Genomic DNA, 240,891 nt, shown 5'->3' on the forward strand with positions numbered 1-240,891 from the left:
GTACTAATACTACACTGTAAGAATACTCCTTTACAAGTAATGAAAAGTATGTAAGTATAATCAGGAAAACATACTTAAAAGATCAAAAGTAAAAGTACTCAGGAGCATGCAGACTCGGGCTCAGGCTGCCACTATGATACCATTGGATTATTATTACTCCTGCTTTAATGTAAAAGCAGGATTTTTCTCTTGGTTTGTAAAAAGTCTGAAAATAGTGAGAAATGCCGTCACAGTTACCCAGAGCCCGAAGTGACACCTTCACAATGCTGGTTTTGTCCAACTGATAGTAAAACAAAATAAATCTAAATTATTAAAACAATAACATCTGAAAAGCTGATTATCAAAACAATTGCTAATTTTCAGTCAATTACTCATTTGAGCTGTACTTATATGAACTGTTTGATAGTTTTATTCATAATAAAACATCATATCTTATAAGCTCTTTGTATGCAAAACTATCTACAAAAGTACAAATCTTGATCTGTAAAGTAGCTAAAGCTGTCAGATAAATGTAGCGACCTAAAGAGGACATTTCTCTCTGAACTGTAGTGTAGAAAGTAGAGCAGGAATAAAAAGTGGCATAACAGAGAAAGTACCTGAGATTTGTACTTAAGTACAGTACTTCAGTAAATGTACTCTGCATTCTACCACTGATCCTGACCTACGTGTAGCTCTTGAGGCTACTGTGTTTATAGAGATGGACACTTGAGTCCAGTTCCTTCTGTACCTTCCTTTTTTTTTTTTTTTTTTTTTTTTTTTTTGTTATTTGTTCATTTTGTTTTTTTGTTGGACTTCTTGCAAAAACACAGTTTTTAACATTGCTTCTAATTGTGGGTTTTTGCCTCGGGCGAAGTTGTCTGGATTTTGGATTTACCAGAACTGTGTATAAAGGGCTCAGGGGACTTTGAGTTTCAAAGAGGAGGGCTGTGTTTTTTTATTCAGTAACAAGGCTGCAGTCAATGTTCTTTGCAGAATCATGTTTTGCATGCGAAATTAGCCTTAAATTTGATGCTGTGCTACACGCTTAGCACCATCGTAGGCCAAGAGTACAAAGGTGGCCCTTTTCATAATGAGTTCTTTGTCCTTAAGTTTTTTGTTGTTGTTGTTGTTGTTGTTGTTGTTGTTTTTGCAGAGCTTAGTACATTTTACTGCTGATACATCTTTATATTTACAGTAAGGAAGAGCTCACTTATAATAAAATTTCAACATATCACAGGTCTACTGATACTAACACAACCACACAAGATGTTTTGGAGTCAAGCAGGACTCTTAACAGAGCAACAAAAACAGCTTTACTCAAACTCATGTGTTCTTGCTTGATCTTTGATGAACAAAGATTGTTATTCAAAATGTACGCCAGAAAGTCTGACACCTCACAAAGTAAAAAAACAAGCCTGGAAGTGGCCATAGCTGCTTTGAAAAATAAGAAATCTGATTTTAGCTGAAACCACACCAAGAAGGAGCGTTTAGACTTTCTGTAGTCTGGGCTGAATACTTCCTTCCAAAGATTTCAGAGTTGTGCAACGTTGACTGACACTGTGGGAAATGTTCCAGAGGAAACGCAGGTTGGACGTTATCCAATACAAAATAGGAAGTGAGGAGAGACGAACCTAAAACCAGCCCAGTGAGGTCCAACCAAGAAAAGCTGAAAAAGCTCTGAAATATCTGGCACCGCATCATAATCAGCAGTATCTGTGAACTTCAAGCTTCATCCAGCACCTCAGTATTTTATATGTATTTAATTGGCAGCTTTTACATTGATTTTCTCATGTGCACAAAAAAACCCCAACACAACACATATATGAAATACTGATGTACTACTATCTACTCTAGGATGTTTCAGTGAAAATAAAGGTACTTCTCGATTTACATCATGACATATGTACATTGCTCGGCATCTCACTCACGTCCAATTCAGATGCAAGCACATTTGAAATGCCTGAAGTCGCATGAATTTGCGGTCTGTATCTCTCACTATAGCTTATATGTTATTCTAAAATCATCACACAGTTGGCAGTGTAGGCTGACTGCTACATATAGACATGGGAGAAGCTCACGTCCAAACGCTCGACAGGAAATGAAAAGAGTAAGCTGTGCCACACACACACACATACACACACACACACACACACACACATATGCACACAAAATCCTTTCACATTGTTAAATATGAACCATTGTTGATCAAGGATCCACATATTCCCCTGGCTGTATTCCCTGCTCCTAAATCACAATGAACACTGGTTATTCAATCAGATTTTAGTGGAACAATCACATGCTGTCACTAACTGACAGCTACTCTTAGTGTGTCACAAGCTATGGCCAAAGCACGGAGAGGAGAACAACGTGGCCATTGTTTGCCTCCTCCACGGCCGATTGAGCCTGTTCAAGCCAGTGAAAACACTCACACTCTTCAATTAAGGTGATCAGGCAAACTTAACCTAACTTGTCTGGAGTGCTGAAGATGGGTCGGCTGTCGGGCTGCTTCCTCTGAGAAACCATACATGCAATGAAATGATGAAAAGGAAGTGAACCTGCTGACAAAAGTGACTGAAATCTCCGCAAAGGACAACACATTCATTCCCACAGGGCAGTGCTATATAATAAACATAGTGTACAATATATAACTATGAACAGTCAGAGGAAGGGATGAGCTGATTCTCCTTTGTAACAGATTAAAACTCAGATATGTAACAGTCAGAGTGAAAGACAGTCCTCGAGGGAGTGAACTTTTATGTGAAGGTACAGCTTTGGATGCTTGTGTGGTATGTTGACACGTTTCCTCCTTTCATGTCTGCAGTCGGTGTTAGACGTGGCAATTTCTAGTCATGGTCCGCAAAGAAGCAAGTCACATGCTCAGTGCAGCTGCCTGTCTGGCGAGCAGACGCGACGGGCAAAAAATAGCTGTGAAGGCGACTCTCTGCAACTGTCCGGCGGTTGAGAACGAGCTGTGGCGCTCAGGCCATGCGAAACAGCTGATCCCACGTTTCCTGATGCTTATTGATGAGTGACTGATTTGCTGATTGGTTGGTGGTTAGGGCTTTCAACAAAACTGGTAGTTGTTGGTCTTCATCAGAGGCTGCTCCTCTTCCTCAGGGTCACAAGACCGGTCACAGGGGCCGTCGCAGCACTTGGGCTCGTCACACACTTCACCCTCTGTGACCTGCTGCTGCACATTCTGGTAGATTAGCTGTGAAGAGGCATCGTTTGGAGGGTGAGACTCCAGACAAGAAAGGCCAAAGTTCAGCGTCATCTGAATATTATGGTGTAATGATGAATATTTTATATGCAGTGGTGCAAAGTAAATAAGTACATCTACTTGGGTACTGTACTTCAGTACAATTTTAAGGTACTTGTATTTGAGTACTTCCATTTTCTGCTATCTTTTACTGACATTGTACTTTTTACTTCATTACATTTAGTTAATAACTTAAGTTACTGATTACTTTGAAAATTTACATTTGAACTATTGATGCCCAGGGTTTGATTCACAAGCTACCCAATTTATTTTCACATTAATGCATCAATAATAATATAATACACATCATTCTGAAAAGTGTCATTCTGCATGATAAGCACTTTCACTTTTGGAACTTGAAGTATAAGTTTACTTGTACCAAACAGAGTATTTCTACGAAGTGATGTTGCTACTTTTACTTAAGTACTGAGTATATCTTCCACCTCTGTTTGTATTTAAAACATCATGTCATTAACACAGATTCTCATTTATGTGGCTATATGAGGATGTTTCTTTGTTAGAAATAGTATCACAAATGAGATCTGCTAACAAAAAAATCCAATTCCTTCAATAGGTTTGATAGCACAGCTAAAGCTGTTGAGTCTATGAGAGGATGAAGTGAAAAAAGGAGGGTTTTTTAGGACATCTTGGAAGGAGCGTCACATGCTTCACTCCATGGACGGTTTTGGCAAAGCCAGACTGGAGTCAGCCTCACCTGCTCCTCCTCAGACGGGTCCACGAGTAGTCTCTCTATCATCTGAGTGATCTTGCTAAATGTTGGACGCTCTGTAGGCTCCAGATTCCAGCACATCTTCATGATCATGTAGCTGAAACATAAGTGAAACATATTTAGAAAACTGTTTTATTAGATATAGATATACACTTTCGGGGGGTTATGTCCTGTAAACTCAGTTTTCACTGCTCAGATGTTGTGGTGTAAAACCAAGAAACTGTATAAAACCAAATTAGACAACTAAGGAGAGTCTGGTGACGCAGTTTGTTTAGAGAGGCTTGTTCATAAGAGCCCCTGCCCCTCGAGTCTCATTTTTGTGCCGTGAAATAGCAGTTACAAGGCTTCCTCACTTGGAGATCATGTGGCTAACAGGCAGAACTGAGGCCTGACTCACAGCAGAACAACAGATGATTAGGCCCTGACTCAGATTCAGTCCCCTCTGTTTCCACAATATAGTTATTCCGGGTAGTGTGACAGCCACACCAAATCAGCATACACAGATGTTCAGCCCCTCTGAGATACTGGGAAAAACAGTCTCTTTATTTTGTTCACTTCGTTGGCTCGTTAAGTTTGGAGTTCAGACTTGTTGTGTTTTGAGTTTGGGGTGAGAAGATCACCCAAAGCGAACAAATTAAAATGAGGAATAATGGAAGCACTTCATGAGGTTACCTCATGTGTCATTTGTTTCAGATGGCAGATAGGCGGGCAAAGAAAAAAGGACCTTTGTTCAGTCACGATGAACATTTGGGAAACATACTGTTTGAACGGCCCAATCCTGAAGCCTACTAAGAATCAGCTATTTTCATAAATCAGTCATTGTTAAAGCTTGTGTCAACTTAAATCTTAGTAGCTGCTACTGCATGTTAGAAGTGGGTCTCACCAGTTACCAAGAATAACCACAACATTAAAACTGCTGTTTCTCAGAGTCTGTTGAGTGCCCACCTTCGACACAGTCGCAAAAAACCCAGCTTATAGTCATTTGATTCTCCAGTAAAACTCAACTCACAATCAAGTGACACTAAGAGGAATATTAACATTGGCTGGACAAAAAAGTGTTATAGAAAGTTGGGAAAAAGCAGCTTTGCTAATCTTTTCATGAACCAGACTTGCAGGGTGGACCTTACATCTCAGGAGGGGCAAAGTCTGGTTGGGACATCTGGTAGCCACGCTTCACCATCTTGTAGAACCTGGAGTCCACAGCCATGCTGGGGTAGGGGCTCTTGCCTAATAGAGAATAGCAAAGTTTTAGCAAGCAAGTCAGGAAATGAATGTGAATGTAGAGCACATATGCATGTGTCCTGACCTAAAGAGAAGATCTCCCACAGGAGGATGCCGTAGGACCAGACGTCACTCTGGACGGTGTAGACACAGTCAAAGATGCTCTCTGGAGCCATCCACTTCACTGGCAGACGTGCCTTCATATGCAATTCAAAAAGCACAAAAAGTGTTGTTTTCCATCCAATGTTTAATTTGGGTAATGCAAAGTAAATGCCAGATCTAATATACTCAACACCTTACATTGCCCTTCACTACGTAGTTGGAGTCATTCATGATGTCTCGTGCCAGACCAAAGTCACAAATCTTGGCCACTCTATGGTCAGTCAAGAGGACATTCCTAGCAGCCACGTCTCTGTGAATACACTGCACACATACACACACACACACACACACACACATACACGGTCACAGTTTGCCTCGGGTTGTAGTCTTGCACATACAATGTCAAACTATGCCAGTGAGTTAATATGAAGAATGTAATAGGAAATACCCCTCATGCTGCCGCACAAATTATGTCACACCCTCAATTCATCATGGTCTAACAAGAGAAATGCTTTTTCGCTGCTTTTTTTAGTGAAATGACTTTCTTGGTTGTAGAATTCCTCCTTCATCACAGCAATTGCTGCTGTAAATGATCACAATAGTATTTTCTGGTTTAGACGTCTGCACACATAAATCTTCACTGCGGTAAAATCACTCACGTTTTTGGCAGCCAGGAAGTCGAGGCCCTGAGCCACTTGAAAGGAAAATCTCAGCAAGTCATCGATATCCAGTGGCCAGTCAACGATCTCCTCACACACAGAGTCTTGGTAGGAATCAGACAAATAATGTGAGAAACACAGGTGGCAAAGTGGCTGCTGCTTTTCATCTGTATGCTGCTGCACAATGACTGACTTTGTGTACATTTCAAAGGGGACTAGGTGAGAAGGTTTTTTACCGCGGGATGATTCCATATTTGGCAGCTGGCTGGGTCTCATCTCCAAGTAACTGCTTGAAGACGTACTGGAGATACCACTGTCACTGTTGGATGGAAAAAAAACAAGAGAGGAAAGACAGAGTCGAATGTCAGAACAAACAGAAAACAGAAGCTGAGTTTTTTCCACGAATCCTCCGCCGTTAGACTGCACGTTTGGTGATGTACCTTCTGATGAACTGTCTCTTATCGCAGATGTTCTTGTAGTCATTGGAGTTCTCCATAATGTCGGGCATGTTCATAACAAAGTTCACAAATGTCTCTGCCTTCTGGCGAAGGAAGTTCAGGAGGTCGCCGAGGCTGCAGTACTCCGTGATCACAAGCACTGGTCCTGATGAGGAAACATACCACTCTTTCAACAAGGAAAACATGTTTGCATGCAAATTACTTCGTTATGCTGGGTTTCCTATGAATCTGATGACTCAGAACTTTCAGACATATGACTGTGCTATATCTAAATTTCACAGAACAAAAACAGGATGCTGTCTGACCTCCATAGGTGCAGGCTCCCAGTAGATTAACAATGTTCTTGTGGTGTCCTAAGTGGCTCAGGATCTTCAGTTCAGACATCAGAGCTTCCCTCTCATCTGAATGGGCACTGGCTGCAGAAACACAATACAGATTGTCATCATATCATCATCCCATGTGATCATGTGAAAGTTGTGATTTAGGATTTCTCCATGTGACCTTTTCAGATGCCTAAATCAGACATATTTTCCATTTTTTCTGGAACATTCACACATTTGCCAGTCACTCTGACTTGCTCTTGTAAGCTCTGTCAACTCGAAGGTCTTGACATCGGCTCACCTTTTAACATTTTCACGGCTACACGCATCACATTATCCTTCTCCTCTCCCAGACCGTAGGCTGTGGCCTCAACGACCTTTCCGAAAGCTCCGGCACCCAAGATCTTCCCTGGTTACACAGACAATACAACAAGAAAGAATGTAGCACCGTCCAGATCTGTTATTCATAATCTATTGATACCTAATATATTGTTTTGTTTTTCTGATTTAGTTGTAGGCTAACAAGGTGCAAACCTAGCTTCAGCTTGTCTCTTGGAAATTCCCACTTCTCATTGTAAGGCAGCTGAGTGGGGTCAATGAAGGTGTAGTTGTTTCCATCTCTTGCCTCAATAATCTTCCAACGGATCTCATACCTGGGTTTCTGAGTAAATAGTGTAAAACAAAACACTGCAACCAAGTAGCCCATGTCCCTTGGAAATATTTGGATGTTACATCATAGACTACTGTATGTTTTGGTGATTACATCTTACCTGCTTATATTTGTAAAGCAGAAAAACCAGTACCACAAGGAGGATGGCTAGAATGCCTGTTGCTCCAGTCAGGGTGGAAGTGAAAAGCTTGTCTACACAATCAGAGAAGGATCAATATTAAGACTTTCCGCTGGTGGATTTTGCATACTGTTTGCACATGTTTAGTTTAATGCAACATTGAGCTCCACAACATGAAACAACAGAATTATGTAGTTTTACAACAACTACAAAGTGATCAGCTGACAATGACAACTCAGTTTCACAAACGCAACATTTAATTTGGTTGACAGCATCCATGTGACTGTAGAATAACAAACCAAGAACAGAACCTGCGATCACATCTGGAAAAAGTACAAATGACCATCATCCGAAGCTCACCGGAGACCTCCATGGCAAAGGTGTCGCTGCTGACGCCAACAAGGTTGAAGGCCACACACTCCACCGTCATCCTTTGGCTGGATGGCCCCACGGTGAGGACGCTCTCCACCTCCACGGCACCGTACTCCTCCCTCTGGACTTCCACTGTAGGAGCCTGGAGAGGGATCGCCATCTGCAACCCGGTGTGGTTCTCAGTGCACCTGCCTCATTACAACACATATACAGTTAGACAAAGGCCCCAACAACCCTTATGACTAAAAGTGTTGGCTAAAGGTCTTCAATTAACACAACCATACCTGATGACATATTTATGACTACTGTTGCCTGTGCACTCATACTTACGTTGGCCGTATCCCAAAACACTGGTACCAAATGATTCTGGGAGCAGGATAGCCAAATGAGGTGCAAGTGAGTGTGGTCACATTTTCCCACCTCACCACAGCAACAGGTCTCTCTGCCAGTGAGGAAAGACCAACAGCAGTTATCAGCTTTGAAAGAAACATGAAATCTCCTTTAACCTGAGAGAACAGCACCATGAATGTGTTAACTGATTTAACTTGTGTTTCTGTCACTTACGATACATTTGGACCTGGAATGTGATGGATGCGTTGGCCAAGTCGCTCTTGGCATAGAAGGTGTATTCGCCCTGCTCCTGTGCATTCATTCTCTTCAGATGCAGACTGGCGTGGTATCTAAAAAAAACACACACAAAAAAAACCCCCACAAAGGATCTTTAAACTGAGAAAAAGAGGAATGTCTACAGGATCCAAAGTGACTAAGGCTGCGGTTTGAATTCAGACAGCTCCAATGTATCATCGCAGAGTATGTCAACAAATTAAAAAGAGAACACCACTCTTCCCTCTAGCCGCAGTTTCATGACCTGAGAGCATATAATGACCTTGGAGTTCCCTGTCAAATTCACCCAAAATGCACTGTCAGCATACTTTAAATGTAGAGTAGCTTCCCATTCCTGTTGTGCACTTTTTGTTTTTTGTTTTTCATTTAAACTGTGCTGACATCTTGGAGCAATAAGATGGAGCAGTTGGAGGCCATTTTTGTGAAGGGTATCCTCTCCTGTCAGCACATGTACCTGTTGTTGTATCTGATGAACTTGTGCTCCTGTGTGGACTTGCTGAGAGATGTTGGGGTGAGCCATCTGTGCTCTGTGATGTGGGGGTACGCCTCGATGAGCAAGCTGAGCTCCAAGTCTTCTCCCTCATTCACCTCAACCGAAAGACCGTTGTGGGCCAGCTGGGGGGACAGCTGGGGCTGCAGCCGGATGTAGGGTTTGTCTGTTTAGGAGAAACCAAACAATTTGTCTTCAGCAGCTGATAAATGTCCCAGGCTTTTCAATAGAAGACATAGTAAGAGTGTTTCTGTGGCTTACCTACAACCAGCAGGTATGTCGTTGAACTGTTCACCCCTGCTTCATTAGTGCCAATGCAGGAAATGTTTCCTGTGTCTGCCAGGTCCACAGCAGCAATGGCCAGTATGCTCTGTATGTCCAGGCGATTTTCTCCACTGGAGCGAACCTTCTCCTCTACCATAGCTTTCTGAAGACAAAACGAGGAAATAAAAGTTAAAATTTGGACTGCGACCACGATCAAGAAAACTCCCAATATGCCTCATACCGACCGACTTTGTTGAGTATTTCCAGGTGACATTGTAGTTGAAGTTGGGGTTGTGTGTTGTGCAGCGAATCTTGAGTTCCTCCCCAACAATGCGCACATATTCATCCGTCTCCAAGAAGACGTAAGGAGGGAAACGAAGTTCTAGAGCGCAAGAGAATCATAAATGAGAATCTAGATTCACATATCACTTCAAATGACTCTATGAGAGCTTTGGGTAATTTTTCCTAACAACCAAGTGATCTCACTCTGAATGACATTGATGGAAAAGGCCTTGGACATCCTCTCCACTCCGTTGACCTTGGCTGTGCAGACATAGTCAGCATTGAAGCTTGGGTGGAGGCTGTGGATGAGAATACCACGGTGCCGGTAAACCGTGAAGTTCATCCCTGGTGGCACAGTGGTGCCATTGTCCATGCGGAGGCCCAGGTCTGTGGCTGCTGGGTCGGTCAGCAGGCAGGGCAGCAGGCAGTCCTCACCTTCCTTCCTTACCACCCGCAGGGACATGCTGCTGGTCCAGAACACACGGTTTGGATCTAGTAAAGGAAGGCATGAAGATTGGATTATAGAAAATGTATGTGTGGACAGTGTGGGCAATTATCCATCCAAGCACTAACAACTCAACAGTAGGAAGATTGTCCTAGCACTCTGTCGACAGAAAAATTGGACTCTCATTTATCGGAGCTCACCTTTTACATACACATGCACTGAGGAGGTCAGATCATGATGCTGCGCCCCAGAGGTGTAAAAACACTTGTATGTTCCTGTGAATTCTGCAGTGGGATGCTCCACCCTTATGGTTCGGACGTTCCCATTGCCCTTGGAAATGTAGCGTCTGTGTTTGGGTAGTCTTGTTTGCCAGCTTACAGGCCCGTCACCTTCACACCTCAGATTCAGAGAGGTCCCAGGTCTGACCACCACCTCAGAACTGCCCACCACCTTAGAGTTGAACTTGATCACCGGACGCCTCCAGTCCGCTGAGAAGCAGTGAAAATATGAATTAATGACTTTCTAGGTAATGGAAACACAGAAAGAAAAACAAATTATTCAAACAAGAGTATTTTTGCTGTATTATGTGTTTGCCGATAATTGAAGACTTTGTTTTTGTTTTCGCTGACTGACAGCCCAATCATACCATAAACTGTAGCACACCATAAAAACTGTAAACATAAAGCCTCACATCTGTTAATGTTGTATTTTTAATTAGGGCATTGAGTTCAGCGGGGCAGCACGGTGGCGCAGCAGGCAGTGGCTCCAGCCCCCCTGCAACCCCGAAAGGGATAGTCGGGTATAGAAGATGAATGAATAAATGAATGAATTGAGTTCAGCCAAATATATATATATATATATATATATATATATACACACACACACACACACACACACACACACACACACATATATATAAGAAGACGTACATTTAAGTTTTTTTTATCTATTTTTTTGCAAGTCTGCTTTATTTAGATAGAGTCAGCTGACCAGAGACAGTAAAGACAGGAGACAGAATGCAGCAAAGGTCCTAGCCTGGAACCAAAACCCCAGCCACCTCAATACATGGCACATGCTCTCCCATTTGAGCTACTGGTGTGGCCCACATTCAAGAATTCAATTTTAAGCATGGAAAAGGGAGTAATGTTTTTATGCATTTTTCAAGGAGAAACTGCTCAAAAAAAGAAACCTGAACTCTACGGGGGTGTTCAAGCAAGATTTAGAGATAATAAACAATGCTCTCTTTATTTTATTATTCATTGAGATTTTTTGGGATCAAGGTTGGATCAGTTTTTATTAAAACATTGACACTGGAGACACTGATATGCCTTTCCTGTTAACCTTTAGGTCTCTCATTTAGATTGAGTCCACACTAAAGGTTATAAAAGTTTCCATTTAGAGGTTTGGACAGTGTGTTTTGAAGCTTGAAGCAGAACTGAGATTCCACGATCAGCATTTTTTTCCTTTCAATTCACCACAGCACACAAGTTAATGTAGAGAGACCAGGAATGAAATGTGATTTGAAGCCAATCAGCATTTCAGTCCTGAACCTCTTTCTTGTCAGCAAACAGTTGCCTTTCTTATCTGAATGAACAATTCATCTGACATCGAAATGACCCCAGTCACACCTCACACATCAACCAAAGAGCAAAGGATGTTCACTCAGTCAGAACTAAACCAAACAACAGACACTTTTCTACACTCAAATGCAAATACATGAAATTGCAATTTGATGCCCGGCGGATGATACCTATATTTGGTGCTCAAAGTCCAAATCAAATTCGGGGAAAAAGCATCACAAGGATGACCCTAAAAACAATTCATCATGCTGCAATCAATTGTTCTGCTGATTACACTCAACAGAGTGTCAGATTCCAGATGCAGAGCATTTCTCAGATCCTCTGCACTGACCACGAGTTTATGCCATGAAATGTGCGATTAAATTCACAGAGCTCCATACACAAGCAGTCATGTTTGACTAGAGTATTACATTAATAATTGGCTTGCTGTGGTACAGACAGTGATTTTCACAGTTAATCCTATATAATATCAGACTTTACAGCTTTCCAATCAATATGAAAAACAATAAGTTCAGCATGCTTTGTGTTTTTTAAGAGCCCTCCTCTTTCACTCTCACTGTTTTATTCCAGATTGTGGACTGAACATGAAACAACACCAAAGGCACTGCAGCTGCAGACTTAGCATTTGTCTGGCTTTACCTGAAACAGCGGAGGCCACAATCCCCATCAGCAGAGTGAGGTAGGACTGCATCCTGGATCAGCTTCGAACCTGCTTTTTGAACGCTGGTATTCGCGTGTTTGCTGTGAAACTCTTCTTTTTATAATCTGCAGACAGAAATGAGTAAACCGCCTCAGAAGTTTTGCTATCACTCACCCCCCTCATCAACTTCTCTTTTCTGTCTCCTCAGAGCAGCTTTGCTCATAAAAATGAATCTATGCTCAGCAACAATCTGTTCGACTGCATGTTTGCATGCATACATTAAAATAAGGAAAGAGACAAATGTGTGAAACACTTTGAAGAAGTATTCCATGATTGCAGTTAAAAATACAGCTGAATTAGGCAGGATGGGAGCGTCATTCATCTATTTGAAAAAGACTCACCTGCAGATATCTTCAGCTTAACAGAGAGCTATGATAACTCCCCTGGGTTTGATGTTTCCAGCATCCAGAGCCAACACTAGAGTCCCTGCCTCTCCCCCTGCTTGTTTACTGTCTGTTCACAACAGAAGTCATACAGAGTGAACGTGAAATCTTTCAGACAGAAACTGGTGGAGGGTGGAGAGAACTCTGTGTGTGTGTGTGTGTGTGCCTGTGTCTGTGTGTGTGTGTGTGTTTGGGTGTGTGGGGAGGCGGAGATCAACATATCATGCTCAACAAATTAATGAACCAGCGGCAATTTGCCACAGAAAGGCCCAATTCCTCTGAGACACACGTTTAGATGAGACTAATCACCTCCAACAGTGTTGAACCATAGCTGCCAGACTTTTCTAACCAGGAAAGTGTGGACTCGAGGGAAAGGGAGACAGAGTCAAAGTGCTCTTAGAACGTGACCTCGTAATCAGAGAAAACCAGAGATAAGAAAGCACAGATGTATGATTCAGCTAGAGATAACTGAATTGAGACCAGACAAGAACTATTTTCAACCAGGATTAATATTTTTAGTTGTTCAGTTTTAGTTTTTTTTTTTTAGCTGTTTTAGCAGTGGGAAAAAGCGGAGATGCAGACAGAGAAGGGCAGCTGAATGGGAGCCATTGAATTCACATGATTCATAAAAGATTCACACTTCCAGTACTACTATGATAACACACATTTATTGTCACATTTACAACATATAAAATGGCACATATAAAAATACATTTGTAAACGCTAAGAACTGCTTTGGTACCATAGCTTGTGATACAGTGATCTTGTGCATTTTAGATTGCTACAGAAAATTACAATGTGTTGTTTTACATGGTGGACTAAGTATTGGAAATTGAAACGTGTGTAAGTGAATGTTATTCAATGCAACAGAGGACTAAAAGCATAATTTTTACATGTACACATATGGCTATCTAGTTTTCTCGAGTACAGTAGCCCTTCATATCAGCAAGCAACAACAGCTGCAAGACAAAAGTCTGTCAGTCTATATACAATGGCACTCATGGCCATCCTGTGCTATGGCAGTGATACGCTGTGTTTATTGTTTTCACTTGTAAGAATAATCACAGAGGCCGATTTCCTGTAAAAGCCACATGTTTAAGTCAAAGGTCAGCTCTTTATTCTATCTTGACTATATTCATATCTACATTATGAATGTCCACATTTTTCTAGATAAAGTGCAAATCTGGCACAGAGCTATGAAATAAATCTACATACGACAAGTCAAAAGATTCACAAAGGACACAAAAATACATTTCATATAATTCTCGTGAAAAAACAAAACTGATAACCTCTGTATGTCATACCGTATGTAGCTAAAAAGAAGTATTTCTCATAGGAAAACAGTGCATGTAGAATAAGTCTGCATTTCAGGCCCTTTTACAAACTATTATAATGCAGTGAGCTCAGCTGTTGGTCGTACTTAAGGTAAGAAACAAATGCAACAGAAAGTTTTAATTCACATACTCTCTTTCCACGGCCGCTCCGGGTTTCAGGCATCATGCTGATGATTTCCAATAATGTGGGAATTGCATATTCAGACGGGGCTTTGTTTTCATGTGTGTACAACAGCTAATAAGATTGGTTGTTAAAAAAAACAAAAACAAAATACCCGCTTTTCTAAAAACGAACACCGTAAAGGGGCATGAAGAAGTAACAGCCAAAAAGGGACATATGGCTGCAGCACATACCTCATAAGGCCTCATTAGTCTCTGGCTACAATGGAAAAAACAGTAAATGCATCTTTACTTAGTGTAAACTGGTTCCATAGCAGTGTGACGTGAGTACCGTGTTCATATTGTGGCTTCCAAATGATGGATGATAACATAATGCTCACTATTTCTAACCATTGTGTAGTTTCAGAGGTACTAAGTGTGATACAAGAACTCAAAGAAGAGCAAAACCTTTCGAGTGCTTAGTGAAATACAAAGATTGCCTTCTCAGTCTCAATTTTGCTACATTCTAGTTTAGTCATGTTCCCTTTTTCAGGCACGTTTGAAAAAAGACAAACCCAGAAAAGAGCTGTTTTGTCAGGGTTTCTTACACGTGGCTACAGGAAGCTGTCCTCTACCTCCGGTGTCCCCGAGGAGCCCAGCAGAGCGTCCCTCTCACTGATCTGCTCCAGCCTGTCCTCCTCTGGCAGAGTGTCGGCTGTGTCCTGCGACATGGAGTCGGTCTCCTCCTCCAGAGCCAGAGAGCTGAGGGCAGAAAGACAAAACACAACTTCACTGTAACTGCAAGTTGTACTGATAACCTGATCACATCTCACATTTTTCCTCTGTTCTCATGTGCAGTTGTCATTTTTAAATTACTTAAGTGTGTACGTATTGTATACATTGTAAATAACCATAGGGTATATAACATTTGTGCAACATTTTTTTTGTCTTCTTGTCCTCTGACTTCTTGCTCTCTGTCTTGTTGCTGCTGTAACATGTGAATTTCCCCAACTGTGGGATAAATAAAGTCTATCTCATCTTATCTTATCTTAACTTATTTTATCACACTGTGCACCCAGCCACATGAGTCACAGAAGGACACACCATAGTTAGGACTAATTCATATCTCTTTGTGGTATTCCTCCTAATCTTTCCCTTTTTTCCATTTTTTCAAGCCTACTCGCCCATCATTAGTGCATTTAAAGACATGGTGCGTCCCATGCTTTAATGCATTGGACATCAAGATTTGACAGTTCGTAAAGTATTCAAAATGCAGCTGTTTGTATTGAATAACTAGGTCAAGCACTCCCTGTGTACCTCTTGCACTTATGCAACGTACAGTAAACCACTGGAACCATTGCTGCAACATTGATCTAATGTTTTTTCTTAGTAATCAATTATACAAGAGGCAGCACCTCTGACTTATTTAAGCTGCCTGTCATCCTAAATAAAGTCTAAAAGATCAATCAGCCGACTAGAAGTGATGTCAGAATTTGAAATGTTTTTCACGCTTGATTATTCTGCGGAATATTTCCTCCTTTGTATGAGTATTTGTTTGATCTTTCATTCTAAAACCAAACATTCAGTTTATGATCACAGAGACGAAATAAGGGCAGCGAATCCAAATGTGGATATTTTGTGGTGGATTGAAAAACTAAAAGGTTTTCTTGTGCACTGTGGAGAGGTGCGGGGCGTGGCTCTCCAGGTGGCTTGGGAATTGGCTCCAACACAGCTGGGACTCATCACAATCAAGCACAGCATAAAGGCTGTGGACTGCAGAGGACTCATTGCCAGATTGTTTCTGCTGCTTAGTGGTGTTGTTGGCTGTTTACCAGCGTTACCTATGAGTATTAGTGAATATCTAGTTTCTGTTCTCTCGTGTCCGTCCCCAGTGCCTGATCTCCAGTGTCTTTTTCCTTTTTGATCAATGAGTTCTCCTGCTTCTTGCCTCCACCTGCCTCAAGCGCTCAGCACAAGCACTCACACCACCTGAGCTCTGTGCGCTCCAGCGTATCTCTGAACCTGCTCCTCTCAGGGCTTCCCAGCTATGAGTCTCCTGTGTACCTGGAGTCGCCACTCATTGCTCATTCAATAAATTCCTATTTTATTCTTTATTCCTGCTATTGAGTCCAAATCCTGCTGAAACATATTTCTTATTTTGATTTAACTATGCTGCCTGATGTATCCATGAGACCCTCACTGACCCCCCCCCCACTGATCCGTCTATGGATCTGGACCAACAGTGCCCCTCTGTTTTCTCTCAGAAGGGGGCCAAAGACTTCAAACCAAACCACAATGTCAACGGTCCAATCTGAGATCCAAATGTAAGCACACGAGTCGCCCTGCTGCCAAAATTGAAAACACAGCCGTCACTCTCAAACTGACGGACAGGTCTTCTGACAAAGACTATAATACTAAACAACAACGAAGTCCAAGTTAAATATGAGTTATAAGAAAAAAAAGCAATTTTGATTATTCATGTTAATATACCTGGATGGTCAAACATTTATTTGGCCTTTAAATCCAACATTGCTTGGCTGCATGTTTATATATGCTATAAAAGCACGCCTCCATGTCGGCCTCTATAATACAGCTATTGTCTCAGCTCAACATCTGGATGAGTGGGTGTGTGGTGGAAGAAACACGGCTCTCGTTAAGCAAATACATCCTCATCTTTCTTGCAACCCCAGCATTTGCCACACATCTGCAGCATCTTTTTCTCTGTACCTTGCAGGGCTTTCTGATGGCACGTCAGTGAAAACTTCCTCCGGCTTTGGGTCTGGGATGGGAATGATGTATTCGTTGTATGAAGTTATGACTTCCTGTGCGTCTGCCTCTTGTCTGAACTCTCCAGGGCTCGGGCTCTGGCTGTAGGGGTCCGGGGGGAAGGAGAGGGTGGAGGATGGGGAGCCGAATGCTGGGTTTGCAATCGGAAAGGGTGAGGAGAGCCTGGGTTTGGTGCGGGCGACAGCCGGGTGATCACTCTTCAGGAAGGTTTCGTTGACTTGGTTGTATCTCTGTTGTGAGGAGACGATAGATTCAATATGTGAATGTGACCGATTACTGGTTAGTCAGCTTGTCAGTTTGACACCTCAGATTTTATATCAGAGCAGAAAAAAGTGCTCTCAGTTTACTTTGAGAATCAGTGGAGAATCAGCCTGGTGGGCAGTATGTCTACTGTGTGAACTGCAGGTATTCTGCAAGTTCCTGCATAGATGTGCACAGAATTACTGTGTTACTACTGCATTACTGTCACTTTTTCTTTCTTTCTTGCAGAGTTCAAACATGCAGAGATCAGAACTAACTGCATATTACACCTCATTTTAAAATACATCTTTGCCCAAAATGTATCTAAATTCCTAGATTAGTGTGTGTATTTGCTTTTTCTGACTTTTATTTCTTCAACACACATATACCTCTGTGTGTCCAACAGGGTCCAACAGGGTCGTGCAGTATCAAGCAAAAGTGGAAGAAGTACTTATAATTTACTTACATATAAGCAGTAATACCTTAAAATTAAAAGATGCATTTTTACTTTTAAAGAAGTATTTGCATGATATACTTTAAGTATCAGCAAAAAAAAAGCAATATTACTTGTTATTCCATATTATGCTATTAAAAATATATAATATTATTGGATTACAATGGTAATGGAACACATTACAATGGTAAAATAAACCAAACAGCCACTAGGGGGCATACAAGCTATGTGTGAATGAGGGAATACATGAGCAGATGAATGAGTGAATTTATACGTAACTTCATCCATGTACAATAGAACATCATGTGTGGCATGTTGAGTCCAAGTTCAAGTTCACTGCAGCACTGATGCATTAATGAATGAAGTACCTTTTTATAGCTCTCTGCCAGCATATTCCCCACACTGTGGACCAGAAAGGAGAACTCAGGCCTTTTCTCAAACTTCTCATCCCAGCACTTCTTCATGATGTCATAACTGCAACAAGAACAACATAAAAGCAATGAATTTCTTATTCTACACTCTCATGTCAGAGCTACCAGAGAGGTGACAGGATGACAGTGAGGCTCACACTTCATCGGAGGCGTGGGCGGGTTTGGTCATTCGGTAGCCTCTCTTCAAAGCGTTGTAAAACAGCTCATTCATGGGCAAATCAGGGTAGGGGGTTCCTCCTGCAGAAAGCATTTCAAATCACTTGAAACGTAGAAATCAGAAGTCACGCACAGGCTAGAAATATACACCACATGTCAATTTTTGAATTGACAAGTCATAAATCTGAAGTCGTGCACGCGCCAAAATGTGCATAAACAAGAACAACACTCTTAACCTACAACAGATTTGTCATGAGAAATTGATTTCTTTTATTTCCCAGCACTGACACTGGAAATAAAATGAATCTTCTGTCCAGTGAATGTCAGATTGAGGCAGGGAAGCACAGAGAATCTGTGGTTAGCGCTAACAGAGGCTGGATTGTGAGTGTGTTTTTCACCACTATGGCTTACCCTACATAGGCAATAAACTGACTGCTTTGTTTTCATGGTAGTTTCAAAAAATCGTGGGAGAGAGGCTCTTAAAAAACAAAAAAAAAAAAAAATAGGTCGTGAGCAAAGAAATGTTGATTTCAAAGCTTAACTATACCCAATAAGATTAAGACCTCATATGAGTCTTCAAACAAACTTGCATCCAGACAGGGAGTTGCTTTATTTCCATTATTTAGTGTTTCCCACAAGAGAGCAAGGAGGAGTCCGGGAAAGTGTGTGTGTATATTGACAAGGAGGCAAGCAGGTGAACAATATGAGCTAAATAAGGAGTTAAAGAAGATGAAGCCCTCCGCTGTGTAAATCAGTGCTGGCTTGAATTAATGTTTTTTTTGTGTGTGTGTGAGTTTATGTGTGTTGACTAACCCAGTGTGAAAATCTCCCAAAGAAGAATGCCGTATGACCACACATCACTCAGGGTGGTGTATAAATTATGGAAAATGCTTTCTGGTGCCATCCACTTCAAGGGCAGGAAGGTCTGAACGAAAGAAGAAAAACACTCCATGTGAGAAAATAAAGAGCTGTTTTATTAGACTGTCGACCAGGCTTAGAGTCCAGTTACTGGTCTAGCACTTAATTGGTGCCATTGCAGATCCGCTCAAGGTCTTGTTTTCAGTATATTATTTATCAGTTTTGGCTCAGTTATATCCATTTCATTACATTAATTTGACAGCTGCTTTTGTCCAAAGTGACTTCTTGTGTGTTTTTAGCCTTTTTCTGTGCAATGATTTCGCCACTTACGCTGCCCTTAGAGATGTAGTTGGAGTCATGCATGATGTCCCTGGCCAAGCCAAAGTCACAGATCTTGACCAGTTTGCCCTCGCAGATCAGCACATTCCTCGCAGCGAGGTCACGATGGACACACTGTGGTGGAATAAAACTCAATTAAACCACTTGTACACTTTTTGTGTAGATTAAACAAGCAAGACATAAAGTGTCAATTTGTGAGCTTCACAGTTCGTGGTAGGTGGCTTTTGTTATCTTCAGACAGAACCAGGCTAGCTGTTTCCCTCTGTTTCCTGTCTCTATGCTGAGCTAAACCAACCAGCTGGATCTAGAGGCTTGAGTCAAATATCACCACATGCATATGACGGAACCCTAATCTTAATATCCTACATTCTTAGAGGCGAGGAACTCCATCCCTTTTGCCACTTGGTAGCTGAAGCCCAAAAGATCGTCATAGGTGAGGATGGGAGAGTCACTGATGGCCAAGTCCAGCCTGCCGCCTCCTGGACACGACAACAAGGTGTGGCGACAGACGTGAGAAGAAGAGAAGGTGATGAGCATCACATGAATGAAGACACTGTCTCATTGTTGGGGAAACTCCAGCTGTCCTGTGACTGCACGAGTTGAAATAAAGCTCATGCATTTAATATGCTCTAACATTTGTCTGCAAATTTGCTCCAGTTGAAGATCAAAAAGCAAGCTGACATTGACTTATGAGGCTAAAACCATTCATCTGTTCATGAATTCCGCTATTTTAAATTGAAAATAGTGCTTTTCACACATAAATACAGGGGAAGTTCCTTCACTGTGACCAGCAGGCAGATGGGTCCTGCTTGGCTTCATACTGTACTTCAAGTGTGTCTCTTTCGTCTTGGTTTCCTGTGTCCATTGTGCTGAATTCATCATGCTTGTGTTCAGTTACAACATTGGGACATGAGTTACTGTTAGTGCAGACACAAATGTAGCTCAAGTCTAACCTTGTTCCTGATAGATGTCCTGCTGGTAGGGAGACTCGTACGGAGAGGACTGGATGTCTGCGTACTTGATGGCGTCTATCTGCTCCTGCATGGGCACGTAGACCGAGGGCTCGTCTTTACTCATGTCCATGTATCCTCCATCGCTCTCACTTCCGAAAGACACATAGCTGGAAGGATACATGAAGTGTAACAATGTACATGACTGACCTAGATGCATATTTATTCATGGTTCTTCGTCATGCCATACATGTTCTGTGGCTATATGCTGGTATGTGACTGTGATCATGAGATACAAACTGCTGCTTTGTGCAGCTCTGAATGGACATTTTGTGCAGATCTTTGAGATCTAAGTCTGCTCTTCTCACCCTTTCCTCTGGCTGAGCGGGGTGCTCCCCCCAGAGATGAGGCAGCCGTTGTCTTGGTTCTTCTCGGCGTAGTACTGCAGGAGGGTGTGCTTGTTCCTGTGCAGGTAGTCCACCAGGTCGCCATAGCGACAGTACTCGGTCACCAGGTACAGAGGGCCTGGTTGGTGGAAGAAGGCAAATCTAAATTTGGGTTTTACCGAACACTAATAAAACATTAACTGCAGACAGGGCTCACTTGCTTTACATGAAAAGCATATATTAATCTAGAAGAGGTTCGCTAAATGCTTAGGTAAGCCTTTAAAGTATTATTAATGGGAAAAGGCCAATTAAATGAATATATATTGATTAGATCTTCAATATTAGTCGATAATTTGATGAGGTAAGTAATCCAATTATATTTCTGATAAAATAAATAATTTATTAGAATACTGTTAAAAAGCTGTTGAAAGCAAACATTATGTGTGCTGCTTTGAATGTATGACATTTATATAATAAACAGGTAATGAATGATTTCAGTTATGCATTGATAGGGGCAGCCACTGATCATGTGATGAGCCACACGGTTACAAAGCTGCACGTTTTATCAAATGTTACATCATGAACTGATAATATGAGCTATGAGTTTGTGCATTATCATCGTAAATAGCATGTTAAGCCTTTAAACTGGCTTTAAATTGCATGTTCACTCTGAAGAACTGAACAGCGATGCACACAACACTTGAAGTTAATTAGTCATTTCATACTATGTTTAACTTTATATGTGTAGTTTTTTAGAAATTAGCCTGAGGGAGCTCAGACAATGAGGAAAAGCAGCTTTTTCTTTCTTAAAAGCATTTTGATATGCTGTAGCATTTTCTGGTTGAGTTCCCCGTGACAGAACATTATGCAAAATGTATTTTATGAGTTTTATAAGACAAAGAAAAGAGACATGAAGGATAAAACACATCTCTGAACCCTATGTCAACTGCATCATGTGAGCCACCAGGTTGGTTTCCTTTCAAGAAAATGCTCTCCACTGATATCATGTGCAGATAATACAAAAAACAAACTATAAAAAATAACCAAATTTCAATGTGTATTAGCACTATATAGCACTGGCGTTCACCATGTTTGGTGCAAGCTCCTAGCAAGTTGACGATGTTGAGGTGAGGACCCAGGTGACTCATGATCTTCAACTCTGACATCAGAGCCTGGGTCTCACTCCTCCTGGCTGTGGCTGGATGGAGACAAAGAGAGAGAGAGAGAGAGAGAGAGAGAGAGAGAGAGAGAGAGAGAGAGGTATGAGAACAGGAGAACTAAACACACTGAGATCAGGACACAGTGCATCCTTGCCAAACTGCTCAATGACCTGTTTGCTGAAACTGGAACCAGGCCGGCAACCAAACTAAACCTCAGCAGGCGGCTGCTCCCTCTGTGCTCACAGGAATATGGCTCTGGTGTCATAGTATTTGACAGCTATACGCAGGGGACTCTACTGTGGTCCACACATGGTCTCTATTGTGTTTTCACATTGTGTGTCTTACATTTCAGCATTTTCACGGCCACTTTTGTGCTGGACTGGGAATGAGTGAGCCCATACGCAGTTGCCTCAACCACCCTGCCAAAGGCTCCTGATCCAAGAGTGCGACCTGAAACACAAAGAGAGGCTCTGTAGGACAGCGTGTGAATGGAGCACATGGTAGACCTGAAAGGAGGAGGGAGAACGTCTGTGTTCGTCCAAATATTAAAAGACATTTTCTGGTGAGATTAGAAACTGGCTTGAGCAGGTTGTAAGAGGTCTTCAGCAGAGGTGTAACCATGGAAGGCTTCCTGTTTGTAAGGAGCAGCTGACGACCAACAACACATCACCAACAACAACAGTTTAAAAAGAGCTTTAAACATGAGGTGGGGCTGCGGCCAAGAAGGCAACTTGAACAAACCTCACTTAGAATTCTAGCCTCAGCTACGCCCAGACGACCCAAACCACCCACAGCTCTCAAGTCACCCGCTGATTGCCTCATACTCATTTGTTCGCTCTTGTCTGAGCAACAAGCACACTGCTGACCAGAAGTCTGTTTCGGCTGATACTAACAAGTGAGATGATCAAATTTTCAGCTTTAAAGGAATTAATGAATTAATCAAAAGTAAAAAAGTGCAAGCAACAAAAGACAATAATAATGAAATGAAAATTTAACCAAAGCAGTGACAAACAAAAGAAAAACAGCCATGATTACATTAAGGAACAATAATTTAATATGTAAATAAATAGATATTAACTCAAATGTTGCAGGCTGTCATGTAAATGGTAATAAAGTTGGAAAGAGGAATACAAATGGTCCCGTAGATATTAATTCAACTGAGACTGAATTTCAAATTGAGACTGAAATGCAATCTCAGTCTGAATTAGCTTTATGTAAGTTTTATATCATTACATTTATTTATGAAATTAGATTTTTGCAAGTAGGAATTAGTCTGTTAATGAATCTGCACATTAATTCATTTTTTAATTACATATGTTCTTAATAAACTTATTTCTTAATGCTGAATTGTTTTAGAATATTTCCCAAGGCCTCACTAAGTACAGTGCTGCTGTGATTTGTACTTGTACAATATTTGAAATATATATATCTGTACTCAAAAACATTTTGTATTTATATCTACCTATCAATCAAACTGTCTTTATTTTTAACACAGCTGCTCTAAATGTTAAATGAATGTTGTGGCAGCACATCCTACTCGAGGCAAGTAACTCTTCATCCCGTCATCGGCCCCTGTTTGCCTGAGGACTCACCCAGCACCAGGCTGTCTCGAGGCATTTCCCAGGCCAGGTCATAGGGCAGGTGGATGGGGTCCACGTAGATGTACTCATGGCCGTCCTGGCTCACAGATTCTATCACCTTCCATCTGATCTCATATCGCGGTTTCTGAGAACACCCAGAAAAAACACACACATGAGAACTGAAACACCAAAACAAATAAAAAAACATCTTTGTACATTTTAACTCACTATTGTTGTTAAAGTCTGTATTTTAGTTTCTTACCTTCCTCCATACAGCGATGAGGATGATGATAGACATGATGATGATGGCCACTAAGGCCAGAACAGCAGCCAATACTGCCACCTGGGAGAAGAGCGCTGCAACAGGCAGAAGGACACCGAGCATTAGCCAGGATGGACAGAAAGTTGTCAATTCACACAAACAGAGAGCCTTTAAGTGAGTTGTCTCATATTCTCAAAAAACATACAACTACACTTTATTAACACATTGGCAATGATTTTGTAAAGAAAGTTATACTTAGTCTGATATTTATAGCTTTAGTACACACATATTTTGTCCTGTCTTGCTGTTTGGAGAAATCTTGGACTGTATCTGTACAATGTAAACTTTTCACACTCAAATCTTATTTTTATTTTTTCATTTTTACCATCATGTGTTTGTTTCATTGAACCCAAATGTGACAGAACTGTATCTTAATTTGTTATCATCTTTTAATTATCGCACAGTTACACAGTGAAAATAATTAAAAAAAACATTCTTCACATGACACCTACTGCTGGACACCAGTTTGACGTCTCTCCTGTCGACGAGTCCTGGTTGGTTGCTGGTCTCACAGCGAACTGTGACCTGCTGGGGCTTGTGGAAGGTCACCTGGCTCCGCACCTGGCTGGTTTTACGAGTCTCACTGAAGCTGACATTGGTCTGGATGCTCAGCACCTCTGGCTCCGGTATGAGCGGCTGCCACAACTCTGTCATGTTGCTGCACCTGCAGCAGGACGTGAGATCAGCGGGTGGAGTCACTTGAGTTGCACCCGAGTCAAAAGGAGTCAAAGGAGGTGCACAAAATTTGGAAGTAAAATGCATTTCTGTGTATGGTCAGCCCCCTAGTGTTCACTGTGTGACAGTTCACTGATGAATGGGTGGTGGTGTGACTTACTTGAGCATGCTGTCACAGCTGTACCACTGTATAGTTGGGGTTGGGACCCCCTCAGCTACACAGGTCACCAAGTGTCTCTTCCCGGGGAGGTGGTGGTCCGTCAAGTCTTTAATCTGAGAGGGAACTATGCGCGGGGGGTGCAGCGGTCATTAATCATTACTGACATGGATAAACACAAAGTCTGTCCTTGATTTTTCTTATGCAAATCCATCACTTTCAAACTGTCCCTGCTTTCAGAGCAGGACCGCGGCTCAAGCGCTACAAATGTACAAGAACACCATGTATACTGTGATCATTTTAAGTCTCTTAAAACTGTCTCTCACCTTGGACTTCCAGGTCAAAGGTCACTTCCTCTGTGTCATCTCCATTTGTGACAAGGACAGTGTAGAGGCCCTTCTGCTCCGTCCTCACCCTCACCAAGGTGAGAATAGTAACGTACCTGAAATATAGGAAATATAGAAAATGTGGTTGTTATGTGCTGTTCCCCGTGCTGTAAATTTCTGTTTAAATTCAGTAAAGTTGATTCTAAGAAATCGTCACATCTGGTGCATTTCTTTCTTTTTCATTAGTGCTGAGGGGTTCGATGTTGTTTGTGAAGCATGTGGATGATATATTTCACTTTTTGAATGTGTATTGGTGAAAATGTGAAATCGTGGTCCTCCAATTAAAACGCTGTTTGGCTTTTTTGTCTGAAAGACATTTATGAGTTGTGACAGGTATCTTGTGTTTATGGTTCCTGTGCGATGAAGGACGGAGTGCTGCCCTCTGGAGAGTATTGTGTTTCTCTCTGCGGAGGCCTTATCTGGTGATGAATGACGAGAGCTAGACGCCTCCGGAGGCCGTCAACCAAGCAGAGGTCCAGTGCTAATTGTTTAAAATGCATTAACTCATATGAGGATATTGCTTTATGTTGTGGAGGCATTTTCAAAGTCAAAGGACGGCTGAAGAGCCTGGTTGGATGTCTCACTTGATCTCATGCTCTTGTCTGGTTGTGATGGTTTTGTCTCCCTTGATGGCGGCGCCATCTTTGCTCCAGAGGACCTGAGGGGGAGGGTAGGCTTCAATCTCCACTCGCAGCTCCACGTTCTCTTGCAGCTTGGCTGCAATGTTTTGTTTCTGAGCAGGTTTCACATTCACGAAGCCTCGCTCTGAGGAAGGAAAACTAACATCATCAGCAACGTACTCTACATTTCATGCATTTGACCGTCTGAGGAAAAATGTATCTTACTGATATCGGTATAATGTAATAATAATATCTATCTCTGTTTTATTCTTCACCAACTCCTGAGAAAAATATTTGCCTTTTTAGCTGCTTAATGATGCTAACTGTGTGCTGATTGGTGCTGGTGGACAATGGGTTTTTAGAAAACAGCTGCAACCTGAAACGATGATGATGATGCCATGAGGGTGAACCAAAATCCCAAGCTCCATACACCTGAGAAGATTTGCAGAGTCTGGCATAATGTTCCTGAGGTTTATTACTATGATCATTGTCTTTCACATACAAGTATTCATGTGATCCAGCGTCAATATAAAAATACTGAATATACTGCAGTTGCTTCACTGGACGGCAGGCTGGAGACAGTGCACTGCTACAGCCGACCCTCTGTGGCCAGAGGGATCCGACTTTTCCACTGAGATGTCAGGAAAGCACCACTAAATTGTCCTAGTCTCCGTGGAGCATGGCGGTTGAACTTATTCAAGGATTTAATAAACATAACACACCTCGCTGAAGATAGAATAAGCATTCACAGGCCCAAATGCATTCAGTGACAGTCAAGAACGAGGAAGGAAAGTTCAGTGTGATAAATCCTGCTTTCGTTGGCTGCTGCACTTACTGTATGTTAATGGTTAAAGCCAAATCTTGCACAACCATTTCTTGTGTATTTGGAGTTTACTCCCAGAAGTCTAAATATAGAGTTGCTGTACCCCCATCTGGTTTGAAGCTCTGTTTTTCAAGGTATCACTCAGGGCGTCTACACCATGTCGGCGGTTTATTTCACACTTTGAACAGAGATAAACAGAAGTCATCTTCATTTCCTGTGAAAGAAGCACCTCTCTAACCTTGACTTGCAAAGGTTTACATAATAAGCGGCCTTCTCTCTGTCAGCGAAACACAATAATAATCCGTCCCGCAGCAGTTTGTTTTAGTTTGGTGTGTATGTGTGTGCGTGGGTTACTCTAACCGAGCACAGTGATGTTGACGCTGGCAGAGGCAGTCTGGTCTTGGACACCCTCGTGGACATGGCAGACGTAGTTTCCGCTGTGGGCCACCGTGGCCTGAGGAAAGATCAGGCAGGAGCGCATGTTCATGGCAGACAGGACGTCTGTCAGCGGCTCGACCTCAACGACCTTGAAGAGGGAAATGATGAGGATGTGACATTTTACTCTCATGTTAAATATGATCAAAATTTGGATAATCAAGCTTCATGGAATGAAGTGCTTTTTTGTTGTTGTTTGTTTTTTGCTTCAAGAAATGCATATTCCCTTATTTATCACACATTGATGTGTGTTGTCAGAGATCACATGACAGATTCACCGAGGAAAATGAAGAAAAGCTGCCTCTTGACTTCACTGTGGAGATTTTCATGATCATCCAAAACTGAACCCAAGAAGAATCAATTATTGCAATACCAACACCACATGTTGTGAGAAGAATTTCACAGAGGGATAAAAACTGAGGTGTGTCTCTACATCTTGATTCAATCTGGGCTCGGCCATGAGGCCTGAAAGTGATCAGGAAGGGAAAGCTGAACAAAAGCGCTTGTTCTGCTCCACTCCTACTCACCTCTCTGTTGGGGATATCCCAGGAAAAAAACACGAGCTCCACTCCGTGCACTGTGCAGTTCACTGTCAGCGGTTCGCCCTGCTTCAGGACGCTCTTTGACGCATTGATGTAGGCGTCAATGGCCTCTGGGACTGGGACGGGAAGAGAGAGTGTGGGGGAGAGGAGGAAGGGGTGGTGATGATGTGATTTATCGAAATGTAGAAGAGTTTCTTCACTGAACAAAGACAGAGCCTGAAATTTATATTTTTAACTCATCGTGTATGTCACAGATGAACTTGGTAGCTGTTGTTCCAGCTCAGCAAACAAAAACTTCAAAGCTGTATGAAAGCAAAAACCCGTTCTCCCGTTTATGCAGCACTTTCTAACGTGTCCAGCAGCCAAACGATTGAACTCTGAGACCAAAAGTCCAGTTTTTACTTCCTCACTCAAACGCCTCTGGCTCTGTCTGCACACCCTCCCGTAGCAAGTCTACCGCCAGAGAGCTCTTAGGTGACAAAGCATATGTGATAATATGGAAATGAGGTTCGGATTCACAGCGCGATGCTTTGGCTACGGAACTTGTAGATTATGCTGCATAAGCCATTTGAAGAAATGTGATGGACATTTTATGGGTATTTTTTTTTTTTTTTTTTACAGTGCTTTAAAAAGATAGACCCATTAACTTTAATAGTTTGGGTGTCGGCCAAGATTGAATTAAAGGGGCCAGCTGTGTGTGTGTGTGCATTTGTGGCTTCTCAGGAGTTTCAGCACACATGGGGGTGAGCCGATAATGACCGCCTTTTTATTTTGGGAAGACTTCCTCTAACGCGGCTTCTTAACCTGAACACCTACCAACAATGCTGAAGACGTAGAAGGCCTGAGACTCTTTCACCTCCCCGTTCAGCTCTCCGCGACACACATAGGTCCTGTCCTCCAGCGGTGCCTTGTACCCCTCGCTAGGAACATAAAGCCCCCTGATGGGCAGATCGGTGTCCTTCTCATAGAGGATGACACTGATGTTCGGATTAGTGACCACACAGGGGACGGTGCTTTCCTCGCTGGTCTTTGTTACCATGCCGTGGGAGCTCTCTATGAACCACACATCAGAGTCTGCGGACAGAAACGGGACGCGTTTGATCTAAATCATCGCTCACACAGTTGCTGTGTGCAGTTCAATAATAATTCATCTTTAAAGTATCTTGTATTTTACAGTTAGTACGGAAGAAATCTGCAGTTTCCACAGACTGAAAATGATAAAGGCTCAGTTGAACTGTGACTTTCAATAAGAGAAAGCAAAATGATTTAATACTTCTGCTTTTTAGTAGCTCTCTCACCACCTCTGACAGTTTTGTCATTTTATATTTTTACAGCTGTGCATTGCATTGTGGGACAATAATGTGCAATGATGTTTTCAGTATTTGTCTAGTGTGCACGCTGACTTTTCTGAGTTTACTTTTTTGACACTTCACCAATGTGAACACACTACACACCTAACATCTGCTGAGAATTAGTGCGTAGTTTGGAATTGAGACTCTTCTGGCTGTTTTGTGAATGAGATGCTTTAATGTTCCTGCTTGTAAAAACATGCTAAGGCAGCTGTTACAAGCTGTACGACACTCAACAGCTCAATCACTGGTAAACAAAGCCAGGCCTCACCTGGGACAAAAACAGCCACCTCCTTAGCTTCTCCAGTGAGTCGATCGATGCACTGATACACCCCTGTGTGCTTCCAGCTCACGTTCCACAGCGTCAGAACACTGGTTGTGCTGCTGCTTTGCACAATTTGGTAGCTTTGATCGCCGCTTTGAACTTGTTCCACTTGGAAGTACGGCACATCGTCCCTCTTGAACTCCCAGCTGGTCTCCCCTGAGCCGGAGCAGGTGAGGCTGAGAGAAGAGCCCTCGGGCAGGACAAGCTCTCTGTCATCAGGCGTGATCTCCAGACAGCACAGCTCGGTGCACAAATACAGGAGAGCTGCAGTTGACACAACAAGAAAAAAGAGTCAGCTTAAAGGTCAAAGAGCGGCAGCATGAGGTCAAAGGTTAAATCAACAATACGAGCCAGATCCTGTTCTATCTCTAAATGATGAAGGATAGGAGTTGTCTGGAGTGGATATGTGGGAGGATAATGATGCCTTGCGAGTGACAGATGTATTTAAAGTGACAGAGGGCAGCTTGAAAGCATTAGCTGTTAGCATCAAAGCATTATCTCACCGGCCGGACTGCAAACAAATAAGCTAAAAAGCCACCTTATTTTTTAGTGTATATGCACTTAACAAACCCTTTCCCCTCAGTAAACATGGCTTTCTAAGGCAATTTGTGGAAGTTGTGAGTTTTCAGTACTATAAGTTTCACTTTGATGCGTTTCATTCGAGTCGCGACTTGCTTGGCATCATGTTCTTTGCTTCCCTGCAAAAGCTCCTGTGGTCCGGTTACACATTTTTTACTGATTTACTGAAAATGAGTTCTCACCTGTAACTATGATTGTCAGATGGAGCGTGGATGCCGTCACCCTCCTCATGGTGGAAGCTTTCTCTGCACTTTGTTCTGCAGACAAACAGAAGGGATAATAATGCGGATTAAACTTCATGTGTCCTTGGCTAATACTTCAAGAAACACAGGTCATTCTGTCTACAAAACCTGCAGCACAAATAAACAAAACTGCAGGGAACTCTAGTTTGTGTTCACCCCAAGTGACACACAACACAACCCCAGTTAACATCTCTGCATGAGGCTTCATATCATGATGGAGTGATTCCTGCCCTCATGAGCTGCAGCGGGTCAGGTTAAAGTGAGAGTTAAGAAAATAAATCAAATGTTGGATGTCAGAACAATCTGCTTCCAAAAACATGAAATGACATAAAACTATATTCTACTCATAGCAAAGGAAACAAACAAAAAGTATTTTGTTGTCAAGCTGCTTCCTTCAGTGGCTGCTGTCCGGCGCACAGTCTGAGGTGCAGATGCAGCTCGCTCTGGAGGTATTTGATGCCTCGCTGCTCCAGGACAGAGCAACAATGTCTGGCTCTTTTTGTTCCTGGTTCACCAGCATTCTGCCCACTAACAAACGGGTCACTGTGTGCAGCTTTGCAACGCACTCGCTGGCAACAATGCTGCGTCCAAGCTATTCTAGAGCCATGCTGAGCCATTAATTGGTTTTGGTGTAAACAAAAGTGAAAATGAGGGCATTCACGTACGCTGCTGACACAGGAGCGTACTTAGGATTTTGAAGGTTGCGGTTTTGCAATACTAAAGGGATATCATGTTGTATACCAACTTGGTATCAATATGCCAGTATTCATTCAAGAGCTACAGGGGTCAAACGTGCCTAATACTTCCTACACCATCCTCAACATTATCCACTGTTAGCCAATTTCACCGCAATGTAAGAAGGCATAAGCGAAGACTGAGGAGGGGAGGAATGGTTTGTTATTATGTTTGGGGTGGGGGTTAAGGCCTGCAGCACACAGTCGTCTGGAAACAGTTAAGGATGGATCACAGGCCTGTACGCAAGAGGGTGGGAAAGGGAGAGAGGGCGGAAGAGCGAGGCTTGGGAAGAGCGAGGGTGGAGGAGGAAGGGAAGGAGGGAGGCAGTGGAAAAATTGTGAAATGCATCTTGTGAAATCTTACCCCATTTAACATATTTACTCACTAATGCAATCTGATTTTACCATCTCTATTTTAAGAAACTGGCCTATTTATGCATTAGGTAATAGAAAATGTGTTTTAAAGACGACATTTCTCCTTCTGAACAGAAACTTTTCTCACTTTTCATTTATCAATTGAACATATCTGGCAACGACTGTATCTATAAAAGTGTATCAGTCACTGAGTTTATTATTGATTATATTCTCAGGTATGATAGAGATGGAAGATCTAATAAGTTTGGCAATGCTGGTGAAGAATAAGAAGTTCCATGACTAACCCAATACTCAAACCAGATACACGTTGTCTCTCTAAATTAACTGCCTTTGGCACTTCCGCTCCCAAAACGAAAAGCTCTTGAGTTCTTCCAAAAACATGACTGGTCCATTTCCTCCCTGGCCTCCTGGTTCTAATAAAAAGGGGTAAAAGAGAGAGAGACAGAGAGAGAGAGAGGGAGAGAGAGAGACAGAGACACAGAGAGAGAGACAGAGACTTTTTTCTTTGCGTCGTCCTTCATACACTCCTCCGCAGTGGCACATGCTGCATGCACTAAAACACACATATTGTACACGCAGGCACGCGCTGTATTACACTCCAACCCACCCCCATTTTTTTCATCCATTACCTCCACACACACACACACACACACACACACACACACACACACACACACACAAACACAAACACGCAGTCACTGGTGTCTGTGTTCAGTTCACGTTCCCACAGTATCTTGCTGAAACTTTCCCAGGACCGCTGATACACTTGGGACCCTGCTGGTCATGACGGCAGGAGCAGGGGGGGTCACCTTATCCCTGAGGGCCCCCAGCAACCAGCAGCGAGGGACCGTGCACTGAGGAAGCCATACATCAGCGCCAATGAGTACCAGTAACCTCAGTGTCAGTGATGATGACTTTGAGCGACAACAGCCAAACGCAGTGACGCCAAAGGAATGTGTCACTTGGCACCGCGAGGACTAACAGATCTTATTGTGACTGGCTGCTGATGCTATTTTTTGCTAAAACAAGCCAAAGAGCTACATCAGGGCTACTGCAGGATACAGACTGACATCTGAGATCAAACATCAGAAAACATTCTTTACCGAACAAGAATCTCTGTGTGTTCAAATCTTATTTTGAGGTCTTTGAAAAAGATGGAAAAATAAGATTTGGCTACTGCAACACGATGAGGTTTTCTGTTGACTGCTGGACCTTTGAGAAGGAATCTGACCCTTGAGATAGGATGTGCTGACTCGGATCAGAGGGCCAGAGGGAGCCAGAAAACCACTTCAAATAGAGTTTGGAAAGTCAATGCTAGATTTATCCAACATTCAAGAACACAAGACTGTGGCATCAAAGTCATTGTCATGGTGTGAGGAGACGCTTAAGGGGTCTCATAAACACTGTGGAAAACAGAGATGCTTTTGTGCTAATCTCTGTCCTGGTCAGCTCTTTGTGCAAGAAAAATAACAGACAAAACTATGAAGTGTTAAAAGTGTCAGTGCACTGGTCAATCTGCCAAGAAGGTTTGGCAACATTTCAGGGACACTGCTTCCAACTTGATAAAAACACTTAGCAGCAGTTTGACCCCTGGAACAGAAAGAAGCTCTTTGTATGAACCACAGAGACAACAGAGTGGCGTTTGAGACAATTTACAGTAAGAAACATCCACGATAAGTCAAGTCAAGTGGTTGGAGAGGGTCTTAAAGATGATTTAAGGGATCTGAACGGCCTTTTTTTTAACATAGATGTTTATTGTTGTCTTTTTCATCTTTGAAATGGGATACCCTCATTCCTGCAGTGATCGTGGAGGTCTGAAAAAAACAAAGTGTTTATGTAAGTGATGGCATGGTAATCACCATGACGGATAAACTGTTATCCCACTGTACGAGTTTTCCCACAGATGCTGGGAATTTGGTGGCTGATTGACCCTTAACGGATTTCATAAACAGCCCTGCTACACTCAAAGTGTCACCGGCTAATGAGGAAGAATGCTACAATCGACCTCAGCGGGACGCAGGCAGCCCACGCACAGCCTGAGCCCCACAGCAGCCTGTAATCCCACCTCAGGGATTATCTATATATACTGTAGCTGCATGTTTTATTTAAACATCTGGCAGTGATGAAGCAGTCCTCAATGAGGTGGGAACTGCTTTGTGAGCCGCATTTGCAGCCAACTGTTTGCTCGAGCCAGTCCCAAGGGGGGGAAAAATTGCACTTAGAAAAAGGGGGAAAAGCGTAATCTATCACAAAAGAGAGAAAGATGTCCAAAAAGCCTCCCAAAGTGCAGCTGGAGAGCTCTGACTTCCTGTATGGGGAAATTTTCTGGCCTTGTGTGGGTGTCGGGCAGTGATGCATCAGTGACACAGCAGACCACCGCAACCTCTAACCAAATACTCATGCAGACAACAGGAGACACCAAAATGAGAATTGCACAAACTGCACATGATGAAACTTCTACAAAGAGAGAAACTGCTTTAAATAACAAGCCGCACAGAAAAGAAAAAAGCAGAAATGAGGAAAAACATGAACAAAGGCAGAAAGAAAGAGAAAAACAAAGCAGAAAAAAAACAATCAACGTGAAGAAACAGCCCAATTAGAGCAATGACAAAGCATGACAAAGCATGGACACACCGCAAGAGTACTGCACACAGCACCAGACAGTGGAAAAGACAGCAAAGGCAGCATGCAGACATACAGAACACAATTTATGGGAAACACCACATCAAAGCAGAGAGTGGGACGGCAGAAGGAGCACACACATAGTCTTACATCACAGACAGTCATGTTTACTTTGCCGAAGTGTACAGGAAGCTGCGATCTGCAAAACAAACATCTCCAATTTCGTGGCCACTATTTTTCCAATGCAAACAATTATAGCTCAGAAAAGACAGACCGTGAACTAAAACTTTATCAGGACTTGTGCTAAATCTTGATGCTGGAATAGCTGCAGTGCAGAATAAATGCATACACCATAGACGTCTTTGTTCGTTTTTAGAAGGATGTCAAGGTTTTCTTGACCCGTCTCTGAACAGACGGACTCTGGCGAGCTCTGTGGGAAAAAAATGACCCAGTGTGTCTTTGTTAAAACAAACCTCCATTTTTATCACTCGCCTTGGACAGACCTACCCCCCCTGAGGAAAACCTTCTGGTCCCTCGGCAGCAGACCCACGGTGCACTGCTCCCACCCCAGGCGGCCTCGCTGTCCCCCAACGTGACTAATACACATACTGTATGTTACCAACTGCAGGCTCAAAGGCAGATTCAGCTGGGATAGCACACGTGTCATCAACATGCTGCCACGAAATGTGAGTTTCTGTAAGCAGGAAATGCTTAAATGTGCAGCCTGCGCTTGTATCACAGTAATCCATCTTTCAGATGGAAAAGCTGTTACACTTCTTCTGAAAGATCTGTGCCAAACAATTCTTTTTGATGCCATATGCGACATGTGAAAAGCAGCGTTAACTGATTTTATTTTATTTGCATGATGCCAAATCATCAGTCAACAGATGTTATCTCAGGACACTTTTCAAATAGAGCAGGTCTACAGTGTACACTTCATGATATGATTTACAGAGACCCAACAAGTCCCACCATGAGCAAGCACTTGGCATCAGTGGCAAGGAAAATCTCCCTTGAAATGTAACACTGGTCGACTTTCCATCTAAATGTAGCACAATTTTCAACCAAGTTTCTAGAAAATCAGGAACATAAAATGCAAATTAATGCTTCCATCTTAATGTTGTGGATATACTGAATATAGGGATTTGGCTGCATTGAGCGAAACAGCTGGTGGTGCTAACTCTCCAGTCATGCTAGACAAAGTGATGAGATGAACGCAATGAAAAGAGCGCCATTCAAATCGCACACAACTGGAAACCATGCAGACAACATGATTGAACTATGGTATTGACTGTGTGTTTATTTCAGGCCTTAATTTGAGGAACGTTCCACAGATGTGATGGTTTCAACGCTTCATTTAAGTCACATGCTCCCCGTACATCATGAGTTTTTTGCTACTTCTGTTTCCATGATGAGAACGACGCGAAAACGCTCCGTGGATCTGAAGGGAACTGCAGTCAGGTGACAATTCTCTGTGGTTTCATCACCGCAAGCAGCCGCATTGACATCACACGTCGTCATTTGATCTATTGTTAACATACAGATGTTGATTAATAAAGCAGCTTCAATGAAAAGCTCTGATCTTCTTACTCTAAGTTCCAGGCAAATGAACATTTTACATCACCACTGAGGAAATGTCCCAAACAATACTCCAGAAACTCACTTGCGACATAATAGTTTTGGCAACTGTTCAGTAACTGTCAGCAGGACGGAGACAGATGGAGGTACAAAGGAGGTCTTAGATTTAGCAGTAGTTTCAGGTTTGGTTCACTTACCGTACACAGCTGGACACAGGACTTTGAAAACCTCTACATCAGCCAGAAGAACTGCTTGTATCCTGTAACTTTAGAGCTTGAAGCTCTCAAGTTTGCATGATCATGTCTGATGCATTTTAAAACCCCCCCTTGGTTTTATTCGGCTCAGCATTAGGACACAGTGACTGTGAGTGGTCTTGCCTCAGCAACCAAAGTGACTGTACTTGTGCTGAGGCAACACATGTTTGGGAAACTGTGGCTCTTGGTTTGCTCCCTCTCAAACACGGTTATAAATGGTGTTTGTAGTGGCGGTGGGGGGATGTAAAGGGCTTCTGGGTAAAACTGATGGTTGTAGAATGACAGCGTTAGATGTGGCTAGCGTTTGATATCACTTTAATGATCTAATTTTCTACTCATTTGGGAACCTAAATGAAGGAAAAGTGATTAAGATATCAAAAACTAAAGCAGCTGTTGTCATTGAAGTCATGTCAATTTTTCCCATTTTGGACAGTAAATGTTGCCAGTCGGGCTGTAATTGTGTGTGTGTACCTTGTCCCAGCAAGTTGAAACTTTCTGCTCATAGGGAATACAGGGATATCAGATATATTTGCTCACATAAGCAGCGCCACATCCTCCCACGTTGAGACGTCCCCACCCTTATGCACGGTGTTACCCTCCTTTTTCCTGCACACCGGCCATCCAATGAACACTTGAGGGTACAAGACCCCCTACCTGCCCTGTGAGAAACAGAGGACGCCTACACACACATCCAGTCCCTCCACTCTTACACGCCCCCCCCCCCCCCCAAAGAAAGAAACAGAAACAGCTGAATACAATTAGGCCTGACCAGCTTTAAATTCCACTCATTTCCCTAAACACATAACATTGAAAGGAAGGGGAAAAGGAGGTAAAAGAGAGGCAGAGAAACATCAATCCAGGTGATAATTTATACTACTTGTGCCGTTTTGGCATGTGTATGTACAGTGATGTTAACGCTGACATTTACAGCCAAACAATCTTGCAATAGCTCTTTTCTATGCATGAATATTGAGAACATCAGAGGATAAATATATAAATATCACTTAAGCCTCAAAGATGTCGCCACATACTCTGAAAGCAGCACATAACCGTAATAATAAAAACACCAAAAAAGTCTCTATTTTCCACTGTGTGGAATATTCTTATCTTGTAAAAGCAACAGACGGTTTTCCTTTGTCCTCTCCACTGCACTGTATCACCAATTCCAACATGTTTTTGTTGGACTGAGGACAGCACAAACTCCAGAGAGAGAGGGAGAGAGAGGGAGAGAGAGGGAGAGAGAGAGAGGGAGAGAGAGAGAGAGAGAGAGGGAGGGAGAAGGAGAGGGGTGCTGTAGAAAATCTGATGAAGACCAAAACTTCCCCCTGAAAATCTGTATTTTTCCTTATACAGTAAAGTCAGAGAGAAAATTGTAATATCTCTCTGTTGTTACCCATGCAGCAGTGGAAGAAGGTGGATCCTTTACTTGAGTAAAGGCAGTAAGGTACACAGTGTAAAGCTGGTCTAAGGTACACAGTGTAAAGCTGGTCTAAGGTACACAGTGTAAAGCAAATCTTGCATTCAGAACTTTCCAGAAAGCCCCTGAAAACTTCAATCCTAGAGGAAGACTTTGACGTTTTGGGAAATGCACTGTTACATGACAAGATTGATACAGCTCTCTTGTGTGATTTGTAAATCTGAGCTGCAGCCAGTTAGCTTAGCATAAAGACCAGAAACTAGGGGAAACTGTTAGCCCCAAAGTTAGAGTTGCTGGCAGGTAGGTGTTTCTCTATAACATGAAATATTACATATTATAGTTAAAGGTTGGGGAAAAGAACATTATCAATTATCATTTATTAACAGTTTAACTCAAAAACTCAGCTTATCTGCCTCATTAGGACTCTGTTGGTATAGTTTGATCAGAATTGATTGAACTGGAAACAGAAACAGGTTTTGGTTTTGTAGGTTATGTTTATGAATATTAATGTGAAAGTAACTAGTAACTATAATTCATCCCATCAGTAAATGCAGTAGAGTTGCAGTAAATTATGTCCCTCTGAAATGCAGTGCTTACAGTAGAAATACTCAAAGTAGCAGCACCTGTTCCAGATACTTTCCACCAACGCTCTCTGCTACGTGTTTGTAAATGACACCTTTCTTTGCATTTTAAGGCTGACTTCCTACATAAGTTTGGCATTATAACTCAAGAAGAAACATTTCCTCCTGGAGTCGTCCTGCAGGAGGGGCTGCGTTCTCTGACTGAAGATGAGATGCAGCTGCCTGTCAGCTCTGTGTGAGTGGGTGGGAGGGGAAGAAGGAGGGAAGGAGGGAAGGAGGGGGGAAGGCCAGATGGACGGGCAGACGTACAGGATGCTGCATCGCAGCACCACTTAGTGCTCTTCATTGAAGCTATATGACTCAAATAAGAGTCTAAGTACAGCAGTAAAGAAGCAGTGACTGACAGAAGGGCACAAGACTGGTCGAGTCGCAAAGAAACAACAGCTCACTTCAAAAGTATGAATGATGAATTATGAATCAGCCAATAAGTGACTGCGAGAGAGTGAGTCAGGGACTGCTATATTTGAATATGAAAAACAAGAATGATCATGTGACAAGATGTCCGAGAGCTCTAAATGACTGTTCAAACTCTACTCTTCATCTGGATCTAGACAACATCACACTGGTTTTCAGAGCACGGTTGCTCAACAGCTGTGCATTCAGCTCACGGAGGATAAATCACAAGAGGACAGAATGGGATCAATGTGTTTCAAAACTTTCTGCCGAGCTCAAACTGTTACATATCGGCACATGTGAGCCAAATCAGACTCCTGGCATGTTTTCTGCACGGTCATAATGTGAAGCACATTTTCTCAGAGCGGCTGGCATGTGGAGAGCTCGCAGAGCCAGGAAACAGCTGATGACGAAGGATTAGGTCTGGGTCAGGGGAATGGAGCCGACTGGGCCGCGCTGCACTGGGGCTGGGGAGAAGAGCCCTGCTGCAGTACATACCAGCAGCCTGACGCACAGGGAGAAAAATCCCCACCGCTCAAGAGACAAATGAAACTTCACTATGTTTTACAAATCCATGCAGCAAGGATTTGTCAGAGTGTATCTACAGTTTGGAAGTTGGTGCTGTGAAACGTTCAGCAAGAGACCCCCAGCTGATGAAACTATGACATGAATGCAATGCTGTCTAATACCGTTGATGGTGAAAGTATGACATGCATGCAATTTTCCAACAGCTCATTTGCAACAACAGTACGAGACAATGCCTGCACCGAAATATCCAGAGAGCCGGAGAAGATGAAAGACTTCAAAAGAAAACTCCTAAGTGTAGAGGAGGAGATAAGCAGACACAAAACACATGGCAACGATGTTTACAACTTGTGTTAATTCAAATTCCCCCATATCAAAAAGGTCATCTGTACACAGAAGATGGATGTGCCGTTAACCAACCTAACAACTAAACACCGCAGCAGCCGAGCATAGCAGAGAGACGGGGAGGCCTTCAGGTGCAAAACATATGGCGGGATTAGAGCGGAAAGACATGCATGCCACATGTGTCTCAGCCACGAAATAGCTCACATTGCTGTAATGTAACTCATTCCAGGTACTAAAGCCTTCTCCAGTGATGAATGCGAGGAGATGATTCAACCGATTGTTTATGTCTGCTCGGCTCTACGTTCCTCAGACGAGGCCGAATCACAGCTTTATGAGAGACTTACATTAAAAAAGGGTGACCGAGGCATGAAGCGATGAATTCAGGCTGGTATGTGTTAATCGCTAAAAGGAGAGCCATGTTACAGAGGATGCTGGTGACAGTGACTGATACCGGCTCTGATATCACTGCACAGCCACGGCTTGATGAGCTTCTCCATGTAGCTATGCAAAGAAGATCAATTCGGTTAGGAACATTCACAGGGGAGGAATAAGACTGATGGTTCGGCGGTGAGGGCCGTCGGTTCACTCAGGGTGACTGAAGAGGGCTGTATAAACAAGCCCTTTAGCAGCGAAGCACAAAGTGGAGCGCACACAAACAGCTTGTGTATAAAGCCCAGTGTGTGTGAGAGAGACCCTGGTCAAACCTTGTCAAACGCATTCTCTTAGTGAGAAGATAAACATAGTTAAAGTTGCACTATGTAAAGAGTGAAAAGGTGTCTATGTACAGAGATGCAAGCCATCACCATGTTGATGTTTGAACAGGTTGCTCACACTCATTCACATTGTAATTCCTGTTGTGTACACATTCAAGTATGCGGGTAACAAATACCACCAACAGAGACACATTCTCACGAACTGTAGCAACAACATCACACAAGAAAACAGACCAAAATCAGACTTTTTTTGATCTTCAAGTGTTAAATCAGATTATTTTATCAGTTTAAATCGCAGGAAGTTACATGAACCAACTGTTGTGAGGATGAGGTGCATCCCCTCTGTGACAGACAGCTATGAAATTGAGTCGGTCACAGCGGGCTTCCCGAGCAGGCGAAGTGAATTTTCAGAACATCTTCACTCGTGCCAGCAGCTGCCAGGCAGCTATGACTAAAAGTAATAATCTCTGACAGTGACAGAGAAGTAAGTCCCCTTACCTTCAGAGTGATCCTTCAAGCATTGACAAGTCCTCTCTCTCAGTGTCCGAGGAGGTTTGTCTGCCAGCAGTCGGTCTCCTCCTTCTGAAATCAGAGGAGAGATTTCCAGCTGGTTGTCTCTACAGGGGCTGCTGCCTCAGATGTACAGATCCCTCAGATGTTCAGAGTCTGAGGTTAATCTCTGCTGTCCCGGGAGTCCGCTGGAGGAGGTACCGCTCTGAGTCCGGCTGTTTGTTTAGTCAAATCACAGCACCATGGGGGTCTCCTCTCCTCTCTCACACTCTGAAAAAGCCTGCCCACCGCTCCCAAAGAGTGCTGTAATTTTAAAAAGGAGCGTCCCCAATGGAGACATGCGCACACACACACACACACGCACACAATGCTTCCCTGACAGATTCACACAGAGGAGAGAGTCAGTGGTCCAGCCCTGCCGAGGCTGGAGTAAGAGCTGGAGGGGGAGAAGAGGGAGGGAATTGTGAGGGGGAGTTGAGCAGAAAGCAATAGAGGGAAGTTTAAAAAAAGAGAGAGCAGTGAACAGAGAAAGAGAAAAGACAGAGGGAGAAAACTTACAAAACGCAGATCGAGCTCTGCTTGTTGTTGGTCGGTAGCAGCTGAGAGTCTCCCGAGCTGGAGTGATTTGTTTATGAATGGAGCGGCGAGCAACTGGAGGTGAACTGAGACAGTCTCTATTGGCAACAGCAATCTGGACCGCATCTAACCCCTCCATAGAACAACAAACACAATAAGAAGGAAGAGAAAGAGTGAGAGAGTGAGAGTGAGAGGTCCAAGCAGGAGGGGAAAAAAAAAAAGGTTTTGGCAGCGCACCGGCTGGCCTGCTTTGGAAACAAACATGGAAGTCTCAGTTTCTCAGGAAAAGAACTTCACTTACATAATCACACTGCCAGAATCAGGTGTAAAAGAGGCTGAACACGGGACACTTTGAGCTGGAGCGAACCCCAAATCTAACATGTTACGTGCCCTTTTCTGCGTTTATTTCCTTTCTTTTTCCATTCATCCCACATAAAATAAGTCAGCACCTCCCTCTGTCCTCACCCCCCTTCTGTCTCTTTTCTCTGCTCTTTCAGCCCTCTCTCTTTCAAAAACACACACACACACAAACCACGCAAATACGTCTGTTTTCTATATTGGCACGCTCCCTAATTTCTTCCTTTCCCAGGATATGAGAGGATGGCTTGAAATTCATAATGCAACCCTGCAGCTGACCAGGGCCTTTTCTCTCTAACAAGGGGTCGGGGCAAGCGGGGGAGGAGGGAACAGGGGCTAAATTGGACAGTAACCATGTTCTCCTCTAATTGTGAGGGTAACTCTAAAAGCCCTGCTAGCAGTAATTAGAGAGCCTGCGAGCCTCGGTTATTAGATAGGAGGAGAGCAACACCACACAGGACTGTCCCACCTTACCATCTATTTATTTCTATGTAATTAACACCTTCTTGCCATAAGTCTGCCTTAAATCCGCATACTTAACTCCATGAATCTACTGCTCTGTTTTCATGCAAAGTCAATTAAAATGTATCTAGGTAACTATGCAGCAATAGTACATGTGACAATCAGAAGAAGAAGAAGAAGAAGAAGAATCAGGGGGAGACATTCCCCTTTATTATCACACAACATGCACATGCTGGACACTGCACACGAAGGTGAAATTTGTCTTCCGCATTTCTCCCATCCTGGTCGTCCTTCCAGGAGCGGTGGGCTGCCATACAAGCGGCGCCCGGGGACCATATTCCGGTGTGTCACCATTGGTCAGGTGGTGATCTTCTTGCATGTTTTTAGTGGGGGTATGTTTTACGGAGGATACCCCAGGTGAACACGGGGAGAACATGCAAACTCCACACAGAAAGGCCCTTTTTTTTTCCTCGAGCAGCAGGCACTGAAGGCGTGGTGGAGGACACATCCCGGTGCCCGCAGCGAGAATCGAACCCGGGACCTTCTTGCTGTGAGGAGACAGTGTTGCCACCGTGCCACGTGCCATCACGTTATGCAAATGCTTTTCCACACACACAATCTTTATCAGCTGGTTACACACATCCTGCAGCAAACCACAGCTCTAAGAGGACGCGCTGGGTGTAAATATGTGATGTTTTCGGAGACCCGTGTCGAATATGGACATCATTTTGTTACAACTGAGGTACAAGAGTCTATTGCTTTATATTTGGCAGCTGTCAGTGTTTATTCTTACAGCTTGACGGAGCGGCAAACCACTTAATAAACCGGACTCTGCTGCAACAATACACAGCCTATTCAGCCTATCAGAGCAGCTTAAGAGTGGTTTCTCTCACTGCTGATCCAGGTTGTAGCCATGGCTGGAGCTTGTGCAACCCCCCTGTATTTATGTTTTGCTGGATTTCAGATAAAGCTAAAACTTGTCTCTCTGGGTGAGACAAGCAGGGGCCCCTAGAGGCCCCTGGGAGGTGGTTGGAGCTCAAAGCAAGAAACGCTGGGGGCTGAGGCCTGGACCTGGAGCTGAACCCAACACACCTCTGATAGATGAAGATGGATGAAGCCATATAATGATTGACCTGGAGTCAAATCCATCATAAATTGCGCCAATGAAGGATCCAAGAGAGTCCTCAAGACTTGATTCAGGCCCCAAACCTGAAACACTGGGACATTTCTAATACACAACAACAAGAGCCACCACCTCTCATGTCAATTCAAACAGCACAATTCAAGCAGCAATTCAGGACAGAAACTCAGTTCAGAGCTGAAACAATGAGCCGATTAAAACCAGCTGACAGAAAATTAATCAATGACTGACCTACTTGGTTTGGTATTTGAAATGCATAAAATGCAGAAAGGAAAAAAGTCTTTCAAAATAGAGAAAAACCAAATTTAGAAGAGTCAACAGAAAGTTAAACCTACACAATCTACTTTAATCACGTCCCTATCTGGAGTGAAACATTCGATAAAAATGTACAAAAAGATAAGTTCATTTTTGTCCATGAGGAATATTAACCTCAAGCAGTCCTGCATGATGAAATTCTGCAATGTTGCCGAAGTCATTACTTAAACCAAAATGTGTATCCTGTCTTGTCATTAATTAGGCAATTCTACACATTCATGGTGGATGAGTAAACACGTAACTTGTAACCTTTGAGTTTGATCACTTTATTCAGCTGTTTAGTTGATGCCAAACGTATTTTAAAACAATAGTTACCCTTCTCCATGTTTCAGGGACAGACATGTTGTCGAGGTTTAGCACTTGATAAGCGCCGTTTGCAGGGTTTTTGTGAACTGTAACAGGTCTTAGAGGAAGCCTGGCTGTGGAAGATGAAAGCTCTGGGTGTGTCTCGGCACCTACAGCAGTTCTCTTTCTAACACATGTGAGCTTTTAGAATCGGTGAAAAGAGGCTACAAGTCTCTTATTAGTTCCCCATCAGTGAAGTTGAACGTCGGGACAGCGGCAAGAATACCAGTGGGAGCACTGTTTTAGCACTGTTTAAACTAAATCTCCATACATGTGCCATTATTTACAGTAACCCCTCATTTGGATAAATATTAAAGATTTATACATCCTGAGGTTTTCATTTTTGGCAGACGAGTGCTGTGAATTTAAAACTTTTCTGAGGTCTGAATGTTTGAAACTGCACGGTCCAGTTTGTATATCAGCACATGATCTAATGCGTACTGTCAGTGCTACAGACACGATTCTTTCGGTTTAGCCAAGTTGTTTTTATTTGGTGGCTATAACCTCCTGTATTTCAAGCTTTTTGCAAAATGTGTTTGACGTTTATGTTGCACTTTCCTTAATGTTCAGGCCTGTAGCACTTTTCTCTCCATTAACACGAGCCTGATTAACAGCTGATAGCTTTAATGGGAGTTCTGACCAAGATACTGACATGAATCTTTTATGAGTGTTTGGTCGACTCGGATGCAGAAGGACCCAGAAAGAAGCTCAACAAGTGGAATAAACAGTGCACTTTGATATTCTGAGTACAACTAAGTGAGGAAAAGGTGTAAAGCCAACAGCATGTTGGACTAAGAATAAACTTTGTGTATTGATCATATGTTTGGAAATAGCAAGTTTGGACCTCTGAAGGACTTCTGACCTGTAAATTACCCACCAGTTCTCAGTTTTTGCTGCCCTCATGTGGTTGTTCTAAGCATGGACAAAAAACCCACACAGCTCTACCACACATATGTGCTATACTACGCTGTACACTACAGAGAGTATGGAGGGTTTTCTTCAGAAATAACACAATTATAAGGTCATTGGGGTCTGCTTTTGACAGTGTCTTCCCCCGAGTTTCTTCACCCCAGTGTCACACCGTGAGGAGAAACATCACAAAATCATGTCAAATTTGAATCAACCGCATTTTGAACAATTATCTGCAGGAAAATGGTGACCAAAAAAAACACAATATCTCATTGAGAATGAAAGGAGGAAGCTGACTTTGATGCCATTTGTTTAAAATAAGCTGTCAGTGGGGAACAGGTTAAGGGAGGGACAAATTCATCCACAACACCTGTTCTTAGTGAACATATTAGGTCTACTCACTGGTGAAAAATAACCGATTACTGTGCAAGCACAGCTTTGAGGTACCTGAAGTAAACTTGAGTATTTCCATGTTATGCCTCATCTCTTTTTAGTTCTGGGCTCTATATTTCACAGGTAAATACTGTGTCTTTTTTAAACCACGACATTTAACTAAACAGCGTCTCCTTTGCAGATTGACGCTTTACATTGAAAATATATTGTTAGCTAATTAAATGTCATTTTAAACAACCCATCTGAATCTAAATTTAGCAAAATTTGTTCAACCTGAATAAAGCTACAACACTGATTACACAGTAATGTGTCAGTAATAAAAATAATACAGATACGCAGCCACCGTTCAGGGCACGGTCTTGGTCAAATTTGTGAGAATTTGGGTGATTTCATGACATCAAAATGAGTTTATATTGCACAGTTACAGAAATACTGCACATCTTGCGTTTCCTAAGGCTTGGCATGTCTTTATTGTAAATACTTTAAATTTTGACTGTTGTTGAGGGGAAAAAACTAAATAGATTACATTTAAAGGGACGTAATGCTGATAGTTACACTAACACCGAGTACGTTGAGTAGGAGGAAGCCCGCCGTCTGAGTACGTTTTCACTGTGGCATTACTTTAAATAAACTTCGACCACCACCGACGTCAACTCACACTTTGGTTTACAGTCTCTGTGCTGCATGTCACATGAGCGCGTGGGTGAACGCGTGCGTGCTGAGGCGAGCGCGCACTTATGGCGCAGTTTGCATGATGACCTTCATCAAATTATTCCACCAGGGCAGTATAGGTAAATCAGGGTCATTACCCTCATGTCGCCAAGACGAGTCGGCAGGTGGATCTCAGGTAAACGTGACGTCACGATGATACTTTTGAACTCCTTGGCAGTAAATCTATAAAGGTGTGTAGTCGTACTGCACAGGTAGCCGGGCAGTAATAAGCCTGAACCTTAGACTGCAGTGAAAACAGAGCGCCAGAGTCTGCTGGGAATAAACAGGGAGGCCTAACATGCGCCAAGCAGTTTGATTCGCGGACGTCTACCTGAGAGTACCCTACCTGTCGGACGAGCACCCCGGAATGTACAACTCACAGTCGGCCAGACACCCGGCTCAGACACTGTCACTGAACAGTCAGTACATTCCGCCTCCGTATGATTTCACCAGTTATCATCACGTCCCGGGAGTCGGTGACCCGTCGACAAGTGCCTGGAACCCGGTCTACGCCACCCGGGAGGAGTATCCGTACAGCTTCCCTGGGTCAAGCCCCAGCGCCGGCCAGGTCAGCTTCTCTGAGCTGAGCGGCACGCCCACCGCCGCTGGAGGGGGGTCGTTCACCCCGTACAACTACATCTCCGGACAAGACCCCTTCAGCTCCAGGAGGAGACCCCATGAATCCATCAGACCGGCAGCTTCAGGTGGGACATGGGCTACTTACTGGATTCAGCCAAGGAGGTCACCCTGTAGGCTTATTATCGTCTAAATGATGGAATTAAACAGTGTAATATGATTTTCTATATGATGAATAATTCAAATGTAAACACTTGATTAGGCTGACAGACACTTTCTGCTTTCTGAAGTTGTTTGAACACACATGTTCCGATCTCTCTTTGGGCCGATCACCAGTCCGATATCTTAAATGGAACTATAACAGAAAAATTGGAATCAAGATAACACTTACGCTACGACAAACTAAACCGCAGCAGTTGAGGGGGTGGACAGATGGCAGATATGGTAAAACGCATATTCATACACAGGAACAGTTTCAACATGTATACAGAGTTAAGTCAGAGTGACTGCACACACACATTCGTCAAACTTTGTGCCTCTCCCTTCCGGCAGAGTGTTGTGAGATGTCAACGTAAAGCTAACACTGGAGGCCGCACAGTCTGCAGAAGTGTAACTCCCCACCCTCTCTGTCCACTGGGTGGGTGCCCAAGGGTGACAAACAGGACAGATAACACGGACACTGCAGGAAGTCTGTAGAAGTCAAACCAAGTCTCCTCTAAATCCGAACTCTTAAAGCCTTACTCATGTGTGCATGTGTTGGTCTGCTTCGATCGATGCTGTCACATAGTCAAGATTTCAGATCAATAACTCTGACTCACACTTTCCTAAGACTCTATGTGTGTGTGTGAACATGTCAATGAATAGCTGCCTGTGTAAACACCTATGTAAACACCACTCATGGTGATAAGGAGAACCACTGATGCAATGCAGCGAGGAGTCTTTACATTAGTTATAGTTAGTGTGATTAATAGAGTTGATGAGGCTTTAAGTGGCGCCTGAACTTGAATGTGGCACCAGACGTTTTCCAATTAGTCGTCTCTTTGGCCACAGCTCGCAATGCACGTGACTCACTGACACTGTAATCATTCTTGTGTGTGTTGCTGGTCAGATAACACACCTTTTCATCTGCATTCACGAAGTCATCCAGACTTTTAGCAATTGTTTTGCTAAATAACAGTTGTTTTGTGTGATTCAGGAGGCAAGACTCGCACTAAGGACAAGTACAGGGTGGTGTACACTGACCAACAGCGTCTGGAGCTGGAGAAGGAGTTTCAGTGTAACCGCTACATCACCATGAGGAGGAAGACCGAGCTGTCAGTGACGCTGGGCCTCTCCGAGAGACAGGTGAGAGGACTAGAAGAGCGGGAAGGGTTACAATGCAGGAGAACAGCTGAGACTTAAAGGGCAAAATATCAACCCCAAACTCAGGAGCAGCTTCAGTGCTCCGTCTATCTACACAGGATGCATTCAGGCACAGCATTAGGTGTAGGTCACCCACCTTTTGGCAGTGCTCAGAGCCTGTGTAGACAGCTGGACTGATTAGCAGCATGTTGATGCTTGAAAAACAGAGCTGAAACGTCTCACATGCAGGCATGTCATTATGGTCTAAATATACCTGCTGAGGAAGACTGAGATGCAACTAAAACCTCTAGTCAAAGCTAGTAAGGCCAAGTAAGGCTGTAACACTGTACTGGACCAAGCAAGAGGGTGTTTTATAACCTATGAAGTCAATGTTTCATTTGTAAGAGATATAATGTGCTGCATAGTCTAGCTTTAAAGACTGGGCAGATAAAACAATAATAAATGGATCGCAGATAATATAAAGGAACTATAAGAAAGAGTGCCTTCATTTCAGGAATGAGTGACAGTGATAGGAGAGGCTGCTAGAAATCAAAGAGTGTCATATAGGATGTGTAATAGGGCAGAAAATATTCATAAACAAGGGGTCTTTCTGTCTTTCAGCTGACTTAATTTGGCTGAGCCCTTTGCTTCTGTTTTTATGTTTGTGTGAGGTGGAGATGGGGCAGTGGTGAACAGCGAGAGTAAGTTTTTCGTGGGCTTTACATTGCTGATGTTTTAGTTATACTGGAAAATAAAAACTAGGTATTGGTATTGGTCCATGCAGTTGGAGCTGGTGCTGTATTTGCCTTATCATCGTGGGTAAATGGACAAATTCAGTCTCCTCATGCAGAGTTGATACTGACACAGCACATAAAGTTCTTCAGCAATCCCATTTGGAGGAAGAAACACCAGAAACCTCTATAAACCACAATGTTATGTGGCCAAACAAAACATCTTGCATAAGCGTTAATGGTGAAACCCTCACTCTTGCACTCATTATGCTATAATTGTTTTTATTGTTTTCAATGCCCACTCATTCTGCCCGTTAAACCCACAGTTGAGTGCAACCAAGTAATTCTGGGAAAGAAGGAAATTACTAAACTAAAGCAGAAGCAGTTGAGGCAGGGCAAGATAAAGTGAACACAAACAAGCAAAATCATTAGTTCATCACCCACTTAAGATAACAGACTCTCAAAGGCCCTGAGATGTAAGATGAAGGAAAGCATAATTTAAGCATAGTGCATTATCATTTACTATTCCTGACCATGTTTTATTAACATCCAATGAGAGTCCTTTCCTAAAGCACATTTTTACCTTGATGTATCGTGTGTGTATCTGTTTCAGGTGAAGATCTGGTTTCAGAACAGACGTGCCAAAGAGAGGAAGATAAACCGGAAGAAGCTGCAGCATTCCCAGCAGGCTTCCACGACTACACCCACCCCGCCTGTGCTGGGTGGACCCGCTGACACCCACATCGCCACCAGCCCCAGCAGCAACATTTTGTCCGACACGATATCAGAGGAATACTAGGTGGATTTCATATGGAGGACTGATACAGTGTGAAATTTGTACATAGTGTGTTTTGTTTTTACAAGTTTACCACAGAATGAATGAAGCTGATTTTTTTTTCACAATGACGAGCTCCTACACGTCCGATTTAGTTAATATGGATCATTATCAGCACCGACATACTGATTTTAAGGACAAAGAATCACTGGATAACATGTCACTTGTCAAACTTGTGTGTCCTCTTCAACTGTTGGTTAAAGCCACAGTGAAAAAGCATTTTCAGAAGCTCGTTTTTTTCTTTGTTATCTGAACTGGATGTTGAAATTTGGCTGAATATCGGTTGAGTGCGTGAGAATGCAGATGTCTATGCAGAGTTACCAATCTGCGACACGAATAAGAAGGAATAATGTGTTTCATAATGTGTCTTTCATTTTTTTGTAACTGCATGAGGAAATGCATCTGAAAATCTCACTTGAGCATAAAAATACATATGAAAACCAATGATGCAAATTCTGCTGATACATCCAAAAGCAGCACCACTGCTTATTTCTGGGGAAGTAAAATGTTTCCAATCGCCCTCGTTGTTTTCATTCAAATTCACAGGAAATAGAGAGAGCATTGTTTGTTGAAAGAGAATAAAGAAGGAGAGAAAAAATACGCGAGCTGATAGCAGTTCAGCAACCCTTTAATGTACTTTCTGTTGAAATGTTGATGCAGGATATATCATGGGAATAGATCATTTAACAGTATAAGAAGTGAATGTGCAAAAATGTTTTTAAAAAAAAACAGGAAGTAAAAGCGATGGGATTTTGATATGAAAGCACTAGTGTTGGCATTTATTGTTAAACTGGTGTATGATTGAACATGAGATAAATGGTGATGACATTTTTTTGTTTTTTCATTTTGACTTGAAATATGTTTTCATTTTATATTGTTGTTGTTGTTGTTTTTTTAGCCACAACACTGTGATAGCAGCAAGGAACTGAGAGCAAACATGTTTAAAAATGACCATGGAATAAAATGTTCAGACGGCAGTGTTAAGCCACATCCTGACAAGCAGCTGACACATGACTTCTAATCTGCTGTCACAGTAACGCTAAACCCACACATTTAAAGTGGAAAAAAGTCTGCACTTCTCTTGTCTTTTGGGACTTATGTACTGTATGTATGAGATGTTAAAGCATGTACTTACTGTACATGTAAGAAGTGTTAACACGCTTTGAGATTGTTCCTGTCTGTAGGTCACAGAAGAGGAAGGAAATGTGTCAAATGTAACAATGTAAATTTAGTACTGACCAGAGTTAGCCAAGGATTTCAAAATAAACCACCGCACCACCAGCGTTATGCAGCTTCTGTATTTCTCAATCACAGTGTGCTGTGAGAAAATTTCTTTTTTCTTTTTCAGCGGTGTGTCCGCTTTCATACATTTGAGCTTAAGTTTATGTTGTTTTGCTGCTAGTAAAACAAGTTTTGATGCACATGTACTGTGTACAAAAAGCATGCTCAGAACAGAGGTTCATCGATCTGGTTTGCATTTCCCTATCATTAGCACTTACCACAGTCACCAGTTGTGGATTTGTCTGCTTTCCCAGTCGTTTCAAACATTTCCTCCGAGAAAAGCTCCTTTAAGTTCATGCAGCCAAAGAAGAAATGTACCAAGAGCACTTTATATGCCCACAAAATTACTTAACTAATACATTCATTGAATGAATTTATGACCTGAGATGACCTCAGGTTTGGACCATAATTTGCCATAATTGGATTATAAAATAATATTGGCCACATTACAATATTTTGATCTAGTAATTCAGCCCATGGCTTTTGACTGATCTTAAAAAAAAAAAAAAAAATCCTTATATCTCATTCAGCACTTCACGTTTTCACATTCACACTGTCTCACAGTCAACAGCTGTATGTGCAAATACCGGTTAAATACTCAATCAAACCTCAACAAGTCAAACTGTTTTCTCTGCCAAACTGTTGACAGATTTTTAGATATTAAATCAGAAGTCACCTGAGGGATATGCTCAATCAATACCTGCCGTGCCCTTGACTGAAGAATTGGCACCAAATGCCATTCTTGATTTTATAGTTCAGTACCTTTGGCAGAGTAAGATACCATCACATGACCGTGTCATGACAATGACAAAATCACCTGGTTTTTATGAGGAACAAGATAAATGTTTAATTGTGCGTCAAGCAAAATCTATGAATAGCTAAGGTGCAACAGTCTAATCTCTTTGGATTTCCTATGTTATACACATGTTAAAAGGCTAGCAGCTGCAACAGTATTGAACAATTTGATACCCGCACAATGATTGTATTGAACGAAGAAGTGAAAGATACTGGACGGTTGGAGCAGCTTTATTACACTTCTCCTGTGTTGTCAATTATTTGCTCAGGAGATTATATCAGTCAGAAGTTCAACTGTGTTTCCACAGCGGAGTTCAACTAAAAGAGGAGCTCAGGCGGTTGTTTAAGGACATTACAATGAGCATGAGCCATAAACACCAACTTTATGGGTCTGTGATTCAGCTGAATGGCAGTCCATGGTTGTCAACCTTTAACCTCAAGCTATCAAATCAAACCAATCATTTAACCTCTGTCTTTGATTAAACCCACAGCAAGTATACAACTACAAGCAAATAGGTGGGTGATACTGAGTTGAGAAAAGAAGGGTGCCCTGTCTGAGGTTAAAAGTTCGGCCAAACGCTGCCTGACCCAGTCGAAGCTCATACCGAAAGGCTGTTGGTGATGTAGAATTGTTTCTCTTCTAGACTGGAAAGCTACAGCGTGAAATTATTCAAGGTTGACTACGATTGAATAGCACTGAAAGCTAGACTTCTGTTCTGAAGCCACAAAGTCACAGGAAATGCATCAAACTAATTATAGAAAACTGTACAGATGTAAAAAGATAAACACATCTCTCGCTCTGAATCTGACAAACTGTTCAATCCCTTTCCTCATTAATACATTCTACAAGAACACGATATTTGTCACTCTCAGTTCACCTCTTGTTTCGGTGAAGGGGAAAAGGGAAGAGAATAGCACACTGTTTTTTCACTGCATGAACAAACACTGAGTGGAAAAAGTGTGATCACTTCAAATTAGACAAGTGACTGCATGCACTGTTGCTGTATACAATTCTGACATATCATAGTTATGAAAAGACTAAGTTAACTTTGTCTGCAGCTACTAAGTTAGACTAATTCTTCAACTAATGTTTATATCAGTGTAAGCAGCGTGATGAAAACTACACAAACCACACATTTTTGACATCGCATTAAAGGGAAATTTCAGTGTTAACGGCTACAAATCGTTTGAACACGCGATGACAAAGGTTGTCTTAAAAATCACACCATGCAACCCGTAAACTGATTTTGTAAGATTGAAAGATCGTGTCATGAAAAAGCAGAAGTGTTTACATCATGGAAACAAATTTGTGCTCACCGTGAACCCCCCCAGAGACATTTGTCGACCAACTTGTCTGTGTGCTAGAGAATCAAAGGAAGACAGTGCGGTTGAATATGACAATAACTCCCACACACTGCATTAAACCTTTAATAAACCTAGCAGTGTAAGAGCATCCTAGTTTATTTGATATACTCTAACCCTCAAATAATCCATCCACATTTTGATGGAACAAAATGCAAACTTACTTGCTTTGATAGTAAGTTAGTAGCAGCATGGACCCTAACTGTCCATGTCTGCCAGTCACTGTAGAGTCATAAAACTAAATACACTGTAAAGACACTGTTATTCTAAAATCAAGTTTACAGTAAATCATAAATTAGAAACAAGTGAAAACTAGAGAAGTACAACATAACCTAAATGTAATGAGAGAGGGTAAAACTTGTGGAATACGTTAAAAAAATGTCTCAAGAAAATATTAAATAATATAAATCCAGTCAGTGTGATTCAAATGATGGAGCTGATCCTTTGATGTCCACTCATCAGAGGTGCAGTAAAAGTGATGAAAAATAATCAGAACATCTATGAGCACTGATGGTTTTCTCTTTTCACTCTTCGAAATCACCTTTCGGCATCTTGACAAACACCTCCACCGTCTGCCTTCAGTGGTGCAGTCTTTGTAAAAAGAGGAACGCTCTGAATCACCTGTCTTTGCGGACCATGGCGTACACACAATCATCTCCTCTTGGTTCGGCAGCCTGCCGAGGTCGCTGCGAAAACTTGATTTGGCCGTACTCCACCTCTGTCTCTGCCCTTGGCTGCACCTGCCTGGCCCGCCGCTGCACAATGCTAACATCAGCGTACGTTAATTCCTGCTCGTCTTCTTTTTCTGCTGAGGAACAAGCGAACAAATTTTGATTTTGTTATGTTGGGACAAAGCAAAGCTACTTCCAGTCTTGGTGCTAAAACTAACCTGCAGCTAGCAGTTAGCTTCACATTAAACCGACAAACATGAGATTGGTATTTGTTGTCTAAATCTTGGCAAGAATGTAATGTTAAGTGTATTACCCACAATGTCAAAAATAAGGGAAAAAGGCATTGCTGGTTCAGGACCAAGGTAGTGCTGATAAGTAGCCTACCTTTAGGTTTGTTGTTTTGCTTTTTCTTATGAATACAGACAACTGCCACCCCGATGATGAGGAGAATTAGCAGTGCAGACAGTACACCGGCCATTATTGGCAAATATCCTGTTTCATTATTAAAAGACACAAGATACACAGAGGTCTTTAAAAGATGACATTACACGTGCTGTTATGGAAACAGACTAAGAACAAAAGGATGGATGGACTGCTGGGAGTTAGTTTTCACTTACTAATGAACCACGGGTCATCTGTGCTGGAGGGAGTCACAGTTGGATTGGAGAGTGTGATATTAGTGGAGGGTGTATTTGACACTGTGATGCTGGTCTCCTTACCCTCAGTAGTCGTGGTGGAGGTGGTTGTTGGCTTAATACACAGGGTGTTATTGGCTTCAAGCACCCACTGTGATATGTACGTCCCATTGGATAATGTGCACTCAATGAATATGAAGCCTGTGAGGGAGAAACAAATCAATGGCTGACAGTTCATCACCACAGTCAAACTGTTCCACTCCTGTTCTCACTCACCACAGGTAGATATCGCCTCTTCTTTCCAGACTCTGCTGACGCGATTGCTGACTGAGCAGACCAGTTGTCCTGAGACGTCTTGTTTCAGAGTGATGTTCTCACTCTCATTATCTCCAGAGAGGAGCTGAGCGTCTGTCAGTGTGTGTCCATCCAGAGTCCAGCTGTACTGAGGACTGTCCCCTCCCTCAGAGGAGCAGGACACCCTCATCTCTCCCTGGGACAGACACTCAGAGACCAGCCGGACAGAGGACACAGGAGCTGAAGGAAATGCACTGAGATCACTTTTGATGTTAACACAGTCTTCATCATTTTATACAGTTTCTAATACAGAACAAGTTACAGATATCTGGAGAATATGAGATACACGTAGCTGATCAGAAGAATATGACACACATGTCTATCAATTGTACTAAAGTCCCCAGAAGGCTAAAACAGTTGATTACCTTGAACGATCATCTGTAGAGTCAGTGTTTTCAGAGTCTTTCCTTTTGAATCAAACATTTTAAGAGCATATTCACCACCATCAGTCCATCTCAGGTCGTTGATCTTAAATGTTCCATTACTGGGAGTAAATGATGATCTGTCTCCTATCAAATTAGACGTAATCTTATTGTCTCTCCAATTAAGTAAAGTTATTGTTTTGTTTGACAATTGGAATCTAAATATTTCTGAGGCGTTGTCCATCAGCTGGAGGACCACAGTTCCTCCCAAAGCTCCGTAACACTGAGCTCCATCCTGTCTGCCATCACAGGAGGTTTCCACACCTGCAAGTCAAGATAAATAAACAAAAGTAAATATCACAGTTTGATCATTACATTTCTGCAAAATGAATGACAGTGACAGTGTTTTGGTCACATGCAAATATTCATCTGAAGCAAATAAACGTGGTTTTTGTGCAGCTGTGACTCGCTGACCACACTGAAAACACACTATTATTGATGTGCAGCTGACTGTCACGTAGGCCTGTGACTGCAACACGATAAGGTTCAGCTAACAGAGGAAAATGACATTTTTTCATTAAGTAAAAACAATAATCTCACCCAGACATGACAAACTCATGCTGTGTTTGTTTCACACCTACAAACTTTCAAGAAGAGACACTAAATTATATGAGAGGGAAAATGGATAAAATGATGTCCAAGATATCAAGAATCATGATGAACTTGGAGCTCAGAATTGTAACTTTCACTGCAATTGCACAATGACGTTGAATCAGTCTCTGGGTTTGTTGTTACTCTTAGAAATAACCAGGTGTTTCTTAGAAAGTTCCTGAGCCATAAAAAAAACTCAGATATCAGTTGATCGTCGTATCTTAATTTAATCAATACAATTGGTCATTTCCTCAGAACCAACAAGCAGTTTCCTGCCTGCACTATTTGATCTGCAAACTCATGACTCTACATGAAACCGATGGCTGAACAAAAACACTTAATTCACATCCTATTAAATCAAACGTTAATTTGTGTTATCGGTGTCAAACAGCTCACCGTGACAGAGTCCAAGCAGCATCAGCAACAGTCCAACCACAGCCTCCATGTGTCCTCAGCCTCTGTTGACCCTGTCAGCAGCTTCCAGACAAACTTTTCCACTTCACCCAAAAGCAAACATGCACATCCTACACCGAGCAGCAGAAAATGTGTCCCAAACAGTGATCAGCCTCAGAGCAGAACGTGTCAAAAAGCTGACCAAACGAAGCTTTGTTGCATTGATCTTTTTATAGGCAGAGAGGAGAAAAGGAAGTGACGTCAGTTTCACTTCCCTCTTAGCCCAGACCAAGAGGGCCACATGGGCGTGATGGAGCGAGTGGAAGAGAGGGAAACGTTCATCCTTCACACTGAAAGAGGATTTGAGACTGACAGCTGACATTTCTATATATCCACGTTCAAAGATTAATCAAGGAATTAATTAAAAAAAAAAAAAAAATGAATGGAAACTGCATGTCTTGTTATCTCTGCATCATTTCTGACAAAATAAGCAGATGACTCATCATATTTCTTATCTGAAAATGAATGAGAAGTTGAATTTCATCAGATTTGACAGCGTGAGAAGCTGTCTTGACTTCTCAAACTGTCACTAACCCACGAGCAGGTCATTACTATCAGAGCACACATAACAGCAACACATAACAATTTTTTACACAAGCCAAACTGTATTTTAGGTTTTGGTTTAGACAGTGAAGTCATTGGATATGATAAATATAAATAAAAATCATACTACATTTCAGAGAAATTTGGATAAAATTGCATGAAAGACAAGTGGAATTTCACGCATTGGATTTACATAATGGAGAATAATGATCAGCTCAACTTTAAAGCTCCAAATTTCTGAAAAATGTGCAAAACACTGAAGTTGAACAGTGAAATACTGAAATGCATTGTCTGGATATGAAGGACCATCATGCACTAAAACACACTGAACAACAAGAAACAATGTAGTCATGAATTTGACTTTTTGTCAAGTGATTTTGAGCACTTGAATGTGCAGTGAAGATAATAAATGCAGAATTATATTTTTACATGATGTCAGCCTCCACATACAACAGTAGAACAGCATTATACAACTTCAGACTTTAATATAATACATAATAATAATATTTACAATATCTTTTTTTTTTTTTTTTTTCAAATCTTTCATCCTTTGAAGAAACAGTTTCTAGTCAGAGGATCATTAGTTTGTCTTTTGTCAGAAGTATCAACAACATAAAAAGAAATGGCAACAATATTCCCTCCTGAGGCTCTAAAGTGTGTCACGTTCACTGCTGTCGTGCTGTCGGCCCACAGCGCTCTGAAGCTCAGGCTGTTTCTCTGCAATGTTCCTGCTCTGAAGCTCATCTGTATAATCCCTCGTCTTCCTCCTCGCGCTGTGGACTCGTTGGTCTCTGTCTCCCTCCACTGGCAGCTGTTGACTCAAGGCAAACACTCAAACACACTAAAAAAACATTGGGCTTGAAATGAAATGAAACTTGCAATAAACACACATATTTTTCACTCAAAATCTACTGATACTGAGACGTTTTTACTAAATCCTCTCAAGGCAGTGACAGCTGCATGATTATTCTTTATTGATCATTGTTTTTCCTGAAATCTTTACATGTTCTCAACACAGAGTTTTACTGAATGCAGAATTTTCCATAAACAACAGTAACTCCGCTGTAAGCCAGCAGAGGGAAACCTCACATCTACTAACACTGACGATGAGTCTGGAAGTCTTATTCAACCCTCAGCAGGTGTTAAAGGTACACTTCATGATCAAAATGTCAACAAAAAAGCTGACTGCTGACACGTGACAGAGTGATTGACAGGCTTTGAATACGTAACAACACCCGAAAGCAGCTAAATGAAAGCTCTTACTATGAACTGTTTTGACAGGTTTTATTCTTGCTCTTTGTAAACATGGAAGCAAAGCATATCTATATTTGTAATTATAATCAAATGAGGAAAACACAAAACTATTTACAGAATTCACTATTTACAAGTTAACACTTTGAACATATCTGTGAATATGAGCTTTTTAAGGGTGCAAAAGTCCAGTTTGAGCTTCTTCTTTTTTCAGCTTGTTTTCACCATTTTGAGAATATACATAGCTAATAAGACAAATACAGATGCAAAAGTGAAAATAATTTATCTCCAGAACATCCAATGTTCTCTCCAAAGGAAAGTTTCAAGAAAATTGGAAGAAAAATCAAGCAGTCGGCTCCACTTGTGATCACAGAGTTACGATCACAACACATAACTTTTGTTCAATGAGAGCTTCCACACTCACAGACCATTTCTGTAGGAAGGTATTCATAGTGAGCTGCTCAGACGTGAATTTAAAAATAATAAAAACAGAAGATAATTTTCCCTCTAAAACCAATTTTCACATCCACAAACACACATGGCCAATCACAGCAGATGAGAGGCGACACTGAGCCGTCGGTTTCATGAAGTTAAAGTTTGGTTGCTGAACTTCTCGTTTCAACCATCACAACAGAGTCGTCTTGATGGTCCATCTTTCGAGGGACGGCAGAGCCTTCGGCTGTCTCGTGCTTCTTCTTCTTCTTCCAAGCAAAATAGACGACAATCCCAATAAATATGAGAATCGCCACAGCTGCTCGCAAACCTAATATGAGCAGGGAGTGATCTGTTCAGATAAAGAGACACAACAATCACATGTACAGTTATCGCTGTGACAGGAGTCAGTTTTCACTGATTTACAATGAGCACCATGAGTCATCTCTGCTGGAGGAAGTTTTGAGATACTTCTACTTCACTTGAGTATTTCCATTAATGCTACTTTATACCTGACAGCAAGAAAAACCTCTTTCAGCGTTCAGCAGGACTTAAAATGTGTCGTCTGTGCTGGAGAAAGCAACAGTTTGACGCTGAGATGTGATGTGAGAGGAGGACATCATGTCCATGTCCTTACCCACAGTGGAGGTCACTGTTTCTGTGATAGCGGTAGAGGTGGTTGTTGGCTGAATACACAGGGTGTTATGGGCTTCAAGCACCCACTGTGATATGTACGTCCCATTGGATAATGTGCACTCAATCAATATGAAGCCTGTGAGGGAGAAACAAATCAATGGCTGTCAGTTCATCATCACTGTCAAACTGTTCCACTCCTGTTCTCACTCACCACAGGTAGATATCGCCTCTTCTTTCCAGACTCTGCTGACACCATTGCTGACTGAGCAGACCAGTTGTCCTGAGACGTCTTGTTTCAGAGTGATGTCCTCACTCTCATTATCTCCAGAGAGGAGCTGAGCGTCTGTCAGTGAGTGTCCATCCAGAGTCCAGCTGTACTGAGGACTGTCCCCTCCCTCAGAGGAGCAGGACACCCTCATCTCTCCCTGGGACAGACACTCAGAGACCAGCCGGACAGAGGACACAGGAGCTGAAGGAAATGCACTCAGATCAATTTTGATGTGAACACAGTCTTCATCATTTTATACAGTTTCTAATACAGAACAAGTTACAGATATCTGGAGAATATGAGATACACGTAGCTGATCAGAAGAATATGACACACATGTCTATCAATTGTACTAAATTCCCCAGGAGGCTAAAAAAGTTGATTACCTTGAATGATCATCTGTAGAGTCAGTGTTTTCAAAGTCTTTCCTTTTGAATCAAACATTGTAAGAGCATATTCAGCACCATCAGTCCGTCTCAGGTCATTGATCCTAAATGTTCCATTACTGGGAGTAAATGATGATCTGTCTCCTATCAAATTAGACAAAATCTTATTTTCTCTCCAACTAAGTATACTCATTGTTTTGTTTGACCATGTGAATTTAAATATTTCTGAGGCCTTGTCCATCAGCTGGAGGACCACAGTTCCTCCCAAAGCTCCATAACACTGAGCTCCATCCTGTCTGCCATCACAGGAGGTTTCCACACCTGGAAAATTTGAAACATAAGTTGTAAAAAAAGAAAGAAAAGCATCTTGATCCTTTGATTTCTGTGGTCAGATACACAGAAACAGTGGCTTTGCTGCAGCTGTGTCTCCCTCAGACCACACTTTGCAAAGAAGTTATTCTTGTACAACTGAAAATTACACATGCCAGTGGTGCCATGTAACTGAGTACATTTACTAAAGTACTGTACTAGAGTAAAGTTTTGAGGTACTTGGACTTCACTTGAGTATTTCCATTTTATGCTGCTTTATACTTCTACTCCACTACATTTACTTTGAAGACTAATATCTTCGATACAACAAAACAAAACATGATGCATTGACATCGATGACACTGAACAAGAGTCTGTAAAGATGTTTGAATCAGCTCAAACTTGTCAGCATTGAAATGCTACTCATACAGTAATACATCAGCAATAATAATCCAACATTTGATTATATATAGTATATCAGATAAAATACTGTGGATGGGGTCATTTAGTACTGTACTGAGTACTTTCAATAGTTTAAGTTCATTTTGCTGGTTATTCTTTTCTACTTTAATGTAAGAAGTTCAATGAAGGACTTTTACTTGTAATGAGTATTTTTATACTGTGGTGTTGCTTGAATTAAAGGATAAGTTCACAAATTTCCAAATCTGTCTCAAAGCAACAGTCAAGTGTTAATGTGAACACTGAAAGAGGATTTTCTTTCTGTCATCATTTCATGCTGGCCAATGAAAGATCCCTTCTGAAGGTGCTTTTAATCCTCCTGCTCTGATTAACTCAGACTGTTCAATCTTCATTTTAGATTCAGATAAACTTTGGAATATATTTTTACACAAATCAAGAACTGGACTTTGTCCCCCATCACTTCCTTTGAAAGCACATTTGGACGGGATCTTTGAATGGCCAGTCTGAACAGGAGGAAGGATTACAGCAACAAAAACCTCTTTCAGTGTTCACATTAAAGAATTCTGACGCGATCCTGTCTGTGACTGGAAAACTGTTGTGGTTCAGCTGACAGCACCGACTTCCTTGCAAGTTAATTCCGTCCAGTGATTACAAACCTCTTTGTGTCAGGCACTGTTCAACCTTAAAGAGATCATAAATTGTTTCAGAGAACGTCCTTTCTGCTTGTTACACTGCTGTTATACTACACGAGGCGGTGAACTGCAATGATTACAGCTGCACCCACATTTCTATGCTGCTGATATCTATAGTATCATCCTGAGTTGACAAGCTGAACATAATGCTAATTCTCACGTGTGTCTACATTAGACAGCGAGGACTCTTCCTGTGTTTGCAGAGGAAGAATTTAATGTATCGTGGATCTTCTGTGTTGTTGAAAGAAACAGTTTGATAGAAAGTTGCGATGTGAGCGGAGGACATCATGTCCGTCTCCTTACCAACAGTTTAGATCTTTGTTTCTGTGGTCGTGGTAGAGGCTGTTGTTTACTCAAGAAGAAAAGAATGAATCGACTGCAGGGAGTTAGTTTTCACTGACTAATGAACCACGGGTCATCTGTGCTGGAGGGAGTCACAGTTGGATTGGAGAGTGTGATATTAGTGGAGGGTGTATTTGACACTGTGATGCTGGTCTCCTTACCCTCAGTAGTCGTCGTAGAGGTGGTTGTTGGCTTAATACACAGGGTGTTATTGGCTTCAAGCACCCACTGTGATATGTACGTCCCATTGGATAATGTGCACTCAATGAATATGAAGCCTGTGAGGGAGAAACAATCAATGGCTGACAGTTCATCATCACTGTCAAACTGTCCCACTCCTGTTCTCACTCACCACAGGTAGATATCGCCTCTTCTTTCCAGACTCTGCTGACACCATTGCTGACTGAGCAGACCAGTCGTCCTGAGACGTCTTGTTTCAGAGTGATGTCCTCACTCTCATTATCTCCAGAGAGGAGCTGAGCGTCTGTCAGTGTGTGTCCATCCAGAGTCCAGCTGTACTGAGGACTGTCCCCTTCCTCAGAGGAGCAGGACACCCTCATCTCTCCCTGGGACAGACACTCAGAGACCAGCCGGACAGAGGACACAGGAGCTGAAGGAAATGCACTGAGATCAATTTTGATGTGAACACAGTCTTCATCATTTTATACAGTTTCTAACACAGAACAAGTTACAGATATCTGTAGACTATGAGATACACGTAGCTGATCAGAAGAATATGACACACATGTCTATCAATGTTACTAAAGTCCCCAGGAGACTACAAAAGTTGATTACCTTGAACGATCATCTGTAGAGTCAGTGGTTTCAGAGTCTTTCCTTTTGAATCAAACATTTCAAGAGTATATTCAGCACCATCAGTCCGTCTCAGGTCGTTGATCTTAAATGATCCATTACTGGGAGTAAATGATGATCTGTCTCCTATCAAATTAGACAAAATCTTATTGTCTCTCCAATTAAGTATTCTTGTTGTTTTGTTTGACCATGTGAATTTAAATATTTCTGAGGTGTTGTCCATCAGCTGGAGGACCACAGTTCCTCCCAAAGCTCCATAACACTGAGCTCCATCCTGTCTGCCATCACAGGAGGTTTCCACACCTGGAAAATTTGAAACATAAGTTGTAAAAAAAGAAAGAAAAGCATCTTGATCCTTTGATTTCTGTGGTCAGATACACAGAAACAGTGGCTTTGCTGCAGCTGTGTCTCCCTCAGACCACACTTTGCAAAGAAGTTATTCTTGTACAACTGAAAATTACACATGCCAGTGGTGCCATGTAACTGAGTACATTTACTAAAGTACCGTACTAGAGTAAAGTTTTGAGGTACTTGGACTTCACTTGAGTATTTCCATTTTATGCTGCTTTATACTTCTACTCCACTACATTTACTTTGAAGACTAATATCTTCGATACAACAAAACATGATGCATTGACATCGATGACACTGAACAAGAGTCTGTAAAGATGTTTGAATCAGCTCAAACTTGTCAGCATTGAAATGCTACTCATACAGTAATACATCAGCAATAATAATCCAACATTTGATTATATATAGTATATCAGATAAAATACTGTGGATGGGGTCATTTAGTACTGTACTGAGTACTTTCAATAGTTTAAGTTCATTTTGCTGGTTATTCTTTTCTACTTTAATGTAAGAAGTTCAATGAGGACTTTTACTTGTAAGGAGTATTTTTATACTGTGGTGTTGCTTGAATTAAAGGATAAGTTCACAAATTTCCAAATCTGTCTTAAAGCAACAGTCAAGTGTTAATGTGAACACTGAAAGAGGTTTTTCTTTCTGTCATCATTCGTCCTGTTCATGCTGGCCAATGAAAGATCCCTTCTGAAGGTGCTTTTAATCCTCCTGCTTTGATTAACTCAGACTGTTCAATCTTCATTTTAGATTCAGATAAACTTTGGAATATATTTTGACACGAATCAAGAACTGGACTTTGTCCCCCATCACTTCCTTTGAAAGCACATTTGGACGGGATCTTTGAATGGCCAGAAGAGGCACAGTGACAGATATCTGCAGAATATGAGACATATGTAGCTTATCAATAGAATATGACTTGTATGTCTGTCAATATTACTAAATTCCCCTGAAGACAACAAAAGTTGTTTACCCTGAATGATCATCTGTAGACTCCGCAGTTCTATCATTTTTCCTTTTGAATCAAACATTTTAAGAGTATATTCACCACCATCAGTCCATCTCAGGTCGTTGATCCTAAATGTTCCATTACTGGGAGTAAATGATGATCTGTCTCCTATCCTATTATACAAAATCTTATTGTCTCTCCAACTAAGTATTATACTTCTTCTGATTGACCATCTGAATATAAATATTTCTGAGGCGTTGTCCACCAGCTGGAGGACCACAGTTCCTCCCAAAGCTCCATAACACTGAGCTCCATCCTGTCTGCCATCACAGGAGGTTTCCACACCTGCAAGTCAAGAAAAATAAACAAATATAAATATCACAGTTTGATCATTGAATTTCTGCAAAATGAATGACAGTGACAGTGTTTTGGTCACATGCAAATATTCATCTAAAGCAAATAAAAGTGGTTTTTGTGCAGCTGTGACTCGCTGACCACACTGAAAACACGCAGCTGACTGTCACGTAGGCCTGTGACTGCAACACAGATAAGGTTCAGCTAACAGAGGAAAATGACATTTTTTCATTTAGGTAAAAAGAATAATCCCACCCAGACATGACAAACTCATGCTGTGTTTGTTTCACACCTACAAAACTTTATTTGAAATGATGGTGGACAGTATAACTTTCACAAAGAGACATTAAATTAAATGAGGGGGAAAATGGATAAAATGTTGTGCAAGATATCAAGAATCATGAAGAACTTGGAGCTCAGAATTGTAACTTTCACTGCAATTGCACAATGACGTTGAATCGGTCTCTGGATTTGTTGTTACTCTTAGAAATAACCAGGTGTTTCTTAGAAAGTTCCTGAGCCATAAAAAAAACTCAGATATCAGTTGATCGTCGTATCTTAATTTAATCAATACAATTGGTCATTTCCTCAGAACCAACAAGCAGTTTCCTGCCTGCACTATTTGATCTGCAAACTCATGACTCTACTTGAATCCAATGGCTGAACAAAAACACTTCATTCACATCGTATTAAATCAAACGTTAATTTGTGTTATCGGTGTCAAACAGCTCACCGTGACAGAGTCCAAGCAGCATCAGCAACAGTCCAACCACAGCCTCCATGTGTCCTCAGCCTCTGTTGACCCCGTCAGCAGCTTCCAGACAAACTTTTCCACTTCACCCAAAAGCAAACATGCACATCCTACACCGAGCAGCAGAAAATGTGTCCCAAATAGTGATCAGCCTCAGAGCAGAACGTGTCAAAAAGCTGACCAAACGAGGTTTTGTTGCACTAATCTTTTTATAGGCAGAGAGGAGAGAAGTGATGTTTCACTTCCCTCTTAGCCCAGACCAAGAGGGCCACATGGGCGTGATGGAGCGAGTGGAAGAGAGGGAAACGTTCATCCTTCACACTGAAAGAGGATTTGAGACTGACAGCTGACATTTCTATATATCCATGTTCAAAGATTAATCAAGGAATTAATCAAAAGTAAAAAGAAACTGTATGTCTTGTCATCTCTGCTCCATCATTGTATTTCTTATCTGTAAATGAATTCAAAGTTAAATTTCATCAGATTTCACAGCGTGAGAAGCTGTTTGACTTCTCAAACCGTCACTAACCCACAAGCAGGTCATTACTATCAGAGCAGGCTGGACACATAACAACTATCTACACAAACCAAACTGGATTTTAGGTTTTGGTTTAGACAGTGAAGTCTTTGGATATGTACACATAAATAAAATTCATCCTACATTTCAGAGAAATTTGTATAATAACCAGTAAACCAGCAGAGGGAAACCTCACATCTACTAACACTGACGATGAGTCTGGAAGTCTTATTCAACCCTCAGCAGGTGTTAAAGGTACACTTCATGATCAAAATGTCAACAAAAAAGTTGACTGCTGACACGTGACAGAGTGATTGACAGGCTTTGAATACGTAACAACACCCGAAAGCAGCTAAATGAAAGCTCTTACTATGAACTGCTTTGACAGGTTTTATTCTTGCTCTTTGTAAACATGGAAGCAAAGCATATCTATATTTGTAATTATAATCAGATGAGGAAAACACAAAACTATTTACAGAATTCACTATTTACAAGTTAACACTTTGAACATATCTGTGAATATGAGCTTTTTAAGGGTGCAAAAGTCCAGTTTGAGCTTCCTCTTTTTTCAGCTTGTTTTCACCATTTTGAGAATATACATAGCTAATAAGACAAATACAGATGCAAAAGTGAAAATAATTTATCTCCAAAACATCCAATGTTCTCTTCAAAGAAAATTTTCAAGAAAATTGGAAGAAAAATCAAACAGACGGCTCCACTTGTGATCACAGAGTTATGACCACAACACATAACTTTTGTTCAATGAGAGCTTCCACACTCACGGACCATTTCTGTAGGAAGGTATTCATAGTGAGCTGCTAAGACGTGAATTTAAAAATAATAAAAACAGAAGATAATTTCTCCTTCAAACCCTATTGTCACATCCACAAACACACATAGCCAATCACAGCAGGTGAGAGGGAACGCTGAGCCGTCGGTTTCGTGAAGTTAAAGTTCGGTTGCTGAACTTCTCATTTCAACCATCACAACAGAGTCGTCTTGATGGTCCATCTTTCGAGGGACGGCAGAGCCTTCAGCTGTCTCGTACTTCTTCTTCTTCCAAGCAAAATAGACGACAATCCCAATTAATATGAGAATCGCCACAGCTGCTCGCAAACCACATATGAGCAGGGAGTGATCTGTTCAGATAAAGAGACACAACAATCACATGTACAGTTATCGCTGTGACAGGAGTCAGTTTTCACTGATTTACAATGAGCACCATGAGTCATCTCTGCTGGAGGAAGTTTTGAGATACTTCTACTTCACTTGAGTATTTCCATTAATGCTACTTTATACCTGACAGCAAGAAAAACCTCTTTCAGCGTTCACATTAAAGGATTCTGAAGCGATCCTGCCTGGGACTTAAAATGTGTCGTCTGTGCTGGAGAAAGCAACAGTTTGACCCTGAGATGTGATGTGAGAGGAGGACATCATGTCCATGTCCTTACCCACAGTGGTGGAGACTGTTCCTGTGATAGTGGTACCACCGTCACCACAGGTAGATATCGTCTCTTCTTTCCAGACTCTGCTGACACCATTGCTGACTGAGCAGACCAGTTGTCCTGAGACGTCTTGTTTCAGAGTGATGTCCTCACTCTCATTATCTCCAGAGAGGAGCTGAGCGTCTGTCAGTGTGTGTCCATCCAGAGTCCAGCTGTACTGAGGACTGTCCCCTCCCTCAGAGGAGCAGGACGCCCTCATCTCTCCCTGGGACAGACGCTCAGAGACCAGCCGGACAGAGGACACAGGAGCTGAAGGAAATGCACTGAGATCAATTTTGATGTGAACACAGTCTTCATCATTTTATACAGTTTCTAACACAGAACAAGTTACAGATATCTGTAGACTATGAGATACACGTAGCTGATCAGAAGAATATGAGACGTATGTCTGTCAATATTACTAAATTCCCCAGGAGGCTAAAAAAGTTACTTACCCTGAATGATCATCTGTAGAGTCAGTGTTTTCAGAGTCATTCCTTTTGAATCAAACATTTTAAGAGTATATTCAGCACCATCAGTCCGTCTCAGGTCGTTGATCCTAAATGTTCCGTTACTGGGAGTAAATGATGATCTGTCTCCTATCAAATTATACAAAATCTTATTGTCTCTCCAACTAAGTATATTTATTGTTTTGTTTGACCAGAAGAATATAAATATTTCTGAGACACTGTCCATCAGCTGGAGGACCACAGCTCCTCCCAAAGCTCCATAACACTGAGCTCCATCCTGTCTGCCATCACAGGAGGTTTCCACACCTGCAAGTCAAGATAAATAAACAAAAGTAAATATCACAGTTTGATCATTACATTTCTGCAAAATGAATGACAGTGACAGTGTTTTGGTCACATGCAAATATTCATCTAAAGCAAATAAAATTAGTTTTTGTGCAGCTGTGACTCGCTGACCACACTGAAAACACACTATTATTGATGCGCAGCTGACTGTCACATAGGCCTGTGACTGCAACACAGATAAGGTTCAGCTAACAGAGGAAAATGACATTTTTTCATTTAGGTAAAAAGAATAATCCCACCCAGACATGACAAACTCATGCTGTGTTTGTTTCACACCTACAAAACTTTATTTGAAATGATGGTGGACAGTATAACTTTCAAAAAGAGACACTAAATTACATGAGGGGGCAAATGGATAAAATGATGTGCAAGATATCAAGAATCATGATGAACTTGGAGCTCAGAATTGTAGCTTTCACTGTAATTGCACAATGACGTTGAATCAGTCTCTGGATTTGTTGTTACTCTTAGAAATAACCAGGTGTTTCTTAGAAAGTTCCTGAGCCGTTGACAATCAAGGTTTTTTTTTTTTTTCTTGAAATAGTTATCATGAGACGAGGAAGGGACATCGCATCCTTTTTTGCCCCAGTAAACAAAAAAGTGAGAGAAACAGCAGTGAGAAACAAATCAAGGTGAGCTCTTGAGAAGCATACAGTCTCTGAGCCCCCAGAGTGATGCCTGTTTAAAGGAGAGCAATGTTTTTTTCATTTGGCTGTTTGAATGATGCAGACATTGATGATTTAGGGCATGAGCTCCATCAATTTAAGAGAGTTTTGGACAGAAAAACAGAGTGGTGAAGTTAAAAAGTCATGTAGTACAGTTGAGCTGGTTTGTTTTATCGAGCCATACAGGGATTTTTGTTTGAGCTCTTTAGACTGTGCAAGATTGCTGTAACCCTTTCTGTAAGCTCAGCCTCTTCCGAACGCAGTTTCTCCACACTGAAACTGATGAAATCCTTCCTGCGGTCCCCCACTACTGATGAGAGACTCAGTGACCTTGGTGTCCTGAGCATAGTGTCCAGAGGGGTCAAGGCTCTGGATTTTGATGTATTTGTGGACCGTTTTGCCAGACAGCACAACTGCTGTGTCCTGTTGCTGTAGTCTAGTGTATCTATATTTTATTAAAATTCAATTGGTCCAGCATTGTGCCAGTTCGAATAATCAAGTATGTGTCAGGTCCTAGACTGTGTTCTGTTTTGCCGCTTCCTGTTTTATTTTGTAAGGTTTTCTCATTTCCTATTTTGTGTTTTTCACTTGTTTTGTGACTCCCGATCTGCCTCGTGATTTTGTACCGCTGCCTGTTCTGATTGCCACCCGTGTACCGACCTTGGACTGTTAAATAAATATCGTCTCTTTTACCTGAGAGTCTCTGGTCTGCTCTGTGGGTCCCCAGTTTGTCTGTCTGAACCTGACAGTGAGGACTTGACTGTCCACAGTAGTGGCGCTTTCATAAATAGGAAATGGAACATTGTTGTACCTTTTGTTGTACCCTGGAGTTTTGTTGACACTGACACCCTGTATTTGTACCCTGTACTGTATTTTTCATTTTTCATTTTTTATGGCCCTACCTCTCTTGCACCTGTATTCACTCTTGTACAAAATAAATGTTTATATGATTTTAAAGTAAAATAAAGTTTCAAATTTTTAAATATCCTTTGTTGCCATTTTTTTAATGTGCCCCTCTGGTTAAGTAAAATTTGTCTAGAACTGTTAAGTTCAGTTTTTAAGTTCAGGTGAAGTTCCTCAAATTATGATTTTTTTCTGGAATTACATTCAAAATAATGAAAAAGACTTCTACTATATTTCAACTTTAGGTGACTGTGCATCATGGTGTCTTGTGTTTTTAATGTTTCCTATGAAGATAAGCATCATGCTGCTGCAGTGAAGCATTGGTACAATGTAATAAAGCTTTTTTTTTTTTTTTTTTTTTCCTAATTTTAAAGCCACTTTAAGAATACTGTGAAATCAAGGGTACACTGGATTTATAAATTAAACGTGAGTGAAAGACATTTTTGAAAAGCAAGATGGAAAAATATCACTATTATTATGTAACTAATTCAACTGTGTCATGATTCCTGTATGAATTTGGTCACAGTGTGAATCAGTGAACACATCACGGAAGATGATTTCCAAGTGTACATTTTGAATATACTTGATCCTGTACCTGCATAAAATGTGTAAAAATAACCAGTTAAACAGCTCACCATGACAGACTCCGAGAAGCATCAGCAACAGTCCAGTCACAGCTTCCATGTCTTCCCAATATTCAGCCTCTGCTGACCCAGACAGCCACTTCCAGGCAAACTTTATTCAACAGCAAGCGTGCACATCATACCCTGAACAGCCTGAAGTGTCCTCTCTCAGTGATCACATTGAGACATGGCGTGACAACTCTACCCAAGCACTATGATCTTATTATAGTACAGCTGATAGAGCAAAGAGGAAGCACAGTTCGTGTGGCCAACTCTTGCAAAGTTATCAACACCAAAAGCCCAGTAATCAGTCATCTGCTTGTCTATTTGATGTCTTCTCCTGGTGTCTTCCCCTGCAGACTGTTTCAGGCCAATATACACTATCACTGAGCTTTGCACTGTGTCGGACTAACTGAAGAAGTGAAAACATGTAAAGTTTTGTCTTTATTTTTGACAGGCAGAGCAAAGATGCATCCACATTAAATGCTCAGCAACACTTATTTTACTTTAAGTTGATTTTCACACAGCTTTATTTGCTTATTTTACTACAAAGGTCTTTTGGACCAAAAGTCTTGAAACTCTGTGAAAGGACTTCATTAGCGATGCATTCAGCCCTCAGACCATCATCAAGAGCTGTGAATTTTACTGTTGCTCTGCTTCAACATAATTAAATCCATATTTCTTTGGAAAATGGACTGAAGGCATTCTGCCAACATCAAGTTGTTTTAGGAGGACAGTTGATGTTTTCATGCCCAGGATGGTTGTATGCACTGTATGAAACCTCTATGAAGTCATTTTAACACTTTCTATTTATTTATTTAATTATTTGCATCAGTCTCTATGCTGGACTAATTCAAACTGCGTCTTGTGTCTATTCACATCACGGTAAAGGACGCAGAATATGGCAGCCAACTGGTCATCTCAGTTCCTCATATATGCTGGGAGCATGTTGAGTAATTTATAACAAAAAAAAATCTTTTTGGTTAGCTGTGCATCATTAACAGGAGACTGTAAACTAAGCGTTTCAACAGAGGTGTGAAAATGGTTTCTTGAGTTCCATGTAGAATGTAAATGAGATTATATGTAAAGTTTCACCACACTGACATCGCACTGAGCTATAAAGAAAGTAAAAATAAACTGTATGTAAAGTATCATATCGTATCTGCACAGCTTTTCCCACAGCTTTTCTTTTATTTATTTTTTTTTTTTTGAACAATCATGTTCATTTGAGATGAAAATAGAAATAAAACATTTGCATAGGCTATGTCTACAAAGTGTGGTATGTCTCTACTTTAAACATAATGAGTGGGAAATGAGACTAGGCACAGGATTTCAGGGGACTTTTACAGTCATTAAAACTTTCATCTCTGCTGTACTATTTGTATATACACAGAAAAGCATATATTTTAGGTAATGAAAACAATTGTGAAGTCTCTGTAACTAACAGACAAAGTATATACATCATGAAACATAAATGTCTCTTATATCCAGGCTGAAAAAGAACAGAAAGCTCCATTTAAAAGTGATTATAAACAAATGTTAATTATTCGGGACATAATGTGAGAGAAAACTAAACACAGCTTGCAGACGTCACCCTAACACAACATGATTAATAAGCCTCATCATTAACCAATAAGAGCTAGATAAACAGCCTTTAGAAATAAACCATTCTTGCCATCTACTTCCTGGTAATCTTTGATGTAATATTCAATAAAAGCACTACACGAAGTCATAAATAACTGGTGCTGTTAAAGTATTGTTTATTCATATCAATAAAGTTATTGTAACTGTTAGAAATAATGCAACTTAATCAGACAGCAGCATTTAATTGACAACATTGTCCCATTATGTAAAAAGCACAATGAACATGCAATATTCAATAAGGTATTTACACTGGTGCTGTCTTTAGAGATTGTTACAGTCATTCCAGTACACTTAAAAGACAACTTTTTGGTGTGTCAATTATGACAATCACTTTTTTATTATCTATCAGCAGAGCAGATCAAACCTACAATGATTTACACCATTTTATTCTGACCCGTGACCTCACAAATATGGTGGCACAGCTATGCTAAAATTAGATGGACATGATGCATACACAAGTATTTGTTAACACGAATGCAAGATATGAAAAGAAAACGCCAAACAGCTCCAGCTCCCAAGTTGTGCGGACAGTCTCGGTGGTTCTCAGAGTCTCCAGTTTTCCGTTATAAAGGTCCAGTTCATCAAAGTCCAAACTCATACTTTGGTGTTTATTCTCAGTTATTTACCTGAGCCTGCACAAAAGACGGAATAAAGCAAAATGATTTCACAGTTAAAGCAGGATGTCTGCCAACATATTATGGCATTGACTGAAAAGCTGAAAGACAAACAGGCTTGTCATATCTGACCTGACTTCTTATGACGCCTCATTTTGCAGTAGACACAGCAAGATATCATCATCATTAACAGCAGAGCACCCACTGCACAACAGACTAGGATCAAGATGGGCAAAATGTTTTCTGAGGAGAAGAAACCACAATGTTAATTATATGTACTTATAACCCACAAGGGCTCTATAAACAGATCCAAACACAAGTATCAAGGCTAATCTGACTTCTACAGCTGTTCTTAGAGTGCAGGTGCTATGCAGCTCACAAAAGGGATGTCCGGAGGATACACTCTGTGTTTATGTTTGGTTTACACACTTAAAGATATGTGTTTGAGATGAGTGTCAAGCTAAAGTTTTGATTTGACTTTCTTGTCAGACGTGTCTGAAATTTGTCTCACTGTCTCACATACATGAAAAAACTCAACACATGTCAAAACTATAGCAGGTTAACACCCCCGATGGATGTTTTCCAAATCTCTACAACACAGATGGTAGACAAAAAAAAGAGAAAAACACCCAGGCTGACACATACTGAGAGTTCCTGTAAACGTTCTGCACTAACGCTTCTTTTTCACACGGCCTTGCATCAGTGCTAAGCAAAGGTAACCCAGGGAGAAGATTTCGTAAAATCGGAAATAAACAGTGACTAAACAGAAATCTGCAGCATACCTTAAGAATATTCTCTCTGCTGCCATGCAATGCAGGACTCACTTATATTCTTTTCACTTTTAGATTTGCATGCAAGTTGCTAATAGGAACAGAAAGTGTCACCCAGTTAAAGAGAAAAGGTAGTTTTTGGGAGAAGCACTGCACAGCCTTCATATCAGCAGGTGTTTGGATCACAGTAAACGCTGAGTGCACGGTGGAGAGTTTCACTGTTCTCAATGAACAGTATGAAAAAGTTGCAGAACACTATGATCAAAGTTGGTGAATTAAGATTCCTCTGTTTTCTCCTTTAATCTCTTATTTTACGCTGCTAGGTCGGCGCATTGTGTTTTCTGTTTTCACTGAAGAAGGTTAAATTTGAAACACTTGCCTTGAACATCCAGTTTTATGTGAATGTTTTTCACGAGCATCCCATTTGCATCAAAGACGTCTATGATGTATTGACCAGAATCATTCCTCTCCACGTTCGAGATCTTCAGGGTCCCGTTGTTGATGAAAAACTGGGTCCTGTTTGTGAATGGCTCCTGTATTGTCACCTTTTCTTTCTTCAGAGTGAACACATTTATGGATCCAGTGGGAAGCTGTTTCTTACACCGCAGCTGATGCCCGCTGGCATTGGTCATGGCTTGGATATACACTGATCCTCCCAGAGTAACAGAACACAGAGATGTGTTGTGGGTGGCATTACATTTAATCTCAGGATCTGGAAAGAAAGCTAGAAAAAAGCACATTCCATAGAACATTTCACCTTTTGCATATTATTACAATAATTCTGCAAATTGTTGAGCTTGGATTTGGATTTTACCATGTGTCACTCCAGCTAACGTCACAAGAAGAATCAGAACTTGCTCCATGCTGCTCTGTCATCCAGAATGATGTTTGCCTTAAAAAGATATATGATCTCCAGGAAACCGACGAATCAAACACTGTTAAATCTACTGAAATGAAAAACGATGATGAACCTCGGCCCAGAGGTTGTTCCAGATACTGACAGGAAATGGTAAATGGGTGGCGGTTAGGCACAGTGGTCGGAAAGCAGGAAATGAAATGCTCTCACATCTCCTTGCAAACACAAGCCTTTGAGCAGCGCGCTGTAACTGTAGTGTTATGATGTAGCTACAGCACGTGCAAGCTTTTGTCCCTCTTGGTTGAAATCCCATCTGTGTTACTGAACCTCAGCTTAGCATTAGCTAACAGTGCGTGACACAGATAACAGTTTCAACATGTTTCAACCACAGTTTGTGCAAAGTATTGGCTAAGGCCACTATGGTTGTTTTTAAGGTACTTGCTCTTGATCTGCCAAAAAAAATGGAAATGAGAATTCTAACAATGCATGTACGCACACGCATGTGGGTGACTGCAAGAGACAAAATGAATTAAGGCTTGTGGTTTCCCTTAGAGGCCACTGACCAATCTGTGGCCTCTAAGGGCAGAATTCATTATGGTCACACAAGTTTCCTACAGATCTACCTGTAGGTCAGGTAACCTTAACTCTAATCTCTTCATGCAGAGGAGCAACTTTATATGCTTCTGTGCACAACTTGCTGAAACATGTACTGGCTATTGCTTGATGAATCAGCACAATAGCGTACACTTTCGTTTCCTACCATTGAGATGCAGGTAACTACAGAGTTATTCTTAATGTGTTATGCTTTGCCGAATTTAGCACCAGAGCTGAACCAAAGCCACAAGCCTCTCCGCTGTAACGGTCTCTTTCCACTCATAGCATGTTTACTAATCCCTTTGATACTAATAATCTTGTAACAAGCTCTTAAATCATAGTGGTGACAAATGCGCCTTCAGCAAAAGCCCATAAGCTCATTTTAGTTGTCTTGAATGGCAATGAGATTGTACTCACACATGGACTGAAAGAACAAGAAAAGCCTCTTCTGATATTACAGGGTTCAGCAGAAAAAAAATGTGTAAATAAACAGAAGAAGTTGAGAACTGGATTTGAATGAAAGAAAATAAATCTTGCAACTAATGTCACACCGACATAGAGGTAGTCATGATTTATATTCATCATAGTTACAAACGGTTGCAGATGATTTCTCCTTGTTACCTTGTAATGCATGTCAAATACAGTATTTCTGATTTATAAAATAAGCTGATCTTGTATGCTTCTCTGTCTCTTGGGAAAACAGTGTCCTTGATTGTCAACAAAGCATAATGTAACACAGCTGTCATCTTGTAAAATGGAATCAAGTCTTGTTTTTCAGAACAGAATATTCAACTCACACATTTTTTATTCTAAATGGATACAAACCAACTGAACATTTAACACTTTCATTGGACTTTTCCACCAATCAGTTCTTCTAGCGAGACCGAACATACACCTGCAGCTACGACTCAGTTACTGCAGCTTGATCTTGCAGAGGTTTTGTTCATTTATCGAGAAAAAGAAAACACAAACGTTCCATCGACAGACAGAGCCCTCCTTCATATGACCTTGTCCTTCAGGGGTCTCCACTGAACCTTTGGAAGTCATGTCCTTTCTATATCCTGTTGGACATGATCCTAGTGTTGAGTCTCCTGAAAAATGACCTGCTTTTGGACAGTTTAAGCTTCTTCTTCCAATCCTTGTTCTTTTTCTGATAGACGCTGTCCCAGTTCTCCTCCTCATCATCTCCTATCCAGGGCACCCAGGCACCTCCGTTCAGGTGGGGGTCAGCCCGTAGGTCCTCTGATGGGTACCTCACTGGCACCGCGGTGCGATTGTAGTACACCAATCTAGCCAGCAGCTCTTTGACAACATCTGGTCTCTGCTCAGAGATGTCAAAACGTTCATAGGGGTCTGCGGAGATGTTGAAAAGCCACACTGATTTCCGGGGTTCGGTGTGGCGCTCCAGGTTCCACCAGCTGCCAGGGAAACCTGGAAGCATCTGTGGCGGTGTCCAGTCTCCATAGCCGGGGTCTCCTGTTAAGAGTTTCCAGTCTCCAACTCGTATGGAGGCCTGCACGGCTGTATTCCAAATGCCGTATCCTTTTTGCAGGGAGCCACTGCGTGCACGGTTATACAGAGGGTCAATATTGTGGAGGATCTCCAGCCTGGGTGACTCCTTCCCCTCACTGATGGCCTCCCAAACATCATACCCATCCACCCCTTCGGTCAGGGACTCATTGCCACCTGCTAATCCAACCAGTGTAGGGTACCAGTCAGTGATGTGCACAAGGGCTTTACTCACCCTCCTCTTCTTCCTCAGCAGAGGACTGTGGACGAACCCCAGACCTCGGACGCCACCCTCCCAGTAGGTACCTTTACGTCCTCTGAGCGGCCAGTTACTGCCGCCAGACAAGGGCTGACCACCGTTGTCAGTAGAGAAGATGATGACACTGTTCTGGTAGTAACCATACTTGCGGAGAGCGTATGTTATATTACGTACAGCCTCATCTACAGCTGAGACCATAGCAGCATATTTCCTGCGCGCCACGTTTCCCAGCCCACGGTACGGGTAGATGTACTCCCGCGGAGACTGCAGGGGTGTGTGAACAGCCTGGAAGGAGAGGAAGATGAACAGCGGCTGGGACTGAGCATCATGGGTTGCCAGGATCTTGCGGACTCTCTGTGTGTAGAGATGGGTGGAGTATTTGCCCCTCTGACCCCAGGCGACCGACTCACCCTCATGGAGGTCGAAGCCACACAGCCCTGGGCCGTCACAGGAGTCATAGGTATAGTAGTTCACACTGCCCGTTAAGGAGCCAAAGTACGTGTCAAAGCCGCGGCGAGTGGGCAGGCACTCCTTCTTGTAGAAGCCCAGGTGCCACTTGCCGACCATGTGGGTGGAGTAGCCCAGCTCCTGCAGCCTCTGGGGGAGGGTGACCTGATCAAAGGGCAGGCAGTTGGGCTGGCGGGGCCGGATGATGGAGTGCTGCAAGCCAGTGTGAATTTGGTACCTGTAGGGTTAATGATTAAGAAAACAGTCAAATGACAAATGTGTTATCAATAATCAGATCCAACAGATGGTTAGATAATCACACACAGAAGGATGGGACAGGAGGTAAGAGAGGAGGGGAGGGGAGGGGGAGATTGTTCCCATTTCCTCCCTCAACTTCATACGTGGTTAACAAATGTTGAAGAGGTGAAGACAGACAGGCCACATAAAGAGCTGTGTTTGCTGCCGACATGTTTTGTTTTCTTCTGCTTTGTTTCGCCTAAAACTTGATCTCAGATTTTTTTTTAAACTTTTGTTTTACTTATCTCAGGTATGTATACAATCCAAATAAACAAGAAAAAGACAAAGTACTTACTTGTGTCACCAGAGTCTAAATATGGCAGGAAGAAAAATTGAATCAAAATGATCTCATGATTCTTAGATCTCATATTCATGTTAATGCTGAACGTTTCCAAACTGGAGTAATCTGCTTTTTCATACAGCAAACTTTTATTTAACATCTCAGAGAAATCTCAGTAAATGTCAAATATAAGACATGGCAATAAGAGTTTATTTTATGGCTTTGTACCAGTTTTGAGCTAAAGTAAATGAATGTGCTGCTTTGATCATACCAGACCAATACTGTGCATGAGAGGGACTTCCACTGCAGTTCTCTCAGAAACATATCAGGACACACTCCAGAAGACTACAGCCTGTGTTATGATACTTTTATTTATCTATTTTTCGTTACTCCTTTTTATTTTTGAAACATGAAGAACAACATCCCAAATCTATCGATATGAAACGTGAAAAATAAGTGTAAAATTTCTTACTGTAAAATACATCTGCTCTAATAATTGCATTTCATTATGAAAGCAGATTTATCTTTTAGACACTAAGAACAAATTTGAGGTACCTGCACTCTACTGGAGTATTTCCATTTTACGCAACTTTTCACTCCATTCCACTTCAAAGGGAAATATTATAATATATAATATATATTTTAACTACACTACATTTGTCTGAGAGCTTTGGTCACTAGTTGCTTTTCAGATGATAGTTTTTCACCGGTCCCTTCCTGTCCAGTGAGACAGGACCTTAGCAAGGTATTGAAAGCAGGACTCGTATAACTGAATCCTTCAACCGGCCTCAGGTGAGGACACACACTTTACCTGCCGGTGATGAGCTGACTGCGGGACGGGGTGCAGATGGGCTGGATGTAGTAGCTCTCCAGCTTCACTCCGTCCGCAGCCAGTTTGTCCAGCGCCGGCGTCCTGATGTCAGAGCTGTGGTAGCCGATGTCGTTGAAGCCTTGATCGTCTGTCATGATGAAAATGATGTGAGGAGGCTGCGCGACAGGAGGCCGGTCCACAAATGTTTGCTCGGGCTCGTTCTCCACCTGGTTGGGACTCATCAGGTCCCAGGTCAGGTACCCGAGGCTGAGCAGGCTCATCATGGAGAACCCGGTCAGAGCAGTGGTAGCCATGGCTCCACCTGGTCCACTTTAAAGCAGTCAAAGTAGCGAGGATTCAGTGTACTGTCAGCAAATCATTGTGCTGTGAGGATGGGATGGATTAAAACTCAGCGGATGCCACAGATGTTGAAAATCTCAGTTCATCAATCCAAAACGTAGTAGAGACTCCAAGTAAGGCTACACGTCCATCCTGAGTGACTCTGCACACTGCTTCAGCCTCCTTTGACCACACTTCACTTTCCCCAGTGGTCCCATTAACCCCGCCCCTGTGCCTCCTCCCTGGAATAACATCAGCCCCCTACCAAGCAAAAAAAACATGTTTCCACTACATCCAGGTGTTAACAGTGAGTTTACATCTTACATTAGATCTCTAATGGTAGCCTATAATTTTAATATGTCTAGGCAGCAGGAAGATATTTTTGCTATATATGCATATCATTTTTAGGAATTTGATGACTGTAGCTCGGCTGCACAGTTTGACATTTTGATCCATTCAGTGTAAAAAAAGGCTTTAAACATGAAAGTCTCCCTCAAACACCCTCCTCTTCATCCACACCATTTCATGGCATTTTGGTTTCAATGAACCACGCTGCCTACTTTACAAATGACTAGAAAGCACGAAAAAAAAATCCCATCTGACCTGGTTTAGCAGTGGATGACAGAGACTCTACAGAAAGACCCTCACTCAGAAAAACACGGTGTGTGGGGGAGATGTGAGTCGCGGGGCGGCTACGGGGCCCTAAGGGGCCCTGCAGACACAATCACGGACACTGTTCGCCCACTCCACTCCACTGCACTCACAAACACTCTCTTATTATTCCTGCTGTTTTATGAGTGCTGCAGACCTGAGGAGAGAGACAGAGCAGACGTCCCTGACTCTGATAACATCTCCAACCAGGCGTCAAAGAACCACTTGACAAATCCTCCAGCAGGTCAACAGAAAGCAGCAGGACTGCACAGCCTCAGCCACAGCTCCTGTGTGCATGCGTGGATCCACAGCATCATGACTGTAGACCTTCATAATGCTGCAGATTCACTTTGACTGGGAATCAAGGAGGGCCCATGGAGAGCAAAATATTGATTTTGCTTTGTTATATGCCAGCGTTGACTGATGCGTCTGTGCCATTAGCCAGCGCCCTTTCAATGTAAAGGCTGACTCCGGCTGTGGTGTATTCATACATGGTCATGGGCTACACTGAGGTCCCTGTCTGTGTGTCTGTGCCTGTCACATGAAAGGTGCTACAACATGAGATATTCTGTAACAGCACCTACAAAAAATAAGACATTCTGATCTTGAGGTTTGCCAAATTTCACAACCTGCATGAGGTAGCATGGCGGTCAGGCAAGAAAGCCCACATGCAGACTTACCGGACTAGAAATATCAACAGCCATGGGGTCACGGAGCATATTGTACATGCTGTTAAACTACATGAGAGAAGGCAAAAAACAAAAAGTCTTTCCATCATGGATGCTTTTTAATTCCTGAAGCCCCACATCTGTAGGATGGGGCCTAATCCCAGGCATAAAATACAATATTGATAATAAGAATATTTGCATCCTCTTTTAAACCCAAATCTGTTGAATAAGTCAAAGTTATTGAGGTGAAATGTGACCCACACATAAAAAATGAGATGTGTCGTTGTCAGGAGTTGGTCAACACACTGGAAGGTAAAACATCACACTTTGCAAATATTGATCATGGTTACGGGGAGACTTGTGGGCACGGAGGTCGCGGGGCAGCCAAAGGAAGTATGATCCTCCCCTAAAGGGCGTGAAGCTGCGGCCGGAGGTGTTTGCCCACCAGCGGCATCTTTGGAGCAGAGTTTAAGGCAGGTCAGGCCGGGAAAGAGAGAGAAGAAAAAAATGATTGAGGTGCACCTGAAGTTTTACACCATCGTGTTTATTTATGTAGTTTTCCTGGAGGGAGCGGCTTGGACAGCAACAATCCCACCAAAAACCAAACCAGAGACATGTTGTGCAACCACACTGAGGGGCTTCATGGTACTGATCAATGCGAGTTCATGATATGTGTGAACAACGCAGACAGAGAGTTAGTAGTGTGTGTGTGTGTGTGTGTGTGTGTGTGTGTGTGTGTGTGTGTGTGTGTGTGTGTGTGTGTGTATGTTGCCAGGAAAGTTAAGAGTCTCCAGGTCTTTGGGCAGCCACACTTACGAGATGTGACTCATCTGTTTTCTGTTGGTCAGAGGTGTAACTGCGGCAGCTCCCCGAGTCAACAACAACTCTACTCACAACCAACACCGCTACACAAACAACACACACACACAAATATTAATGCAAGCGCATCCCCACATACTCGTCTGAAGTCTGAGAAGATGTTGATGGGTCGATGCTGCAGATATTTTACAGCTTACATCGCACATCTGCCAGTACTTTTTTGACCTGTCCTCTGGCCAGAAATAAAGAATTCAACCATTAGCCAAGAAATGGTTTGATGGCAGTATTTATGGAAACAGTTACCTTACAATGCACCACGAGTAGGCGTTTCATGGACCCTTAAATGTTGAACAAACACCATGCTCGGTTTCTGGAGGTTATTTTCAGGTTTTTGTTTGTCATGTCTTATTTTGGGCTGCTGCTCAATGTCAAAATGAGCTAAGAATAAAAGAAATATGTTAATTCATTAGCATTCTTGTAAACCGTGGCTGTCTCATTCCAGGAAAAGCTCGATTCAAGCACAGTTAGTGGTCGTGACAGGTATGTCAAAGAGGGTCACTCCAGTTTAATGAAGCAGTCATGCTGAGTTGCAGTTGACCCATATGTGACTCAGTGGAAAGTCTGCAGATCACATTCTCAGACTTTTATTTCATTCATTTCATCTCTTTGATTTCTCTCTCCTGCTTTCCTAAATGTAAATGTTTTCTTTACCGCACACTGCTCCGTGACTACATGTCCTCAAGACGTGTTCACAGAGGAAAATTCACCGTTAGTAATTAGAGATTTAAACAGGCGAGAGCAAGCTGGATCAGGCTGTTTCAAAGTCTCTGAGTTGCATTTAAACTTTGCTGTGAACATCTGTGGTGTGTTTGTTGGTTGTGCGTTAACCTCCTAGTTTATCCAATTTCTTGCAGAGGATGTGAGCAGAGTGTCATGGAACATCATAAATTTAACGACACCCTGTTTCGCTGCTTCTTAATTGAAAGTGGATTTAAGAAACACAATCAAAGCGTGGTTTCGTGCAGAGAGGAGCGGCTCGTGAACGAAGTTAGCTGTGTGTTGACCTGTCACCTCTGTTTCTGGGCTTACATTTTCCCTCCGTCAGATCAATCTTAATGAACAAAAAGCCAAAGCAGTATAAACTCACGTGTTTCATCTCCGAGGATTAACCAACGTCATTTCATTTTTACGTCACTTTCCAACCTGGTTCTAAACCTTTTCCTGGGGAGCCGTGAAATGCAATAATGAGTTGAAAGGGAAGCAGAGACTGGGGGGTGCTGCTGCTGCTGCTGCTGCTGCTGCTGCTGCTGCTGCTGCTGCTGCTGCTGTGTCGACCAGATGTTGGCTTTGGCTAAAGGAAGAGGTGCTGTTACTGAATACGGCTGCTCCCCTTCACCATGAACACTACCCCCTTTCTAATCAAGGCAGCCCTGCCAGTAAGCCTGCACATTACTTCCCCTCTCACCCCAATTTTCTAATCTGAGTAAGACGGGACGGAGGGTTTCTTTCTTCCTGTGCGCCAACCTCTGAGCCAAAACCTTTACTTCAGTCGGACTGTATGCAGCTTGTCGCCCCTCAACTATGTACAAAAGCACCTTTGTTAGTAGAGTTATCATTTTTTCAACATCAGTTCATCAAAACTGGGGTAAGTTTAGGGCAAAGGAACCTCTTTCTCTCTCGGTTCAGTTTAGTTGAATTTAACAGGCTTCACTGATGTGCAGGCCAAAAATCTCTGACAAACAGTTTTTGCCCTGCAGAGGCAGACAGCAGCGACTACACTGAAGCTGAGAGAAAAGGTTTAAAGTTTTCAGGCTGGCTTGCATAAATGCATAACAGATAGAATTTGTAACGCCTTCATTTTGTGCCCTTTAAAGTTTATCATGACTGGAATTACACAAACTGAATTACCAAGATGTTGGCTCATCAAAGTGAACATATTCCATTTACTGGAATGGAACATCTGTAATGAAATTTAGTTTTAGTTAAGCGAGGGTGGCTTTCACCCGACAAAGCACTCACTCTTTGTATCTGTGACAAAGTGCAACACGAGTTCAGTTACTCTGATTTACTGGCTTGGTTTTGTTCTGCTTTGTTGTTAATATCAATTTAAAAAGCTGCTTTCACCGATATTATTTACAAGAAACTGACATTTTACAACATATTTCAAGAAGTCCGATTCAGGTCTCAACTTCATTTTGACCAAATACACAGTTACTGGTTTTTGCCTTTGTACAGATGATAAAACAGACTAAATGCTAATAACATGCTAGTAACAGTCAATCCCTGTTCTATCAGTGTGAGGGTGTGAGGCCTCTCTCTAGCTGTGGATGTGGTTTACCATGTTCGGTGTCAGCTGCAACAGCCACAACCTCCACTATGGCTTGATCGAGGCTACAGAAAACAAGCATCTGCACGCATAGATACAGAGGAAAAAAAACACATGAAAATAAGTCTGATGAAAAGTATTTTCTCAATCGGTATAAACTGCACTCAGTTGCATTATATCTGCACTCTCTGCATCCACATTGGACCTCACACGTGAGGCGGGAGTCCAGGGCTCCAGCACTCGGCCTCGGACCCAAACTGAAGGTGTGTTTGATTTGGCTCTTGTTCAGCGGCAGCAGCACCTGGGCAGGAAGGCCAGACACAACACTTCATTATAAGCCTCCAGCAAAGCCACCTGGATGTACATCTGAAAGGAGCTCAACGAACAATCACTGTAGGACTTTGTGTGTGACTGTATTTGATGGTTCTTCAAAGGGTTCTTGCTTTTAAACTGATAAACCAATCAAAGTCTTTTAGAATGAGATATTACTAGATTTTAATGTGTTCTCCTTAAAATGGTTTTACTGCTGTACAAAAAGTGGCAGGTTGTGACCCATTAAAGATCCCCAAGTAATAACAAATCTCACCGGTTGTAATTACCTGCAGAGTGATCGCAGATGTGAGCTGCTAAACATGTGGAATGTAAAGTAGATTTATTTCCTGTGAGACAGAGTGCCATTTACAAGGGTAACCTGTACAAATAGGCCAGTCATTTTTACTGCAACATGTCATCAAAGCCAAGGGAAACGCTCCACTTCTCTTTTCTTGTGCTCGAGGATGTCGAGTTATCCTCGACATCTCTGCTTCATGGGGGATTCTTCTTCTCTGATAAGATTTCCGCGCTCTCCAAAATGCTTATTAACACACATCAGTCATTAGTTCGCTGTATCGCAATATTTATTGGAGACGTGGGCTGCGGAAATATTACATTTCTGATTCTACAAATAGTTTTTCTTCCATAAATCCTTGGTGGTCTGTCCCATCAACACTCAGAGAATGGAAGCTGAGTCAGCCTCATAAGCAGCCATACCTGTGGTGTGTGTGTGTGTGTGTGTGTGTGTGTGTGTGTGTGTGTGTGTGTGTGTGTGTGTGTTTAGACGAGAGGGGTTGTGGAAGATGGTGAAATCAAGCTTGTGAGACCCACTGAGTCCTGACGTTGAGTTTGGAATACACCCTGCTTTCCTTTCCTAGTTGTGCCCCATGAATGGGACTCTTTCAGCCGTCTGCCCCTGCTGACTCTCTGCTTACCGAATACTCTGCTCCAGTTTGACCCAAGGTCTCACCACCAGCTCTCTCAGATCCACTGCCTGGCAGCCTGACGTGCCCAGACACTTTAAGTTTCTTCACAAACCAACCAGCTGGAAAAAATATTCATGCCTTTCTCCCAGTGCACCTGATCGCAGAGAGATCGACCTTCCTGGCAGTTTTTGTTTCTGATTAGTCAATTTGACTGCTTGTGGATCGTCTGGCTTCGCGGCTGAAGGATGTTTTTCCAACATGAAGAGATTAAAGAAGAGAGCTGAGTCAAGAAACCTAGAGCCACAAGAGTAATAGCTGAAATGGTAGCCAGAAGGAGCCAGAAGCAGCAGTTTCTTTTAAGACTTACAGGATAAGGTCGATGTTATTTCCTTAAGCATGAGCCATGGGTCTATGTTGGAGCCCTCCTTTCATTTCACACCTTGAAGCGTGTGCACACACTCACCAGGACTTGCTTTGCTGGCTCTGAGAGAAAGCACGTGTCAGCGTTCATTTCCTAGCTTGAGGTGTAGTTATATTATGCCTGCTGTAAGATGAGTGGTTTCACTTTTGATACTCTAATGCACATCAATAACACTTGTATACTTAAGGAAGCTATTGAATGCAGGACCTTTACTTGTAATGGAGTATTTTTATCATCTAGAAAAGTATTTGAATACTTCCTCCTCCACTGGTCAACTCACAGTTTTTGTCATATTATATGATTTTAGGGGGTCTTTGTCATCCAGGACAGAATTCAATTTCACTCTGGGACAGAAAGTTTGTGTTTGAAAAGGCGACAAAATGTTTCACGCATTTAAAACACATTGCTAAAATGACATCAAAGGTACTACATTAACCAAATCTAAAGGAAATGAGAGTGGTTGGGATTGGCATTCTCCTTTCCCAAGCCATCAGATCAGTTTAAACTGTATTTGACTTGATTGTCCAGGGTTTTAGCAAGTCCTGAAGAAGCAACCTTGAGGCAGCTGCTTTAGGAAGTCCACATACTGCCAGAAAGACGGATCAGATCACTAATATGGACTCTTCCAGTAAAATCAGATTGCTCCTGAGGAAAAATACCTGTAAGAGTAGACTTATCCAAATCATACAAGCTTTGACTGGTTTAAGGGAGTGGCTCGTCTGTGCAGATGTCAGGTTTCATTCCTGGAACAGGACGTGCAACTGAGCTGAAATCAGGCTGGGACTGACCTAAATCATAGGAAAGTGCAGGCAGGTAGAAAAGAAAGAGATGGTGGGAGAAGGGGTCTTTGATATTCAGCTTAAAAAGCAAATATAGGTGAATGACACTCTGTACGGGTTGAACAGTCTTTGTCCAGACAGACTAAATAGATTCTGACCAGAAACTGACCCCAAAGACTTTTCTCGGTACTTTACTTGGGGATTTCCATTTTCCCATACTACTACTACATCAGTACAATTCAGAGGCAAATATTTTACTTTTACCTTTGTAGTTTTACTGAAGTACACCTTTGAATGCAGGACCTTTACTTGTAACAGTGTATTTTCCCTACTTTTAGTTCAGTAACAGATCTGTTCGCTGCTCCCGCCCTTCCACTGACAGCCTGCGCCGTGCCTGCGGAGCGGCTGTTTCACGGAGGCACTACAGCTCCCATGGTGCATTGCAGCGGTAAACCGGAACGACACCCCGAGTTGAAAGTTCAACGGATTCACATGTTTCTTCTAGTGGAGACGCGGTGACTGTGAAGAATGTGGCCGGTTTCAATACGAAAATACTTTCAGTGTTGACTTTTCCGTGTTTCTCTGTCGGCTTCTTCGTGTGTCCGGTATGTCTGTGAACGCACCGCAGCACGAGCTGCTCCGGCTCATCTACCGCCATTTGAAGGAGCACGGTTACCATTCAGCGGCGGATGAGCTACAGAGGCACAGCCCACAGGTCAGCACACACACACACACACGCGCGTAAACACTGTGAAATGTGACGTCTGCAACAATGTTTCAGGTGCTGCACGAGAGTGTGAATAAATATACATACAATAAAAATGCTTTAACTCTCGTCACAGGTTGCACTATCATCCAATTATCGTCACGCAGAAGTTATATATGATGAATTAACATTGACGAAATGTCTACAGCATCATCGGTGTGCTCAGTGACACTCTTTCAGTGTTAACTCTCTTCTTTGTGCACATTAAAATTATTTTATATAATTAGTTATAAGTTATTCGCACATAACAACCATTTTTTCAGCTGTTAAAATAGTGAAAAAATGAATGGAGACAGTTACAGTTACAACTTTCTCTATACATAATAATAATAATAATAATAATAATAATAATAATAATAATAATAATAATGTTTTGCTATCTGCAGGGCAAGGCAGAACTATCTGCATCATTGCTGGACATCTATGGTTCCTGGTTAAAGTGAGTGTGATTTCTCGAATCTTTGCAAACACCTCGGCTTTGTTGGCAGTGATGACATCTGCGCTAAGCATCATTTCTCCTCCCGTCAGTAACTCGAAAAAGAAAAGGCAGTCGGGCTCAGCCAAGCACTCCGGTGTCAAAGTAGGAGGAAGGACTCCGGCTCAAGGTACGACTGCTTCTGTCTTACAGCCTCAAATTGGTCTCTTGGAGCACATGATTACACTGAATTGCTGATCAGGGATCTGCAGCCATGCTGACTCCAAACACTCTGACTGCTTTGCCTCCAACTTGTTTCAGGATGTCTTGTATTTTTCCTTCTATGCAAAAGCTTCTACAGTTTATTGTGCGATACAATGCGAGTTAAGTCAAGTTTAACATAAGTTAATGATTCTGTGCAGACCTGCTGCAGAAGCGTCTCTGTTCATGCTTACAGGCTCTTTCATTCTGGTTTTTCTACATTTGAACTGTGCATGAGTTTTTGTTTTCTTTTTTCTTCTCACACCTGCACCAGCTGCAAAAATCCAAACTCCGTCCTCCTCCAACCGGACTCAAGCTGAGGACGACAGCAGCTCAGATGGCGAGGGGCTGAGTCAGAGTCTCCTGCCGCAGGTGACGTGGAGAACACGCTGCATGCTCGATGGCGAAGCTTTCACACACACGTCACTCCTGCTGACTGATGACATTCATCCATTAAGTTTTTCATCTCGATGTTACAGACTCCTCCTGCTTCCAGTAAAAAGGCAACCCCAGCCAAACCAGCAGCAGCGGCAATATCTCCAAACAAATGGAAACCAGTGAGCCCAGTCACAGCTGTACCTACAGCTCCAGACGAGTCCAGTGAAACCACTGACATATCAGAGAACGAAGGAAATCCAGCAGCTGCGGTACGTTTTCCCCAGATCTCCAGGATCTGCTTCAGTTCCCTTTATGACATGTTTAAAAACATCGTCCGAGGACACATTTAGGACACATATATTTTGCCTGGTTGTTTTCATACCTGCAGAAAACAGCCAAGACAGTCAAAGCCTCACCTGACCAGAAAGAAGCTAGCGTCAGTCTAAGTCTGCCCCATGATCGTGTTTGCCTCTTGATGCTTTATTTTGTCCTTTAAAAGACTATTAATCCTTATTTACGTTCACATGGCGCTTGTTAAACCAAAGGCTGCGCAGACTAACGCTGGTGCCTCTTTTCAGGTCAGAACTCCGAAGAAGAAAGGCAGCAGCACCTGCGAGCAGGGAGCTCCAACAGCAGCCGTAAGGACACCACCTGTCGGTACGTCAGACCGAGATTTCCCACAGTCAGCGAATAGGAAAGAAATGACAGCCTGGTTGTGCAGTTGATTGCGTTTTTAACCCATTCTACGCACTTTTTTATGTCCAGCCACACCAAAGAAAAAGAAAGATAAACCTGCAAAAAAGGCAGAGACGCAAAAGAAGAAGGTGAGTCCTTAGTTTGTTTCCATTTTCTAACGCAGCACTTGAATTGATTCTGGTCACTAACGAGGCTGTTCTGTCTGTCCTTTCGATTTTCTTAGCCCGTGCCAGCGAAAAGGAAAAAGACTGAAGGTAAATCTGCAGAAAACAGCGTCAAGGCGAAGAAATCAAAAACCCAAACAAAAGCCAATTTTGTGGCTGCTGGAGGAGATGATTCAGACTCTGACAGCAGCTTGGATGTCGAGAAGTGGAAGAAACTGGTCCTGCACATGACAGGTAGGTGCGTGTGTGTGAGTGTGTGTGTGTGTGTGTGTGAGAAACCAGAGGGTCATTGAGTGCATCATTTGTTTGTCGTCATTTGTCAGTTTTGGAGGTAATGGACGTATCTCACTGCAGCACATCAGTGTTTAGAAGTGTGGAAACAGTTTTATTTCCGTATTTTGACAAAATACAACCTTTTCAAGCCTTTAACAGAGAAACTGTTTGCAGTGTGGCCTGTGGAAGGTTGTGGGTCAGCTTGTGCTATAGCTAATAAAGGGTGGAGAGGTTCGTAGAGAAAATTAAGAGGATTGGAAAATGCAGGGAGTGGTGGGGGATGAAAAGACCGGGAGAGCTGGTTCGCTTCACTTAAAGGGAGAAAGACAACCACCAGACAGGACAGCACCACCCATGAACAACCTCACCATGGAAAACAGTGATTTCATACAAACAGAGCCGTGTTCTGTAGCTGATGTTTTTGTTTTTTTTTTTCTTTTAAGCATTTATGCCACCAAGACGTGTTTTTTCAATGTCTTCACCATGTTAATTCTGTCCACAGAGGCTGACATAGCCAAGATGGACACCATCAACGCTCTGGACTCCTCTACACCACAACCCAAGACAAAGAGGGTGAGGAAGCCCCGAGCCAAGCCCCCCGCAAAAACAGACGCTCCCGTTCAACAGGATAAGGGGACAGACGAGAAGGTGGAGGACAAAGCCATGACAGAAACACCAACAAAGAATAGTACGCCCAAGAAAAGCAGCGCAAAAAAGACTCCTCCTGTGACCTCTGCCACCGCGGGCCAAGAGCAAAACATCAGTGCTGTGGAGGACAGAGCAGCTACGTCCACTTTGTCCCCGTCAAAACAGACGCCGGCGAAAGAGAAAAGGAAAGCTGTGACTCCTAATGAAGGGAAAACTGATGAGACAGCATCCCAGCCCAAGAAAAAGAAGAAGAAGGAGACGAGGAAAGAAGACGAGGTGGAGGAGAAAACGAATGAGGCCGGAAAAGACAAAGACAGTAAAGAGGAAAAGAAAAAGAAGAATGAAATCACAGATCAAGAGTTGGGTGGTAAACCTGCAGAGGAGACAAAAAAGGCAAAAGGAGCTGAAGGAGGTAGCAAAAGGAATGAACATGAAGAAGAAAGGATGGAGAGGAGCCAAAATGGGAATGATGAGAATGAGGAAATTAAGGAGCCAATAGTGCAGGAAAAGAAAGCCAAGAAGAAGAAAAAGGAGAAGAGTGATAGTGAGGAAAAATCGAAGCAAAAGGTTGAAGAAAGTTCAGAGCAGATCGCTGAAGGAGTCAGCGAAAATACAGAGACAATAGTTGAAGAAAAGAAAACCAAGAAGAAGAAAAAGGAGAAAACGGATAGTGTGGAAAATCCAGAGCAGACAGCTGAAGAAAAGAAAGTGAAGAAGAAGAAAAAGTCAGCCGATAGCGAGGAAACATCAGAGCGAAAAGCTGAATACGACAAAGAAAATTCAGAGCAGGTAGCTGAAAAAGTGAAAGAAAATCCAGAGGCAATAACTGAAGAAAAGAAAACCAAGAAGAAAAAGGAGAAAAGTGACAGTGAGGAAAATTCAGAGCAGACAGTTAAAGAAAAGAAAAAGAAAAAAAAGGACAAAGCTGCTCGTAATGAGGAGATGTCGGCGCAGATAGACGAAGAAAATGCAGCAGAGACACAGAGATCAGAGAGCAGCGACAGAGAGGCAAAAACAGAGCAGGTCATCAAGGTGAAGAGGAAAAAGAAGGACGCAGAGCCACTACCTCCACCCATCCCTGAGACTCCTCCAACAGAGAGGAAGAAAAGTGAGTAGATAAGTCACCGTGACAGAACGCAGATGTGCTGTTTTTCCTGTGTGAATTCGCTCTTCCATTTGTCCCCTCAGAGAAAAGCAAGTTGAAATCCGCTGACGTCCCTGAAACGCCTGAAGCTTCTGTCCAAGACGCCGCAGCCGCAGAGACCCTCCACACGCCCTCCAGTGACACCCACAAGAAGGTGCCGCAGCGCTGTGCTTCTTCTTCTTCTGTGCTCTCTTTGAACGTGCTAATGTTTCTGTAATTCTTCACAGAAAAAGAAATCTTCCAAGAGCACCGAGTCATGAGGATGTTCGATTCTTCATCGCTGCGGAACCAAAGGATGAAGGCGGCGCGACCTCTCCATCCCATTTTTAATCATATTTTAATGGTTAGAAGAATCCCTTAAAGCTGTAAAGAGAAAGTTACTTTTTATTTTGCTCATTCATTCATCTTTTTGATGTGTTTTAATGTTTTCCCCCTCTGAGTGTGGCATACTGTGCCGCTGCTGCCATCTTTCACTTTGTTTTGTATGGTAATGCCGTTGTAATGGCATGAAAATGTAAAGGGGATTCATGACTGGTTGTTTCATAGAATGGATGAGCTCTCTCTTGTCTTTTCAAAGTGAAATTCAGTTATTGATTGAACAGAAAAAATGTCTCTTAAACACTTTCTCTTTTAGTCTCAGGAAAGTTTCCCGTGATAGTCCTTAATTTTTTATCAATTTACACCTACTGACTCAACTCATGTGGGGGGGGGAGTCGTCACAACAGACAAATTTTATATTTATTCAAAAGTATATGGGAATTGGTTTTAACAGCCTATTTTGATACTGGGTTAAATTTCTATGTTTGTGAAAAGTGTGTTTTTTAAATGTTTGTAAAGCTTTTGTATTTGCATTGGACATTATGCTTTTAATACAAATTAAACTATTCCATAGTTTGTTTGTTTTTTAATCCTCTGCCTGAAGTCTTTTCACTCTGTTATTATGGACAGAGAGGGACAGACGATGAAGTCGGTGGGTTTCTGTCTCTGGGTTTGTCCGCTAGATGGCGCTGCATTAACTGACTGAGGTCGGATAAAATACAGCGAAGAAGAATTTCAACTACAGTGGGTACAGCGACGTCCTCCACCATGAAATACGCATCTAGCATGATTTAATTTATTATTGACTTCAAAATAACAATGTGGAGGTTAAACAAAGTTCGGCACAAAGCTGGACGACAAGGCGACAGCTTGGAGGAGTTCAAGTTTAAGAGGCGAGAGCACGAAAAAGGTGAGTTTTAACGTTAAAACGCCATGTGTTTACGTGAGTTAGCTAATGAACTTCAGTTTTAGTTGACGAGAGCGACAATTAGTGTCATTAAAACTGCGATAGGCAAACTACCCGTGAGTTAACGTTCAATGGTAATTTAGAAGAAAAATAACATGGAAAGTTTGTTGAAAGCCCAGCAGCATATAATTAACTTGGCGTCAACACATCAAATATAGCAAACTTAGTCCATAACCTGTTGCGTTTGTTAACACCATGAACACGGTACACATGAAAAATCCCTTAACTAAAGATTTTAGTCAACAAGCATGAAGTCCAGAACTCATTAGTAATATTGATGTAACTAATAGCAAGTCAACAGAATACAAAAATACAGGTTGATATCTAATCAGTCATGCTCAGTATAAGTACTCTCAGGTGACTGTACCAGAAAGTGATGTCTGTGTTAACTGCTATGTTAATAGCACTGAGACAGGCCCGCAGAGACAGACAGCTTGTAAGCAAAAGACTGCTGACTGAAGATGAGGACCAGCCAGAGGTCAACATGGACACTCACTCAGGGGAACAGGTGAGACAGTCGTTGTGATACATCATGTTTAGGCGGGTCATGTAAAACTTGCCATCTGAATCTGCTCCTCATTTCCCAGGATGTGGTCAGTTTGTTCCACAAACTCCAGCGCAGCGGGCCGGAGAGGGAGGCCGACCTGAAAGCTCTGAGTAAAGCTCTCCGCCAGCCATCAGCACAGCTCATCTTCATCAAGTATGTTTGAATTTAAATGATGTTCAAGCCATTTGTGTCTCTGTCTTCCGTGCCGTGTCTGTGCATAACCTGTCTTTCCTCTAGGCAGGAGAACAGCATGCATCTTCTGGTTGGTCTGCTCACTGGCTCTAATGCTACGTGCCGTCTGCAGGCTGTTCGCTGTCTTCATGAGCTGTCGCACTCTACCCACTCCAACGTTGCTCCAGCCTGTCTGCCTGCCACCCCCTACCTGCTCACCTACCTGTCTGGTCAGAGCCCCAAGTTTACTGTGAGTAGCTGCTTGTAACAGACCATGTGTAATATTATCACCTAATTATGCAGCAGATTTTTTACTTTCCATGTGTGTGTGTTCATGTGTACACAGGAGCTGTGTCTCTACACGCTAGGTAATTTATGCCCAGACTGTGATGATGTAAAAGAGAAACTCCTGGCTCAGGGAATCATACCAGCTCTGACCAGCTGTATCGAGGTAAACTGGCAAGCTTCATTAGTCTTCAGTGTTGCCCACATGTTGCCACACAATGTTGAATGTAGTAATGTTTACTCGTCTCTCTTGATGTTTCTGTGTGTGTGTTCAGAACCAGAGACATAACCTTGCAGTGGTGGAAGCTGTGGGCTTCACCCTCTCTCAACTTCTCCAGGCTAAAGATGCAGCAGAGAAAATAATCCCGTGAGCACTCTAATGGGACATTAGTTCATCTCTCAATTCTCTACATTACTGCTTTTCCAGAAAATGTTAAAATCGTTTCTCTCACTCACATTTCACACTGCCACCAGTGTATACACTGTCAGTTGTATAATAGTCATCCTCTGTGTCCTTAGGATGGTCCTGGCCTCCAGTTTACCTTCACACTTGTTATCAGTCCTAACTCCTGACCCGAATTTTGGCCTGGCACCTGCCATTGAGTGTGCGTGGTGTCTGCACTACCTCACATGCAGGTGGGAGCTGAAGGGTATCCTCAGTGTCAATAGACTGTTCTGTTTACACAGTTTTCATTATATATAACTGCACCACAAACACTGCGATTTTACTTGTAATAATAATGACAATCTGTCTCTCTTTTGCCTTTATCTCACTGGAAAGCATGGAGGATAACAGAGTGCTGTTGGCTCATGGGGCCCTGTTGAAGTGCAATTCGCTGCTAGTGTCACTAGGGGGCGCCATAGCTGAAGGAAACGTAGAAGAAGGAATCGAGCTGGTAAGGAAACGAATGACTCAAATGCAATGTTTCAATATGTTTGTTGCGTTTTGTTCAGGTGTTTTTACTTTCTAAAAACAAATCATGTGTACCATTATTTTTCATGACTGATGACTATTGTCAAAGCGTTCTCAAAGTGTTTACAAAAAGAGAGTTTTTAAGTCAGTTTGCAAATGCAGTACGGAGTTATGATAGCTTTGATAAAAAAGGAAAGGTATAGTTTTTATTGATAAATGAAGGTCTGTTAATAATTACTGTGATAAATTACGTGTCTAAAGGAGTCATTGATTTTTACACTGAAATGCAGAAACTCAAAACCTAATCACACCTATAATAAACCATCCTCAAGAAAATCAGCCGCAACGCAAAGTTTACACTCTTTGTCATCTTCAGGATGAAGTAACTACACCATATCAAAGACTGACCCTATTGTATTTTTAATGCAGAATCAGATGAAGTCTCTCTATCAGTGAATGCACTCAGAGGGATTCACAAATGCATTCCCTGATTTATACATAAAACACTCTCCACAAATGCTTTTCAGTGCACACAAAAAATATTTATTGTTGTATGTAAAGTAAAAAAAGATCCACATGTGAAATAAGGTTCAGAAACATATTTCTGATTGACACACAAACATTGCTTGTTTCAAATAAATGTAGCAGACTTCCACAAGTATATGTATTTAAAGGTATTTGCAATTTTCATCCAAAGCATATTGGATGTTGTTATATTTACAAACTGTTTGACATTTGTGAAATGAAATCTCATTGGCTCAAAAGGAAGGAGCCATCTGATTGGCTACAGACAGTTCCCTGTTGAAAAAAAATGCATTTATGAATGGAGCCACAGTAGGGGAGTCTGGAGTTCACACATGCTACTAGATTTATTTAAAACAAGAAATATTTTTGAGTGCATCAATACATTTGTCTTATTTTGTATTTAGATTTATTTTACATTTATACAATGATAACGTGAATCCTCCTGTGGGCAATCTTTTAACTTTGAGACTGATCCGATTTAATGACATGGAGATTTCCAATGTGGTCTTCCTCTCTAGCTCATCTGTCCTCTGCTGAGGTGCGTAGGAAACCTCCTGTCCTCCTGTCCAGTGGAAGACCTGACCACAAAATTGGGTGATGTTCATATTGTAGTTGCTCTGTGTGCCATTCTTCAGGCCTACCTGCAGACCCAGCCAGCTTTGGCCAGAGAGAGCGCCTGGGTCCTCAACAACCTCACAGGTTTGAGCAGTCTGTTGTAGTCACACCCGATTTCTGCTGAATCTCAAACACGTTTTTGCACAGATTTTGGTCTTTTAATTGTGTAGATTGGGATTGAGATTTGTGTTTTCTGTTCTCTCTGTGGGTTATTTGGCATAGGAATAGACTGACTTTAGGGACAGCTCGTACCAGCAGACATCATGGGGGTGTTAGCACACAAAATTAATATTGTACACTTGATGTCAGTCATTTTTTGGCTGCTGGGCCAGTGAAAATATACAAGGAGCCAGTAAAACTCTGATCTCCTCGCCAAGTGGGCCAGTTGGGGAAAAAATGTATGCTATTGTGCTAATTCTGGCACATTTACATTGCTGTCTAGTGCTGATATGTTGATTAATGTGCACTGTCCCAATTCAATAAATAAATAAAATATGGTAGACACTGCATGTGCATCATCTTCTGACCCAAGGGGATTTTTTTTTTTGTTCAAATATAAAACTCATTTAAATGGTAAATACAGTTTATTTGGATTTTCCATCTCAGTGTAATGTTTGTCAGTAGTATTACTTCTGTTCATTTTACTGTTAATGAAAACTTGAGTTCTCCAAAGGAAGATTTTAAAATCTTAATATATTTATTAGGAGTTCATGTGTATAATGAAGTTTCTTTGCTCCAGCTTACTCCAGTGCTCTGTGTTCTGCTCTGCTGACTCTCAACCTGGTCCCTGGACTGATCCAGCTCCTCCCTTTCTCTCAAGGCATTAATACGATGGTCTGTACAAACCAAAGTCAATTTTAGCTTATCTTTGCAATACTGAAGGCTATTTTTCACACATGCCTATGATGTTACACTCACTGGTCTGGTTCTTCTTTGTTATACTCAGATCTTGAGGGTTCTAGCAAATATTGCCCACAAGAAAAAGGAGTTCTGTGTCCAGCTGGCCCATCTTGGATTGCTGTCTGCACTCTGTGCCACACTGAAAATGGCCGACCAAGAGATGGTGACCCTGAGCATGGATGTCCTGTTCATGTTGGTCGTTAGTGGTCCACAGGTAAATTAGGGAAACCTTTCAACTGTGATGTTGCCTGTGCAAACCAGAGCAGAGAATGGTGAAGTTCTGAACACTTATTCCTTCCCATTAGGTGGCTGAGGAGTTTGTGAGGCAAGGCGGGCTTTCACTGTTGGAAGCCGGTCAGTACAACAGCGAAGAAGAGATCAGACGAAGAGCGACACATCTGCTGGAGCACCACCTGCTGTCCTACACATCCTATTCCTCGGTAAAGACTTTGGTAAAGTTTGTTTTGCTTGCTGAGCTTGTACTAATTCAGAATTTAAATAATGACTTAGATCATCTTTTGTGTCGTAGGTGGACAACATCCCAAGTTCCTGAACCAGCAGGGAGGGTTCAGACTCACAGTCATAAAACACGGATACCATGATGACACACCGGAGAATACAGGACTTCTTGTTTACTCTTTGCGATCTGATTAATGGGCTTTTTAAATGTGATGGTGTTTTGACATTCAGTGTTGTTATCAATGGTATTTAAATATATATATAAATATGCCTGAAACTCAGCACCTCTGATCTTAACACTCTGATGTGTTTTTTTTCCATCACTTGAGTGACAAAAGAAGCAGATTTTTTTTATCTCATCAAAGCCTCTCAACTGAAACTGGAGCACCTTCTGTACATAGAGAGGATGGATTTATATGACTGACTGTAAATATCTAGAGCGAGTGCTAAAGCACCCTTTTTATTTTTTTGTTTTGAGATGATGTATATTAGAAGTATCATGTTTTTTGAGCCAACGATGCAATGTCCTTCATGACTGTACATTTACCAAATTACTGATGAAATAATAAATATGACCTTCACTGCAATGAAAGTACGTAACTGATTTACTTTTAAGCCCTAAAAACTAAAGGAGAGAGGATTTAGTGTCAAAACTGAAGATCCCTGTGGTAACAATCTTCTGATTTGTATGGATTAATAATGCAGACAGTAATAATCAACATAAGGGTCATTGCTCCAGATCTGTCTTTTCAACTGGTTCAGCACATGGAGGTGTTATCCAGCTGTTGCTCTCAGCTACCATGCATCTAATGAGAGCAGTTCAAAAAACATGCGTACAGCAATGACTGCCTTCAAACTTTAGATTCTTGACATGCAAAGTTTTAACCCGAGGACTGCAGGTTAAAACTCATCGTTCAAATCTGCTTATCATGTTTAATAAACATTTTAATTGAGTCAGTCATGGGAGAAGTGCATGTCCCAAAATCAAGAAATTTGTCATTATTGAACTCAGAAAGGTTAATTCACAGAGTAATGGCTATGATGCCATACTGGAAAGACAGTCCTGTATAAAAACACGGATGTCAAAAGTTTGCCTTTGTGTTTAGCATCATATCCTCCTGCGCTGGGTTTCCACACAGATGTCTGGGATTTTAATTTCAGTGAAAGTTGTTGCAATAGCCTCAGCCCGTAACTTGTGCCGCTCAGCTCCTCCCTCCCTCATGGAAAAAAAAGAAAAAAGTAAAACTCTCAAGTTTCCCCACTTCCTCTGTCCACCCATAACATTCAGTCACACTGCTCCTCTGCATGAAAAGCTCAAACAAGGTGGGTCACTTCATGTTTTTGTACGTATTCGTCCTTACTTTGAGACTGCTTTTATAATCTTGTAAGTATTTCTGCTACTCCACATCTATTCTGTCTCTTTACATCTGCTGAGTGGACTCTGAAAATACATTGTGTGCTTTTGACGAGACAGCATACATCTGGTTCAATTACTTCTTCTCTCCTCCCACAACGGAACACACTGCATAGAGCGCTGACTATGGAAGACACAGAGTCAACAGCTCCAGAGAGAACAACAGGAAGGAATGGGGGTCAGGGGGGGGACCAAAATCTGCTGATGTCCAGCAAGCCTCTGCATCGCTTCATCCAAAAGGAGCCCAAAAGTCTTGGGGTAAATCAGCAACCCAGGGTCACAAGTGGTAAAGAAGTGTATAGAAATGTGTCCACATAGAGCTGTAGTGCAGGTCCTTTAATCCATCCTTCCTCTCTTCCATCCCAGATTGTTATCGTGATCTTTGGCTGTGCAGAGCTCCTGATGGGGTTTAACCTGGCCACTGAGAACACGGTCACTTCCTATGGAATCTACATTCCCTTCTGGCAGGGACTTCTGGTATATCACGTTTGGTTGACTAGCAGCCACATATTGAAAATGGTGAACTATCAGACATGTTTGAGTGTATGTTCACTGACATACTTCTCATTTAAAAGCAAATGCACTCCTAGTCCTCACAGTTGCTAAATGTGTTATCAGAGTGGCTCCTTAAAGCCCCTGAGAACTTACAGGAACAGTTCAATATTTGTGTAAATATGCTTTTACACTTTCTGACCAAAAGTTAGATGAGGAGATTTATCCACTATCAAGTCTGTTCAATAGATATGACACTACATCCAGCAGCTTAGCTTAGCATAAAAACTGGGAATGGGGAAAAAGCTGAACTGGTTCAGTAGAAAGGAAACAAAAACAACACCAGCGCGCTAAAGCTCACTTATTAACACCTTGTATCATGTTTATTTAATTAGTAGAAAGCTGAGGTGTAAAAATGACAGAGTTACAGAGGTTATGTAGTAGACTACTTCCTGGAGTCTCCACTAGTTTCCTAAAATTTACTCCTAGCCAAGAGATTCCCCACAGCACATAAACGGTTGTGAAACATTGAATTGTTGTTTACATACTTTGGTTTTTGTATGGACTAAACATTAGTAAGCTTTAGAGGTGCTGGAGGGTAGATTTTGTTGTCTTTTAGACAGAGCCAGGCCAGCTGTTTATCCCATTTCCTGTCTTTATGCTAAGCTAAGCTAACTGGCGGTTGGCTATAGAGTGCTATCAACCTTCTCATTTAAGTCTTGGCAAAGAAGGCAAAAAGAGCAATCAAGCCTATTTCCCAACATGTCACAGTATTCCATTCGAGTTCAGTGTGTTAATTTTGACAAACTTGTAATGTTAGAAATAAAAACATATCAGCGCAGGAGCAGGCCATTAGAAAGACTCGAATGCAGAGGTGCTTTGGTTACTCACTGCACTGCACTGGATAAGTCATCAAAATAGACTTTGGGTGAATGACAGATGAAAATGATGTGCTAATCATTTGTTGTTGTTTTGTTTTTTAAGTTTCTTGTCTGTGGAAATTTGTCTATCTACACTGAGGTACATCCATCCAAAAAGATGGTAGGTACACTGTGATTTTATGCTGTAGTTTCAACTCCAATCTGTCTTTCTGTCTCAATACCTCATCTTATCTTGTTGGAATTATCGTTCCCAGGTGACTGTGTGCTTGGCCATGTATGTGGTTTGCCTCTTGGGAATCGTGGTCTCTGTTGTCTACAGGATATACTGCCTCACCCATTATAGCTACCTTCGATACAGAGCATCTTGGAGGAGCGACTGGTCAGATGATGAATGGTTGTTACACAGAGTGGTGAGTTGCAGCATATATTTTTTAGGCCGAATGGACGGCAGTATTTTTTCACAGTGTACAAATAACTTTTTCTTTCACTTCCTTTGCTTTAGGAACAGCTTTTTGGTGTTGAAGGCATACTGTTCACTTCCTCTCTGTGTGTATCCGTGCTTCTCATCTTCTTGTGTGCCGTCGCACGTTTAGCTCTGAAGTCCACACGCACTCAGGTAGAACATTTTTCAGCGTTACCTTGTCTGAATCAAGATTTTGCTGTACAAAGAATGAAAGAATATACAGAGAAAGTACAAAGAATGAGTGAAGACCACAAACAAAGACATGAAAAGTAAAACTAAATTAATGGAAAGGAGAAAAATCTTGTGTTACCTCTTTTACCTTTAAAGCATAGCATTGCCTGTTTGTTATCCCTCTTCACCAGCTGCATATTTTTGTGGGTTATGAGCAGGTCAACAAAGAGTTTCGTTTATTAGTTTTCTTTATCCAGTGTGTCTGTGTGCCAGTCATCATTTCATTACCTTCCTGTCGTCCTTTTCTCTAACAACCACCTCTTCACCATCTTCAACAGGTTATTGTCCAGTGCATCCCGCCACCACCGAGTGACACGCCGACAAATTAAGATCCACCTTTTGAAGTCTACAATAACTAACACTGGTTCTCCTGCACCACACCCACCCCGTCAAAGAAATGATCATAATACTGTGCAGTGTACTACATGTGTTACATGTTGACACCACCTGGAGGCAGTAGCCTTACAGCCCAGCCACACCTTTCTCTAGTTACCTCCATCTATGGTGTCTGTAACTGCAATGCTATACTGAACCACACTTATTTTACATGCACTTATAAGAGAATATCGTAACCACTAACCTCTGTCTCTTGAGCCTTATGTGTACTTACTGTATGGACCAGTGAACGCTCAGCGATGTTACATTACTTTGAATTCTAGCCTCAAGCAGGTCTTACAATCTGATACTGATACCTATCAGTAAAGTCAATTGATTAATGTCATATCACCTCATCTTGATGTATATTGTATAAGCAATAATATGCAGTGATTTTAGTTCTTGCTGGTGAAGCTAGACAGAAGCCCGCGTTTCCATATTTACATTAAAGTAAATCAGAAGTACATTTTCCTTCTGTTCCACAGTGTTTAAAAATGCTTTTCCAGTCAATTTAGACATTGATTATATAATGTGGTCACTTACTGGTAGCCTTCAACCCTTATGTTATCAACACGTCTGATCATTATCTACGCTGCCTGTATTATTATTACGTTTTGTGCAGCATATAGATATACCTGCAGCTTTTGGTAATCATTGTGAACCTTTGTAAACACTGTTTTACAGTGTGGTTTTGGATGAATGAATGTTTTGTTTACAGCACAGCACATCCACTTGTGATTGCAGCTTTAGATATCTTTTTTAAAGAAATGTCGAGCCTGTTTGGAAACCTGTTATTATGCCTGTCAGTGTGTGAAAAACACTGAGTTGGTGTCCTTCCAAAAGCGTGTCCTGAGCAGGCAGCACTTTTCAAAGATGTAGCTTTAGCTTGTAGCTATATGTGGTGCAATAAATGTGATGTGTATTGTCTTTCTTAAAAAAAATTTAATAAATACATCAAAATGATGCTCAGCTTGATGGCTTATTACACAACACATACTGTTCTGTCTGCACAACCCAAACCTCACAGATATGCAGTGTACTACAGAATAAATGATCATTGCTCTGTTCATACCTGTAAGACCACTTTGAACACCTTGTTAGATGACCAGCAAGGACTTCATCACACACACGCCCTGTCCTGCCAGCATGATGTGAAATTAGTTTATTTTATGTTTGTCAGAGAACAAAATACCTAATTCAAGGCACAGCCATTCATTCACTGATTCACACACTGATTTTTATCACAGGGACTGTGTCGAAAAGCTTTCAGTATTTCCCCATGACTGTTGTGCAATCAAACCGGTATCATCCTAGTTCTGTTTTTTTTCCCCCCCACAGACATCCTCTCAACGTTTCATCCACTAGACATCAATTTGCTCCACTCAGCACAGATTCAAACGCATTTCGACTCATGTAGCATATGCTGTCAATTTTGACTCACTTGCTGCATCAGCGTTGTAGGAAGGAGGGAGCAGCTCCTCCTGTGGGCTTGGCATAAGCTTGAAGTAAGCTTGGATGAGCTGCACAGCCATGCATGTAGGAGTTCGGATGTGTGATGTGATTACTTTATGTGCGTATATAAAGAAACAGGAATGGCTGTTAAATTCTACTGTCACTGAAGATTAAGAAAAGCACCACTGACTGCTTAACAGCCAGGCTTGCAGGCAAGAAAGCCTGCAAGTTACAGCTGACAATGTTTTTAAAATAGTACAGATCTGAAAAAAAAACTGCAACAACAAAAACAGCCTTTTGGTCACTTAATTTATTCCCAGTCATTTCTCTGAGTAGACAAACAGCAGTTCAACATGTGACAGATGTCTCCCCCTGGCGTTGGTAGTCTGGGGAAGCGTTAAATCCAGCAGAGGCATTTGTTGTAGTCATATTTGGTCCACAAGCATTTTTTTTTTTTTTGAAATGTTCACAGTATTAATAGACGTAGCTGGCAGTGTACAGAGACTTCATGGAGGCCTGGTCAGCTGCGCCGCTGGGCTTGTACTCTCCCTTGGAAGCCAGGCCATTGATCTGAAGAGAGGGGCCGAGTTAGGGCAAAGTCAAATCTGAGCGTTAATGATCAGCCAGGTTACCTAAACCACATTAGTGTAAGACTGAACAGACAGAAAGCTTTTTTCCTAATCATTTACCAGTCAGTACAAAGCTGTGTCATGCAAGATAAGAGTCATTTAATGGACACTGTGCACGGTCTACAAACTACAAATTGATAAGTAAATTAACTATTAGCATCTATTCATGAGGCCACTCGTGACTGGTGATAACTGTTCGTGCTCTGAGACTTACCTTGGCCCTGCTGCTGAAAGCTGTCTGTGCAGCTGTCTTGTTGGCTGCTTTGCCCTGCCAGGCTGCGAGAGCGGAGGCCTGGAGTGCACGGCCAAAAGAGAAGGTCAGCTTCCAGGGACGATGGAGGGGCACCTGGTTGATGGCGTTCAGGTTGATGGAGGCCTCCTCCTCACTCTGTCCTCCAGAGAGGAAGCAGATGCCTGGGAGGACACAGAAAGCCGTTTTCTACTTGTACTTTGAAATTGCTGACATACTGAACCTCCTCACTTTTCGTTTGAGGAGGGAAATCGTTCCTTCTGACACTCACCAGGCACAGCAGCGGGGACGGTGCGTCTCAGAGCCGTCACTGTGGCCATGGCAACCTCCTGAGGGGTGAACTTCTTGCTGCAGGAGTGTCCAGCAGTGACCATGTTGGGCTTCAGCAGAGTGCCCTCCAGGTACACGTGGTGGTCAGAAAGAGCCTTGTACACAGCAGCCAGAACCTAAAGATGAATAGGCAGATTCATTACGACACGTTTTTAAAGTATCATCTGATGGGGAAATATTTCACTGCTGGTGGCTGGTCGATTCAGCCAAGAGATGATGAACCAACCTTTTCTGTGACATACTGGCAGCGCAGCAGGTCATGGTCTCCGTCAGGCAGGATCTCTGGCTCCACAATAGGCACCAGGCCGTTCTGGTGGAGTACATAAATGTCGATTTTAAAATTACTCTCACTCACTCTGATCACAGCGGATTCAAGCCATTTCTGTGAACAATATGGCCGCACACACCTGTTGGCAGATGCTGGCGTATCTGGCAAGGACATTGGCGTTCTCTGCAATGGCAAGAGCTGATGGGCAGCCATCTGAGATCTTGAGGACACACCTCCACTTGGCAAAGTCACAGCCGTCCTTCTTGTACTGGGCGCAGCGCTCCGAGAGGCCATCAAGACCTACAGAGAAACAACAAGCCACAGAATGTTGTGGTGCTCGTTCTGCATTATGTGCCCAAACTGAAAAGCTTGCACGTCTGGGCTTTGAATTGCACTTTGAGGCACGGCTCGAAACACAGTCTGTTCTCACCTTGTGTGGTGGTCTCTCCATCTGTTCCGTTTAGACCAGCTGTGCCTTTGTCCACCTGAAGCAAGAAAACCAGGCATGCCCATTAACGTACAGGGATCAAACATGGGGAAGAGCTGAAGAGGTGTACATTCGACTTGGCTCAGCCTCCACTCCTAGGCTCCTCACCTTGATGCCAACGACAATGCCCTTATCCTTGACCACCTGGGGGAACATCTTGCCGTTGTCTGATTTCTGGTAGAGCGTCTCATGGAAGAAGATGACCCCACCCACGCTGTCTGAGATGGAGGAATCGGAGGAGAAGAGGAGGTCACGGAAGCAGCGTCGGTTCTCCTCGGTGTTCTCCACGTTGATCTTCTGGAGACGCTTTCCCATGGTCCCTTGAAAGACAAGAGTGAGGGAAACATTTCAGCTGCACGCTCTGCAGTCACCTCTCGCCACAGAGCTATAACTGACAAATTGAGGCTCACCTGTTGATTCATCTGCAGCCAGGATTCCCTTTCCTGGAGCCACGATCCTCTGAGCGATGTCAGAGAGATCCTTCTTCTGCTCCGGAGACAGGGACGGGAACTGATGAGTCATCCTAGAGGACAGAAACGAGTTATTTCACAGGTAATCAGACACTCTGCAAGTATGAGGAAGATTTTATCTGTTGTCCATCAAACACAATGAACCTCTGCCTTTGTCTTCCTGCCTCTCTTGCACCACCTCTGTAAATATTTGGCCCGCATGGTTGAACTTTGGCTCTCAAGCAGATAAGTTCTGCCTCTGAATATGGAACACAAGTTCACAGTTCACTCGAGGTTGTTGAAATAATTACCAAATACTTTCTGCAGAAGTGTAAACAAACAGCATAATAAGGCTAATAAGTGAGAGCATCATTTTGCAGACATACAATAAATGATCATAATCTGCAGGTTACACGCGGATGTGTGCTTTCTTTCCAGTATTTGCACAAACCCACAGAGGCCTTCTGTCAATTTAGGCAACACACCACCCTTTCAAAGTAAAATGGCAAAACCTGTTCCAAAAAATAAGGTTTGAACATCTTAATGTATCACCTCGGGCGTGCAAATATGACAATCTGTTTGTCCACGTCTGCAAAGTTTAGACTATTGAAAACTTGCATCTTAACTCCATGACTGCATCATTACTTGCATCGCTGCACACTTGAAAACATGAGAAACCTCGAAGACGCTGTCACGTTGCACAAACCAGACAAAACGGTTCACTTCACTTCCCATGAAAACACACAAAAATCAGCCACAGCGAGACTTTGCAAAAGCTCTGAACTAGAAAACGGGCCTTACTTGAGACTTTAGTCAAACAGCGACGGCAACAGAAGTGACACACTGCTTCCACGCAGCAATGGGACCGACAGAGGAGGCCGAGCATTGTGCACAAAGCTGCATTTATTGCGTGCTTGGCGCTGTGGAGGAGGTGCTCGTGATGTGGCGGGGCGTGTGGCACCCCGGTAACGCAATTGGCCCTTTCGCACAGACAGGGGCGGTGTTTGTGTGGTTTATGGCATCAACTCGCTTTTGTGGACTTTAAGCTCATGTCAGGCCCCTGGCGGATGAGTCGAGAACAAGAAGGGAACATTGTGTGTCATCTGACACGATTAAGAAAATTGAGGTCTGCATGCATGCCCTGCACGCATCACACACTCCTCACGCTGTCCCCGCCTCTCTCTTCTCTCTTGTCTTTTTTTTTTTTTTTTTTTTTTGCTCACTGTTGCTTCACTTTGACTTAATGAAGAAATGTAATGTGAGAGGCCCGCTGCAATGTGGCAATTCAGGTTTCTTTGTCCTGGTGAAAGTGTAGATAACAACAGCATATGTGTCTGTCTGCTCTGGGTGTTTTCACAGGACAGACACAGTGTTTAAGTGCTCCCAACGTGGTGTGTGGAAACACGATATTCACTGATACCACCTGATGGAAAACACTAGCTTCCTCACTCGGTTAAAATGATATGTTCCTTAAAGACCTTCAGAGCAAACACTAGTTCATTTATTGGAAACAAATATGCAATCAGGTACTGCAAACCTGCTTTTTCATGCTATCTTGTGTACTTGCCTTCTGCGTCACATTGCTTGTCAAGCACGTCATGCATAAACAGTTCTCATATTGATCGCTGAAAGTGGCCCAAAAACAACTTGTAGGGGTGTTTGTAATGCTCTCACCAGTCCATGAGTGACCTCAACAGATATGGATATTTGAACCGATAGGCTGGGGTAGATCTGTAACTCACAAATAATGACAAGCCAGCTTTTACACAACCTGGACTCTGCTCTCTGTGCAGTGTTCTCCATAATAGTGCTTATCAGAGTTCAGTCTCCGTTCATGAGTGGCATTTTACATAAGGACTGCCTGAAAAAGAGAGTGTCAGGGGAGTGCAAAATGCTGTCGAGACAAGTTTGCTTATCCCCACAAGTATGTGAACTAAATTTTAATAAACAGCGTCAGAGGAATGTTGGTTTCATTGTTTTTGTTGCCAGGTAATTGCTACAATATCCCGAAACATGTACTTGCCCAGATCCATGGATCTGTGGGAGTTGCAATCCAACACTGAAGCAACACAAATCTCTACCATAAATCTGCTTAGATCCATCATACATACACATTACAAATGTCTGTCTGAATTTATGTGCAGTTTTTTTTCTTTTCTTGGGTTATAACACAATGGTTTGGATCTAGTAGATTTATATAAATAAACCGTACTCTGGACTTATGTTACAGCTGGAATACCAACAGGGCCAAGCAGGCAACTGCACAGGGCCCCCAAAGCCCCAGGTCCACTGCATGACAGTTTCTTGTTGGTAATTTGTTTTGTGAATTTGCACCTCAAACGTATAACATCAACTGGATCCTGCAAAATCATGTGATCTTGTGATCATCAAATCACCTCAAACTTCCTGATCAGTAGACCTGCGCCATTTAGTATTCCAGCATCTGTATAAGTACTGATTGGTTTCAGAGTCTCTGTGCTAAATATAATGCATCTACCATCTATAATGAGATCTACAATAAGTGCTTTCCACTTGATGGAAAAGTCGTTTGTTTGTTTGTTTGTTTGTTTGTTTGTTTGTTTGTTTGTTTGTTTGTTTGTTTGTTTGTGCCACCGGACCCCCAAACTGAACGAGTGCACATGAGCTCCTCCGTGGCAGTAGGTGGCGCAATGTTAGCTGAAGACGGTTCCACCAAGCTCGTCAACACTTCCGTTTCCGAGAAGCAAGGAGCCGCAACAACAACAGCTCCAGACTGATTTAGTTCATTATAAACCCCTTAACATTTAAAGCGGTAAGACCTCGGTTAGGTGTGAGTGATACTGACAATATTTCCGAGCAAATGCATTGACCCGTCGGGCCAGAGTCGAGCTCCGCGGAGCCTCACCAGCATGTAAAGCTGATGTTAGCAAACGGCTAACGTTAGCCTAACGTAGCACTAACTGATTTAATCAGCTTGTTCGGCTTTTAAAATGCGATAAGTCGTTTTGTGTGTATTTGTATCGACTGCTCATCACTTAGTGAGATGAACAAGTTTTCAGAGTAAACATGAAAGCACTTATCAGCGGCCACTCAACGTTAGTTTGCGATATGTACAACATAACGCAGCTTAGTCGTTCATTCATCTGAATCCAGCAGTCTTCCACCTTTTCCATCAGTCACAGTCTGCTTTTTTCCGTCCCTCCGTTTGTTCCAGGAGTCTGAGGATGTCTGGACAGAAGCGTCCTGCGGACCCCAGCGGTTCCTCGTCCTCCGGTGCGCCCCCAGAGAAGCGGAGGGAGAGGGAAGGAGAGGACGGAGGAGCCGGTGTCAGCGCCGCTGCCGGGGGGAGCACCGCGGTGGAGACGGTCATCAAACTGGGTGGAGTGTCCAACTCGGTGAGCCTCCCTTTTATTTTACACTTTACTGCTGATACAGTTATTCACTTCACCGTAGAGTCTCTCTGTTTGAGTGCCTTTACTGTTTGTGCTCATGTTTGGATTCTTTTTCAGGAAGAACAAGATATCAAAGCTCTGCAGGCCAAGAACCGAAAGTTGGGAGAAGCTCTTGATCAAAGACAAGTAAATTAATCCTCCAGTGTTTGTTTGCAACCCTTCATAAAGAAACACACAGGATGCTGCACTTACATACTCTCCTGTTTGGAGAAAGGCTCATCCTTTTGGTTCACTGGTTTGCAGGTGATTGAGGATGAATTGCGAGAGCGAATTGAGAGACTGGAGACCCGCCAGGCCACTGATGATGCCAGTCTGCTGATCCTCAATAGATACTGGAACCAGGTAAACAAGCGCAGACAAGGAAGCAAAAGCCAAAATTGCATGTTCAGCATTAACTATCTCCTGTAAAGATCAAAGAGACTAAATGCAATGCTGTCCTCTCTCCTTCAGTTTGATGAAAACATTCAACTGACCATCAGGCGTTACGACCAAGCAAGCAGCGAACCTGAGAAATCTCTGGCAGGTGAAGGACGGAGCCTCAAGCCAGAAACTCCAGAGCCTGACGGCGACTCCAACCAGGAGAGGGCCAAGGACAGAGGTAAAGATGGAGGGTCGTGACTGTGAAAGCAGGAGCGGGTAGATGTTTGACTAACAAACCAGAGATCGAAATCCTCTTTCCTGCTGTTGTCACTCAGGCCAACAGGGAGAGGCAGCCAACTCCTTCCTGGCCACTCTGGCGAGCAGCAGCAGTGAGGAGATGGAGGCTGAGCTGCAGGAGAGGGTGGAGTCCAGCATGAAGCAGGCCAATCATGTGGTGGAGATCTATGAGTGTCTGAAGAACACTGTGGACCAACTGAAGGCAGAGCTGGACTCTGGTGCTGGTGAGAGAAAACAGAAGGAGACGTGATGAAATTGCAGCAGTGGAGCACAGCTGAGGATGGAATTTATTGGGAAACATTCATCAAATCACTTGTTTACACCCATAAAATGTGACCTGATTGTTGATTTTCTTTCCAGAGGGCAGTCAATGGCAGATAGCTTCCAAACTGAACTCCCTCTTGACCAGTGAAAATGAGCAGTTGCAACAGCTGACTGAGGACCTCAAGCAGAAGCACAGTCACATGACAAGCGAGGTACAACTCATCCTAACATACTCCTCATATGCTCCCTTTCAGGTCGAACCATCCTTAATAGTTACAAACATGCATGTAAAGTCTTGAAAACTGCAGGGACTGCGGCACTCTGCTCTGTTGCTTCCACGATGGCAGTTGTTTATTTGTAGGAGAGTTCATTTGAAACAGGTTGTAAATATATAATAGATCTGATTCCCTCAACACCATCATCACACTGTGGCTCACTGTTTAAAGTAAGCTATCAAGCACTTCACTTGGCTCTTCTGCTGCTCGTTGCTTTGTTGGAAATTGCAGTCTTAAGAAGCATTATATCTCTTTGAGCTCTTGTCTGCGTGGTATCAAGTCTCTGTGTTCCTGTCGTTGTCCAGTCCCGGTCTCTGGGTCGCGCCGCTAACAAAGCAGACCAGCGTGTCAGCGAGCTGCAGGTTCTGATCGAGGAGCTCCAGTGGGACATGGAGAAGATCCGCCGCCGAGAGAACAGACTGAACGCACACCTGATTGAGATACTGGAGAGGGTGAGGATGTGCTCTCTCTGTCTGTCTGTGCCTCTTTGTCTCTGACAGTGTTGTGGAAATGCTCTCATGTTTATATTGAAGCATGTTGTAACACTTCCTGTAATGCTTCCCAGGTAAACAGCAAAGGCTATAAGGTGTGTGGGGAGGCCAGCAGTGTTTGTGGGACCATCACCATTAACAAGAGAAAGGTAGGAGTTTGGATTTCCAAGTTTTGGTAGTTGGGACAAAGGTGTGATGTGAGACACAAATTCTTGATTTTGTCCTTTTTCTTTCCCCACCTTGCTTTTCATTCTTCATACTGGTTGATATTTTCCTTCTTCGCTCCTTTTTCAAGTTTGAAGAAATGAACAGTGAGATGGAGGAGAACACAGAACTGGCAGATAACCGCCTCATTGAGCTGCAGAAGCTCCAGCAGGACCTGCAGAATGTGCACCAGGAGAACAACAGCATGAAGGTGGACCTGTGCTTCTCTCATACTGTTCTTTTGGCTTTGATTCTGTGAAGTATGATGGCATACCCTCCTCAAAAGTGTTAAAGATGACATCTGCAAACTACACATTCCTATAACATTAATTTACTCCTATGATAAAATACATTTTACCAGAAGCAAATTCAAGTTGGTTGAGGCCACATGAGTAGAAAAAGAGGACATGTGTGAATTAAATGATCCTTGGAAAGAAGCACTGCATCAGTCTAAAAAGCCGGTTTATTCAGCATTTTATTGTAGTAAATATTTTTCTTCTACTGTCTCTGCCTCTTTCTGTCCTTCCTCTCTGTTCCTCTCAGGCGGAGCTGCTCAGTCGAGCTGAGGGCTTGGTAAAAGAGACGTCTGAGTATCGCTGTCTGCAGTCGCAGTTTTCTGTGCTTTACAACGAGTCTCTGATCCTCAAGGCTCAGTTAGATGAGACACGCGCTCGTCTCAACACCACCAGGACGGCGCGGCTCCGACAGCTGGAACACATGGAGGTAAGTGTCTGCCTGTGTGTGTCAGTGTCTGTCGCTGTGATCTCTCGTCCTTGTCTTACGCTCATCCCCTCTGTGTGCAGAACGATGAGGTGGCTCTGCAGAGGAAGGTTCGTACAGAGGTGTTCCAGCTGGAGGACACGCTGGCTCAGGTCAGGAAGGAGTATGAGATGTTACGCATCGAATTCGAACAGACTCTTGCTGCCAACGAGCAAGCAGGTAACAGGTTCAGGCTTCTAAATAGCAAATAAGGTGCATGAGCTAAGGACCCGCCCTTCATCGCTTGCTTTTTTTTTTTCCTGTTTCACTCTGATTGCCTCTGGCTCTCAGGTCCCATCAACAGGGAGATGCGTCACCTGATCAGCACACTGCAAACACACAACCAGCAGATGAAGGGAGAGGTGGTGAAGTACAAGATCAGACTAAGAGAGACTCAAGCTGAGCTCAACCAGGTTAGAAGGAGACAAAGAGAAACTCCTGTGCTCACATAGCTTTGGGCTACTTTGATTGTGGGATGGATCTAGTAAAGCAGAACCTCAGCAGCACACGTCACACTGAAACACTCATCTGTTGCCTCTACAGGTCCGCGCCACAAAGGGCAGCGCCATCCTCCAATCGCAGTCGAGCACAGAGATGGACGTGAAGGATGAGACAACATCTCCTTCGACTCCAGCCATCTCTGGGGAGCCTGTGATCAAGACAGAGCCAGACAACGGCTCCTCCACACCCAGCAGCACGGGTAACTAACACCTAGTCGATGGACTATGAAATAATTGTTCACTTTCAATCAGGAATGTGAACAGCTAGATGGTTTCACACTGTTCTTATGATGCATATTAGGACTGTCCCGTTTCTTCCTTTTTCTCTGTAGGAGCCTCGGTGAAAACGGAGCCTGGAGTAGAGCCTGAGGCGACAGTGAAAGAGGAGGAGAAAGAGGAGAAGAGAGAGAAGGAGGAAAAGAAAGAAAAGGACATGATAAAGAAAGAGGAGAAAGACCGAGAGCGGGAGAAAGAGAAGGAGAAGGAGAGAGAGAGGCCGACACGCAGCAGCGGGAGCAGCAGTGTGATTAAAGAAGAGAAGGAGAAGCCAGGGAGCAGCAGCCAGCCTGAGGAGTCGGCCGGGGAGCGCCTCTCTATGGTGGGAGGTTCAAAGAGGAAGGAGATGGAGCAGCTGAAGATTGTCCGGGCAGAACTCAAGTAAGTTGCATGGACGGGAGCTGGTCTTCATTTTACATGGTGCTGATTTTTTTTCAAGTGGCAGAGACTCACATGGAATCGAAGACTCTTGTCTCGTTATATATGGTAGAAAAACAAAACATGTTAGCACTGAGAAATGGGTGAAAAACATGGAAACAATAGTCTGCAGCATGATTTCCTCCCTCATTTTCATTTCAAGTGGTTTTGCACTTGAACTTGCAAAACCAATGTGCAGGGATCTCACTGATTTCTGACCCTGGATTGTGGTTTTTTATAACTTTAGATGATGTTGAGGGGTTTTTTTTAAGAGTCTTACCTCGACTGTGCAGGAAAGCCCAGGAGTCCCAGAGGGAGATGAAGCTGCTGCTGGACATGTACCGCTCAGCACCAAAGGAGCAGAGGGACAAAGTCCAGCTCATGGCTGCAGAGAAGAAGTCCAAGTCAGAGGTGATCAGCGCTGCACACTGTAGATCATAGTCACCTGCACACAGACTTTTACACACAAGTGAACACCGGAAGTGTTCAAGAGCAGGATGGTTCATGTCTGATTGTTACAGTTAAGAATCTGTTTTCATATATAGAAGATTTGAGACAGTTTCTAATGTGATTTACGGATATTTGTGCTGCAGTCGTCATTATTGTGTTGTGTCAGTCCCATAATAAGAGTGTTGACTGATTCCAGGGAGAGGAGCTGCGGCAGAGGCTGAGGGAGCTGGAGGAGAGGGAGAGGAGGGAGGGCAAGAAAATGGCAGATGAAGAGGCTCTGAGGAAGATCCGCTCTGTGGAGGAGCAGATCGACATCCTCAACAAGAAGCTCTCGATAGCGAAACAGGTGTGTCAGCTGCTCTTTTTGTTTTAATGCACGAACGAAGCCGCCTTTCGCTCACCCTCTGACACTGCGTGGCCTCACTGCTCCCCCTGCAGGAGGAGGACGCACTGCTGAGCGAGATGGACGTGACGGGCCAGGCGTTCGAGGACATGCAGGAACAGAACATTCGTCTGATGCAGCAGCTCAGAGAAAAAGACGATGCCAACTTCAAGCTGATGAGCGAGCGGATCAAGTCCAACCAGATCCACAAGCTGCTGAAAGAGGAGAAGGAGGAGCTGGCCGACCAACTGCTCACCTTAAAAACACAGGTGAGCCACCAGGTGTCAACATGAGGTGGAATCTGCAAGTAGAGGGGTTTGTTGTACATGCTGAGTTTGTGACATGCACAGTTAATTTGAAAACTTCCTGCTGTCATTTCTTTTCCTCATAATGTCCCATTTGTCTTCTGGCTCTAGTGTGTTTTTTCCAATCTTTGTCTACTATCATAATATTTTTTTTTGGTGTTGTGCCCATTTGTCAGGTCGATGCACAGCTGCAGGTGGTGAGGAAGCTCGAGGAAAAGGAGCGCCTGCTGCAGGGCACCATCAGCACTGCCGAGAGAGAGTTGGCACTTCGAACACAAGCTTTGGACATGAACAAACGCAAGGTAACACACCGTTCAGTAATGATGAGCCACAGCTGCAGAGATGATTGATCCCTAAAAGAGTGAGCTCATAGTGAGGAAATTCAGCTGTAATAATACTAGATATGCACTTCCTCAACACACACTCACACACATAATACATGAAGGATTGTGCAGTGTGAGGAGAAATGACATTCCCATTGAGGGAAAAGTGAAAACATCTGTCCGTGCGTCCTCCAGGCTCAGGACTCCGCGTTGCTGTCGGAGGAGGTGCGAACTCAGCTGGAGCAGGTTCAGCAGAGGCTCAACCTGGTCAGAGAGGAAGTCGTCGAGAACAGCATCTCCAGGGAGAAAGAGTCCTTTAATGCCCGACGAGCACAGGTAACAGCACGCGATAAACACGCACGCACAAACAGTGCATCAACTGAAAAGGCAAGACATGGTCCAAACACACGTTCACGTGATCGTGGGAAGCTGCTAATGCTAACTGCTAAAGAGAACTGCATTCATTCCACCTGTTGTCAGATGAGAGTAAGATATGGAAGATGGACTCCTTTTACTTACATCTGTTCATGCCAACTGTATTTCAGGAGGACATCTCCAAACTCAGGAGAAAGATCGAGAAGGCGAAGAAACCAGCTGAGAAAATCAGTAATGGAGATGACATCCTAAATGAAGAAATCAATGACTACAAGGTTGGTTTCTGTTTGTTACATGGTGTATTGAAAACTTCCTGTTTTCCCTTATCCTGCATCAGGAGTGCTGAATCAGTCACAGAACAGCATCATGGATGTTGCTCCGGGTTTAAGACACGGCCATGTGTTTTGGTGCCTTTAGTAAATTTCATTTCCCAGATAAGACCAATACCTTTCAATAACTTTTTGTCCTGTACTGAAGAAGCAGAGATTCGATACGGTCTGGATTGATGGGACTCGAAAGGCTCGGTTTGTCCTCTAAGCTTATCTGAATGAACCAGAGTAGTCTTCCTCACTCTGGTCTCCACCACATGAGACCAGCTGTCAGCATGATCACACTCTTTTGACGGGAACACACAATTCTGACTTAAAATTCTGACCAGCTGTGTGAAGACTCGACATCACACATTATTGTAAGTGGTTAGATATAACGAGGAAGGGTCCAAATGCTCTGATTACACGCTGCCATACTTCATGTCCTCTACATGGTCTTGAGACTCAGCCAGGGCCATCAGGGTCATAATCAGCCTTCATATCTTGTGTTGTGTCTCAGTTAAGGACGGTTTAACTTGAATGTGTTTGTGTGCACTCATAACAAACCAGCACAGGACAAAAATGGCTTCTTCTTCTTCTCTCCCTCTTCCCAGGCTCGTTTAACGTGTCCGTGCTGCAACTCTCGGGTGAAGGATGCGGTGCTGACCAAGTGCTTCCACGTCTTCTGCTTCGAGTGCGTGAAGACACGCTATGACACACGTCAGAGGAAGTGCCCCAAGTGCAACGCCGCCTTCGGAGCAAACGACTTCCACCGCATTTACATCGGCTAAAGCTGCGGTCGCCCACAGATACTGGCGAGGAAAAGGGGTCAGCGAGACGAGCAGTGGTACAAATACTGCTGGGAGCAAGACTCGCCACTCTGAACACGTACCCCCCGCTCCTCCTCCTCCCCCTGTGTGTGCAGGACACTATCAGTGTGATATCTCCGGATGATTCCAGCCTTGAAGGGCCGCAGTGACACTCTGAACTGAACGCTTTCTCTTTTTTTTTTTTTTTTAAGCGGTGGCTGAATTCAGCTCCTCCCATCCAGTATCCACTACTCTACTGCGTGTTGTCAGATCCTGGTGCAGGAAAAATGTGGAGGATGAGATTGTGTTATTTGTGTGTCGGTCTGTGTGTCTGTGTGTGTGCGTGCGTGAGTGAGTGAGTGAGTGAGGGCGTGCGTGTGTGTGCACGTGTGTGTGCGTGCGTGCGCGTTTGAAAACAGCCAATTCAACATACCAGCATACAAAGAAAAAGATTAGTGCAGCAGGAAACTAAAGTCCTGGCAGTGTGCTGGATGTTTGCATAACGTTGGTGTGTGTGTGTGTGTGTGTGTGTGTGTGTGTGTGTGTGTGTGTATGTATGTATGTATGTATGTGTGTGTATGTACATGCACTGTACGTCGTTACTGTTTCACTTATTTGAATTTTGCCTCTCACATCTGACTTGATGCTGTGTACTTCCTGTTCCACTAGTTATTAAACTGTTCAGCTTCTGCGTCCATCTCACTATTTTTCGTTTTGAAATGTTTGTCAAACCCTGTGAATAATCTTAACATTTGACCTGGAACATTAAACCACAAGTCCCAGTGTGCAAATCTCCTGTTTATCCGTTCGCAGAGCGCCTTCCTCCACCCCTCCTCCTCCTCCTCCTCCTCCACCCCCTTCCTGGAGATGTAGACGTGTATTCATATTGGAAACTGTCGTTAGAAACGCTGGAAGGAAGGGAGCGTCCTGCGGGCAGCGGCGACGAGGAGTTTTTAAAAGGTTGTGCAACATAATCCATCGCAGCAGAGCATTTGATGAAAGCTCGGAGACAAAGGAGCACAAGTGGACTCGAGCTCAGAGCTGAAATAAGAGGCTTTGGGAGGCTCGTGGTCGGCTCAACGCGTTTTTACCGTTTTACGCGCAAAGCTCCCCGCAACAGAAACTTTGGGACGTTTCTGCTCTCTCGAGCGATGGTCAGATGTCTCGACCCCTGCTGGATCTAAGCCTTTGATGGTTTCTTACCAAATATAGCCTCTGTTAATGCTGGAGCGTCCTTGACGGAGCGGAGTGAGCCTGGATTGGGTACTTGCAGCGCTGCCAAAGTTTATAATTAAATACTCAGCTCACTTTGAGTCGTTGGGGTTTTTTTCACTCACTAATTTAGTGTAATTTGCAGATTGAGTCTTGAAGGAGGCTGTGTGTTATTTCAGAAGCTGGTTCTTCTATTTTCCTGCCGATCGTGAAGCACGATGATTTAAAATCGCTCCGTAGCCAATGCCTGCTCTCAACAGAAGCCATTTTTAAGTCTTTGATTTACAAGCCTGTCTGAGTCACTGTACCCGAGTTGCTCGACCTGCTCTGAGCTGCAGCGTCAACCTGTGCTCATCCATTTTTTAGCACTCTTTTTTTTAAACTATTGTTCTCTTATCTGTAACAATGACCGCTTGCGCGTCTGGCTCTGGGCGCGGCGGAGGTGCCATGCCTCGGTTTTTCCTCACCATCTCTGTGCTGGTGCTCGGGTTGGCGGTGGGCTGGGCTGGAGCCGAAGCTGAGACGGCCGGGGGGAGACCACCGGCCGTCACACTCCGCACTCTGATCGTCGAAACCTACCAGGAGGTCCAGCGTTACGCGGAGTCGGTGGTTGGAAGCGGCGTAATCCGGTCAGCTGTTGAGGTACAGAGAGGAGGTGCACCGCTGGGTGATAGCCTACTGTTTCTCTCCCTGCACCAGGAAGTGGCTTTCCACTCCTCTTTACTTAATATCCCATGTTACTGGGTGTTTGGTCTAACTTCACTGTTTGCTCTGTCACTATTCTTGATCAATAACTGGACCTGATCACTAATTTTTCAACTCCAACCCTGTCATCTCTCCCCATCCATTTCCTCGCCCTTCACACACGCATTCCTCTCAACCTGTTAATCTCTCCCCTGATCCCCCTCATCTTCTCTTCCCTCATTTCATGTCTCCTTATATCCATGCATCCCCCTCACCCACACACACACACCTCTCTGTCTCCCTGCTTCCACCCCGCTGTGGCTTCCTTTTCCCCAGAGTGCAGTGTTGTTTCTTGAGTCATTGCTTGGTAAGGAGAACGTCTATACGGTGGCCATGGTAAGAAAACCTCCTGGGTGTCTTCATCTCATCTGCCCTGACATGGTCCCTTAAACAGAGTCCTCTCCTGTGGCTCTGTTTAGCTCATGTCCCCCTGTAGCTAGTGCAGAGAGTATGTGCATGACTGTGGTGCTGCTTGCAGTCCTGTTTGTAGTGATGAGATTATGTGCTGGCAAGCTGGCTGAAAGTGTTCAACATGACTCAGTTGGTAGCTCTGAGTGTAAAATATTGGGTGTGCACATGATCTTTGGATTTGTTTTACAAGTCCCCAAACTGAAATCGAGTGTGATCCCATCTGAGTTTGGCTTCTCATGAGAAAGCCCAGTTTAAAATGACAGAAGTTATGTCACTTAGTGATCAGATTTAACCCTGAAGGCAAACACTAGACAAAAGATCTGCATACTGCATAGATCCCAGCACCTCTGACAGAGCAGCATTCCTCCAAGATCTGAGGCGTTGTTTCATAACAGAACTTTTGTCTTCAGTTTTTTTCTGACACACATATGAAATAGTTTAAATGGATTTGCATGTTCTGCACTCTCCGTCCTCAAAATGTAATCATCAAGTCAGATTAAAAGCATTAATGAGATTGGGCATTTTGCATTTTCAGCTTTTTTTTTGTCAAAAATAAAGAGCTGAAAATTGTATGTGCCGCTTCATTGGACTGTTTGAGCTGCATCACACCGTTTAAAATGTCTGTGGCTGCACCAGCCTGACTTTGGCATGAACCCATCGGTCGTCACTAAAACATTAAGTATGCAATTGGATGGGAAACTGAGCCGTTCTATACCAGACACAGCAGTAAATGATTACGTGTATTTTCAGTTGATATACACACACACTTACACCGAGTGACAGATTCTTGACTCTGGCTCTGACAGTCATCACATATGTGCCCGTGTGCAGTGCAACAGGTGCAGATAAGATACTCACTGGGATACCCTTGACCTTGCCTAAGGAGGCCATAGAGTGTGTGTGCGCGTGTGCGTGAGATTTTGGGTGCTGGTGAGTTGAGACTGTACAGGAATAGAGAGGGGCACGGTCCAGCTGTCACTTGCATGCACAGCTGTTTGTCCAAGTCAACAATACAACACTTCTTCTATCTTAAGGTGCAGGCCAGCAGCACATACTGTCTGTAAGGCTTCTATATTAATGCATCAAGTTTGAACGATCAGTCTTGCTGCTACATATAGCAAGTATGAATTATGTTGGAGGATACATATAGACTGGCTGTGTTTTTGTAAACTGATCTCTGTCTCCTCTCTGCATGGTTATTACTGTGATCAGAATGCTGCCTCTCTGCATTGTGACCGTGTTTGATAGCAAAGTAAAACATGTCTCCACCCCCCACCCCCACCCCTCCCCTCCACGCCACCAAAGTTTTTGGAGATGGTGATCCGATTCCTGGCTGAAGGAGCTGCCAGCGGCCTGAACGTCATCGCTGTTTATGTCACAGAGATCCTCAGGGTCACAGGATTCGATGGTGGGTACCAGGATGTGTGTTTAGGCTGCGTGATCTACTGTTAGGTCAAAGCGGACAATTGTCTGCAGGAGCAAAAGGATCTGTGGCAATGAAAGTTTAAAGTGCAACTGAAAATATGCAGCCTTGCCTCTCCCTCCAGCAATGTCTTCCACTCCTTTTTAAGTTACTCCTGTTGTTTTCTGTGTAACAGTATTTTCAAGCTTTATTCCTTCTGAAAATATGCCTAAACTGGATTTCCTCCCTCCACAGCTTCACTGACGTTGCCTCGCTTCACTCCAGAGGGCGTGACCGCCATCGCCCAGTGGGGTCTGGTGGCCCTCATTGGTTACTGGGTGCTGACCATTCTTCTCCGTTTGTTGATTTGTGTGACGAGGCGAGTGTTCTGGATGGTGAAAACTGTCTTGGCGCTCTGGCTTTTCGGACTGATCGTGACCGACAAGACTGCCACTGCGGACACCACGGCGGTTCGACTGGGCGTCCTGGTGCTGGGATGCGTCCTGTTGACTCTGCTCACTTCGGGCTCTGAAAAGACTTTTGCAGTGGACAACAGGCTGAGCTCCCTGGAGAGCCGGCTGAAGGCAATAGAGAAGAGGAAAGGGGAATAGTTACCGGAGAGGGTGGAGGGGAAAAGAGTGAAGATGGACAGAGGTGATAGTAACACTAATGGTTTCTGTATGTGTGTCAAACTATTATGGGAAATAAAGTCTCTGGGATTTTTAATGAGAAATGCTCTTTTTGTTTGCCTTCAGAGAAAGCCAAACCACAAGCAACATCTTTGCTATGATAAATCACACGCAAAGTTATGAAAGAGCTGCAAGAGCAGAGTGTGCACAGAGGATTAGACTCCACAAGTCAGACAGTAAATTGTCCTCTTTCTGTCAAAAGTAAAGTAAAAAAAAAAGAACAAAAGTCAAGGCAAAATTGTACATAATTCTTCAGGTAGAACGAGACAGTCTAGAGCCATGCAGCTTCACGAGACTGTACTTACGCAAAGCAGTGCCTAGAGCTAAAAGCTAACATCAACATGCTAACATTAATTAGTTTGCACATACTTGGTCATAAACCAAAGCGTCAGGCCGAATTTGAGCTGATGGTGGCCTTAGATACAAAGTCAGGGGATCTCAGTTCCCATTCACCACAACCAGTTAACTATGTTCAACCCAGGCTGATCTGTGGTCTGTTTATAGTCTCTTCAGTCCCCTGTGTCTGATTGGTTCCCTGCTGTTCAGTCAACTGGAAGCTTTTTTGATCCTCCGGGGTCACACCAGCCATCTTCACCCCCAGTGCCGCTCCAGCCGAGTGGAACAACCTGACCTCGGTGCCAGAATAATCATTCCTGCTAGCTCACCCAGCAGCAGCAGCAGCACTCACTTCCCTCTTACACTTTGCGGTGAGGGAGAGCCAAGTGGGCCAGATAGGAATCCACAGTGAAACAAACTGCCAGGTCTCACTGTGTCATGCAGAAAATGTGTCTAAATGGAGCATTTGATTGTAGCTGCTGTGATCAATATTTTTATAACAATGGATGAAATGACTCCATGTGATGTGAAGGTGTTGCTTGTACTAATGAATTCACAAAGAATGATCATCTGCTCTGCAGTTGATCATTCTCTACAGAGCTTTATTGCACATTTCAGCTCACTGTTTTGGTTTTCTGACAACTTTACTGTTTTAGTTCAGTCTCACAGCCTCATTTTCGGTTGCAGCATGCAGCCGATTTCAGTGAGAAAGCTAGAAAAATGAGTCAACATACTGGAGCAATTAGCAAGAAAAGCAGCAGATATTTCCCTCAGGGGGTTGGTGGAGGAAAAAGCACTAAAAGAGAGTGAAAACCGGTCTTAATTCATCAGGTGGCAGGAAACACGACTCCAAATAAATGCTAATGTTCCAGATCTGTCCAAAGTGTAAAGCAGCTGCTTGTTATCGAGTTTGTCACAAGTCAATCATTCAAGTGCAACTAATCTAACTTTAGCTCCCAAATCTAATTTAATCTGGTGAGAGATTATGTGATTAAAAGATAACCCAGTGATAGGATTTTGATTCATTTAGATGACTTACAATTGAGATTTCAATGCATTTATCAGGTAACGATTGCATGAATAGTATTTAAAAGGAAACAGTGTGGAGCAGTAGTAAAGTGAAGCCTCATCATTAAGCATTTTCTGTTTCGTTTTCAGGGTGAGTTTCTATTTTTCTTTCAATTTACAAAAACATCTTAAAGGCTTGCTATTGCAATTCAGACATGAATCCACTATAGTCCTACTTAAAGCACAAAGATGTGATGTGTTCAGGATCACCGTGGACACAAATTTGTTTACAAAGAATTGATGATTGTCTCATGCAACAAACAGATTTATGGCTCTAGTTTTTCTTTGGCGCACAAAAGGCTTCTGCTCAGTTGAGTTTCTTGTGTGAGTCAGCTGGTATGGTGGGAAAGAATTGATATGCATGGATGAGCCTTTGGCTGTGTGGAGACATGTTGGTTGGGTGGCGCTTGCAGTGGTGTCACAGGATTGCTTGTAAATCATGTTGGATGTGAAAACACGAAGACAGTGAGGCAAGTACAAACACAAACCATTCAGTAGGGTTTTATTAACATTAATGCACCTGACATAAAATACAAGATACAATCACATGATAGGACACAGAAATTAAAAGGACAGGCATCTATATAATGAATAATTATTAAAGCTCTGGTTATAGCTCTAGAGTTGTGTTTAGTGGGCATGCAACATGCATGTCGAAAAGTCACAAATGCAGCAACATATTTAAGTGAAGTGCAGTGCACAGGTGTTTTTATGCCATTGTGCCTCTCTCCATTGAAAATATGCACAAGGAAAAGGCAACCGGTGTTCGTGATGTTTCCACACAGTCACTGTGTGTTTGGCTCACCTGAGTTAATTAACACATTTCTACAGTACAGTAGCTATGCAGTATATCGATATGAGTAAACATCGACAGCTCATGTGAAGTTAATTCTTATTCACTGAACTGCATAATGCAAGCACCAAATACAACAACAAGGCTTTATATGGTGGATCACAGCTGCAGGGTTTAGCAGAGATAAGGCTACCTGATGTTTGCATGTTCCCTGAAAAGTCAAACTGGTCTGCAGTAAATGTTGTATCCCTGACTGACGGGCAGGGATATGAAAGCTATTCATTCAGTCAAAGAGAAACTGATGAGGCTCTGAGTGAGACTCATGGGGTGGGGGGGTGGGGGGACACAGGCACGCTCAGTTTGGAGCACGTGTTCGTTCCGTACATTTTCCTTCCACCTATGGCTTTGAATCTGTGATCCTCGGGTGGTCTTTCACTCCACTTGTCGCACATGCAGCTTTTGAAAGCTCTAAAGTTAATAGAAAATTAAAAAAAATTGTTTTTGCCAACTGTCATAAAATTTGGCACAATGAAACACGGTGGAATTTGCGGTTTGTGGAAGAACAGATTTGTCAACAAGTGAGGAATCAACATGTGTCTTTCTGTGGAATTGCCCCTGAAGCTGTGGAAATGTTAAAATGATCGAACATTTTGGAAAATTGACTTATTCCTTTCTTGCTGACATTTGGATGAGAAGACTGACAACACCGTCATGTCTGTGTGGTAAATATGAAGCTTAGTTTAGCATAAAACTACAAAGTTTTGCTCTGTATGGACTGAATTTGCCTGCCAGCAAGTTAACTAATTAAGATGTTCTAAAAACATAGCATAAAAACAATTGGCTCTTTTACAGGGGGTCATGTGCTGGACTATTTCTTGGCTGGGACCAGTTACCAGGCAACCAGCAGAGACTCCAGGAAGCCCCTGGTGAATAAGTGCATTTCCCAAATTGCTGAACTATTCCTTTAATGCCACACTAATGAATGAGTTCACAGACTTGAGTGCACCTTTCAATGTCAAGGCTTTCAGAGGAAGTTCATTTTGTCTGAGGAATAGACATCGCTGATAGCCGAGCCCGCACCGAGCACGGAGGGAAAGTTCATCCCCTTCAGTTCAAACCGCTGGTCAGGCTCAGAGGGGAGGGGGACGGGGACGGCTGGAGCATCTGCCCGCTCCACTGGAACCGAAACCTGGACAGAAAAAGACAGACGTGTCACTGTGGATCAGAGTATCACAAGCAGGCTGCCTGAATTCAGTCTGCAGTGTGTCTTAAGCAGTGTGTTTGTCCTAAACGGGGTCAACAAACACCTCTGAATACAACACCAACACTGACCACAGCTTGCAAATTTCCACTGAGGTCAATCGACACCTTTCTGATACAGTGACAACAAAAACTGAGCATTATAAGCTTCACAGGGCAGGGCTGTCGTACTAATAGTAATAGTAGAATCAGCTCTATATTTAGCTGACAAGAGCAAGTCCTTTAATTTCTCAAAAAATAAAACAAAACAAAAAATGGACCGTATGGCAACTGTTTTTTCAACTTTAGAGGCTTTTAAATTACAGTTTACACCATGTGCTGCTGGGTCAGGTAACATGGGAAATCTGCTTTACTGTATATGTGCGACACAAATGAAGTTGCCTTGCTTATGGCCCAAAGGAAAGCTCTTGCTTACAGCACAAAATAAGAACAGGTGGTTTAAAAGCCAAAGAAAAAATCACTTTCAACTTACTTTTACATAAAGGAAAAGCTACAAAACAATTGGGGTGACAATGCTGACATGGGGGTGTTGAGTGGCCACATCATGAGCAACGTGGTGTTAAAGGGACTCTGTGGAGCAATGCTTTTATGGACGGGTCCCCACTATGTTCGTCACCGTGTACAGGGATTTATTCCACTGACGGACAGGCAAACAGCAAAGGTAGGGAAGAAATGCCTTTTCAAAACACACTCAAAACTCCACAGGGCGCCTTCAATTTGACTTTGTGACTAGAGCAAACAACACACTGAAGAGCTACTAAGAAATGCAAATTTTGATCGTGGCTTTTCTATTTATCAGGCATGTGAGTGTGTGCATGCTCAGACTGATATGGGCAGCAGGTCATACCTCAAAATAAGATGGCGGCACATCCATTGGAGGGTTGTGTATCTGCGGAGTAAAGCCACACACGCATTAGTAATGGAGAAGGAAGAGGATAAACAAAAGAGGACGAGTTATCTCTGTGAAATGCAAACAGACTAACCAGCGGGTCTGACGGAGTGTAAGAGGACGGAGCGGGGTAGTGTGTGTCAGGGGGTGGACTCAGGTGTTCTGGCCTCGGTCCAACAGGCTCCCTGTCGTACTGCAGTTTGGATTTCAGAGAAACGTAATGGGTACACGCACAATCAACAGCAGAAATTTTAACTTTGCACTATTGCACACACACGCGCAAAAGCGTCAGGGAGCTTTTATGCAGAATGCCCTCACCTCGTGGTAATGCACGGCAGGCTCAGCTTCAGCTTCAGGAGTCTCAGATGTTTCCTTTTTGGAGGAGCTCTTGCCACAGCAGCAGTGCCTCATGCAGGTACAGCAGGACATTACAAGCAAGGAAACGCCAAAGCCGATCCCAATTTTAGACCCGTCAAATGCTGGTTCTGAAACGATGAGTCAATGGGCAGAAAATGTATCGCCAACAGTTTGGATAATTGATTATAATGTAATTGTAATGTGTAAGAATGTCAAATATTTGCTGCTTTGCTTCCAGCATCTCAAATGTGAGCAGAGAGATGTCACCCTGGATGGTAATTTTTCCACAATTTTCAGACAATTATTGACCACAAAATACTTGAAAAAATCAGGGAGGAAATAATCATTAGTTGCAGACCTTTGTGATTGGGATAAACTAACAGCTAAAAACAAAAGAAGCTAAAAATACAACTTTTCTGGTGAGATGGTAATTCAATAATGTGACACTTTTTGTAAAACACACAGGTTACTTACCTTCCATTTCCAATGACACCTTTAAGGCCGTGTTGCCATTTGAATCTCTGACATCAAAGCGCCCCTGGCATGACAGTTTGAGGTCCTCATTTAAAATCCCACATGGCTTTAACAGAACAAACCCTGTGCAGTCTTGTCCATACAAATACTGCAGCCTGCCTTGAAGAACTATCTCTTTCTCATCATAGCTGCTTTCTGGGTAGAAGAAAATGTTGCAGAAGTGCGGTTCTAGATCAAAAGCGACTGTGAGGCTTTCACCAGGACTCCGTGTGTAGGACCTAAAGTTTTCTGGAAGAGAGGACGAAAAATACATCAAAGTCCAAATCTTTTGTGAACCAAACACTCATCCTGTGTAATGGTTCTTGGTGTAAGTTTGTACAGTGAGTGTACTAATGTACTAAAAAAGACCAAGTAGAAAGTGGGACAGACACACAAGAGGAAACGAAATTGAAATTAGTCAACTGAGAACTAAGAAAAATCCTCACCGATAACTTCAATGGTCTTGGACGACAATGATAGGCGATTAGAGTCTCTCATTATGTAGCGGCCGCTGTCTTCCTGAGTTAAATTGCTTAGCACATAGTTGGAGCCTATCACCTTGTGCCTACTGCCCTCTCTGTTGAGAGGAAAATCACGCTGCCACAAGATCCTCGGAGTTGAACTGTGCGTATGGGTGAACTCGATGAAGTGAGCTTTTCTGTGCATCCGCCACCTGAGTGTGCTCCCATACTCCTCCTGATCATACGAGAGGCCTAGAGAGGAGGTCCAACAGAGACGAAACACAGAGTACAAACCAGACATCATTCGAAATCATTCCAAATTCGAAATGAACGTAACATTTATATTTTAGCATTATATGATTTCCTTCGGTTTGACGAAAATACAAGAAATGTCAATTAATGCAGCAAGCTTTGTGAATGAGGAATAGCCCTGGAATAACTTTTAAATGGACTCACATATATATCAGAGTATATCACAATCATAGTATATTTACTAAGTATATATTCTGGGGAAAAGGGAGTTTTACAGACACAAAATGTTAAAAAAGGTTAAATTATATAATAATAATAATAATAATAATAAAAGGTTGTGATCCAGAAGTGACATCTGTCACACTAAGTGCTTTAGACAACTACAGATCCTCATCCTGTACAGTGATGGAGGAAGTATTCACACATTTTACTGAAGTGAAAATTGCAATACAAATGCGAATAAAAATACCTGTTACAAGTAAAAGTCCTGCATTATTTTTGCTCTGCCTTTTTTTTGTTTGTTTGTTTTTTTGGTAAATGTACTTTAAGTGCTCTTTATAAAATAACCCCCTTAAGCGTGTTTGTTTATGGAAAGGTCCCAGAAATTTTAATTTTAATTTTAATCACAAAGTATTACTTTGTGCAACGATAATAATAAATATAATAAGACATAAAAGGCTCCCCTGTTAGTTTTGTAGCAGGACAAGTTACAAACGTATGAATGTGATTAGTACATGGTGATGGTTTGCATTTCATGTCTATCAGTCTATAATATAGATCTATAATCATCTGTAATCTATAATAATATGTCGTCTTTGATCACGTGTTTTGTGTTTGAAAACAAATCAACCAAAGAGAGGCAGTAACAAGTATAATATTTCCCTGTGAAATATTATCGAGCAGCAGTGTACACTGGCATGTTTTGGAAATAACTCTGAATTGTACTTCAGTTCAGCACTACAGCAGACACACGTGAAGTAATCACTGCAGAGTATTTATACAAACATGCTTTAATCTTATAGACAAGGTCGCTGAAGGAGGATTAACCATTTTTACTTACTCACCCACACAAAAACAGGCAACGAGAAACAGCAACACTCTCATCATCTTCCGTGAGAGAAAGCGCAGACCCGCGTCCGGTGAGAAGCTTCGACCAGTGAGCAGCTCGACGTGTCCAGAGTTCATCAACACTTTACTGATGAGGCCTCAATCTGTGCCCGACATTCACATCAGCTACTCACTGCACATCTTCCGCAATAAACTGCAATTATTTGCAAGGATTTAGATCTTTGACTGGGCCCACCCACTCCCACCCAACAGGGCGTTTCTGGAGGATCTGCTGATGCGTTTAAGTGTAGTAGGAAATGCGTGTTGTTAACCGCGCATATCCTGGCCCCGCTCGGAATGTTCCGCGGTCATGTTTCCACAGCAAACTACTGCAGAGCACAAGCACGAGAAAAAGCCAGGGTTTTGGTTCAGATGTCTCTCTGTCGATCAGCCAGCCTCTTTGGATCAGACGGAAAGATCAGAGCAAGAAGATTGAAGGTCCCTACACAATGAGTACTGATTACTTTGGTGATCGGCCACCATGAGGTGGTTTTCTGTGACATGTCTGTGGGGCTGATTCAAAAGAAGCTTATTTTCTGAATATCTTTAACCTGCATAAATTGATTGATTAACTGACTTATTAAAGGGGTATTTCAACATTTCAATGAATGAATAGCAGCGGACTCATTGGCATTTGCACTCCTCAGCCTGTGGAAACAGTTGTGGGAGTCTTTTTCACTGGCTCTTGAGGAGGGAAAATAACCCCTGGTGACGTCACAGGATGTCATGTGGGTTATCTCGGACATTTTGAAAACAGAAAGCCTGTATTGCAATCTGGAGGCGGAGGAGTTTGAAAAATGTGGGCATTATGGGAAATGTAGGATCCAGTGTTTTGTAGTTTGATCCATACTAGGGATTCAAGGTCAGGATACCTCCACCTACGGTGGATCATTTGAAACTGGTCTTTTTTTAATTTCTGTCTCCCATGTACGCCATTTTTATGGAAGACAAATAATAAATTGCTTGATTACCCCTTTAAGAGTTTCACAGCTAGAAACTCAGCAAGTCTATTAAATCAAGATTGTCTGGGTGTGGTTTAATTACATTGGATGAACAGCTGAAGCTTCTTAATAACATAAACAAAACAAACAAAAAAACATACAGCTGCCATCAGATTTTGGTTGTTACATTGCTAAATCGTGACGGGTACACAATCTTTTTCCAACAGTGCCCCATACATTCACAATGACAAGCAGCAGTGCACTCAGCTCCATATGTTAATCCTGTATCAGGTGCCGGGTGGCAAGGATCAAAACAAACAAAACACTGGCACTCACAGATAAAAAGTCATTTTATTTATTGTGGGGAAAGAACACACACACACATTTCAGTTAGAAACCATCATCCCCTTACACTTAAAACCCGTTAGAAGAGCAAAACACAACCACATGCATAGAAATATTTCATGGAAAATAACAACCATTCTTCTAACTTTGGAGGTAAACAGTGTTTTTATGTTGTTGATTTTTTTTTTTTTTTTTACTATATTGTGGTGTCAATACTTGTACTTAATTATCTATATTTCTATGGTCAAATGTGACAAACTTTTGTAGGTGTCATGGTATGCTGATGCCAAGAATTATTATTATAAATTATATATAATATAATTATTATATTGGTCAATGTTTTGCCTGTGACTAGGAGCGATTTATGGTTCAGCATCTTACTAACAGACTCTTCCACAGACAGGAGGGAAAGAATCCAACCACCAGGTAATTCAATTAATGGCCAAACTTACTGAAAATGTGAAAGTCAAAGTATAGTTACACATCCTTATATAAAATGCAGACAAATATTTGTATCAAATATCACTATTTTACATTGATTTCATGCCTTACTCAGCTGGCATTCTTCCATATTCCCCTATCATCAATCTCTCAAAGGCACAAAAGCAGCTTATGGAAGAAACTCCAGCAGATCTACAAATTAGCAAGAAGACATAATCCAGGTGTAGAATTTGCACTTAGAAAGCACAAAACAAATAAAAAAATATTGCATATAATTTCTCAAAATGTGGTAATAAAAGACACACAGACATGCTGATGTGTGAATCTGAAGCAGATGATAAAAGTTTGAACCAACCATATAAAAACAGTATAAAAGTAAAGCTGGTAATAGTGGCTTCAGTGGAGTGGTTTGATCTCCATGAGTGTTAAAGTCAGTCTGACGCCCATTTGAGTCCCAAATCTCAAGATTCTGCTACACAGACCCTCATTGTTAACATCACCTCTATAACCTACATCTACGGCACACACATTTATAATCCATATAATACAGGTCCCCTGATTATTGCAGATTATTCCTGAAACACAGCTGAAAACAGTATGGAGCTACACAGAATGAGCCTTACTCTTCCTCACCCGAGAAAAAAGGGAAAAAATGGCAAAATTTTATAAATCTCCCAGTACCATAATCATTTGTAGGAATAGGCTTAAAAGGATTTATATCCAGGTATTACTCCACTACTTCATTATCAACTACAACCTTACTAACAATGTTATCAAAAGTTAACTGATAAGCTGATAAAATGAAAATTATATCAACTATTATTATAATATAAACTACTATGGTTATTTAATACTGTGCTGGCCTCAAACTTTGCAGGCATTTTAATACTGGGAGAAGGGGGATAACCCACACGCTGATTTCCACGACACAATGCTGAATTCAACTCTGTCACTGGAATTTCCAGTGTGCTCCTCACGGAAAGTTGAGTTTATCAGAGGTATAAACATGACAGACAGCAAAGTCTGAGCTGAGGGGGGGGGCAGAGGGAAAGGTCAGTCCTTTCAGCTCAAATTTTGGTTCGGGGTCCGAGGAGAGGCAGTCAGAGTTAAGTGAAAGCGCTGGAGCGGCTCTGAGGCCTCCAGGAGCTGCAACCTGGAGAGAGAAGTGAACCAGGAAAAAAACCAAACAAGGTAAATGTGTGTGTTGATGAAACAGTGCCAGTAAGTTCAGCGTTGGCCTTTGAAGGGCCAATAATCATTCTGCTTGTCAAGACAAATAGATTTATGCCAGCAGACTTTGATGTCCCTATGTTTCACGCATTTAGAGGGAATTGTGTATGTTAGTTTGTGTTCCTCAGGCCGAGGCTAAGTTCATAGCACTTTAATTGAATCCATGACCTGTGTGTCACAACCACTACTGCAGCTGCAACTGCTGACCATGCTGGTGAGCAGACCAAACTACAGTAACTAGTTACACTGGTGTGTGCCTGCCTTTCTCCCTCATTCAAAAACCTTTGAACAACACCTACCGGTGGCCCAAGGGAGGTAGTTGCAGGTTCTCTATAGACAAGAGGATTCATCGGCTGGTGAGTGTAATCTGGAGCACGTGCATGAGAGTAACTTGGATGTGTAGGTTGACTCTTATCCTGTAAATGAAATGAGGATATTGTAGTACAAATAGCAAAACATATTGTAAACAGTTGGTCTGAATGCCCATTTGAAGAAGTACTCACATGGTAATGCACAACAGGTGCTGCTGCAGCCTGAGGAGCAGGCTCGTCCCTTTTAGAAGAGCTCTTTTTACAACAACACTTTCTCACGCAGCAGCAGCAGACAATCCCCCCGAAGATAATGCCGACAACAATAGCAATATAAACAAATGTAGGAGCAGATGCTGTAAGAGCGGGGGGGGGGGGGGGGGGGGTTAGTTTGAATCACCAGTAACTGTTTGTTCATGCGTTTTCCTTCCATAACAAAAAATGTGCTGTTGCTCACCGTACTGTACCTTCACCTCTGCAGTATGGACCAGGTTGCCTTGCGAGTCTCTGAACTCAAAGAGGCCAGAGTCAGAGCTTTCCACAGGGTTAATCTCAATGTTACTATGCACGACCGAAATTCTCCCTGAAAAAGGCAGTGACAGCGACCAGTCCTCGTCTTCAACCAGCATGCCTGCATTTATCAATGTTATGGGTTCTGTTTCGCCCTTGGGGGTAAAAGTCACAGACCAGAGTGCTCCGGAAAATCGATTTCTGATGACGAGCTGCTCGTTCACCTTCGCCTCATTGTAGCTTTTGTTCTCTGTGTGATAAAGAGGAGATCATTTAAGAACATTTAATCAGATATACAGCAGTTTAATAGCTCACATGCAGCTTATATCACGTTCCCAACATCACCTTGCACTGTGAGCCGTTTCCTCGACAGCAAAGTGTTGTCCTTTCTCCGGAAGTTGTAGTAGCCGCTGTCTGCCTGAGTGACGCTTTCAAGCTCCAAGGTGTTATACCTCACCTGTCCTCTGCCTCTCTTATTAGTCTGAGGGTCAGTGCGATTCCACAAGATCTTTGTCTCGTCCAGATTATGAAGTGGAGTGAACTCCACGTATTCGGTCTGTCTAGGAACCGCACAGTTGTAAAAATCGCCGTAATTCTCTATGTCATCTTCAGCACAATCTGAAAAAACAGGGTGGACTTATTGTATATAGGAGTGCATCGCAAAGCTAATACAAATATCTGCTTACACAAGGGTTTTCTGAGGGAACACAGTCCTCCAATGTGTAACACAGTGTAAAGTTCTCACCCAAAATTTTCAGTGTGATGACATCAATCAGTCGATTGCCATCAAATGAAACAGAAAATGTTCCATCATCTTTTTTGTGCAAGTCCGTGAATTGAACTGAGCCATAGGAAACTTTAATGCGTGGGGCCTTTGCCTGAATCAGTGGACAACACAAACACAATTAGTCAGGACAGATTAGATTCTGTGCTCATTAGAAACCTCGTTTGCTCGGACTTGAAGGGGCACTGGTCATATTCTAGATCTTGCTGTGCATGGATCTCACAGCAATATTGGGGATAGTATAAATTATTGGACCACATGCTGCTCACCTCCCCATTATCCATCACTACCCTCCTGGATCCCCCATTACTCGGAGTGAAGTACAGCCGTCCACGGAAAACAGGTGGTGTGTACTCAAACGGTAATCTGAAAGTGCTGCCGTAGCACACCTCTTCAGAATCAATACCAGCAGACGAACCTTCAGCAGGAAACAAGTGAAGAAGAGATAGATTTAGGAAAGTCAAACACAAAACATCTGAGGACACGTGGAAAACATACTGTAAGCACCTCAATCTGACACCACAAATAACACTGAAAATGTTTTGAATGATTTCATATATAGTGTGTGTGAATGTAAACATAGCTGAAGATGTAAACCTTTGTTTTTGTTTGAATTATATACTGACATGTGACAGAAAGACCTTATCTCTCTGACTGTAACGCGGTTTGGAGCTTCAACAATGAATATTAATGCTAACAACGGTCAATTCAAGTGTCCTAGTGAGCCATGACAGCGTGACAGTCAGGCAGCAAGCACAACACAAGGACCCTGAAACAGAAGCAGCTAAATGGTATGCAGCCATAATTAATTTCACTGTTTACACATGTGATTTCCTACCTGGTGTCAAATGTCTTCTATTAATAAGGTCTGTTGACTGATTTAAGATATAACTTCAGAGAGGCACAGCTATAAATGAATACAATATAAAGAAATACACTGAAATGCTCTTTCATTAATAAGCTGCAGCACAACGAGGGAAAACAAATATAAACACAACTTGAGGTGATTACAAAACAAAGCAAATGTGTAATTAATGATTTCCATGTTTATTTCCTCGCGTCTTTCGTTTAATGAGACATGATTGCATCGAGTAGAAGTTCTAGAAATGAAGTGAAGGGGGCGGTAGTGGCCCCTGTTTTCCCTTTGATTCGATCTAATTGCAAAAGTTGACTCAATAGTCCAGCTATACACCCTTCACTCCTCATAAACGGAAGCACAGAAGCAGAATCTATTGAGAACACTTTTCAGACACAAGTTGCTGCAGCACGCAGCTTTACTGGCACAGTTTGCGTAACATTACGGTGTTAGTACAGGTTGAACAGACAGGCTGTGTTGAGCAGAGACCTCGTTTTTAAGACGAGAGCCCGGTTAAAGCTAACGATTGGGAGGTTAAATGTCAGATCAAACCTGCACGGCTGCATTTCCTCTGTGAGGCTGTACACTACTCACCAAATAAGACGCACGAAACAATCGTAAACAACAGCGGCAGCATGTCCTGCAGAGAGGTTTTCAAACCAGTGATCAGACAAAAGTGAACACGGAGCACAGCATTTTCAGAAGAACTGACAGGCAGGAGGCTCTCTCCACTCACTGTGTTTCACTCGGGTTGTCGTGTTTTTTCAGGACTCAAAGGGTGAAATGGGCGAGGCTTCATCCGCACGCTGCGTACGTCACTGCGCCTGGCAGGCGAGGGGTCCCGACCGAGGGCTCCGGCGTCCTGTGGCCCCCAGATAAGGTTAGCAGTATGATTAGAAATAAAACTAGCAGTTTTACTTAAGTGAAGGATCTGTGAACTTCTTTAGCCACTAGTAGTAGTAGAGTAACAACAACAACAACAACAACAACAACAACAATAATTCTTTCAACTTTTCAGGCCACTCAAATTCTTTCAAATTTTACAATTCAAAGAGGCAAAATCGCTTTTTTTTTGAACTGGTCATAATGATGCCAAAAGTAACGCCACAGCCTGTGATTAGGCATCAGCTCGTTTTCCTTTTAGTTTCACATTAGTTCGTTTCAGAGGATCTTAGGCCAAAAAACGCCGAGAGTCTGTGTGGATAGCCGCTGCAAAAGCCTGCATGTGGTAGGAACACGGTTTATTTCATAGAAGCTTTAAATCGTTGTTTAAAGTTTTTTTTTTCTTAAACTATTCTTATTCTAACCTGGAAAATATAAATAATAAAACAGTTATATGAACTGCAAAAGTTTTATTTATGCAACAGTTTAAGTGTTATTAGCAAATGCACCTACAGCAAAAATAATCATGATGATACCATAAAAATTTCCGTAAAAATCTCGTTATAATAATATTATTAGTTATTTTATTTGATTATTATTACTGATGCTAATTCTGGCTGCTCGCTCGTTCAATCTGTAACAGGACATCAAATTTATGAGCTCTTCATATTTTTGTATGAAAAATCATTTATGGAAAATTATTGCTGTCAAATAAATGTGGCGGATTAAAGAGCACGATATTTCTCTGTGAATTCTACTGGAAGTAATTAGTACTGAATGAAAAAGCTCAAGTACAAATACCTCAAAATGTGTAGGCCTACTTCAGTACAGTACATCTCTGAGCAAAATAGAGCTTATTTTCTTAAACGAGCATCTGTCCTCACGTTGGTGTAAATTCCTGAAAACATCTTAGGTTTAATGTTGGCGCACAGCCCTCACTTTAATTGCACACCCGCTTGCGCTAATAGCGTATTTAGATCGGGGAACTGGCAACGAATAGCGCAATGTGTGACGCATCTTGCGTAGGAGCAGCTGGGAATGCAGCCTACAATGGCCATAAATAAAAGGGGACCAGTGCCCATGCGCGCTCTGCAGAGGACGTTGTTATCCTCTTATGGCCGCTCACGTTAATATCTAAAACATTCAGCGGTGGACACGGTCATCACACACCCCGCAGGTGAGTTCAGACGAGATGCATCTCACACCGTCAGATCATCTGGTTGATGCCGATGATGGCTCGCTGTGTCGCTGTAAATGTTGCTCATCGGCTGGGAAACATGTTGGACACCTGAGTGGACATGGCTGCAAACAGCAGACAGGGCATCATGGATGGGACCGGGACAATCTTGATTATTATTTCTTGATTATTATTTTGGGAAATGCATCGTTTTAATGGCACTGTGAAAGCCTCTCCACAGCTGTCTTTGAGCTCCCCCCTGTGTGGGTTGTTGGCCGCCGATCGCCGTTTTCAGTGGAGGGAGGGGATGGAGGACCGCCTCTCGTGTGTCTCTGTCCTCAGTGTTTGTAGATGAAACAATCTGATGTGTCTTCACAGGAGAAGATGTCCTCCTCTGTCCTACTCACGGCCCTGTTTATCCTTCCTCTGACTGTGGGTAAGTTCTTGAATGTTGATAACAATAATAATAATGAACCATTGGCAGTACTATAACCATTTAAAAAGAGCATCAAACAGACAAAAGGCAATAAAAGCAGGGATATCAAGACGTGGTCAAAAGTATCATCCAGATAATCTGCAGCACTTTTCCACTAGGTCAGAGGTAAAAAAAAAAAAAAAAAAAGAATAAATAAAATTGTCAGCCTATTGTTGAGATCAAATTCACTGAAAAGATGGATGCATGAGCTGATTCATCATTCATTTTTTGATCTCTGGGGTACTGCAATGAGGGAAACTGACTTGCTATGCTGTTAGTGTCATTGAAATTAAGTTGAACCTAAAGTTGTGCGCCATCTGCGTAACAGTCATGGAGAACATCATATGTCTGTATAACCTGATAAAGAAGCAGCGTCTATATAGAAATTAAAGTGGCCTGTTGGGGAACACCACAGATTTAAAGCAGTATGCTCAAATCTAATTGAAAGAGGCAGCTAGAAGAATGTTGTTGATGAACTCACCAAGGGCTGACTTGATTTATCAAGCATTAATAAAGTCAATACTTACCTAAAGACGTATAAACCCTTTACAAATGTGAACCGGATTAGGAAGTGGTCCCAGGCTTTCCTCAGTGATATTTCGGTGCATATGAGGTCGTTGTGCTGGAGAAGCTGATGGTGTTAATTGTGCTCTCCTCACAGGTTGGGTCGTACTGGGTGAGTCAAATGTCACATTTCATCAGACGTCCTTCAAAGCATAATATCTGAAGAGGCATTTACTTTCTTTTCCACTTTGACAGGTGAAAGAGAAGAAGTCCAGCAGGTGTGCGGGAAGGAGTTTCGTCTGCCTGTGTACTCGACAAGCAGGATTGTGACTTTCACACCGGACTCTAAGGGACCGAGACGTGTCCTGCTGGACAATACCACTGTGAGTGGAAGCGTGCTGCTGCTTGTGTTTTCATTTGTTCGTCGTGTGTACAGATTTCCAAAACCTATTTACTTTACAACTGCAGGTGAAGGACCCACGCTTTGAGTGGACTCGAGATAAGATGTTAGTGGTGAAAGAAGTGACTCATGAAGATCAGGGGCTCTATGCCATCAAACTGTCATCTGGATTCACCTACGAGACCGTTCATTTGACCGTTTCAGGTACGAAAGTTTCTTAATGCAAAAATACACCCATTGGGAGTAAAAGTGCTGGACTGATGCATCAATGTTTACTGCTGTAGCTGGTTGAGGTTTAGCTAAGTAATTAAGTAATTAGTAACTACAACCATCAATGTAGTGGATTTAAAAGTGAAATGCAGTAAGTGGAAGTAGAAAGGAGCATACAATTGAAACACTCAATCAGTACTTGAGTAGATGTACTGAGTTAGTTTCCACTACTGTTGCTCATTCTGTCTGTTTCTCTCTGATCCTTCATCCTGCTTCAGAATGCATCAGGTCTTACCGCAGAAACTACGGGGAGAACTTTGAGCACAGCATCCCTGAAAATGCCTCCCTGCTGGAGTTTACTCCCAAGGGTGCTCCACCTGAGGCCATGCCAGTTGTACTGTGGAACCGGACGGACCCTAACACCAGCAGTTCGGGTCGTGGGCGGTTGCTTCGGGCCGGGAAGGTCTGGTTGGCCGAGAGAGTGACCCAAGCGGACCAGGGCAACTACACTGTGAGAGACGGCAGGGGCAAGGTCATGTCCCGCAGCACCCTCGCTGTCCGCGGTGAGCACACACCGAAGATGAGGGGACGAGTTTTCAGACGCTGACTGATGAATTTCTTTAACTTTAGGATCCTGTCAGCTGTAACATTTATTTATTTTATCTTTCCCATCTCATCTGACACCCTCTCATTCTGCACTCCTCTCTCTGTGTTCATGGTCCTGCATGTGGATTCAGGGCACTCCTTCAATGTCACCCGCTTCACCAAAGAGTCTCTAAACCTGCCCCTCTTTCTTCCTATCCCTCATACCCATCTCATTTTTACCCCAACCCGATACCCTGACGAATCCTCCCTGGGCCCTTTTGACCCAAAGCCTCCCCGTGGCCCCGTGCAGCTGATCCACGAGGGCCAGATAACGGACCACGACATGCGTTACAGGGGCCTCATCTCTCTGGGCAGGAACGGCACCATCAATGAGGTCGTCATAGGGAGGCTGACCTCAAGGCATGATGGGGTGTATGAAATCAGAGATCGGGATGGAAACCTGGTGTCCTCCACCTTGTTGCAGGTGATTGGTGAGTGACAGCATGTGTTGGAGTGTTTTGGTTTTTTTGTATCTGAATTCTTTCCTCCCTCACATCTCTGCGTCTCCACTCTCTCCAGAAAAGGGAGGCAGATGGCGAGCACTTCTCAAGTCTATCACTGTCCCTTCTGGCATGTTTGTGTCACTGGCTGGTTTCATCCTGTTCATGAAGCGGTACCCGAACTGCAGCCTCATGCAGATCGTCGCTGGCCTCAGGGCCAACCACGCGCCACCAGCCAACCCTCCAAGGGTCAACATCCAGGTGAGGAAGTCAGGAGAAGCTGGTTAGTGGCCCTGCTGGCAGAGAATTAATATATGAGGTCTATACATTTGGCTTCTGGTCATGTTCTGAAGATAAATCTGTTCTTGCCTCAGTTTATTACTTAGTGGGTTTAGTAGTCACATAAAAGATCAGTTTTCTGAGTTCTGACCAAACCAAGTGGTTACTAAGTTTTATGTGTCTGTGTGTGTTTGTCTGTGCAGGACTACAGCCAGTCCAGCCCTCAGCCCTCAGGCTTCTACAGTAACACTCAGCAGCCTGGAACACCAAGAAAATGGACCCCAAGAGCCAGTCCTGCTCACACTGTAAAGCTGGTCTCTTTGCTAAAAATTGTTAAATAGCATTGCTGTCAGTGTTCATGAACCATATGCTGCTGTTTGTATTTCCAGGGTTACAGCCCGGTTATGGTTGGAACTCCAAGAGCTCAGAACCAAGAAGCACGCAGATTAGCAGCTGGGAGCTCGCCTAGCCATAATTCAGCTACTGAGGTGAAACTGCACTCAAGCTGTTAGTGTGTGGATCTCACAGACTAAAGTGTTTTTTAAACATATGTCCTCATTCCTTTCTAGAGGGACACATCCAATGAGGAAGAGAAGAGGATTACCTTTTCGGTGCCTGGGGCTTCAGACTGCCTCCACTCCACTGAGGACTGCGTTCAATTCCAGATCAAGAAAGATGGAAACAAAGAAAGGTGGAAGAATTCACAAGACTACTTTTCCACACTGCCATTAGACACGGACACCTCTGAATCCAGCAGCGTTTACACTTCGGAGAAACTTAACTTCTTATAAAACTGAGAATTGGAGCTGAAATGAAGGAAGAGGAAATGTAAGGCATGGAGAAAGTATGGTATAAGATTCTCTTTTACGGAGAAGAAAGACCTCACCTGTGCCTTTTGCATCTTAGCTTAGTTTTGATGGTTCGGTATCAATATTGCATGTCATTTTTTCCATGTAACTTTTCTGAAGCATGAGTTGAGCATTAGCTCTCCCGTCTCATTTTACATATTTCTTGACACTGTTGATGCTGCTCCTGAAAATCTCCTGCTGTTACCTACCTCCAGACCCTCAGGACCAATATGATCTGCACTTGATTTGCTGACATGGTGTGTGTATGTTAGTGATAGTAACGTGATCTCTAGGGCTACATAACAATTAGAGATGTGATATAAAAGGTTGTAGAAGGGAATTCTTAAGTAAATAATAGAGAGTTGACTTCTTTTTCCCCATCCATCATGTTAACAATTCCTGACTGCAGCAACATTTAATTGTCATGTTAAATGTCTACAGTTCATTGATGTTTGCAGTAATACAGTGTGTTTACCCTTGAGGAACTTGAGGAACTGAAATAATAGTTATGTGAAATATAACATGTTCCACCAAATATTGCAATAGCCAATTAACCTGTCAACTTCGTGTACAGCATAATATCTTATCACCAAATCTTTCTAGTAACAAAAGAGGCTGGACTGCTGCTTGTGATGTTTTTGGATTATCAAAATGTAATTTCTCAAACAATAAAATGTATCTTTAACACACAGAATTCTAATTATTTTCTCCATTTTACCATATTTTTGGTTATTTATTTTGGTTGATGAATAACTTAAATGATTAACTGAGAGTCAAAATTAATCTTCTGTCTCTCGACGCATCATTTCAGCCAGTTGGTGCGTGCAGCAGAGCAGCGGGGTTTTCCGGCGGTAGAGGGCAGTGGAGCACCTGTGAGGCTTTGACCCTCAGCGACTGGAAGAAAGCGTAGAAGAAGAAGAACCCCGTTTGTAGCGGCAATGAAAGGACAGCGTGCTACCTACAATTTGAGTAAAACATAAATAAAGTGTAAATTAGCGCTAATAACTATCAAAGTAAAGGACGAGCATAATTCTATATTCAGAAGAGACTGTAAGGACTGCGTCGGGAAGATGTCTTTGGTTTGTGCAAGTAAGTGAAGTTTAATTCATTTATATGACTGGGCCAGTCTAAGTTAGCTTGGCACCGCGCTAATGCTACTAGCCAATTTAGCTAACGCTAGCGGCCACGCAGTGCCGCCTTCCTCTTATGATAGCTCAATGATCTTGTTTGTGATTATTATATTGTTGGTATCGTGTGGTTTTTAAGCTGCATCTGCATTTTATTCTAGTCTCCAATGAGGTGCCGGAGCACCCATGCGTCTCGCCGGTGTCCAACCAGGTGTTCGAGCGCAGGCTGATCGAGAAGTACATCGCAGAGAATGGGACGGACCCGATGAACGGACAACCCTTGAGCGAGGAGCAGCTCGTAGATATCAAAGGTAAGTTACTGGGAGCAGCCACAGATTTACATTCACTTGCCACATTATTAGGTGACGTTGCACGTCGCTAAAACTCATGCAAAGGTATACAACAGGCCTGTAGTAAGTCTTTGTTTAACAGAGTTGTTCACTCATCTTAAATCTAGACTGAAGTTTGAGGTGGTGTTTAAGTCCACTGCATTATTCTGAGAGGTGTTTTTAATATTGTTTCACCCCAATTATATCAACGAGGATATATACTAATTGATAGAAACTCACAATATTACTCAACAGCTATGCAAACTACTGCCTCTAAAATCAATTAGCATCTCATTTAACTTATAAATGACCTCCTTGAAGCAATGATCAGTAGCAGGGTTGTTATATGATACTGTATTAATTTTAGCAAAGGGTTCCTGATACAGTGTCAACTGAGAGACACCTTAAAAAATCATATCAGTGTTAATCTCATGTAATATTCGTGACCTTTACAGCCAGTGTTGGGATAGAGATGTATAGTGCTGCAACTAATTATTTTCACTGTTGATTAAGCTAAGGATTATTTCCTCAGTTAAGCCTGTATTTTCCGAAATATGAGAGGTATAAAAATGGCAGTCACAGTATCCTAAAGCCTAAAATAATTAAAATAATTTCCAACATTCTCCAACACTTAAGTATTCAGTTCACAATCGCATATGACAAAGAAAAGCTGTCAGTCCATTAATTGTTTCATTGACTGATGTTACATGTTTAAAGGTATGTTTGGGCAAATGTCAGGTGTTGTACTTCCTGGACATACTTCAAAAAATCTGCTGTAGTTGAGTACTGCATGAATTGCCCTCCTATCCAACAGGAAGTCTTCTTGATACCTCAAAAATGACTATAAATGAACCAGACTAACTTGTTTAATGAATGAAGATAAAAGGCTGCTTGATCTGAACATGAGTGACTTCTCTCTGTTTTAGTGTCCCATCCTATTAGACCAAAGGCCCCATCAGCAACAAGCATTCCTGCCATTCTCAAGTCTCTTCAAGATGAGTGGGTAAGTGTTGTTAGGAGGTGGCAAAGAGAGAAACCATAACAAAACACCTTTATACTGTAGAATTTATGTTTTGAATCAACGGGTGACTTTTTTTCATCCCATCCATAATTGCAGAAGTACTTGTAATATTACAGTAGCTACAGTTGTGTTTTTCCTTCACCTTCATGTTTTCTCTTTTCTATTTTAGGATGCTGTTATGCTCCACAGTTTCACCCTGAGGCAACAGCTACAGACTACTCGCCAAGAGCTGTCACATGCCCTCTACCAACATGATGCCGCCTGCAGAGTCATCGCTCGACTCACCAAAGAGGTCACTGCTGCCAGAGAAGGTGTGTTGGCAGCAGTTTGTGTGTCCTCTGTTGCAGGACATACATCAGCTCTCACCAGAATCTGCTCCCCATCAGCATGAGCTCATAGTTAACATTGTGAGTGTATATTTTTCTTACGGCTTCATTTTCTTCTTTACAGCTCTTGCCACACTCAAACCCCAAGCTGGATTGGTTGCTCCTCAGGCAGTCCCCGCCTCTCAGCCAGCTGCAGCAGTGAGTGATGGACGTTTAATTCCAGCAGATACGATCATTCATCAGAAATGCTCATCATAATCTTTTGTCACATGTCTCCTAACATCCTCTGTTTGTGCCGCCTGGTCCTCAGGGTGCTGCTGGAGAGCCTATGGATGTTAGTGAACAGGTGGGAATGACCCCAGAGATCATTCAGAAGGTACGTTTTTTTTTTTTTTTTTAATCTTTCCTTACATAAATCATTTGTCCATAATGTTTGCTTTTTCTTTGGAAGGTCTGAGACGTGTTTCATTAAGCCTTTTTTTCTGTTTGCAGCTCCAAGACAAAGCTACTATCCTCACTACAGAAAGAAAGAAGGTATTCACTCATTTTCACTCATTTGTATTATCTATAGCCTTTGTTGTACTGTGTCACACATTGTCCTTTAACTGCTTATTGTATTCCTCCAGAGAGGAAAAACTGTCCCAGAGGAGCTGGTTAGAGCTGAGGATCTCAGCAAATACCGCCAAGTGGCCTCACATGCTGTAAGTATAGATTTCTGTGTATTGAAGTATAGATTACATTTTTCCTTTGAATCAGAGGGCCTGAACGGTCTTTTGATTGATTTTGATGTGCATGGTATCAAACATACACTCTCTTTGTTGTCTTCAGGGTCTTCATAGTGCCAGTGTCCCTGGTATTCTGGCTCTGGATCTGTGTCCCTCAGACACCAACAAAGTCCTCACCGGTACATTAATTTAATGAATTTTGAACGTTTCTGTGAATTGTTTACACACTACAAATCTTTAACATTTAATTTGATATCGACCCTGTTGTGCTCATCAGGTGGAGCTGATAAGAACGTGGTGGTGTTTGACAAGAACGAGGAGCAGATTGTGGCAACACTTAAGGGTCACACCAAGAAGGTCACCTCTGTCATTTACCATCCATCCCAGGTAACATTTCAAACACCAACCAGTCCAAACTTTCTCCAGTAAGCCAATCTGATGTCTGCAGTCTGCATTCAGAGGCGTACAAGTATGATCTGCTGTTCACACTCATTATTGTGTCTTTTTTTTTTTTGTCCCTCTCGCACCCCCCCAGTCCGTGGTCTTCTCTGCATCTCCAGACAACACCATCCGTGTGTGGTCCGTCGCCCAGGGCAACTGTGTCCAGGTGGTGCGTGCCCACGATGCAGGTGTCACTGGACTCTCTCTACACGCTACTGGAGACTATCTGCTCAGCTCCTCTGAGGATCAGGTCTGTGTGTGTTTAGCTTGATGAAAATACATACAGACCTCATGCTATACTTTGCACTTCAGTGCATGTGATCTCTTCACTGTTTAACTGTGTGATCACACTCATTTTTGCCTGTTTTGTTCTTTGTTCTGCAGTATTGGGCCTTCTCTGATATCCAGACTGGTAGAGTTCTCACCAAAGTCACTGATGAAAGTGCTGGCTGTGGTAAGTGCCTCTATGTTAACTTGTATGTTTGGCAGTCTGAATAAGTGTCCTCTTACTCCAGGTGGTAATGTTTCTGTCTGGCCCCTACAGCTCTCACCTGTGCTCAGTTCCATCCTGATGGTCTCATTTTTGGCACTGGCACGGCTGATTCCCAAATCAAGATCTGGGATCTGAAGGAGCGCACCAACGTGGCCAACTTCCCAGGCCACTCTGGCCCCGTCACCTCCATTGCTTTCTCTGAGAACGGATACTATCTGGCCACAGGTTAGCGCTACCAACAGCATTTTTACACTGTGGCAGCTCATCTTTGATGTGCAAGTGCTCCACATCAGGTCACACAGTTGCAGGAACATTGAGAAAATCAAAAAATTACACACATCACATTAACTTGCACACTTCTGTACAATACCTTAAAATCCTCAGAGCAACTTCAGCCCTTGATTTTGCACTAAAGGGATCTGACACTCTTTGTCTTTAATAGTGCTTGTTTTAAATACCCTAACATCCTTGTTGGGTGCTGTGCTCCAGGTGCCCAGGATAGCTCTCTGAAACTGTGGGATCTGAGGAAACTGAAGAACTTCAAGACCATCACTTTGGACAACAACTATGAGGTGAGAAATGACAGGTATTTCTCCTATGAAAGGAATAGTGTGATGTTTTGGGGAATAGCTTAATAGTTGCCCAGAGTTGGATGAAACGACTTCTACCATGCTCATGCTTAGAAGCTTGAGCCAGCAGGCAGCTAGCTTAGCTTAGCATAGCAGAAAGACTGGAAGCGATTTCCTGGCAGGCGGCAGTGACATCGTGGCATGACTCTTTCGTCTCCAGGAAGTGACTGCACTCAATAGTTGCAGCATATAAAACATCAACTCAAGATAAATGTGGTCATTAGTAAAATGTAGAGGTGCCTGAAGAGGTGGATTGTTTTAACTTTAGAGATAATCTAGCCATTTCCCACTGCCTCCTGTCTTAATGCTGTGCTAAGCTAACCACTTTCTGCTGCTAGCTTTGTATTTACTGTACAGACATCTTCACACTCTCTAGTGTAAGAAAACGATTAAACGCACGTCATGTGACGTCGTGACTAAGATGAAAAGAGTCAGATGACTTAAAAGAGTCAGGCAAGTGGTAGTAATTGGAAATATAAGCTTGGAAAGCAGATTAAGTTCATCTTCATACATCCTGTCTGTGGATTTAACTGCAACACATAGCATGTAAAGAATAATCCTGCATTTTTCCACTGGGTTTGATCTCTTGTCCTGCAGCCATCTCTTTGTTCTCTACACTCTTGTTCCTTTGTGCTTCTGAATCTCATTCCTCGTTGTTTTTCTGTTTCAGGTGAAGTCCCTGGTGTTTGACCAAAGTGGTACCTACCTGGCCGTAGGAGGCTCTGACATCCGTGTCTACATCTGCAAGCAGTGGTCTGAGGTCCTCAACTTCACAGGTGAGGGGAAAAATGCCAGCGTAGTGTTCATCCGGTATGCATATCACATGGTGTTTGTTCTGAGGGAGAGGCAGATTTTTGACCTTGCTTTCTCCTCTCTAATTGCAGACCATACAGGCTTGGTGACAGGAGTGGCCTTTGGAGAGAACGCTCAGTTCCTGACCTCTGCAGGAATGGACAGAAGTCTCAAATTTTACAGTTTGTAGAAACGGATAAATTCAGGATGAAAGGAGCAGGACAGGGCGGTCTCTTTGCCTGAGCAGTCCCTGTCGTGGACGCTGACTTGGCATAGACCTGTAATTTTTAGAAAAAGAGAGAAAAAAAGAATTATTGGTAACTTTGCTTCATTAGTGTTTTTTCCTCATGTTCAGGAATTGGACATCCCATAAACTCGTCTGCTATATGAAACCACAGCAGCCATGGTTGCTTGTTGGCAATGTTAGTCTAAAGTGTAAATGATGTGAAATGAGATACTGAAGCCAGTGTAATGTTCCTGTCTGATTTGCCAGCAAATATGATTTCACTGTAGTATTTTTTTGTGTGTGTGTTGAGGGGAGGGGATCTAAAGTCGCTTATAATACAACTCCAGACTGTTGTTCTACACTGTTGGGAGCTATAATTGGTGTGACCACAATCTGCTTTGCTTCTTAACGTAGCTTCATTACATATCTTTAGGTTCAGCTTAAAATACATATGTAGTGATATCCAGTACAGCCAAGAAGAAAATGAACAGGTGTGAGATTCAGTTCCCTTTGTGAAAAAAATTAGTCTTTTTTTAACCTCCTGTCAATTTTTATTTCCTGTTTCAGTTGTTTCATTTAGACTTATGTCTTTTCCCAATTGTATATGTCTCATCACTTGCTATTTTACCTGTTGCAACTCTGACCTTTTACAATAAAATAAAATATCTTTTGTATTGCCATTCATCTGTTGGTCAGATCAAGACTAAGAATGAAAAAGATTTCACTTTTCCTTCATTTACATTTTACATTTGGAGCTCATCGTTTCCATTATTGTCACTTCAGCTGGTGCTGAGATGAAGTTTCAGGAAGGTAATTGAGAAAAAACGGACAAATTATTCCAAGCAGCATAATTATATATTTTTATTAAGTATTTTTTTTTAATATATTATGGCATAAAATGTGTATAAGAGGCGCCATTGCTCTTGAAAATATAGAAATCTTAACTCACTCCTCGCTACTGAGCAAACCATTTAAAGTTAAAGACTGAGCGGTCGGAGCGGAGAGTGAGTGAACAGGGAGGCTATTATTGAACGCGGCCACAGATAAATGAGAGTCATGCCGCTCATTTAATTATGGCGTCGTTCCGCTTCACTCCGCACATGACATCCATTATCTCGGAACATAATAACACCGTTTAGCTAACGTCAGACGTTGAACTCCGTCGGTTCATCCAAACCCAGCTAACATTTACCGTCTTTACCGCCATTTAAGTCGCCGAAAACCTCGACCTCTCGTGGCCAAGCGAGAGGCTAACGTCAAGTGTCACGTGGGGCTGCAGTAACGTGACACAAACGGGAAGTGGAGCCGAAATCCAGAAGTTCTCATAAACAGGTCTGGTTTGTCCCGGTTCACGACCACCGCTCTGTCCGTGGGTACGGTGCTGGACAGCCTGGGAGACAGCAGGGACGTGTCCGGCGGATTTTAGGCGGCAGGCAGGTGAGACAGCTCGTATTTAGCGTCATTTTGTGCTCATGTGAGGCTGTTTTTGTCCTCCGTGTGTGGACTTCTATTGTCAGGATAAATCAAATCCTTGTGCTACTTTTCGTTTCTCTTTGTGGAGTGTCCCTCACGAGTCAAGTCAGTCCTTTATTTTTTTTTTTAATGTTAGGACACTACAGCTTTTGTCTGATTGCTAACTCAATATTTTTTGCCTCCTAATTGGCATGGCGTGACACCGAAGAGGAAACTTTGCCCTTTTTCTGATGATTAAGGCGAAAATATGTACGTTATATCGGTGAAAGAGCTGGGGGTGTTATTCGTGTAAAGAATCACCCAAATCCCTTTCGAAAAGCTTCCCCTTTTTTTTTTGACTGTTATTGATGTGTTTGAAGTCATGTTCCCTTTTAATTAGGTGGCACCCAGTCTTCATACATTTCCTAACTTAACACATAGACTTGGGTGTCAGTTTATTGGTGGACCAACTAAAACTAATGCTGCTAAAATACCTTCATGACGGCCACAATGTTTCTGTTGAAAAAGTGTTGAATCCGCTTCAATTGCTGTAGCTTTTGGTGCTGCAAATGAAGCTGTGATCCTATAGTGTTAGCAGAATCACGCCTGTGCAACAGTGGAAATCCCACCTGATCATCACAGTCAGGAGGACTTGACGCTTCCCTTTTCTTCAGTTTCCACTCAAAAGCTTCTGCATTGTCGCCAAGAAGCTTTTATTGACCTAACTGGAAACAGATGCCCTCTGTGGCCTTTTCTAAAAAATTTTTTTAACTGTTTGCTGCCTCTCTCCTCTTCACTCAACAGGAGTCCTCATTTCGCTTTACGCTGCAGCTCGCTGTCATTTTCCTATTAATTTGGACTCGTTTCCTTGGTGTCGTGCAGGCAGCGATGGGCTCCATGTTCCGCAGCGAGGAGGTGTGCCTGGTGCAGCTCTTCCTCCAGTCCGGCTCGGCCTACAATTGTGTCAGTGAGCTGGGAGAGCTGGGCCTGGTTGAGTTCAGAGATGTGAGTAAACTGGACTCTTGATTTGGCTCATTCAGCTCCTGTTTGGACCAGAATGAGTTGGTGGTGGTTGCTTTGAGTCACTGTGATCAGATGAACATGAGTAACCCCTTTGCTCCATTCCTCTCCCCTCTGCTTGCATTGTTTAGTTGAATCCAAATGTGAACGCCTTTCAGAGGAAGTTTGTTGGCGAGGTCAGACGATGCGAGGAACTTGAAAAAACTTTTAGTAAGTGTTGACTAATTGTTCCCCACCTCTATTTTCATCCATGTTCTTAATCTATTAGTTTTGTTTCTGCCCGCTCTGACCGTCTTTATCTGCCCCTCAGCCTTCCTGGAGCAGGAGATCAATCGATCCCTGTCTCCTCCCTTGCAGGGTCCTCTCCCTCCACCATGCCCGACACCTTTGGCCCCTCAGCCCCGCGAACTCATCACCATAGAGGAAGATTGCGAGAGGCTGGCCAGAGAGCTCAGAGAGGTAGGCACTTAAATCGAGGCAGAGATGATGAATCAAAGCAGAGCCTCTATCGTCTCATTGGTACACTATAAAGAGGTTGATAGATCCTTATTTGCGTGTCTTGCTAGGTGTCCAGGAACAGAGACAGCCTCCGGGCTCAGCTGACCCAGCTCTGTCAGTACCGAGGTGTCCTGACCAGGACACACTCTCTAACAGCCTCACAGGTGGTTTAAAAACTGTTTTTTTTTTCTTTAGTTATTGTGCTGTCACGAGCAAACTGATATCTGCCAACCAAAACTACAAAAACAAAAAAACGTTTCCTTGTTTTGTCTTCGTCTCACAGGCACCACCTCCTGTACTCGAAAGCCAAGGCCTGTTTGATAACCGCCAAGATGTCCACCTCAGGTTGATCTCATTTGCATTTTTATATGTTTCATGTTGTTGTCCACATTTAACACTTTCTCCTCTGCACCTCCTCTTCTCTCAGTTTCGTGGCAGGAGTGGTCCACCCTTGGAAGGTCCCCTCATTTGAACGGTTGTTATGGCGGGCTTGTCGCGGTTATATTATCGTGGATTTCAGAGAAATGGAGGATCGGCTTGAGCATCCAGATACGGTGGGAACTTGGTTGAGGGATAGACGTGAAAGCTGTGTTGTTACACGGATGAACTCTAATTGTTTGTCACATCTAATGCGTTTTCTTCAGGCTATTTTATCGCAGCTGTTTGCCGTTTCTTCCTTTGCAGGGGGAGATGGTGCAGTGGACAGTGTTCCTCATTTCCTACTGGGGAGATCAGATCGGACAGAAAGTCAAGAAGATATGTGATTGGTGGGTAAACCTTTTTTTTTGTATAGATTCCCACACTGCAGCATGTGCTGAGGCTGTTGAATATTTTGTTGATTTCCCCTCCTCACAGCTTCCGCACACAGACATTTGCATACCCTGAGAGCACTGCTGAGAGGGAGGAGATCCTCCAGGGACTTCAAGGCAGAATAGAAGATATCAAATCAGTAAGTGTAGTTCATGTTTATTAAAGACACTGATACAATCACCAGGAGTCCCCTATCTTTGCTGTGACACATTTGACACATACTGTGTATATATATATGCTATAAGCTTTTCTTTTTTTCCTTCTCAAACATGTTGATTATATGCACCCTCTCTCACTTCCCTCTACTTCAGGTGTTGTCGCAGACCGAGGCCTTCCTGCAGCAGCTGCTGATGCGGGCGGTGGCTGTGCTGCCCCAGTGGAAGGTGCGGGTGCAGAAGTGTAAGGCGGTCCAGATGGTGTTGAATCTCTGCAGCCCTTCTGTCACTGACAAATGCCTGATCGCAGAGGCCTGGTGTCCCACCGCCAAGCTGCCGGAGCTGCAAAGCGCTCTGAGAGAGGGAGGGGTAAGACGACGGAGAGCAGCAGTAACACGGAGCTGTAGATGAGGACACTCTTTTCTCACTCACCCCTCATATTTCTCCAACCCTCTTCTCCATCCTCAGAGGAAGAGCGGCAGTGGGGTGGACTCTTTCTACAACCGCCTGCCCTCCTCTACCCCTCCACCCACCCTGTTTCCACTCAACTCTTTCACAGCCGGTTTTCAAAACATTGTCGATGCTTACGGAGTGGCCAGCTACCGCGAGGTCAATCCAGGTACGTCGGCACACCGCTGAAAAAAGTGTCCTCAGCCTCACGTGTGTTTGTTTTTTATTCAGTTCAGTCAAGTCTTGTCTCTCAATGCCTCTGCAGCGGTGTACACCATAATTACGTTCCCCTTCCTGTTTGCTGTGATGTTTGGGGATGTGGGTCATGGTTTACTGATGACTCTGGCTGCCCTCTGGATGGTCCTTGAGGAGAAGGACCCCAAACTGAAGAACAACAACAATGAGGTGATTCAGAGGACATTTGCTTATATTGCACTCATTGCACACACAGACACTCATACATACTTGTACTGCCTTGTGAAGACCCTCATTGATATAATACATTCCTTAGCCACTTGCTAACCTTAACCATCACAAGAAAATGTGTGACCCTGACCTGAACCTAATTCTAACCCCATAAAACATGTGAGGTGTCTGTCTAACATGCCTCTGACCTTGCATATTAAGCGCTGAAATGAAATCTGTCTGTGTTTCAGATCTGGAGGATGATGTTTGGAGGGAGGTATCTGATTCTGCTGATGGGACTGTTCTCTATCTACACGGGGGCCATTTACAACGAATGCTTCAGCAGAGGCCTCACTACCTTCAGCTCAGGGTGGCACGTGGGCCCGATGTTCGAGAAGAACATTTGGAAGTGAGGACGCTTTCGACCTTCGAGCTCCAGTCTCCTCACACCTTCTTTCTTTTCCATCTTACCTATCTGTGTGTGTTTCTTCCAGTTCATCAGTCCTGGCAGGGAGCCAGTACTTGTCCATGGATCCTGTGGTGTCAGGCGTTTTCACCAGCCCCTATCCATTCGGCATTGACCCGGTATGTCCATCACACTCCTTAAACCCTCCGTCACGCTCCATTTTCTTTCACGCCGTCATCTCACTGGTCACTGCCACCATCTTTATTCTTTGCTGTGTGGCTGTCAGGTCTGGGGGCTGGCCAACAACAAGCTAACCTTCCTCAACTCGTACAAGATGAAGATGTCAGTCGTCATCGGTGTCATTCACATGACTTTTGGAGTCTGCTTGTCATTCTTCAACTACGTGTGAGTAAAGACATTTTACTTTTTATTCCTCGTTCTTATTTCTTTTCATATTGATTCTGACTCGCCTTCACGTGTCTCTGTTTCCCTGTGCTGGCTTTCCCCTGTCGTTGTTTGTGTGTTCTCCAGGCACTTTGGTCAGATAAGCAGTGTGTGCTTTGTGCTGATCCCTGAGCTCTTCTTCATGGTGTGTCTGTTTGGCTACCTGGTGTTCATGGTGGTCTTCAAGTGGATCGCCTACACTCCTGCCCAGTCCAAAAGTGCTCCCAGTATACTTATCCACTTCATAGACATGTTCCTCTTCACAGACAACCCTGAAAACCCTCAGCTCTATACAGGACAGGTGTGTGTGCTGTTCATTCCCTTCACAGGAACATGCCAGTGGTTTTAACTGCTGTTCTACCTGTTTTTACGCAACCTCCATTTTTAAGCATGCCAGTTTCTGTATTGAAGAATGTATTTCCCTGTGTGACTGCAGATTACTGTCAAACCTCAGATGTCGAAGTTTCCCACAAATGCCTGAACACACCAACAGAAGAGTGAAAAAGAAAAGACTATGACCGTCCAGCTTGTTTGTAATAGAAGTCCATGGTATTCATGGTCTGAGAGGAATCTGAGACACTTCGATTATGAATACTAAAGTCCTTTATGAATCATGTATAAACTGATGCGTTTCATCAGTGTATGCCCGGATGATGACCCTGAGCCATGATTTAATAAAGGATTTATATATTCATAATCAGAGTGCCTCAGATTCCTTTTAGCCTGCCAGCCAATACCGTAGACCTCAAATATTAATAAGATGGGCAGTCATTGTTTTTCCATTTTCACTCTACTACTGGCCCTGTTTTTAAAGAGCACCTAATTTCTTTACTTCAATTTTACCAACACTTGTTCTTGACCCAGTGCAGCACTCCCTGTTTTTTCTCCAACAGTAGAAGACAGTGTAAATACTGTAATGGACAAAAGGAGAGAGTGTAATATCAATGTTGAGTGAGTTTCAAGTCTCTGCGAGCTCATTTTCATACTGTACTTACAAGAACTGAAACCAGTGAACATCTGAAGGATAGAAGCAAAAAGCATTTAAATCCCCCAACCATGGCGTGCTTTGGAAAATGATTGGCAGAAGTTTAAGTGCAACTTAACAACTTGCAAAACTTCTCAATAACTTCAAAATAGCCTGCTGAAGTGAGCATGTGTTGCTTAACAGTTTGTCCTGTAACTCCTCACCTGTAGACGGTGGTGCAGAAGGTCCTGGTGGTGCTGGCCCTGTGCGCCGTCCCAGTCCTCCTGCTCGGGAAGCCCACATGTGAATACGTCACATTTAAGAGAAGACGACGCCAGCTGGTGAGTCAGCATTTTGCTGAACTTTTGGAGCCTTTTCCTGGAGTTGGATTTATTTTCTGACAGATTTCTGGTTTTCTGCAACATCAGGAGGAAGACAGGACCCCGCTGGTGGCTGACGATGGCTCCATCAACACCCGTCAGGGGGAGGTGGAGGGAGGAGGTGCTGACGGAGAGGTAAGAAAGAGGTCTGTGCAGCTCATTTCATGATTCGGATGAAATCGGGGTTCTGGTCTCTAAGTGTTTTAAACTGTGCTGCCTGCAGGAGTTCGATGCTGCAAATGTGTTCATGCATCAGGCCATCCACACCATAGAGTACTGCCTGGGCTGCATCTCCAACACCGCCTCTTACCTCCGACTCTGGGCCCTCAGTTTGGCACACGCACGTTAGTGGAACCCATGCTGACACACAAACAAGCACAATATGTACCATCATCCTCCCATGATTCACACACACACACACACACAGACAGCCTCTCTAAAATCAAACACACTCATACTGCTCTTTTCTCAGCCAGTTATTCACACAAGATTTATTTTTTCCAGGCACTGATGGTGAGTTATTTGTGTCTCCGCAGAGCTGTCAGAGGTGTTGTGGGTGATGGTGATGCGGATCGCCTTGAAGTGGCAGGGCTACGTGGGCTCTGCTGTCCTCTTTGTGGTTTTCGCCTTCTTTGCCGTGTTGACCGTCTCCATCCTGCTGGTTATGGAGGGACTCTCAGCTTTCCTGCACGCGCTCCGTCTGCACTGGTGAGGATGGGAGGGAGGAGGGTGGAGGGTGGAGGGTGGAAATCTGTTGGAAAAATACTTGATAGCTTAATGAAAACATGTTTTGTCTTGCTTTCCTTTGAACGTCTGTTATCACATCTCGCAAAGCAGCCTTAGGATTCAGTTATCAAAGTTTTCCAGATAATTTGTTCATCCTTTCACTTTTTCCTGAGACTGACAAGTGTGACGGGGGTGATGAATGCTCGGCACATTTCATGACCTTTTGGCCTCTGGGTGTTTAAACTCCAAAATGAAAGGGCTTCATCCTCGTCAGTAGGATGAATGTGCTCAGTACGTTTCATGGCTGCTCATTACATTTTGATATTTCTTCTGTATAAATGGAAATATTGGCCTGCTGGTGGTGCTCGAGAAAAGATTTAGATGTCACCAAACCATCCATTTAGGGACCCTGTATATCCACTCATGAATTAAAATGTTGGGCAAAGCGATTTGTTTCCCTGACAGCGGTCCCACATGAAGAGGTCACCAAATGATAATCAGCTTTATGTCCACTGCAGAATAAACTGGACAGGATTGTTGCTGAAGAGATGTCGAGAAAAGCAGTGGGTGGGGAAAAATGGATCATACAGTGTATTATAGTTTGTATTTGCTGTTGCGTGTTGACGTGTCTTCTCTCTCTCTCCCAGGGTGGAGTTTCAGAACAAGTTCTACAGCGGATCAGGCTACAAGCTGAGTCCTTTCTCTTTCTCATCTCTGATCCATGCATCAGCTGCTATATGATCGGCCAAACGATCGCCTAGGATTGACAAACGGTTGTGTTAACTTATGTATGTTATGGAGTATTTGGACTACAACTACACACAGCAGAAGTACTTCATTTCCCAGTCTTAACAATGCTATTCTATTGCCTGTCTGCAATGAAATGCATTAAATTGCCGCATATGATCATGATGATATAGACTGTTATTTTTGCATCAGGAGAATGAGAATGAGCCCATGTACAGTGAATTAGGATTGCATCATGTGAAATGAAAAAATATACTTTTGTATCCCCTTGCTAATTGTTTTCCACTATCAGTGTTATGTACTGCTTTCTAATGAATCCTTCAGAATCTAAAAACAAAATAGTAATCATTCACTTTTCATTATATGAACGTATATTCTAGATATCAATTATGAAAAGGGAAAGCACATCAATCAATGAATCTGTTCTGCAGTTTAAGGGAATGTATGATTGTTCAATTGGTGTATTGTGCTTTAATTAGCCAGTCCTGTAGGAGTCTTCAAATGAAAGCAGGGAATTGTCTGAATGATCATCATGAGCCAAAGATACGGTTCCTTCATTTTCATGTCTTCCAAGCACAACACGCTACAGGTATTTATTGGTAGTAAATGTTTTTTCACGTGCCTTACTCCGACTGAGTGTTGTTCATCCACCGGCTCTTTTGGACAGATCATAACACACAGTATCATGCCACTAGTTTGAACAAAACAGACATTTTTCTTCTCGCTCTCTTTTGTTGTTCTGCCAGTTTGCACTGTAAAATGGATCAAATTTGAACTGAAATTAAATATGATTTTCTTCTGTAACCTTATTGTGTGAAGTCATTCACTAAACAGGCTTCCTTACCTTTTACACAGTCACACCATTTATTGTCTGTGTCTCTTAATGTATAACTAATTTGTGAAGTTTCCAATGATGGAAAAAGTATTCATATCCTCTTCTTGAGTGTGATGCATAAGGACCAATACCACAAGCAGAAGTCAAAATCTTAAATACAGAAGCGTTACCAACTAAATATACTTTACATATTAAAAGTAAACGAACCTATTAAGCAGATCGGTGTAAATATCACATAATTAGAGCACATTATTGATTCATTGACAGGTAACAGGTTTAACTACCCTTTGTACTGTTGGAATGCTAATCTCTAATATTGCATCGTATTTTTAAGATGATCACAAGTTTTGTGTGTAAAATCTTGACCTGCGAACTAATTAGTTACTGTCAGATAAATGTAATGAAATATAAGTCTAAAGTATAAAATGGAAATAGGAAAGAACAAGTACCTCATGACTTTACCTTAATACACTATCATTTATGTAGTTAGTTGCTTTGTTCCGCTAAATGTTACTGTAGGGTAAATGCACAGAAACGTTCCGTAAAACGCTTTACACTCAAGCGGAATGTCTGAAGCGCGGAGTTTGTTTCTGTCAGTGTCGATTTTGAAGGAGCACCAAGTGAACCGGATGTTGTCCGAATAGCAAAGATGGCGCTCCACATGTCACGGTGAATCCTTATCAAATCGAGTAAAATAGTATGTTTTCATATTTTGAAGGATATAACGCTTTACCGGATGTTGACACATTGACTGGACCTTTGTTTTAACTTCGAGGTGGGCACCGTTGAGCTTGAGATGGCTTTGAGAGAAATTAGTCGAAGTGTTCGGCTGGTAATAGGTCAAATTCAGCGATGTCGTCCTAGTCCGGCTACACATCAGACATGTAAGTACAGCTGTTTTCCTTCAATGTGCCACAGTCTCAGCTTGCAACTATTAACGCGCTGGAGTTGGATTAATGTATCTAGTCTGTACGGGTCAGCGTTAACGTTATTTAGCATTTAAACTGTGTTAACGTTAGCTTTAGTTTCACCTAAATAGCAGCACACTGGCCTCACAGTCTTTCTTTTACGACAGCGGCTTTGTGGTTCCCAGCTCGGTGTCTGAGTCAGGCAGCCTCTCAGCCGGAGCCCCGCGCAGATGAAAATGAAGCCGTGAGCCCGACCTTTGTGAACAGAAACCCCCGGAACCTTGAGCAGATGGCTCTGGCTGTGAAGGATCGGGGCTGGAAGACGACCTGGCCCCACCGGCATTTCTACCACAGGTGTGTTTAAAATGTTAGTCACTGATCAGAATATTAAAGCAAATAAATATGGACACACTGTATTGCTCTTCCCCAGTCTGTAATAAACTGACATGCATGTATACAACCTTATTTTAATGAGTTATTTCCCACTGACTCTTATTTTCAAGGGAATATTAGTACATAAAGAAAAAACAGAACTACATTAATTAAAAATCTGTAGCAGGACATCCCTAATCCCCAATCCCCTATATTTCTCTTCTCACACCGGCTTCCTCCTGCCTCTGTTGCCTCTGTCTCTCTCGACTGCTCAGGTTGGAGTTTTCTCGCACCCAGCACCATGTGACCGCACAAGTGTTCTCCTGCACTTCTCCTGTCCCGGTGCTTTCCTGTTCAACCAAGGAGTGGGCGGTGAAGAAGGAGCTGGCTTCCACACGCTGCGTGGCGGCGTGTCAGGCTGTGGGTGAGGTGCTGGCACACCGATGCCAGCTGGCTGGCATCACCAGGATGGTGTACCGGGAGGTTCCCTGGACATACCGCTCTGACGCTGTGAGTACATGCAGTGGTTTTGCAATGTAATTTTTTATTTTATTCTTTTATTTTTTGCTTTAAAGTTCATGTTTTTCTCTCTTTGACTTCTCTCTTTCACAGGTTCAGTCTTTCAGGACAGCAATGAAACAGGGAGGAATCATCCTCAGTGAACCCCGAAGGAAGTTCACCAGGACCTGAATTTAGACGTCATCTATCACATCTGTTGCTTTGTAAAAATTATCTCTATCTCTCTCCCTTACTCTCTGCTCTTTTGTCAATTAAGATTACACTGGTATTAAGATGACCAGCAGTACAGTGAATGACAATAGAATCAAAATGAGCGATGAAAGGAAGGTTGTTTGTCCCCGTGCTGTCACTTGTGCATAAAATGTTTCTGAACAGAAGCAGTTCTTCTTTGGTGCGTTATTCAGTCAAGAAACAAAACAGCCGGTCTGAGTATAATCATTTATTTTTCACTCAGTGCTTGTTGTAAACGAGAGAGGTGCAGACAGTAGAGAGCTTAACAAGGAATAGAGATGTGGACACTTAGAAAAGAATCAGTTTAATCATAGTACAGCATGATGTTGGCTCAGGCAGTGGGAACAGTGTGCGTTGTGGGATTATAAAGTGCATGTTTTCCTTAACAGTGAGCATGCAGGTTAAATGGAGTAAGCTTTATCTTGGGTTCACTGGATGAAAAATAACACCAGCATGAAATGTTCCACATCAGCATCTAGTGATCAGAAGTCTGAAAACAGTATAGTGGATAATTCACCTCCATCCAATGAAAGTCTATAAATACATGAGAAAACCCTGAACAAATTGCTCTCACATGTATAAAAACATAGCATGCACCCAGGTCATCAGCAATTGTGTGGATACATATATACTGTATATATATATATATATATATATGCATTATGCATACATGCAAAACCACAGGAAGTCACATTTATACTGCAATCAAACCAAGTAAGAAACAGTACAAGACTCATAGAAGGTACAGCCACCATGTTGTCGTAAAAACATCAGTCATAGAGTCGTGTTTCATTCTCAGGTTGAAGGCACTCACAGGGCCCTTGTGTTTAGAGGGAATACAAATAAAATGGGTGACACTGGTCCTTAACATACTGGCATGATAAAGACTTCCTATTAAATATATTGATTGGCACATTGGAATACATTGTTTGGCAAACAGGCGTGTGCCATAAAACTGGCCCTGACTTGGTCCATAATGCACAGCTTGGATACAGTGAGATCCTCCCATCTGTGAACAATGTTACATCTTCTAATGAGAGAGTATGAAACACATTTACAACCCTGATTCCAACAAAGTCAGAACACCGTAAAACAGAACGTCGTAAAGTCACGTATTAACCGACTCATCCATCCTCACTTGTGAGCGACTGAGCCTTACCAGGATGCCCCTTTCATACCCAATCATGATACTATCACCTGTTACCAATCAACCTGTTTACCTGTGCAATGTTCCAAACAGGTGTTTTTTTTAATGACATTGATGAGGTCAAACATTATATTGTCTTTGTTCTGTTTTCAGTTGAGTCAGAAAGGATCAGTAACTTATCACATCCTGTTTCAGTTGTGTTTTACGCAGTGTCTCAGCCCTTTTGGAATCAGGATTGTAAAGCTGTCTACCTTTGATTGGCAGCATACAGCCTCATATGTACAGTGAAAAAGTAAAGGAGAACAGTAATTGCATAGATAGCATCTCTGGAGTGGTGATGCGAGAGATTAAAAACGGGAAGAGGGAACAGGGGAGATCGCTACGTGGAGGGAGGCTGGTACATCTGTATGTAGTAAGAGATGGTCTAAAAGCACCTGAAAAAACACAATACAACAGTGTACACTAATAATAATAATCACTTCATCCGTTGGACATCCTGGCTTTCACTGGTACTGAAATACTGCAGCAGGCTCCTTTTATCAGCAGTTATTATAATTCTGAAATATGCAATGAAAGACCTGCAAAACATAATCATCTTCATCTCAATAATCTCAAATATAAAGCCAGAGTGTATCAGTGTATAAAAACCTTGGCATGATAGCAAAGCACACTTTCCTTTGAGTGTCGTCTCCTGCAGGACTTTTTCCTCCAACACCCCCTGTAGGTCTCTCTTCCTCCCCCTTAACCCCTTGCTATTCCATGTGTTCGATCCTCTTTAGGTGTCGCTTTGACCTGCATCCTGCAGGCTTCGCGGTTCAGGTGAAACATCCACACATGCTCTCTGTTGAGTCAGACCCCGTCGGCCATGGCTACGCCTCCGCTGCCCTGGAGACCGCCTCGGACTGCCGGGCAGCTTCGATAGAGCAAAGAAGTAGGAATTTGCTTATACAATAGTTAAATCTAATGAGCACTGGCGATGAACTACGACTCTGAGAGTTTTTTCCACCTTTAAGTCGGGAAGAAGAAGCTGAAAATAGATTCGGAAATATACACGTCTCCTCTATCTTCAGTTTTCTGGCAATGTTTAAAAGGTCGTCTAGTTGAATTTTAAAAAACTGCCAAAGAACTTCAGTTATCTAAATTAAAGATAGTACTACTGCGCTTAAGAGTAAAAACTAAAGTCATATGCTTGAAAAAACAGAAGAAGAAACAGCAAACAGAATGAAAGTTGAACTAGTTACTTAAATATTTTAGTACTTAGTGCTCCTTTAAATTTCGTCAACTTAGAAATCAGCCATTTGAGTGTGAGCAACAGCTGAAGAAGAGAGACCAGCGCTCAGCTTCACTTACCTGTCCTTTATCGTCATCATCTAGTTCACTAATGGACTGCATGAGGGAGAAGAGGTTCATCCGTCCACTGCGATTGACACTTGGAGAGACCTTGAGAGGAGACAGAGAAAGAAAAAGGAAACACAGTGAAGGAGTGAGATTTCCATGAAAATCAAGCGACACATGACGATAAGCAGCTTCAGGTGTAGTGAGCAGCAGTCTGCTCACCTTGTCTGGTTCATTTACTGTGATCACAGGATTGACTGCTGGTGGTTCTGTCTGCCTGAGTCCCTGGCTGGCGTCGGACTCGGTGGTGGACTCTTCAAACACCTGGTGTGTTTGGGAAGATAAAAAGAATGAAGGCAAATAAAAAAACCTGCGGGATTGAAAACGCTAAAAACAAACGACTGATTACCCCTGATTCATCTGGATTCTCCTCATCTTCATCATCAAGTTCCTCATCGTCCTCCTCTTCCTCCTCATCCTCCTCTTCGTCTAGCTTTCCTTCCTCCCCTCCCTCCTCCTTGTTAACTGACTTTTGTCTTTGGTCTCTTGACTTCCGCCTCCAGAGTGCGCTGTGACGCTGCTGGCTGGAATGATGAGGGGACACAAAGCACAATCCGAGTTCACAAATCAGTATTTAAAAAGTCACAGAAAGCGGCAAACACTGTTTTTGTCACATCAGGCATCGCAACCGATTGCTCTATTAGACGTAACACCATGCCTGACCTTGCATTGAGGATGCCGTTGTAGGTCTGGAGCTGCTTCATGAAGCCCTCGTTGGGCTTGACAATGGACCGGCGGTCCCTAACGTAGGCCAATGCCATATCCAGAGGCCAGTGCTGCTGCTTCATGGCATAAGCGATCACTGTGGACCCAGAGCGGGAGATGCCCATCTTACAGTGCACCAGCACTGCCTGTCCACTCTCCCTGCAATACAAAGAGATCAAGGGTGGCTCACTCAGAGGTTTGTGGATTATGCTTAACAAATAGTAGAAGGTCAGTGGGAGGAAGTGACTGGATACCCTGCTGAGAGGCACATGCTGACATGGTCATAAAAAAATAGGAAAGCACTGTTTTTCTGTTACGCTCCCTTTGGATAATGCAGTCAAGGAGTTTCACAATTCTGTCTGAGTTTGCAGATATCATACTAACAGTTTTACGGGGGGTTGTGTTTGGGACTACTTCTTGGCCAGACGCAGTCTGTTGAGAGCACACAGTAAGCTTTAATGGTGCCGTTAAGCAGGCTTTGTTCCTGTTGGCACGCGTTGGGCTGGCTGTTTTCTTCTCCTTCCAGTCTTCATGCCAAGTTAACCATCTTGTGGGTCCAAGTTCATATTTGGCAGAAAGATGTTAGAGTGGTATCAATTATCTTATCTACGTCTACACAAGAAAGACTATTTGTGTATTTCCCAAAATACCAAACTTTTGCTTGAAAGGATTGTAGAAAATCTGCACTTGTCTGTGTAACAGTACACACAGGGTCATCCTGGACTGTCATCTAATCACAATTTAGTAAGAGGGGATTCAGTGTCCACATTTCTCATCCTGATTGAGCTTCAGGTCAATCGGACCAATCACAAACACATGAAACAAGTTGACGTTGATATGATTTTAATATGATTTTTAAATACCGGCTAAGCGCAAAATGTTTTGGACTTGGTGCAGTAGATCGCCTCAGCTGGCAGCGTCATCCTTGCAGGCAAATGTGCCACTGACAGGCTCAGATTGTTATTCTAAACTAGGCTGAGGAGATCTACTGGACCAATTCCAAAATGTTTTATACCTACTCCACATTTAGAGAACAAAATAAGGAAAAATGGGGCACAGTTTTTAAAATATCAGAATTACCCTTTAATGAATACCTTGCAGTGTTGATGAAGTTGTATGTGTCTGTCCAGTGAGAGAGCAGGTCGGAGGACTCCACATCGTACACTCTGATGTTCATATAAGTGAAGGACTCTGGGAAAAAGTTGTCAATCTCCCTCGTCACATTCAGAATATAGCCAACACTGAAAAACATAAAGACACTAACTTAGAGCCACAGCTGTGACTCAGCAAAATCAATACACAACTGTGTTACCCATGTCATGAGACCATGGGAAATGGAGACAAACAACAACACTTAGAGCTATAGAAAGTGTTGAAGGTGAAAACACTGACTTGTTTTTCTGCAGCTCCTCAAAGTTAGCTGCATTCCACTCAGAGCCCTGAAACCAGATAACAGAAGAGAGGCTGAATCGTGGCCACGGAGGACGAAAAGGAAAGGCCTAAAGAGTCGTCTTCCTTATCGCAGTCAACACAGAACTCCCACAAAGGGGAAGTTCTATTCACATGACAACATCCTGATGAAAGCACACTTCCGTTTGTTTCTTGACTGAAGCCCAAGAAAGGCTTCTCATCGTGGTAAAATAAAATGTATTACTGTCTTTGAAGCTGAGCAATCACCCACCAGGTACAGGTAGTCAAATATTTTGGAGGGTTTGTCCATCTGAGCCATGGTGACCAGGATCTCATTGTCAATGTATTCCTTGAAGGGTCTCATGTCAAAGCCTATCCTGGTCTCCAGAGCAGAATGCACCTAAAGAAGCAAAGGAAAGATGAAAATTATAGATTTGCATACGTCATCATATTTCATTTTATTTCGAACCTTGTGTTTTCCTCAGTTATTCTTTGACCTCATGCAAGCCAGCTTCCTCTTTATATCTGTCCATATGTCTTACCATTTTAGATGTGAGATGGTCCAGGTCTTCAGTCCTCATGATGTCTCTCAGGTGCTCTTTGATCAGCCCCTCTTTGGAAGTTCTCTCTGCCGAGCTTCCCGTACAAAAAAAAAAGTGAAACTTACAAAGCTGACTTGTGTGCACTAGCAATAAGGAAGTAAGGCAACTTTACTTTTATTTAGTCATTTACAACACTGCAACTCTAACTACAGTTTTGAGGTCTGGTACTTTCCTTACCTCTGTCCATCACTGTCCTTGCGGACCGACTCCAGGTCGTTCATGGCCTCCCACTCGTTGAGGCAGAATCGGTCTGACTCGATGTGTTGGTGGTAGTGTTGGGCCCACTCCAGGCCATTGCCTGGGATTACCGCTGCCTTGACAGCCCGCTCACAGCAGCCATGCAACACCTGCAGCACTGACCTTACAGCAGCAGAGAGGGGGAGGGCAGAAGATTATGTATATCTGAGGGCATTAAAAAACGTCAGAATGAGGCTACAAAATCATGTAGTTGTTAATAAAGTACTTCAGGGAGCGATGTGGTGGGTGCCATTAATGTTTTAACACATTAACACATTGGGTGTCAGGACTTTCACTCACCACATGGTCTGCATGGAAATGGGCTTAAAAATTCTGATCTCTTCGGCTGAGGTCACGCTAAAACCACTGTGGAAAATAAGACAGAAATGAGAGCTACGATAATTCAGTCAGAGAAATATAATTCATATATATATATTCAGTGTAAATTAATGATGGTTCTTGTGAAGAAAGTGGAGATGAAAATGCGAGGAGAGATAGAGAGACAGAGAAGAGAGAAAGTAGCAGAGTTGGAGGTGTGATGAGGGTGAACGTGCTGGTGTCATGGCAGCTAATCAAAGTGTCTTGTGTGATAGCAGATCGACAGCACAGCCACCACACCGTGTTAGCCCGACTGCATTTAGAGCTGCTAAGTCTCAGATTCAAAGTGCCCTTCTCTACATGCTCCTCTGTGCATTGCTATGGAGTTGCCACATTTATGGGCCACTGACCTTTCTGTACTGACACAGAAAGAAGCCAAACATGCTTTGCTTTCATTTCACTGCAAAAACGCATGATCTCCATGCTTATGTAAGGGTCTCAGTGAGTGATAAGACCCGTTGTAATTAATGGAGAATGATTCAGCTCCATAAATAGAGATATTACTCATTCACATTATCTCTGGCCAGAATCCCAGACATCAGGCTGCACCGTCTGTGCTGCAGCCTCACAAACTCTGCTTGTGCTTTTACCATTCAATCCTCACTCCCCTTTTTAAAATGTTTCTTACCCGTCTCCGTCCAGATACACCTGTGTGTCGCTCCATACGGGCAGAACCAGGCCAATGGTGCACTGATCACTGCAAAGAGGCAGGGAGAACGCAGAGACACATGACAAGGTGGTTCGTTTGACAAATCACAGCTCAACCACAAGTGATGAACTGAACTCATCTTGTGCTCACAGTACACCAGCATCTTGATTACACACACACACACACACACACACACACACACACAAACACACCTGTCTGAGCTGGGGAAATCCATACCCAGCAGGATGCTCTCTTCTTTGCTGCCAAGGGTGGAGACAACGATCAGATACCTGACTCTGACTGGGTTGACGGACTCCAACTGCACTGCCTGCATGACAGAGTGCAGAGAACGAGTCCAGAAGGGAGACAAGAGGATGTGAGAGTCAGAAAGGAGAAGGGTAAGAGCAGTGACGCCGCATAATAGTAATGTACTTTACATGCAATGTGCTGCAGTTTCCTCTCAAGTCTGAAATTACCCATTAAACCAAATAATCTTGTCTGCACACTGTGCAAAACATTTTTCTTGGCCTTCCGGGGAAAATCAAATCAGTTACAGAGAGCCACACACGCTGGCTATAGTCCACTTAAAGGACTGTATGTGTGTTCATTTTACATGTCTGAACCCATCAACTGAAAATTGCCATGTTCTACAGCAAGCATTACGTTCTACAATGACTGATTGATCACACTCATTTATTAGTCAGTTTTCCCTCTTTGATCAAGTTCCACAACTAATGCATGGCAATTTGACATTATGTTATTCTGGCTGTATGCAAGAATAACATAATGGACTACCCATCGTGATTATCAGCGTGATGGAATACCCATATCAATGTTTTCATATTTTAGAGCTAACATGAATCCAGCAGCTGCCTGCAACACTTGCTGTTCAATCTCAAAGATCAGTGGAATGTTTTGGAAAGCGTCAGGAATAAACTGCTTTGTGGTAATGGGCTCAAACATGCAAAGCCACCAGTGTTGCCCATATGCATTAAAGCTTGCATTTGTTTACATCAACAGGTACCCATAATACTAGAAGATTGCAGGCCTGGAATTAAGCCATAAACCAAGACCACTTTGGTCCATAAGTCTATAAATGGGTTAAAGGTGATCATGGTTAATCTGAAGAAGTTTCAACACTCATGCAGCAATTTGCATTTGAGTCTGAGATCATAGGAGCATCACAAAAGACTTAAATACTTTAATATTAAGCACACCAATGAGAAAACGCTCAAGGCGAGACTACTAGTCTATTCTCGTCATTAGACACAAGATCCCTGCACTCTCCGAGGAAAATATTACACCAAACTCCCTTGAAGAAATACGACATACTAAGAATTCCTTACAAGTCCGCAAAAAAAACATAACTCTAGAAACACAAGATAAAAGGCGTTATATGTCGACAGTCTTCTTCTCAATTCGGCATCAAGAAAACCCATGAAGCTTAACTGTATGTCTGTGCAAACTTCACAGATGTTGCATTTTGTCGCCTCAGCTCCCTACCAGCCTCCGTTGATTAACAGCGCTATTTTAGTGGGACACGACAATGGGAATGAGAACCGAAACGTTTAAAAAATTAAGATTTCTCACTAAAATATGGGCTGGTTAGTGTATCAGATACCCACCGAATTAAACACCGACTCATAAGACTGTTCACCGTGTAGCATCGGGCACTTATAAAGTGTGTCCCCTGAACGCGTCTATGAGTTATATCCGTCCTTTCAGACTTTAACACAGGACGCACAACTTCTCACATGACTGCTGACTGCCGTTCACAGCAACTCCTGAACTCTATGTACGTTCGTGGTAAGCAAACACCGTGCAGCAATATGCTTGTAAACTTTGAAACGCGTATTTTAGCACTTACACCTTACAGTATTTAGCTGCTTGTGCGTATCACATAATGTTAATTGTTAGCTATTGCTGTTAATGTTTACGGAGTGGGGGAAATCTCGCGCTTTTGTTGATGTCCCGCGTGAAGACGGAGACGCTGGGAGACGTGTGTCTAGCGTGTAGTTTTGAATGAGGAAATCCACATTATTTTAAAGGCGCAACGGCCAGTTCAAGAGAGGGCATGCCGAAATGACCGTGTGGTAGAAGCGGTATTATGACCACACCCCGGGACATCCTGGCACTGGCCTTGGTGTAATTCCTGTTTTGAGATTGTAAAACTGTGAAAAGAGCACGATCTCATTATAATCTCAGCATACTGATGTTATGACCTATACCTGAGATTTAGAATTTAGAAATTGACTGATTTGCAGCACACATGTAAGCACAAGGCCTCACCAGCTTGATGGTGTCTTCTGGCCTGAGTAGTTCGACCATGGCATGAAGCTGTCTGCTGCGAGTGTCTGATGCTCCATTGCCTTCCTTTACAGGAGACGCTGGAGTGGGAGAACTCTCCTCACCGAGGTCTGCCCTCTCGCTATCTTCCAGCAGATGGACAGCCCCTTTCACGAGGGCAAAGCTCTCCCTGCAGATGGACAGAGATCAGTAAGTCTAACACTGCTGTAATCTACCAACAGGGAATCATTTTGTTCGGACTGTAATGACATGACAATTCAAAGACAACGCTGGTGTACCTCTACCTTTTCTGAAGTCTCCCTCTCCTTTGGAGGCTTTCATCCTTAAAAATAAAATAAATCACAAGCCTTATTAAGAAGACTGGAAAATAAAGATATTTAGCCTCTATTGTGTTTGTGTATGATTCAGTTTTTGTGTACAAACCTACATTATCCTCACAAATGTTTTTTGTTTCAATGATGATGAATTTCAGTTTTTTAAAATCACTGTTGTATACGTTCCAGCAGACTGTAATTATCTGTGGTACGAGCTGTTTGTCTTTGTGGAGAAGAGTTGACAACCCAAAGATAAGTCTAAGCAGATGCTGGAGTTGTAATACACTAATTAATATGAGAAACCGTTGCTCAGGGTTTCTAATGTTCCCAAAAGGGCCTGTTTCTAACTCGATGAAGACCTAAGTGATGAAACAGTGTGACAAACTTTCTGGGAACATTGGAGGCAGCACGTGTGTGATGTTTTTCCTGTCAAAAGGTGTGGAGACAAACGTCTGGAAAACATGCTCAGTAATTTCTCGGGTGAAATACGGTGAAACACAGATAAGGTGCAGTGGAAGACTGACATGAGGAGAGGGACACAGGGTGATATGTAAGCACAGGGAAGAGGGAGAAAAAACCAAAGATACTCTCAGTGAAATTATAGAAGGATAAGAAATATAAGAGAGTCAAAATGCAAAAGATGGGAGGGAGAAAAAATCAAGAGAGAGAGAAGTAGCAGCAGTAACAAGAGCTCACAGAGAAAGAAACTTGAGACAGTAGCATTACCTGTTACGCAACTGACAAGTCCAGACAGAGTTTAAAAAAAAAAAAATTAAAGAGGAGAAGTGGGCAGGAGCCAGGAGAGGAACGATGAGGGTTGAAGAAGAAAAAAAAGGAGAGAACACAAGTTAAGATAGTAGAGTGATTAGATTCTGTGACAAAATACGCAAGAAATGAGACTTGGACCCACAGTCAGGTCATTTATGGTTTAGTTGGCAATGACAAAGACCAGAAAAAAAGCCAGGCCTTGTACATAAAGTTAAATAATCTTCATGGTAGAGTGACAGAATGAGAGGAGATAATGTTAAAGACAGAGGCTGATGACACAGTGTTTATATGATAATACATATGCATTAATCAACTACAGTGGCAGTGAGATCATCCAATCACACTGACATCGCTGTAATGAATGTAAATAGGAGCTAAATCACTCTGATGACCTTTAAATCTGCGGCATGTTTGCCGTGCAAGCCTACCAATGCAATCACATCACTGTTAACAACTGAAAAACAAAACAGCCTAATTATCATTCAGACAACTGCAGTGATGACGAAACCAAGAATGCTGATCTTCATGCAGACCTTTGAGGTTTCCAGCATGAACAGCTCTTATTGTTCTGAATCATTCTTTGAGCATAAGCATAAGTTAAACAATTTCACACCTGGGGATATGACACAACATGACCAACTTGATTGTGTACAACAAGGCATGGGGATGACTGAACTCACTGGAGCGGTGGAGATGGATGGGATCCTGTGCAGAGTCAACAGAGCCATCGCACAGTACAGGTATGTCTGCACTAAACCTGCTGTTGCTGGCAAGCTCAGACAGGCTCTGCAAGTTCCTCAGCCTAAAGTGTGCCGCGGGCGGGGCGAACGCCGGTATTTGTTTCTGAAATGATACGTGGATATTTGGGTTTGATTACATCCAGTAGTAGTAGAGTGTTTCCCAAAGAAGAGTGTGAGGACTCCAGCCACCTGCTTAAGGGAGTCCAATGAAATGGAGGGAATAGATTACAGTAGTTTCATAGTAGCTTATAGGCAAAATGCAAAATTGCAAAATACCATGGGATATATATACACACACATATATATATACATACATACATATACACACACACATACAATGAGACATTTCTATGTGGTTATTTGAACTATAAAGGGGTTACTCAATTGAATTTCAAGAAAATGGCATGATATTTTTCAGGATACATTTTCAGGATACATATCAATACCGAGATATAAAATTACATACACTCTGATAGAAAGGTTTTATCCATACAATATTTCCCATCTTCCACATACAGGAACAAAACAGCATTCCTTTAGTGCCACATAACTTTATTGGGTTCGCAATAATAACAAAAACACACTAAAAACAAACAGGTAGAAAAGACAGAGAGACTATAAAACAACATATTAATTAAATAGGATAAAACACTGATTTAGTCCCTAGGTGTGCTTATTAGATAAGGCGTAATGACTGTTTATATACCGTACAGTCATTCATATAAGGATGTGTCTAAAGTATTAAGTATGTACGAATCACATGCTAGTAACCGGAGTTTAGCATACTGAGAGGAGTGTCCGCACTGAAACCTTCCCTTAAAGGATTTCTGCAGTCTGCGGACTGCTGACCATCAACATGGTATGACTGGTGTCGTAACGCCTGCATTGTATGTGACATGAATTCATCTCGGTGCATGTATGTAATACACTAACGTAACGTTAACTATATTGAAGTGTCTTGTCATAAAGTGGTCATCTTCCAAAAACCGGCATTGTTACAGGTGAGTAAGCAAATATAGTGCCCCGATCCAGCTGACAAGCTTAAAACAGACGGTGTTTTATTTCTGCAACAAACCACAACCAAGCCTCCGTTACATCGTTACTGACTGCAGCCTGCCCAAGCTAACAGCTGACGAATAACGTTAGCCGCAATGTCCACGACATGAATACATAAAAATCTCCGGAAGAAGACTTTTCTCACCTTTTCCAGACTGCGTTCCCTCTCTGACTTCCTGCTTTGAAAGCCTACTGGTTTGTTCCTCAAGCACCGAGTGCTCCTTATTCCGTCCTCTGTTGATGTCGAGGGTGAGGACTTCTCAGTTCACAGCGCCGCAGCTGCTCCAGTGGACGAGAGTTCACCGCTGAACTGCAACAGCGCGAGCGCGAGGACAGCGAAATGCGGGAGGGGACGATGACGTCATACGCAGGCAAACTCAGAGGCAGAGGTACGTAGACCCGCAGTGTCCATAAAAAGTAAAAATAACAATACTGGAATGCTGAAATTCTCCTGCAGTACAGTCCTAATATAAGTACACGAGTATTATCAGCAATAAACAACAAAACGGCCAATTTCAGTGTTATATTTTCTGATACTTGCTTATAATTATTACTGATGAATTACTGTGAGCTGGTTGAAGTGGATCAGTTTTAACAACTTCAGACTGTTCAGTGGGATAAGTACAATTTTGAGGTACTTGAGTATTCTTTCTTTTACTCCACTACATTTCAGACATAAATATTGTACTACATTTTTGCGATACCTTCACTTACTGTTCAGATTCATCTTAATAATACAAACTTTAATCTCAATTATGGTGTATTATTACAAGTTAACAGTTAATGCTTAATGTTTAAGATTTACAATTTAGACAGACTTTATTGATCTTTAAACATCAATAATTTACATCCAAATAAAAGGATAGAGAAAAGTGTTGAAGGGCACAAAGACAAACTTTAACGATAATTTACTGTACTTTACTTTTCTTTGTTTTTTAAAAACTGACAAACTCACCAACAAGACAACAGACAAGACAAACCTGTTGATTTGATCTCTAACATTCAATTACACTCAGCCTATGGATAAAAATGGCTTCAACTCCACGCATGCGCAGTACTAGCAAATGAAGTACTTCCTGATGTGTGAAGTAGCGTGTGAAGTGAAACTCCTCCACGGTGAGCGGAGCAGACGTTGAAGGTTAAAACAGAGGGAACAGCAGTCTGAGTACGCTGTGCAGACGTCCATCTTCCCCACAAACTCATACGGTCTTGTGTCCGAGGAGGACTTCCGTTCATCTGGACGCTGAAGTGGGATGCAGACAGTCGGTAAACTCATGAAGGTTTTCTTGACGAGGCGCATCCCGCCAGAGGGGATGAAGGTCCTGACAGCGGCTGGAGTGTAGGCAGTATTTTTTAACCGTTACTAAGTACCATCAGCCTATATTACAGCCCTTCACAGGGTTCCCAGACTGTCTTTAGCTTTGACTCAAACATCTGTGCAGACATTCAGCAGTTTGGGTTGGATTCAGCTTCGTTAAAGTCCAGTGTGATAGACTGAAACCCCACCTGGGGTCACACACATCCACCACCACAGTCAGTTTCATCAGCTAGCCTAAATGCCTGAATCAGCCTGTATGACATGCCATCACATGCATTTGGTCCTTTTGTCTCCATGTAAACAGGTGTGAGCTGTCGCTGTGGGACTCGGATGAACCTGTGCCGAGGCCAGAGCTCCTCAGAGGTGTGCAGGGGGCTCACGGGCTTCTGTGCCTGCTGTCGGACAAGATCGATGCTGAGGTTCTGGATGCTGCAGGTGCCTGTAGAAGTGGATCAGTGTACTCTTTAATCAATTGATCAGTTTACTTTATTTCAGCAGGATATGATCCATTCAGTGTCTTTATTGCTTTCCAGGGCGTCCTGGGCTTCCAAAAACACCCAAAACATAAAATATCAAACGAGGTAAAATGATATAAAAAAACAAACAATAAGACAAGTAAAACCAGGACTGCTGGTAACAATGACTGTATTTTCATTATCAAGTAATGCATTGATCACTTTTTTAATTCATTCATTAATGGTGGGTTCTGCCCACAGTGCTCACAGACAATCACGACTTTCCACAGCCCACGACGACGTCTTCACATTGCTTGTTTTAATTTCACCAACTGTAAAAACAACCAAAGTGTTCACCACCCATGGAAGTCATGTTTACTACAGACAGTAGCAGAGCGATGAGGAAATGAGGGACAGAGGGAGGCAACAAAGATACCCGGACGTATTCAAATTGGTGGTGTTGTAACTGTCAGCATCTGAACCACTGAACTACGAGGGCACCTGTAGTTTAATTCAATGCTGCAAGGCAATAAAACATGAAAACTTCCAATGAGGGTGATTACTTTGCATGGACACTGTAATTTACGATGAAATGAAACAATTCACTTTCTGTTGATCAACTAATGGCTCCATCCACTCCTTATGTCAGTCCCTATTAAAACATGTGAAACAGTGATGACAGTCTGTTGATCAAGTGTACTAGTCTGTATGTTTGTGCCTTTAATTCCAGGACCAAACCTGAAAGTAATCAGCACTCTGTCTGTGGGATTTGACCACATGGCTCTTGATGAAATCAAAAAGCGGTAGGTCACATTAAAATTTATTATAGCCTATTGCATTCAAAACCAACCTTGGAGTGATAGAAAGTGTCACGTGGCTTGTTTTCAGCGGCATCCGTGTTGGATACACTCCGGATGTCCTGACTGATGCCACAGCAGAGCTGACTGTAGCTCTGCTGCTGGCCACCGCCCGCAGGCTCCCCGAGGGAGTGGAGGAGGTCAAAAAGTTAGTCACACATTTACACAAATCAGTGTCTCATTTGATTGTGACTGTGTGTCTGCAACTTTTTAACCAAGAGTGCAAGTAATTGCCTTCACTGAGTCACCCAGTGGTCGTACCGTCTCTTTCTCTGTCCCTCAGTGGTGGCTGGAGCTCGTGGAAGCCTCTCTGGCTGTGTGGTTATGGTCTGTCTGGCAGCACTGTAGGAGTCATTGGTCTGGGACGCATTGGTAAGACTTTGTTATTGCTTCATTTACTTTGGCACTGCAGCTTATATTATACGACAACATCCTGTAGCCAGAGGTGCAGGTGAGTGAGTGCTTGTGCTTGTGTTCAGGCATGGCCATTGCTCGGAGACTCATGCCCTTTGGAGTGAAGAGGCTGCTCTACTCTGGGAGAACAGCCAAGGCCCACGCCGCTGAGGTGAACGGAGAGTTTGGTAAGAAAGAGGAGAGAAAGGTACTTTTAGCTGAGGGGTAGTAGGTTTGCATATTTGATGATCCGTTTCCTGTCTTTTGTTCCTCCTCCTCTCCTCTCTGTTGAACAGTTCCCTTGGACACACTCGTGTCTGAGAGCGACTTCATCGTCGTTTCCTGCTCCCTGACGCCAGAAACGCAGGGGCTGTGCGACAAGGCCTTCTTCAGCAAGATGAAAAACACAGCAGTCCTCGTCAACTCAAGCAGGTAGATTTCCAGAGCGCCACAAACGGGGGCGCGCATTAAAGCTGGGGTTGGTAATATTTGAGAAACTAGCAAGAGTACGCTAGCTTTTAAAGCATACAACCAAAAAATCATACAATTCAGGATGAATGAAATGATTGGGTAGGTTTATTACAGGTCTGCAGCAGCCATTTTTTCTTTTTTTGGTCAGAGCATTTGATTGATTGGTTGCTGTTGACATGAAAAGCATTGCTCTGGGTCTGCAGACAGCTGTCATGTATTTCTGACGCTACCTGTGTTGCTGTTGAAGTACATAAACAAAGAAGATGAGTTGAATTATTGTTTTTAGGGGAGCTGTGGTGAACCAGGAGGATCTGTATGAGGCTTTGACCAGTGGACAGATAGCTGCAGCTGGACTGGATGTCACAACACCTGAGCCGCTCCCAACAAACCACCCCCTTCTCAAACTTAAAAACTGTGGTGAGTACAAAGGATGTACAACATGTAGATGAGTTTTTTTGACCTTTTTTTTCCACACTTAACTGCACTTTGACACACCATTTTTTTTCTGTCCTTCCTTTTCATGCAGTGGTGCTGCCACACATCGGTAGTGCCACCTACTCCACAAGAGGCATCATGGCAGCTTTGTCTGCTCAAAACCTGCTGGGGGGTTTACAGGGCGCAGACATGCCCAGTGAACTCACCTTCTAGTGCCTGAAACTGAGCCGCTGTGCCTTCAGTGCTGCCTCCTCTGGTGCCGCAGGGATGACAGGTCGCAGTAACGTACTGGCATAGTAATGGTCTCCAGTGTGAGACCAAAGTTGAACAAAGGGTGAGAAGAATAATACGAATACTAATGTAGTGCAGACATCTTTACATTAACTGGTAAAAGTTAATGCCAAAACGTGCACAAGGAAATGCTCAGTGCATTGTTAAGAAATTTTAGATGTATTCAAGTTCATGAAAAAGCGGCTGATGAACAAACCAGCTGCACGCAGTTCATCTCAGTTGAATTATTCGTGCTTACATCTTCGGTAGAAAACTGCAGTTAAACTGGAAAACGTTCTTCAAAATAGCGTCAGTGGTTGTTATCGCTCTTATTCTTCATGTTTGTTATTAAGATTAGCGTTTCACTTCTTGTTCTGCACTTTATTTGGATGTTAATGCTCCATGTCCACAGGACAGTACAGCACTCCAGTTTCATGTGAAATGCTCATTTTTTATGAAGAATAAAAACTGATGGCTTAGTTTAAAAGTAGTGCTTTGTGCGTGCGTTTCCGAAATTCAAAACGGGTTCAAGATCAGTGCAAGTGACTGAAGTGCATCATTTATTCGCAGCAGACAGAAAAAACAAGTCACTCTTTGAGAATATTTTCAGTGCATTCGCGTCAGTATGGCTGCATTTTATCTGTTTAATTTCATGGAAAAATAAAATCACAGCATGGTTGCAAACATGAAAAAATGAAGAATTACAGAAGGTAATTGACTTTGATTTCCGGTAACATAAAATAAAAAATTGATTGGAGAAGTGCATGGGGTAATAAATAATCAAGTTTACAGAGTGCATTTTTAAAAACAGTTGTGCTGAACTGAAACACCTGTTAGCTGAGTGCAGGTCAGAGCAGCGTGTCTGGGAATGACTGATCGTCTCTCCAGTTCAGGCAGGTGTTTTTCGAGTGCTTGTACAGATGGGAGGACTGGCTGAAGCGTTTGCCACACTTTGGACAGGGATAGGGCTTTTCTCCTGTGTGGACACGAATGTGCTTCTTGCAGTCAGTCAGGTTCATGAAGGTCTTGCAGCAGATTTTGCAGGCGTATTTCTTGTCCCCCTCCACCAGCAGCACGTGGTCTTCAGCAGCTGCCTTCTTGCACTTGGACAGAACGTCTTCTGAAGCTCTGGTCAGAGGCGGCCGATCAGCAGCATCCCCTGCCGATGCAGAGGAACGATCTGTGCCGGCTTCTGATCCAGGCGGCACTTTGGGGGCGATGCGACGGAAGGTGGTCGCGCCGGAGCTTTTCCCGGGCTTTGAGGGTTGGACGAGAGAGGTCTCCAGACTGATGCCCGGTCTGATGCCACTCAGGAACCCTGCTAAAGAGTTCTGGGTGGGCTGGAGGATGAGTGTGTCGCTGAAACTGGAGCCCTGAGTTGGGAGAAGCTGCTGCAAGGGGACGGACGTAACTGGAAAAACCAGTGAGGAGGAATCTGAGGATGGAGCTTCTGTGTTTTGGCTCGGTTCGATGGCAGGAGCATCACTGGTGGCGGCAGCGGCAGCAGCAGTAGCAGCAGCAGTGAGGCTAGCAAGGCTGTCTTCTTCTTCCAGAGCTCCCATTACACTTTCACTGCTGGGATTGAGGAAGCAGGAGAAGGCCAGCTCTGACAGGCTGTCCAGACCTTCGCCGTCTACTGAGTCCTCGCCCAAATCTCCAGCCTCTCTCTGTGCGTCCGTTTGAAGATCCGTGCACAGCTGAGATTGTAACGAGCTCACATCAGCCTCTGTCGGACAGGCTGGGGCCATTTTCCCCTCATAGAGTTGTGTATCCAAGTTGTGCGTGCGCTCCTGTGGAGGAGATGGAGGAGAATGGTTTGGTAGCGTGTCCAAATCTGGAGAGTATGAGCTCAGGTTTTCCTTTTTCACCTCAATCGCCTCCATCTTTGGCTCTTCTCCACCGTCCTCCCCTTCTTCTCCCACCTTTACTTTGACCACGGTGTCTCCATCTGTATCTCCGCCCTTCTCCCACGCACCTACACCTCCTGTGCTGCAGTCAGACTGGCTCGGGAGCTGGATCTCCTCCGACTCTCCCTTGGTTGCTTCATATTTCTCCTCCACCTCCTCCTCCTCGCCTTGGCCTCCCCAGGGTCCGTTGGTCACCTTCAGGCAGTCTGGGGACAGCAGCTCCTCTCCTCCCTCCTCTGTGCTGGTGGTGCTCCTGGTTACAGTAGGTGAACACTCCTTATAGCTTCCCTCAGGCAGCCTGCAGGACCTCTTTCTGCCACACGTCCTGTCCTCCTCTGACTTTCTCTTGTGCCTCTGAAATGGTGCAGCGCTCTGCTCGCCACCACCTTCGCTCCTCACCCCCTGGTCTTCAACCCCACCAGACTGACTAACCTCCACTCCTGCTTCCTCATTGATGTCCTCCTCCATGACAGATGTGACTGACCTCTCTGCCTGGGAACACTGCTGCTGCTGCTGCTGCTGCTGCTGCTGCTGCTGCTGCTGCTGCTGTTGCACTGACCTCCAGCCTTTAGGTGGCGATGCGGGGAAGTTTTTCCTGGACAGGTGAAGCTTGCAGGCCTTGACTACGGTGTTGAGGTGCAGGTGCGATGCAGCCAGCAGTACATCCATCACATTGGAGGCCCCCAGAGAGAGAGTGGAGGTGTAAATCATGTCTAGCAGGGTGGAGAAGGCCTCTGGGGTCACCACCTCTGGATCTAGCTCCATCACACTGGAGCCTCCACCTGCGTCAGCTCCTGGTCCTCCAGTCTCACCGCCGCTGTCACTGGAGCTCAGAAGAGCCCTGAAGTGGGAACTGCAAGCGGCCAGGATGGAGCGGTGAGCCTGGAAGCTCTGGCCTCCAACCACCACCACACAATCACACAAGTGGGCATGGAGGCGCTGGTGGTTGAGCTGCTTGAAAATATGCTGGAAATGTCCTGGAAAGTCCATAATAGACGGCGGGATTTGTTGCTGTTTAATATTACAGGTGTTCTCTAGCATCCGCAGGGCTGCCGGCATTACAAAGCAACGAAGGTCATTGTCAGAAACTGTCCAGCTGCTCAGGAGCAGCCTCTCCTCATCCACATATCATCTGCTGGAAATGAGCTGATGAACGGACATTTGACAGCCTACCTCCCGTGTGATGTGTGAGTATCGTCTGTTGTCCCCTTCAGATGCTCTGGAGTGTGGGCGGACCTGAGCCAACAGTAACGGGAGGATGCGGCGCGGTCTCAGGCTTTGTCTCCACGAACAGCCTCAATAGCCTCACATCTTTTCCTCTTCAACTTCCGCAATTTAAATATAATGTAATATATCTTTTCTCGGGGTTATTCCAAATGGTACGGATTCAGAGCGCTCGCACAACCAGCCCGGGTTAGCGTCTATTGTCGACGCCTCCATCACTTGTTCGCTCTTCGACCCTCAGAATAAAACAACACCGCCCCCAGGTGGTGATCTTACGGAAGTGCATCTACGTTTAATTTCGGTACATCTTTCTGTTAAATATCATGAATTAAACTGCAATCTTTACTGCATATTCAAATATATTTCAACATTTTATATTATTTTTTATGCTTTGCATTTTGATATAAACGGTAGGTAATTCTTACATGAAAATACAAACATTTGATGTTTGTGATTATTTTTCATTGGGCTTTATTGCTGTAGTTAGCAGTTATGTTTTAGACTTTGTTTCAAAAAGGGTGCTTATACTAATTAAGAGTCTCATTCTGAGCTGACAGCTTGCCAGTTGTTGTTTTTTCAAGTACAAAGGTTTAGGTGCTTTACTAGACCCCTGGACTGTCAGCAGCATCACTGAAGAAAATGACAGAAATGAAGCAGAGAACTGCTCTGAGGAATTGAGTAAGCATCAAGACTCGGGGGAAAAAAAACACACATTTAAAGCGCACTGTTAGATAGTCTGTGTAAGTTGAAACACAGACAGCTGTAGGGTTGTTGTTCAGATGTAGACAGTGAGACACTTCCAATTTCTTGCTCTCCCCTTTTATTTTCAGTGATGTCATGATGATTATGTTAAAACTCATTAATGAAAATGTTCAAAAATGTTTTTGCACAACTATGAAATTTCTGGCAAAGTTTAACAGTTGCACTTTCACATGTGCCGGACTGAACATCTGCCACGTAATAACCAACCACAAAAATAAACATAGTCTCCATTTATTGTGTGAACACGGCAGGCATGCACACCATCAAACTTTGCATTCAGCAGTGATCACAATGTGTTTGACAAGAAAGGCAGACTGAAAATGAACAAGAACCAACACTAAAAATGAGAACAGGGTGTTTCCTTGGGCGCAGTGATGGACAGACACCGGTCGTCTTCAACAGGAGTTGTTGTAAAGTCCCCAGCTGCCTCCTGATGATGCTCCATAGTGTCTCCGATGCAGTGAACCCTCAGTGGATGGCGGAAGAAGAGACCAGCTGCTCCCTTCATATGCTGTCCAGCTTCTTTAACACATATGGCGCTGTAAGCACAGAAAACACGGCTGATTGGCTTCTGTTAAGACGATGAGTGGAGATTTAACAGCACAGCTGAAGCACTGTGTGTACAATTAGAGTGAGTACAGAGACTTTAATTGTACTTTTATCTTCACAGTCTTATACGTACTGTGTACCACTGAACAACGACATGTCTGCATTTTCATACGCTCGCGTTTCCTTCCGTGCATAAACATGCACGAGGTGACCAGACAATGGTCTAAGTACCACTGAGGCACTGTTAAAAACGTCAGTGTTATCAATATTTGGTTAAACGTCAATGTCATCTGCCTGTACTCACTGGCTCTGAGAAGGGCGACGTAAATCAGGAAGTTTCGTAAAGATGAGATGACGTCTTGTCGCATTTTCTTCTTCATCTCCTCCGGGTCCATTTTTGGTGCGAGTCCTTCCAGTTTGAACATTTCTGCTGCGGTTTTACTGGCTCTTGTTCTTCAGTCGTGCCTTTCGTGGTGGACATACACCGTCAGGGAGCATGGATGAAATAATCTAATCCGGAAGTGCGTAAGGCGGAAGTTACGATTACGACGGCGCGCAGGGAGGGACAAACAGCATGAAGACAGCAGAAAATGTATGTGGCACCCTAAATGTAGCGGTCAACAACCGTTTGACTACAGCACCACAAGAAGGTAAGTTTGTAAAGCTTATTCTATTTATTACATTTTGTAATATGTAATGTATGCTTTGTTAAAAATATAAACATCTTCTTTTACTTTTTTAATGTTTAAATTACATTAAATAAAAAAGGTTGCGTGACCAGTTTTCCTTCAATGTACATCATGTAAATGTTGACACTGGGCCTCATAAGACAAGTACCAATGCAGGATCCTTGTCATTTGAGCTGCTATTGTGATTTTGTGATGCAGATTGACAAACAACTTTGTAATCAATTTCCACAAACCAGCTAACATATATTGATTATAGGGCATTTGGGGCAACTGGGGCAGTTCCCCACTTTGCCAGGTGGGTAATTCCATCCTGCTTGTGGGATATTTGTTTTTAGAGTTATGTTGTTTTTTGTTTTTTGTTTTTTTTTGTTTGTTTGTTTTTAATCGAGGTGATAAACTGACACAAGACACAACCAGACTTCAAGGACTTCACAAGGAAGTCACAAGACTTCACCAGGAATAAAATGATAGTTCTTGAAAATAAAAATAAATGTTAAATTTATGACATTTTATAGTCAAACAACCTTTATCAAGATGGACACAGGCACAAAAAAAAAAAAAAGTTGGCTATCAAAAACTGGACCATAAGACCAAACAATCAATATTTAATTTTTTCAGCACACATTAAAACATTATTATTATTATTATTATTATTATTATTATTGGGTGTAACTCAGTGGATTGAACTGACCTTGCGAAGGAGGGGTGGGGGTCCTCCGGGCAGACAGCGGAGGAGGCAGGGAGGAGAGAGAGAGACGAGCAGAGGGAGGGGGCGGGTTGTTTCTGAGCTCAGGGCCGAGGATTAAGCAGAGAGCAGTCCCAGTACGATGACAGCATCCAGCATATAGCCACCCCCCCCACACACACACCACATCACCATCCGGCCCGGGAGGACGCAGCGGATATTTTTGAGGAAAAAAAAATCATTTCCCCCCAATTTCTCCGCATCACTGATCTTTTTGGGGAATAACCCTCCCAGACTCCCGCTCCGTCTGTCTCCTCCACAGACCACGAGGTGAGTTTTCTCGGTATTTCCCGGTGTTATTGTCTGATGAAGGAGCGCCCGGCTGTACGCGGAGGCGCCTGCACCTTGCATCCATTCCTGCCATCCAGGCTGATATTTATCACATCGAAATGAATAATTGAAGCGATGGTCGTTTTCACACCGCCTGCGGGCTTTAGTCGTGTCCCTGTTTGAGGGAGGCGGTGTAGAGATTTAAATCCGATTAAAATTATAAAGGAAGCAACAAAAGACTGACCTTTTTTTTTTCTTTGTTAAGCCTCCTGGTTTGGATGGCATGGCAGCGACCACTGATCAAAGTTAGTGTTTGGTCAGTGTGATGATAAATATTGATCATTGGAAAGGGATTTTTAAAAGCATTAATGAGCGATAAACACGGCCCATGCGTGCGTAGTTTATTCCCACAGCCTAAATTAAGGTGTTGGATAACATAGATTGCTACTATACAGGATTACAGTCAAAATCCTGCTCGTTTTTGCACCGATGAATGGCATTCATTCTACATTTTCGCAAACACATGTCTTATGTAGCTATAGTGGAGATCCATGCTGCCGTATGCGCAGTGAAATCACCGTCACTGGCTCCAGATTGGAAATGAACGGACTAAATCCTGACGGATCGGGGGGGGGGGTGCCAGGAGTCTGGGTAGTAAAACACGCACATTGTGAATGGGCGTAGGCGATGTGCAGCCACTCCGGGACAGTCGCCTCTCCTTTTTCTCCTCTTCCCTCATATCCTTTGGCCGGCAGCAGCCTCTTCCCTGCGCTCTTCCATGCCGTGCCAGGCATGACAAGCGCAACACAACTAGACCGGAACAATGCGTTTTGCTGTTCTGGGGGCCTTCATTTAATGCATGACATGATTTAATATGACCGCTGATCGCGCTTCCATTTAGACGCGTGTAATCCCGCAGCTTGCACTGTGCATAGAGACATCACTTAAGTTAATAACTGAGTGTTTTTAATAGCATCATATGCGGCTGCTTGTCGCCCACAGCTGAGCACACGCGCACGCAGCCACACATCTAATGAATGAATGAATGCCATTTTGCTCCTGTGATGTGCTGCCTGTGTGAAATAGCTGCGGATGCTCGGTGTTTTGCTTTCACTCTCGTGTGCACTCGGTGTGTGTGCATGGCTGTATCCTTCCACTGCTGCAGGCTTTGTGCTATGACTCAGGGATGTATGGTATAACATGTGATGGGAGTTGCCTGCTCCGAGGTCAGTCCGCCAGAGGAGAAACGCGACGGGCAGAACTTGCACATCAGGAAAGACTTGATGCCTGGCTGCATTAGCCTCGATCTGCCCTGCTCACCGCTCCTCTGTCCCACTTACTGCAACCAGCCAGCCAGCCATCCTCTCCCCCTCTCCTCCTCTTTAGTCTTAGCTCCATGTCTCCAGGGCAAACTGTGTTGCTGGGCTGCTGTATGCTGCTCTGGCCCAATGCCTTGACCTGCTGATCATTAAATTAATCAATAGCTGTTCAGGAATGCGATTCATATTGTTGCAGCTACTGGAAGATGTTGATCAATCAATATTGGTCTTTCTCAATGAATGAATTCTATTAATTCATGGGTCAGGGGTTACACTGGATGGATGGACAGTATAGATGGACACTGGAACAAAGGTGGGACTGTAAGTGTGTATTTCTCCATCAAACTGCACCAGTGTTACTCCTGCACAGTAAAAAGCAGACGTGACCTCATTGATGTGACAGCTTCATGGCGATGGCACACTTGACTGGCAGTGGCGCCATAATGTAGGCCAACTCTATTTATGAACAAAGCTATAGTAAAACAGTAAGAGTATGAAAATCATAAAGAAGAAAATCATCAGCTCAGAGTATAACCAGGTGTGTCCTCCTCTATTCTCCGCTGTGATATGAAATATTAAAGTCGTGCCGTGGCTATATGTAAGTATTATTCCAGCAGAGCCCAGAGGCCTGTTGTAGCTGCTGGCTTACTGGCTACCCTCATATTACTTTTACTTAAAGATAAGCCCTCTATTGTGCAGTTTTGAAGGATCACTGAGTTGAAGGAAATTGGCTTCGACAGCAACAGAAGAAGTGAGGCAGACAGTCCTCCAGACTTGTAACGTCTATCATCATCGAACATCCAAAGATCTTCCTCTCTCTCTGTCTGTCTCGCTGTCCGTCTCTCTCCGGAACCATCAGAACCATCGACAGAGATCTGTAAGACAATGCAGCTCACTATTAATCTTCAAAAGGCCCATTATTTAATAGTGCACTGGGGAACTCAAGCCTCGCCAGGTCGCTGATGAAAGGGGAAATGAAATGAGCGGCGCATGGTGAGCCCTGTCTTCATAATGCTAATGGAATGAGCTGACAGGCTGAATGAAAAACAGGAGATGTGATTATGTCTGGAAGACAGGTAACAGAGAAATAACCAGCAAAACACAACAAGCAGCAGCAGCGTTCAGCAGAGTTAAACAAGCCACCAAGCTACTGTGAGACAGTTGACTGTAGTCGTGTTCTTTTTCTATTATTTCTGTGGTGGACATGACAGATTCACTTATTTTAGTGTTTAATTTTAGTACATAGCATGGACCGATGCCACATACCACAGCGCATAAAGCCCAAGCTCTATAAAAACACCCGTCCCTGAACGGCCTTTTATACTAATACCAACAACAGCACAAGAAAACAGTGCAATACAAAACACAGTCAGCCAGTAACAAGACGAAGAGTCTGCAGCCCTGCAGGCACAGCTGGATGCTAACATCAGCGTGCAAACATGCTCACGATGACCTGTCCATCGTTGTAGTTTAGCGTGTTAGCATGCTAACATTTGTCAATTAGCAGTAACTGGAATGTCTTTAGTTCAGATCCAGTTTGATTGTGATGATGTTGTGGAGCACTATGCTGAAAAGGAATTTGTGAAATACTAAAAGAAACTAATTTTATGGCAGTCCATCCGGTGGTTGAGATATTTCAGCCTGGGCGGACTGACTGATTGACTGACAGATCATCCATACAGTCATGCTGCTAGTATGACTAAAGAAACCACAAAACGACTTAAAGAAAAGCACCTGATCGATCAGACCACATGGCAGATCTCTCTTTAAAGAGCAGCTTTAACTCAACTATTACATTTTTTTCAGTCATGATCCATTTCGACTAGTGTGGATCTCCATGTATTGATCCTCTCAACAGAAAAAAAAAAAATCTGTGAAAGGGGGCATATATGAAAGAACACCTGACAGTCACGTGTTTACACATGCTGGTTATTCAGGTGTGAACATGGCAGTGGTGACATCTTACTGGCTTCCTGCCCAAAATCTCTAATAGATTTATTATTGTAGAAGCTTTTTGTGACCATGAAGTTGTACAATAACTCAAATGCCATTAGTGTGAGTGTGCCTGTATTTCGTAACCGTCCTCACCATTTTTATGTTTCTTTAATTTTTGATGGAACTCACAATATAGATCTGAAGTCTGTCCAATAAATGTACATAAGTGTAATGTCCAAAGAGGGTTAACCCTTGACTTGAAAGCACAAGCATACCATCTGTATTTCATTTGTCTGGAGCTTTTCGCAAGACGAAAATGAATCTTTGGACTGTGGAACGTCTGCTCTATTTGTTGTTCCTCACATTTACAACTTGGCATTTGTGAAATCTGAAGCGACCCAGCTGCCTCGCATAAACCTAAATCACTCTCACCTCAAGTCATCCAGATATTCACACACAATATTTTCTGCCAAGTGTGCTGCTGTTGGACTGAATGTTTCCTCTGTGCTCTGTGTCCAACTTTGCTGGCAGCGACTGTGAGCCAAAATGAATTGTCGAGTTGCTGAACCAACCCCTGCTGCTGCTGCGCCTCATGTGATGCAGCTGTGTCCGCTGTGTCATATTTGGCTCTGCGTGTGTGTGTTTTTTTGTTTGTGTGTGTGTGTGTGTGTGTGTGTGTATGTGTGTGTGTGTGTGGGGGGGACAGATTGGGAACAAGATGTCAATAGCAGCCAACTGGTCTTTTCCAAACAAAAGCTGTTGTTCAGTCCGTGAGCAAGGATTCTGCCCTGGTCTCCAATTGTGTAACGCTCCCCTCGCTTATCATATTAAGGTCTGTGAGTTGTGTGTGTGTGTGTGTGTGTGTGTGTAACTGCATTAGCAGAGCAGCCCCAGTGCTGAGTTCAGTCTTAATTTATTAGAGCAAGCAGCTGATTGACAAGATTTTACAGAGAAATTCACGCTGTCAGTCAGATTGTCATATCCATTCGCTTGGATTATCTTATTTGCCGTCCTAATGCAACTTCCCTGGGCCCTGTCCAGGTTGATGTGACCTGCTGTGGCCCAGACTGGCCCGGCAGTGCTAATTGGGCTGTTTTCTCTCCAGCTGGCTGCACAGAAGCTGCTAGTTCAGTCCCACCTCTCCACCCCTGAGGAGAGAGAGAGGAGTACTTCTATGAACTGCATGTGGGCTCATACCAGGCGACAGGAGTGAATGAGTGACTGTTTTGTCTGAGACAGAGAGACATTGTGTGAGAAAACAAGCAGAGAGAGCGTGTGTGTGGGGTGGGGTGGGGGGGCATTGTCTCACAGAAATGAAACACAGACATCGAAGCGGAGGGCTTGAGACAGCCTTCGTTACCTATCAGCACTTTGTACAAATATTCTCAGATTGGTGGAGGGGTGAGGAGGCAAAAGGAGAAAGAGGGGAGAATGAGTGAAAGGCCAGACATGCTGCGAGGCCTGCTGATGAGCTGTGTGTGTGTGAGGGCAGCTTGGGGACTTAAAGGACAGTCAGGATTCACGATTACTATTGATTCAGAACCAGATTAGGAGGAGACTCATCACCAGCTCGCAGACACGCAGGCTTTGCTGGCTCGGATCAAATGAAAATGCTGTCACATCATTAGACAGAGTGAGAAAGCTCTTCATTAAGGACACTGCGCTGTAGCGGAAAAGAAGAGGAATCAAAACAGCATGACAAATGGTATGAACGCTACAGGTCTGCTGTTTTATTTATTTATTTAACGGCCGACAATACATCAATGTCTGCTGCCTGGCTTTGTTTGCTCTCGTTCGGTGGAGAAATGCTGCATTGATCAGCTTTTTTTCTGCACTCAGACTCCCGTACGTCTCACTGTAGATACTTTTGTTCTTCCTTTTCTTCTCCTGCAGTTTTACACTCGCGTTTCTTTGCCTCTGCCCTCTTCACCCTCTTTAAAATTCTCCCCCTTTCCTTCCCCCACCAATATCCTGTCCTTTCTCTCTTTTCTTTGCCTTGACCAATTCCCTTCTCTGCATCCCTTCCCCTTTTCTCAGCCCCTCAGAGCCCCCTCCCCTCTCCCACCCTTCCTAACCCCCCCCCATTATGTCTTTCTTATAACTCTCTCCTCTTCTGTGCTCCGCTCTTCTTGCTGCCTGTGTTGGCAAGGTGGCAGAAGGAGGCGGTCAGAGTCCTAGCTAGCTGCATTAGCCCCATGCATTATTCATGTGCCCTGCAGTCTGTGTGGGTCTAGGTCTTCTGCTGGCTTTTCACTGGGACACATGGGCCTCGTGAAAGAGCTCTGTGTGCAGGACACACGGCCTGATGGAAGAGCTGCACAGATGGGACTACCAATTCCTTGATTTCTGCTCCCTCTCGTAGATGAAAACCCCAGGGAGTGAGAGTTTACCTCACAGATCAACATTCAAGTGCAGAATGAGGCGGTTTCCTTGGACGAGATCAAGAATGTTTATCCAGCGTCTCTCCTAATTCAACAGCCAGACCTTTCACAACAAAGCGTTCCCCAAGTGTGTTTTTCTCCACAAACCAGAGGCAGGCTAAGGTTTCAGCCCTATCTGCCCCGATGTTGATATGAAAGACTTGCCCTCTTTTATTATTGGCCAAGATCTCTGTCTGCCTGGCAGCGTCTCCCGCTCCCCCACATCAGGATTCACAGGCTGTCCTCTTTGCTTTTAGAGCGCGCCCAGTAAGAACTGTTAACTGAACTGGGTGGTATGAAATTTTAATTTAGACAACCAGACGGAGATGGAGTGCCTCGTCTCCGGATCGCCATGTGCTTTTGAGGCTGCAAGAGAAAAAGCAAGAGAGAGAGTGAGAGAGAGAGTGAGAGAGAGTGAGAGAGAGTGAGAGAGAGAGAGAGAGAGAGCGCCTTGGGGACCAGAGGAGGGGCCTCTTGGAGAACCACAACCACAAAACTGGTTTGGACTGACATCTGCTTTGCTCGACGCGTTTGGATATTCACTCTGAAAACATCAACAACTGGAATATACTTCTGTTCCATATAAATAGGTCAGAAATCCAGTGCAGATACGGCTGATACAACTCATTCAGACTTATTAACTGGTTGCTTCACGCTTCGCTCTAATTATAAGCCCGTCGTGTGTTATGCATCTTGTTTATGGGATTTGACAGGTCTCCCTGATAGCGTTGCTCTGCTCTGCACAGGTGGCCGCACCAGATTGGGATTGGCCCTGATGATCACAAGGACCCCCCCTCCACCTCTTTTCAGCCAATCCTGGAGGGCCTGCAGAGCTGATGTCTCAGAGGACGAGAGGGTATTTGTGTTCTGGAGTCCTGAAGAGACAAGCCACATCACGGTGAGTCACACTCTCACAGTCTTTGGTTCAAGTATGGGACATTGTGCTGCTTTCTTAAAATATGCAGGCAAGATCGGAGCTCCTGAATGTCTTGGTATGCTGAGGACAGAATCTTTTTCCGCCTTTTCCAGAAGCTTTCTGTGTTTTATTTTCTAAAAAGAATATTTCATCGTTAAAAAACACAAGTATTTCAAGGGTCAAACCATGGACACTTATGTTCACTCAGCATGTTTGCTCTTACTTCTGCTTAACTATCTGCTTTGCTAAGCTCAGAAAGGTGAACTGTTATTGGAGTGAGGAGAGTAAACCTCTTGATCAAGTGCTCAGGATGTGTGCACGTATCTAAAAAATGTGCGGCTGCTGCCCACAGAGACTGTCATCTGAGACCACTACCTGACTCGGCAAGGACAGTGAGGGTGAGACAGAGGGGGAGAGGAGAAACTAAAAGACAGAAGAGAGAAAGAAGGAGAATGACAGCAAAACACACCACCTGACTCAGCACTGATTGCAGCGCCGCAGCACACACATGCACACCAAAACACCTGCAAACACGCTGCACATTCAACGCAATGCAACGAAGTGTCTCGCAGCAGTCCAAACATGTTTCACGACCTATATGACGCTGACTGACGTGACAGTTTCGCTCAATGATCGAACGCTTCCTCGTGTGCAGATGTCAGCTACCTAGCCTCGCTCATCCACATCAATCTGCCTCAATCCGGATCAGCGGGAGGTGCTGAAGTGACACCCTGACTAGTGTGGACCCGTGCAGGAGGAGGGCCTCTAATCCTCTTAAAGGACAGACCTACACTGCATGCCTTACTACGAGTGAGGGAGGCTAGTCATCACTGGCAATGACCAGCGACCACAGAGATGGGCTGAAATCCTGCCTTTTAGCTGCTGAAAACAAATTAATTTTGTATGCTATCTCATGATTATGACTTTACTAACAGCAGCACTGTTGAACAACCTCTATTGATTGCAGTGCAGTGCGCATTGTTTCCCCATAACTCAGAAGTTAAAGTACAGTGAGGTAATTGTGCTGAAATTACTTTACCCTCCTCATTTATTGGACAAAGGCATGTTTTAAAATCCCTCATACAAGTGTGGCAGATGGCCAGAAAACTGTTGCGTTTCTTCTCAAAAGTTTTGGCTTGCAGAAGACTCCTCTATATTTCAGAGAGCTGATCAAACCAAGCTCTCCGCAGCCAGCTGCTGAAGCCAAGGTACGGATCATTAGGTTTCAGGAGCGCATTCGTCATCGTTAGCCACATTGATCAGGTCTGAGTCGCTATTCTTCCAGTCCCTGCCAAAGTGTCTTTCCCTTTTCTCTGCCTCATGGGGTCAAACAGGCCAATACAGCCGTGAACAGCAGATTAAGTTTATCACAAGACAGCATCAAAACAGCATCTGCCATAAACAAAAACACAAAGGGAACTTGATTCAACGCAATGCTGGAAACAAATGATAGCCTACTTCCAATAATTAAAGACGCACTGAAATCTGCAACACATTCCTGCCCCTCTAAAATCTTTGTAGCTGCTATTTCCAACACAAAAGACACACAAACAAGTACAACCCTTGTGGAGTATATTTTCAGCCATAGATAATAAGCCCTGTCAAGGAATTATCAGAGGCTCTACAAGCTCAATGCCAGCGTATTGATTGGCTGACAGAAACAAACCACAGTTGAGAGAGTCATAAGTCTTGAGATTTGGGCAGGATTCAGTGCTGACCAGCTTTGCCTCTCTGGGGTCCGACTGAGCCTTTCTTCATTTTTCATTATGTCCTGAACGCTCCCCTGTTTAAAAGGCAGGCTAAGCAGAAAGCGCACCGCTGCAGAGCTGTAGCGAATGTGCACATTGTAGCATATTTGTGTTGAACTCTTAGTGAATCCTGTTTTTGTGCGGCGGTGAAGTTGTTGAGGATCGGGTCATTTAAGAAAATGTGTGTGACATGTGTTGTTGTTCATGCTGACTACACCCCACCCCTCTCTTTCTCTCTCTGCCTTTCTTGCTCTCTGGTCACATATCTGATTATTCATCGTATTCAAGGCAGGCTACACTCTCTGAATATAAAACCAGAGCAGAGGAGAGCTCAGCTCCACCGCTGAATGCACAGTCCGACAAGACAGTGCTAAACTCTGAACAGCTTCTTTCCTCCCTCCAAACCCTTTCATCTTCTTTCCCCATCTGTGTTTTGCTTGTTGGGATTATGTCTGTAACTCATATCCGGCTCTCTCTTCGTCTCTTTAGATAAATGGAGGAGAAGGAGCGATGTAGGAGCAGGTCTCCAGCTCGACGGGCCAGTCGGGTGCAGCAGGTGGTGGGAACAATAATACGTCGCACCCGAGAGTCGCTCAGCAGGTACGGAATGAACGAGGGTCAGAGGTCGGGGCAAAGATCCTCTTCAAAGTTCAGGAAATGTTTGTTAAAGTGAAGAGCTGCAATGGAAAACACTCCCTGTCAGGCTGCTCCGTTTTCTGCGTCCCACTTCATTATTTAGACAGTGAATTGTTGAATATTCACACATGAACGTGGGTCGCTGCAGCTGTTCAAGGTGGGCTATCACGAGTGTGTTCTGAGTGGGAAAATGAAGCAGATGTTGGTGGGAAAACACCTGAGAATGCAGAAAATGTTGGCACCACACGGCCAACTGTAGCAGAAAATGCCGACCCCACACAAACCACTGCGTCAGTAACAAATAAAACAACTTATGTAGTAAAAAAAAAAAAACAACAACTAAACAATAGAGTTTGAGACTCAGAGTGGAGAATAACAGCATCATCTAACGTCTGGGCCTGCTGCCAGATTCTGCAGTGGAGACAAAGTGTGGGATGTCTGGTATATATCATTTAAAATGAAAAATGTTTCTCTACAGATGGCTTGTTTTTATCACAAAACATGTCGTTGTCAAACAGAAATGACTCTAAAATGAGATGTAAAAGTGAGAACGAGTGAAGTTGATTTCTTAACCCGGTGTGAACACACAGACGAGATCCCCTCCCCACACACCCACACATTCAGACGCATAACACATAGTTGTGTACATATTCAAAACATGACTGTCCCTCTCTCACACACAAACACACCCCACAGTGAACCACAAATATGCTTTCAAGAGCCCTTCATTCCCTGGCTGAGCGGCTTCTCGTCTTCAGCAGAGGAGGCAGTGCGGAGAGGAAGCCCAGTAAGCTCCCTGTTAGTCATTCTTGGGAAAAATCGTGACAGATCCCCAGATGATAAATCCTAACAATGCTGGTGATCCCCTGACAGCAGCAGCTCCGAGTTTTCACTTATTCTTTGAAACAACTTGACATTTGTGCTGCTTGATGGATGGGCACAATGATGAATTCTAATGACTCTTTCTTCAGCAACAACATAAGCTTCACTTTTTTTAGGGAAATATAGGATAATCAAGGTCTCCTCGGGATGAATTGCAATAACTTGGTTGGTGGTTGATTTCTGGTCAAATACCTGTAAAAACAGTCCCATGTTACAGTCTCAGCTGTAAATTCTGCAAATTCAAGTAGCAATGTCATGGTGAGCTTGTTAGCATATTAGCAGTGCTGTGCCAAAGCATCACAGAGCCACTAACATGACTGTGGACTCCTATTCTTGTCTTTATTGTGTTTTTGTGTCTTAGAGATCAGTCAATTCAATTCAATTATTCAGTATTTATTTTAAAGCAAACCATTTGCAGGTACCAGCCTCTTCAATTGGAGTATTTCCTGCTTTCTTTCTGTTTTGTGTCTCTGTAAACCTGAATTTATCTCTTGATGACCACACAGTCTCCAGTCAGGTAACCTGTTGCCCTGTTTGACCTCCTCAGGGAGCGGTTGCTCGGCGATGGGAGGTCACAGCGCTCCAACAGTCTGTCCAATCAGAACTTCCAGGCCAAGCTGACGCTGCAGATCACCAGGGACCCGGTCCTGGACAGCAGCACTGGACATGGCTTCGCCCTCACCACAAACGCACCCCTGCTGGTCAGGGACATCGCCACAGGTACTTGGGCTGTGTGGTGGTGATGGCGTGTGTCTCTGTGTGTGTATGTGTCATGTTTGTCTGTGTGGATGAGTGCACTTTGTTTTCCTGCTTCCTCTCCAAATGGCCACCTGCTTTATGCAACGGTGCCCTGCCTGCAGCAAGACAGATTTACACTGTCTCTCTCTCTCTCTCTCTCTCTCTCTCTCTCTCTCTGTCTCTCTCTCTCACACACACACACACACACACACACACACACACACACACACACACACACACACGTTGACTCTCTCCTGGCATTCAAACTGCAAGGCACGGTGCCAGAGAAGCTACAGAAACAACAGAGCCACCTGCTCATCCTTTCTAAATTCAATCACTGTTCATTTAGGCAACTTTGATAGGAGAGAGATAGAGAGAGAGGGTGAGAGAGAGAGACAGTGAGAGAGAGAGAGAGATGCTGATCCATTACTTTTATATCTGTTCTGTAAAATAAGCTGATAAATGCCCCGAGGAGGGTCCCACCCTGCCACCAGCTCTGTAATTGCTATCTGCTGCCAAAAAGAGGGAACGAGTGAGAAAGAGAGATTTAATAGACAGAGAAGATGCCAGCAGGAAGACCCAGCAGGGAAATAGACAATGACCAGAGTGCAAAGATGGCCAAAGAGAGCAAAATAATGAGTGTGAAAGTGTGCGGGGTGCAGGGAGGGGAGGGGGGTAGGTGACGCCTTTGGGTGTGGGAGGAGTCAGCGAGGTCCTGGCAGTGAGGAGGTGAATGTGAGAGGAAAGTGCTGGATGAGGAAGAAGGACAGAAAAGGAAAGAGAAGGGAGGGAGGGAACTTAAAAAAAACCACAAAGATCAGGATATTGGCAGAGCTGACATGAAAGCTTGACGGGGTTGAGGGGGGTGGGGTTGGCTTGTTTGGCAAGAGAAAGAGAAAGAGAAAAGAGAGAGAATATGTGCAAGTGTGGCCTATCTGTGCTGTGTGTGTATGCTGTGTGTGTGTTTATCTGCGTGTGAGCTTGCACAGCAGTGTGGGATACTGTCAGTGGGTCAGAAATTAGGGACAATCGAGGCTTTGCCAGGCAGACGGGGTGTGTGACATGGGCGTTTGTGTTTACCCATGCGCACACTTAGTATGTTTATGTATGCATGTGTTTGTGTGTGTGTGTTTTGAGTGTGTGTTTGAGTGTGTTAGAGTTCGCTGAAACTGCTGTGCCTCAGTCGTGCTCTCTTGCCTGAAGATAAATGAGTATAAATAACTAGAGAAAGCAGAGCAGAGCCGAGCTGGATGAGACCCAGAATAACTGTAACCCCTCACATCCTGGAGAGCTCAGCTGAACACTGTTGAGTCAGCCATGTTGAATAACCATATGTGTCATTTTGTGTGTGTGTGTGTGTGCGTGTGCGTGTGCGTGTGCGTGTGCGTGTGCGTGTGCGTGTGCCTGTTTGTGGGTGTATCTCCCTTTATCTGAACTGAAAGTGCAAGCCCACGTGTGCAGCTGGGTTTTTGTTTTATGCAAGTGCTCACTGTTTTCATTGTGTGTGTGTGTGTGTGTGTGTGTGTTCCTGTGTGCAGGGAGTCCTGCAGATGGGATACTGTTCCCAGGGGACCAGGTGCTGCAGATCAATGATACAGTGCTGGAGGATTTGAGCAATGAGCAGGTGGAAAACATCTTAAGGTGAGAAGATGCCATCTATCTATCTATCTATCTATCTATCTATCTATCTATCTATCTATCTATCGTATTGATCTTATGGCATCTTTATGGGCGTGAACATATAGTACGGAAGACATAAATATCAAAAAAATTTGCTATTACTATATAAAACTGGTGACATGACAGCTCTGTATGTAAAATGAATATATTCAACTAGTTTATCTTAATGAATAATGTTATTTGTGTTGTTAGTTTGTTAAAAGAAATTCTTAGGACCAATATCTATCTAGACCAGCTTCATATTACCAGCGTGTCTAGTCCGTCCACTGACTAAATGCTCATATTTGTGTGCTGGAGCATCTGTGGATGATTCATGTATGAGGATGTTTGTGTGTGTGTGTGTGTGTGTGTGTGTGTGTGTGTGTGTGTGTGAAAGATTTAGCAAGTTAAGAGCAAAGGTCAGAAGAGATAGTGCTTACTTGACAGCAGGACAGAACGATAATGATCTTGTGCGTGTATGTGTGTGTGTGTGTGTGTGTGTGTTCTCCACCCAGGGACTTGGAGGATTGTATCACTGTGACTATTCTGCGGCACATGACAGTGAGTACAAAGAAGACATTGATCACACACACACACACACACACACACACACACACCCACACACACATTTACAAGTCATTACACCACCCTTCATTTACAGTAGATATAAGCTCTCTGTGTGTGCATGTTCTGACCAGACTTCATGGCCTCACAGTGCCCTCAGATTGTGATGTGCAAACTTTCACACGTGTGTGGCGACTGTTTGATTACGGCTGTGGCAGTTTCAGCGTCTGAGTTTGTTCATCTCAGAATGAATTGTGTCATCGCACTGGCTTGAGCTCCACAAGTGTGAGCCTCTTAGTCCACGGTCCAGCCCTCGCGTAATGGACCTGGCGTGTGTCTTTGCGTTGCAGAATCCCAAGTCATCCATCATGTCGGCAGAGAAGAGAGCTCGTCTGAGGAGTAATCCAGTTAAAGTGCGCTTTGCAGAGGAGGTGGTGGTCAACGGGCACACTCAGGTGGGAATGAAGGCTGTTGTGAGTCACTGGTGAATGACTCATTTCTGGTTCATTGCTCACATTTCTGATGAGCCTTTATTTAGTCATATTTTCTCAGCTGCCATGCGTCCTTCTTCTATTTTAATCCGTCGTCCTTTCTTATTGATTCCAGTCTAACCACAATGATATCTCTCACTTCCCTCCATCAGGGAAACTCTCTTCTCTTCCTGCCCAATGTCCTGAAAGTCTATCTAGAGAACGGACAGACGAAGGCCTTCAAGTTTGACAACAGTACCACAGTCAAAGTATGTATTAAGCACACAGGAAATTTCACTAACAATAATAACTTTGTAGTAGAATGTTTAGACGGGTGCATATTGATAAAGGAAGGCCAAAATGTGAACCTTTGAAGGACCTTGACTGCTGCACTAGTGGGTCACTTTTGATGAATCTGGAATGCCGGATGGGTAATTGGATGATGCATCTTTTAACTGGCTGGCCCAAGAGGTGGCAGCATCATTCTTGGGTGGCTGACATGTTTGTCAATACCAGTGTGCTCTATGAAATCCAATGAGGAGACAGTTGACAAAACCTATACCAAGCTGACAACACCTATCTTAATAGCAATAAACAAGCATTACATTACATTATAAAGTAGAGATATAAATCATTTTACTTGCCATTTTATTTAATGTAAATTCCTAAATTTTACTATATCTGATACACTGCCTACATTATTTTCCTCAAAGATCCATCTCCGGCCCCCTCAGTTTCTCATAAGTATTATGAGACCAAAGAGTGGATCTACTGTAGAAAGAAAGAATACAGCATAGAATGAAAGACTTCCTTGAAAGAAGTGGGTGTTTTTTGCAATTAAGCATACCACAAATTATGGTGTGATCGCCTCAAGGGTGTCAGAGTGTGGGTAGGCTGTTCTTAGCTGTTCTTAACAGTGGAATAATACAAAAAAAAAATTATATAATACACTTTCTGGAGCAGGAAGCTATGAAACATTTAGAAGTGAGGAGAAGTGAGGGTGCAGTGATTCAGAGCCATGTTACAGTGAGAATCATTTGATAGGAGGGCAGATGACATCTCTCAGTCCAGCTGTGGATGTGCTGTCTGAGAGACGTACTGTATACAATCATCAGAACGAGAGAGGAGGTAGATCACTGGGTCAGTGTTTGCAGGTTTTCTATTTGTATTTCAGTTTGTATTCGCAGGCTACGGGAAACTGAGAGGGGAATCAGATTTGACCATCTGCCATCAGCAGACAGGGATGAAGCATGTTTGTCTAAGGGGGTCTCAACTGTTGGTTTTTCACCATTCCAGGACATTGTTTTGACTCTGAAGGATAAACTGTCCATCCGGGCCATCGAGTACTTTGCCCTGGTGTTAGAGCAACAGTACAGCATCACCAAGCTACTGCTACTGCACGAAGATGAGCTCATACAGAAGGTGAAGGAAACAATGGATGCACAAATCCACACGCAAACATACAGAGGTTGCGGATTGGCTGTTTGCATAGTTTACTTTCATGTAACTTTCAAGCATAACTGTTACAGCAGACCTACTGACAAGAGGGCAAAACCCAGTTAAGACTAGATGCAGTGCTGTTGGCTTTATTTTTAGAGCTTACGCACATCTGCCTCCATTTTTTGTCTTCACCAGGTGGTGCAGAAAAAAGACTCCCATGACTACAGATGTCTGTTCAGGGTGTGTTTCACCCCCAGAGACCCCACGGACCTGCTGCAGGATGATCCCTCCGCCTTTGAGTACCTCTTTTTACAGGTCAGAAAAGGAAATTTTCTCATCTGTTACTTGTCTCTGTGTCTCCTTTTGTGAGAATTTGTGTTCTGTCTCAATTAGAAGATGTCCCTTTCTTTTAATTTACATTTGCAAAACAAGTTTAAATGTTCATGCAGTAGTTCCCAACCAATCCAATGTTTTCAATACATGTGGAATGATCTGGACACTTGCTCTAGTGTGCTCTAAACCTGCTCTACAAACATTACAAAAATAGAAATGTTGGGAGTGCCACTTATGTCATGTTGATTTATTGTTCTGTGAGGAGTCTTTGCCTCCTTCTGAGTTTGTTTTTGTTGTGTAAATGGCAGTTTTGGTTTCCCCAGTGTTGGTTTACTTAAAAAGATGCTCACGAGCTGCGTGTTTTGCAATCTCTGACATAATGTATAATCATCTATTATACAAGCAAATATAAAAATATAATGCTTTTTGCTATATATTGCCATGCTTACTGTAAGGCACGTGTATTTGTAAAGTCTGTATGCCTTATGCTGTGATTGTGTGTTTCCAGAGTGTTGGGGATGTGCTGCAGGAGCGTTTTGCAGTAGAAATGAAGTGTAACACTGCACTCCGCCTGGCTGCCCTGCACATGCACGAGAGACTAGATAGTTGTGGACAGACCAGGACCTCTATTAAGAGTATTACGTGAGTCATATGTGTTTGTGTGTGCGGGTCACACAGCTTGCTCTTCTGCTGCAATCATTGTTATGTGTGTGGGTGCACGCTCAGTGCCTAATCTATTAATGTGATTGGAAAATGTTTTTGCGTGTGTGCTTCTCTTCTGTCTTTCTGTGTCTGTGTCTTTTTCCTTTACAATTAAAAGCTACAAGTGCACAATAACAAGCGCAGATCCATTTCCCAAAAGACCATCTCACTGACTCACTAGTCCTAGCTTAATATGGTCGTATACATTGTACGTCATTGCAGTCATAAATATGCTGTGTTTGCAGAGGCAGGCTTTTTTTCCACCTCAAATTAAAGTGATGATGCAGCCATGGTTACAGTTACACTGAAGTGGCATCCAGTTACAATATGGATGTTAGTAACATCTAGTGGTAGATGTGGGGAAAAAACAACAGCAGTTATGTCTTTTGTTTTTAATTTTTAGTTTGCTTGCACTGTATTTGGTTATAATGCACAAATTTCTATGTCACTTACTGCTAGGTTGGTTATTCAGAAATGAGGTCAGAGACTGAATAATTACAACAATATGTACGCAAGTCACTACGTTACTAGAGTGTCCATATCCCCAACAAGTACACACTGAGTTGGTGAGCTAGATGTGCAGAAATGCTAATGTTAGCCTCACGGTCACCTTTAAAGATTCATTTGTGTATTTCAGTTGTGTAGTATCTGACGAATGGCTAGAAAGACATGGTACAATTAGAGTACACTCATTTTTTTAGTGTCTGTAGAGTCTGTACCTTTGAGCCAGCATTTGCTACACTACGTCAAAAACAGAAGCTAGCTAGCTTATGAGGCTAGCATTAGCTACATCATTCTGAGTTTCTTACCTGCCCAACAACTCCTCATTGGTTGTGACTTTTTCCCAGGCTTCCTCCACCTTAGGAATGCTGCACCAATATTTACTTGGTTTTGGGGAATCTAAATCAAGTGTTTAGCGCATGTGGATGTAGTTCTTGTAGATGAAGTTCTTCTTTTCTTTTCATTCTTCTGTGTGTGGTGATGACAGGAAGGAGTTTGGCCTTGACAGCTTCATCTCTCCCACGCTGCTGGGCAACATGAGGGAGAAGGACCTGAGGAAAGCCATCAGCTATCACCTGAAAAAGATTCAGTCCCTGCTCGAGCCACGCCAGAAGGTAAAGACAGCCTGATGAAAGAGTGGAAGGAAGTATTGAGAGGCATGAAGAGATAGATAGTGACAGTTTAGTAGTGGCTCTAGGGTACTTTTTAGCTGACACTTACAGTGAATTCTAATCTCCATGAGTTATATGGAATGACAGGAGATTGGGAGGCATTGGGTGGGAGGTGGGTGGAGGGCAATTAAAAAGGAAGGTCTGGGGCTTGAAGTGTTCCTGGGACTATGAGTGGAGCATATTCGGAGAGCATTGCTTTGGTCAGTGAGTCAACCAGGACATGTCTTGTCTGCATGTCTCATCCTTTCTCTTCTCTCTTCTCCCACTGTGGTGTTGTAGGTAATATCTGCTACTCAGGCTCGGTTGGCCTACCTCACACAGCTGGGAGAGCTCATCTCATACGGGGGACGATCATACACAGCTACAATGATGGTAAGGCTTAGGAACCTGATGGTAGCCTGGTGTGTCCATTTGCTAAAGCATATACAACATAACCAATTCAAACAATTCAAATTCAATCTTGAACCATTGCGACGTGTAATTACTCAGCACACTAATCAATGTCCTTTTCCTTTTCTATTCTGATGTATGGTTTCTCACTCTTGCCTACACTCAGCTTCAGGACAGGGAAGTGCTGGTCAGTCTGCTGGTGGGGGCCAAGTATGGGATGAGTCAGGTTATCAACCACAAGCTCAACGTGATTTCTACACTGGTGGAGTTCAGCAGCATCAGCCGAGTGGAGTTGCTATCAGAATCAGACAAAGTCAGCCTACTACGCATCTCACTTCACGACATGAAGGTATGGAAGACATAGGATTTATATACATGGTCATCGAGGTACTGGGCTCTATTATTCAGAAACGTGGAGGCACTTATACACTGACACAGAAAAATGGATATTCACTCACCACAACACATTTTAACCAAAGCTCATGCTAGAGTAAATATAGGTCAGGCATTTCTCCTCCAATACACAAACAGTATACAACCTAAGGGGATGTGTGGGAGCTATATAAAGCTAATTCACTGGACTCAAAGGTGACACTCTCTCCCTCTTTCTCCTGCTCCATTGCCTTTTTTCCCTTACCCTTTGGCTTTGATCACTACCACTTTACCTTATCTTCTGCTATGCCCTCCCCCTCTCAGCCATTTGCCTTATTGATGGACTCTCTGGCAGCCAAAGACTTAGGGTGTCTGCTGGGAGGCTACTACAAACTCCTGGTGGATCCCAATGTCAGTGTCTTCCGTCTGGGGCGCCCAAAAGTGAGGGTGCACCGGATTCCTGCTGAAGAAGGTGTGTGTGGGAGGTTCGCCGTAATAGAGGGCGTGTGCTATGAATCCCTATCAAGTGAGCAAAAATTGTTTCACTTAAAATAATCACTTTCTGGCTTTGGCCTTTTGATAGACATTATTTCACATCCCATGTTGATGTATGACCAACCAGTACGGGTACGGATAGAAAGCCAGTCATGTTATACCAACATAATTAAAATATTATTCTGTTTTAAAAATGGACTAACAAACTGTTTTGCGATACTTGTCTGGTGTTTGTGTATTTTCCTGGTGTTATTAGGTTATGTGTCTCGCTGCTGTAGTGACTCAGATGACTCAACAGATGAGGATGACCCAATGGATTCTCAGACTTACAAACGTCCAGACCCAGCAAGTCAGGACTGGGAGGAGAGGAGGAGAGAAGAGGAAGAAAAGAGGAGAGAGGAAGAAAGAAGAGAGAGAGAGGAGCACAAAGGCAAACAGGAAGTAAAGATAATAGTGACAACAGAAGGTAAGGAAAATGAGAGTGAAGAGGAAGGAGGAGCAACAGGAAGTGGTTTACGCAAATTTAGTATTATGGATGAAGAAATGAACCAGGAGACCACCTGGTACCACACTGACCCACGGGTCACCAGCAGCTTCTCCAGCTTGTCTAGTGGCTCTTTGAGTGCTGCCCTGGAGGACAGCAGTGCTGCAGCAAAAGCCCCATCTCGTCTGGATGCACGCCGTGGGCCACGCACAAGTGAGGATCTACCAAGCTTGGACGTTCACCACCCCTACCTCCTGGAGCCAAAACGCCACCAAGGGCCCTTGCGACCCACCAACCTCAATTACCGTAGCAATGACAATGCTTGCCTTTGCTTTGCTGAGCTCTCTAAGGCTGATTTCCTGCCTAGCCCACCTGAGGCTACTAGTGATGATGACAATGATGATGATGATGAGGAGGAGGAAGAGCAAGGAATGGAGGAACTCAGACGCATTTCTAAGATCCCTAGTTCCAGAGATTTGAGAATGATTGATAGCATGCCCTTTGAAAGATCACCCATTAAAAGAAAGAAAAAGATCCCTCCCAAAGTCCCATTAAGGACAAGCTCAATTCCTGGGCTCAAAGTAGGACAGACTGAGCAGCGCCTCTCCAAGGATGAAGAGGGTCTATTCCTGACACCTTCACCCAACCCCAAGCCAGCTCTGCTTGTCAAAGAGACTGCCTCGGAGTCTGAGGATGAATTTTTTGATGCACAGGAGAGATTTACTCCCCCAGTTCCTGATCTATCAGGTTTGTTTACAGCATGTTTGTATGACTTTGCAGATGAATAAGACAATTTGTCTTTGTCATGTTTTTGTGGTAGCACTTTGTCTATGTTGGCATGTTTGGTTGTTGGCAACAAGTGACATTACTGAGACATTAATGTGATTAGAGGAGGTGGGGGAAGATATGTGTCAATCTAATGCCTTTCTTTTGATTTGTCTGTTTCTCACAGACGCTGAGCTGGCTGATCGGCGCAATGCTAATCGGTTGAGTGGAACCTGGAATGATCTTCAAGGTCTCCCAGGGAAAGAGCCATCCTCCCCTCTTGCCAATAAAGCCCAGTTCTCTAAAATCAAGAAGGAAGTGGAGAAAAGCCCCACAGATAAACTAACCAACCAACAGCCCAGCCCACCAAAGCCATCTCAGAAACCTGAAGTTAAGGTCAAACCACCATTGGCACCTAAGCCCCAGCTGCCTCCCAAACCTAAGATCATTCCTCCCAAATCCCCCCAGCATACGAGATCATATGCGCACTGCAATGGGGATGCCTCTGGACGTCTGTCCTCTGAACTCCTCGAAATGGAGCCAGACACCATGGAATTCAAGTCTGTCACATCTGGGGCAGGTGGACTCCCTCTGTCATCACCCCTGATCACAGCAGTGCGCTACAGGAAGCAACCACTACCCATTACAACACCACAAACCGATGAAAAGACAAAGAGGCCAGAACACAGCCCAAAACATATTAAAGACATGATGCACGAGAATGGAAGGCATGTTGTTTCCAATGACAAAGCATACATTCCTATTGAAAAAGAAACTCCCGAAGTTGAGGGGGAAAGCAATGGGACTGCCCTATCCACAAAAAAACCACCAAACCTACCCCCTATCCCTCGCTCTAATTCAGGTTCAAAGCTAGCCATTCCCCCTCCAGTACCCCCCAAACCCACTTCTCCCACAAATTTACATCCCTTATCACTACCTGCTAGCTCTCCTGTTTCTCCAACTGATCCAAGCAAAGGGATCTTTAAGGACAGCGTCAGTCCACCAAATGGAATCCATCCTTGGAGCAGCCGCAATGGCAGTGTCCAGTCAGGACCCAGAAGGGTATCTCTAAGTCATGAAAGCCTGTCACCCAAAAATACAGATGCACCTCTCACTCTAACCACGTCCCTCACCTCAACCAACTCTAAAGGTGTTGGGTGCCTAGAAAGTAGAGAACCTGGAAGATCTGGATCAGGATCAGACCTGAGGACAAGCTCCTCCAGCCTAGGAGGCAGACTACCGGCTTCTGCCCTGAGGGGGAAGATTCAGGCTCTGCCTTGGTACATGACCCGTTCCCAGGAGATTTTGGGGACTCTAGACTATCCCTCAAGTAGCTCCATCAATGGAGATACATCTGGATTCGGCTCCGGTTTGTCTGTAGCCAGTGGTTTGTCAGACTTAAACAAGACCCCTGTCAAGGAAAAAGAGACTGTAACTTTAAAACCGGGAGGAAAAGGGAACATTTTGGAGGATGGAGCTGAGGTTGTCATAGCCACCATCAAAGAGGCCCAAGAAGTGAGCTCACACTTGAAAAAGACAGATGAGACAAATGGATCCCACCCTAATCTGAGTTTTAAAGAGAATAATGCACACCGTGGAAGTGTTTCATCAGAGCAGCCCCAGTCACGGTCCCATTCAGCAGTGGGGTTGGGAGGTGTGTCCAGCATGCAAATTGGAGGTGAGTCACCAACCTCCTCACTCGCAGATAGTACTCCTCCACAGCAGCACCGGGAGGCTTGTGGCTGCCGCACTGTTTACGCCAACTGTTTCAGTGGAGACACTGAGGATGGTGTAAGCTTTGACGAGGAGCTTACCATTTATGAGTTCTCCCGTCGCACACGCCCCAAACCTGCCCGACCTGCACCTGTCTCTTCTCCTACAACACCCTCTTCAAACCCCAATATTCTGTCGCTGCTTAGGGACAACCCACGCCCCCTCTCTACATTCTCCACAGCCTCCTCTGAACTCAGTCCCTTAGTTTCACGTCCAGTTTCGCCCACAACCTCCCTTGGTTGTCCACTTCGTTCACTTACCAACAAGAATTATGGTGGGCTCAAAGGAGGTTTTGCCTCCCTGCGTCATGATATAGACCAACTTCTGCTGGTCTTAGAGAGGGGAGCACTTGAACAAAACCAACAAACATCATGTCAAGACTCAAAGCTGGGTGTCACAGGCATAAAAGTAGAGCCAGACCTAAATCATAATGGAAATGAAGACAGCACTATGCCAGCACCCAGCCCAAATTGTACTGGGACAAGCACTGCTGCCATGACAGAGGCTGAAAGAAGTCTTCTTCAGACAGAGGCTCGACGATTGGCATCTGGGTGTCAGCGGGCCACACGTGTAGGCTGGGCTCCTGATGAAGCCCTACGCTCTTTGTCTAACAGCTTCAGTGCCCTGGTTCAGTTGTCAGCAGCCTGTCTGCGAACAAACACCTGCCCTGGTTGTGACATCTGCCATAATGTGAGTCTGGTCGGCAGGGATAAGGATGATGACGATCAGGAACCCATGGACAAGCTTAAGGAGATAGTGGGTCTGTACAGGGAGTTTGTTGGGGCTGTTGAGACAGCTGGAACTGGTGCTGGGGTTGGGGGTAAGAATCTGGGCCTCAATGGGTCTGGGCAGGGTCAGGGGGAGAGTGATGGGGTAAGGCTTCTTGCCAAGCGCTGCACTGTGCTCATCTCCTCTGTATTCGCACTCACTCAGCTCTTCCGGACACGCACACTAGACACCTCGGACACACCTGGACACGTACCTCTCAACTTTTGACCTGCGAACTTTTACCCACTAATAACCCACTGACTCAAGAGGTGAGACAAGAGCAAACAGCACAGAGCGATCTGGTGTGTAACCCCTGTGTTCTTGTACAGTAAGTGCCATGCACACCACAGCACACAAACATTAACCCACATTACACATACCCACATGGAAATCACATACACCAAACAAAACCCTAAACAAGGAGAGGAAACTTCAATGCTTGGCCTCTTGTTGGACGCATATGGACTATGCATTTGTACATATGAATTTTATAATTATCTTACAGTTCTCTTATTTTATGATACAATGTGTATGTATGTAAGGATGGATTACCCATGTATGTATTTATGTATTTATTTTTACAATATTTGCACCATGGCCTGTGATGTGCAGGTCTCTGGTAGAAAAAAAAAAACATGGATGTCACTGGAATTTTTATTTTTCCTTCTCTTTGAGACAGTATTATGTTATCTTTTGCTGCTTTGAAGATTTCTCCACTCCACAAGGTGTAATCTGTAAATTGTCATTTTTCAAGTTGAGTATAACAGTACATTTTACTGACAAAATACAGAAAATATCCTTTACCACACTTGCAAAATACAGTTATCAACAGATTTGTTTTATATGTGCAGGGTTTGCACCTTTTTAAGGATTTAGTTTTTCAAGATTACAGCCACATATAAATGGGATACAAAACTATACCATTACAAAGCAGGGAGAGCACTTTTGACTGTTACAGATTGCACCTTTTTATGAGACACATACCCTTGTGTAAAGTGTTTTTTCTACCCTTCCCCAGTCCTAACTGACTTTGAGTGAATGCTTCTTGGAAAAACTCCCATTACCCAAATGTATGCAGTATTATAACATTAATCTAGTTTTCATCCAAAGGACATTACATAGACAGTATATTTTCTTGGAATGTGTGGATGAGGCCCAGGGAGCAAAACAGGGGACCTTATTTATGTAGTTTAAAAAAAAAAAGTTTTTGACTCGGCACAAGGGTGACTGTTAAACTATGTCCAGATGTAGCAAAGATCCAAAGTCTTAAAACACTGAGCCACAACTGTTCCCCACTACGGTTTCCTCTTTGGGCACACCACTTTATTAATATCATACTGACTGAAAGACGGACTGACTGCTGTACGCTGGGGTCAGAAGTGTAGATATACATTTATATCTTTGTGTCCTATTCTGTCTCTACCTTAGTTTATGGCTATGCAAACATAAACTCCCCAACCCCCACATACTGTATTCTTGTTTTTTGTGCTAACATTAAAAAACGACAATAGCTGCATTATGTTTGTCTGAATATAATGGGTGCTTTCTTTGTCTGGAATGTTGGCCTTTGTCTTGTTTTGGGAAAACTTAACTGCATTATGGATTGCAACATTCTGCAAGGTTGCATGGCATTAGCATTTTTGTCAATATAAAGACTCCTGTCTATACTGATGTCTGTGAATTGTCAGTAAAAGGATTACATTGCTCGATCAGTTTGCTGATGTACAGTGTTCACTAATAAGCTCGTCCATATCACATGATGCCAACTCATTAAATGAGCCATCCAATTCAGAGGATTTACTTGAGCCACCTGCGTTGACAAAAAGGTAGTTAAGCCAAATCAGTCAGCAGTTGCTTATACAAATATGATAAGGGGGGATTAGCTGAGACAAAGACTGCTTCAGTGTTCAGAGGGAGCTGATGAGGAGATAAGTAGTGCATTTAATCTTCCACATAGATGACTGAGGGAAATTTTGTCAGGGTGGCCATTCTTAAAACAAATAAGAAAGCAGATCTTGCGAGATTTCAGAGCTTCCAGTTGCCATGGAGGTAATATCCGGTAGCAGTGTCCATTACAGCACTAACATCTAACATCAAGACATAGTGTATGCCTCAGGAGCATCTCTAGTTGTTCACCAAGAAGGCCCGAACAGGGAAGAGTGCCTGTGTCACCTATTTGTTTCGTTTTGTTATGGAAAAATTGTACCAACAGCATTTCGTTTTCACAGAGGACATTGTGTTTCTACATGAGCAGTCACGTTTCCATACCCACATACAATGAAGTCGATGTACCAAGAAATGTATTGTCTGGGAATAAATTACACATTGAACTAAACTATGTTCAACATCTGGGTGTTTGGGTTTTGTCTACAGACCAGTTATTAACCCATTTCATGTACCAACTTCCAGCTCACATAAGCTAAATAATAAAATATTGCGTCATTTGAACATTTAAAAAAATCTCTGAGAGAATGAAGCTTTGGAGATATACTGAACCTCAGCAGTCTAAATAGCTTCTCTATTTGTTCCATCACTGCACTACTAATACTGTTAATGAGGATTAGTGCCGGATTTCTCTCTCAGCACTTCGTGTACTTCCACGAAGGCAATGTTTATCAATTCATCTAACACCAAGACCTCCTTTCTCTCTTTTCTCTTTCATTTGGCACTGGGAATGTCTATAAATTATTTACAGAGAGTTAGCTGAGTTAGAGCGAGATTTCCACTCGAATTATTAAAACACATTCTTAAATAATGAATTGGAATGTAAAAATTTAAGATTTCACCTAAAATGATTGTCAAGAGGACATTTGTGGAAAGAATCAGAAAGAGAGCTGAGAGGCTTTGTAGCTACAGCAGCTCAACCCTGCCTGATCCAAAGTCCCCATGTCAGATTGCCCTTAATCTGATCATTATCTGCAGTCTGACTTCTTGACCGAGTAATCTAGAAAGTCGCACTCTGCACTGTCGCACGTAAAAAAAAAAAAAACTTGGTCTGACAGTGTCGTGCGGAGAGAGGTGTTGAAGTGTATTTCAGTGTCTGCTTCATCCTTCGTTATGATTCAGTGTTAAGTTTGTTCAGCTTGACTACAATACCTCACTGTAACGTTGATGCTGTTTGTGTGATTGATTACAAAGAAGGGATTACGGTGTATATTTGGACAAGGGCAGGTCAGAGAGATGAGACATGTTATTGTGAAATTCTGGCGACAAAGGTCATAAGACACACAGAAACCATTCAGTTTCATCGTGTATGGGTGTCTCTATTACATAAGTAAAACATAACGTCTCATATTTTTGGTGTATTAAGATAAAACAAATTTGACAAATGTATCCCCATAAACACCAACATTATAGACGTATTCACTGTCAACACTTTTAATGGATTGATTTGACATTTCATTTGGTTGTAAATAGTAATTTAACATTTTCATAGTGATTTTGTGCTTCATGGAAAATGGCGATTATAAACAGCAGTGTTTAGTATAAGCCAGGGTTCCCCACTTTCAATACCTATTTCAATACAAAGTCTTATTTTTGAAGAGTAGAAAGAGAAAATCCTGAAAAGATCTCACGAAAGAGTACACTGTGGACAGGCAGAATGAAAAGAACTGAAGAAATAGACCAAGTGGTCCATTTACATGGCAGCTTGAGCTTTTTGTGCCACTGAACATTACCCTCTGCCCCTGTCTTCTCTCAGCACCATTACTGTTCAGTCTCTCTCTGTGGCCAAGCAGCATGCCTTTCCTCTTTGGGCTGTCGTACCCAGCGAGAGCTGCTGCGTGGTGACTGCCTCTACTCATGCTTGAAATCTGAGCCCATTATGTCAACAGATGTTACAGACAGAGAGGAGAGCAAGCGTGAGACAAGGAAAGATATACAAGGGTGAGCAGAGGGGGAGAGATACATGTATAAAACAAGTGATATTAAAGTTAAGAAAAAGGAAACAACCACTGAGAAGCATTTAGTCTCATAGACAATAACACAACAATAATCCCAAAAATGAACAAATGCAGCTATGGTGTGCAGTCAAATGAATATCAGGTAAACTTTTTCTGAAGCTGCAAAGGTTTGGTTTCAAAATGATATCTTAACCAAACAGTTTCTGTGGGATTATTTGTTGCAACAGAAGTCTAGATTCAATATTATATTCTCCCTTGCAATAAATTATAAAAACAGACAACATCTGGGTGTAACTGTATGTTTTACTCACATACACATCAATGGGCACTTGTCAAAACTCAAACAACACATACACCCTGCCAGGAGCACTTCGTAAAATACACCAAAGAGAAAGACTTCCAATGTGCAAAGATGAATCGTATGTGAAAGCGCCTGCAAGACAGTGTTTCCAAGAACATGTATATCACTTATTCGGATAAATTTCAATTATTTCTTGAGAAGAGAAGTAAAACGGCCAACATTATACTTACAAGTAAATCTTGGGATATTCCAATGGTCAGAAGCACAGGTGTTTCAGTTAAGTGGCAGAAAACAGCCTCACAGAGGAAGTGCTCTTGGTCAAACAAACAGACAGAATTTGTCAACAAGACAAACCATAGCACACGGCACATAAGAAGAAAGCTTCCTCTACCAAACACTTAATCCAGTCAAGTATTCTTTGCTTGAAACTGTGGAAAAAAATGCACTGGAGTTCAGTTTACTTCCCCAATTTTGTGTAGACTGAGCAAACAAGGGCATTTCAATTGGACCCTGGCACAAGTGTTACACAGGCTAAAGTGTGTGTCCTGTCTTTAATATTTGACAACAGTAAATAGTAACAATGGCAGGTGGTTTATCTCACACTAACTGTTGGCCCCTGTCAGAAGTGCATATCTATCAGTCGAGTGCATGTCTTTCAGTCATGGAAACTCCAGTGTCCCAAAAACAGTGCCAGACAGGAAGTGCATCGGCTTTACTTGATGATTTTCGATCTCAATAAACCAGCTGGATCACTCCATACAGGTTTTTCCCTTTACACACTTTCTCTTCCTCTCTAGATCTCATCTCTATTTCCCCTCTCACATGATCTTCAGCAGCAGCTCGTAGGTGGCATTGATGATCCCCCAGGAGAGGAGTGAACGGTGGTAGTTGAGGTGGGCTCCTCTGAAGAGCATAGCCACACTGCCACCTCTTTCTCTCCACACTGTCAGCAACACCTCTCTGCAAGGCTGGAAGGCTCCACCAACCTGAGACTGGGCTCGGGATTTGACCACATTTAATGGATAGAACATGATGCCAAGCGCTGCCCCCAACAACCCTCCACACACAAAATCATTCACCAAGTGACCTGCCCGGCTAGTGGCTTCTGGGAGCTGCTCCTTGATGGGCCCGCGGAGTCCGAAGAAGAGCACATTGCTAGGGCCATTACGGAGGAGTATGGGCATGAGGCCACGGTAGCACTCCCTGACACCATACTCAGACAGAAGTGTTCGGAAGGTGTGGGCTGTGTTGTTGAAGCGTTCATGGTGCCGATGGTCTTGTAGGAGAGTCTGCACACGCTCAAATGGCATCAGGATGGCTTCTGCGGTTCCTGCCAATGCTGCAGCAAAACTTCGGGTGACCAGCTCTGGCACGCCGCTGCCACCGGCCCTGTCTAGTAAGACTCTGGAGAAGTCCTCATACAGGCCAAACATGATGGCCACCGTAGTGCTCTTCTGGAGCAGTGGGGGCAGCAGGCCCCGGTAAAGATTCCTCAGCCCATCCCTCTGAAGCTGCTGCACCGCCTCAGTGGCCAACACACCGTGCAGCTGCTGGCGGAACAGCACCTTCTGGATGGGGAAGGTCACCACGATGTTGGTAAAAGCTGCAATAGAGCCGCATACATAGTGCTTGCCATGATGGCCCAGCTTGGCACTCAGAACCCCAGCAGGCAGCAGGGAGCGGCCTCCTTTAGTCAGGGCAGCCTGAGGCTGAGGTGTCCGGGCTGACTCAGAGTCCATGGTGCTAACAGCCATGGGAGGCTCACTGCTCCACAGCGTGTTCCTCCAGTATCACATCAGAACTGCTCTCTTCTGTGAAATATAGAGGCCCTGAAAGACAGAGGAAATATCAGACATCATTTTTCATCTTCATCATCTTTTGGGAAATTATTTTTATGGCTTTTTTTGGATTTGTGTGTGAGTGCCATATCTTTGGCAGACTTGTACCAAAGACTTTTATTAAAAATGCAGTCCCAGTAAATATAAAATAACATTTTTAACATTCATTTTGTTGGGAAATTACTAACAAATATATAAAAAAATACTGTAGCACAATTTCTTTTTGTATATCTGTCAATATATATGCTGAATGCAATACAATGTGAAACTATTCTCTATAATATGCAAGATATTGGTTTGGGTCTAGACTAATTGGCTCATACATGCTATATGTTGGCTTTCACAGACTGAGCTGTTAAAAAACTGCCACCTGCCTTCAACTTGTACAAACACGCTGGCCCAACTGGCCACAGATAAGAGTTATTACACAACTTAATGGGCCAATACGTGTTTTCTTGGCTATGGAGGAGGAGAGCACAACTATGAGCGACAGAAGACATTAGGCCCATTCATTTAATGTACATTAGAGAGCACCATGTATTCTACATTATCATAAAGTGTTTCATTAAGTTCATTAAGTTTAATTAAAGCATTAAGAGCTTTTCTTTTTGAAGCATTTAAGAAGCTAGTGGCACACCCTACTACGTACAATAGTGAGAACTAATCTGCTTAAGTGAAAGCAAGGCCCCACCAAAACAAAAATAACAGGCTAAATATGTTTAGGACATGAAGCAAGTTGTCTAGGAGTTTTCTAATTATAGACCAAGGAAGAGATAGTGGTGGCAAAGGTGTAAGGTCATTAGAGGTCATAGTAGAAGTGTGTCACCCAAAATATCACTCCAGAAATCCTTACACACAGTTTGAGGTCAGTGTGCCACATCTCTACTGACCCATGAGGGCCTGTTACACAATTAAAAAATAGATATAATAAAACTATAATCTTAAAAATAAACTATTATTGTGCTGTTGCAATTTGAATTCCTGAACAGCAGCTACACAGTTGTTTTATCACCTTTATCAACATACTTTGATCATTATATTTTCCCACATTCACACTGATTGATAATTGCGTAAGCTGATGGTTCTGTAGTTTCGTTTTGCCGTGTCAGTGTCGCTATTTGAATGCGGGATGCACGTATTCTCCCATTATGAATAACGTTAAAAAGAAAAACAATCGCATTGTGATGTAGGTAGTTTTACTAGATCAAAGGATTTAAGTAGAAGAAAATAACCGTATTGCGTAATGATGATTTTCCAGTACTGAATCTTTGGTGAACTCGCCCCCCATACGCTGCTTCCGTGTTACTCGGTATGTTGTCGTGTCATGCCTGTTGTCCTGGTTTGCTGTCAGTGTGTAGGTTCATTCAGACATATGGCCTGATCTCAGCTAACTGTTATATTACAACAAGGACACGAAGTAATATTAGTTACTGTATGAACAGCTAGCTAAAAGACCATCAAATCACAAACGGGTTAGCATGTTTAGCTTAATAGTTACGCCCAAATGCTAAAGAGGTTAGCCAATTCAGCTATCTCAACAGTGCTAGTGACTGGGCCTCCTTGGTTATGCTCGTAACAGTAACTTATATTTGCATTCCTGGTAAACGCGGCTTTTTGGGGCTAACATGAGAACAGGGTCAGATACAACGTCAATGGCTGCATGTTACAGCACAATACTTGCCTGTCTAGCATGCTAAGTGGCTAGCATAATCAGAGTCAAAATGACAAGCCCTGACTGATGATTGGTTGGAGACTTCGTTGGCAGGAACTGAATGTCAAGAGGCAAAACATCGTCTCTCAGTTTCGGTCAAGCAACCGCAGGGCTCATAAATCAGTCTTTACCTGCCGTGTACACCGATCGCTGTCCTGTCCCTGGACAGATAGAGTGCAGTAATTCACACGGTAGTTGGGACGCAACTGTAGGTCGTGTCTGCAGCCCTAGCAGTAGCAGGTGACAGCAGAAATGCACCGTCAGCGCATGCGCACTACTGAAGATATGAGAGTACATGGATGGGGCCACGGCTGGCTTCAAAGACCCTCTTTCACATTTGCACTCATAGTTAATAAATAGTTTACAGTTTGGGTTGTTTAACTATCCATTACTTTTTTTTTACGATGTTGCATAAAAAGCTAAAACGAACATTTTTTGCTTTGTTTTCGTAGGGCTAACTAATAACGCAGCGCTTGAATATTGGTCGTAAAGCAGGATGCGACGTCGTTTTTTACGACTACAGTGTGACGTCATTACCGTAACGTTGGCCAATGTGTCGGTAAACACAGGTTCAGCTAGCTTTGACTGGTAACGTCGATTTCCCCCCAAATAATTCTTGTTCTTTTGTTGATATGCATGACTATTGTGTGTCTGTAAGATAAATAAATAATAGAGCATGGTCCTGCGAACAACTCTAGCAAAGATGTTAATTAAAATGTCATAGCTAACGCTAACTAGCTATATGCTGCTAGCTGCAATATTTTGGACAGAACAGCTCTTTTTTTTCTTTTTCTTTTTTTTCTTTTTCTTTTTCTTTTTTTTTTAGCTAAACGCCAACGTTGCCTACAGCTCGCACTTGATATTCATCCACTTGTCGGTGGACGAGAACCGTATGCGTTAAACGAAGTTACAGCGTGAACTGCGTGAGTGGTTAGTTTGTCTCCTTCGGCACCGAAAGCACAATTCATGAACAATGTCAGCGCAAAAAGACTGCGAGTTTTTGGTGAAAAGAGCCCGGGAACTGGTCTCTGATGATCCCTGTGCGGCCAAAGCCTGGCTCATCACTGCCAGAACCCTGTACCCTGCAGATTTCAACATACAGGTAACATTAAGACATACCTCAGTCTCTTAGGATCTATATGAATTTCTCCATATGTTTCAGTCCAACATTATCACGTGAGTGATATTTGTGGATCCTCTGTTATGAGTCCATTATTAAACGGTGGTTGTTGCCTGTTTTCACAGTATGAAATGTACATCATTGAACGCAATGCAGAGAGGACAGCCTCAGCAGGGAGACTGCTGTATGACATGTGAGTTACAGTGTAAAATCTCTGGTGTTAATGTCAAGTGCCCTTTGCTTATTCTGAGGTTACTCTTGTCAATGATCTTCCATCCTTTAGGTTTATGAACTTTCCAGATCAGCCCATTGTTTGGCGAGAGATCAGTGTCATCACAGCTGCCCTTCGCAGTGACTCTCAGGACAAACATGCACAGTTTCTACGAGGTGAGAGGAGTTCAGTTCCCTTGTTTGAATACCATATGACCATGTCACCATGGGTAATGTGTACATTAGTGTACATTCTGACATCCTTTCTGTCAGCAGTGGTAATGTTTGGAACTCAAAATAGTGTTTATTTTTCTGTGTGTCTTTGTCTCACTCAGGGCTTTTTGAGACGCTACCTGGCCGTGTACAGTGTGAGATGTTACTGAAAGCCACAGAGCAGTGTTTCAACACTTTGGAGAAGGCAGAGATGCTGCTTCTCCTCCTCAAGCGCTTTCCAGAGTCTGTGGTTCAACATGGAGTACGTAATGATAACATGACACTTGTGTGTTGACATTTGAACCTAGAGTACAATTCTGTAAAACAGTCACCGGTAACATTTTCCCACATGTTCAGGTCAATCTTGGAGAAACATTGTTAGAGGCGGAGGCATCAGAGAATATGGACACTCCTGTCAACTGCTTCAGAAAACTTTTTGGTGAGCAAGCCATTAAAAGTAGTTTTTCATTCAGTTGCAAAAACCACTTACTGTATGCTTTTCACACATATTCTTTCTTATCATTTCAGTGTGTGATGTCCTTCCTTTGGTCATAAACAACATGGACATGCGCTTGCCAGCCAGCCTGATGCAGAAGTACATGCTGAAAGCAGCTGAATTCTACATCGGCTACGTTACCCGTGGACCCTCACCTGATGTACAAATGCAGGGTAAAGCTGCACTATGTTGATGCTGGTCTTTCCTTTCCCTTTAATCCAGTGTGACCGCTTTAAACCCCAAGATCTGTTGTACTACATGAGGTCTATCTCCATATTCTTTCCCACTCACTGCCTGCGTGACTTTTTTTTTTTTCCTGTGTCTCTTGTTGTTCGTGTCAGGCTCTCAAGAAGGTGGGTCTCTGAAGTCTCCCAATGTGTCCCGAGGCTCCCAGCGTTACGTGATTGACGGCCTGTCAGAAAAGTCATCAGTGGTAGCAGAACCGTGGGAGAGGCTGTTGGATATCCTCGCTGTGGTTGGAGCACGCTGCGAGTGGCAGGGAGACAAGGGACAGAGGTAGCCTATCTGTCTGTCTGTCAATCAGCCAGTACTGTTTTATAGAGTTGTTTTGTGTTCAGGTGACTCTTGTAATATAAAATCTTTTATTAGATGCACCCAATAGTGTTTCTATTACTCAGTCTACTGTCATTGATATAAATAGGTGAAGACATTTTGCTGTCAGCCCATATAAGAGACAGAGGGAAACGTAGTTGCAAGACAGCGCGTATGTTTTCAGTACAGCACACACAAAACAGGTAGACGCGCTGTAAAGTAATGTAGGAACATTCAGGATTGCAATTTTGTAAGTGCTACATGTTTATTACGCTGTATTACAGAATAGCCTGTAACAAATATAGAATCCTTATATTACATATTAAAATTTAACAGTTTTGGTCTGTGAAAATGAGGCACAGGCAAAGAAATGGTTTAGACTACTTGTATTCCTTACAGGTGCTGCAGGATGGTATATACACCTTCATAAATGTAGCATAGGTCGTTTTAAAGTGAGTATAAATGTTTTTAAAATGTGGTGTTTCTTTGCTTGTATCTGTACCTTCTGCTGTAGGAATTATGTGGACATGCTGCAGAGAGTGAAGGAGCTGTGTCGCTACCTGCCTGGTCTGGAAGGAGACACAAGGTCCCGCTGCTGTAGTCAAGTGGTCATCTGTGCTGCACTCGTCCTCTTCCGCAGTGCCTTCCTCTATGTCTCATCTGTACAGCCTGCACTGTTCCAGGGTCAGCCTCTGTCTTTTCAAGCACACTGTGGTTCCCCGTTTGTTCATTTCGCTCTAGTTCTTCAGGATATGCATCTCTGCCGTCTTTTCAGTGAATGGTTGAACGATCAGATGATGTGTTTATGTTTGGCAGGCGTGAGTGCATTGAGTTCGGGGCCGTGGATCCTTGTAGAGGACTTGAGCTCTGTGTATAACGATGTGGAGATTGAAAGAGGAGTGAAACATGCACATAAGAAACGCAAACTGGCTGACGGCAGAGAGAAGACAATGGTGAGGACGACTCAGAAATCATTTGGATGATTCTACCTGATTTTTGTGAGAGCTTGAGAAACACATCACCGTTAGCGGGCACGGTTGTTGTCTGTGTTTTCATAAATAAGCTTTAGAATGAGTGTAGTGTGTTTCTGTTGTGTCTGCTTTTTTTGTTATTGTGTATGTGTGTTGTTGCAGAGTTCAGATGATGAGGAGGGTTTGGGAAAAGGTCGAGGTCGACACATTTTAGTGAACAAGATTGATATGCCCAGCTGGTCAGAGACTCTGGACAGCTTCCGCACAGCGAGGGAAAGCTGGGACCTTCTTCACTCCCACGACGGACTGGAAACCGGTAAACAGCTCCTCTGTTTATCTGGGCTTCTGTTTCACCCACCTGGACAGGGTCCAGGCACATATCATAAATTGGCAACCACAACAGCTGCACAAGTTTTCTTGTGACTTTTAAAAAAAAAATCTTGATACAACTTTAAGGAGGGGCAGGGGGACAAAAGTGTTAATCATTTGAATGTAACATTGCATTTAAACAGAGTTCAAGAAGATCTGTGCCTCTTGGAAGACAGACAGCTGGCTTTGGTTCAGAATATTCCTCACCGACATGATCATATTTCAGGCAAGAAACATGTTTTCGTTTTCTGTTCATACATTCATTTCATGCTGGATTAAATTAAACTTCATTGAGCCCTGTGAGGAAATGTAGTGATTGGAAGAGCAGCAAAGAACAACACATGCATACAATACATATATTCATCTTGTTTTCTACAGTTTTTAAAGTATTGGGCAAATAGAGCTTATGAAACACACATGTTCATCTTTATTTCCATGTACCTCATGTGTTGTCTTTGACTGTATGCTGATTTTGTGTGCGTGTATGTGTTTGCGTGTGTCCAGGGACAGTACCGTAAGGCCCTCTCCAGCCTGCACCAGATGGCTGCAGTGCAGCAGCCTCAGCCTGGGCAGCAGAGCCCCTCAGGTCAGGCCAGTCTGGAGCACCACAGGGCCCTCATACAGCAGGCCTCCTGCCACTACGCACTGGGAGAGTACAGGGTACACAAACACACACACACAAATATGTGCAACCAATCTTGTATATAAGGCTGGTGGGTGTCAGGAGACATGCATATACAAACACAGGCTGCATGTATTCACTTCCATATTCTGAAGTACACCTGGCTTAAAATGTGTTGTACAGAGCAGTATTTGCTTTCCCGTTTGCATCTTGTGGAAATTTCTGATTTACAGTCTCTGTTATTCTGTGGATATCTGTGGTCCTAATCTAGTCTATATTGCAAGGAGGTTGTTTTGCTTTCAACATGTCCCAAAATGAATGCATAACATGAACCGGCCTGAAGGTGGCACTGTAGTTAAGTTTTAGAGGCGCATAACTGGAGCAGAGTTAAAATTTCAGAGATTTGATTTCAGACATTTAGTATAACCACTAACCATTAATTTAACCATTCTGACTAACTGATATGTAATTACTTTGCCCGAAAGCTTCTACATTTTTCAAACATTTATACGAGATTTTGAACATATGTTGGTTTATTATCTAGTATTATTTGACATGCAGGCCTAAATTGTCTGTAAATTTGTGTATGGTCACTGATAATTTTCAGAAAAGGTTTTGGCTTAGCAAAAAGATCTACATAACACAGAGACAACATGTGCTCACAACAGAATATAAAGAACAAATGCAGATGATGTACCTTCATAACATTTTAAGTCCTACCCTGTTGACACATATGATGTATGTATTGTACTGTATCTGTTAATCAGATGGCCTGTGAGAAGCTGCTTGATGTCGTCGGTGGGCTGGTGCCCCCAAACCAAGAACCAACAAAGAGCCCAGAAGATCAGGGAAGAGTCAAGATCAAAGCAAGGAAAGGTATATAAAAAAAAACCAAAAAAAAACCCCCCAAAACATCAGTGATTCTGACCTATGAACAGCTCTTAACTTGTGTGAAATTGACATCTCATATAGATTTTGTGTGAAGCACAAAAGGGTTTCAGATCTTGGCAGAACGTCCCTTGTGGATGTATGTTGACTAATTGTTGTCACCAGTGACAACCACAAGTTCCCTTTGCAGCACTTTGCATATTCATGAGAAAGAACTGATTATGTTGACAATGTGGATATCCTTTGATTCGCAAATCCTGTGAATGACATGATTTGTCACGTGAGAGAGAGAAATGCGTGTCTACGATTATCAGAACATGATGCAGTGATTCTTTTTTGTCACATGCAGGCAATGACCTGAGATTACTTCCTTGCACCAGCAAAGCTGTTTTACCCTTCTGTCTCCAGCTCATGCTGGCCTGCTTCAAGGTATTTTCACTCATTAATTCTGTGTAAATGTATGACATTTACATAATAAACCTTGTATAACACACTTTCTCTATTTCTCATTTGGTCCAATCAGCTCCGTGCTTTCACAGACAGCCGTGACGACCTGTCCCTTGGGCATGTGGTGGTGCTCCTGCAGCATGACTGGCCACAGGGCGAGATGCTGTTTTTAAAGGCAGTGGATAAGATCTGTCAGCAAGGCAGTTTCCAGTATGAGAATTTCTTCAACTATGTCACCAGTATCCTTTTTTTGTAACCTCACACACAACAACAATAGAGCTTGAGTGGATTGGATGGATCAATTACTTTGTGGTTGTGTTGTCGGTGTTTGGTGTTAGTTTCCGTACGCTCATGATTTTTGTCAGACATTGACATGCTGGAGGAGTTTGCATACCTGCGCACTCCAGAAGGGGGAAGGATTCAACTGGAGCTGCTGCCCAATCAGGGAATGCTGATCAAGTAAGCCCCTCCCATTCAGAAAGTCTTCAGTTGGCATCGTGACTCTGCACACTCCCGTTCTGTTGCTGTTTTCAAAGAGAACAGTGCTATGGAATGATGATCTAAGTAGACATGGCCTGTGGGGAAAATTGTTCTTTGAACTGAAAATGCTGTGTGGGCATTAGAAAGAGAAGGGGTTTGTGGTTAAAATAACGCTTCTATCAGACTCCTTCATTCATTGCTGTAGAAGTTAAGCCACTTGAATGCGCCCTCACTGACTGACAGTTGTTGAATGTTGCTGTCCCTTAGGAACCCTAGTCCCGCCCTGGGGGTGGAGTTAAATACCCTTCTGCTACAAGGGGTGCAGACGATGGACAGGTACCCCAGGCCCCTCCTTCCCACAGTCCCATCCCCCCCAACACCAGTCACCCTTCCTTCATTCCCAACTTCAAGGCTTGTCATCCCCCCAGTTTTGATTTGGGCCTGACATTTTACATCAAGAGTTAGTTGTTCTATGATTTCCTGTTGGCCTTTGTTTTTTTGAGCCATTGCTCATCTTTCTGTGGTCATCACTGTCGTTGTTGTTGTTATTTTAGGATGGTGTTAGTCTTGATGTGCAGTCAATTTAGTTTTTTTGCCTTTTCATAACACTTGATCTCATTTCATTTGTGGACACGTTTTATGTGGTTTTTATTTACAGTTTGATGATGATTTTACTGTGTAATCTTGAATGTCTGATTTCTATATGTAAGGATTAAGTAACATGCTATTTGCATGCTATTGTCTTCACTGCATAGAGCTGTGTCTCTGCGTTTGGGACAGATCATCTCATAATAATACATTTCTGACCATATGTATGTTTGTGTTCATTGTTTTTTACCCTTTTCTTTTTTTCAGACATCACACAGTGACTCGTGGAATCACCAAAGGAGTGAAGGAGGATTTCCGCCTGGCCATGGAGAGGCAGGTGTCGCGCTGTGGAGAGAACCTGTTCAATGTGCTTCACCGATTCTGCATCAACGAGAAAGTCATCATCATCCAGTCTCTCCCATGACACCTGGCCTGTGACTTTTGAACCTTTTCATAGTTAATAATTCAGGCAGTTTTAATTTAATGCAGCTGGACTGACTTCATGACACCAACAGCTGTTTCCCAACACAGGACACACTTCTGTCTCTCTGGTCGTTATCACTGAACTCTTACGAAAAAAGAAACATGTTTTTTTTTTGGCTCATACAGTTTTCATGGTATGTGTGTGGTCTTCTTTCTTTGGTGTTAACCACATGTGCTTAACCACATCAGAAGTGGTGTAATCATATTGTGACATCTTGTTGGAGTCAATGTTGACAAAAGAATTAAATGCATTTTTGATATTCTTCAGCAAAGTTTATTGTTTTTGTTAAAACTTGATTTATTATGATTTATTACATCAGCTGTCAGTTCATCTTCAGCTCTTAGCGTAAGGTAAAGAATTGCATGCTACAGCTCAGAAAAATATGCGCATGTGTTAAAGAAGAATACTAAAAAATGTACACGCTCTCCACACTCTATCCCACTCATTTCCTCTTCCCACTTCCTTTCCCTTTTTAAGTCTAGCTTCCACAGTCACTACTCTAGATCTGTGGCTGGTGCATGTGGCAGGTCTGCCTGTAGGGCAGCCCTGAGGTTAGCCCAGAACAGCCTGTGCTTGGCCCTGTCCTGAGGCCACTCCAAGTATGTGTGGCGGCCCATCATGGACTTCAGCTGGTGGTACTTGGATGGGATCAAGTATTGAGGCAGAGGCTCGAGCAACACTAGCACAATGCTGTCCGAGCCGTGAGCAAGGCGTTGGTGGCTGGCGAAGTACAGCTCGTAATGGCACCACTCGCTCTTGACAAAGTGAGCGGAGAGCACGAACACGGAGCGCCGGCTTTTCTCCACGCAGGTGACGATGTTGTCAACAATCGTCTTTCCTGGCACAAAGTTTTTCTCATGGTGGCAGATTCTGAGCCCTCCGGCTTCAAGGTTGGGGAGGAGGGAATTGCGCACCCAGTCTGCGTCATGCTGGCTGTAAGACACAAAAGCATGAAACTCAACACCCACCAGATCTTCAGGTCGAACTTGTCGTGTTCTGGCGCGATGTTTGGCTCTGGTCCACTGCCAGATCATACCTATATACCAGGGAACATCGAAATGATGGCACAGGGTCAGAACTGCAATAATCACCACCACTGCTGGGCACAAGATGGTGGCAGCTAGAAGGCCAACATTACAGGAGACCTCTGATATCCAGATTTCCTTCAAGGTGGAGTCTCTAATGGCCTCTGGGTAAGTGCACCTATAGTCCGATGGCCAACTCAACAATTCAATTCCTGTGTGGCCCTGCTTTTCAAACTTGATGCAAAGACTTCTGAAATTCCTCAGAGCGCAGGTACAGGTGAAGGGGTTGTAACTGACATCCAGTGTTTTCAGTTTGGGGCAGCTTTCAAGCTTGTTCACAGAGGGGGCGTGGAGGGAGTTTGACTGGAGCAGGAGTTCATTCAGCATGGGGAAACCGTTACACACTGGCAGGTCCCGCAGCCTGTTAGCATTTAGATTCAGAGATGAAAGGTTTTTCAGATTCAAGATGGTTGATGGTACCACAGAAATCTGGTTGTTCTGGAGGTTCAGTGTCTCCGTTCCTTTTGGTAGACATTTAAAAACAGAGTCTGTCAGACTATTAAAAGACAGAGTCATATTGATGATGTTAGGTGGCCAGACACATTCTTCCAGGCCGTCATAATCCAGGGAGTTGAGGCTGAGGTCCAGATGTTGCAGGGATTTCATGTTTTGCACGCGTTTGCTTAGCACATGAAGACTCTTCAGATTGTTGCCTAGCAGAGTCAATTTCCTCACATTACCCAGAGTCTCACATTCAAGAATTTGTTGATACTCCACTCTGGAGAAGACAGAGTCAGATAGAGCACAAAGGGAGAAGTCAATCTGGAGAATAGGACTCTGTGACTTTGGGCATGTCATGTGTATGATTGAGGTCTCAGTGATCGCTAAAATCTCCACTGGCAAGTTGATAAAAAAGTTGTATACAGCCTCCTGTGAAAAGAGGAAGGACTTCACTACTGCCTTGCTGGCCCTAAAAGACTTCAGATTAGATGTTGCAACCACAGGAGTTTCCTTCCGCGGCAGTTTGTAGATGGCCACACCAGTGGTGGCCAGATGGGTAATAGATGTTTTCAGAACCACATTTACATATTCAGTCAAGTCAGCCCAGTCAATTGATATGTTGGTGAGATAAAGATGAGATGTGTGGATTTGTGCTCTCTCACTCAACTGTTTACTGAGGTCTGTGTAGCCTGCTATCAAATTCAACAACTCCACTTCAGCAAAGAGCGACAGAGCATCAGCAAACAGACCGTGGTCCATTGCTTGATTCCTAGTGAAGGCTATCTGAAACCTCTGAGCATGAACATCCTTCAGACTACCTGCTTCATAATCCAGGTTATCCTCCAGGGAAAGGGTCAGCATACGTAATTTCACTTCAGCAATATTCTTGAAATCCCCCATAGAGATGTTTTTTGCTCCAAGTGCTAATATCTCCAGTTTTACCAGGGAGCTGAACTCACTCCCAAGTGTCATTGTGAGAAACTTGTTGCAGGTCAAATTTAGTACCAGAAGGTTCACTGTGTGGAGCAGGTAGCCCTGACCCGACAGGTTCTTCAGCCTGTTGTGTGACAGGTCTAGATCCTCCAGGAGTGGCGTGTCAAGGAACGTCTCTGGGTGAATCTCCTCCAAAGTGTTCCATGAAATGTTGAGGATCCTCAGGCGAGGGGTGTTTTTGAAGTCACCTCGGTGAAGCTGCTGTATGTGGTTGCATGACAGGTCTAAAAACTCCACCGTCTTTGGCAGGTCTCTCGGGACAGAGGAGAGATTTTTGGATGAGAGGTTGACGATGTGGCCATCAGACGAAGCACTCAGCTGGAGCCCCGCTGACATGGCTGCTGTCCAGACAGCAACGATCACAGCCCTCATCGTTTGCCTGGATAAAAGTAAGGACATAGACATCTATGTTATTATTGATACATACACTCAGTTGCCAGTTTGTTAGGTACAGCTATAGGTAAATCCTCTCTTCATCAAGGTCATATGTTTTTGCTGAAACAGTTTTAGAGAGCTTGATTCAACTTCATGCTCATTTTGAAGGATGTAGTTTGTGGTACAGTTGAACTGCACTGCAATAAACAGAGAGGTGTGTCTTATATTAAGCCTACCTGCATTGATATAAATGGTGTGGACAAAATAGTCTAAACCTGTCTAAAATAGTTTCAACAAAACTAAAACATTATAACTGTCATAAACTGCCTTTGGTCAGTTGTAAGTTTAAAGTTACATATGCATCCACAGGTCCCCCAACACATTTAAATACAGCCATTCATTTCTTTAAAGCACATTCACCAATCACATTTCAAATACTCATGTGAGCAAATTCGTGAAAGTTTAATGCAAAGTTTCAACTATTATGTTTTAAAAGCTTTTTTTGTGCTTTTCTAGACTCTTCATTGCTTCCGTCTCTGTGTGTTGACTTGTGTGATCTAAATTTTCTGCTATTTTGGCAACAGTGATAGTTCAATCTGAATAGACCAATGCAAAATCAATTTGGAAGTAGTTTACATAAAATCCTTAATAAATAAAGCTTGCACTAATTCAAAATCCAACCGCCGTACAGTACATAGACAAAGAGTGCACTAACCTGTGGTCCAGTGGATTTTTCAGAACGAGTGATGCAGCTTAATATGCAGTTGATTTGTTGCAGTCCATCATATTTGACTACTTTCGAAGCAGACAGGCTCAATGAAAGGTATCTGTGTTCAGTCTTCGAGTCTGTGAAAATATCTCACTTGCAGAGCTTCAAAATTACTTAAATGGTGAAAAAACATGCAAAAAGACAAGAGACAACAATCTTAACAGTCAGTCTGTCTGTCAGTCAAACAATCTGTAGATATAAGGGTCTGCCTGCTATTCTCAGACGCAAGCTCTGCTGATGTTACAGAAAAACAAATTATGGTCATTCGTTTCGGTAAAAGATGATCTAGAGAGGATTCAGATATGGAAATGAAAGCAACTCAGGCGACTTTTTTTTTTTTTTCAATCTACATCCTCTTTTCACTTCCCTTTTATTTACTGGCAGTTTTTTTTTATTGAAGGAAGCTCCCATATTTGTTAAGATCCTTGATAAGATTACATAAAATGATTTCAACATGTCGGGAGAGAGACGGTATCTACTCTGTTGTTCTGACTTAAATCTGTTAAGATTTGATTGACTGGCAGTTCTTTATGTGCTCTTATTAGCTGGATTGTGTTTAAAAGATGTCCATCCTCTTTTCAAAATCTTATAAAAGACGCTCAGTTTGATTCATTTACACAAAGAACCAAGAGCATCTTTTTCTATGGTATCATAGCTACCACACTGAGGTCAGTGTGGGTGGTAGATGACCATTTCCTTATTCGATTAACTAAACTCCCATTAATGCCTTGAGGCAGAGTGTATCCTGGACAATTACACTGTTTACTCTAGATGGCTGTAGACACTGCCTTTAATGAAGGAGGCTGAGAAAAGGGCCTTTTTGATGGGCTTTAACCTGTTTTATTATGATTGGGAGGTTTAGTTATATATAGTCACACAAACACACGCGCACGCACACTTTCCAGCATTGTTGTTACTGCTGTTTCCTTGGGTCAATGACTGTTACTCATAAGGCAAGTGGAGCTAAATTGAATAAGGTCATATGAGCTGGTGTCACTGTTCTCACCTGCCTTGCTTTGATCAAATCTTGGAAGATCACTTGAGGTGCTTAGCAGCTTCTGGCCTGCAGGAGAACAGAGAACAGCCTGTTTTTCACTTCCAGGCTGCACTACATTGAATTGTCCTTCCTTCTTTGTCAATAAATGTCCTCAATATGTGTTGAACATGTGCATTCATATTGAAAAAATGAGATCTGTTTACTCAAATGTGAAATGTGTTTTTCAGCTCAGACTTAAAAACGTGCGTTGGTGGAGGCAGACTTCAGTGTGAATTACTCGTTGGTCATGGAGCTAAGATCAGAGTACAAGCTAATTATTGACACAAGAATGTTCTTGTGTGTGTGTGTGTGTGTGTGCGTGTGCGTGTGTGTGTTTGTATGTGTATGTATGTGCCCTCATAAGCATAGGTCTGTAATATCCTCTTACATGTTGGTCTTTTAAATGTTCTTTATTGTTATATGTTACTGAAGGATGACAGAGAGTTTTTGGAATAACAGGTGAAAATAATTCAGCAGAAACTTCTCAGAGGTACGGTAATACAAGCATGTGTGGATCTGAGTCAACCTTTGTATGTGTGAACATTATGTGGTAGGGAGGGGCTGAGTGGGAACACAAGTACACTATGCTGAGGGAGAGATAGGGAAGACTGACCAGGTTGTCAGATGGATACTGCAGCACCTCGGCTCTTCAGCTGGGATCATTCTCGTCTGTCCCACGCTATCATGGATCTCTTGTGGTCAAGAAGATTTATAATATTGAACAGAGTGACTGCTCTGACTGACACCAGCTACCTCCTTCAAGTGGATTTATGAAACAGGGAAGATTCCTTCATTATGCTGAACCATCTTTCACCCCCCACTTGTCAGTGCCTCTTACTCTCCCTCCTGTTGTTGGAGTGTGGTTGGAACAAAGCAGCCTGTTCTCTTGGGGAGGGCAGGAAGATCTGGCAGCAGCCCAAGCCGGACCCCATCATCCAAGACCAGTCTTTCCTTCACGACACCTTTCCTTCAGGATTCCTTTGGGGTTCGGGGACGTCTGCTTTCCAGACAGAGGGAGCCTGGGATCAGGAGGGGAAAGGCCCGTCTATCTGGGACCATTTCACCCACTCCACTGTCAAATTGGCAACTGAGACTGCTGATGTGGCTAGTGACAGCTACGCTCGCTGGGAAGAAGATGTGGAGGCACTGGAGTATCTCAGTGTAAGATCATACTCTTTCTCTCTCTCCTGGCCCAGACTCTTCCCTGACGGCAATGCCAGAGGTCAGCCCAACACGGCTGCTGTGCAGCATTACAGCCGTCTCATAGAGAGGCTTCTGGAAAAGAAAATTGAGCCCATTGTCACTCTCCATCACTGGGACCTACCACAAGTACTGCAGGAGCAATATGGAGGCTGGAAAAACGACACACTGGTGGGACTGTTTGAGGAGTATGCTGCATTTTGTTTCCACACATTTGGGAGTCATGTTAGGTACTGGCTCACCATGCATAATCCATACCTGGTGGCTGTACAGGGGTATGGGACAGGTGTGCACGCTCCTGGAGAAACAGGCGATCCTGCTGGCTCTCTCATTGTGGCCCACAACCTCATCAGGGTAAGTTAGATGTGGTCAGTTGATCTTGGGAACCTGCCTGGGCTGTAAATGACAGAACACAGAGACTTTATCTAATGATACAGACTGTAAACTTTGAACTTCTGCAGCTGTATCAGTTTATGATGGTCAATGACTGTTTGCATCCTCCAAATGATTTTGAGGTCACAAGACAGTGAAGCAAACACAGACCGCACCAATGCTCGAACTTTGTTGCAATCAAGTTAAATCAATGAAGACTATGAAGTTTGATTTAGTGCACTGTAACATGTAACTGGTACAGCCAAGTGCAACACTGCAATGCTCAATTTTGTATCTTCCCGATGTCAAACTGATCATAGCACATTTTTATGATCTGTAAACAGGACACTTTAAGAGACACTGAGGTCAAGGTCCACCACATCAGCACTTTTGTGCTGGAGAGAAACACTGTATGACAGGAAGTCATGGAGATATGCCTCATTAATAATCACTTACAGTTGTACAGTCTAGCACAAATGGTATGTGTACACTGCACAGATAACAAAGCAAATAGCAAATAGCAATTCTCTGGTGCCTTATATATTGCTTTCACGGTTGAGAGCTTATGTCTTCCTATTTGTTTGTTCCTTATTTATGTGTTAGCAGATTATCTCAAGCCCAAACTGAGTCAGAGGAACAAATGATTTTTTTTTCTTACTACTGCTTTCTTGCATTTACAATGCTTAAATGAATATAATCTATTACATGATTGTCTCTCACTGTCTTTAATGCAGATCTAACAAATACAAATTCAGAAAATTACGTGACTGCGGTGGAGATATGCGTTCTGTAAATGCTTAAAAGTTTTGCAGTGTTTACAAAGCTCAATAGGCCGTTTTCACAGCAGACATTTAGACTTGTCATACCAGTAATATTAATGACAGCAGGACAATGAGAGCATACACAATACCAGGACCCTGAAACTGAGGTTAAATGGAAGTCAGCCATCATTCATTTTATCATTTAGTCTTATGTTTTTCCTACTGTGACATTCTTCTGTGAAAAAGGCCTATTGCACTACTGTATCTCTGTTGTAGACTACATTACAGTGCATCATGCTACTGTGTCTGCTATGATTTTCAGGCACACGCCAGAGCATGGCACACCTACGACACTCGCTTCCGTGCAACTCAGAAGGGTAAGGTATCCATCATTTTGGGATCCCACTGGGTTGAGCCTCAGAGAGGCCAAGCCACAGCTGCTAATGTTGAGCGTTGCCAGCAGTCAATAGAGGCTGTCCTTGGCTGGTTTGCCAACCCAATCTTTGGTGATGGGGACTACCCAGTCTCTTTAAAAACCATGCATGGGGCCCTCTTGCCCACATTCTCCCCTGAGGAGAAGCTCTGGGTGCAGACAACAGCTGACTTTTTTGCTCTGTCCTTCGGGCCTAATAATTTCCGTCTGGGCAAGGGTCTGGTCCAGAATGGGCAGACTGTGAGTCCAGACCTCAGGCGCCTCCTGGGCTGGATAAAGCTGGAGTATGGAGACCCATTGGTGCTGGTGGCTGAGGGAAGCTGGTTTTCTGAAGCCAATGTGGAAAAGGAGGACACAGTGGCTATTTACTTGATGAAGAAGTTTATCAACCAGGTGCTGCAAGGTACAGAAGAAGTGCAAAGAGCAACCAAATGAAATGCAGACAATGTAATGAAGTCAGGAAAAAAATCTCTCCACTTTTTATTGCTGTGTTTTCCTTTATAGCTACCAAGCTTGATGGTGTGCAGATATTTGGCTACTCCGCCTGGTCATTGGTGGATGGATTTGAGTGGAATAATGGCTTCACTGTCAGACGAGGCCTTTTCTACATCGACTTCAACCAACCAAACCGAACCAGGACCCCCAAGACCACTGCTCAGTACTATAGGCGTGTTGTTGCTGACAATGGTTTCCCTCGTGGTAAAACCTCCAGCAAGATCAACAGCCATTTCCCCTGCGAATTTCACTGGGGTATTGCTGACTCCACAATGCAGGTAAGAAGAGAGATAATCTGAGAAGACAAACAAATGATTTTACAGCAAAAAATGCTAAATGAATGGCTATATTCCCCTGGTATTCTTTAATGTCTCTGTTTTTTTTTTGTTTTGTAGGTCCACTTCTACCCTTTCTCACCACAGTTTACTGACACCCATTTGTATAGGTGGAACCTGACAGGGGATGGATCATTGCATCCAGTCCCAGGGGTGACAGTTCACACCAGACAAGCCCAGTGCACTGACTACTTGGCCATTCGTGATCACCTTCGCCTGTTTGTGTCCACTGGTGCATCTCACTATCGCTTTGCCCTAAACTGGTCTCTGATTTTACCCCAGGGAGACCTCTCTAATGTGAACACTGAAGCTCTGAGGTAGAGATACACAAACACACAAACATGGCCTGTCACTATTTCAGTCTTCCCAAATTCAGCCCAATTCAAATTATTGCAACTCTATTCAAAAGTACAGTATAACATAACCTGATACGTACCATAGATTTTGACCAGATACAGATGAATTTTAAGATATCTTTGTGACTACACTACATTAACCCTTTATTCTATATTCTGTTATAACGTATAAAAGGTACTACCGCTGTGTCCTGACCGAGATCAAGAAGCTGGACCTGGAGGCTGTTGTTGTTCTCTACTACCCCACACACAGAGCTCCACATCTGGGCTTGCCTGGGCCACTGCATGCCTCTGGTGGTTGGCTCAACCACAGCACAGTGGAGGCCTTTCAGGAATATGCAGCACTGTGCTACCAGCAGCTGGGGTCCTGGGTTCCATACTGGATCACCATCAATGAGCCTAACAGACTGATAGATGTTTATTCTAGTGGGAAAGAGATGCATCAGGCAGCTCATAACCTTCTTCTGGCCCATGCAAAAGCCTGGAGGTTGTATGAGAGGGAATACTCTAGTCAATGGAGAGCTTTGGTGTCACTTGCATTACACGCCGACTGGGCCGAACCTGCAAACCCCTTCCTGGAGTCGCATACAGCAGCTGCACAGAGATTCCTTTTGTTTGAACTTGGTCGCTTCTTAGACCCATTGCTGGGCACTAGATACAAGGAGAAGCATAACAAGGGGGACTACCCACAAGAAATGAAGGCATACCTGGAGGAGAGAGCTCGCGTACTGGACCTCCCTGGATCCCCTCTTCCAAGCTTTACTGAGACTGAAAGAGAGGAACTGAGAGGCGCATTGAGTTTTATCGCACTGAACCATTTTACCACTCGTTTGGTCTCTCCATATCCTCAAACACAAGCCGTTTTTCAGCAGAAAGAACCCCCTGATCATGGCTGTCTGATTCTTTCCGATCCCACCTGGCCCTCCTCCAGTCTGGGGCAGGCTCTTGTACCCTGGGGCCTTCGGAAGATCCTGAACTGGGTGAGCCAGAGATATGGAAGGGCTCTGCCTATCATCATCACAGCCAGCGGGATTGATGACCAGGCTCCTGTGGAGGACAAACTCAGGCAACACTACCTCAGGACTTACCTGCAGGAGGCCTTCAAAGGTATAACATACGTTGTTCTATCCCTCATCTATCAGATGGCCAATATGTAATGTTCCTATGTGATCCAGAGTGTTGTGTGATGAGTTTTCAGTTGGAATAAAATGCAGTGTTCAGGGTGTTAAGAGAGAGGCACTGCTCCACAGCAAGTCCAGGTTTTATGGCCACGTTGCTTCCTTCTATAAAACCTGGACTTAATGAGAAACCATGAAGATCATAAAAAGAAAGAAGGGGAGGGGAAAACAGTACAGTGACACTGCTGATCACTGCTGTGTTCACACTTTGCCCTTTATGGCCCTTAGCTCACCTGCAGTTGGGCACAGGTGTTGTTTTCTGTTATGGGTTAACAATCAGACATGTATTTTTAACATTTGATTGCTTTTTTAATAGTAAAATACACTATATCTTCATATTGCTCCAAGTGGAGGAGGAGTGATTGTTATCTCACGCTTATCCTTTATTCTATTTCTCTCTAGCTCACAAATTAGATGGAGTGAACCTGCAGGGCTTCTACGTGTGGAGGCTGCAAGATCGACACGTCCCCCAGTTTGGCCTCTTCACCTCAGCCCACCACCAATCCAAAGCCAAAGCCTCCATCGCTGTTTACAGAGAGATAATCACTCGTGGCGGTTTCCCTGAGGATAACACCACGCAGACCTGCAGGGTCAGTAAGCTGCAGGAACCTTGCTCTGTATGTGCATGGATGTTTAAGAACAAAGCCATGCTGGTCTTTGGAGGTTGCCTCCTAATAACAGCTGTTATGTTGGTAGTGCTTGTCATCTTTGTCATCATCACCAAGAGAAAGCAAACAAGAGGCAGGGGGAGGCGGGTGAACAGGATGAACAGGAGGAGAAGAAAGGAGGGTGTCCCTGTATGCTCATGTCCACCTGTTAAGTGCTAACTGTGGTGACACTGGCACTGTAATGTAGCAGACAAACAGAGTATGACAGAGAGGAGCAATGATCTGTAATTGTGTGTGGTCCAGTAATACTTGTATCTGTGCTTGTGACAAATGTGTGATTGGTTTACCAACAATTGCTGCCAAGAGAAAGTGTCTCCATCCATTTTACTGTAATAAAATGTTATTTAGATGGAGGGTAATTGGTAAGAAGAATTGTAAAAGCTATTTTGTTTATTGTGTTTATGCAGTGGCAATAGATTAAGTAAATGACTCCCCAAATGCTGCCTCATGTTGTTCTTTTGCAAAAGTTGATAAGTGATTATGTGGACTCTACGGTTTACTGTAAAGGAGAAGAAATGCTTAATCAAATTGCTCACCTGACCTTTGACCTCCATTATGTAGAAAATATATCAATGCCATGATTCTAGTGGTGTAATAAAGTCAGTCAATGATGATCACATCGTATAGATCAAACTGAAATGTGACTTTAATGGATATCTTTTATGATGTACGATGGGTTTAGCTCAGTATACTCTGCTCAAACACTGGACCACCATGTCTCCATGGGACAATGATGCCCCCTAGTGTCACAATTTGCAACCGTGCCAAAACAAAGTGAAGCACGGGTGCTTTCGTTCAGTAATGGAAGAATGCCACAAAGTACCACGCATGCTGATGTTACAGCGTCCAGCAATGTTTGTGATTGTGGGTCAGTGGGATAACACTTCAAGAAGCTGACATGATTGGTACTTGGGGCTCATACAAAATACTACAGCTAAGCATGTTAAACATCTGGATGTTAAACTGACATGATTTCCACCTTTGGTTTACGTACACGAGAAACAAACACACTGGTTTAACTGGGATGATCAGAAGAAAAGAGTTGTTTGTTTCTTTGTAAATTCAGAGCAGCAATGGAGAGCAACTTCATGTTCACAAGACTGCACGTGATGGCCTACAAACTTCAAAACTGCTCACCAGAAGTGTTGCCTAACTTCACTGTAAAGCATTTTTGAATAAAATCAAGTGATCACATGGCAATGACCAAATGTAATCTGCTAGTCATAGTTTGAAACCGTATTTACTGCTTGGGTTTGTTCCGAGATCACTTGTAATTAGCATTAAAAGGTGATCTGAAACGGCACACTGACCGTATTTTCCAGTATACACCACCCCTATGGACAACACATGGCTTTAAATATTTTAATAACAATAATCACGACAATAATATTAATAATAAATTATTCATCGTGAACGGATCAGCCAATGGGAGCAGGCGCTCAGGATGGCAATACAGATCACATGACCCGTTCTCCTCCAGACTGCATGCAGTTTGCTATTAAAATGTTTTCAGTCCCACCAACCATTGTGTTGTTACACATTTGAGATGATAGATACACGTTGAGCCATTTTAACGAATCACAACATCACCTCGATAACTGGGACTGACGCCACTCACGGTGAACATCGGTGCAGCTGTTATTTTTGAGGTTGTATCCAAAAAGTGCAGAGCAAGCTAGCTAACGGCAGTCAGGTCGGTCGGACGGCGGCGAGGCCCCAACCGGACGGGAACACGGGGGAACCATGGCCAACATCGCAGTTCAGAGGATAAAACGGGAATTCAAGGAGGTGCTCAAAAGTGAAGAGGTTAGTCATCACGTATGACAGTTAATGTTAAAGCTTCCCCTTTTACTTTCTTTGACTCCGAGGCTGAACCTGGCTGACGCGTCGCTGCCTCAGCTGTCAGCTTTCTAATCACCAGGCTGCTAGCTTTAGCTAACAGTAACGATACCAGACATGGCAGTGCATCCGGCTTCGCAAATAGGTACGAAAGCTAGCTATTAATATGCCACTGTGGGGAAGTTAGAGCCAAGGACGTTGTTGTTGTTGTTGTTGTTATCAAGCTGTTTATCAGGTCATGGAGGCATTACCAGAAAGCTAAAGTTTGTAATGCTAACGTTAAAGGCTCGCTTACCATGCTGTCAATGGTAACCAAGCTAGCTGTATTAGCATTAGATTGGTGTTATCCGCGTGCGGTACTACAGGATTGCTCTCACATTTGTTCTTCTGGATCTACAAAGATTGGTTTCAGCTTCCTCCAGAGGGCTTATTATGTGTTGATCCATAAGATGTGTGCAACAAGTTGAGGTCAACTTTGGCTAATGCTGCGGGGGGTGTCAACTTCTGCTGCATAGGCAGGTTTGAGTTTGACACCGAGCTAGCTTAACACTTTGCGGTCTGCCTGTCTGCTCAAGTTAAAGTGCTTCTTCGGCTTTTCACCCTTTCAGACGAGCAAAAACCAGATAAAGGTGGATCTGGTGGATGAGAACTTCACAGAACTTAAAGGGGAGATAGCAGGGCCACCTGACACACCATACGAAGGTGAGGGGCTTACTAAGACACTAACCTGTTTGCATGATTGCACAATTTTGTTATGTGACACTGTGAGTCACTGACAGCAACTTTATTTTTGAGAAGGCCTCACCAACTAACTATTTCAAGGGGCTTTTAATAATGAAGATTAAAACAATTTCCATCTTAATATTCACCCAGTAATTGCATGCTTGAAACCTCCTTGTCACGATTCTTAAATAATTGTGACACCTCTCTTTTTTTTTCCAGGCGGTAGATATCAACTAGAAATTAAAATTCCAGAGACGTATCCATTCAATCCACCCAAGGTAGGGATTAATGACTGTTTTTGCTAATGAGAACCATCCTTCTCCTTGTGGACATTACTGCTGTTTATTACTGTGCTTGTCCTTAAACCATTACTTTGTCCCATTTTCAATCAATCCGTCAGGTGCGGTTTATCACAAAGATCTGGCATCCCAACATCAGCTCGGTCACAGGTGCAATATGTCTGGACATTCTCAAAGACCAGTGGTGAGTGAATGTGCTGCAGCATTCCTAACATTCTTCATCCATCATGAAATACTTTTCTAGTAGTGCAAGTAGAGTTTCTCCTATGAAAGCCATAGCCATTTCTAAGTGGCTGATCGAGTGTCACCTTTATTTTCCTCCTGCTTATTACAATACAGTGTGACACATAGGTTTAACAATAGGTGAATGAGGCTGATGATGATGTGGAAAGCATTCGTTGTCATCATTAATCTCAATTTTTATTTACAGCAATCTCAGTGTTCAGGCACACTTAAGGTACTTGAACTAGTTGGTTCATTATGTTGTGTGTTGAAAGTGTACCTCCAGCACTCCCATGGAGCTCTGTGTGGAAAGTTGATCTTATTTTGGTGTTGTTGCACTAAACGTGTCACCTGTGTGTTCTTTCAGGGCAGCAGCTATGACACTGAGGACGGTCCTCCTGTCACTACAAGCCTTACTGGCAGCTGCAGAACCAGATGATCCACAGGACGCAGTGGTAGCCAATCAGGTGGGTGTACATGTGTGTTTATATTCTGACTTTTGTTTGACAAACTTACTGTGGATATGTATTTCTAATTTTTCAAGCAGTGCAACACGTATATGTTATTGTATCCATTGACACCAAATATCTTCTAGAAATGTTGATACTGTAGTATTGTGATGTAGCTCAAGTGTTTTAAAGTGGTTGTAAAGGCAATTACAGTTGTCTGTTTTCAGAACTGATTAGAGTTCTCTGCTAATTTTGGAGAGCTGTCCTGCATATATTGTGCTGGTATAGTTGGGGATCTCTGTGTTTGATTGTTGTAATAATGATAAAATGAACAGTGAGCTCAACCTCAAAAATACTGTCACAACATTGGAACAATTTGTCAAAATCATGGTGATGTTTGATGTCAGTGTCATTAAATCCCACTGTGGCTCCTGCCAGGACAAACTATTTACTACAGTCAGTGAGTGCATGGGGCTTGTTGATAGACCGCTGTAGAGCTGCAAATGCTTGTTCAATGAGTCGATCAGGTGATTTACAGAAAATGAATTGCCAACTTTGGCGAGAATATTGTGGAGTTTTCACTGTTTGTGAATGATTTCTTGAGAGGAGAAAAAAAAGCAGATAACAGAATTGTTTGTCGCAGCTCCAGACTGCTGTGGAAGACTGGTGTTTAGAACAGGAAGGCCACCTCTATTGTTTTTTTCTTACATTATGACATTTTTACCTTAAATTGACAATAGGAAGTGAAGACATGCAGGAAGCATTGAGAGAGAAAGACTTGTGCTCAGCGGCATTACATGCAGCTCACACGTCTGCCCTGTTAGATCACATCTGCCATGAGAACTAGTTGGACATTAAATGAATTAAATTGCTTAATTTTTGTGCTGTCAAGTATCTTAAGTTTCCTAAATTATTTGTGGATTCATAATGCCGTCAACAGCTAGTTGTTACACTTTAAGCAATATTTAGTGCAGTGCAAGTAAAGTAAAAGTGTTGTGAAATATCATGTGTAGGCAGCAAGCTGTTTGCCCTACTCTACTGAACACATTATAACACCTACATACTATCAGTAATCCTTAGTGTAGTAACAGTCATCGTTTGCTTATCAACCCACATCCCAGTGTAACATACTTGAAGGAATGAAATAAGGGTGGATGCGATTCAGTATAGTGCAAGATATTTCTGGTGGTGTTGCTGTGCAGTGATGTCCATGTTTTTGAACACATTTTACTTTATTAAATGTTAAACAGTCAGACAGAGGTCCAACATGGAGCAGAAACCTGAGGCTGTTCAGGTGGTTTGGAAGGTGTTGGCCCTGAAATCCTCTTGCAGCAGCACTTAAAACACAGCATGAACATTTGACATTAATGATATTTGATTAATCTCATTGTTGTGCTGCATAATGACCCTTTGAAATAAGGTGTGTTAGTCCAAAGGCATTTATTTCTTTTATTCACGTAACAGTTTAAATACTAAAAGCTTATGATGATGGGAAATCTACTCGTGCTTCACATTTCAAAAAGGCAAACAGCGTGGAAACAGGATGCTGGGAAGGACTGACAGTCTGGCAGCTCTGCTAGCTCCTCTGGCTCTGAACGTATCAGCAGCCTCACGGCTTTGTAGAGAATTATTTTATTGGCAGTCTGTTGTCACAGCGACATATGCAAAGTAGTAGAGAGAGGCTCGTGACAGTATAATAAGTGAACAGAGCTTCCGGGTCTGAAAGTGCTTTTTAAACCTGTATTCTTTCTAATGCAGTCTGATTGTATGCAGTCTCATGAGGAGATGTTCCTACGTCTCACTGGGGTTTCCGAATGAGTTTGTGGTCTCAGTAGGAAGTCTTCTTCAATACAGCATGATGTTCATGTTGTAAATTGCTGGCACTGTCCTCGGGTTCACAGTTAGATCCAATCAGGATAGAGGCGTAGCATTGTGTATCCACTCAGCTCCACCTTCTCGTCCAAATATGGTCACCTCTGGCTCCAACAAAAGGAAGATGGCAGTGACCATAATGTCGTACTTAAGGCTTTAAATTGTCAGTCTGCAAACCAATGAGTGACATCATGGTGGCACCATCTCCTGTTTGTTATACAGTCTATGGATGGATCATAATTACGCCACTCTCCAGCTTGTAGGCTATGTGTGCTTGGGTATCTAAGCCAAGTAGAAAAGCACAATGTTGCAGTTGTTGACGGTGGCATGCTGAACCTCTTTCACACAAAACTACTATTGTTTTTCCACATTTGTTCATCACACAGTACAAGCAGAACCCAGAGATGTTCAAACAGACAGCGAGGCTCTGGTCTCATGTCTATGCAGGCGCTCCCGTCTCCAGTCCGGAGTACACACGCAAAATAGACAAACTCTGTGCCATGGGCTTTGAAAAAGTAAGTATCTCTCAACTTTTTCCCTCCCCTACTGTGCAAGCATTGCACTGCTGGATTCTGCTGCAGAGTGAACGTGAATGGGTTTTGTTTTTCTCCTCAGAATGCAGTAATAGTGGCGTTGTCGTCGAAATCCTGGGACGTGGAGACAGCGACAGAGCTACTGCTCAGTAACTGAATCTTGACAGTCTCTTCATCTTCCTCTCGATCCCTAGCTCTCCCCCTCACACATACACACCCTCTCTCCTCCAAGTTCCTGCTGTCTCAAGACGTCTCTCTCCCCCTGTTGCACCCTCTGTTTCACAGTGGACTCCTCACCTCCACCACCCCCTTTATCAAACCCTTTGTGTGGCATCTCTCCTACCCTGCACCTCTGCTGTACCACACTCCAATCAGTCGCTCTGTGAGCTCTTATTTCTGGTTTCTTTAAGTTCATTCAACATTCCACTCAGTGCTACAATCACAAGTTCAACCACATCTCACCCCCTTTGAAGCAAATGCCAGACTTAAGACCCCGCCCATGCCCGCCTGTCTCCCAGCTCTCCTGGCTGTGTCCAAGAAGCGGCTGTCAGCGGCTTGCCTATGCAGTGCATTTACTTTCATTTGTGAAAACCTTTTGTAGGAGAGAGTCAAGCCATTCTAGAAGGCTCTTTTGGACCTGATAATGATTTTTACACACTTCTGGGCAGATTTTCTCAACAGGGATTGAGCCGAGTCCTCGACATTTTAAATCTGATATGTCTTGTGAAATTCTATTACGCTGTTACCAACGTCACTACCTTCACGCATTCACTCATCCTGACACAGTAGACCCTTTATAGTGGTATTGGGTACTAAACACCAACAGGAAGTTAAAATTTGAAGACCCTTTTGAATCGTTCTCTTGTTCCATCTTTTGGGAGTTTTTGAGGGAAGTGTATATTTTCTCACTTCAAATTTGGAAAGTAAAGTGCACCAGGTGGCGAATGTGGAGTTATGCAGACACAAAATAGGGCAAGGCTTATTCCCTGTTCTGGACACCAGCTCATGAAGTGTCACTGAGGTGTTCACACGTAGCCATACTCCTTTTCATGCCACGTTTTCCCCTTCTTCCAAAGCTCCTGCAGCAAAGCCCAGTGCCCGAACCCCCACACCCGTTCTTGACACAGCTTACTTCACCGGCCCCTTCCCCCACATTTTTTAGAAATTTTATTTGGTTTTGGCCTCCTACAGGAATACGTTTGGATTCTTGTTTTTAAACCGACAGAAAATAAACAAACAAAAACAATGTGCAGCCGTAACTTGACCTATCACAAGTCTGGATGGAAATAGTTCAAAAATGAGTTTGAAAAATATTACATCATCTTAACGACGCCAACAGATAAATATGTCAAAATGATTCATCTGTAAATAAAGATATTAAAGTCTGTGTAAATTAATCCACACTGTCCTTTCTGTGATGTGTCTTTGCAGCGCTGAGTGTGATAGTTAATAACTGGAACAGTACCACCCCCCCCCCCCATAACCTGTCACACTATTGATGAACACAAAAAATGTTACTGTGTGTTGGTGCTTATGATCCAATGTATGTTTGTAGGCTTGTTCGGCTGTGCATACATTTTAATAAAAACTAGGGTGATGCACTATATTTACAAGACCAACAGACACTGAACCTACAGGGAATTGCATCGCCAGTGAAAATGGAGCAAGCAAGCCAATTTAGATGAATAATGTGCACGCAGAAGAGCTGGTAGATGGATTATATATAGACTGGTCATTAGCTTTTCTACGCAGTAGTACTTTGGACTGCGGACAGAAGTATGACACAGCTGCTGCATAAGGTTGAGCAAGCAGTAGTGCATTTAGAGCATTTAGAGAACAAGGAAGTGATACAGGCACTTAGCGTAATGTTCAGATCACCTTGCTTACAGTAGGCACCCTGATAATGAGCACAACAACAGATGGCCTGCTTGGTAACGTGGTGTGCCTTGCTGAACCTCTCCAAGAAACCCTGGCAATAATCTAAACACCCAATTTCAGTCTGAACACTCGCACCAAACAGGAGAAAAGCAGCCACTGATAGTCTAATCAACAGCAGTATGTAGTGTAAATCCATCAAAGGGCCTCAGTGGTGATATTTAAGAGGATTTACAGTAACTGTACAGCCCTGCACCTGCTGCACGCTGAACCAGCCTCAGGTTTCCCAGACATCCCGAGTGACAAAAGCTCATTTTGTATCCTCCCACTGGATGCTGGCATATCTCTCCAGTATATCTACCACCTGGAACGGCTCCAAGCATCCCAGAGCAGAGGACTGCTAAATAGGGCTGACTACATGAGACTGAAAAAATGAGCATGCCTCCTGGCTCATCTGATGGCACTGAGATAATCACTTCTCTGCACTATTAAAACGCACACAACATAATGAACTAGTTGCATTATTAAAGTGTTGGAGGTTCCATAGGACTAACTCCTCCACAGCTTAACTCCTTGGATACACATTGTTCTATTCGTGCTACAATAGATTCATTTTGGTGTTTGGACACATTGGAAAATAGAGACGACTCCCACAGTACTGCTATTGGGAATTGTATTGTCTGTGATGTAACAGTGAGGTAATAGTGACCTCTTTTCATCTTTATCATGGCATAACTGTTCAATTAATGAATGGTATTCACTTCTGTGTGGATTTGTAAAGCAAGATGAGTAGAATTTCATCTAATTTTCATCTAAGTCACAGTGACTCTTTCCAACCCATCCTGAAATAACAATTATCTTAAAATGTTTTGCTTGTAAGCAGTATAACCATCTTTCAAATAGCTGTTTATTTATTTTTTTTTCCAAATCAGAAGTACAATCCCTGATGTATATGAAGGCAACTTCAATCATGTTAATATTTCTTTTGATGAATATTAATGTGCTTTGTCGTTAATATTTGGTGTTTATCTTGTATTTATTTTCCGGCGGGCACTGACTGACCTTTACTGCCTGCGGTGCATCAGTACCTTCAACGAAAACGATGGTTCGCATTCAGATTTAACAGCAGATAAAAACATTATGATTTACATCTTTTACTGTAGAAAGGACAACTTGCAGCGCACCCTGGCCGCAGCCGTTTGATTGACAGGTGAATAGCCCAGTGTGTGGTGGTGCGATGACTCAAAGGCATCCTGTTTCACTCCATGTGCTGATGCTATGTGATAGCCGGAGTTTTATTCCTCGTCTCAGTCAGCAGACATGCTTCCTCTCCTGCCAAGCGGTAAGAGCTGGCCTGGCCGTCAGGACGACCGGATGAGACGGTGCCCTGCTATCTGCGACTGAGTTCAACTGGGGTTGAACGGGCATCATGTAGGCCTGATAGGGCACGAAACCGAAGGACCGTTAGATTGCTGGTCGCAGGTACCTTTTTATTGCTGCTTGTGGGTATTGACAGATGCCCAAGATGATTCCAATAATCTGTCTGGCGATGCTGCTTCCTGAAGGTGAGTCAAATGAAGCTTCGCAGTGCTGTTGTTGATGAGTTAAATAGCTTGTGCTGTTTTAAACGTGTGCAGACATGTTTCGTCTTTGATTCAAAAAGGGCATCGTTTACCAATGCTGTTGCTGTGTGCGTAATTGCGCACAAACCGCTGTTCCCTTCCATCAAAGAGCAGATACGTTGACGTATAATTTTGCATGTGGCTTTCAGACCTTTTAACCAAACAATCTGAATAATCTTACAAGGCTAAACACGTGTGCTTTTGCTAATATATCGACCAGTTATCGTAAAGCAATAAACAAAGGTCAAGCAACAGTTTCTCTTGATAAAACATTCAGTCATCATATAGCACTTACGGCCTAAACATGGATGGCACAAAGGAGCAATAATAGACATAACAGTCTTTGAAATGTATTAAAAGGCACAATGAGAACAATGTCAAGGAAAAATACTGTTTAAACCAAGTGAGTTTTTCATGGTCTCCATACTTGATGGTGCCATGAATTGTAGAAGTACTGGTCCATTAAACTACATTAAAAGGCTCAAGGGTTGTTTTGTAAAAATGACTAATGACCACCTTTCCCCTCCAGTGGTTCACTCGGCTCAGGGTCACTATGCTCAGAAGCTTCTGAATGATTTGATGGAGAATTATTCCAGCGCCCTGCGGCCTATCGAGGACACAGACAGAGCGCTAAACGTCACCTTACAGATCACCCTCTCTCAGATCAAAGACATGGTGGGTACCATCTCATCGGACAGATCCCTCATTAATTGTACTGTATATTGCTGTAAGGTACACACACACACACACACACACACACACAGACACACATATAAATCATATTTCTTCAAACCAAACAAAAAGTGGCCACAATTAAAACATTATTGTTGCTAATTTGATTCACTGAAAAATGTAAAAAAGTAGTCAACATAAAATTTCTTGGCCAATCAATTAGTCACGCTGCACTCCTGCTGGCAGTAAAACTACAGTTGTAAGTCACCATAGAGACACTAAATGTAGAACCAAAGCATGAAGATGTTTTGCATTTTCTTGCCTGCAAAGAGAGCAGTCACCAAAGGAAGCGTGTGTAGGTGTTGATGTGTATGAGTGACAGACCTCCTGCTCTACTGGCCAGGCCTACTGTTACTCTGCTGGCTCAGGTTCCTGTTCAGGTTCAGTGCTGTGTCAGCCCACAGTGAATTAGCACTTGGGTTGTGCACGTGTGTTTGGGTGTGTGTGGTTGAAGGGAGGATGCAGCTGTCCTACTGTCTGCAGTCTCTTGGTGGTGTACCAGGATGTCAGTCTGTTATATTTGAGAAGACAGGGGTCAGAGCCCGACAGTAGTGTGTGCGTTGGAGCGTCCTGTTACCCAAAGAGTTTATGTTTTCTTCGGTTCGATGCTTCAGTGAAGCTATGGCAGTGATACCAAAACCACCCCCGCCCACCCCCGTCAGCCAGGGACTCATCCACCTGATATTGACAGACAGGTCTGGATTTCAGCTGTTGTGATAATCTGAAGAGTATCTGCCTTCGTAACGCTCATGGAGAGTTAATGAGCAACAGAGAAATGAGAAGGAGACTACTCCTGAAGCTACTTGTTTGTGTCCATTGTGTGTGTGTGTGTGTGTGTGTGTGTGTGTGTGTGTGTGTGTGTGTGTTTTTGAAGGATGAGAGGAACCAGGTGCTGATTGCCTACCTGTGGATCAGGCAGACCTGGAATGATGCATACCTGAAGTGGAATAAAGAGGACTATGACGGGCTGGAGGTGATCCACATCCCCAGCAGCCTGGTGTGGAGGCCCGACCTTGTCCTCTATAACAAGTACGCCCGTACGTCACAAACACACACACGCGCACACACACACTATAATTTTTCGATCTTTCTGTATTCAAAAAAAACCCTCACCATAATGGATTAAGAATTCTGAGTTACTGAAGCATCATCTTAAAAGACTAATTCCAGCAAGAGGCAGGATTACACACTTCCACAGACATCACGTAAGGGTGCTTGAATAATTTCAATTATAGTGAAATTCTAATTATACTTTTACTGTAATAATCCTCTTAAATTAGACCCTTTACAACCGCAATCACAAAGTTCTTTAGTCAGAGAACAGAAACAGAGTAAAAGATTCAAATAAAAAGAAATCCTTGAAAACATCTATTAGACATGTAAAGTAGAAATGTAGAAAAATGACAAGCATATGTTTTTTAAAATGTGTGTCATACAGAATTCATACAATGTTATGCATACAATATCTGTTGTGTTTTGTAGTTTAGTACACCAGTTTGTATATCATGTTAGAAAATATGAGGGTTAAGTGTGATATTGCAGGAAATCTGTGTTAAGTGGCCATAATCATGTAATGCACAACATACACACTGTATGATATACAGAGTTATCAGTTTATTAGGGTCTAATGGAGTCCACTACAATAGTCCTGCATTAAATGTGTCAGAGATCATGTGGTATCAGCTCTGTTGTAATCATCTGGAATATTATAAACCTATTAACTGTGGGTTTTATTATAAGCCTGCTGTATTGTGTTGACTTTTTCTTCTCTTCCAGAGCTGATGATGACTTCTCCGGGCCAATGGACACCAACGTGAGGCTTCGCTACAACGGAGAGATAACCTGGGATGCTCCGGCCATCACCAAGAGCTCCTGCGTGGTGGACGTCTCCTACTTCCCCTTTGACAGCCAGGAATGTAACCTGACTTTTGGTTCTTGGACCTACAATGGCAACCAGGTTTGTATACAAGCGACCGTGCTCACTACACATTACACAGTATGGAGGATAAAACCACATCAATTCAGTTTATCCACCTTTTCAGGGTGTTGATGACCTGCCTAAATGTATCAGGTCAGTGGACTTTGTTGAATGATATTCAGGTCTGTGTTGTGGCTACGACCTCTGAGACTGAGACTACCCAGCTTCAAAAAGAGATCAGACACACACCCACTCTTGCCTTGCCACTGAATTTGTCTATTCTTGGCAAATATCCATGGGTAGAGCTGATGAGGTGCCTTGTCTACACCTCCTCATCCATTACCCTCGATTCTAGGTAGACATCATTATGGGCATGGACAGTGGTGACCTGTCAGACTTTGTGGAGAATGTGGAGTGGGAGTGCCACGGGATGCCAGCCACCAAGAATGTCATCATGTACGGCTGCTGCTCTGACCCCTATCCAGACATCACCTACACGGTGCTCCTGCAGCGTCGCTCCTCCTTTTACATCTTCAACCTCCTCCTCCCCTGCTTCCTCATCTCCTTCTTGGCTCCTCTGGGTTTCTACCTGCCTGCAGACTCTGGAGAGAAGGTTTCACTCGGAGTGACGGTTCTTCTGGCTCTCACTGTGTTCCAGCTGATGGTGGCTGAGAGCATGCCTCCATCTGAGAGTGTGCCCCTTATAGGTAAGAGTGCGTGTAGGACTGTTAGGACTGAATTCAAGCTAACATACATTGAGTTTTTATGTCATTGTAGACATCTTTAGAATTACTATAGTGGCCTGCAGTCCTGTCTGTCTTAGTGTGCTTTTAGCCATGCTGGCAACTTGGCCATATGGGATGCAGTGTTGGTCGATCCACTACTTTGGTTCAGCCTACTGGATGCAATTTGTACATTCATGGTCCCCAGGTAGTGTATTCTAATGACCTAATTATGCCTTGACAGCTTTGGAGACCCTTTCACTTTCCACATAGCACCATAATCATGTCATCATTGTTATTTTTCTAATACTTATGTTCAAATACTAACACAGTGTATGCTGTGTTTAGTACTAATTAGCAAATATTAGCATGCTAACAGGCTCAACTGGGATGGTGTGAACATGGTGCCATACCACATTATGGTACCACACTCTACCTGTTAAACATCAGCATAGTCATTGTGGTGTTAGCATTTAGCTCAAAGCCATGCTTAGCCTCAGTACAGCCCACAGACTCTATGTAAATATACAGTTTACATTCTCACAAAACTGCTAGCATGACTTAATATTTGAGTGAAATCTCTGGCTAAACCATCATTCTGGTTGCAACTCTTCAAGATGGAATTCCACACGCAACATAAGACAAATGTTGATAAATTGATATTAGAATATTTTAGAATTAGAATTCTTTCTGAGAGTTCTAACAGTGGCTTCCCTCCTGTGTTTGTACCTATCTGTTACATAGGCAAGTACTATATTGCCACTATGACCATGGTCACAGCCTCTACATCTCTCACCATCTTCATCATGAACATCCACTTCTGTGGTGCAGAGGCCAAACCAGTCCCCCACTGGGCAAAAGTCCTCATCATTGACTACATGTCCAAGATTTTCTTTGTTTATGAGGTGGGTGAGAACTGTGCCTCCCCCTCCTCCTCCTCTTCTTCGTCCTCTCACTTCCCCCAGGATGACGTCCATCACCAGAACCACATTCACGCAAATGGTAAACCAGCGAGTCACACTAACCAGCAGGACTGGCAGAGTCACAAGTACCCCAGACCTCAGACCCCCAAGCCGCAACATCATCCCAGAGTGAAAGCGCAGCACCACATCACTAGAGAGGACAGGAGCCAGCTCTCCAACTATGCACCTGGTAAATATGAAGGCTTAAATGGGAAAATCCCATCAGATGACTGCTGTAAAGAAGACCAGAAGGTCCCCTGCTACCCTGAAGACAAAAAGCCTCCACCTCCAGTCCCCACTGTTACCTTTGGCCCCTGTGTGTTCTGTAGCCATGGCAGTGGCATCCCTGGTGTGGACACCAAGCTGGTACGCAACGTTGAATATATCGCCAACTGTTTCCGGGAGCAGAGGGCCACATGCGCCAAAGGAGCAGAATGGAAGAAGATTGCGAAGGTGATGGACAGATTCTTCATGTGGATCTTCTTCATTATGGTTTTCCTCATGAGCATCCTCATCATCGGCAAGGCACCATGACCAAGCAGTGATGCTACAGCTGCTTTTATAATTTTAGTCAGTGCACTCTTTTTGGTCAAATAAGAGAGTCAAAGGAACTATTTTATATTTTATAAACATAGTGTATAGTGAAAAATACAAGAGCAAGCTTTGTGGCATTTTCTCTTTGGATAATAACCCGTATAGATTACAGTGATTTGAAAATAAACAACTACTTGCAACTTACTTTGCATTCACTGTTTTTGACCATGTACAGCACATGCAACGTGAAAACCCATGATTTCATTTTACACATGATAATTTAGTGTCCTATCCATAGCAATATTACATTCTTTGGTCTTCATCCAAAACACAGAGCAAAGGGCCAGATTTTGATAATGTATGCAGGCAATGCAGAGAGCTCATAATGAAATAGATACATCAAATTAAATTTGTCAAATCATTGTGTTCTACTTGTGTGCTACTTTGTTCCCGTACAATCCTTATCATCTCTATTGATAGCATGTTGTAAATGAGCATCTTATTAGCATTGCTGTCATCTGACCATTGAATACAGATAAAGGAATCTGCTGTCTAGTTAGAATATGATCAGTGGAGAGAGCACATATCTTATTCACTACTCTGAAATCAGATGCCTGCGGCTGAGAGTTATGGCGTCAGTGCAAGCTCTGGATCTGCAGAATCATTTTTCTGTTCAAAAAAATCTGGTGAATAGTTAATGAGCAAGCTTTGTTTGTAGCACAGCCGGGGCAGTGAGGATGTAAGGTTATATGGAGCATCAATTATGTAACACAGCAAGCACACTCTGACAACCCCCTCTACCAAAAGCCCCATACCTTGAACTTTGAAATGTGAAGTGAATGTCTTCTGTGTGTGTTTGTGTGGACATGTATTCCTCATGTTGTGGGGACATAGATCTGTTTACATACACAGATTGTGGGTACTCTTCCTTATGGGGACAAGTCCTCATAATGCAAAACATCACAGTTCAGATTGAAGACTTGGGTTAATGGTAGGGTACAGTTATTTTCAAGTTAAGGATAGTATAAATGTTCTGTAAGCACTGGTTAGGATTAGTGTTATGGTACAGTAAGTCTTCAAAAAATGAATTTAAGTTAATGTCATGTCCTCTTCAGTGATTGAAACACGACTGTCTGTGTGTTCACACATGTGCAACGTGGGAGCATTTGGAAAGACTGAAAAATGGGAATCATTGAGCTTTCTGGGGCGGTGCTGCCATTTTTTGAGCATATTGTACTCGCTGTCATTAACCATCACTGTCACCAATCATTTGTTATCTGCTGTCTGTAAATAATTCATCATCATAAATGTGTCAAGTATGCATGAAAGACAAAAGGAAGTCTTGTCAGATGCAAAGGAGTGATCACATTACAAACTGAAGTTAGTTAATGATGTTTGGGTTAGCTAATGTTATGCAAACTGAATGCTAACAAAACATCAGCTAATGGTGCATAATTAACCCTCCAAAATGAGACATTAGTCTGCCTTTGTGTCTCACTGTAAACTGTGACATTTCATGTTTTGAACCTTTTTCATTGTGTTGTGTGTTTTGTGTAAGTTCAGTAGTTCTTTTTGACAATTACAACAAGTAGCCATCAGATGGCGCTCTTACTCTTGTGCATAACCTTACAGTTATGCCAAGATTCTGAGTAACTATTATTCTGTGTAGACTTTCACTGTGTAATTTACTTTCACTTAAGAACTGCTATTCTTGTGCTAGTTAATAATTGAATTCCACTTGATTTCAGATGGAAATATTGTGCTTTTTATAAAACACATGTTGCATTCAGAAATACAATGTATGACTTTAAATTTATCAGCTCACTGCATATAAAGTGGATAGAAAGTTATATGTCACCTGAACCCACAACAACATTAAATTACTGCTTATATATTTTTTTTTTTTTACATCAGTACTCTCAAAGGGGCCATTCTTCCTGCTGAGTGCTTTAACTTTTAATGCTTAAATACATTTTGCTGCTACAACTTACATATATTTGTTTTCAATAATTTTTGAATGGAGGATTTTATAGGAGTCTGTATTTTTGGTTACTCTTAACAAATCTCATGAAAAACCAAAGCAACAATGTATTAGTCTATCTCTCAGAACTGTCAGCTTTCCTAGCCTCTCTGTGACACTTTGAAACTGATCATGAACATGTACCTTCATTTTTATAAAAAAAAAAGAAAAAGAAAAGAAGAAGCCCTCAGCTAATTTGCTAATTTAATTTCTAAACCAGCCAGGCAGGTGTTATTCAGTCAGTGTGTTCTTGAAGACTACTTTCAGATGTGGATTTGGTGAGCATGTACATTGTGATGAAACAATATGTCACACAGTGTAATAGTGTGGCTCACTGAAGTGTTGTGATGTATCAGACTGGATACACAGGCAGCACTTGTTACTACTATCAATTCACTGGTTTTCATCTTTTCATGGGACAATATGAGAAATATAAAACATCATCAGACTCATTCTTTAACTTGTGATTTAGTACCTTCACATTGTGGTATTTCCACTTTTATATAAGCAAGGGATCTGAATACTTCTTGCACCACTGGTGCAACAAGTGAGTTTTCCTCTTTCACAATATCTATACCTCTAATCACCCACTGCAGTAGGTAAACAGTCAAAATTGCACTCAGGAAAACAAGATTTTCCAATAAAAATTTTCTGTAAAATGACACTAGATGGCGCTCATTTCCCACATACCATTCTGGTGGCGAGTGCTCTAAAGCTCCCTGTTTCAAACTGCATGTCAGTGTTAGTGCACAGCATCCGCACCTCAGAATTATTCCCACTATCACACAGTTACCCACTCACAAAATTTCACTGCAGAGAAGAGAAAAAAAAAAAAAAGATCTGCAGGCTATTTATTAGTCCTCCAGGTTATTGTAGGGCAAGAGACTATACATCTTACTTGCTGCAATTCCATAATTACATCTGGAGGCTATTAATAAAAGTGAGTTTGTCAGTAAAATGCAGCAGGCGGTGTGCCTGTTGATTGTTCTGCTGAGTCCCTCCAGTGTGAGCTCTGTTGAGCAGACATCAGACGGGCAGAGGAGTCATTGTCTTTTATCCTCCTCTCCAAAGTGATTGTCATGCTGAAGCACGATGCATCCGATCAGTGTGAATATCTTACATTTTCAGTCTGAGGGAAGCTGACTGCATTGCGTTCCATTAGTGCTCAGTGAGCCGCAGGGGCCACAGCAAGCTGTAATCACCACGGGAGACCAGGAGAAGTGTGAACCATGTAATTTGGACAGGCGTAGCAGCACAGGCATGGATGGAAAGACTGCTGGGGAAATTACCAAGTGCTTTGCAAAATTTCACTTGTAGGAGTATTATTTAACACCACTTAGATTTACAAACAGAATGGGAAAATCACTGTGATAATACATTTAATTCAGCAGTGATGAACCAGTGGTGAAATGGAACTAAGTACTTTCAATCAATTGCTCTTGTTAAGCACGTTTGACAGAGAAATCCCCCTACGTTGTACAGCACCACAGTATCGGACAGCTGTAGAGCCTCGTCCCTTTTGCAGATTTACATTTCACATACAAAACATGTGGTCGGCTTAAAGCAGGTAAAATTAGCTCCACGTCAACCAGCCACAACATTAACATGCTGCTGTCATATTCATTCATAGATCATAATAATCTGAAATGATATTGTAATACTCTAAGAGGGGCCACTTTGCATAATGAGTACTTTTACAAGCATATTTTACTTTTTTTTTTTTTTTTAAATCACTTACTGTTGTATTATACTTTTACCTCAGTGAAAGTACAATACTCTGTTGTGAATAACTTTACACTTTCACATAATTCTCTATCTTATTACAAAGAAGCCATTTAAATTGTTATTTGGGACTCTTTAATTGGCTTTGAAAGCCATTTGAAAAATCAGAACAGAACATTTGTGTGGGGAGGGGAAGACGTTTGCTGACTGACCTTATCTGAAGTGTCGGGACACTTAAACACTTCACTTTACCTCCAGTTTTTCCTCGATATAGACAGATTCTGAACTGCTTGTCAAAGTACAGCAAAAGCATGCTGTCTGCAGCTGACTGATGTGTCTGCAGGTATTGTGTGTAAGTTTGAGTTTTACGTAGACATACAGTAGAATGGATGATTGTTTCTGATGTAGTAATTGTGGTTCTGGAGAAGAGGGGACAGAACAGGGGGCCA

The 240,891-nt window shown here is 43.0% G+C and overlaps 29 protein-coding genes and 1 long non-coding RNA gene across 45 annotated transcripts; 16 read left to right on the forward strand and 14 right to left on the reverse strand.

The window, feature by feature from the left end:
* Positions 1-1,248: 1,248 nt before the first annotated feature.
* csf1ra (colony stimulating factor 1 receptor, a) lies at positions 1,249-12,690 on the reverse strand. The gene is made up of 22 exons (XM_076739705.1): positions 12,615-12,690; positions 12,213-12,338; positions 10,194-10,481; positions 9,753-10,040; positions 9,512-9,648; positions 9,264-9,429; positions 8,967-9,168; positions 8,453-8,568; positions 8,219-8,330; positions 7,877-8,076; positions 7,499-7,590; positions 7,263-7,389; positions 7,030-7,137; positions 6,714-6,824; positions 6,391-6,553; positions 6,187-6,269; positions 5,951-6,054; positions 5,490-5,612; positions 5,275-5,386; positions 5,096-5,195; positions 3,954-4,065; positions 1,249-3,190 (listed from the first exon to the last, which is right to left on the reverse strand). Exons 2-22 carry the CDS (start codon positions 12,262-12,264, stop codon positions 3,044-3,046), a joined length of 2,943 nt encoding a protein of 980 aa, XP_076595820.1. The 5' UTR covers positions 12,265-12,338; positions 12,615-12,690; the 3' UTR covers positions 1,249-3,043.
* A 615-nt stretch (positions 12,691-13,305) lies between these two features.
* On the reverse strand, positions 13,306-40,608 carry pdgfrb (platelet-derived growth factor receptor, beta polypeptide). The gene is made up of 24 exons (XM_076739222.1): positions 40,551-40,608; positions 39,981-40,428; positions 29,826-29,900; positions 29,011-29,328; positions 28,207-28,464; positions 27,376-27,506; positions 26,774-26,939; positions 25,555-25,735; positions 24,911-25,026; positions 24,588-24,711; positions 24,205-24,416; positions 23,693-23,787; positions 23,443-23,575; positions 22,196-22,300; positions 21,778-21,888; positions 20,673-20,829; positions 20,308-20,474; positions 19,721-19,833; positions 19,346-19,468; positions 18,971-19,082; positions 18,139-18,238; positions 17,939-18,044; positions 16,817-17,106; positions 13,306-14,851 (listed from the first exon to the last, which is right to left on the reverse strand). Exons 3-24 carry the CDS (start codon positions 29,872-29,874, stop codon positions 14,704-14,706), a joined length of 3,315 nt encoding a protein of 1,104 aa, XP_076595337.1. The 5' UTR covers positions 29,875-29,900; positions 39,981-40,428; positions 40,551-40,608; the 3' UTR covers positions 13,306-14,703.
* A 4,960-nt stretch (positions 40,609-45,568) lies between these two features.
* On the forward strand, positions 45,569-48,648 carry cdx1a (caudal type homeobox 1a). The gene is made up of 3 exons (XM_076738560.1): positions 45,569-45,905; positions 46,973-47,121; positions 48,463-48,648. Exons 1-3 carry the CDS (start codon positions 45,569-45,571, stop codon positions 48,646-48,648), a joined length of 672 nt encoding a protein of 223 aa, XP_076594675.1.
* Positions 48,649-50,950: 2,302 nt separating this feature from the next.
* Positions 50,951-55,367, reverse strand: LOC143326269 (uncharacterized). Of its 4 annotated transcripts, none has more exons than XM_076739829.1 (6): positions 55,192-55,367; positions 54,148-54,468; positions 53,705-53,962; positions 53,513-53,629; positions 53,178-53,285; positions 50,951-52,927 (listed from the first exon to the last, which is right to left on the reverse strand). In XM_076739829.1, exons 1-6 carry the CDS (start codon positions 55,238-55,240, stop codon positions 52,740-52,742), a joined length of 1,041 nt encoding a protein of 346 aa, XP_076595944.1. In that variant the 5' UTR covers positions 55,241-55,367; the 3' UTR covers positions 50,951-52,739. The 4 variants fall into 4 exon arrangements, with proteins under 4 accessions (XP_076595944.1, XP_076595943.1, XP_076595942.1 ...); XM_076739828.1 differs by having other exon boundaries at positions 50,951-52,930; XM_076739827.1 differs by having other exon boundaries at positions 53,411-53,629.
* A 1,664-nt stretch (positions 55,368-57,031) lies between these two features.
* LOC143326268 (uncharacterized) lies at positions 57,032-68,822 on the reverse strand. 2 transcript variants are annotated; one of them, XM_076739824.1, is made up of 8 exons: positions 68,774-68,822; positions 66,211-66,531; positions 65,768-66,025; positions 62,674-62,994; positions 61,323-61,643; positions 60,880-61,137; positions 60,689-60,805; positions 57,032-57,826 (listed from the first exon to the last, which is right to left on the reverse strand). In XM_076739824.1, exons 1-8 carry the CDS (start codon positions 68,820-68,822, stop codon positions 57,633-57,635), a joined length of 1,839 nt encoding a protein of 612 aa, XP_076595939.1. In that variant the 3' UTR covers positions 57,032-57,632. The 2 variants fall into 2 exon arrangements, with proteins under 2 accessions (XP_076595939.1, XP_076595940.1); XM_076739825.1 differs by lacking the exons at positions 65,768-66,025; positions 66,211-66,531; positions 68,774-68,822 and adding an exon at positions 63,737-63,887.
* Positions 68,823-70,076: 1,254 nt separating this feature from the next.
* On the reverse strand, positions 70,077-72,787 carry LOC143326270 (uncharacterized). The gene is made up of 4 exons (XR_013077609.1): positions 72,604-72,787; positions 72,169-72,513; positions 71,152-71,262; positions 70,077-71,037 (listed from the first exon to the last, which is right to left on the reverse strand). It is a non-coding gene; the product is annotated as an uncharacterized LOC143326270 (long non-coding RNA).
* Positions 72,788-74,293: 1,506 nt separating this feature from the next.
* Positions 74,294-77,156, reverse strand: LOC143326077 (arylsulfatase I-like). The gene is made up of 2 exons (XM_076739549.1): positions 76,843-77,156; positions 74,294-75,692 (listed from the first exon to the last, which is right to left on the reverse strand). Exons 1-2 carry the CDS (start codon positions 77,154-77,156, stop codon positions 74,294-74,296), a joined length of 1,713 nt encoding a protein of 570 aa, XP_076595664.1.
* A 7,387-nt stretch (positions 77,157-84,543) lies between these two features.
* LOC143325403 (uncharacterized) lies at positions 84,544-89,734 on the forward strand. The gene is made up of 11 exons (XM_076738411.1): positions 84,544-84,798; positions 85,236-85,288; positions 85,378-85,454; positions 85,800-85,897; positions 86,005-86,172; positions 86,482-86,560; positions 86,669-86,727; positions 86,823-86,997; positions 87,539-88,792; positions 88,873-88,982; positions 89,056-89,734. The coding sequence occupies exons 1-11, from the start codon at positions 84,691-84,693 to the stop codon at positions 89,086-89,088; spliced, it is 2,214 nt and encodes a 737-aa protein (XP_076594526.1). The 5' UTR covers positions 84,544-84,690; the 3' UTR covers positions 89,089-89,734.
* A 136-nt stretch (positions 89,735-89,870) lies between these two features.
* Positions 89,871-95,120, forward strand: tmco6 (transmembrane and coiled-coil domains 6). Its single transcript, XM_076738410.1, has 13 exons — positions 89,871-90,056; positions 90,518-90,621; positions 90,701-90,813; positions 90,898-91,081; positions 91,178-91,282; positions 91,392-91,483; positions 91,636-91,752; positions 91,898-92,012; positions 93,073-93,253; positions 93,909-94,003; positions 94,116-94,283; positions 94,375-94,509; positions 94,599-95,120. Exons 1-13 carry the CDS (start codon positions 89,966-89,968, stop codon positions 94,620-94,622), a joined length of 1,524 nt encoding a protein of 507 aa, XP_076594525.1. The 5' UTR covers positions 89,871-89,965; the 3' UTR covers positions 94,623-95,120.
* Positions 95,121-95,788: 668 nt separating this feature from the next.
* LOC143325875 (uncharacterized) lies at positions 95,789-99,317 on the forward strand. The gene is made up of 7 exons (XM_076739243.1): positions 95,789-95,851; positions 96,059-96,200; positions 96,309-96,419; positions 97,419-97,475; positions 97,570-97,725; positions 97,818-97,931; positions 98,288-99,317. The coding sequence occupies exons 2-7, from the start codon at positions 96,069-96,071 to the stop codon at positions 98,336-98,338; spliced, it is 621 nt and encodes a 206-aa protein (XP_076595358.1). The 5' UTR covers positions 95,789-95,851; positions 96,059-96,068; the 3' UTR covers positions 98,339-99,317.
* An 818-nt stretch (positions 99,318-100,135) lies between these two features.
* Positions 100,136-103,157, reverse strand: aldob (aldolase b, fructose-bisphosphate). The gene is made up of 9 exons (XM_076739822.1): positions 103,051-103,157; positions 102,211-102,323; positions 101,909-102,120; positions 101,744-101,798; positions 101,453-101,613; positions 101,272-101,355; positions 100,987-101,161; positions 100,680-100,879; positions 100,136-100,406 (listed from the first exon to the last, which is right to left on the reverse strand). Exons 2-9 carry the CDS (start codon positions 102,320-102,322, stop codon positions 100,311-100,313), a joined length of 1,095 nt encoding a protein of 364 aa, XP_076595937.1. The 5' UTR covers position 102,323; positions 103,051-103,157; the 3' UTR covers positions 100,136-100,310.
* A 1,791-nt stretch (positions 103,158-104,948) lies between these two features.
* Positions 104,949-113,166, forward strand: rnf20 (ring finger protein 20, E3 ubiquitin protein ligase). The gene is made up of 22 exons (XM_076738914.1): positions 104,949-105,040; positions 105,443-105,623; positions 105,738-105,806; positions 105,924-106,022; positions 106,131-106,278; positions 106,376-106,561; positions 106,698-106,813; positions 107,182-107,328; positions 107,442-107,516; positions 107,663-107,782; positions 108,115-108,294; positions 108,375-108,510; positions 108,622-108,743; positions 108,874-109,030; positions 109,163-109,487; positions 109,817-109,934; positions 110,170-110,319; positions 110,412-110,624; positions 110,837-110,962; positions 111,179-111,319; positions 111,529-111,633; positions 112,281-113,166. Exons 2-22 carry the CDS (start codon positions 105,453-105,455, stop codon positions 112,455-112,457), a joined length of 3,081 nt encoding a protein of 1,026 aa, XP_076595029.1. The 5' UTR covers positions 104,949-105,040; positions 105,443-105,452; the 3' UTR covers positions 112,458-113,166.
* Positions 113,167-113,327: 161 nt separating this feature from the next.
* On the forward strand, positions 113,328-116,977 carry LOC143325669 (uncharacterized). 2 transcript variants are annotated; one of them, XM_076738915.1, is made up of 4 exons: positions 113,342-114,329; positions 114,708-114,767; positions 116,148-116,250; positions 116,500-116,977. In XM_076738915.1, exons 1-4 carry the CDS (start codon positions 114,093-114,095, stop codon positions 116,853-116,855), a joined length of 756 nt encoding a protein of 251 aa, XP_076595030.1. In that variant the 5' UTR covers positions 113,342-114,092; the 3' UTR covers positions 116,856-116,977. The 2 variants fall into 2 exon arrangements, with proteins under 2 accessions (XP_076595031.1, XP_076595030.1); XM_076738916.1 differs by lacking the exon at positions 114,708-114,767 and having other exon boundaries at positions 113,328-114,329.
* Positions 116,978-118,822: 1,845 nt separating this feature from the next.
* LOC143325418 (uncharacterized) lies at positions 118,823-124,206 on the reverse strand. Of its 2 annotated transcripts, XM_076738435.1 has the most exons (8): positions 123,927-124,124; positions 122,596-122,862; positions 122,111-122,398; positions 121,598-121,764; positions 121,374-121,472; positions 121,238-121,279; positions 120,137-120,319; positions 119,555-119,598 (listed from the first exon to the last, which is right to left on the reverse strand). In XM_076738435.1, exons 1-7 carry the CDS (start codon positions 124,045-124,047, stop codon positions 120,155-120,157), a joined length of 1,149 nt encoding a protein of 382 aa, XP_076594550.1. In that variant the 5' UTR covers positions 124,048-124,124; the 3' UTR covers positions 119,555-119,598; positions 120,137-120,154. The 2 variants fall into 2 exon arrangements, with proteins under 2 accessions (XP_076594549.1, XP_076594550.1); XM_076738434.1 differs by having other exon boundaries at positions 118,823-120,319; positions 123,927-124,206.
* Positions 124,207-125,242: 1,036 nt separating this feature from the next.
* LOC143325444 (uncharacterized) lies at positions 125,243-130,167 on the reverse strand. Its single transcript, XM_076738483.1, has 9 exons — positions 130,121-130,167; positions 129,979-130,024; positions 128,798-128,946; positions 128,490-128,622; positions 128,090-128,362; positions 127,692-127,994; positions 127,430-127,590; positions 127,226-127,342; positions 125,243-126,849 (listed from the first exon to the last, which is right to left on the reverse strand). Exons 2-9 carry the CDS (start codon positions 130,019-130,021, stop codon positions 126,670-126,672), a joined length of 1,359 nt encoding a protein of 452 aa, XP_076594598.1. The 5' UTR covers positions 130,022-130,024; positions 130,121-130,167; the 3' UTR covers positions 125,243-126,669.
* A 1,166-nt stretch (positions 130,168-131,333) lies between these two features.
* Positions 131,334-135,934, forward strand: LOC143326017 (uncharacterized). 3 transcript variants are annotated; one of them, XM_076739469.1, is made up of 11 exons: positions 131,338-131,443; positions 131,822-131,879; positions 132,580-132,594; positions 132,678-132,805; positions 132,891-133,026; positions 133,311-133,595; positions 133,770-134,108; positions 134,197-134,378; positions 134,600-134,701; positions 134,786-134,884; positions 134,966-135,934. In XM_076739469.1, exons 2-11 carry the CDS (start codon positions 131,828-131,830, stop codon positions 135,185-135,187), a joined length of 1,560 nt encoding a protein of 519 aa, XP_076595584.1. In that variant the 5' UTR covers positions 131,338-131,443; positions 131,822-131,827; the 3' UTR covers positions 135,188-135,934. The 3 variants fall into 3 exon arrangements, with proteins under 3 accessions (XP_076595585.1, XP_076595584.1, XP_076595586.1); XM_076739470.1 differs by lacking the exon at positions 132,580-132,594 and having other exon boundaries at positions 131,334-131,443; XM_076739471.1 differs by lacking the exon at positions 132,580-132,594 and having other exon boundaries at positions 131,340-131,443; positions 131,822-131,893.
* Positions 135,935-136,150: 216 nt separating this feature from the next.
* On the forward strand, positions 136,151-142,033 carry prpf19 (pre-mRNA processing factor 19). The gene is made up of 16 exons (XM_076739706.1): positions 136,151-136,333; positions 136,533-136,682; positions 137,627-137,703; positions 137,891-138,032; positions 138,172-138,245; positions 138,358-138,423; positions 138,540-138,581; positions 138,674-138,748; positions 138,876-138,951; positions 139,050-139,159; positions 139,308-139,463; positions 139,598-139,667; positions 139,758-139,931; positions 140,196-140,278; positions 141,006-141,111; positions 141,220-142,033. The coding sequence occupies exons 1-16, from the start codon at positions 136,315-136,317 to the stop codon at positions 141,315-141,317; spliced, it is 1,518 nt and encodes a 505-aa protein (XP_076595821.1). The 5' UTR covers positions 136,151-136,314; the 3' UTR covers positions 141,318-142,033.
* Positions 142,034-142,633: 600 nt separating this feature from the next.
* Positions 142,634-150,614, forward strand: tcirg1b (T cell immune regulator 1, ATPase H+ transporting V0 subunit a3b). 3 transcript variants are annotated; one of them, XM_076739211.1, is made up of 21 exons: positions 142,634-142,790; positions 143,688-143,810; positions 143,957-144,035; positions 144,136-144,284; positions 144,392-144,487; positions 144,607-144,668; positions 144,751-144,877; positions 145,008-145,090; positions 145,179-145,272; positions 145,445-145,657; positions 145,757-145,907; positions 146,004-146,143; positions 146,395-146,552; positions 146,638-146,728; positions 146,836-146,954; positions 147,081-147,294; positions 148,188-148,298; positions 148,386-148,472; positions 148,561-148,681; positions 148,874-149,045; positions 149,711-150,614. In XM_076739211.1, exons 2-21 carry the CDS (start codon positions 143,694-143,696, stop codon positions 149,802-149,804), a joined length of 2,478 nt encoding a protein of 825 aa, XP_076595326.1. In that variant the 5' UTR covers positions 142,634-142,790; positions 143,688-143,693; the 3' UTR covers positions 149,805-150,614. The 3 variants fall into 3 exon arrangements, with proteins under 3 accessions (XP_076595326.1, XP_076595329.1, XP_076595328.1); XM_076739214.1 differs by having other exon boundaries at positions 142,655-142,790; positions 143,610-143,810; XM_076739213.1 differs by lacking the exon at positions 142,634-142,790 and having other exon boundaries at positions 143,628-143,810.
* A 649-nt stretch (positions 150,615-151,263) lies between these two features.
* mrpl18 (mitochondrial ribosomal protein L18) lies at positions 151,264-152,821 on the forward strand. 2 transcript variants are annotated; one of them, XM_076739183.1, is made up of 4 exons: positions 151,264-151,529; positions 151,721-151,907; positions 152,201-152,435; positions 152,538-152,821. In XM_076739183.1, the coding sequence occupies exons 1-4, from the start codon at positions 151,442-151,444 to the stop codon at positions 152,613-152,615; spliced, it is 588 nt and encodes a 195-aa protein (XP_076595298.1). In that variant the 5' UTR covers positions 151,264-151,441; the 3' UTR covers positions 152,616-152,821. The 2 variants fall into 2 exon arrangements, with proteins under 2 accessions (XP_076595298.1, XP_076595299.1); XM_076739184.1 differs by having other exon boundaries at positions 151,269-151,529; positions 151,739-151,907.
* A 46-nt stretch (positions 152,822-152,867) lies between these two features.
* Positions 152,868-164,676, reverse strand: LOC143325842 (protein phosphatase Slingshot homolog 3). The gene is made up of 17 exons (XM_076739182.1): positions 164,529-164,676; positions 163,268-163,430; positions 161,790-161,827; positions 161,488-161,674; positions 159,411-159,526; positions 159,178-159,246; positions 158,472-158,537; positions 158,112-158,294; positions 157,875-157,968; positions 157,604-157,732; positions 157,315-157,361; positions 157,017-157,163; positions 155,881-156,081; positions 155,567-155,741; positions 155,380-155,481; positions 155,173-155,262; positions 152,868-154,735 (listed from the first exon to the last, which is right to left on the reverse strand). The coding sequence occupies exons 2-17, from the start codon at positions 163,313-163,315 to the stop codon at positions 154,598-154,600; spliced, it is 1,830 nt and encodes a 609-aa protein (XP_076595297.1). The 5' UTR covers positions 163,316-163,430; positions 164,529-164,676; the 3' UTR covers positions 152,868-154,597.
* Positions 164,677-165,468: 792 nt separating this feature from the next.
* grhpra (glyoxylate reductase/hydroxypyruvate reductase a) lies at positions 165,469-169,128 on the forward strand. The gene is made up of 9 exons (XM_076739536.1): positions 165,469-165,722; positions 166,006-166,136; positions 166,887-166,959; positions 167,045-167,161; positions 167,297-167,385; positions 167,493-167,594; positions 167,703-167,838; positions 168,164-168,294; positions 168,404-169,128. Exons 1-9 carry the CDS (start codon positions 165,637-165,639, stop codon positions 168,523-168,525), a joined length of 987 nt encoding a protein of 328 aa, XP_076595651.1. The 5' UTR covers positions 165,469-165,636; the 3' UTR covers positions 168,526-169,128.
* Positions 169,122-171,967, reverse strand: LOC143326063 (zinc finger and BTB domain-containing protein 5-like). Of its 2 annotated transcripts, XM_076739535.1 has the most exons (2): positions 171,045-171,679; positions 169,122-171,014 (listed from the first exon to the last, which is right to left on the reverse strand). In XM_076739535.1, the coding sequence occupies exons 1-2, from the start codon at positions 171,546-171,548 to the stop codon at positions 169,431-169,433; spliced, it is 2,088 nt and encodes a 695-aa protein (XP_076595650.1). In that variant the 5' UTR covers positions 171,549-171,679; the 3' UTR covers positions 169,122-169,430. The 2 variants fall into 2 exon arrangements, with proteins under 2 accessions (XP_076595650.1, XP_076595649.1); XM_076739534.1 differs by having other exon boundaries at positions 169,122-171,967.
* Positions 171,968-172,834: 867 nt separating this feature from the next.
* On the reverse strand, positions 172,835-173,534 carry tomm5 (translocase of outer mitochondrial membrane 5 homolog (yeast)). The gene is made up of 2 exons (XM_076738419.1): positions 173,329-173,534; positions 172,835-173,014 (listed from the first exon to the last, which is right to left on the reverse strand). Exons 1-2 carry the CDS (start codon positions 173,447-173,449, stop codon positions 172,980-172,982), a joined length of 156 nt encoding a protein of 51 aa, XP_076594534.1. The 5' UTR covers positions 173,450-173,534; the 3' UTR covers positions 172,835-172,979.
* A 60-nt stretch (positions 173,535-173,594) lies between these two features.
* On the forward strand, positions 173,595-199,044 carry frmpd1b (FERM and PDZ domain containing 1b). 3 transcript variants are annotated; one of them, XM_076738417.1, is made up of 17 exons: positions 173,595-173,674; positions 181,149-181,300; positions 183,556-183,666; positions 185,132-185,304; positions 186,861-186,963; positions 187,497-187,542; positions 187,896-188,000; positions 188,189-188,284; positions 189,312-189,437; positions 189,651-189,770; positions 190,297-190,430; positions 191,479-191,605; positions 191,942-192,034; positions 192,219-192,401; positions 192,749-192,950; positions 193,176-194,150; positions 194,356-199,044. In XM_076738417.1, the coding sequence occupies exons 3-17, from the start codon at positions 183,560-183,562 to the stop codon at positions 196,935-196,937; spliced, it is 5,172 nt and encodes a 1,723-aa protein (XP_076594532.1). In that variant the 5' UTR covers positions 173,595-173,674; positions 181,149-181,300; positions 183,556-183,559; the 3' UTR covers positions 196,938-199,044. The 3 variants fall into 3 exon arrangements, with proteins under 3 accessions (XP_076594532.1, XP_076594531.1, XP_076594533.1); XM_076738416.1 differs by lacking the exon at positions 173,595-173,674 and adding an exon at positions 174,462-174,728; XM_076738418.1 differs by lacking the exon at positions 173,595-173,674 and adding an exon at positions 174,482-174,728 and having other exon boundaries at positions 192,749-192,896.
* Positions 199,045-200,078: 1,034 nt separating this feature from the next.
* On the reverse strand, positions 200,079-204,954 carry slc25a51b (solute carrier family 25 member 51b). Its single transcript, XM_076739895.1, has 2 exons — positions 204,593-204,954; positions 200,079-202,741 (listed from the first exon to the last, which is right to left on the reverse strand). The coding sequence occupies exon 2, from the start codon at positions 202,664-202,666 to the stop codon at positions 201,731-201,733; it is 936 nt and encodes a 311-aa protein (XP_076596010.1). The 5' UTR covers positions 202,667-202,741; positions 204,593-204,954; the 3' UTR covers positions 200,079-201,730.
* A 29-nt stretch (positions 204,955-204,983) lies between these two features.
* ints10 (integrator complex subunit 10) lies at positions 204,984-212,176 on the forward strand. Of its 2 annotated transcripts, XM_076739892.1 has the most exons (18): positions 204,991-205,563; positions 205,707-205,774; positions 205,865-205,968; positions 206,127-206,266; positions 206,362-206,443; positions 206,533-206,673; positions 206,842-207,016; positions 207,567-207,736; positions 207,869-208,005; positions 208,186-208,339; positions 208,536-208,618; positions 208,897-209,052; positions 209,782-209,890; positions 210,252-210,331; positions 210,426-210,588; positions 210,715-210,808; positions 211,097-211,165; positions 211,685-212,176. In XM_076739892.1, exons 1-18 carry the CDS (start codon positions 205,435-205,437, stop codon positions 211,839-211,841), a joined length of 2,211 nt encoding a protein of 736 aa, XP_076596007.1. In that variant the 5' UTR covers positions 204,991-205,434; the 3' UTR covers positions 211,842-212,176. The 2 variants fall into 2 exon arrangements, with proteins under 2 accessions (XP_076596008.1, XP_076596007.1); XM_076739893.1 differs by lacking the exon at positions 211,097-211,165 and having other exon boundaries at positions 204,984-205,563; positions 211,685-212,166.
* tlr1 (toll-like receptor 1) lies at positions 212,163-215,625 on the reverse strand. Its single transcript, XM_076739891.1, has 2 exons — positions 215,511-215,625; positions 212,163-214,799 (listed from the first exon to the last, which is right to left on the reverse strand). Exon 2 carries the CDS (start codon positions 214,790-214,792, stop codon positions 212,396-212,398), a length of 2,397 nt encoding a protein of 798 aa, XP_076596006.1. The 5' UTR covers positions 214,793-214,799; positions 215,511-215,625; the 3' UTR covers positions 212,163-212,395.
* A 1,578-nt stretch (positions 215,626-217,203) lies between these two features.
* klb (klotho beta) lies at positions 217,204-222,834 on the forward strand. The gene is made up of 6 exons (XM_076739179.1): positions 217,204-218,154; positions 219,256-219,769; positions 219,871-220,139; positions 220,257-220,513; positions 220,728-221,659; positions 222,133-222,834. The coding sequence occupies exons 1-6, from the start codon at positions 217,396-217,398 to the stop codon at positions 222,555-222,557; spliced, it is 3,156 nt and encodes a 1,051-aa protein (XP_076595294.1). The 5' UTR covers positions 217,204-217,395; the 3' UTR covers positions 222,558-222,834.
* A 1,023-nt stretch (positions 222,835-223,857) lies between these two features.
* ube2ka (ubiquitin-conjugating enzyme E2Ka (UBC1 homolog, yeast)) lies at positions 223,858-229,732 on the forward strand. Its single transcript, XM_076739896.1, has 7 exons — positions 223,858-224,204; positions 224,846-224,939; positions 225,180-225,238; positions 225,361-225,443; positions 225,849-225,948; positions 228,189-228,317; positions 228,418-229,732. Exons 1-7 carry the CDS (start codon positions 224,142-224,144, stop codon positions 228,490-228,492), a joined length of 603 nt encoding a protein of 200 aa, XP_076596011.1. The 5' UTR covers positions 223,858-224,141; the 3' UTR covers positions 228,493-229,732.
* A 1,702-nt stretch (positions 229,733-231,434) lies between these two features.
* On the forward strand, positions 231,435-236,904 carry LOC143326320 (neuronal acetylcholine receptor subunit alpha-9-II). The gene is made up of 6 exons (XM_076739894.1): positions 231,435-231,775; positions 232,362-232,507; positions 233,439-233,593; positions 234,341-234,521; positions 234,838-235,189; positions 235,949-236,904. Exons 1-6 carry the CDS (start codon positions 231,727-231,729, stop codon positions 236,698-236,700), a joined length of 1,635 nt encoding a protein of 544 aa, XP_076596009.1. The 5' UTR covers positions 231,435-231,726; the 3' UTR covers positions 236,701-236,904.
* Positions 236,905-240,891: the final 3,987 nt, after the last annotated feature.

The sequence above is a fragment of the Chaetodon auriga genome, chromosome 9 (assembly GCF_051107435.1).
Source record: "Chaetodon auriga isolate fChaAug3 chromosome 9, fChaAug3.hap1, whole genome shotgun sequence".
NCBI lineage: Eukaryota > Metazoa > Chordata > Actinopteri > Chaetodontiformes > Chaetodontidae > Chaetodon > Chaetodon auriga.

What these genes read in the sequence shown, in the direction of transcription:
- grhpra (XM_076739536.1), top strand. Translation starts at nt 165,637, where the DNA reads ATGCAGACAGTCGGTAAACTCATGAAGGTTTTCTTGACGAGGCGCATC. An exon ending in TGAGGTGAACGGAGAGTTTG is followed by an intron (nt 167,595 to 167,702) that starts GTAAGAAAGAGG and finishes TCTGTTGAACAG; the next exon opens with TTCCCTTGGACACACTCGTG. An exon ending in GTCCTCGTCAACTCAAGCAG is followed by an intron (nt 167,839 to 168,163) that starts GTAGATTTCCAG and finishes TATTGTTTTTAG; the next exon opens with GGGAGCTGTGGTGAACCAGG.
- LOC143325403 (XM_076738411.1), top strand. Translation starts at nt 84,691, where the DNA reads ATGTCTGTGAACGCACCGCAGCACGAGCTGCTCCGGCTCATCTACCGC. An exon ending in ATCTATGGTTCCTGGTTAAA is followed by an intron (nt 85,289 to 85,377) that starts GTGAGTGTGATT and finishes TCCTCCCGTCAG; the next exon opens with TAACTCGAAAAAGAAAAGGC. An exon ending in AAGGAAATCCAGCAGCTGCG is followed by an intron (nt 86,173 to 86,481) that starts GTACGTTTTCCC and finishes GCCTCTTTTCAG; the next exon opens with GTCAGAACTCCGAAGAAGAA.
- csf1ra (XM_076739705.1), bottom strand. Translation starts at nt 12,264, where the DNA reads ATGCAGTCCTACCTCACTCTGCTGATGGGGATTGTGGCCTCCGCTGTT. An exon ending in TGTTTTGGGATACGGCCAAC is followed by an intron (nt 8,077 to 8,218) that starts GTAAGTATGAGT and finishes GTAATGAGGCAG; the next exon opens with GTGCACTGAGAACCACACCG. An exon ending in CTTTGCCATGGAGGTCTCCG is followed by an intron (nt 7,591 to 7,876) that starts GTGAGCTTCGGA and finishes CTGATTGTGTAG; the next exon opens with ACAAGCTTTTCACTTCCACC.
- tcirg1b (XM_076739211.1), top strand. Translation starts at nt 143,694, where the DNA reads ATGGGCTCCATGTTCCGCAGCGAGGAGGTGTGCCTGGTGCAGCTCTTC. An exon ending in GGCTTGAGCATCCAGATACG is followed by an intron (nt 144,878 to 145,007) that starts GTGGGAACTTGG and finishes CTTCCTTTGCAG; the next exon opens with GGGGAGATGGTGCAGTGGAC. An exon ending in GCGCTCTGAGAGAGGGAGGG is followed by an intron (nt 145,658 to 145,756) that starts GTAAGACGACGG and finishes CTCCATCCTCAG; the next exon opens with AGGAAGAGCGGCAGTGGGGT.
- LOC143326320 (XM_076739894.1), top strand. Translation starts at nt 231,727, where the DNA reads ATGCCCAAGATGATTCCAATAATCTGTCTGGCGATGCTGCTTCCTGAA. An exon ending in TCTCTCAGATCAAAGACATG is followed by an intron (nt 232,508 to 233,438) that starts GTGGGTACCATC and finishes GTGTTTTTGAAG; the next exon opens with GATGAGAGGAACCAGGTGCT. An exon ending in GGACCTACAATGGCAACCAG is followed by an intron (nt 234,522 to 234,837) that starts GTTTGTATACAA and finishes CCTCGATTCTAG; the next exon opens with GTAGACATCATTATGGGCAT.
- LOC143326063 (XM_076739534.1), bottom strand. Translation starts at nt 171,548, where the DNA reads ATGCCGGCAGCCCTGCGGATGCTAGAGAACACCTGTAATATTAAACAG.
- klb (XM_076739179.1), top strand. Translation starts at nt 217,396, where the DNA reads ATGCTGAACCATCTTTCACCCCCCACTTGTCAGTGCCTCTTACTCTCC. An exon ending in TGGCCCACAACCTCATCAGG is followed by an intron (nt 218,155 to 219,255) that starts GTAAGTTAGATG and finishes TATGATTTTCAG; the next exon opens with GCACACGCCAGAGCATGGCA. An exon ending in CCTGCAGGAGGCCTTCAAAG is followed by an intron (nt 221,660 to 222,132) that starts GTATAACATACG and finishes ATTTCTCTCTAG; the next exon opens with CTCACAAATTAGATGGAGTG.
- tmco6 (XM_076738410.1), top strand. Translation starts at nt 89,966, where the DNA reads ATGTGGAGGTTAAACAAAGTTCGGCACAAAGCTGGACGACAAGGCGAC. An exon ending in CTCTGACCAGCTGTATCGAG is followed by an intron (nt 91,283 to 91,391) that starts GTAAACTGGCAA and finishes GTGTGTGTTCAG; the next exon opens with AACCAGAGACATAACCTTGC. An exon ending in CTCAAGGCATTAATACGATG is followed by an intron (nt 94,004 to 94,115) that starts GTCTGTACAAAC and finishes TGTTATACTCAG; the next exon opens with ATCTTGAGGGTTCTAGCAAA.
- cdx1a (XM_076738560.1), top strand. Translation starts at nt 45,569, where the DNA reads ATGTACAACTCACAGTCGGCCAGACACCCGGCTCAGACACTGTCACTG. An exon ending in CATCAGACCGGCAGCTTCAG is followed by an intron (nt 45,906 to 46,972) that starts GTGGGACATGGG and finishes TGTGTGATTCAG; the next exon opens with GAGGCAAGACTCGCACTAAG. An exon ending in TGGGCCTCTCCGAGAGACAG is followed by an intron (nt 47,122 to 48,462) that starts GTGAGAGGACTA and finishes TATCTGTTTCAG; the next exon opens with GTGAAGATCTGGTTTCAGAA.
- slc25a51b (XM_076739895.1), bottom strand. Translation starts at nt 202,666, where the DNA reads ATGGCTGTTAGCACCATGGACTCTGAGTCAGCCCGGACACCTCAGCCT.
- LOC143325875 (XM_076739243.1), top strand. Translation starts at nt 96,069, where the DNA reads ATGGAAGACACAGAGTCAACAGCTCCAGAGAGAACAACAGGAAGGAAT. An exon ending in CCTTCTGGCAGGGACTTCTG is followed by an intron (nt 96,420 to 97,418) that starts GTATATCACGTT and finishes TTGTTTTTTAAG; the next exon opens with TTTCTTGTCTGTGGAAATTT. An exon ending in AATGGTTGTTACACAGAGTG is followed by an intron (nt 97,726 to 97,817) that starts GTGAGTTGCAGC and finishes CCTTTGCTTTAG; the next exon opens with GAACAGCTTTTTGGTGTTGA.
- ints10 (XM_076739892.1), top strand. Translation starts at nt 205,435, where the DNA reads ATGTCAGCGCAAAAAGACTGCGAGTTTTTGGTGAAAAGAGCCCGGGAA. An exon ending in TCATGCTGGCCTGCTTCAAG is followed by an intron (nt 210,332 to 210,425) that starts GTATTTTCACTC and finishes TGGTCCAATCAG; the next exon opens with CTCCGTGCTTTCACAGACAG. An exon ending in TTTCTTCAACTATGTCACCA is followed by an intron (nt 210,589 to 210,714) that starts GTATCCTTTTTT and finishes GATTTTTGTCAG; the next exon opens with ACATTGACATGCTGGAGGAG.
- prpf19 (XM_076739706.1), top strand. An exon ending in GCAGCTCGTAGATATCAAAG is followed by an intron (nt 136,683 to 137,626) that starts GTAAGTTACTGG and finishes TCTCTGTTTTAG; the next exon opens with TGTCCCATCCTATTAGACCA. An exon ending in AGTCTCTTCAAGATGAGTGG is followed by an intron (nt 137,704 to 137,890) that starts GTAAGTGTTGTT and finishes TTTCTATTTTAG; the next exon opens with GATGCTGTTATGCTCCACAG.
- LOC143326268 (XM_076739824.1), bottom strand. Translation starts at nt 68,822, where the DNA reads ATGGAAGCTGTGACTGGACTGTTGCTGATGCTTCTCGGAGTCTGTCAT. An exon ending in TCTACAGATGATCATTCAGG is followed by an intron (nt 66,026 to 66,210) that starts GTAAGTAACTTT and finishes CATTTCCTTCAG; the next exon opens with CTCCTGTGTCCTCTGTCCGG. An exon ending in TCTACAGATGATCATTCAGG is followed by an intron (nt 61,644 to 62,673) that starts GTAAACAACTTT and finishes CAAATTTTCCAG; the next exon opens with GTGTGGAAACCTCCTGTGAT.
- LOC143325418 (XM_076738434.1), bottom strand. Translation starts at nt 124,047, where the DNA reads ATGAACTCTGGACACGTCGAGCTGCTCACTGGTCGAAGCTTCTCACCG. An exon ending in GGTGTCATTGGAAATGGAAG is followed by an intron (nt 121,765 to 122,110) that starts GTAAGTAACCTG and finishes TCATCGTTTCAG; the next exon opens with AACCAGCATTTGACGGGTCT. An exon ending in CTGCCGTGCATTACCACGAG is followed by an intron (nt 121,473 to 121,597) that starts GTGAGGGCATTC and finishes TCCAAACTGCAG; the next exon opens with TACGACAGGGAGCCTGTTGG.
- LOC143326269 (XM_076739826.1), bottom strand. Translation starts at nt 55,240, where the DNA reads ATGGAGGCTGTGGTTGGACTGTTGCTGATGCTGCTTGGACTCTGTCAC. An exon ending in GCTGCTTGGACTCTGTCACG is followed by an intron (nt 54,469 to 55,191) that starts GTGAGCTGTTTG and finishes CTTGACTTGCAG; the next exon opens with GTGTGGAAACCTCCTGTGAT. An exon ending in AGAGGCGATATCTACCTGTG is followed by an intron (nt 53,630 to 53,704) that starts GTGAGTGAGAAC and finishes TCTCCCTCACAG; the next exon opens with GCTTCATATTCATTGAGTGC.
- LOC143325669 (XM_076738915.1), top strand. Translation starts at nt 114,093, where the DNA reads ATGACCGCTTGCGCGTCTGGCTCTGGGCGCGGCGGAGGTGCCATGCCT. An exon ending in TAATCCGGTCAGCTGTTGAG is followed by an intron (nt 114,330 to 114,707) that starts GTACAGAGAGGA and finishes CCTTTTCCCCAG; the next exon opens with AGTGCAGTGTTGTTTCTTGA. An exon ending in ACGTCTATACGGTGGCCATG is followed by an intron (nt 114,768 to 116,147) that starts GTAAGAAAACCT and finishes ACGCCACCAAAG; the next exon opens with TTTTTGGAGATGGTGATCCG.
- LOC143326017 (XM_076739469.1), top strand. Translation starts at nt 131,828, where the DNA reads ATGTCCTCCTCTGTCCTACTCACGGCCCTGTTTATCCTTCCTCTGACT. An exon ending in CACCTTGTTGCAGGTGATTG is followed by an intron (nt 134,109 to 134,196) that starts GTGAGTGACAGC and finishes CACTCTCTCCAG; the next exon opens with AAAAGGGAGGCAGATGGCGA. An exon ending in CTCCAAGGGTCAACATCCAG is followed by an intron (nt 134,379 to 134,599) that starts GTGAGGAAGTCA and finishes TTGTCTGTGCAG; the next exon opens with GACTACAGCCAGTCCAGCCC.
- ube2ka (XM_076739896.1), top strand. Translation starts at nt 224,142, where the DNA reads ATGGCCAACATCGCAGTTCAGAGGATAAAACGGGAATTCAAGGAGGTG. An exon ending in AGGTGCTCAAAAGTGAAGAG is followed by an intron (nt 224,205 to 224,845) that starts GTTAGTCATCAC and finishes TCACCCTTTCAG; the next exon opens with ACGAGCAAAAACCAGATAAA. An exon ending in ATCCATTCAATCCACCCAAG is followed by an intron (nt 225,239 to 225,360) that starts GTAGGGATTAAT and finishes TCAATCCGTCAG; the next exon opens with GTGCGGTTTATCACAAAGAT.
- LOC143325444 (XM_076738483.1), bottom strand. Translation starts at nt 130,021, where the DNA reads ATGCTGCCGCTGTTGTTTACGATTGTTTCGTGCGTCTTATTTG. An exon ending in TAGTGATGGATAATGGGGAG is followed by an intron (nt 128,623 to 128,797) that starts GTGAGCAGCATG and finishes CCACTGATTCAG; the next exon opens with GCAAAGGCCCCACGCATTAA. An exon ending in CTACCTCCCTTGGGCCACCG is followed by an intron (nt 126,850 to 127,225) that starts GTAGGTGTTGTT and finishes TTCTCTCTCCAG; the next exon opens with GTTGCAGCTCCTGGAGGCCT.
- LOC143325842 (XM_076739182.1), bottom strand. Translation starts at nt 163,315, where the DNA reads ATGGCTCTGTTGACTCTGCACAGGATCCCATCCATCTCCACCGCTCCA. An exon ending in CAGAAGACACCATCAAGCTG is followed by an intron (nt 159,527 to 161,487) that starts GTGAGGCCTTGT and finishes TCTGTCATGCAG; the next exon opens with GCAGTGCAGTTGGAGTCCGT. An exon ending in AGAATCCAGATGAATCAGGG is followed by an intron (nt 155,482 to 155,566) that starts GTAATCAGTCGT and finishes CAAACACACCAG; the next exon opens with GTGTTTGAAGAGTCCACCAC.
- mrpl18 (XM_076739183.1), top strand. Translation starts at nt 151,442, where the DNA reads ATGGCTTTGAGAGAAATTAGTCGAAGTGTTCGGCTGGTAATAGGTCAA. An exon ending in CACCGGCATTTCTACCACAG is followed by an intron (nt 151,908 to 152,200) that starts GTGTGTTTAAAA and finishes TCGACTGCTCAG; the next exon opens with GTTGGAGTTTTCTCGCACCC. An exon ending in GGACATACCGCTCTGACGCT is followed by an intron (nt 152,436 to 152,537) that starts GTGAGTACATGC and finishes TCTCTTTCACAG; the next exon opens with GTTCAGTCTTTCAGGACAGC.
- LOC143326077 (XM_076739549.1), bottom strand. Translation starts at nt 77,156, where the DNA reads ATGGCTACCACTGCTCTGACCGGGTTCTCCATGATGAGCCTGCTCAGC. An exon ending in AGTCAGCTCATCACCGGCAG is followed by an intron (nt 75,693 to 76,842) that starts GTAAAGTGTGTG and finishes TTAACCCTACAG; the next exon opens with GTACCAAATTCACACTGGCT.
- pdgfrb (XM_076739222.1), bottom strand. Translation starts at nt 29,874, where the DNA reads ATGAGGAGGGTGACGGCATCCACGCTCCATCTGACAATCATAGTTACA. An exon ending in GGTGGCTGTTTTTGTCCCAG is followed by an intron (nt 28,465 to 29,010) that starts GTGAGGCCTGGC and finishes TTCTGTCCGCAG; the next exon opens with ACTCTGATGTGTGGTTCATA. An exon ending in CCATCAGAAAGCCCTGCAAG is followed by an intron (nt 14,852 to 16,816) that starts GTACAGAGAAAA and finishes TTCTGCCCTCAG; the next exon opens with CTCTCTGGCTCTGGAGGAGG.
- frmpd1b (XM_076738417.1), top strand. Translation starts at nt 183,560, where the DNA reads ATGGAGGAGAAGGAGCGATGTAGGAGCAGGTCTCCAGCTCGACGGGCC. An exon ending in AAGATGAGCTCATACAGAAG is followed by an intron (nt 189,438 to 189,650) that starts GTGAAGGAAACA and finishes TGTCTTCACCAG; the next exon opens with GTGGTGCAGAAAAAAGACTC. An exon ending in TGCTCGAGCCACGCCAGAAG is followed by an intron (nt 191,606 to 191,941) that starts GTAAAGACAGCC and finishes GTGGTGTTGTAG; the next exon opens with GTAATATCTGCTACTCAGGC.
- tlr1 (XM_076739891.1), bottom strand. Translation starts at nt 214,792, where the DNA reads ATGAGGGCTGTGATCGTTGCTGTCTGGACAGCAGCCATGTCAGCGGGG.
- rnf20 (XM_076738914.1), top strand. Translation starts at nt 105,453, where the DNA reads ATGTCTGGACAGAAGCGTCCTGCGGACCCCAGCGGTTCCTCGTCCTCC. An exon ending in AGAGCTGGACTCTGGTGCTG is followed by an intron (nt 106,562 to 106,697) that starts GTGAGAGAAAAC and finishes TTTTCTTTCCAG; the next exon opens with AGGGCAGTCAATGGCAGATA. An exon ending in ATTGTCCGGGCAGAACTCAA is followed by an intron (nt 109,488 to 109,816) that starts GTAAGTTGCATG and finishes TCGACTGTGCAG; the next exon opens with GAAAGCCCAGGAGTCCCAGA.
- tomm5 (XM_076738419.1), bottom strand. Translation starts at nt 173,449, where the DNA reads ATGTTCAAACTGGAAGGACTCGCACCAAAAATGGACCCGGAGGAGATG. An exon ending in CGTCGCCCTTCTCAGAGCCA is followed by an intron (nt 173,015 to 173,328) that starts GTGAGTACAGGC and finishes CTGTGCTTACAG; the next exon opens with CGCCATATGTGTTAAAGAAG.
- aldob (XM_076739822.1), bottom strand. Translation starts at nt 102,322, where the DNA reads ATGACTCATCAGTTCCCGTCCCTGTCTCCGGAGCAGAAGAAGGATCTC. An exon ending in TGGAGAGACCACCACACAAG is followed by an intron (nt 101,614 to 101,743) that starts GTGAGAACAGAC and finishes GTTTCTCTGTAG; the next exon opens with GTCTTGATGGCCTCTCGGAG. An exon ending in GCCAGTATGTCACAGAAAAG is followed by an intron (nt 101,162 to 101,271) that starts GTTGGTTCATCA and finishes ATTCATCTTTAG; the next exon opens with GTTCTGGCTGCTGTGTACAA.